This window comes from Desmodus rotundus, chromosome 5 (assembly GCF_022682495.2).
Source record: "Desmodus rotundus isolate HL8 chromosome 5, HLdesRot8A.1, whole genome shotgun sequence".
Classification (NCBI taxonomy): Eukaryota; Metazoa; Chordata; class Mammalia; order Chiroptera; family Phyllostomidae; genus Desmodus; species Desmodus rotundus.
The window spans coordinates 47,077,255-47,294,309 of NC_071391.1; the positions used below are offsets into that span (position 1 = coordinate 47,077,255).

Consider the following 217,055-nt stretch of genomic DNA (forward strand, 5'->3'; position numbering starts at 1 on the left):
CTCTCCCCTCCAGGGCTCCGAATGGCTCAGGGCCGGGCCCGGTTCTCTGCCTCCCTGCCTGCTCCTGGCCCTCAGCCCTGCCACTGTGGCCTGGAGCCGAGTTCCTGGTAAAAATCCCCTTCCTGCCCTGGAGAACAGCTGTGACCCAGGCTGGCACCGCCTGTGGGCAGAACTACCCTCCCTCCCATACCTAACTGAGCTTTCGGCCCAAGGAGGGAGAAGGAGCTTCACGGCAGGTGAGCACAGGAGGGAGCCTGGGAGGGAGCTATGCAAGCACAGAGGGTGGTTCGGGGAGAGGGCTGGGGAGTCAGGAGCCCGAGTTCTAATCGCAGCTCGAGTGTGCGCCGTACCACTTAGCCTCTTCAGGCCTGTTTTCTCTCCATGTGAGAGACTGAGTTCTTAGAGGCAGGGTGAGCACAGACTGGAGGGGCCAGGCCCTGGAAGGAAACGGTGGCCACGATGACCAGGGAGAGCAGCCCCGACCTGGACTAGGGCAGTGGCTTTGTGTAGAGGGGAGCCACGAGCGAGATGCTGAGGATGTGAATACCTGGTGAACGTTTGGATGGAGGCCGCCTGACTTCCCTTGTGGCCCGCCTGACAAATTCACCCTCTGCAAGCGCAGGCACCACCTCCTCTGGGGTGGGCAGAATATGCAGCTTGGTGCCTGGGCTTCGGGGCCAGACCAGGTGTGAGTTCCAGCTCTTCCCCTCACCAGCTCTGTAACCTTGGTCAAGGCACCTACCTTCCTCAGCTGTCCCTGTTGAGGACAGGCCTGACAGCAGGGCTCGCTCCCTTGTGCTGTGAGGACTGAGAAGCAGCAGGCGTGCAGGGCCGCATCAGCCACGGACTGTGGGCATTCGGTAGACGCCGGCGCTCATCGTGCACGGCTCCCTGTGCTCCTGTATCAGACACCTTAGTCCAGGTGCTGACAGCCACCTCCCAGGCCCCTCACCTGAGAGGCCCAGGGCAGCCCACTCTGCCTGCAGGGAGGCGCAGCTCAGGGGTCGCCTGACCGGTGAAAATAAGTTTAGAGCCAACCTGGGGGGAGGCCCAGAGGCCTCGCCGCCCAGGAGGTGGTCTGTGTCCCCTGCCCCCAGAACCACCAGTCTGGCCACCCAGACTTTTTTTGGAAACTTTTTTTAATAGTTATTGAATGTTCTACAGCTTACAGTAAATATCATAGTTACAAATTCTTGGCTTCAATCTTTCAGAGTGATCACTATCTGATCTTCAAAACAAAACAAAACCCAAAAGAATCCGAAACAACAAAACAAAACCAAATTTACACTTCATATACACAAGCGAGGCCATGGGACTTTCCAATCTGCGCAGTCCAGGCTGTGTTTTGAAAACACCTATAAGTTCTCTGATCAAACTACTTGGAAGACACTGGTCAAAGGTTTATTATTATTTTAAATGTTTTTGCTTTTAAAATGCAAATTCCAATAAAGTTTAAAAATTAGATTCCAACCTGTAGATTAAAATGAATTAAAAAATACAAACTCATATACAACACTCTCACAGGGATGTTACATGCCATGAGAACAGGTTTCCGTCATGTGCTATGAAACGGGGGTGCAGATGCCTTTTAGTCAGGAGATGGGGACAGGCCTATGGGCCTTTAAAGGTCGTTACAGACAACTCCAAGTTGCTAGAGGCCTGGTCTTACCTCCCCTTGGTGAGGAGAAGCCCGAGCGCATCACAGAGCCAGGGGACTGGCTGCCCCAGGCGGGCAGGCTGGGCAGGCCCACTCTGCCAGTGCACGGGCGGGAGGACGGCTGGAGCCTGGAGATGCTGGTCTTGCTGGGGTCAGGCTCAAAGGTGGTTTCACCCAGTTCACTCCCATGGGCTGGTATTGTACTCATCTGCAACGCTGTTCTATCTGTTCTCTTCTGAAAGGAAAATAGCCCTCCACCAGGAGCTGGAATGGGGACAGGGTCTCCCTGCCACAGCAAGAAGCCTGGGGACTAGGGAATCAGCCACAAGTGGAAGCTCTAGCTTCCTGTCAGGCTTTGTGACAACCAGTCCTAATTCCTGTGCTTCTTACCTGGCCACTGGGCGGAACTCAACAGCATGTAAGATACAGAGTAGCCACTGAAACTGAGTGAGTGGGAGCAAGTCCGGCTCAGGCAAGGTTGGCAATGGAATGTCAAAGCTGGCCTGGCAGGAACTTTAAAAGCTGGGTCCTGGAACCACGTAACACCTGATTTCAGATACGCGTTTTCTAGGAGAGGGGTCAGAGACAGGTAAAGGACAAATCCTGCAGCCAGCCTGACACGCCCCATAGGAGCCTGAGCTCTCAGAGGCCTGGGTGTGGATTCTGATGTTAGCCTGGCTGGGGGTCCTCTACTGTGACCCTGCTTTCAGAGGTGGGTCGGGCCTAAATTCCCTGGGGTTACGCAGCAGCCTGGAGCCTGCTTCCTGCCTGCCCACTCCACTGCCTGACCTAACCCTCTCTGGGTTTCCAAGCTTGGCAAGCAGCTGAGCACCACACACTGTACAGTGACGTGGGAGAGTGCAGAATGGAAAAGCAGAGCTTGCATGTACTTTCAACTGCAACTGAGGAACGATGCCATGGTGACCTCCAAATGATCATTCTATTCAGAGTGCTGGGACCAAGACCACACCGAGACCAAGATGCACGGCTCCCAGGCCCTCCCTCTCTGGCCATGGAGCAGAGCCAAGGAGTCTGATACGCAGGGCTCCTGGCCTGGCTAAGCCAGTGCCTCGCTGAGACTGGCCAAGTCCGCCTGCACCATAACACACACTCTGGTGACCAAGAGGCCTGCCCTGCTTTATACCCCACAATCCATTTCTCAAGGCCACTCAGAACAAAGCAAGCCCCTCCGAAGAAGCACCCCCAGATGCCTGGGAGATCTCAAACTTAGAACAGTTTGGGTGGCCAGAGGTAAGAGATGGGTAAGGTGTAGGGACTGGGCACTGTGCCTAGGGCCTGGCCCTCACCCACAGGGTAGAGGCAGCCCACCCCTTCACGCCTGCCCCCCCCAGACCCAGCAGGTGCCAGTAGAAGGCCAAGGATCTGAAGAGTTTGAACACAGGCTCCTTGTCTTACGAACTCTATGACCTTTGGCAAGTCTCTTAAGCCTCTGAGACTTAGTTTTTTCCATATATAAAATGGGTATTTTGGCAATCAATGTCAAAGTACTTTGTACATGAAGAACCACTCGGGATAGGTATATGTCCTGTTCAATTCAATATTTAGGGATGAGAATAGAATTTCACTTTCAGGTCATTGCTAGAACAGAGAGAGAGAGAGAGAGAGAGAGAGAGAGAGAGAGAGAGAGAGAGAGAGAGAGAGAGAAGCAGCAACTGCCCTGTCTCATGGGGAAGAAATTTTAAACATTTTTTTCCAAAATGTGGCAGATTGTTTCAGGCTCTCACCATTTGGGGGCACCACAGCTTTCTAGGCCCCAGACTGAGAGGGAGTCAAATAGAAGTGGGGGGAAGTGAAGAGGGTTGGTTGTGGAACCACCTCCATACCCCTAACACTGGCCGCCAAGCTGCGGTGCTGGGGAGAGGCGGGGTGCTGGGACAGGGCAGGGTCACAAGCGAGACCAGCATTGCAGCTTGCTGTCAGGTTGGCACTCCCCATCCTCCTGCTTGCTGCCCTTCCCACAATGACAGGGCCCTTCCAGCTCTGACCTCTGTCCAGCCTGACGAGTGGGTCGCCCAGTATCTTTGGATGACGCCCACGGTGCCTCCTGACAGACACCTGTGAGACTACCAGGTGTGCTCATCCTAGCAAAAGCACAGCATTGCCCCGGCTCCCCGGCTCGGCCCCTTTGCAATGACTCCCCAAGCCTGGCCAGGCTTGTGGCTCTCCATCAAAGCAAGAGGGTGAGGCCAGCTGAGTTGGGGCTCCAACACTCACACTGAGAAAGGGGTGCTGGGCTTGGGCTCTTCCAGACCACAGCCTTGTTCGTGCCCTGGGGCCTGTCTTTGATTTTGAATTACAGACTAGGACTAAGAGAGGGTGCAGGTCGTAGATGTTTCTGCCTGCAAGGCTGTGTGTGGAGTCAGACTGGGGGATAAAGAGCAGACAGACTAGATTCAAGTGGCTCTGCCACTTCGGAGCAAGTCACTCTGAGTTTCCTCATGAACCCAAGGGGAGGAATACTCTAATTCACAGGGTTATAGCAGAGGGTGGATGTGAAGTTGCTTTGTGAGTTGCAAGGTACTAGACATTAGTTTTTACTTACTGGTGTGGACAGAACAAAAATAACATGGCCACTCTTAAGTCTCCTCTCTCTCCCTCCCTCTCTGTGGCCCTACTCCCGCCCACCGGAGGCGGCAGGGATCGCGGGAGGCTGTCGGGACACCAGCAGCTGCTCGCTTGGGGCAGTTCCCTTTCCTTCCAGACCCAGTTTCCTTGTTTGACCCTGTCTCTCTGTCTCAGGGCCAGTAAATTAAAGGCTGTGAAGTGCTCTGAAATCTGTGAAGCACCTGACAAATGCAGAAGTTTCCTCTTATTATCATCATTATTTTGGCATTTTCCAAACATGACATAATCTAAACCACCCTTCATCCACCCTTACAAAACCAGAGAGTAGGAGGAGGTATTTGCAAAAAATGGATTAACACTGGAAAACTTAGTTTTAAAATAAAACTTCAACAGACCATTTAGAATAGCTGGGTTTCTCCTTTCTGGTCCTACAGGTCCCTGGAAGGCCAAGAAGGTGGGCCCCCAACTCCTGGCTCTGGGCTGAGGATGCTGATGGGCTTTGCCCACCTAGGGATGGCCAGACAACCTCTGAGGTCCTTCTGGCTCAAGGGTTCCTGAATTTTTCCTCCTTTAGGGAGTAAAGGAGGTAGGGGTAGGGAGATGTCCAAGTTTGCATGAATTTAAATGGAAAAAGTTATTTAAAAGTCCCAAATATTATCAATGATCACACTTTGTACAGTAAAATGTCCCCAGCCCCACTAAGGGGCTGCTGGCCCAGCCAAGTGCTGGGTACAGGGGGCAGTGCTGGATGGAACCAGGCTCCTGCTGAGTTTAGTGGGGCCTCCTGTCCGAGGAACCCCTCTTCTCCCGGGAGGTCCCGTGTCTCCTAGGCCTCATCCTCATCCTCTTCCCCCTGAGGACGAGGAGCTACTGTCCTCAAACACACTCTCCTTTTCAGTCAGCCCACCTGCTCATTCTCCTAGGGCTGGAGTCAGGTATAGGACGCAAGTTCCAAATGTCTTCACAGAATTTCCAAATGCTATTTCTTCTTTTGCAATTTCTGTTCCTGCCATCTGCCCCCATGTAACCTCTGCCCAGTTTTCAACCCCTGCCTTTGAAGTCCATGGAGGAAAAGAACAAAAACCCAGACAGATGCTGTTTCGGAGCTCACCAGATGTGGGCCCTGCTGACTTAATTTTTACAAAACCAAGCCAATCCATCCCTAGGTAAATTTTTGTGGGCAACATGCCCCTAGGTAGGAAGGCTGCATTTAATGCTAATTTACTACAAGCTCTAGGGAAGTCCTTCCCTCTTCTCGCGGCCTCAGCTTCCTCATCTGTCAAATAGGGGAATGGATAAAATGATTGCTAAGGTCCCTTCTGTTCCATGAGTCTATGAAGTATTTATTGCTATTGCTTTCCTTCACTATTCTGACCTTCAAAGCCACCAGCACCCATCCAGAATGTGGTTCCTTCACTTTGGCCATGAGTGGCAAAGGTAACCAAGAGCCTGGCCTGCCTGCCGGCCCCACAGACAGATGGGCGAGTCCCAGCGCTGGGAAGGCGAAAGGGAAGGGAGAGAAACACCTCAGGCTCCCACTCTAATCAGGAGGTGGATCCTCATCAGAGTGGGTCCATGAGGGCTCAGAGGCCAAGGTCTGGATTACAGAGGATACCTGGCCTTCCAAGGCTCTGGGAGGCTGGGATCCCCTCACCCTGCAGCTGCTTGGCAGGTCTGAGGTCCAAACCACCTTGAGGAAGTGCCAGGTTAGTTCGCATTGCTGTGCAAACGAGAGGGTTGAGGAGGCCGGGCAATCTGTCCAGAGACCTCACAAACCAAAGCCGTAGGTTAGCGCCTCTCTCCCCTCTTCCCTCCCATATTGCCCCACCCCTACCCCCCACCCCTGCCCCAAGTTCTCCCAAAGAAAGAATCTTGTTTTCCCAGGGTCTCCCCTGGGATATTAAGCTGCTATAAACACTCCTAATTAATCAGGTGGTTTTGTTCTTGGTCTGTTCCAATGGTTCTCAGAAGACATTTCATTTGAGTCAGGACATGGTAATGTCCTAGACTAATGTTGCTTGAGAAAAATAAAAAAGGAAACAATCCCCCAAAGATGTAGCCTGCTTAACAGCTCTGAGTGCCCACCCTGGACTGGGGGGCTACATCTGTCACACTCTCCGAAGGAAACAGCGCCTTCCCCTGAACCACTGCAAGAAATCCCCCTCTATTTGCCACTAGACTGGGATCCCTGGGGAATGGGTGCTGGGGGAAGGGAAGAAGAACAAAGAGGAAGTGCCCGGTCAGGTAGGAAGAGGGAAAGAGCTGGAAGGGCAGCGGCTAAGAGGAGGAAAGTAGGGAGAGGCGGGAGATTTAAAAAAGCAGCTTTTACAAAAACCAAAAATAAAAATCAAAACCGTTAAAGATGCATAAAGTGACCCTTGCACTTCCGTTGTCTCTTCTTGCAAATAGAGGTGCGGCTGCTAGGGAACTGCTCCAGCACCTGTGTAAGACTTGAGTAGTTGCATACAATGTGTGACTCCAGATCTGGAGGAGGAAGGAGAAAGCCATTAGTGACAGTGACATTCCCAAGGCCACTTCAGGAAGCCACTGGCTGCCCTCTCCTCACCAAGGGAGCCCTCTGTGCCTTCCCAGTGGAGCTGCCTGCTGTGCAGGATGTGGAGGGCAGGGGATTTCAAAGCAACAACACCCTGGCACCCTGTGGTTCACTGGCCCTGACTGAGGAGCTACCTAGGGCAGAGAGGGAGTGGTTAGTGGGGGCTGGCCTGAAGTCTCCACGTGGCCCCAGTCACAGGCAACATTTGGCCGAGGTAAGATTTCGGATGAAAAGTGGTAACCACAGTTAAAACAAGTGTGAAGACCATACAGTAAAAAGTACAGAATTTAATACTAGGACCTGTCCAGTATTAAATACTAGAGGACTGGAGTTCAAGTCCCAGCCTCATTTCTACTGGTTAAGTGATGCTGAACTATGTATTTGTCTGTACAACAGAGCCAATGATCCTTATTTCACAGAGCTACTGTAAGAATTATGAGATACCAGGTAAAGTACCTAGAATATATGCAAAGTCACAGCTATCAAGAGTAGTATTACTGAACTTAAGCATGAAAGCAGTTGGTAACTGTCCCCTGCCCTGCTGACACTTGTGCTTCAGATTAAGCCAGGGACAGTGAAGCAGGTTCAGTGTTTGGTCACCCTCCTACCCCTCCCACCCCAGGCCCCACTCACTTGGATGGGCTGCAGGCTTTACCAGTGTGGCGGCACATAGCTGTACGCCGGGGTCCCCTGGGCCCTGTATGTTGGCATGGAGACAGGGTGTGCCCCAATCGCGGTGTGCTGGGGGGCAGTCAGCAAGGTCCCTGAGCATCCAGAGAGAAAAGAGCAAGCTGAAGAGGCTATCCCAGGGCACTGGGACAAAGAGGATGAAGCCAGTCTTTCCCACAGCTGCTCCCTCTGGGCCCCCACCGCCCAGCCAGCTTCTGAACTGCCACCGGCTCTTCCCTACCTTGCCAGGGTTTGTCTCCTTAGAGAAAGCTTTTCTGATGCTCCAGGACAGAGCCAACCACTCTTCTCCAGTGGCCTCCCGTCACTCCCTTTTGCACACTCCTCTCAGGGCAGAAACATCATACTGAGGGGTATTAGTTGGTATACATGGTTGTGTTTCCCACTAACCTTGCTGTTCCTAAGGGCGGGGCTCTGGTCTGATCTATTGGCAACTGGTCCCCAGGACCTGAACAAAAGGCTGGTACCAACCAGATATTCAATAGCTCCCTGGCCTGATCTGAGAAATGAGAGGCCCCAACAACCCCTTACATTAGGGTCATGATAAAATCCCCAACGCCTACCTCCTTCCCACTCAACCCCTCAGAAGGTGACCCAGCTAATTCTTTAGAAGTTGGGGCTCTTAAAAATCATCATTGCCCCCTTGTCTTCTCATGCTCTTTGGAACATGAACCCATCCGGACTTCCCTAAACCTGCTCTTCCTCTGGCAACTCTCCCACCCCAACCCTCAAGGCTCCTGAGGGGCAGGGCTCTGGTCTAATTTCTGGAATAAGTCAGAAATGGAGAAGGGTCCTTCTGGACTCCTGCTTCTCCCACTCCCTACAACTAATTACTGGACAGGCCCTTAAGGTCCTGCCTGCTAGCTAAGTAACGCTGCCCATGCCCCCCTTCCTAGAACCCCTGCTGCCATCAGAGTCCTGGCGTCATCGTCTCTTCTCTAACCACAGCCCCCAGACCTATACCCACCCAGCCTCTCCACGTCTCCTTCTGCCTCCATCTTGCAGCCAGAGAGAGTATTTCAAGCAAGCCCCATTTCTCCTCTGCCTAAATCCCTCTGCTAGCTCCCATTAACTAAAGGCATTCTCTTCCCTGTTTTATCTTTGCCGACTGCTCCAGCCACCCTTCTAACTCCACACTCCTTTCTACATGCCTTGGACCATTTCCATCCTGTGAACACGCCATACTCATGTTCTTTTGCCTGGACGGCCCTTCCCTCTTTCATTTCTTGGGTTAGCCTCTGTTCACCCTTCAAGTCATCTAGCTCGATATGCTTCCTTGTGAAATCTTCCTCATCCCTGCGGACATATTTAAAGGATCTTTCCTCTGGGTTCCCAGAGCCCCCAGTACAGGATTTCCCCTACTATGCTACAGTCCATTCTGTGACTGTTTTCCGCTATGTCATGAGTGCTTGGAAGGGGGGGATGGATGGACACTGACACAGAGGTGACCCCCACCTGCTGACATCGCCATGGTGGTGCCGGCCACCATGCCCATGGCCACGCCGTTGGTCCTGGGGGCAGCTACAGGTGCCGGGTAGATGGCAGAGGGAATGCTGTTGGGCTGGACGACCGTGGTGTGGTGGATGACGTGGGGCTGGGCAGCGTACACTGGCTGCGTGTAGTAGGCTCCCTGGAGGGAAAGAGGCTGCAGTCACATAGGCTTTTAAAGACATGGGTGGGATGTGGGGAGGAGGAGAGGGATGGAGAGCCTATTCTTCCCAGACCCTAAGAGATGGGATCAGAGAAACAATGTCCGGGGACACAGGGTACAGGCCCTAGTTGGGGCTCTGCTTCTGACTTTCTGTGAAAATGTGGACGATTCAGTGCTGGGCTCAGCTTCTGATCCAAAAGTAAGGCTCACCCCTGTCCCACCTTGTTCCTAGGGCTGCTAGGATCATCTAGTGGGATAATAGCTCTACTCCCTTACACTGATTTCAGCGCTTTAAAAATGTTTGCACTTTATTGCATTGTGCTCTATGTAAAGGCAGAGACCACCGTGAGTGAAGAGGATGGGGTCATGGCCAACGGGCACACATGAGAGGCCACTAGTAGGTGTGTCACACTGTGCAAATGCTGCTGTTGGGCGTGTTGGAAAGATGTCCTAAATGCAGAGCATTTCCCTAGATGTCTCTCACCTATTTCCCTTTAGAAGAAAAAAAAGTGGAGGACAGAAACAACGGTCTGAGGCGACTTCCCACTGCCTGCGTCATGTGGCTACTTCATGACGGCAGCAGGCCTGCTAGCCCTCGCAGGGAATAGACAGGAGTCCCTGGATCATCTTAACGCAGGGCTTCTCAAATATTTCTATTAAATAATGACAACAGCTTCAGGATGGGGTTTGTAACCCGAGATCTGAGAGCACAGTGCAAAGCAGCCTACCACAAACAAGAAAAATTTATCTCAAGCCTATTTTCCTTTGGAAGTGTTTCATTCTACTCTACAATATGGCTGCTTTTTAAAATTTTTAAAAAGATTTTATTTATTTTTAGAGAGAGGGGAAGGGAGGGAGAAACAGAGGGAGAGAAATATCAATGTGTGGTTGCCTCTCACGCACGTCCCCTACTGGGGACCTGGCCCACAACCCAGGCATGTGCCCTGACTGGGAATCAAACTGGAGACCCTTTGGTTCGCAGCCCGCGCTCAATCCACTGAGCTACACCAGCCAGGGCATATTTTTTTAATTTAAAAAGTGTTCTCCTTACTACTTAAACCTCACATAGAATTGTCCCTCCAGAAACGTGTGCCATGAACACGTTAAAGCCTCATACAGTCACTGTGGCATAGCCGTCCCCCAGAGTGCACATGTTCTCTAGCTGAAGGAGCCCAGAAGGGGACACTAAGGCACAGAGGCAGACTGGCCCAAGGTCATACGGGAACTGGTGGCAGAGCCCAGGCCCTTATCTCCTCCCCACTCAAGCTCACAGATTTCATCAAGGAAGGGTAGATTTGGGGAGTACAGAGAGATGCCCAAGACATAGGGGTCTCACCAGGACTCAACCAATAGCTCCCTGTGCAACCTCGGACAAGTCACTCCCCTCTCTGGGTGTCAGGCTCCCCAGCTGAGCTAGGTGATCCCAAGGGCATTTTAGGCTCCACTGATCTCAGTGACTTCGTGTGTCACCCCCTCCCGCCACTGTGCTCCCAGGGCTGAGGTGGAGGGCAGGTGTATGGACTGCAGGGACATTGTTTCAGTGTCACACTCTCCTTCCTTTTCCTTCTTACCCACACCCACCCGCCTAGGCTGGTGGCTCCTTTACCTGCAGGAGAGGCGGGCCCAGGCTTCCACAGGCACCTACCTGGGCATACAGATTCTGCTGGGGGTAGGCACTTCTGATTGGATACATGGCCGTCTGATAGGGGTTGGGTGATGGGGAGTAGGGGGGCGGAGCAGTATTACTCTGGGTCGGTGGGACCTTGTATGGTGTTCCCGCAGTATATCCTGTACCAAGGCAATAAGAGAGACTTCCAATTAGTTGGCAAAACAGCATCACTGGAAGGTAGCAGGTCCCAGTCACAACTCCCCAGACAAGAATGGGCTGAATCCAGGCTGGAAACACAGATGAGAACAGAGAACAGGGCTCTACCCCGAGAGCCCTGGCCACAGAGGTAGCTCCCTCAGTCCTGGTATACAGGGCTGCATGTGTGATTCTGGCATCTTTTATTTCTCTGGGTCTCAGGGCTCTCATCTGTAAAATAACGGATGGAACCAGATGACCTCTTAAGGGACCCTTGCAGCTCAGACAGTCTGGGCTTCTGAGCTACAGAGGGGAGAACCTCAACCTACTCGCTCTTTATTGCACTTCCTGCTTTTTCTCCTTATAAGGACCCAGGACAACTTCTGTTGCTGTTTCTTTCTGTCTTGCTCTTTCCCTTACTCTATTTTTTCCCCCTCGTGTCTCTCTCCCTCCACCATATCCCTCTTCCTCCCTGCCAGTTTTAAGGTGAAAACTCCGTATAAAACACCATTCAGAGATCCTCGACTTCAGAGACTAAAAAACTTGCTCTACAGAGCTGACTTTTCCTTTCCTCCTGGGGCTTGGAGGCCACCTCCGCCTGAGGGCCTGCAGTCAGGGATCACAAAGGTTCACACCAATTTGGGGTCCAGGCCACATGGGTAGCTCAGCAGGGTAGACAAAAGCTGGGGGTGAGGCTGAGAAGTCAGGTCCCAAGAAACTCACAATTGGCCATTCAAACAAACTGTGCTGCCTTCGAATCTTCTGGAAAAGAGAATCCAATTCTACATTCACAGGAAAAACATGACACATGCCATCACACAGGTCCAAGAATCACAAAATGAACGACTGTACAGAACTCAAGGGTCTACACGAGGGGACCTGGGGCTCAGCAAAGGTAAGTCTTTATAGGAAACTTCTCCTTTCTGAGTTGAAGGGACAGTGCCATACTGTCACAAATCTCTCCTAGTCAACATCACAGCTCTGCCTTGGGGCCCCCATGTCCCCTGTGAGTTGGTAGGATATGGGAGTCACCACAAAGGCACCCTAAAATGTGTCCTTTATTCTCTCCGGAATTATCTTCCACCTGGTTCCATGAGAAACCCATTTTGTGGTCAAATTCACTTGGGAAATAAGTAGCAATGAAGATGGAATGGGAAGTACACATCAGAGAGAAGGGAGCACTGATAAGAACCAGAAACTAGCTGGCAGGGGGACGCAAGTCAGCTGGAGGAGCAGCCTGCAGCAGGCTCCTCCCACTTTCTAGCCTATGGAGCTAATCACAAGAAGTGGCCATAAGACGAGAAGCAGAAACTGTAGGGGTCGCAGGGAATCTAGGGTTGCAGACATCTAGAAGGAGCCATCTGAAGGTTATGTCACCTTAGAGATGCAGTTTTCTTATCTGTAAAACAAAGGGGGTTGGGCATGTCCCAAGAGTATACAAGGGACACCAAGGGATCTTAATCATTGTTTTGCAAAGAAAAGAAAAAAAAAAAGAAAGTAGCAGCAATGTAAAACAGAGACAAACAGGTTAGTTTGTTTTTGTCTGTTTTTAATTTTATTTAGTTTGAGAGAGAAGGGAAAGGAGGGAGAATGAGAGGGAGAGAAACATCAATGTGTAGTTGCCTCTTGTGCGCCCCCTACTGGGGACATGGCCTGCAACCCAGTCATGTGCCCTTGACTGGGAATCGAACCAGCAGCCTTTCAGTTCACAGGCCAGTGCTCAGTCCACTGAGCCACACCAGCCAGAGCAGTTGGTTTGTTTTTTATTCCATGACCCTGAAAAGTTTTTAAATGACAGGATGAACTATCTCTAAGATAGGGACATGGCAGGAGACTATTCTCAATTTATTTTTACCACAGAATCTTTTATTCATACCATTTGTGTTTAAACCAGGCAAACTGCAGTTTTTGGTAATTGCAGCCTGTTTTGGTAAATAAAGTTTTAGGTAACACATCCATGCCTGTTCACTTACACATTGACTACGGCTGCTTTCCTGCTACAATGGTAGTTATAACAGAGACCGTATGGCCTGAAAAGCCTAAAATATTTATGATCTTGCCGACTCATGATTTGAAAGGATATAACAAGGTATGAGGAGGCCTGCCAGAGCGCATAGCATCTCTCCTCTGCAAGAGGAGATGCCTGCCTCTGAAAGCGATCCAGCACTGCATATGGTTACGGCCTGAAGCCAGACTGACTGCCTGGGCATGAACCCCAGCCCTGCTACTTAACAGCTGTAGAGTATATCAGTCTCCTCACCAGGAAAATGGGAGAAGGGTGTAAAAACAATACCTACTTCATAGAGTTACTGCGATAAATACACGAGTCAGTGCAAAGCCTTTAGAATAGTGCCTAATACATTAAAAGCACTACATAAAGGCTTGCTTTCATTCTTTTTAAGTGACTATATATAGAAATAGTGAGCTTCTTGTCCTGGGGGTGTCCAAGCAGAGACTGGTCTGAAGGACTCCAGTAGATAGGAGGTTAAACTATGACTTCCATGGCGTGATCCAACTTGAAACACAGAGTCTAAGATCCTAAGATTCTAAAATTTTATTGTCTAAAATGCCATTGTTTTATGATTCTTTAAAGTTAAGAAGCCAGCAATGCTGGTGACTCTCCTTTATGCTCCCCAAGAACATGCTCTGGAGTTTCGATCCCCAGGGGAAGCCTGCACGTCTCCCTCCACACCACAAGGACAACTGTCCTACATAGTTTCGAGATCATCCCTCTGACAAAAATCAAAAGGCTCCAAGAGACTGCAGTAGAATTCGGTTTCCACATCTAAGAATAACCTTGTCTGAGACTGTTTCCCTTTTTTCATGTTATGAAATGAAGACACACACATACTCAGAATACAAATCAGTAGCCAAAACATCCCTGGCAGCCAAACTGATGATGCTGCAGAAGGCCTGGCCTGCTTGTCCAGACAGTCGGAGAAGGGAGAAGCAGACGTGCAGAGCCAGAACAGATCTCAGAGATCGTTAGGACCAACACCCGTCTCACCAATGAGATGTGATCAGATGCTGAGCAAGCGAGCGACTGCCCGAAAGGACTCAGGACTCAGTGCTCCTTCCTCTGTCTACAGTGGTTCTCAAGGTTACCACCTGTGTCAGACGGCTGCAGAAGCTGCCCGGGGCCCCGTCCTGGGCCCTGTCGCCATGAATCAGGTCAATTATTATCTCAAGAAATGCCCTTATTTGGACTAGATGATATCAGAGGGACCTTTCTAATGCTGACATTCTGAGTATTTCATTTAAATTTTTATGAGGAAATCATTGCAGAGGACCTTCCACAACTGACTGGTGGTCCTGTTCATACCCTTGAGGATCACTGGAAAATCCCCTGGGCTGTGGCCTGGGCTACCTTCAAGGTCATTACTTTGTGTATCTAAGTAAAAGAAGCTATTGGGTTTGATGCAAAAAATCTCACACATTTTGCTCAAATGTACAGGCTCAACTCACTAATGGGAGGCCTGACTCTCTTTAAAGGAGTTGTAGCTAAGTCTGAAGGTCACAGAGTTAGGTCTTTGGAATACTATGCCTTAAGGACATTATAGACTTGAATTCAATGCTCTCTGCTTCAGATGAAGAACCTGGAGCCCAGAGGGACAGAGACTTCCCCCAAGTCGCACAGCAGATCAGTGCAGAGCTAGGCCTGGAGTTCAGGGCTTACCGTGCTCTGGGCAGAGCTGCTTTCTGAGCTACAGGACTCTGTCGTCCAATCTTGGGCATTTGGTGTATCAGCCTTTGTGTCATTTCAATAAAGGCAGTATCGTGAGGGAGAAAGGAATTTGATCACCAGAAGTCCCAGCTTTGCCTTAAAAGAGGATTTATTTATGACACCCTTTTCTTTCTCTCAGGTTCCTAACCATAACTTTAGGCTCCATCACACAGGATGAGAAAAAGAGCATGTACATGAGGAAGGTAAACCCTTTCAGCCCTCTCACGGCCCGTCTGCACTGTCATAAATCCCTTTGGGTTGTAGAGCCCTCACGCCCCCAAAGGCATTGATCCTTACATCAAGGATGCCTTCTGGACTAATTGGTTTATTGACCATTAGATTTATATGTCTGGACAAAGCCCTATGTCTGATTCTTGCCTTGACCCTCAAGTCTCCTTGCTGGCAGCTGAACAAGAGAGTGCTGAATAAGTAGGAGGGAGACCTAATTACAAACAGGCTTAGCAAGTGTTGGTGAAATTGAGTTGAATTCGTCCAAATGCCCTGAATTTTCTGAGGCATTGTAAGTCACAAAATCTGTGTGCTGGGAGGAACCCTGATGGCTATGGGAGGGTCAGTCAATCCCATCTCTATTTAAAAATTGTGCTGGCTGACATATTACTTGCTTAAAAGAGAGGGGACTGTAATAACCTGCAAGAGGGCAGCAGGATATAGCTACTGGACATTTCAATGGGAAGGCAGGAAGATTTCAACACAGAAGGCAAGGCCTTCTGAAAATACCCAAGAGTTTCTCACTTTGGAAAGGGTTGCCTCTGGAGGGAATGAGTACCCCACACCTGGAGATATGTGAGCTAGGCTAGTGGGCCAGATACTGGTCAGGGCTGCTCGGGAGAAGGACCCTGCTAGAATGGAGGGTCCTGAGTACCCAGCACCAATGTGACAGAATCAGGAGTCTACTAACTGGACAGAACCTTAAATGACCTTACTTTACAGTTGGAAAAACCAAGGTCCAAAGCATGGAAATGAATTACACACAACCAAATCTAGAATCCAACGCTTTTGGTCTTCTACTCCAGGCCTCTTTGTGCTGCGCTACAGCAGATGTGCCCACAAGCTGTAGATATATGTATATGCCCATTTACATATATAACGCCATAGGTATCTGGAAACACTTCCTACTACTACCATCCCTCCTTTAAAGAATACAATTAGTCTCATGAAGAAAGACAGTGATGGCAACTTAACCTGTGTGATGCCTTTTTCTAGTTGCACTGCTTACTAGTTGGATGGCAACAGGGGTATACTACCTTTCTGGGCCTCAGCTTTCAAAATAAAATAAAAATCCATCCAAGTAATAGGACTACAGTGTAGATTAAAGGAGAGGGTGATTATGAAAGCATGTTCTCCAAAAGGGGAGAGGTACGTTATATATAAATACAAGGTGATGCTGACATCTAGGAGCAGAGATAACTAAGAAGAAAATAACAGTGGGTATTTTAAAGAAAAAAAAAACATACCATGTGTTCTTCTGATCTGCTTACTTAATGGATTAATAATCCACTGAATCACACAATATGGAGCCTAGTCTGCAACATCTCCCCCAGTTCCTGTCCACCCGCTGCGGGCACAACCTGAGAGACAGGCACTCATCACATCCAAAGCCAGCCACTCCGCTTTTGGTCTGCTCCAACAGGGCACAGAGTGTGGTCAAAATGCTGCTCAGCAATTTCTAAACTTTGGTCCTCATTTTACCAGTGGAGGCATTTTGTGCTAAAAATCAGTTGTGAGGGTAAAACCATCAGTCACCTCCCCGAGCCTCAAGATGAGTGTGATCAACATGACTGGCCAGATGGTTTCAGTCCTCCCTGGAGACTCCAGGTACCTGCTTTACTCCCACAGCGTAACTTCTACAAGGATGGTATTTCTCACGCAGGGGGCAATCCGGCCTCCCAGAGGGTATTTAGCAATGTTCAGAGACATTTTTGATTGCCATAATGAGGTTTGCTACTGGTAACCAGTGAGTAGAGGACAGGGATGCTGCTAGGCATCTTACAATGCACAGGAGAGCTCCTCACAACAAAGCATTGTCTGTCCAGACGTCCGCAGCACCAGGGCCGAGAAGCCCTGTGCTAGCTGCAGGAGCCCTCTCTGTCTAAAGGTGGACGGGCAGGTGTTCAATGTTCCCTCTGTCCTTTCCCTTGAAATGCAGTGACAGTCCTTTCCTCATCAAACTTGGTGGCTGGGTGAGCACTTCCTTCTCCCTCTCTCTCTGCTTTGTGTCTCCCCAAAGCCACTGCATGATCAAAGAGGATGACCTTTCCTGTATGGGGAGGACCAATTTTGGGGTAGGTGAGAGAACCTCTTAAACTAGTGTCTTATAAATGTCACTTTTAAAATTCCCTTTCCTTTCTTCCTAAGAGACACATCAATTCCAACCAAAGGGAACAAGGAAGGGAGGAGACAGGCTGTATTTACTGAAAGCCGCAGAGGATGCTTGGTAAGTTCGGTTCTCGGTCCCGGTGTCCACTGGGAGGTGGAAGGTGCCTTCAGTGCCACAGGAAGACGAGTTCTGTGGCCAGGCCTGTTTCATCAGCAGAGTTGCTTAAGGGAAGACACAAGAATGGCATTAGGCAGAAATAAGAAGTGGGCACCACAATCACAGACACAAAGCAAGGGTCTTGGGCTGGATGGAAACACACAACGCGAGGGGCCTGTTCGGACACACAGGACGGCTCAGCCTTTCCAGGGTGGGCGAGCGGATGAGAGGAGTGCTGAAGTGAGCTTCCGAATGGTTTGAAACCTAGGAAATCAGAGCTCACGCTAAATTAGGAGAGCCAGAATTTTCTGCCCACCACAAACCCCACGAAGATGCCTATGAATACTGCCTCCTACCGTGTGACATTCTGGCCTAAGGCTCCGGAGTCTTCCTTAGCCACTTTTTCATGAATGTGTAGCGACTTGGAGCCTTTGACTGTATATTGGGCCAGATCAACTGAGTACTCTTTTTTTTATGCCTGAAATCTCATCTGGAGGTGTGGTTACCTTAATAAGTTGCTTTCAAAGACAGACCCCAAAATAATTACCACATGACGTGGACCTTCCTGGACTGCAATCTGTTCTAAAGGGACTGGGCTTTGGCAGCTCAGAAGGCCCGTGTAGGCCGACGGGGCACTCCCTGCTCGTTCCTTCTGTATACCCAGCTGGGGCAGACAGACAAACCTCTTGCATACCCTCTACAGCTTCTGCTGAGGTGCTACTGGAGCCTCCCTCACTTGAAGATATCTCCTCATGAATTAGAGATGATCTTTTGGGCCATTAAGAAAGTAAATGTCAAACTCGAGGTAGTTGTGAAACAGAGATGAGGCCCAGTTTGAAAGAAATCTACAGAGAATCCCCAGGTGGACTCAAAGCTCAGCTTGAAAAATTTGAAGGATGACGCTTCATATGTTCTAGAAGTGGGGAAGAACTCAAAGAAACTTACCTTCATGGTATCCTGTGGGGAAGGAGAGAGGAAATAGGGTTTCAAAGGGGGGAAATGCCTAACATTTTAGATATTTCCCTTGATATACTTTCAAACACTACAGAAGAAACATTTTTGACCCAAATTGCTACACAGGGAAAGAAAAAGATTTTGACAGTGTCTTTTCCATTCAGATAAGGTCGTGGGAGTCATGGACATGGGGTATTTTAAAGTATATTAGAAGGAGGTGGGGCTGCATTGGCAACAGTTATATATGCTTGAAACATTTTAACAAGGGGCTCCGGTAAGCCAGGGTGTTACGTAAAGAGAGTGTGCCTGTATACCCTAATTCCATCAGGATAAGGGCAGTCCACCTCCAGAGAGGTCCGTAACCCCCTGCCCCAGTAGCAAGTGATGCCTCTGGTTCCTTCAATCATGAAGGCACTGTGCCCAGAGAAGAAAGTCAAGGACTGCTGTTTTTATTGATCCAATGCTAGAAATGTAGCTGTTGTGGGCTGACTCCATGCTAGCATTAATGGCCCGCAATATATACAGCAGATGCTGAGAAATGAGAAGAAAATCATGGGCAGGGAAGTGACACTAAAAGGAGAATTCTGGCAGAAGAAATGGAGACCCCGCAGAATTCCCTGCAGAGTCCACGGCCTTGGCTGGACATCAAGACATGGCTGTGCAGACAATGGAGGACGAGGGCAGTCAGTTTTAAACAATTATCTTGGGTTTCTTTTTCTGGGATTGGTGTGTGCACGGGTGAGTAGGGGTTGGGGATTAATAAAGCATCCAATTAGTGTTGAAACATCTTATCAAGATGACTCCAAATTTAGAACCTGCCCCTCCATGTGGCTGGATAGCCCTGCCCACCCAAAGCAACTCCCTCAAAAGTGAAACATGTAGCTCTGGTAAGTCAGACAGAGCTAATCCATGCCCTCCAAACCCCACAGGGACTCGCAGGAGGCCTAAATTTGGCTGCAGACCATTTGGAGAATTTGGAGGTCCAGTTCCAGTCCAGCTGTTTCCCCAACTTGTGCATACTTTACCATAATTTTCATCATAAGCCAAAAGTCTGGCATTGGCCTGAAGGACTGTGCAACAAAATAATTAAATCAAAATTAACCAAAGCGTGACTGAGGCCTACTGCACTCAGCACTGAGGGGAGCGCCACGGTGGACAGGAACACAGTGGGTCATGGTCACCGCACACAAGGTACTTATGGTCTAGCTGGGGATGCAACACAGCCATGCGCCAGCCAGAGAGTGAACAAGACAGCAACACGCACAGTGAAATAACGTTCCAGATTAGCCAGGAGAGAAGCAAGTGCGACTGTGCCTTTGATTATGTCTTTCCCAAGTAACAAGTGAGCTAAACTACACATGCTCCTGAAGAAGTTATCTTCTTCGGGTTTCATTATAAAGAAACAAATATTAGTATTTTCTGTTTCTTTATGTATTTGAATACTTAACAATTTAAATAACAGGATAAATAGGAAGACTAAAAACAAAAAAAATTATCAGCTGTCAACTTGACTCCCTCATTAGTTGTACCATATGATCTTCCTCCTCCATGTGCAATTCTAAAGTAACCCATTCTGCTGGGGCAGTGATTCAGAGCTCAGCTGTGGCATGACGGTAACCCAACTGAACCTTCAGAGGCATGGTAACAGAGGAAGCTGCTCTGACTGCATGTTTGCTCCGGGGTGCCACGAAAGGTACCAACTCCTAGAAATGTTTCTACATTTTGAACTGGATGATAGTTAAATACAAGTGTCTACATACGTCGAATATTACTGAGCTGTACATTTGAGACTAGTGCACTGTGTGTACTATAGTGTATGTGCTATTCCTCAATTTAAAAGAAGAGAGAGGATGAGCCCTTGGAAGTGAAGGGCCACGCCCAGTCACAGCATGCTGCCCACATCCAGGTGCTGGGTTGTTCACGTCTCTGGACACGGCGCCCTCACGCCCTCTGACACTGGAACAGTTCGTTAAGCACACTTACAAGGAGAAGAGGCAGCAAGGGACCATCACCCTGAACAATGCAGTAAGTCAGGAGATCTGACAGCGAGCCTGGGTGGTGCCACTTATTAACTGCGAGAGCTTGGGCAAGTCACAACCCTTCTAAACTTCAGTTTGTTGTCTCACAAAATGGCAATAATTATGACTCCCTGTTCACTTCATAGTATTAATGTGAGGACCAAAAATAAAGTGTCATCCAGTCTTAGTTTCTAATCCTGGTCTCTGTCTACTCTTCCATTCACGTAGCCGTGGACAGCTCTAATGTAAGCTCTCATCTCTCACCTGAACCATTGCAACTGCTTCCTCACTGCTCTCTGTGTTGTTAAACCTGCTGTAATCTCGAAGCTGTACTCAGAGTGATATTTCTAAGACCTAAACCTAATCTCAAAACCTTTCTTGAAAATATTCAATCGTTGTCCACTGCCTACAGCCCAAAGGCTGAACTCCTTGTGTGGCATTCAAAGCCCCCCATGATCTAGTCCTATGATCTCCTCTCTAGACTCTCCCCTTGTTCTCACTCTTCAACCCTGTACTACTGCCACACAAACTGTTTATCATTCCCAGAAGATGCCCAAGGAATGTCACATGTCTGTATTTTTGCTCACAATGCTCACTCCTCCTGGCCTAGTCTTTCCCCAAATGCTACCTGGTAAACATTTATTAATTCATCAATCAGCATGAGCTGAAGACTCATCTATCTATATTATGAAGGTTTTTCTTTTCTCTACCCCTTGACCACAAAGCCTCCTCATAGATCCCATATGGTTCACTATCCCTGTCCCTATAATTCTTAGAGGCTGGCTTCTTTGCCTTTCTGACTAAACTATGAGCTCCTTGAAAATAGGGACCCTGTCTTACAAGTCTTGGGTATTCAAAAGGGCCAGCTTAGGGCCTGGCACAGGGCTGTGGATGCTCTAACCAGAGGGGAAAGAAGTATGAAAGCTTCTCCCACTTTTTAGAGTCTTCTGTCCAACTTCATACAGCCTGAGGCAAACAAAAAAATGACTCACCATAAAGCATAGGAGGAACAAGTCTGTAAACAGCAAAATTGAAATAATAAAAGTACCCCTGGCCGGTGTGGCTCCGTTGGTTAGAGTGTCACCCATAGACCAAAAGGTTGTGGGTTCAATTCCCAGTCAGGGCACATGCCCAGGTTGCAGGTTTGATCCCCAGTTGGGGTGTGTATGAGAAGGCAACCAATTGATGTTTCTCACATCAATGTCGATCTCTCTCTCTCTCTCTCTCTCAATCTATCTCTCTCAGCAATGGAAAAATGTCCTCAGGTGAGGAAAAAAAATATTATAAGAGAACAGGTTGGTCGCATTTAAAGGGACCTCAGAAATCATCTGAATAAAACACATTATCTACGGCCTGCAAACATTAGCAAATTGCCCAAGATCACGCAGTCCACAGCAGTGAGTGGCAAAGAGAAATTTTCACAGTTCACCTCCTGAAAGATGCACCAAACACAAATTCAATATTCATCATTCAAATAATTTAAAGTCAAAAGTTGAGAAGGTATGCAGAGATTTTTCAAAAACACTGTCCTGAGCAGCCCAGGTGAGGGTGGTGAAAGTGACAAGTCCCTCCCATGGTCCCTTCCTGTCTACGACAAAGAGGACCTAATCAAGTTACACTGCTGGGACCCTCACAGGTGCCCAGAAGTTCCTGTGGTGCCTTGGGCCTGGAGTCCACACTGCCCAGAGAACCCTCTCCTGGTCCCTCACTCATTTTAGCACACTTGACCCTCACCTCTTTCCATCCAGGAAATGGCCTGAAAAAGATCCAGAGCTCCAGGACTGGGCTAAGGAAACAGACTGTATCTCTAGTCAACCAGGTCTTCAAATATCTCAGACTGCCAATGGAGGCATAACCCAGGTACTCCTCCAAGGAGCTGCCACAAAGACAGCAGGGGAGCCATACTGGCTCAGGAATTTTTGTTCACTGGTTTGAATTCAGCAGCCAGGTCAGGGTGAAGTTTCTGACCCAGGTCAGATCAGAACCCCGGAGGTGAGGAAGGGGAGACGCCTTTTAGTACCATGATCCTTCCCTGCTGCCCTAGGGGACGGTTCGTGTGTGTCTCCAACCCATGATTTTGCACCATCAGACATGTTCCTGCATGCTTTAGGAACTGCTGCTGAGCCACCTGGGGGAGCCCAAGCCTAGGGGATGGGATTTGGGGAGGAAAGGGGTAGGGATCTACCATTGTTACAAGATAACACATTCATAGGCCATAATACATATGAGGAAAAATAGCTCTCCTACCATAAGCTGAATGCAGGAACTGAAACTCTGTTGGATAGAAATGTTAGTTGAAATTACCACTAAGAATTTGTGCAAAGTAGAACACAATGCAGTTACAAAACAGACTTTGTCTCAAGTTAGCAGTTTACCCCAAGCCACACAAGAAACAGAATGCAGAGGGAGTGAAGTGCCTCTAGCCTGGAGGGGAGTGACAGACTTGCCATCCAGAAAAGCCCATTCACTGAGCAGGGGCACCTTGTAGACAGCTGACCCAGAAGCTGCCTGTACAAGAACAATCCCAAGCTCCTGCTCTTTGCTTGTCCATGCTAAGAGTAAATTTCAATTCTCCCAAGTACTACAGAGAGACTTCACACAGACAAAGATTTTATGTGCTAGAGGACATGAAGATTCAGGGACAAAATCATCATTTTGGCCTCTGAAGAGTTCTCTATAAGGCCCCAGAGAGCTAGGACCAATGCAAAGGCACTTCATTCCCTGAGGCCTCAGGGAAAATGTGTTGCAGGAGGAGGAGCACAGGCGATGGGGTGGGGTCCAACGGGATGGGTTTGAATCCCAGTTCCACTGCTTTTTAGCTGAGCGATTTTGGACAAATTATTTAACCTCGTTGAGCAAAATCGGAGGCAAGAAGCTCTAACCTATAAGACAAGGTAAAAATTAACGTGTGTGACGGGCTTGCACAGTGACTGAAGATGGCAGGTGTGCAGGGAACAGAAATCCTTTCCTTTGCCTCTCCCCAGGACTGTTATATGTCAAACGGGAATAGAGTATTTGTACTTTACAAGGCTGCTATGAAATCAAGTGAGACAACAGATAAAAACGATTTATATACAGATTTCTTGTGAGACAGTATTCCATTCTTATCTATATTAGTTATCCTACTTCCCCTCTCCTTTCATTTCCAAGTCAGTTACCATTAATCTGACACATCCTTTGGTCTCCAGATTCTGAAAACAAATCCCAGTTGGCTCCTGCCTCTTGGGGGGCCAAATATTTTTTAAATAAGGTCCCTGAAGTCATTAAGAGCTTAGGGAAAACCTCCAAGTACCTACATTGCCTTCAGAACCAATGAAATGTTTCCCTGCACCCAGGACAGATGACATATCAGGGTACTCAGAGCTGCCAAAAATAACTCTCTGAAGCAACTTCTTAGTCTCCTTGAAGAAGCTGAGAGAAATTTAAACCTGAGGGCCTAGGTCCTTTGCAGGTTCCTACCCCCGCAGGCAACTCTGGGCATCACAAATGGCAGGCTCTGGCAGGAAGCTGAAAGTAACCAATAGTGTCCCCTCTGTCCTCAGGCGGAGTTCCTCTCCAGCAGGAGCTCCCCCACTGCAGTCAGGAGGCCCGGTGATTACAGAGGCCAGCGTCCCAATATATTAAACAGACCAGGTGTGTGTGCATGCTATAACCTTGATCTTCCAATTCCCAGTTTGGGGCTTTCTGACACAATGAGCTAGTACCACCCTCTCTAATGGATTTTGTGAGTTTCTGAGAAAATGGTCTGGGTTGGTTTAGTCATAGCTTAGAATTATGTTGACTTTTCAAAATATAAAACTGAAGAAAATTTGATGAGGGCTGATATTAAGTTTGTTTTAAAATGAAAGCTTGATCAGTACTTTATATATGCCAGGAGCTTTCCAATCTCTATTCCTCGCCCCCACTCCACAGTCTCAGCCTCCTCCAGTCTGCTCTCCCTTCCCTTTCTAGTCTGGTTGCTCTAGTCTAACCCTCAGTTTCTCTCTGGCCAAATCCAAGTGCAATGCAATGGTTAAGAGCACGTCCAAGGTGGTGGCAGGATGCCTGGGCTTGGATCTTGTGCTGGTTCCCTAACTTCTAAAGTTTTAGTTTTCCCAGTTGGAAAATGGAATAACAACAGTACTAACCTCAAAGATTTGTTGAGATATAAAACAAGTTAATATCCATAAAGAGCTTAAAATATTTGCTGGCACATAGGGACCATTCAACAAATATTAGCTACTTATTCCCCATCCTCTACTTTCTTGCCATACTAATCTAAAAAGATTCTCTCACCACACTCTCTGGACATCACGAGAAAGCACCCCAGGGTGGGGGAACAGAGTCTCGACAAACTCTCGGCCTCCACTCTCAGCTGGGCCCCCAATGTTATACGCCTCCTACCTTCTCCCTCAAGTCTCTATTGCTAGTCCCTCTGTGAAGCCTCCCCTACACTTATGATCTCAGGCAGACTGCTGTTCCCTCTTCTGCTTCCTCTCCTCTTATATGTATACCTTCTGCAGTACCACAATACTGCACAGCCATGGATTTGTTTATATGCTAGCTCCCAAATGGACCATAAGCCACCGAGGCAAAGGCGGAATCCTTTCTTTTTTCCTTTTCCAGTGTGGGAGACATTCAACAAATAAATCCTTGCTGCGTAAATGAAGAAGAACTTGCATAAAACCATCTACAACCCGGATTTGCCACACAAGAGGTAACTTGTCCAAGGCCTCACAACTAGTGAGTTGAGTAATCAGGATTTGAACCCAAGACTCACCACAGAGTCCATACTCTTTCTCCTGCCCCTTGAGTGTTAAAGCACCGGCTGAGTGTGAGAGTGAAGATCTGTGAGAAGACCTCTGTACTGCTCCTAGCCCAAACTAGAACAAACTTTTTCAATATTTCCAAACCTATTTCAACATCCAAGGAGTGCTGGGTCTTTATTATTTTTGAAAAACAAGTTTCTTGCTTCAGCTTGAAAACCAGCTCTTTATCCACTGGTGGCAAGTCTCTCACTTCCAAATTCACACCCACAAAGTCGGCTGTGTGTGTGTGTGTGTGTGTGTGTGTGTGTATGAGAGAGAGAGAGAGAGAGAGGGAGAGAGCGAGAGAGAGAGGGAGGGAGGGAGGGAGGGAGGGAGAGGGAGAGAGAGAGAGAGAGAGAGAGAGAGAGAGAGAGAGAGAGAGAGACTGATTGATTCTCAATGACACCCTCAGGGGCAACTGAGCAAAGAATGGATTTGGACATTGCTAGGGAAAGCAGAAAAGGTTCTGTGAGGAGGATGCATGTCTCAGACATTCCAGCAAAGGAGAGATGGGTCAACCTTAAGTCCCAAGTGGAATGGAGGAGATGCTACTCCTGCTCCCACCCTAAGGCTGAACTGCCCCAGTTCCCAGAGGGAACTCTGAGGAGAATCATACTTGGACAAGCTGAGCCCAGAGCAATTAAGGACAGAGAAAGGACAGCCCGTGGGTTTGCTTTTCCAAATATAACAAATCCCACCTCCCACCCCACTCACCACTATTACTTACACTTTCTCCTTACCTGGAGCGTAACTGGGGCTATTAGTGGGGTACAGGCTGGGATTGTAGGCGGGGGCTGCTGCTGGGTAGGCTGTGGGGTAACCTACAAAGAGACAAGAAAAACTCCATTCAGTGGGCAAAAAGAAAAGCAAATTTCTGAGCAAACAAAACCAGGTCCCAGGCTTGGTCTTCATCCTCTTCATGGGCCGTTTCAGACAGTATAATGTGACTAGCTTTTACCATCTCAAGAAAAAAGACACCAATCTCACAACTCCAATATATGCAGATCCCCTGTCCATTAAAAAAAACTAGAAATATGTTTATATGTTTATGTGCTCACTGTAAAAATGCTGAAACAATATAGACATGTGTATGATAAAAAGTGTGAGTTTACTTCTACATTCCTGTCACACATTCTCCTCCCTGGCGGTAGTAATAGTGTGGCATCTACCCTTCCAGACAGTTTCTATGTAACTTTATAAACATATATTCAGTGGTGTGCTGGTACTTAACAACTGCCTTGAGGGGACTGAGGTGGAGCTCTGTTTTGTAGAATTTGCTGAGGTTCATAGTATAAAAACTCCCACCGTGGCCAATTTCAAGCTGCCAATATCACTGAATGAGCAGCTGGGAAAAGATTCTCACAATCTCACACCAGATCTGCCCCACAATGCATATTTCATATGGTGTTCTGTAAGTTTTTTTGAAAACTTTTATTGTGGCAAAGTATATGTCACAAAATTTGTGATTTTAACCATTGTTAAGTGTACCATTCAGTGGTATTAATTAGATTCACCATGTGGTACAACCATCCCCACTATGTGTTTCTAAAACTTTTTTTAAAAAGATTTTATTTATTTATTTTTAGAGAGGGGAGGAAGGGAGGGAAAAAGAGGGAGAGAAACTTCAATGTGTGGTTGCCTCTCACACGCCCTCTAGTGGGAACCTGGCCTGCAACCCAGGCATGTGCCCTTACTGGGAATCAACCCAGAGACCCTTTGGTTTGCAGGCCAGTGCTCAATCCACTGAAACACACCAGCCGGGGTGTGTTTTAAAACTTTTTAAGCAACCCCAAACAAAAACTTGTACCCTTTAAGCAATAACTTCCCATTCTCTCTCCCTATAGCCCCTTGTTAACCTCTAATCTACCTTGTCTCTATTAATTTGCCTATTGTAGATATTTTATATAAGCAAAATAAAATACAATTTGTCCTTTTGTGTCTGGCTTCTTTGACTTAGCATACTGTTTTCAAGTTTTATCAATGTTGTAGCAGGTATCAGAACACCATTCCTTTTCACAGCTGAATAATATTCCATTCTATGTTTAGGTCACATTTTGTTTACCCATCCATCTCTTGATGGGCACATGGGTTTTTTCTGCCTTTTGACTACTGTGGACAATGGTCCTATGAACACTGGGATACAAATCCTTGTTTGAGTCCTGACTGCAGTCATTTGGGTACATACCAAGGAGCAAAGTTGCTGTCATTTGACAATTATATGTGTAGCTTTTCTGAGGAATCATCACAGTGGCTGCACAATTTTGTATTCCCACAAGCACTACATGAGGTTTCCAATTTCTCCACATCCTCATCAGCATCTGTTATTTTGATTACACACATCCTAGTAGGTGTAAAGTGGTATTTCATTGTGGTTTTTTAAAAAATTATATTTTATTGATTATGCTATTATAGTTGTCCTAATTTTTCCCCCTTTGCCCCTCTCCACCAAGCACCCCCCACTCCCTTGGGCAATCCCTGCATCACTGTTCATGTCCATGGGTCATGCATATAAGCTCTTTGGCTACTCCATTTCCTATGCTGTACTTTACATCCCCATGGCTATTCTGTAACTACCTATTTGTAGTTCTTAATTCCCTCACCTCTTCACCCATTCCCACACACCTCCCTTCCCATCTGGCAACCACCAAACGCTCTCTGTATCTATGATTCTGTCTCTGTTCTTGTTTGCTTAGTTTGTTTTTTAGATTCAATTGTTCATAGATATGTATTTTTGCCATTTTATTGTTCATAGTTTTGATCTTCTTTTTCTTAAGTCCCTTTAACATTTTACATAATAATGGTTTGGTGATGATGAACTCCTTTAGTTTTTTCTGGTCTGGGAGGCTCTTAATCTACCTCTCAATTCTAAATGACAGCTTCGCTGGGTAGCGCAATCTTGGCTGTAGGTCTCTGCTTTTCATGACTTGGAATATTTCTTGCCAGTCCCTTGTAGCCTGCAGTTTCTTTTGAGAAATCAACTGACAGTCTTACAGGAACTCCCCTGTAGGTAACTAACTGCTCTTCTCTTGCTGCTTTAAGATTCTCTCTTTATCTTTAATCTTTGGCATTTTATTTATGATGTGTCTTAGAGTGAGCCTGTTTGCATCCATCTCGTGTGGGACTCTCTGTACTTCCTGGACTGGCATGTCTATTTCATTTACCAAATTAGGAAAGTATTTTTTAATTATTTTTTCCCAATAGATTTCCAATTTCTTGTTCTTTCTCTTCTCATTCTGGCACCCATATGATAAGAAAGTTGGAACGCTTGAAGTTGTCCTGGAGGCTGCTTAACTATCCTCATTTTTGGGGCTTCTTTTTTCTTCTTCTTGTTCTGATTGGTTGTTTTTTTTGCTTCCTTATGTTCTATATCATTGATTTGATTCTCAGTTTCATCCACTCTACTGTTGTTTCCCTGTAAATTATTCTATGTCAAAAGACAGTGCTATTTTTAAATTTCATCCATTCAACTAATATCTGAGTGTGCACTCTGTGCCAGACACTATGATCCCTGCCCTTGTGGAGCTTAGATTCTAAGAGGTTGTGAAAGGAGTGAGTAAATAGCAAATATAAACAAACACAGACTTACGTGTTAGGGGAAAGAGAAAAAGGGCAGGGTAAAAGACATCAGAAGTGCCACAGTGCTGTGGGGGGCAGGCATTGCAATATTAAATTGGGTAACCAGCATAAGACACAATGAGAAGGTAAGATTTTCACAAAGACTTGAAGGGAATAGAGTTAACCAAGCAGATGGCTGAAAAGAGAGCAATACAAAGGGAACAGTCAGTGCAACGGCCCTAAGTTCTGAGCATATAGGACAAGTCTGAGGACCAGCAAGGAGGCCAGTGTGGCTGAAGTGGACTAAGTGAGGGGAAAAGTAGTAGAAGTCAGAGAGATAAAGGGCTGGTCAGTTCACGAAGAGCCTTATAGGTTACTGTAACTTTGATTTTCTCATGGGCTTATGAGCAGAACAACATGCTCTGACTTATGTTTGAAAAGGGTCCTTCTGATTGCTGCGTTGAAAACAGACTGAAAAAGGGGAAGGGTCGAGATGCATATAGGCTATTGTAAACCTCTGTCAATAGATGATGGGGCTCGGACTAGGGCTATAGCAGCAAAGATGACAAGAAGTGACAAGCTTAAGAGTCTTCACTTACTTTGCCACACTACTTTCTAGAAAGACTATCGATTTGTACTTACACTAGCAATGTGTAAGTGCCTGTCTCACTGCTCCCTGTAGTTTTTTAATGCTCACTGGTATTTTGACTGACAATGAAAAGCAGATTTTAAAAGTCAAAGAGTAAATCCCTAAATCCCTAAAAGCTTCTTTGGGATTTGTAAATACTGAGCTTGAATAATGTATCTTTGTTAATATGCCTTTCTCGAAATCCTTTCCAGTTCCAAAGAAAATCAATCTCTCTTCCCTAGACCCCATTTATTTTCTGATTTCAGAACTGAGGTAGCCAACTTGTTGTCACTTAATTAGCAATCTGGAGGTCTGCCACTTCGCAAGAGGAAAGTCACGGATTTAATCTGGGAAGCAAAGTGATCCAGATTCAGCTCCATAAGAGATTGTACAGCCAAGGGTAATCACACCCATCATGTCACTGCAGCCGCCTTCCACTTTAGGAGCAATTACAGGATCTTCCTTCAATCTGGCAGACATCATAGAACGGCAACATGAGAAGGAGCTTTATTTGGCCCAACCCTCTTCATTGTATAGATGACATCCTCAGGCCAAGGTAAAGACTGCTGAGGTTAGAAGCACCTTAAAGGCCATTTGGTCCACCCTCACATATGGGCTAGAGCCTCCTCTACATTACATGCTCATGTGATCATTCCAGCCTTTACGTCTGTACTGAGAGTGAACACCCTCCTTTCCTGAGACCCCCTCCCCCACTCCATGAGACTGAGATGATTGAAAGTGACTCCTCATACTGCACCCAACTCTGGCTACCTGTAGCTTCTACTCTTTATAACGGAACAAATTTGAAGACACCTGCACCCCCAATTATAGAACTTATTACACTGTACTTCACTTGTTTATTTATATTTCCTGTCTTGCCTCTCTCTCCTTAAACTGTAAATTCCTTAAAGGCACCGGTAAATCTCATTTGCCTGTATACAACAGCTCTTGGTCAGTTCCTCCTTCCCACTCTCTGCCCTGGGCAATAGTCTTGTGTGGCCAGTAGAGAATATCCCTTCCCCACCAAAGTCTTTGTCCAGCAAGGCATCACAGATGAGCTGGGCTTCCTCCCTGCAACTTCCTTGTCTTCAACTGATATTATTCATGTTGCTGCTTCTGTTGATGATGATGTTGGCATCTCTAGTGCCTAGCACAGATAAGGTAGAGAACAGGTACTCAATAAAGAGACTGCCAGGTAGGTTGTATTCTGAAGCTATGAGAGGTTTAGAACAAAAGAAAGAAATCAAACAGGGCCCCTGGCCTTGAGAGGGTCACTAGCTAATGAGGGAGAAAGACAGGTAAGTGGACAGTTAGAATGCAGCCTGACAACTACCATGACAACAGCAAAGCAGGCAGAGAAGGAGCTCTCACCAACCAACATTTATTTAGTGCTTATTGTCTGCCAGGATTACACTGCACACTAGGTGTTCCTGGATGTAGACAAAAACGGGGAGGAAGGACATTCCAGGCAGAAGCATAGAAGGTAGAATTTTGGGGGCATTCACAGTGGCTTGGCTTGCACCCTCCTTGGCTCTAAAGAGCATGACTAAAGGGTTAATCACATCTGAGAGGGCAGGTTGTCTTTCAGGGATTTAAGTTCATTTCATCTCCGTGAGACCATGTCTCCCTTTATGTGGTTGACCCTAACTTATCTTTCTTTTTAGCATCATCTGTCTACTAACAACTATGTCTGAGTTACATACTGCTAGACCAGACTTCCCTCCTGAACTCCTGACTCATACAGCATCTGACTGCCCACTCAACATCTTCACTTACATGTTTCCTATACTCCAAGGCAATACGGTAGAGTGGTTAAGAGTGTGGTCTCTGGAGCTAGACCCAGGCTTAGGTTTGAATCTCAGTAATGCCACTAATTATGTATGATCTTGGGTGGCTTACTTAACTTCTCTGTGCCTTAATTTTCCCATCTGTAAAACAGGACTAGTAATATTACTTACCTAATAGGTTGCTAGAAGTATGAAACTGGTTAAGATTTTTTAAAAAGAGATTTTACTTATTTATTTCTAGAGAGAGGGGAAGGGAGGGAGAAAGAGAGGGAGAGAAACATCAGTGTGCAGTTACCTCTCAATTCGCCCCCAACTGGGGACCTGGCTCGCAACCTAGGCATTTGCCCTGACTAGGAATCAAACTGGTGACCCTTTGGCTTATAGGCCGTCACTAAATCCACTGAGCCACACCAGCCAGGGCAAAATTGGTTAAAATTTTAAAGCACTAAGAGTCAGGCACATAATTAAGGCTCAAAGAATTAGCTGTTATTTCAAATCTAAAAGATTAAAAAAAAAAATAAGGCCTGGCCGGCATAGCTAAGTTAGTTGGAGCATTGTCTCATAAACCAAAAGGCTGTGGGTTCAATTCCTAGTCAGAGAACATGCCTGGGCGGCAGGGTCAATCCCATCAGGGCACATGTGAGGCAACTGGTTGATATTTCTCTCTCTCTCTCTCTCTCTCTCTCTTCCTCCCCCCCGCCCCCTTCCCCTCCCTCTCTGAAGTAAATAAGCATGTCCCTCAGGTGAGGATAAAAAAATAAAATAACAATAAAAAAATTAAAAAGTAAGATTTTACTTCCTATCCTCCCACTCCCTTCCAAACCTGTTCCTCCACAGATTTCTCCTCCCCAGTAAATGACAACTCATTATTCTAGTTCCTCAGGCCAAAAAACTTAAGAATCATCCTTGACTGTATGCTTTCTCTCCTATCTACATCCAACCCATCAGCAAATCCTTTCAGTTTCATCTTCAGAATATATTCAAAATCTGGCCATATTTCACTGCCTACACACTTTCTATCCTACTCCAAGTCATCATTATTTCCTACCTACATTGTTGCAATAGCTGCATAACTGGTCTCCCTCCTTCTAGCTTTGATTCCATTCAGTCCAGTTCCCACAGCAGCCAAGAGCAATCCAGCTAAAACGGTTCAATCCCAGCATGACACCCCTCTCTTTAAGCCATGACAATCACAGTGAAATCCTTTTAATGACTCATCTGGGCCTCCCCTATTTCTCTAACCTCCTCTCCTACTATTTGCCCCCATGGCTAATCTACTCCAGCCACAATGGTTTCCTTGCTGCTCTTCCAATGTTTTAAGCACTTGCCTACCTCAGACCCTTTCTGTCCCCTTTTCCTGGAACTCTGTTCAAGGGTCACCTTACATTCTCTCTAAAATAGTAATCTTAACTTTCATTACTCTCTCTACTCTTTTCCTCTTTTTCTTCATGTGCTTCCTTGTTAATGAAAGACAATCTCCCACCACTAAAATGTAAGCTTCAGGTCACAGAAGCGCTTCTAGTGCGTGGCTGTTCCCTACTGGAGGTCTCCCCCTGGCACAGTACAAAGGCTCTGACCCACCCAAGGAGCAGAGCGCATTCCAGTCCTGCTCCCCCAAGGCTGCCAGGGTCTGTTGAAGCTCACTGGGGGTAAAGATACTGAGTTCGAATATACACCAGGTGTATGTCACCCACTGCTCATACAAAAGATATTTTCACACCTGCTATTTCGTTTGAGCCTCAAAACAACACTAATCTTATTCACCCACTTTGTAGGTAAGAAAACGGAGGCTCAGGGAGGTGAAATGACTTTTTGGCTAGGATTTTTCAATAAGTCAGTGGGAAGCAAATCCTGAAAGGAAGGCATTTCTCAAACCTACCAAATAGCTATGACTTGGTTCTTGGAAGTCTGTCCCTTCTGTATTTATATTCTTTGAAGGTCAAGAGCGAAGAGAATAAATGGACACAAGTGAGCTTTTCTCTTTTGTATCCCAAAGGCTATAGTAGTGATCAGGTTTCCTGGGATTCTGATGTATACATTTTAATTGCTTTACAGATATCAATAAATACAACCCAATCCCTTTTTCTTGTCACTAGGATTAGGACTGAAGAAATGCAAAGCTATTTTTTTTATTATTATGAAAATTAGAAATTACAGAGAAATCAGGACTTTTCAGTAACTACCTTAACCTTATCTTTAGGAAGTAAAATTAGCAGAGTATAGAAAGGCTAGTGGAAGACTAACTCCATGGCTCAGGAAGACAAGGCGAATTACTCCTTTGTGAGCCAGGGACACATGCAGTGGAGGTATTTTAGTTCTGAAGGGCAGGATTAAAAAGAAGAAAACTCTATTTCTCACCCAGATTATTGCAATAGCCTCATAACTGGTATCCCTTCTTCCACCTCTCCCCGACCACCCCCCAAGGCCAGGGCAACCAAAAACAAAAGAGCAAAAGAGAAAGGAAATAATTTTGAATCTGTAGTATGCTCTGAGCACTGTGAGAGGTACTTTTTGTCTAATTTAATCTTCACCCTGACTCAATGAAATACACATTCATTAGTCCCATTTTAGAGATGAGGATATTGAAGCAGACTTATCTTCCACAAACCAGGGAGTGGAGATAGGGCCCAGGCCTGATGAGTGAGCAACAAAGTCTACTCCTATCAGACTTCCTACCCCTCCTCGAAACACGAGTCTACTCAGCGTAAACCTGAGTTGGATGCTGTTTTCTTTGCCCGGATTCTTTTATTTCAGTTTCAAAACATGGGAAAACAGGAAGTTACTCTAGAGAATTAATTTGATCAAAGACGGTTCATTTTTTTTTTTAAAAAGCGATTTTGTTCCTATTCAGTGTCCTGATATGGGTTATGCTTGTGTTATTGAAAGGCATCACACAGGCACTGAATTACAGAGTTAGAAGAGGTATATAGAGGTAATTGAGTCCAATTTGCTACTCAGCACAGAAATACTCTTTATAATGGCTCACATGGCTTCCCACATAGCCTCTGCCAGCACACCCTTCTAATGATGGGGTGCTCAGCACCTCTTCAGCCAGTCTAGCAGTGCTTGCTGGAGAGCTCTGGAGTTTAAGAAATCCTTCAGTCTGAACTTAAAAAAAATATCTATAAAGAATCTAACCCTGAACAGCTTTCCAATCACTGGCCCTAGGTCTATCCTCAGAACACGTCTGTTCCCGCTGCCCCAGGACAACCCTCCAGAGATGTGAAGACATCAGTTATTCTTCCTGAATTTTCTGCTGTCCAAATTTAACAGACCCAGTTCCTTCAGCCCACCCCCATTCTGATTGCCCACCTTTGGCCAGACTTCAATTTACAAATCCCATTTTCTTAAAACAATACCATTTTTTTCCTGCCTTATTCACGTTTCTGATGGTTTCTTCCCCCTGACTTTTTAAAAATTGAATCAATGTTAAGACTCTGGTGATAGGTGATCAGTGAAGACCTAAAGTGACTTAATCCAGATTTCTTCATCATTATCCACCAGAGGAGCCCGTATCTAGCAAATGCTTACTCTGTGCCAAGCTTGGTTCTGGGTTCTTTACATAGGAGCTTACAGTCTAATGGGGGAAATAATGTTATTTATATTAATCTATAAGCAACATATATAATATATAATCAAATAATGTTGGGGTGTAAGTAGAAAGCTGAGGAGGGAGAGAAGAACAGGTCTGGGAGAGTTGCAAATGGTTTCTCGGAAAAAGAAATAGAGTTGGCCTTGAACAGTGAGTAGCAGGAGTTTGCCAGAGGTTTGTGGGGATGAGGACAAAGAAATACATACTTGTTTCATGCATGAAGGCATGAAAATTTATGGCATGTTAGGGAAATGGCAAATAGGTCAATATGTTGAAGTTTATAGTGTGGGGGAAATGGTAGGAAAGGAAGGTAAATAGATACACTGGGGATACATTGTGAAGAGATCTGAATTCCAGGCCAAAAGATGGGAATCATCAACAAATAGCAGAAGTCCACTGGAGGATTTTAAACTGGGGAGTTACAGGTTTTATAAACACTACTCCAGCAGCAATATGGAAAGGGGTTCAGAGTGGGTGAGAACAGAGAAGGAGGGACCAGACAGGAAGATAGTGAAGTAGCCCAAAGACAAAGCTAAAACAGTAACAATGGAATAGAGAGGGAACTACAAAGATGTTTAGGAGATGGAGCCTATAAAACTTCACCCTCACAGCAAAATCTCTCTCTCTCTTTTTTTTTTTTTGCTGTGAACTGAAAATCTACAAAGATGTAAATGTTCTAACCGCAGGGTTTGTAGGCTTTCTTTCTTCTTTTCTTTACTAGACAAAAGGAAAGAAAATAAATTAAATGGAGTCTTGAATCTGTTAGTTTCAGAAAAAAAGCCTGAATCGGAATTCCTCCTACTAGCTGTGAGGGCTGGCTGCTGAGCACTCCACTGGTGAGAATACAGGTCAGGCCAGACAAGCAGTGGTTCTGTGGTGCTGGCTCTGACCAGCCCACCGGACTGGAACCTGAGGCAGCCTGTATACTGGATTCAAGGCCCAGCCACCCAGCCTCCCACTAGTGAGTCCCAGGGAATTGTAAGGGTTAAGCTAGGCACTATTCTTCCCAGGGCAAGGCAACTCTCCCTGAAGTAATAAGAAAGAGGGGAACATCCAGGATTCAATTATGCTCCAGGTTGTATTGTACCTTCAGGGAGAATTTACCTGTTCAGATAAAAGGCCAGCAATCTGTGGGTCATTCACCCTGGCTGAGCCCTGGAAGAGGAAGGCTGCTAATCCCAGAGCAGGCTTGACTTGATATGTCTTCAGTATAAAAACAATATCAACAACAACAACAAAAGATAAGAAAATAGGCAATGTAAAAGCTAATAATAAAACTTCTCCTAGGTAAGCACATAAGGCCAAGTGTGTGCTATTCCGCAGGGGAAAACAATTCTTTTATAAATCTAAAAATATCCCTAAAGTTCCCTATCTGCCGGTATGGGAGCAATTTTAATGGAAAGCAGATGGCCAATTCTGTCTCAATTGCCACTCCAGGAGTATGCTGCTGCTGCTGCTGCTGCTTTTTTGTTTCCCTGCCAGATGGGGAGAAACTCAGCACTTTACAGATCGTTTGGTCAATGATTCCTGCCCTCCCTGCATTTATCTTCTAAAAAAAGGATAAAAGAGTAAGATGAAATTGTACAAACTGATGATTTGGTCTGTGAAGCCCTTTCCCTACCAGGTCAATTCACTCTTTTACTGTTTAAAGAGATCTGGTAAAGGGAGGACTCTCGCTCAGATTCAATGAAACATACTGGGATACTTGGTTTTCTGTGTGAAGAAAATAAACTAGAACCTCACCTCACACTTCTCCAATTATAGAAAGACCAAAGACCTAAATATTTTTAAGTACACGAAACTTTAAAACTATTAGGAAAATAAATAGAAGAATATCAGTTTGATCTTGGGATTAGAAAGTATTTCTTGCCCTGGCTGGGTAGCTCAGTTGGTTGGAGCATCATCCCGATGTGCCAGGTTGCAGGCAGTTCAATCCCCAGTCAGAGCACCAACGGGAATCAGCTGATAAATGCTGGGTGGGTGGAACAAATCAGCATTTTCTCTTTCCCTCCCTTTCTCCTTTTTTCTCTCTCTCCAAAATCAATAAATTAAAAAAGATTTTAAAGTATTAGATAAGATCAAAAAGAAAAACTGTAGGTTAATTCATTCAATACATCAAAGTTTTAATCTGTATGACAGTGTGCTATAAAGTTTTTTTAAAAGCACAGGGTAAGAAAAGAAACTGTAACACATTTTACAAAGGACTAATATCCAGAATACAGCACTCATATTAATAATAAGAAAATGAAAATAGGCCAAAAGCAACTAATCACGCAATTCACCAAAGAATTCACTAAATGGCTAGGGAGAAGGAGGAGAAAAGGAAATGATGTTCAATCACATTAGTAATCAGCAAAATGCAAGTAAAAGGAATAAAGTATCATTTCAGATCAGACTGACAATTTTATTTTTTTAAGATTTTATTTATTTATTTTTACAGAGAGGAAAAGAGAGGGAGAAAGAAAAAGAGAGAAACATGATGTGAAAGAGAAACATCAATCCGTTGCCCCTCATAAACACCCTGACTGGGGACTGAACCCACAACCCAGGCATGTGCCCTGACCAGGAATTGAAATGGCAACCTTTTGCTCTGCAAGACAATGCCCAACCAACTGAGCCACACGAGTCAGGGCAGACTGACAACAATTTTAAAGTCTGACAATGTCAAGTGTTGAGAAGGATCGGAAACAAAGGGAATTAGTTAAAGCATTTTGAAGGGCAATTTTGCAATAACAGCTAAAGGTACACAACCTTGCAATTCAGTTTCTAGGTATACAAGCATATATGCTTGGTTAATTGGAGTTTGAGTTGGGCTTTGTGGGGTGGGTGGGATTCTATCCAGCAAAGATAAAAGGACTGTCATTCCCAAATAAAAAGAGCATAAATAAGTCAGACATAAAAGCCATTTGAGGAACTACCAGGCTGCTTTCCAAAGGGGCTACAGCAGTAGTATGTGAGAGTTTCGATTTTTCCATATCCTTGCCAATACTTGTTATAGTCTGGCTTTTTAAAAAAAGATTTTATTTATTTATTTATTTTTAGAGAGAGGGGAAGGAAGAGAAAGAGGGAGAGAAACATCAATGTGTGGTAGACTCTCATGTGCCCCCTATTGGGGACCTGGCCCACAACCCAGGCATGTGCCCTGACTGGGAATTGAACCGGCAACCCTTCGGTTCACAGGCTGGCACTCAATCCACTGAGCTACACCAGCCAGGGCTGTTATCTGGCTTTTTGACAACAGCTACCCTAGGAGTGTAAAGTGGTATCTCATTGTTGTTTTGATCTGAATTTCCTTGATGACTATGACTAATTATGTTGAACATCTTTTCATGTGTTTATTAGCCTTTTATATATCTTTTTTGGAAAGCTGTCTATTCAGTTTCCTTGCATATTTCTTAGCTGGGTTATTTTTTTTATTATTGGGTTGTGAAAGTTTTTGACATGTTCTAGATACAAGTTCTTTAATCAGATGATGTACAAATATTTTATCCCATTCTGTGGGTTGTCTTTTTGCTTTCTTGATGGTGTCCTTTGAAACAGAAAAGTTTAAAATTTTGATGAAGTCCAGTTTATTTATTGTTTTCTTTGGTTGCTTGTACTATTGATGACATGGCTTTGCCAAACCTAAGGTCACAAAAGATTTACCTCCACATTGTAAGAGTCATTATAGTTTTAACTTTTACATGTAGGCCTCTGATACATTTTGAATTAAATTTTGCATATGATGTGAAGTACGGGCCCTATTTCATTCTTTTATTTGTGGATATCCACTTGCCCCAGCACCATTTGCAGAAAAGACTATTCTTTCCTCATTGAATTGTTTTCGGTACTCCTGTTGAAAATTGCTGACTGTAAATGTGAGAGTTTATTTCTGAATACTCAATTCTATTCCATTAACCCGTATGTCTATTCTTATGCCAGAACCACACTATCTTGATTACTGTAGCCTTCCAATAAACTTTGAATTTGGTTAAGTTCTCTAAGTTAGCTCTTTATCAAGATTGTTTTGGCTAATACGGGTCCTTTGAATTTCCATGTGAATTTTAGGAACAGCTTGTCAAAATTTGCAAACAAGTCTGTTGGAATATTGATAGGGATTGTTAAATCTGTAGATCAATTTGGGAAGTATTACTGCATTAAAGATACCAAGTCTTTAAATCCATGAACATGAGATGGTTTTCCATATACTTAGATCTTTAATTTCTTTCAACAATGTTTTATAATTTTCAGAGCATATGTTTTACACTCCTTTTGTTAACTTTATTCCTAAGTATTTTATTGATTTTGGTGATACTGTAAATGAAATTGTTTTCTTAATTTCATTTTTAATTACTACAACCGCATAGAAATACAATTGATTTTTGTTTTGTATACTGATCTTGTACCCTGCAATCTTGCCAAACTCATTTATTAGTTCTAACAGTTTTTGTGTATGGATTCCTCAGAATTTTTAAAAAGATTTTATTTATTTATTTTTAGGGAGAGGGGAAGGGAAGGAGAAAGAGAGGGAGAGAAACATTAATGAGCAAGAGACACATCCATCAGTTGCTTCTTATGCACCCCCAACCAGGGACCTGGCCTGCAACCCAGGCATGTGCCCCGACCAGGTATCAAACCGGAGACCTTTCATTCACAGGTCGGTGTTCAATCCACTGAGTCACACCAACCAGGGCCTCAGAATTTTCTACATGCAAGATCATGTCATCTGCAAATACAGATAGTCCTACTTCTTCTTTTCCAATATGGACAACTTTTTATTTCATTTTCTTGCCCAAATGCCCTGGTTAGAATCTCCTGCCCAGTGTTCAATAGAAATGAGGGACTGGACAGCCTTGCCTTGTTCCCAATGTTGGGGGAAAAGCATTCACACCTTTTCTATTATTAATGATAGCTACGGGTTTCTCATAAATGCCCTTTCCACACTGAGGAAATTCCTTCTATTCCTAGTTTGTTGGTTTTTTGTTAGTTTCTCTGGTTAAATCATGAAGGGGTACTGGGTTTGTCAAATGGTTTTCCTGTGTCTATTGAAATGGTTATGGAGGTTTTCTCCTTTAATCTTTTAATATGGTGTATTGCACAGACTGAATGTATCTTGCACCCCTGGGATAAATCCCACTTCATCAAAGTGTATAATGAGGTCTGTCCAGAAAGTATCCAGCCAAGTAACATGAAAAATAGAGAAATTTACTGAAGATGCAAGAAACATTGTACACAGGACAATGACACCTCAGTCCCCTTCAAAGTAGACACCTTGGGACCTTACACAGTTCTCCCAATTGCCATCAGCTCCCCATCTTGTATTTTCCTGAATCTCATCAATGGTCTAAAATCTCTTCCCTTTCAAAGGTGATCTTAGTTTTGGGACAAGCTAGAAGTTGCAAGGCACCAAATCAGCGCTGTAGGAGGGCTGAGTCACCTGGGTGATTTTGACGTTTCACCAAAAAACTCTGCACAAGTTTTTTGATGCATGAGTGGGTGCATTGTTGTGATGATGGTGGGTGATGCTGCCAATCATCAGTTACCCATAGCTGCAGCCTTCTGAATCACCTGACTAGTTTCCGCAGAGGAAATGTTCAAGCTTAATGCAAAATCTAATGCAGATTCACTGCTCTACTCGATCAGTCATTTTTAATGTGATGGCCACACAGTACATATGCTCACTCAACAGCATCTACTACCCCCACTATCCCCATCAATGACTACTACAGGGAAGTCATCATTGTTCACGCATGTGCATTCTAGTCCACTCTCCTTGGATGCCGGGTTACATAGATGTCACGCAAACTGTGATTATTATATTAATAATGGCTGGACTTTTTCTGGACAGACCTCATATAACCCTTTCTATAAAGTTATTTGTTCATTCTGCTAGTCTTTTGTTGAGGACTTTTGCATTTAAAATTCAAAATGGCACAGTGGCTTATAGTTTTCTTTTCTCATGATGTTTTTGTCTGGTTTTGATATCAGGGCAATACTAGCCTTACAGAATGAGAAATTGCCTTGTATTTTTTGGAGGAGTTTATAACACACTAGTATTAATTTTTATTAAAATGTTTCTTAGAACTTACCAATAAAGCTGTTTAGTCCTGGGCTTTTCTTTGTGGAAAGCTTTTGTTTTTCCTTAACTAATTCTATTTGTTATAGGTCTGTCTATTTAGACTTGTTTCTTCGAAAATCAGTGTTGGTAGTTTGTGTCTTTCTAGTAATTTGACTTTCAATCTAATTTGTTGTCATATGATTTTTAATAGTATTCCCTTATAATCATTTTTATTTCTGTAAAGTCTGTAATAACATCTCCTGTATCATTCTTGAGTTTAGTCATTGGAGTCTTCTCTCTTCTGTTCTTGATCAATCTAAATAAAAGTTTGTCAATTTTGTTGATTTTTTTCAAATAACCAACTTTTGCCCTGGCTGGTGTGGCTCAGTGGATTGAGCGCCAGCAGCAGACCAAAAGGTTGCCAGTTTGATTCCCCGCTAGGGCATATGCCTGAGTTGTGGGCCAAGTCAGGTTCCCAGTTGGCGGTATGTGAGAGGCAACCAACTGAGATTTCTCTCCCTCTCTTTCCCCCTCCATTCCCCTCTCTCTAAAAATAAATGAAATAAAATCTTCAAATAACTGACTTTTGATTTATTGATTTTTCTCTGTTGTTTTTCTATTTTTAAATGTCATTGATTTATGCTTTAATCTTTATTTCCTTCCATTTACTTGTTTTAGGTTTTGCTTACTCTGTTTTTCCCAGTGTGTTATGGGAAAGGTTAGGTTGTTGAGTTAAAATCATTCATTTTTTTTTATTTTTTTCTTTTATAATTTTTTTATTTTATTGTTGTTCCGAGTACAGTTGTCTGCATTTCCCCCCAACTCCACTCCCCTCCCCAGCCATCCCCACCTCCCTCCCCTGATTCCACACCCCCCGCCATGGTTTTGTCCATGTGTCCTTTATAGTTGTTCCTGAAAACCCTCTCCCCTTCCCCCATTATCCATAACACTGCTGTGGACATTGGGAGCAGGTGTCAAACTGAGGCAAACTGTGACACCAAGAGCTCCATTTATAGGCAAACCTAGATTCAAATCTGAGCTCTTTCACTTTTCAGTTCCGTAACTTTGGGCAAATCGCTTCAACTCTGAATCTCAGTTTTGAGATTTTTTTAAAAGATACAATCATTAGTTTACTTGCTTGGTAAACATTTTTTTGAGTACCTACTCTATGTTAGGAACAGTGCCTCTTTTTACTTCTTATCTGTATGTGGGCTGGCTGGGAGGGTAAGGGGGGCATTCTGAACTTGCTTTGTGGATACCCATCTAAGCATTCCTCATGAGGAGGTCCCTGGTCTGGCCCTCATGGAGGAGCCATCACAGTCTAGAGGAAGAACAGGGGCTCCAAAGGCAGGCAAATATGGATTAGGAAGTCAGCTGTATCACTTACCAGACATGAAATCTCAGGCAAGTCTCTTTACCTGAACCTCAAGAACACAGGGATATCCTACATGTAGGCTAAAAAATTTAAGAAAATAGCGCACAAAATACATAGCATAAGTATTTGGCACAGAGTGATAACTACTTCAATAAATGGTAGTTTCCCACCCTTACCCTTTTCATTAAAAGTTCCATTTGGACCATATGATTTCACCCTTAACTGGAACATAATCAATAGAAGAAAAAAGCAAACAAAATACAATCAGAGACATTGAGGTTGGGAACAGTCTAGTAGTGGCCAGGGGGGAGTGGGGTGGGGACAGTGGGAAGAGGGGATTGCAGGAACTATTATAAAGGACACAAGGACAAAATCGGGGGGGGGGGGGGATGGTGGGGGAGGGAGGTGGGTTCAGCTGGGGTGGGGGGGAGGGAAGGGGAGAAAAGGCATACAACTGTAATTGAATAACAATAAAAATTTAAAAAAAAAGAACATTCTTAGATATTCTTCTGTGGGCTCATGTGCATGTGCAAATTTTTCTAAGGCTCATTCCTAAAGACTGGAATTTCTAAGATATAAGACACGTTCACATTCAACCTTAAAGAGAATGTCAAATTGTTTTCCAAGATTGTTGTATCAGTTTGCATTCTTGTCAGCAGTTACAAATGCAGCATTATTTACAATAAACTCATTCCAAAATTTTCTACATTAAAAAAAAAAAAAAAAGTTCCATTTGGAAATGGCTGTATGCCCATGGATTTTAAGGCATTTAATGAAAAGCTTCTAGATCCTCAATCATGTCCCTTCCCTCCTTCCTCTTCCTCTCCCTTACATGGCAGGGCTCCAGGTGATTAGGCCTATTGCCATGTGGCCAAGCACAAGCTGGACAAGAGCAAGCTCCTAGTGAGCATGGCTTTTTATGGAAACACTGACTCAGTCACTATGTTTTGAATACTGGTAATTTGTGTTCTGTTGTGTGTATATGTGTATTTACAATCTTTTCTGCATTTTAAAACATTCTTGTCCCTTTAAAAAAATTTGTACATAAAAGTGTCCCCACATTTTTGCATTTTTATTTCTTACTTGTTTTCAGTATACTATTTTTGCTTTGTGCTACTGGTCAACAGTGAAAGTCAAAGCAAGCTAAAAGGGCATTATCTGAAACAAATCTAAAACACCCAACAAAACTCGTAACTCCTTAAATAAATTAAGATGTCACAGCATAGTACATAGTATATAATTTCATTTTTGTTGAAAAATAATGTGTATATATGTTCATTTAAAGAGAACTAGAAAAAAGAGATGCACCAAAATGTTAACAGTGACTACCTCTGGTTCAGGGGAACTATGGATGTTTTCTTATATTCAGCCTTTTCTGTCTTTTCTAAAATGAACACACTGTTTTGGAAATGAGGAAAAATAATAAACTATAAAATGATATTGCTGACACTTAGGTAAACTCAATTACTCTCCTATTATTAGACATTTCATCTGTTCCAAATAACTGCTGCTCATCCTTCAGGCAGAACCAGGACTAGAATCCTGCCTGGTACCCAGATTTTCTAGTTATGTGTAAGAATGTCCTAAAAACTCTTTCTGGGCTCCATAAATTTAAAGGGATGATGTTATGAGAGACCTGTTGGCCCACTGGTGAGGTCCTAAAAGAAGTATGAGGGAAATAGGTACGGCACGCACACCAGGAGCGGGTTTTCAAATAAACTGAAATAGCAAACATGTCTTTGGTCAGGTTTCTAGAAAATACTTCCATTTCAACACAGTTTTTGTTTAGAGATGACACTAGGATACTATGTGATCTGGGCAAGGCCTTTATAATCCTTACCAGATTCTGAGTCTGTTTCTGTGTCTGCAAAATAATACCAATACCACTAATTGAACATCTCCCATATTTTTACAGGTGAGAAAACTGAGGCCCTGAGAGGTTAAGTAACTTGCTCACATTTATGTAAGTGACAGTTAAGACCGAAATTAAAGAAAAGGCATACAACTGTAATTGAATAACAATAAAAAATTTTTTTAAAAAGACTGAAATTAAGATCTAGCTAATAAAGAAGAATAAGGGTAAAGCAGTGGTGGTAGACTATTTCTATAGGTTATTTTATTTTTTCCTCTTAACATTATGAAGGCATGAGTTGATCTTACTTTGTACAGTGCGAATTAATACTGTATACTCTGCTGGACTGAATTAGAAGGCGCGCTGAATTACAAGGAACTCATTGCCTCATCTTAATGGCTGAGTAATTAGATCAATCTAATCTTCTGAATTTCATTGCTTGTTTTATTATGGCCTACAACCAGTGGAAATTACAATAGGAAGTTCAAGCGTCTTACACAGAGGCAACATGCTGAAGAGGAAAGACTACCTCCTAACTCTGAGTAGCTGGATGATCCCAGGCAAGTTACTTAACTCTGCACCTCAGTTTCCAAATCTGTAAAATGGGAAGAGCATTATTTTGCCTTGTAGTCACCAAGGTGCATGTATTAAGTTAAGAAATCCCAGTATCAGGAAAAACAGGGACTCCACCAAGGTTATGAGAAAATTACCTGAAAGACACATGCTGGCTTCAGTGCTCCCGAGAACTCAGTGAAAGGCATGGTCATGCAACCTGTCACTTAAAGCCAGAGGAAGCCTGGGATAAGTCCAGATTCTTCCTTCTCTCTCACTCCCCAAATCCAATGTGAAGTTCTAACTTAATCACTCATATTTCACAAGCATTTGATGTCTACTGTATGCCAGACACTTCTAAAACTGTCTCAGACATGTCCTCTCCATCCCAAGTACCACCCCTAGTACAGTTCTCCTAAGAGCCTCCTAACTTACCCTCTAACCTCCAATTTCTCTCTCTCTAGTACATCCTCCTCACATATCCAGAGAGATCTTTCAAAAATGGCAATCTATCCATCATGCCTAAAATTCTCTGGTGGTCAAAGACAAAGTTCCAAACAAGGATAGCAGTTATTGCCAAGTATAAAGTTCCAAATTTCTTAGCATGGCATACGACCCTGCAAGTCTGGCTCCTATCCGTCTACAAGCCCTATTTCAGTCCTGGCCTGGCATTTTTCACTCCAGCAACACCAAACACACAGCTGTTCTAGCACATCCCACTGCACTGTTCTGTTTCCATGTCGCTGTTCAGACTGTCCTCAATCCCTGCACTGTCTTCTCCTTGCCTTTCCCTTCATCTCCTTATCCCACAAGTCTTGCCCTTCCACTCTCCAGGCCAGATTAGGAGTCCCTTCTGGCTATTCTCATACCTGGCTTTTCTTATAGCTGTTATCACATTATATTTCCATTTTCTTTAAATATTTATGCCCTAATTTGGAGGATATAGTGTCAGTCCAGTGATGGCCCTCTAGTTGTAGTATTCTTTGTCCTTATATGCCCCAGGCAGGGGCTTCTCCCTGTCTAAACCTATTCCTTTCAGTTTCCTTCCATCCCCAATCACCAAGCCTATGGCTGATGCCATGAGTCTGGCCAACACAGACTCACCAGCTACTCACCACTTCTCTGCCGACTGAACTCCCAGTGCAGAAAAAGGAGCACGGGCTTTAGATTCAGATATAGGTTTAATCCCATTTTGCCATTTCAAAATCTGTGAATTCAGGCAAGTTATTCCATTCACTAAACTTCAGCTTCCTCTTCTATGTAAGATGAGATACCAGTTATTAATACTTTGCAGAGTTGAGATAATAATGCCAGTAATAAAAACAATAATGTTATGCATTATGTATTAAGTATTGTGCTGAGCACTTTACATGAATCTCTTTGAATCCTCACAACTCCTTCATGAGGTAGATTCTACTACTTATTTTGTAGAGGAGGAAGCCAACTAGAGAAGCTAATTAACTTGCCCAAGCCACTGTGAAAGACCACGGGCTAGATAACCCCATCCTCATTCCCACCACACTCTGTCCTTTGGCTATTGAGGCTGAAAAGGCTACATACTCACCCTCTCAGCCTTCCTAGCACTTAGGAGTGGCCAGGTGACCCAGTTCTGACCAATGGCATAGGAAGCCTCCTGAGGGAATTTTGGGAAAGCCTTACTTTCCTAGTAAAAAGATGAACATTACTATGTGCCCCTACACCCAGTTTTTCTACCTTGATCATAGACATGATGCCTATAGCTACAGCAGTCATCTTAGATCACGAGAGAAAAGTCAAGAGTCAGGTGACACTAGTCTTGAAATCACTGACCAATAAATCAATGCCACCTGCCACTGACCTCCAGACTTCTCTTTATATGAGAAAAACATCCCCATATTTGTTTTTCATAAATTATATTTTATTGATTATGCTATTACAGTTGTCCTGATTTTTCCCCCTTTGCCCCCCTTCACCAGCACTTCCCACTCCCTCAGGCAATGCCCACACCACTGTTCACATCCATGGGCCATGCATGTAAGTTCTTTGGCTGTTCCATTTCCTATGCTGTACTAGGAGGCTTAGAATCTTTGTGGAACCATGAGATAGGTAGGGGCGAAGAGCGAAGGCCTTTCTTCCCTTTTCCCTCCTTAGGGTAGGTCCTGAGCTGGGAGAACTGATGTCAGAAATGCAGACAAAAGGGCTGGGTACAGTATTTAAAAGGGGTGGTCTATTCCCAAGCAGCTATGTTGTGATTTAGGATACCCACAGTCCTGAATTTCCAGAGGAGCTTACATCCCCATGGCTATTCTGTAACTCCCTATTTGTAGTTCTTACTCCCCTCACCTCTTCACCCATTCCCCCACACCACCCTCTCATCTGGCAATCATCAAAACATTCTCCATATCCATGATTCTGTCTCTGTTCTTGTTTGCTTAGTTTTTTAGATTCAGTTGTTGATAGATATGTATTTTTGCCATTTTATTGTTCATAGGTTTGATCTTTTTCTTAAATAGGCCCCTTCAATGTTTCTCACATAATAATAGTTTGGTGATGATGAAGTCCTTTAGTTTTTTCTTGTCTGGGAAGCTCTTTATGTGCCTTTTATTTCTGAATAATAGCTTTGCTGGGTAGAGCAATTTTGGCTGTAGGTCTCTGCTTTTTGTGACTTGGAATATTTCTTGCCAATCCCTTCTAGCCTGCAAAGTTTCTTTTAAGAAATCACTCTTATGCGAACTCCCCCGTATGTAACTAACTGCTTCTCTCTGGCTGTTTTTAAGATTCTCCCTTTATCTTAAACCTCTGACATTTTAATTATGATGTGTCTTACTACCGGCCTCTTTAAATCCACCTTGTTTGGAACTCTCTGTGCTTCCTGGACTTGCATTTCTATTTCCTTCACCAAATTAGAGAACTTTTCTTTCATTATTTTTTCCAATAGATTTCCAATTTCTTGCCTTTTCTCTTCTCCTTCTGACACCCTTATGATGTGAATGTTGGAACACTTGAATTTGTCCCAGAGGTTGCTAACACTATCCTCATTTTTTTGAAATTTTTTTTCTTCTTGTTATGATTGGTTGTTTTTTGCTTCCTTATGTTCCATATCATTGATTTGATTCTCAGCTTCATCCACTCTGCTGTTATTTCCCTGTAAATTGTTCTTTATTTCAATTAGTGTATCTTTCATTTCTGACTGGATCTTTTTCATGCTGCTGAGGTCCTCACTAAGTTTCTTGAGCATCCTTATAACCAGTGTTTTGAATCTTGTGTCTGATAGATTGTTTATCTCCATTTCATTTAGCTCTTTTTCTGGAGTTTTGATCTGTTCTTTCATTTGGGCCATGTTTCTTTGCCTCCTCATTTTGGCAGCCACCCTATGTTTGTTTTTTTGTACCAAGTGAGGCTGCTTTGATTCTGTGCCTTGGTAGGGAGGCCGAATGTAGTAGTTGTCCTGTAGGGTCCAGTGCACAGCCTCCCCTGTCACCTAAGCTGGGTACTCGAGGTGTGCCCTTTGTGTGGCTGAGTACATCCTCCTCTTCTAGTGAGTCTTGATTGCTGTTGGTGTATCAATGGGAGGGATTTACCCAGGCCAGTGAGCTATGACCACTTATCACCAACCTCTGCCCTCTGTGAAGGATCAGGTGTGCAGGGGCAGGGTGGTGATGCTCTGACGTGGTCTGTAGCTGTTCACTGGGTATGCATTCCCTGGGATTTCCTGGGTGGTGCAGGTCCTGGGCTGCCCCCACCTGTGTTTTGCCCTGGGCCACCCTGCTTGAGCTATAACACAATCTGAGATGGCTGCTACTTGTGCTAGGCTTAGATTCCCAGGTGAAGCCAAGCTGTGAACCTATGCTGGGTGCTGCTAGTACATAGCTGGTAGTACAACACTGAGGCCAGCTGTTGGTCTTTCTGAGAGGATTTAGTCACTTGTACAGTATGAGACAAGACCAGCCATTCATATGGAAAAGCAGTTTGGGTGGGCCTGTAAGTTGGTTGGGTCAGAGTCTCTAGGGATCTCCAAGGCCAGTCAAACAGTGTTAGTGAGGTTGATGGAGTCTCATAAATGGCACCAGCCTACTGGCTCCATGGCTCTGCAGGGGGAGTACTCAGAAAAGAGACAATGGCCTCTGCTCACCTGGATGCCAGATAATTCAGTTCCTCCCTTTATGCCACTGGTGCCCTGCAAGCTGCAACCCCGGTGCTGGAGCTCAGAGCGAGTGAGGCCGAGTGAGGCTGAGTAGGTGAGTCTGTTTGTGGGTTCTTTAAGAAGAACTGCTTGGGGCTCCAGAAGTTTTTTCCACTGACTCAACTCCCACTGGTTTTTGCAGTCAGTACTTGTGGGGACATATCTTCCTGGCACTGGAACCCTGGGCTGGGAAGCCTGGTGTGGGGCTGGGACTCCTCACTCCCAAGATATCCCTCCTGAATTTTTATCCACCACATGTTCCAGCATGCGCCCCTCTACCAGTCTGAATGGGCATGGTTTCTTGAATTCCGTAGCTGTCAGACTTCCATTCAAATCGATTTCTGACTGTTCAGAGTGATAGTTGTTCTATATTTTAGTTGTAATTTGATGTGGTTGTGCGAAGAGGCAAGTCAAGTCTGCCTACGCTGCCTTCTTGACCAGGAATCTTACCCCGTATTTGTTTAAATTACCAGTAGTCAAATATTCAAGTAGCATCTTCAGGTATTTTATAAGTGATATAGAGTATTCAAGTGATGGAGCTAAGATTCAAACTAGGCAATCCTAAATATTAAGCCATATGAAAAACACTCAGCACTAGATTTGGTAGGGAATGGGTACCTGAATGATAAAAATGATTATAATAATATATATTACTTAACATTCCTCCTCGAGATTCCAAGCTCCTCTGGAAATTCAGGACTGTGGGTATCCTAAATCACAACATAGCTGCTTGGGAATAGACCACCCCTTTTAAATACTGTACCCAGCCCTTTTGTCTGCATTTCTGACATCAGTTCTCCCAGCTCAGGACCTACCCTAAGGAGGGAAAAGGGAAGAAAGGCCTTCGCTCTTCGCCCCTACCTATCTCATGGTTCCACAAAGATTCTAAGCCTCCTAGCACAGAGACATAAGATGACAGAGTTCAAGGGACTCAGCATAAACTTACAATCGTGACAGCACTTGTGGTGACAGTGCAGGCCCAAGTTTCTCTGTGGCAGCTAGAGACCTTTGGAGGTAACAAGCAGTGTGGTTTTGTTTAACAAAACCAAGCTTAAACAAGACCAAGAACTATTGATTTTTCTGCCTCTTTTCCTGCTGAGATCAGTAATAGCAAAAATCTGATTTAGACACTTAAAGTCAAGTACCTCCCCTACCAGCTGAGCAATTTTCAAGTAATCACACTTTTGGGGGCCAATTATTTACTTTTCCCAAGATGTGTGAGGAAAAAGATAGCATCGTTGGCTACCTTCTTGAAAACTATAGCTTCTATTCCTAAGTTCAGGGTTTAGAGCTGCCTGCTCACAGACCTCTGAATCTGTCTGAGAAGGGGCCATCCACTCCTGCCATACCTGGCACATGTGTCCTACTGGACATATGACCTCTGTTTCTAAAGCTGTTTGGAACTCAGAGGGTACTTCCCACAGGAATCATGACATTCATGAAAGTAAGAATCCTAGACAAACTCACAGAATTGGTAGAGGAGAGAAAGACTGTTTATTGAACGCTTACTTACTAAGTGGTAGGTATGATCATCAGAACCATCTAGGGAGCTTGTGAAAACAAAGATTGCTGAGAACCACCTCCAGAGTTTCTGATTCAGTGCGTCTGGGGTAGCACCCAAGAATCTGCATTTCTAACAAATTCCTAGGCCCAGGGACTACACTTAGAAGCCACTGCTATATGGTATAAATCAGTTACTGAGACTTTGGAACCCCACAACTGGCCACCTTCAGATGTTGGAAAAGTTTCTCCAACTCTAAGAAGAGATTCACAATACCATGATATCCATCTTGTTTACAGCCTTTTAAAAACAAACAGCCCTGGCTGACATGATTCAATGGGTTGAGTGCCAGCCTACAAATCCAAAGGTCGCTGGTTCCATTCCCAGTCAAGGCACATGCCTGGGTTGTGGGCCAGGTCCCCAACTGGGGGAGTGCTAGAGGCTACTGATCATTGTATCTCTTGCACATCTATGTTTCTGTCCCTCTCTTTCTCCCTCCCTCCCCTTCTCTCTAAAAATAAATAAATAAAGTGTTTTTAAAAATAAAAAGAACGAACAACCAACCCTCTCCAACACCCCCTGCTCCCCACACCCAAACGCAGTAGTGCCAGGTTTCTACAGGTTTCTCTTTAAGGACCAGATTCCAAATGCTTCAGGACACTGGGCAATGCCTGTGGCTTTTCAGAAGAGAAATTCTCCTAGAAGCTCCAGGTGGTATGTTTTGGAAGAAAGGACAAGCCACCAGTGAGGTTCACCAATCTCCCTCAGTGTGCACAGGCTGCTTGCCAGTTTAGCAGCTACTAACGGGGAAAAAACCGTAAAAGAAAAATCCTCAGGTTTTGTCCACAATACAACTGTGCTCATGGCAGTAATGATCAGGGGTGGGTGGGTACAAGGGTGGAGAAGAGAGCTGTGTGAGTGTGTGCTGGGGAGTGTGCACTGGGTGTGAGGGGGTGGGGAGACAAACAAAAGCCAGATGATTCTGAGATACCCTTCATGGCAGCTTAGGGGCTGTCTGTGGGTTACAGTGAATTGAGACACTGATTCCTGACGCTCCTAGGATGTCTGGGAAGGAAGGGGAGGATGAGAGCTCCTGGGCAGCCTTGTCTGTTTAATCTGAGTTCTCTACATATATCATTATTTTCTGTGTGGAAGCACTGGCTTAAAGCTAACTGTGAAAGCTAACTAGAGAACAAAAACATTTATTCCAAACTCTGTGGTCAATATGCCAGTTTACGGGCCTCTAAAAAGGCTTCAGTATTAGGGGCCTAATCATTTAGTCATTTATTCTTTCACCAATCAATATTTGCTGAGGGTTTACTTTGTGTCAGACACTTGTTAAGCACTGAGGACATAGTGAGTGACTTCAAGAGCAACGAGTGTTACAGAAATACAAACAATTATAAGGCAGCAAATATAGACTACATGAAGCTCAGTGGTAAGAACATGGAACATCCAAATGTAGGCTTCATTCTGGCCCCACCACTTTCTGGCTCTGTGCCAGGGACAAGTCTTTCCATTTTCCTTGATTTGTGTCTATGTATATTAACACTTAAATAATAAGGGTTAAATAAAATAATGATGATATAGTTCTCAAACTGGGAACAGGAACCCCTAAGAATACTAAACAATACAGGTATATGAAAACACTGAACTAAATATGGTGCACTTTCTTGGGATGTTATTAATAAAATTTTGAAGATAAGACACAAATTTCAATTAAATTTTAACCCTGGAGTACCTGCTCTGGGCTATTCCCCCATCAATCCAGGAATGAATTCATTCTCCTCTGATGTCAGATATACCTGAGTACGAAAGTTTCCAAAACACTGTGCACGGCTGACAACGCATGCTCAACCAATAGCAACCATAATCGTTAATCATAGATAGCTATTATTAATAACCCATCCACAGGATAAACAAATTTACTCTGTATTGTATGGGATATAAGACAGTATCCTCTTTACCCAGGCATCGTTTTTTCCCAAGCTCTGGACTTCAATTCCTGACCCCATATCCTATGATTACTTGGGAAGTGGAACTCCAGGAAGCAAATGCCAGGGAGTTGTCTTCAAACACACAGAAAAGAAGTTTCGTCACTAGCAAAGTTGCTAATCTCATCAACCCCCTGGCTTCCACTGGGCCTTGGCCTGACCAAGCAGTTAACCTTCAAGATAGGAATAGTTCAATCACAGACCCAGCTCCATCCTGATTAGCTCTGTCTCATTTTAAAAGTTCTTAGAGATCAACTACCTCCTTAAAGTCTCATAAGCAAGTGATACATAGCAGTAGGTATTATTTTTCCTACTTTACAGAGGGGAAAAGTGAGGCCTTTCGAAGTGACTTGTTCAAGTTTTCAATTAGAGGCATATAGTCAGGACTCAAACTCAAGTCTTCTGATGTCAAGGCAGGGAGGGGCTTCTGCCCAGCACATTTAGCAACAGAAATAATTCCAGTGAGGATCCATGCAGCATAGCCAAAAGGTCTTCTAGTTCTTTATCAAGAAACCGCCAGTTTTCAGGACCACTGAATTATATCTCCATTGACTAAGACTCATAAGTAAGTAATAGAAAACTAAATTAAACTGCATGAGCATATTTAGCAAGAAAAGGGAACTCACTCACTGGTGATGGCTATGGCTACACTGGCCTTTTCTTAGGACACTCGTGGAAAGGCATTCATGTTTCCTACTGGTCTTGCTCAAGAAGGTCAGGAGCTCTGGGGCAAGAAGCCTAGGACTGACAGAAGGTACCACCACAGCAGGAGAGGGTCCTGAGCTTACCTCACTTCCCTATTTCTGAACCCTTCATTAATATCAGCGATTCCAGGAAGGTGGATGGAAAATTGTTTTCAAGAAGACGCAAAAGAAACAGATTAAGGGAATGAGGTATCCAGTTGTTTTATAACAAAAGAGATCTAACAAACACTTACAGTTTAAGGTCCAGAATGTTAAGGGCTGGAAGGGAAACTGTTAAACAACTCATAGCCTGAATGGGAAAGTGAAGGCAAGAGAGACGGGCAGGATTTGTCCAGTATCTTGCAATTATTAGTAGCAGAACTAGACCTGGAACCAAGACTTCCACCTCATGTTTGAAGACCTAGTTCCATGCCTGACTTATCAGAAGCCATTCCTGACACCAATCTCTGACAAAGTTGTGGCTTCTTCCCTATACTCACCATGTTTTCACAGCAATTGGTACATCTACTTATTATGTTAGGTTCTTGAAATATAGTGGCACATCCCTCTGAGACAGCTCTTATCTCAGTGTACTATAATTGTCTCCACACCTGTGGAGTCCATAGAGGGGCTGCTGGCCAGGAGTATACTTCTAGGTCCTCAAAGGTGAGGCTCCCTAATCCTAGAAATGGCAAATATAACCCTCTTCCCCAGCTTATCACTGGGAGCAGTGAAAGGAGCACATATTTTAAGACAGATCAACTTGTTATAATACAAAGTACATATACTTTGAAATCATAAAGACCCAAGTTCAAATCTTTCCTAATCCTTTAAAAGCTATACTAGAGTCTGGCCCAGATGGAGGTGTAGGTAGACATGCTTTGCCTCCTTACACAACCATAAGAAGGATCACAACTAACTTCAAAACTAAAAACAACCACAACTGCCAGAAAATCCAACTATATGGAAGTCCAACAACCAAGGATTTTCAGAAGAAATATTCATCCACAGGGGTAGGAGAGGCAAAGCTGGGGAGCTGGGGCAGAGGCAAGGTGGTGGTGGCGGGCAGAACAGGTGGTCCCACATTCCTGAGTGGCAGATAAAAACTGAAAATGACACCTGGTGAGTGAGCCATCCAAGCCTCAGGCTAGACCCTGCAGCCCAGGGTTCCAGGGCCAGGAAATAAAGCCTCATAACTTCTGGCTATAAAAATCAGCGGGGGTTGGGGCGGCAGAAGAAACTGCTGGTCTCTCAGGAGAGTCCATTTAAAGGAATCACACGGACCTAGAACACTAGAACATACAGAAACCTACCCATGCTGGGATTCAGCACCAGCATAGCAGCTGGAAGGGTGCCAGTGGCATATAGGAAGTGGGAGAAGGACTGGAAATGGAGTGAGAGCTGAGCAAGTGGTAATGTTCCCTCTCTGACCCCTCCCTCACATACAGCGCCACAAAGCAGTGAGGTGGGTTGCCCCACCCACCCTGTCGAATACCCAAGGCTCCACCCCTTACCATGTAACAGGTGCGCCAAAACAGGTCCCCAGTTGGGGGTGAGCAAGAGGCAACCAATTGATGTATCTCTCACACATTGATGTTTCTCTTCCTCTCTTTCTCCCTTCCCCTCTCTCTCAAAACAAATAAATAAAATCTTAAAAAAAAAAAATGAGGAGACAATAAGAAGACTCTGGGACATGTCCAAAAGTGCCAACATCTGAATTATAGGGATAACAAAAGGAGAAGATGGAGTAGCAAGAAATTGAAATTATTTGAAAAAATAATGAAAGAAAACTTTCCTAATTTGAGAAAGGAAAGACATACAAGTAAATCCAGGAAGCACAGGAAATCCCAAAGAGGTTGGACCCAAAGAGGGTCCAAGACACCAAGACACATCATAATTAAAACGCAAAAGGTTAAAGATAAAGACCAATGTTAAAAGCAGCAAGTGAAAAGAAGAGAGTTACCTACAAAGGAGTTCCCTAAGACTATTAGCTGATCTCTCAAAAGAAACTTTGCAGGCAAGAAGGGACTAGCAAGAAGTATTACAAGTGATAAAAACCAAGAACCTACAACCTAGATTACTCTATTCAGAAAGCTATCATTTAGAATTGAAGGACAGATAAAGTGCTTCCCAGACAAGGTAAACCTAAAGGATTTCATCATCACCAAGCCCTTATTATACGAAATGTTAAAGGGACTTATTTAAGATAAAGATGATCAAAACTATGAACACTGAAATGGCAACAAACTCACAACTATCAACAACCGAATCTAAAAAAAAACAAAAACAAACTAAGCAAACAGCTAGAACAGGAACAGAATCAAAGAAATGGAGAGTTATCAGGTGGTGGGGGGAGGGGGAGAATGGAGGAAAAGGTACAGGGATTAAGAAGCAAAATTGGTAGGTACAAAATCAACAAGGGGATGTTAAGAGTAGTAAAAGAAATGGAGAAGCCAAAGAACTTTTATGCGTGACCCATGGACATGAACTAAGGCAGGGGAATGCTGGAGGAAACGGGGGTACCAAGTAGAGGGGGCAAAGGGGAAAAAAATTGGGAAAACTGTAATAGCATAATCAATAAAATATACTTAAAAAAAAAAAAGCTCAGAGAACCAAGATGGCGGCATAGGTAGACACACTGCACCTCCTCGCACAACCAGAACTGATAGAAAATCTAACGGCAAGGAAGTCTGACACCAAGGAAATAAAAAATAAACATTCATCCAGACCTGTAGGAGGGGCGGAGACTGGCAGCCCGGGTGGAGAGGACTGGCGTTGCAGTGGCGGGACCGAGACTGGCGGAGTGTGGGACGAACGGGGCAGGCAGTCTGACCACTAGCAGACCCTGCAGCCCCACATTCGCACAGATAAACCGAGAGGGCCGGACTCAGAGTGGTGGAGAGCGGGGCAGGCAGAGTGGCAGGTAGCACCCCGCTGCCCCACATTCGCGAACAGATAAACTGGACAAACGGCGGAGAGCGAAGCAGACCGCATAACCCAGGGATCCAGCACGGGGAAATAAAGCCTCAAACCTCTGATTGAAAACACCCGTGGGGGTTGGGGCGGCAGCAGGAGAGACTCCCAGCCTCACAGGAGAGGTCGTTGGAGAGACCCACAGGGGCCTAGGGCGTGCACAAGCCCACCCACTCGGGAACCAGCACCAGAGGGGCCCAATTTGATTGTGGGTAGTGAGGGAGTGACTGAAATCTGGTGGAGAGTGGAGCGGGCGCCATTGCTCCCTCTCGGCCCCTCCCCCACATACAGCCTCACAGCGCAGTGACCAGCATTACCCCGCCCTGGTGAACACCTAAGGCTCCGCCCCTTTAAGTAACAGACGCGCCAACACCAAAAAAAAAAAAAAAAAAGGCCCAAATGACAGAACACTTCAAAGCTCCAGAAAAAATACAACTAAGCGAGAAAGAGATAGACAACCTATCAGATGCAGAGTTCAAAACACTGGTTATCAAGATGCTCACAGAATTGGTTGAATCTGTTCGAAAAGTAGATGAAAAAATGAAGCCTATGCTAAGAGAAACAAAGGAAAATGTACAGGGAACCAATAGTGATGCGAAGGAAACTGGGACTCAAATCAAGGGTGTGGACTGGGAGGAAGAATGAAACATCCAACCAGAAAAGAATGAAGAAACAAGAATTCGGAAAAATGAGGAGAGGCTTAGGAACCTCCAGGACATCTTGAAACGTTCCAACATCCGAATTATAGGGGTGACAGAAAGAGAAGAGGAAGAACAAAAAATTGAAAACTTATTTGAACAAATAATGAAGGAGAACTTCCCCAGTCTGGCAAAGGAAAGAGACTTCCAGGAAGTCCAGGAAGCTCAGAGAGTCCCAAAGAAGCTGGACCCAAGGAGGAACACACCAAGGCACATCATAATTCCATTAGCCAAGATTACACAGAAGGAGAGAATCTTAGAAGCAGCAAGAGAAAAGGACACAGTTACCTACAAAGGGGTTCCCATAAGACTGTCAGCTGATTTCTCCAAAGAGACCTTACAGGCAAGAAGGGGCTGGCAAGAAGTATTCCAAGTCATGAAAGGCAAGGACCTACATCCAAGATTACTGTATCCAGCAAAGCTATCATTTAGAATGGAAGGGCAGATAAAGTGCTTCTCAGATAAGGTCAAGTTAAAGAAGTTCATCATCGCCAAGCCCTTATTATATGAAATGTTAAAGGGATTTATCTAAGAAAAAGAAGATCAAAAATAGGAACAGTAAAAATGACAGCAAACTCACAGTTATTAATGACCACACCTAAAACAAAAACAAGAGAAAACTAGGCAAACAACTAGAACAGGAACAGAACCATAGAGATGGAGATCACATGGAGGGTTGTCAATAGGGGAGTGGGAGGGGGAGAGGTGGGGAAAGGTACAGAGAATAAGTAGCATAGATGATAGGTGGAAAATAGACAGGGGGAGGGTAAGAATAGTGGAGGAAATGTAGAAGCCAAAGAACTTATTAAGTATGACCCATGGACATGAACTACAGGGGGGGAATGTGGGAGGGAGGGGGTGGGCAGGATCGAGTAGAGTGGGGGGGGAAATGGGACAACTGTAATAGCATAATCAATAAATATATTTTTTTAAAAAAAGCTATACTACATACTGTCCAAGTCATATGACCTGAATTAAACTGCCAGTTTTTTTTAAAGATTTTATTTATTTATTTTTAGACAGAAGGGTAGAGAAAGAGAAAGGGAGAGAAACATCACTGTGTGGTTGCTCCTCACGTGCCCTCTACTGGGGACCTGGCCCGCAACCCAGGCATGTGCCCTTACTGGGAATCAAACTGGCGACCCTTTGGTTTGCAGGCCAGCACTCAATCCACTGAGCCACACCAGCCAGGGCAAAATATCAGTTTTTTTTTTAACTGTAAAGGACATGTACTATGGGGTTTATGATTAATAAGATTATAATTAGTATATATGTGTATACATGTGCGTATATATATTTGAAGGACATAGCATGTGCTTGTCAAATGGTAATTAATACTTTTTAATATAATCATTACTGTTACCAACCATTTAATGTATCTGGCATTTGTTTACAAATTATCCCACTTGGATCTTCTACATCCAGCAATGTGAAGGAAAAGATAACCTGAAAATCTGCCTCCTACATAACACCTAGTAAAACTTGATGAAGTTTAACAAATACTTTATGTTATATAACAAAACACAGACAGAGTTGAGATTTTAAGAAAGACAAAGAAATCTCCAGGGGTCAAAAATTTAGAGGAAACTGAAACTCAGGAACTCTCATTGCGAGCTGATGGCAGGCTGCTCTGAGAAGGTCTTTTGGCCTGGGCAATCAAAGGGCTTGCTTTTTAAGTCCCAGAGCTGGGAGATGAGGCTTTGGGACTTGGAGAAGCTGTGGGCTAGAGCTCAAATTCCCCTGTATAAAGCTGGGACCTTAGAGGAAATCATATTGTTAAAAAAAAAAAAAATTAACTGACTCAAAAGTACAGAGAGGCAACAAGAAATTTAGATTAAAAAAGACAGTTTCTCTAAGAATTTGAATCTTGGCCTGTGTGAAGACTGAATTTATTCCAGTTGTATGGAGTTTATATTACCTGTGTGGTCCTAGAATCTCCAGCAGAGAAATTAACTTAAAACATAGTTCCAGGATGATAATATTTCTTGGTGATTAGTAGAAACAAAGGCATTCCTTCTCCCTCCCTCCGGAGAAGTACTAATTATTTCATTTAATCCTCACCACTATTCTATGAGATAGATAATAAACTTAGGGAGGTTTAGCAACTTGTCCAAAGTCACTTAACTATTATCTGACAGATCTGGGATTTGAACCTGGTTGTTGTTCATTCAATTGAAACCATTTACCAAATTATACTATGTGCCATGCAGAGACAAGGCCTGTTTCCTTTCAAGTATACCACACAGCCTAATCTTCTTTGTGCAAATTAATAGATAAATATAACTATTTTCTTCTGAAGTTTAGCAATTCAGTAAGAATGAAGGCAGTCAGGATCAGAGGAAACCCACAGGATTACCCTGTGCTCTGTCTGCCAAAGCACCTCAGTCCTCTCTGGCAAAGGAACTTAGGTTGCTGGAACACTCTGAACTGGGAAGGAAAGCGGCAACAGGCTCTCTCTGAGCTGGGAAGGCATAGGGTTCTGCCCAATGGGTCCTGGTTGCCGGAATTGATTTTATTAGAATACATATACAGAAGTTCAAAGAAAAAATATTTACCATTAAGGCAAAATTGTGATAATAAAGCTGTTGTAATAAACACAAATATATGGACAGCAGATGACAGCTTAGGAGGAGGTTAGGGAGTGGAGGGATTGAGCGAAAAGGAAAAGGACTCATGGACATGGACAACAGTGTGGTGATTGTGGGGGGTGGAGTGTATAAGCGGACTAAATGATAATGGAAAAAATACAATAAAGATGAAATTAAAAAGAAAGAAATTGAAAGTTAGTGATGACAGCTATAGTCATATCAGGCTCAACCTCCAATATATTTCCAAATGTTATTTAGGAGCATTGAGAAAATCCTCATTTATAAATAAGTAGCTGCAAATGTTAGCAGTTTTTTAAAGATTATTATGTATTTATACAAGCTTAAGTTAGCACAGTGATCATATTATGTATAGGTGTGCTTTATAACAATAGTTCTAAATGTTTTCTTAATCAAATAACATATCCAAGGAATTCCTGAAGCACCCTCCGGTGCTCCTATAGAACAAAGTCGGGAACAACCCAGGGGTTCCCTGAGATCTCTGCCACCAAGACCGTGATTAACCTACTCTTTGAGCTTCATTTCCCACTTCTCCCCTCTTCTAATCTTTACTCCAGCTGATCTCAAGTACTGACTGTACCCTGACCATACCTCCTCACCTCTACGTGTTTGTTCAGAGTTATCTTTACCTTTAAATTCATTGTATTTTTGAAGGCTCGTGTTATGATGAGCACCAAGCTAGCAACTTACATCCATTTTCTCATTCACTTCCACTACCACACATCCTACACAGTTTATTTATTTGTAAATAATAACAACCATTATTAAGCATTCACTTTATACCAGATATTATATGCTGAGTGTCTTCCACTAGTTCATTTAATCCATATAGCGGCCCTATGAAATCGAGCGATAGTACTGCTCTTATTTTACAGTGAGAATGCTGAGAAAGTTAAATAAACTTGCCTAAGGACAAATAAGGGAGAGACCGCTTCCTGGAAAAGTGCTGTCTGAGCTCCAAGCTGAATTCTTAAAGAATAAGGTGAAGCTCTCAGGGGACAATGGCATTCCAGACAGAGGGACAACATGTACTACGGCAGAGAAGTAGGAAACAGTTCGGTATGCAGTTCGGGGGTGGGGATCAGCCTTAACAATCAGCAGACCAGGGTTCGAATACCTATTTTTGTTTGTACTGTGGACTCTTACTGTGACTACGATTTTCTCATCTGTGACATGGTAATGCTAAGTGGTACCTTGTAGAACTGCTTTAAGATTCACGTACCCAGCACAGGGCCAGGCCCATGGCAGGTACTCAATAAACAAAGGTCACCTCCCTTCCTTTCCCCTAGCTGACTAATCCTTGGAGAAGATAATCCTTACCCTAAGTAAATGTCAGTTCCATCTCCACTGGATCCCAGACATGTCTCCCTTCTACAAGTCTGTGAACTTTACCAAAGCTTTTAGAGGCATAGTTTATCAAAAGTCATCCAGCAACTTATTTGGTAACGACCTCAACCACCCTTTCTCAAAATTAGTCATTCTCAGACAACTCACCTGTGTAAGCCATGTTTTTAGGGTTGCCATAAGGAGCCCCAGGCTGCATGGGGCTATAAACAGGGTTCATTGTGGAAGACCGAGGATCCTACAGAGAAACAGAGAAAACAGTACTGATTATTAATTGCTCGTTCTCCCTAACATCAGCTTCCTCCCTCTAATCTTCAGCTTACACTCACAGAGAAACAAATGGTATAGTTAGAGGACTAAACAAAAAGCCATTTGTTTGTAGTTGTCCCTATGCTAATACTTTTCCTATTATACAGATGAAGATGCTGGAAAGAAGAGAGGTGATAAAACTTGCCTAACATCAATCCGGGCCTTTGGCTGGCTCTGAGTTCAGTACTCATCCCACTATCCCAGATGACTCTGTCACTAGCATACTGTGTGACAGGGCCAAGTCACTTCCCCTCTATGGCCTTCAATGTCCTGATGTAAAATAAATTAGTTTAGGCTCTCCCAGGTCCTTTCTAATTCTAAGGATGCTAGCCCAGGAGCTGGGAAAGGGTACACTTCTGTCCACCAGGGGAGCCAGAGTGCCTCATGATGAGCACACAGACTTCCAGAAGGAAGAGAAGCAAGTGTCTCACCCACCCTTTGAGCCTGCAGAGGACAAGACACCAGTTACTAACAGTTCTGAAAAAAAAAGGGGGGGGGGCTTATTGCCACCGATCATTTTTTAAAAGATTTTATTTATTTTTAGAGCGAGGGGAAGGGAGGGAGAAAGAGAGAGGGAGAAACATTAATGTGTGGTTGCCTCTTGCACACTCCCAACTGTGGACCCAGCCCACAACCCAGCCAGGTTCCCTGACTGGGAATCAAACTGGCAACTCTTAGGTTCGAAGGCCGGCACTCAGTCCACTAAGCCACACCAGCCAGGGTTACCACTGATCATTTTAATAGAAACAAGGGAACATAGCCAAGGCCTCTCACAAAATTTGGAAATTTGTGTGCAGTAAGTATCATCTGCAGGAGGAGAAGATGGCGGCCAAGCAGGTGGAAGCTGAGTCCACTTGCTCTTGCCCCACAACTCAGATACTTGGCTGATCTTCCGAAAAATAAACTGAACATTCAACAGAATCTCAGCTGATATGAAGTTTGGAAGCCAAGGAGTACAGAAGATGCTTCACAACAGGTGGTAAGGAGATTTTATAGGTTGAAGGGGAAATACCCTGTGCGTGGCACCTGCAGCCACAGACAGACAGCCTGGTCAAAGACTGCAGCTTCGCAGTTCCCTCCCCTCCCAGGTCAGAGAACCCCCAGACCCGGGCCAGCAGTGACTTTACACAAAGTCAAGGAGGTCCAGGTTAACCTCCCCCCACCTCCACCCCTCACACGGCACACCCACAGGTGCAGTGGCAAATGACAACCAGGAGAGTGCCAGGGGCAGAGAGAGGGATTCTACCTGTACCCAGGGCAGGTAGAGGAGGCAGGCCGCAGCCAGCCATGACTGTGTGAGACTCTTGGCTTTTTGGAGAGGTGGTGTGGTGTACAGAAAGCCGGACAGTGACTCAGTGCTGCAGTGGGAGTGTCCGCAGAGAATTTTTAAAAGGGGAGAGGCAGGGACCCCAAGCACAGCTGCCCTGACAGCAAGGGGAGAGGATTAAGGGCATGGTTTGTTCCCACGGAGTGCAGCTGGACAGAGAGATCAGAAAGGTGCGTAGCGAGGGGATTTCTCGGGCGTAGCCTGGCACAGTTGGCAGGGTTCAGGACTGTCCGCTGCAAGGCCAGTGGGCTGGGAACTGGATGGGAGGGAGTTAAGCACCTTAGATTATCTAGAGCCACACAGAGCTCACTTCCCCAGCTGAGACTGAATCTCCTGGAAGGGAAGGAAGCACTCAGCCCCCACCTCCTGCAGGATGGAAAGTACCACCAACAGGGAAGATCTGCAAAACAGGCCGGACAGGCTCAACAACCCTCTTCAGGGTGCATATCCGCAAAAGACAGACAGAAAGAGAAATGTGTAAGGGGACCATTTTGAACTTCTGTAAGGGAGACAAAATACGCTGGTTCCCAGGGCCCTATTCCACTGAGACCACCAAAGCATGGAGATCAGAAATCAGTGCAGCAAGGAGGAATCAGGGCCTTGCCCAGTCTCAGCTTGCACAGAGAGTTGTCATCAGCACCAAGCAGGAAAGAGCTGACCCCCTTACACAGACTGGCCCCTCCCTTGAAACAGACAGCTAATTCATCAGAAACTATACATTATTGGAAATAAGCTTGGAGAGACCAAGATGGGGAGTGCAGGGGGCAAGGGGAATACACCCACAATTTTCCCAGAGGACTGAACAGTGCTTCCCAGGGAGACCTAGAGGTCCCACCCTCCCAATCTCCATAGAAACCCCCTCTAGAGGCAGATGAAGGTGATTCAGGCGGTGCTGCCAGAAGTTGGATGACCCATCCTGGGAACTTGAGCTGATAAAAAAAGCCAGAGGTGGATCCAGAAAGAGGGCAGAAGGCAAACACCAAACTGCTGAGACAAATTCCACCTCGTTTTACTTCAGAATTTGTGTTCTTTTTGTTCCTTTTACATAGGTTTTTAATATTTCTCTTTTGCTTCAATTGTATTACAACTAAGTCACTATTCTTTGTCTTTTAGTTTTTATTTAGATTTATATTATTTTTTATTTTATTGTTGTTTCAAATCTCACATGACACCCTTATTCCATTTTGCCTTCTTTCTGCCCTTTCTTATTTTTGTTGTAAATTTTCATTTCTCCTCCACTACACCTGGTTCCTGTTCCTTACTCTTACTATTCCTCCTTCCCGTCCTCTCGAAAGCACCCTTCCTTCCTTTAATCAGCTCACACTCTTTTTCTCCTTCTTATAATATTCTTGTTTTCTTTCCACCTTTATAAATTGTGACTTATTTGGCATGGATATTGTGGTTATTGCTCTTCTTCAACTGTATTCCTATTTGCTCACCTTTTTAAAAAAAAATTCAAATCTCAGAGGCTACTCTCCCCCTGTCTTACTCCATTTTGCCTTCTTCCTGATATTGCTTATTTGAATTTGGAATTTTTTTTTCCCCTTTCTTAGCCTGGATTCTATTCCTTACTCTTATTATTTCACCAACTCCTATCCTCTCAAAATCATTTTTCTTTACTGTAGACATCTCATATTCTCTTTCCTATAATATTCTTATTCTCTTTCCACCTTTATCAATCTTTGCTCAGCTGTTGTTGTTATTGACCTTGCTGTGGTCTTTCTGCAGTTTTGTTCCCTTTGGTTCACGACCTTTTTGATTTATTTCAAACCTCGTATTATACTATTCCCTTTTCTTACTCCATTTTGCCATTGCCCTTCCCTGTTTTACTTACATTTAAAATTTTATTTTCTCCCTTTCTTCACCTTTTTATTTCCTACTTTTATTAATTCTCCCTCTTCCCTCTCACAATCATTTTTCTCTCCTTTAGTCACCTCATATTTTTTTTTCCTATCTTGTAATATTGTTAATCTCTCTCCATCTTTATTAATCTTTGCTCAGTTGCTGATGATATTGCTGATGTGGTAGGGGGGTAGTTTTGCTGGTGTGGGTTTGGTTTTCTGCATAGCATTGCTTTTTCACTAGCACCTGTACAACAGCACACAAGACGTGGCGGGGGTTGAGACTCCCAGCAAGCCAGCTGCAGGGGAGACCCCACCAACGAATGAGCCACCAATAATCAAAGCCCAAGTACAACATAAGAGAGCCCACATAAACTGAGTAAAGGGCAAACCTAGAATATCCAGATCAGGAGATCAAAGAGACTGCACCACTGAGCCCCACAGGAGTCCAGCCCACAAACACAGGCAGGGAAAGCAGAGCAATGTGAGATCCAGAAACAAACAAAAAGTGTCACCTAAAATGTAGAGAAGTCAGCATTTAATGTGTGCATGTTTATTAAAAAGTAAATTTCTTCAAGAAAAAAAAATGTAGAGAAAAAGAAATAACCCCATATTGAAAAAAAAGGAGGAATCCCCAGAAAAAGAGCTAAATGAAATTGAGACAAGCAATCTATCAGATATAGAATTAAAAATAATGGTTATAAGGATGCTCAAGGAATTCAGTGAGAACTACATGGAACTTTATGGGAGCTACAAGGAACTGGTGGGAACCACAGCAGCATGCAAAAGGACATACAAAGTATCAATAAGAACCAGGAAGAAATGAAGAATACAATATCTGAAATGAAAAATACACTAGAAGGACTTAGAAGCAGACTAGATGGAGCATAGGACCAAATCAGCAAGCTGGAAGACAAGATAGAAAGAAATACCCAGTCAGAGCAACAAACCTAAAAAAGACTAAAAAAAAACAAGGATAGTTTCAGGGAGCTTCAGGACAATATGAAATGTAACAACATTTGTGTCATAGGAATATCAGAAGGATAAGAAAAGGAGCAAGGGATAGAAAACCTGTTAGAAAAAATAATCACAGAAAAATTCCCTAACTTGGCTAGGGAAAAAGCCACCAAAGTTCAGGAAGCACAGATGAACCCAAAGAGACCTACTCCAAGACACATCATAATTAAAATGGCAACTTTTAAAGACAAAGAGAAAATCTTAAAGGCAGTATGGGAGAAGCAGCTAGTAACATACAAGGTAGCTCCAATAAGGCTATCAGCTAATTTTTCAACAGAAGCACTATAAGCCAGAAGAGACTGGCATGAAATATTCTAAGTAATGAAAAGCAAGGACCTAAAACCAAAATTACTCTATCTAGCAAGGCTCTCAATTAAAATAGAAGGTGAAATAAAGAGCTTCCCAGACAAAAGAAGACTAAAAAAGTACATCTCCACTAAGCCAGCACTGCAATAGATGCTAATGGGACTGCTATAAAAAGGAGAAGAAAGGGGGGTGGGGAGAGACAGAGAAAGAGAAACACAGGTACAGAAGAAATAGTAATGCATAAGTACCTATCAATAACAACCCTAAATGTAAATGGATTAAATGCTCCAATCAAAAGTCATGGGGCAGTTAAGTGGATAAGAAAACATGACCCACATATATGCTACCTACAAGGGACCCACCTCGGAACAAAAGACCTACACAGGTTGAAAGTGAAGAGATGGAAAAAATATCCCAAGCAAACGGACATGAAAAGAAAACTGTGGTAGCAATACTTACATCAGACAAAACAGACTTCAAAACAAAAGCCATAAAAAGGGACAACCAAGGTCACTACAGAATACTTAAGGGAGCAGTTCAACAGGAGGATATAACTCTTATAAACATATACACACCCAACACAGGAGCACCTAAATATATGAAGAAAATCTTGGAAGACTTCAATAAAGATAGTGACAACAACACAGTCATCCTAGGGGATTTTAACACCTCACTGTCAACAATGGATAGAACTTCCAAACAAAGAATCAACAAGGATATTGCTGAATGACACTCTAGATCAAAATTACTTAATTGATATATACAGAAACTTTCACCCCAAAGAAGCAAAATACACATTCTTTTCAAATGCACATGGTGTATTTTTCAAAGGCAGACCACATGGTAGGACACAAACAAGCCTAAAAAAATTCAAGAAAATTAAAAATCATATCAAGTATGTGCTCTGATCACAATGGCCTAAAATCAGAAAACAACCTCAAGGAATAAACTCAAAAACATTCAAATACACAGAGACTGAATAACATGTTATTAAATAATGAATGGGTTAATGATGAGATCAAAGAAGAAATCAAAACGTTTCTGGAAACAAATGAAAATGAACACACAACAGCCCAAAACCTATGGGACACAGCAAAGGTAGTCCTGAGAGGGAAGTTAATGGCAATAGAGGCCTATCTAAAGAAGAGCAAAAAATCTCAAATAAACAACCTAAGAACTAGAACAAGAGCTAGAGGAACAACAAACAAGGCCCATAGAGAGTAGAACAAAGAAAATAATCAAGATCAGGGCAGAATTAAATGACACAGAGACTAAATTCAAAGGATCAATAAATACAGGAGCTGGTTCTTTGAAAACATAAAATTAACAAACAGTTAACCAGACTCATCAAGAAAGACAGAGGATCCAAACAAATAAAATCAGAAATGAAAGAGAAGTAATAACTGATACCACAGAAATACAAAGGATTTTAAGAAATTACTATGAACAACTATATGACAAGAAACTGGACAAAGTGAACTTCCAGCCAAGATGGAGGTATAGGTAGATACACTTTGCTTCCTCGCACAACCAAAAGAAGGACAACAAATTTAAAAACAAAAAAAACACACTGACAGAAAATCAAACTGTATGGAAGTCCAACAACCAAGGAGTTAAAGAAGAAACATTCATCCAGACTGGTAGGAGGGGCAGAGACAGGCGGCTGGGGAAGACAGGACACCCAGTAAAGCGATAGACAAGGCTGTGCAAGGCAGCAGCTGGTGGACCAGGTGGTCCCACATTTGCATGCGGATAAGCTGGGAGGAACAATTGGGGAGTGAGACAGACAACACAACCCAGGGTTCCAGCCTAGGAAACTAAAGCCTCAAAACTTCTGGCTGTAAAAATCTGTAGGGGTTGTGGCAGTGAAAGAAACTCCTAGTCTCACAGGAGAGTTCATTGGAAGAGACCCACAGGGTCCTAGAATGTACACAAGCCCACACGCCGGGGAATCAGCACCAGAAGGGCCCAATTTGCTTGTGGGTAGTGGGGAAAATGACTGAAAGCCGGCCAAGAGCCAAGCAAGGGGCTCTGTTCCCTCTCTGACCCCTCCGCCATACAGCATCACAATGTAGCAAAGTGGGTTGTCCCACCCTGGTGAATACTTAAGGCTCCGACCCTTAAACATAACAGATGCAGGGAGACAAAGAAATATGGCCCAAATGAAAGAACAGATCAAAACTCCAGAAAAAGAACTGAGCGACGAGGAGATAGCCAACCTATCAGATGCAGAGTTCAAAACACTGGTAATCAGGATGCTCACAGAAATGACTGAGCATGGCCACAAAATAAAGGAAAAAGTGAAGGCTATACAAAGTGAAATAAAGAAAAATATACAGGGAACCAACAGTGAAGGGAAGGAAACTGGAACTCAAATCAATGATTTGGAACAGAAGGAAGAAATAAGCATTCAACCAGAAAAGAATGAAGAAACAAGAATTCAAAAAAATGAGGAGAGGCTTAGGAACCTCCAGGACAACTTTAAATGTTCCAACATCCAAATCATAGGGGTGCCAAAGGAGAAGAGAAAGAGCAAGAAATTGAAAACTTACTTGAAAAAAATAATGAAGGAGAACTTCCCCAATCTGGCAAAGGAAATAAGACTTCCAGGAAGTTCAGGAAGCTCAGAGAGCCCCAAAGAAGTTGGACCCAAGGAGGAACACATCAAGGCACATCATAATTAAATTACCCAAGACTAAAGAGAAGGATAGAGTCTTAAAAGCAGCAAGAGAAAAGGAGAGACAGTTACTTACAAAAGAGTTCCCATAAGACTATTAGCTGATTTCTCAAAAAAGACCTTACAGGCAAGAAGGGACTGGAAAGAAGTATTCAAAGTCATTAAAGAAAAGGACCTACATCCAAGATAACTCTATCCAGAAAGCTATTGTTTAGAATGGAAGGGCAGATAAAGTGCTTCCCAAATAAGGTCAAGTTAAAAGAGTTCATCATCACCAAGTCCTTATTATATGAAATGTTAAAGGGACTTATCTAAGAAAAAGAAGATCAAAACTACGAACAGTAAAATGACAACAAACTCACAACTATCAGCAACTGAACCTAAAAAACAAAAGCAAAAAAACAAACTAAGCAAACAACTAGAACAGGAACAGAATCACAGAAATGGAGATCAAGTGGAGGGTTATCAGCAGGGAGGGGAAGAAGAGAGAATGGGGGAAAAGGGACAGGGAATAAGAAGCATAATTGGTAAGTACAAAATACATGGGGGGGTAGGGATTAAGAATAGTATAGGAAATGTAGAAGCTAAAGAACTTATATGTATGGCCCATGGACATTAACTAAGGGGAGGATGCTGATGGGAAGGGGGGATACAGGGTGGAGGAGGATAAAGGGGAGAGAAAGATGGAACAACTGTAACAGCATAATCAATAAAATATACTTAAAAAAAAGAAATTGGACAACAGCAAGAAATGAACAAATACTGAGAAACATTCAATCTTCCACAACTGAATCAAGAAGAAGCAGAAAGCATGAATAGACCAATAACAGCTAGTGAAATTGAAGCAGTGATCAAAAAACTCCCAGCACACAAAAGCTCTGGACCACATGGCTTCACAGGTGAATTTTACCAAACATTTAAGGAAGAATTAACTCCTATCCTTCTCAAACTATTCCAAAAAATTCAAGAAGGGAGACTCCCGAACTCTTTATGAGGCCATCCCAAACCCTCTTTATGAGGCCAGCATGATCCTAATTTCAAAACCAGGTAAAGACACAACGAAGTAAAAAAACTACAGGCCAGTATCTCTGATGAACATAAATACTAAAATCCTCAAAAAAATACTGGCAATCTGGATTCAGAAATACATTAAAAAGATCATACACCATGATCCAGTGGGATTCATCCAGGGATGCAAGGATGGTACAATATTTGCAAATCAATAAACATAATACATCACATAAACAAAACGAAAGACAAAAATCACATGATCATATTAATAGATGCTGAAAAAGCATTTGATAAAATCCAGCATCCATTTATGCTAAAAACACTCAGCAAAGTGGGATACAAGGAACATATCTCAACATAATAAAAAGCCATGTACGAGAGACCTACAGCCAACATTATACTCAACGGACAAAAACTAAAAACTTTTCCCTTAAGGTCAGGAACAAGATAAGAGTGTCTGCTTTCACCATTCTTATTCAACAGAGTACTGCAAGTTCTAGCCACAGAGATCAGACCAAAAAAATAAAGAAAGAAATAAAGGGCATACAAATTGGAAAGGAGGAAGTAAAACTATCATTATTCACAGATGACATGATAGTGTACATAGAAAACCTTATAGTCTCCACCAAAAAATTACCAGACCTAATGGGTGAATTCGGCAAAAGAGCTGGATACAAAGTCAATATTCAGAAATTGATGGCATTTCTATATACCAATAATGAACTATCAGAAAGAGAAACTAGGATAAAAAGTCCCATTTACTATAGCAACAAGAAAAATAAAGTACCTAGGAATAAATTTAACCAAGGAGGTAAAAGACCTGTACTCGGGAAACTATAGAACACTGAGGGAAGAAATTAAGGAAGATACAAATAAATGGAAGCATATACCGTGTTCATGGATGAGAAGAATCAACATCATTAAGATGTCCATATTACCCAAAGCAATCTATAGATTCAATGCAATTCCTACTAAAATACCAATAGCATATTTCACAGATCTAGGACAAATATTTCAAAAATTTGTATGGAACCAGAGTGACCTTGAATAGCCTCAGCAATCTTGAGAAAGAAGAACTAAGTAGGAGGGATTACAATACCCAATATCAAACTATCCTACAAGACCACTGTAATCAAAACAGTCTGGTACTAGCATTAAGAACACACACATAGATCATTGGAACATAATAGAGAGCCCAGAAATAAACCCAAGTCTCTATGGTCAATTTATACTTGACAACAGGAGCATGAGCATACAATGGAGTAAAGATAGCCTCTTCCATAAATGATGTTGGGAGAATTGGACTGGTACATGTAAAAAAATGAAACTAGACCACCAACTTACACCATACACAAGAATAAACTCAAAATGGATAATAGACTTAAATGTAAGTTGTGACACCATAAAAGTCCTAGAGGGAAGTATAAGCAGGAAAACTTCAGATATCCCACATAGCAATATTTTTGTCGATATATCTCCTAGGGCAAGGGAAATAAAGGAAAAAATAAACAAATGGTATTCCAACAAACTAGAAAGCTTTTGTACGGCTAAAGAAAACATCACCAAATAGAAAAGGGAACCTACCTGTTCTACCATATGGGAGAATATATTTGTCAATGATACATCAGACAGGAGTTTGATCTCCAAAATATATAAAGAACTCATATGACTCAACACCAGGAAGCCAAACAATCCAATTAAAAAATGGGCAAAGGATCTGAATAGACACTTCTCCAAGCAGGACATACAGATGGCCCAGAGACATATGAAAAGATGCTCACCATCAGTACCCATCAGAGATGCAAATTAAAACCACAATGAGATATCATCTGACACCTGTCAGAAAGGCCATGATTAATAAATCAACAAACAACAAGTGCTGGCGAGGATGCAGAGAAGGGGTTACCCTAGTGCACTGTTGGTGGGAATGCAGACTGATACAGTCACTGTGGAAAACAGAACGGAATTTCCTTAAAAAGCTAAAAATGGAACTGCCTGTTGACCCAGCAATTCCACTGCTGGGAATGTACCCTAAGAATTCCAAATTACCAATTCAAAAGAACTTATGCACCTCCAAGTTCATAGCAGCGCTATTTGCAATAACCAAGTGCTGGAAACAGCCAAAGTGCCCATCAGTAAATGAGTGAAACAAAAAATGTGGTACATTTATATAATAGAATACTACACAGTCAAAAGAAAGAACTATTTTTTTGCAACAGCATGGATGGAACTGGAGAATATTATGCTAATTGAAATAAGCCAATCGGTGAAAGGCAAATACCATATGATCTCACCTACAAGAGGAATCTAATGAACAAAATAGATCCACAGACATGGAAACATAGAAGACTGAATTTGACCAGAGGGAAAGGGGAGAGGGATAATGGTGGAAAGAAGGGGAAGGGACCAGAAAAAGAACATATATGAATGATCCACGGACATGGACTACAGTGTGGGAATTAACTCTGGGAGTCAGGGGTGGGATAGGTGGAGGAGGACAAAAGGGGAAATATTGGGACAACTGTAATAGAATAACGATAAAAAATGATTTAAAAAAATAAGTATCACCTACACAAGTGCTCTGTTAATTATCTTAATGGAGCACATTCTCCATTCTGATTAACAGAAAATCTGTCATTAAGCTCTATTAGCCAGCCAATTTGTCTCACCTTATTTAGGGAAACATCTTTGACACAAAGGCCAACACATGTTTGAAAACATGTCTCTAAAAGTACGCATATTATTTACACTTCATAAAAATCAAACAATTCCCTCCTAACTAGGCTCACATGATAGATGGGCAATTTTTTAGGTCATTAACTTCTCCTGGAGCACCTCAAAACAGGAAACAGTCAAACGCTGAAGACAAGCAATCAACAGTTGGCTTGATGACAATAGCTCTGCGACTAATTAGTCTGCCCAGGGTTGGTAATGAGAGGTGGAGAAAAGATGGGTTCCCAAGGAGAGGAAGCCAAGGGGGTTAAACAGGCAAAACGGGAAATGTCACTGGCCAATTTCAGAAGATAGAACATCCTGAAATGTCCCAATGTGCAGCCCTGGCAAACCACCCCAGGGCAACAGGCTACATTAAACTACAAGGTGATAAACTGAAGCTAGAGCAATTTGAGGATGAAAGTGGCAGGAGATTATATTTCAGCACAATTTAAGGAAATAATATTCTAACAGCCAGAGTTATCCAAGAATACAGCCGAGTAACACACTCTCTAAATATAAGCAGTCTCTTGACAGGGTACTGAGAGAATTAAGAGATCACAGATGTTAAAATACATTGCAATTATAAAGTGACACGCAGATGTAACTGATGGTGGCAATGATGTGACAACACAGAAGACTTTCTGTACACTTTCCCGGCCTTGGATCTCTTGTCTGTCCAACCACTTCTCTGCTAACTAAGCCAAGATAAGGAAGACTGAAAATGCTAAGCAGCATAACTGGCCCCGTAAACGTCTGGGCACTCTCCTACTGAGAAGGTATTCTATTTTGTTGATTGGACAAAGTATGAAATTGCTTTTCATAACCAAAAAAACTCATCAGCTTTGAAACTGGTCTCCTGCTGCTCCAAAATGAGTGCTACAGTCTCAGAAGGAGATCATGCCTGGGCAGCATTCCACAACAGCATCCTTTCCAATCCCAGCTAATAACCAACAGAAATGAGGTCTCCCAGGGGCTCAAATTTTGGAATAAAAATATGCCAGCCACTTTTGAGGAGCTGCTCCAAGGTAAACAATGTTCCTGGATTCAAGGGAAGGCCAGTCTTTTAAAACTGAATCCACACACTGTTAACAGTTTCTGGGGCCAACTAAAAATGAGTAGGAAGATAACAAGCTCTATGATCAGGCAGATTTAGGTTCAAATCCTGGAACTGCCACATACCAAATGTGGAGCCACATGCAAGTCCACTAACCTTTCTAAGCCTTGGTTTCCTCTAGCCTCAAAATAGAAAAGGATAACACATACTTTGTAGAGTTGTTGTAAGGTATGTTTTTAAAGACAGGTTTATTTCCTTTGCATACAGTAAAACCTCATTTTGGTATACAGTTCTTCTATAAGCCTTGAAAATGTATACAGTTGTAAAAATGCCACCAAAATTAAGATACGAAGTATTTTCATTGCCCCCAAGAGTTGTCTAATCTGTGTAGTCAATGCTCTCCCTCCCCAGACTCCCAGCCCCTGGAAACAATTGAGTGAAGTGGAGAAAAGGCAAGAGTACAGTACAAGGTCACAAAGCAACTAAGGGACAGGTCCGAGACTAGCACCCCAAATGAATCAAAGACCTAAATGAGAGAGTTAAAAAGATAAACACTCCTAGAGGAGAGAAGAAAATGTAGGCATAAACCTTCATGACCTTGGACTTGTAAATGGTTTCTTAGATACTAGATATGATAGCAATAGCACAAATAGCCAAAAGGGGGTCGGGGGAAGGTAAACTGGATTCATCAAAACTAAAAGCTTTTGTGCTTTAAAGAATACCATCAAGAAAGTCAAAAGAGAATCCACAGAATGAGAGAAAATTTTTGCAGATCATATATACATACAGGCCTGGCATAAATCATTCCCTTTTTATTATAAAATCTTTTATTATGAAATCATAAGCATGTAATTCTGTAGCATAACGGTATCACACTCAAGTATACCATATGACATTTTAGGTGAAATGTTCAAATTAAAACTAGAAATTATTACACCCATATTATTACCCTACCAACTATACTCAAGCAGGCATTACTTCTGCCGGACCCTGTATATTAAGAGATTTGTATTTAAAATACATAAAAAGACTTCCAGTCAAGATGGAAGCATAGATAAACATGCCTTGCCTCCTCATACAACCACTGCAAAAATTACAACTAAACTACAAACAACTATCACCCAGTCAGAAAATCTGAACAGTCAGAAAATCAAGCTGTATGGAAGTTCAACAAACAAGGAATTAAAGAAGTCACATTCATTCAGATGGGTAGGAGGGGCAAAGATGGGGAGAGGCGGAAAGGGCCAGTCCCACACCCACATGTGGTAGATATAACCTGGGAGGAATATCTTGGGAACAAGGTATCCCAGCACTGTATCAGACCACCCACCCCAGGGTTCCAGTGCCAGGAAGATAAGTCCCCATAACTTCTGGCTGTAAAAACCTGTTCAGTTGGAGTAGCAGAAGAAACCCCATGATTCTCAGGCATCTCCTCTTAAAGGGCTCATGGAAACTTAAGACTTACTGAGACTCATTCCCTCTGGGCTCCAGCACCTGCACAGCAGCTTGAAGGACACCAATGGCACATGGTGAGAAATTGAAGTGCCTGGCATCAAGGTGAGAGCTGGGGGACAGCTTTCTCCCAGATAGAAAGGTGAGCAGAGGCCACTGTCATTTTTCTGAGCCCTTCCCTTACAGCGCCACAGAGCCAGCAGGCAGACGTCATATCTGAGATTCCATCAACCTAGTTAACACTGTTTTCCCCACAAGAGAGATCCCAAGACTCCATCCCACCAAACTTGCAGGTCCATCCAAACTGTTAACCGTCAATTTTCCATATGAACGGCTGGTTTTGGCTCATCCTTCAAATTTCCTAAATCCTCTCTAAGAAGCAACAGCTAAGTGGCCCCTGGTCCGACACTAGCAGCAGCCAGCCTAGAATCACAGCTTGGCTTCCCCTGGGAATCTCCAGACCCAGAACAATAACAGCCATCTCAGATTGTTTTATAGCTCATGCAGTGTGGCCCTGGGCAGAATACAGAGGGTGGGGGCTGACCTTGCATATACCACCTGGGAAACCCCAGAGCCAGTGCACCCAGTGGACAGCTACAGACCATGTCAGAGCGCCACCATCCTGCCCCTGCACAGCTGACCCTCCATGGAGGGCAAAGGTTTGGGGTCAGTGGTCACAGCCAGTCCTTGCAGCTGACAGGCCTGGGTAAATCCTTCTTACTGATGTGCCAACAGCAATCAAGATTCAACTACAAGAGGAGGGTGTACTCTGCCCACACAAAGGGCGCACCTCGAGTACCCAGCTTGGGTGATAGGGGAGGCTGTGCCACTGGACCCTACAGGACACCTACTACATTAGGCCACACTACCAAGACAGGGAGTCATAGCAGCTCTACCTAATATATAGAAACAAACACAGAGAGGCTGCCTAAATGATGAGACAAAGAAAAATGGCCCAAATGAAAGAACAGATCAAAACTCCAGAAAAAGAATTGAACAAAATGGAGATAAGCAATCTATCACATGCAGAGTTGAAAATACTGGTTATAAAGAAGCTCAAGGAACTTAGTGAGAACTTCAACAGCATAAAAAAGATCCAGTCAGAAACAAAGGATACACTAATTGAAATATAGAAAAATTTACATGGAAACAACAGTAGAGTGAATGAAGCCGAGAATCAAATCAATGATATGGAACATAAGGAAGCAAAAAACAACCAATCAGAACAAGAAGAAAAAAGAATCCGAAAAAATGAGGACAGTGTAAGCAGCCTCTGGGACAACTTCAAGAGGTCCAACATTCTTATCATAGGGGCACTAAAAGGAGAAGAGAAAGAGCAAGAAACTGGAAATCTATTTGAAAAAATAATGTAAGAAAACTTCCCTAATTTGATGAAGAAAATAAACATGCAAGTCCAGGAAGCTCAGAGAGTCCCACACAAGATGGATGCAAAGAGGTTCACTCCAAGACACATCATAATCAAAATGACAAAAGTTAAAGATAAACAGAGAATCTTAAAAGCAGAAAGAGAAAAGCAGTTAGTTACCTACAGGGGAGTTCCCATAACACTGTCAGTTGATTTCTCAAAAGAAACTTTGCAGGCTAGAAGAGACTGGCAAGAATTAATCAAAGTCATGAAAAGCAGGGACCTACAGCTAAGACTACTCTACCCAGCAAAGCTGTCATTTAGAATCAAAGGGCAGATAAAGTACTTCCCAGACAAGAAAAAACTGGAGTTCATCATTACCAAACCATTATTATATGAAATGTTAAAGGGATTTAGGAAAAAGAAGATCAAAACTATGAAAAATAAAATGGCAAAAATACATACCTATCAACAACTGAATATAAGAAACAAAGTAAGCAAACAAGAACAGAGACAAAATCACAGATATGGAGAGTATTTTTGATGGTTGCCAGACGGGAGGGCATGTGGGAGAGGGGGTAAAGAGTGAGGGCATTACGAAACACAAATAGGACTCTTTTGAGTAAAGAGCACTTCCAGAATCTCCGGGCTACTTTACATGGCCTCTGTGCTGAAGCCTGCTCGTTGATTTGCATGGTCTGCCTGATTCATTCACAGCCCCGCAAACTTGTTTCCTGGCTACATGGCGGGGCTGACCCTGCTTGTAGGCCACCTCCTTCCTTCAGCCTGAAGTGAGCAGCCCACAGTGAGCAGCTGGAAGAGCTGTTCCGTCAGGTGGGGCCGGAGAAGCAGTGCTCCATGGTGACTGAGAAAGGGAGTAAGGCATGTCAAGGCTCTGGTTATGTCACTTTTTCTATGCTGCAAGACGTAGCCCTCAAAGAGGGCCCTCAAAGAGATTGCCACCTTTGAGGGCAGCAAGATCAACCTGATTGTTGCCAAGAAAAAACTGAGGAACAAGCCCAAGGACAAGGGAGAAAAGGAAAATTCAGAGTCCTCAAAGAAGGAGCAGAAGCCTTTAAAAGCCAAAGTAGCAGATAAGAAAGCCAGATTAATTATTTGGAATAATAATTAATCTGGAATTATTTGGATTAATTATTTAAGGTTCAGAAGATGACTTAAAGGCAATATTTGCTCAATATGAGCGGTCCTGGAAGTTAACATCCTTAGGAAGCCAGATGGAAAGATGCGTGGTTTTGCTTTTGTCCAATTCAAAAATCTCCTAGAAGCAGGAAAGGCTCTCAAAAGTATGAACGTGAAAGAGATAAAGGGGCTGAGGGTAGCAGTAGATTGGGTCGTGGCAAAGGATAAGTATAAAAATACACAGTCTGCCTCTGCCCCAGGTAAGGAAAAGAGACATGAGCCTAAACATCAGAAATTAAGTAAAGAGAATGACAGGAAAGAGGGAAGGGGAGAGGAAGAGGAGGAGGAGGAGGAGGATGATGATGATGATGGTCTTATGGAAGAAGAGGAGGATGATGGTGATGATGAAGAGGAGAAGAATAAAGAATCAAAGGTGACCAAGCCTGTGCAAATTCACAAGAGAGCCTCCAAGAGAGCAGCGCCCAGAGAAACCACTGGAGAAGACCAGTCCAATGAGGACAGCGGCCTGGAGGACCGATAGAGCTGACAGTGGAGAGGAACTGGCTCAGAGAGATACTGACGCTGAAGGACAGGAGGATGATGGTGTACAAGTCTCAAAGAAAAAGAAGAGGAAATGACCCTCTGATGTGAATGAAGAGAAACTGTTTTTATAAGAAACCTTTCCTTTGATTCAGAGGAAGAAGAATTTGGCGAGCTTCTTCAGCAATTCAGAGATCTTAAATGTGTCCATGTTGTCTTGCATCCAGACACAGAGCATTCTACAGATTGTGCATTTGCTCAGTTCGTGACTCAAGAAGCGGCTCAGAAATGCCTTGCAGCTGCTTCTCCAGAGACCAAGGGTGGTGGGCTGAAACCAGATGGCAGGCAGGTCAAGGCTGACTTGGCAGTGACCCACGATGGGACTGCAAAGCTCCAGACAAAGGTAAAGAAGCCAACCAGAACTTGGAACCTCTACCTGGCCCGTGAAGGCTTGATTCGTGCTGGGATGAAGGCTGCAAAGGTTGTGAGTGGTGCTGATATGGCCAAAAAAGAATGGTCTGAGCTACTGAAGCATCAGAAACTGAATGACCAGAATATCTTCATCTCCTGCACAAGGGTCTGCCTGCGCCATTTCCCCAAGGCCAAGGATGACAAACAGCTCAGAAGGCTGCTGCTGAATGGCACTAGAGGGGAGAAGGGGGTGCGCATCAAGGTATGTAAGGTGATGCGAGACCTCAAAGGAGTTCATGGGAAAATGAAGGGTCAGTCCCTGGGTTATGCCTTTGCAAAGTTCCAGGAGCACAAGCATGCCATCACAGCATCACAGCCCTACTCCACATCAACCACAACCCAGCAATCTTTGGGCCTCAGAAGAGACCAATTGTGGAGTTCTCTTTGGAAGATGAAAGGAAGCTTTAAATAAAGGAACTGAGGATCCAGCACAGTCAGCAAAAAATGAAATCCAAGCCCACAAATGGTGAACCCCAGCAGGAGCAATGGGAGTTTGGAAAAGACCAGCAACAGAAAGCAACTCAAAACCACAGAGAGGAGCAAAGCTATGCCTCCCCAGAGTAGAAGGGGAGGGTGGGCTCTACGTCATGGACAGGATTCCAGACCAAGGCCACATGCAGAGTTGCCTGATGGAATGAAGAGAAGAAAGGTCCTGGCACTACCTTCACACTGAGGCCAAAAATTAGGTTGCAGGACAACGACAAAGTCTCTCCCTCCCAAAACGTCAAAGCCCCAGATAAACCAGTGGAAGCAAGAGAAGAAGAAATTATCTTCCAAGCAGGTACCTAAGAAAAAAGCTAAGGGAAAGAAGACAGAAATTCGCTTCAACCAGTTGGTCAAACAGTATAAGCAGAAATTATTGGGACCTTCTAAAGGAGCACCTCTTGCAAAGAGGAGCAAATGGTTTCACAGCTGATTATGCCAGCAGACTGAATAAGAAGCTGGATTGTGTGCTTCATGGTAAAACTCCCTGGCTCCTTCACACCCCCATCCCCCCCCCACAGTGTCTGTACTGAGGGGAAAAAAAAAACCTTGAGTGCACAAATTTTAAAAATAAGTACAAATAGGTAGTTACAGAATAGCCATGGGGATATCAAGTACAGTAAAGGAAATGGAGCAGCCAAAGAACCTATACACATGACCCATGGACATGTGTAACAACATAACCAATAAAATATACTTAAAAAAGAAATAATGGAGGCAGAGGCAGTGGAACGATATATAAAACATGCTGAAAGAAAAGAATCTGTCCGTGAATTTATCTGAAGAAACACAAAACACTAATTCGAAAGAATATATGCACCCCCAACTTCATTGCAGCGTGTTTTATAATAGCCAAGATTTGGAAACAGCCACAGTGTCCAACCAAAGATGAGCAGATAAAACTGCTATGGTAACCCTAACTGGCTCTCAGTCTGTTGGACGTTGTCCTGCAAACCAAAAGGTCACTGGTTAGATTCCCCGTCAAGGTATATGCCTGAGTTTCGAGCCAAGTCACCTACTGGGAGCATTGAAGAGGCAATCAATTGATATTTCTCTCTAACATTGATGTTTCTCTCCTTCTCTTTCTCCCTCCCTTCCCCTATCTCTAAAAAGAAATAAAATCTTTTAAAAAACAGCTATGGTACATTTATACAATGGGATACTACTTGGCATAAAAAAGACAAATGTTTTACCCATTCCAACAGCATGGATGGATGTGGAGAACATTATGCTAAGTGAAATAAGTTAGACAGAGAGAGAAAAATACCATATGATTTCACTCATATGTGGAATCTAATGAACAAACTGAACTAATGAGCAAAATAGAGACAGATTCATAGAGAGCAGGCTGACGGCTCTAGGGGCTTCAGGGGGTAGAGGGATCAAGCAAAAAGAGAAAGCACTCACAGACATGGACAACAGTGTGGTAAATACAGGGGGGTAGAGGGTGGGTGGAGATGGAAGAGGGTATAAGGGGTGGGTAAATGGTAATGGAAAAAATACAATAAAAAATAAACTGTTAAAAAATAAAAGCTAAAAAAATAGAAAAAAACTTGTCAACCAAAATTTCCCAGCGAAAGTATCATTTAAAATTAAAGGTGAAAAATAAAGATAATTTTTATATAAATAATAACTGAGATGATTCATTGCTAGCAGCCTGCCTTTCAAAAAACACGAAAGCCACGACCGAAACAAAATGGTCCTGGAGAGTAATTCAAATGAACCTGAGGACAAACTATAGAGCCTCAGTGAAGGTGATTATGGAGATAAATATAAAAGACAGTGTAAATATTTTTCTATTCTCTTAATAGACTTAAAAGACAGCTATAAATCAAAACCTTAAAACTGTATGGTTGGGCATATAAAGGATAAAAATTTAATTTATATAAAGATGAGCTCAAAGTCAAGAAGGAGAATGAAGTTACATTGGAACAAAGTATCTACAGCTTACTGAAAGTAAACTAGTTTGTATCTAAAGTAGATTGTATGTGAAGTTGATTGTAATACATAATATGTAATAAATCAAGACACATTTAATCCTCAAAACAACCACTAAGAAAACAACCTTTAAGACTTTATAAAAACATCAACTGTATCAACAAAAAAGGAACAAACCACTGATACATGTTACAACATGGACTAAGCCTGAAAAAACAGGGTCCAGCATAAATAACGCTCCTTTTTATTACAAAATATTTTATTACAAAATCATAAGCATGTAATTCTGTAACATAACAATATCAAACTCAAGCACACCATATGACATCTTAGGTGATATGTTCAAATTGCTGTCCATCTCATGCAAAACATTCATGTATCCTACCAACCACACTCAAGCAGGCCTTACTTCTGCTGGACCCTGTATTATGCTAAATGAAAGAAGCCAAAGCAAAGGATCCCATATTGTATGATTCCATTTATGTGAAATGTTCAGCAAAGGCAAATCTACAGAGGCAGACAATAGATATTTGGTCATCTAGGACTTGAAGTAGGAATGGGGACTGACAGCAGTCGGGAGCAAAAGATCTCTTTAGGATAATAAAAATGGCTTACAACTGGATTTTGGTGACAGTTGCACAACTCTAAATTTAATAATAATCATTCAATTGTATACTTAAAATGAGTGAATTTTATCATGTAAGTCAAAAAAGCTGTTAAATACAAATTTGTGGTTCAATAAATAGTTACACATTTTTTATAAGCTAAAAGGGATTAAGTCATGTAGTTTGACACCCTCATTGAATATACATAAACTGATACCTCCTGTGCTAAACTCTCTGTAAAGCATTACAGATTCAGAGATAATAGGACACAATTTCTGTCCCTGGGGTGTTTACATGAGGGAGACAGACATGGAAACTGACAATTGGAAGCAATACAATACTGTTATTACACTGACTGCTAGAATTTAAAGAAAGACAACTAACTAAAGGGCAGGTGGGGGGAAATGTTATGATTCCATTAGGTGGCAATACATTCAGTTAAAGGACTCCATTTCTCAATCTCTTCTGCAGTTAGGTGTGGCTATGTGATTATTTCTGTTCAATGAGATTTAATTGAAATATGGTGCAGGACTTATGCTCAAATGCTGCTTAAAGAGAACAGTGTTAGCTAGGGGTGGTGCCCTTCCTTCTCCTCTTACTCTTTCCTGCTATTTAGAACCAGAATATAATGACTGGAGCTTATCAGCCTTCTTTTCCATGAACTGACCTTGAGAATGGAAGTCTCAAACTGAGGAGAGCAGAAGGTGCCTTGATTTCATGCAGCGATCGCTTCAACTCTGGCTTACCTACTTCTGTATTTTTAAACCACTGTTATATTAGATTCCTGTTATATGTACCTGAAACTAATCATTTAATTGGGAGGGGGAAAGGTATAGAAGATTTCAAGAGACTGTGTCATTTGATCTATGTTTTGAAGGATGACAGGAATTCTACAGAGAGAGAAGGGGAAGAAAAGGCCATCCATCCGTGACACTGTACCATGAGAAAGCAAGGCACATTGAGAGAATATCAAGTAGTTCTGAAAGGCTAGAGCATAGGATCAGAGGGAAACACATGGCAGGGATATTACCATCCTGTCCCCACTTCTGAATTGTGTCCACTCAGCTCTTACGAAGGATCTCGGAGGCTAGATTGGGCATTATAGGACATTTTATGACCCAAGAGCTCTCTGAACTTCTCTGTTATAAATACTCATTGCAGCTATAATTTGCTTGCTCGATTTTGCCTGAAACATTTTAAGCACCAGGAGGTGAAGGGACTGTATCTTTTATTCATCACTGTATTTCTAGAAAAGGACATGATTAAAGCACGGTGCTCAGTAAACATTTGTTGACTAGTTGAATTAATTAATGGGTAAATAAGGGAATATTTTGTTGAAATTCAACAGCTGAGTATCTTCTTACCAAGCAAATTAAAGAAAACTCCATTTCAGAGGGTTTTTTCCCTTAATTCTCTCAGTATGCTATGCAAGGAAACCCAGCTTTTTATCGTTGAGATCTGTTTCTTTATACTGTCTGCCAAATGTATCAGACTATACATTGGATTTCTGCATTTTACAGTTCTGTATATCATTTCATCTCAGAAAGTGTTTCAATTTAAAGATGAAATGGACGAGAACTCTAATTTCTAGGAACCTGCCAAGAGGATCTCATAATCAAAAAGGCTTCCACAGTTAACAGAAAGAGCTTTTCATGCCAAAGCTCAACAACCATCTCTTGTGCCTGCCTGTAAATGAGATGCTCATCAGCAAAATGTCACATTCCAACCACTAGAGCATTCAGCCCATTGAAACAGCTTTAGTAAAATGGCTTTCTGTAGATCAAAATCACAACAAAATTGTCTCTCAAGCCAAATGCTTGCAAATAATATAAAATTTCTTCTCAAGGATTTTCCCCCTTAAGGGCAAACAAATTTCAGAAGGAATCTCCCTTAACATAGAATTTAATTATAGACAGTTCCCCACGTACGATGGTTTGACTTAATTTCTCAACTTTAGGATGGTGTGAAAGCGATACACATGCAGTAGAAACCAGGCAGGCTAAGCTCTGATGCAACCCCATCGAAGTCGAGGAGCATCTGTATTCATTAAACCTTGCAAGTACTCGGGACTTACCGTGTGTCATTTCTCTGCCCTTAAAGAACTCATCTTTTAGTGGGGAAACAGCTGTGTGTAAGTATGACTATAATGAAAGTGCTATATTAAAGTGCTTGAAACAAAGACAGGATGTCATTTTGCTTGGCAGAAGGGTCAAGAAAGCTCTCACAATGTAGCACTTTTATAGTTTGTAAGGATGGTGCAAGAGATAACTATCATTGTATTGCAGATAGAGAAACATAATCAGAGAAGTTAAATCAATTGTTAGTGGAAAGCCAGGGACTAAAATCTAGGACTTCAGATCTGAAGTCCAGTGTCCTTTCCAGGACATCATGCTTTCCATGACGTACAGATGTGACACCTGAAATGGCTGAAATTTCAAAAGAGCGCTTTCCTGCTTTCACACTTTACAATCCAGTGATTGATCATCTTTGAATTCCACTAAGCATGCCATAGTCTCCTTCCTCTGAGTCTTTACACATCCTGTTCTCTTTGCCTGAAATACCACCTTCCTTCATCATTCAGGGGTTCTCAACTTCCCTATGTCTTAGTTTGGATAATTTTTACTCATCTTTTAGGGGTTCAGTTAAATGGTGCCTGTGCCACACTATAATATAATTGTATCACACTCCCAACTGTAAAGCCCATGAGAGCAGAGATTTGTCTTTTGTTTCGTCATTTATTTTTCAATTACAGTTGACATATAATATTACATTAGTTTCAGGTGTGCGGTCCTGTGATTAGACATTATATAACTCCATTATATCACTCCTTTATTGGAGTAATTAAGTGATCACTCCAATAAATCTACTACTCATCTGATACCATACATAAAATATTATTGACCATATTCTCCATGCTGTACTTTATATCCCCATGACTACTGTTTAACAACCAATTTGTACTTCTTAGTATCTTCACCTTTTTCACCCATCCCTCCCAACCCCCGTTCCATCTGGCAACTGCAGCTATGAGTCTGTTTCTGTTCTGCTTCTTTGTCTAATTTGGTGGTTTTTTAGATGCATTTGTTGATAGATATGTATTTATTGGCATTTTATTGTTCATATTTTTGATCATCTTCTTAAAGAAGACACTTGAACATTTCATATAATACTGGTTTGGTGGTGGTGAATTCCTGTAGCTTTTTCTTGTCTGAGAAGCTCTTTATCTATCTGATAGCTTTGCTGGGTAGAGTAATCTTGGCTGTAGATCCTTGCTTTTTATCACTTTGAATATTTTGTGCCAATCCCTCCTGGCCTGCAAAGTTTCTTTTGAGAAATCAGCGGACAGTCTTATGGGAGGTCCCTTGTAGATAATTAACTGCTTTTCTCTTGATGCTTTTAAAAAGATTCTCTCTTTGCCCTGGCTGGGTGGCTCAGTTGGTTGGAGCATCATCCCATACACCAGAAGGTGGTTGGTTCAATTCCCAGTCAGGTACATATCTATGTTGCAGGTTCAATTCCCAGTCAGGATGTGTATGGGAGGCAACCAATCAATGTTTCTCTTTCCTCTTTTTCTTACTCTCTTCCTTCTTCTTTCTCTAAAATCAATACACATTTCCCTCAGGTGAGGGAAAAAGTTTTTTTCTTTGTCTTTAACCTTCTGTATTTTAATTATGATATATCTTGGTGTGAGCCTCTTTGGGTTCATCTGTTTGAGATTCTCTGTGCTTCCTGAAGTTGTATGTCTATTTCCTTCACCAGGCTAGGGAAGTTTTCTGTCATATTTTTTCAAACAGGTTTTCCAATTTTTTGCCCTCCCACTTCTTCCAGCATCCCAATAATGTGAATGTGGTATGCCTGAAGTTGTCCCGGAGGCTCCTCACACTACCTTCAATTTTTTTTTAATTCTTTGTTCTTTTTGCTGTTCTGATTGGCTGGTTTTTTGCTTCCTTATGTTCCAAATTGCTGATTTGATTCTCAGCTTCATCTACTCTATTGTTGATTCCCTGCAAATTATTCTTCATTTTAGTAAGTGTACCCTTCATTTCTGACTGGTTCTTTTTTATGGTTTCCATGTCCTTTTTTTATAGTTTCTATGTCTTTATTTATGCTGTTGAAGTTCTCTTAAGTTCATCTGCCCTTCTCCTTATAACCAGTGATTTGAACTCTCCATCTAGTAAATTGCTTGTCTCCATTTTATTTAGTTTTTTTTTTATTTTTTGAACTTTTGTTCTGTTCTTTCATTAAGGACGCACTTCCTTGTCTCCTCATTTTGGCTGCCTCCCTGTGTTTGTTTCTGTGTATTAGGTAGAGAGCTACTACGTCTAGGGTTCTAAAGCATAGTTAGAGCCTCAAAAGAGTGACAGCAGTAGCAATCGCTCTGAGGCTACCTGCTATAGGAAAGTAATTATCTCCTCATCCATAAAATGGAAATACTTCCATTTAATCTAAAGCATTGCTATGAAGATCCATAGAAAGCCATGAAGGACTGAAGCACAAAGTCACAATCATAACTGAGTTTTATTGAATAGAATATTTCATGGGAAGATGTAAACTGGACTGTGGAAGAGAAACAGAAGACCTCAAACAGAAAGGAAGAGCTGAAATAGAAAATGGAAGAATATAGGAAATATTTTAGAGTCAGAACTGACAGGATTAGAAATTATGCAGGGCATAAGGAAGAAAAAATTGTTTTAAAGTAAAGGGTTTCAAGGGTAAGTAATAAAAATGGCATTCATATTTCGAAAGCAGAGGCAGAGATGCTCGATGAACATCAGGAAATAATCTGAGAGATGACGACTGCTGTGAACTAACTACCCACCAACCAGTATGTTTGTTTGTTTGGAGGTTAGCAGAAGTGGCCCAGAAAGGGTATAAAGCAGTAAAGAATGATGAAACATGGAGGAAGAATAACAGCGTAATAGAATACACTGTCATGTATAATTCAGAGCCAAATAGGGCTCCCCAAAAACATGTCTTTAGAACCTTCTCAGTCTTTAAAGAAGCAAGCCTGCTTGGCTCCCAAGATGCTTGCTTGCTAGTTTTCTTCCTTCAGTCAAAAAACCTTCACTGAATTTTATTTTATACCAGGCCCAGTGCTAGCATTACAGATATAGAGATAAAGAACATGCCCTTAAGGACCTTGGAGTTAGCAGAGAAAGGAAACCTGTACAGTCAAACAAAGACACCCACGTGTTACAGTAGACACAAATGAGCCCAGGGTCTAGCGAACCTGCACTCCATGCACTCCTCCTCCAGGATGTCTTCCCTGAGTATTTCTGTTACCTAACATTTATGGAATGCTTACTATAAGCCAGGTATTTTTCTTAGAGGTTTACATACATTATTTCCTTTATTTTTCACAATGACCTTATGAAGTAGGTACTAATTATTACTCTCACTTTGCCAATGGGGGAACTGAACAACAGTCTGGCGTATGATGAACTCTTTCCTCTGAGCTCTCATAATCTTCATAAAATGTTTTGTATCATTACACAGTACTTTGTAGCATTGGTTTTAAAAAATATCCCTTGAGGAGTAACTGTATCTTCAACCTCTTCTATTAATTCCCTTCTACCCCACTGCCTTCTTGCTCTAAGTGAAATGTTTCCTCTGCAGCCTTCTCAAATGGGGGCTGGTTTTCACTCATTCCCCAGCTACTATTACTCTAGCTCCATTGTTGCTTCCAGACCCTCCTGCGTACAAACATCCAGCTTAGAATCTAACATCATCAGATTCAAGATCACTCCATCTTGTAGCCATTTACTTGCCCAAATCACTCCCTATTACGCTTTAAAGATTGTGGCTGCTAGAAAACTGTTATTCTCTCCAACACCATTCTTGCCATAATTCTTGGTAATTTCAATAACTATATAAATAATGGTTACAACATATTGCCCTAATAGTTACCTGGCCTCCTACCCTCTGTTGATCCTGATTTCTAGCCCACCTCAGCCTCTCATTCCCATGGTTATACTTGACCTTCTCATTACCAATAACTGCCAGTCTTCTATAACCTCAATTCCAAATATTTCATTTGCCAACCACGCTCTCTTATCTTTTCAATACAGAGCACTGTAGTACCCCAGCCCTAACAATCCTTCAGCCTATTAGGACATTTAATCTACTGATCCTACCTATGTTTCATTTCCACCGCCTTCGTCATTTCCTCACTTCCTTCCTAATCCTGGTTAGTTTAAATTTGCTGGTCAATTTTTGTAATCACTCCCTAGGCCCTCTATACTTGTATTAATATAGATTGATTAAATCACAGCTCTGGTGAAATACAATTCACCATCTAATCTCTGCCTACAGTGGCACAGGTCCTGGGAGGAGGAAAACATGAACAAAATGCTTACTGAAGTTAAACTTTAAACTCATGACCACTATTTCCAAGTGGGCTCTAACAACCTGACAATCTTTCTGTATTTGCTAAGACCATTTACTTTCCTAAACAGTATACTTTCTCTTCTCCTAATCTCACTCTTACCTTGTGATTCTGCTTATTTGTCTGAGTAAAATCAATCACCCAGAAGAGAATTTCCACAAGATCCCACCATATTTACCTACCAAACTGCGCCCGTGCACACATTCTCTAACTTCTGTCCTAGTGCAATGGACAAGAGTCCACATCCAACCCTCCGCTGACACACCGGACTCCAGCTCTCCACTAAACGAAGGACATTACTCTGGTCATTTCCCCTCTTTCCCACATTATCAGAATCTTCCTTTTCTGCAAGTATTCTTATTAACATACTGTTACTTGTCTAATCAAATAAATAAGCAAGCAAAATCTCTTTCTTTATTCTATTTAATACACCAGGTAGCAATCCATTTCTTTCCTTCCCTTCACAACAAAGCTTATAGAAAGAGCTTTTTACATGCTTTCTCTCATCTTTCCTCCCATTCTATTGAAACATCTTCAGTTAGATTTTCATTCCCACCATGCCACCACAGCTGTTCTTATCAAGGTCACCATAACCTCTACTATGTTAAAACCAGTGATCAATTTTTCAGGTCTCATTTTCCTTGACATACCAGCAACATGTGACCCAGCTGATCACCCTCTCTCCTCTTTTAAAGACTTTCCAGACACTATACTCACTCAGTTTGGGTGGGTTTTTGTTCTGTTTTGTTTTTCCTTCATTCTAACAGCTCATTCTCAATTTCTGAACTTTGTGGTGACCTAGGTGCCTTGGGCCTCTTCTCTTTTCCATGCACTTCCAAGGTCACTTCATCTAATCTCATGATTCTAAGTACCATCTATATTTTTATATTTACTCATCCCCTGAAATCTGTTTCACCTGAAGTCTTTCTCAGTTCAGTTAAAGGCAACTCCATCCTTTCAACTTCACTGGTCAAAATTTTGGTGTCCTGTAAAAATTTTGGACGCCAAAATTTTCCCTTTTTTCTTACACCTCACAACCAAAAGTTTAACCGCAAATCTTTTGGTTTTCTACCTCTAAAATCAATTCTCACCACCCCCATTTCCACCACCTTAATCCAAGCCACCATCATCTCTCATCAAGATCAATGCACCATAAACTGACAAGTCCCACATTCAAGCATTTCCCCCAATTCTTTCCCCTAACTGCCTCCTTTGTTCATTCCCTAGATTCCTTTGTGTCCACACCTGTCTGCCCTACACAATTAGCAAGTTAAGTTCTTGGAGTGCAAAGGCCATATCTGATTCTTCCATCTTGTCCTCTAGCACAGGACTTAGCAGGTACTTTGGGAATATCTGTTAAAGTCAAAAAAAGAAAAAGATCAATTTTTTTTACTTTCCAAAGCATTTCTGTAGGCATCTAACAACTCAATGGGGAATCAGGGTTGGGATTAGCCTCTGCTTTACAAATGAGAAAAGTCTCAAAGAGGAGAAGCAACTTTGCCCAGACTTTACCCTGATACCTCACACTCCCAGCCCCGTGTTTTTTTCATCTAGTCATAGTGTTCACTGTATTTCCTTAGAGCCGAGAAGATGGTTAAGGCAGAAAGAAGGATCAAGACTGACAAAAATACTTATACATTATTAATTAATTACACAACATAAATGGCACATCCTGAATAAATAAGCAAATATGACATCTATATCAGAGCCAAGAGACTTGGTTTCAAATAAACAAACCCATACTTAATGACCCTCTATGCTGGGGTATTTGTTTTGTAAATCATTTGAAAGAGGCATTGATGAGGAGAGAGTAAGATATACTGTGTGGCCCTGGCTGGTGTGGCTCAGTGGATGGAGTACTGGCCTGCAAACCAAAGGTTGCCAGTTCGATTCCCAGTCAGGGCACATGCCTGGGTTGTGGGCCAGGTCCCCAGCTAGGGGCACGTGAGAGGCAACCACACACTGATGTTTCTCTCCCTCTCTTTCTCCCTCCCTTCCCGGCTAAAAATAAATAAATGAAATCTTTAAAAAAATAGAAATACTGTTTGCCCTTATGGGAGCTCACAGTACAGTAGCAAAAATGAAACCCAAACACTCAGTATTTAAAATCCTGGTGGCAGACAAAATAAGAAAAAAAAAAGCATCTTGTACTCATAGTTAGCAAATAATTTTTTAAAAGACAAGACAATAATAAATAACAGCTAAAGGAATTTTAGAGGTAACCTATACAATTATTGCAGAAGTTTGGATAAAGGAGGAAAGGATTTCTGTGACTGTGTGTTTTTAGGGTTTTTGTTTCGTTGTTTTGTTTTAAGGAAGAATATGATTTAATATGAAAACCGTGGCAGAATTTAAGAAGCAAATGAGCTTGGGGACTCATATGGGGAGGAGGAGAAGGAAAAACAACAGAACAGTGGTGAAGACAGACAAAGGCTCGCTCACTCACTCCTACGTGAAGCTTTGCACACACTTCCAGTAGAACTCATCATTGTCCTCTGCTGCCAGCACACTTGGTGTTAGCCCCATTCTTCACCTGTTCCCAGTTAGGTCCTCCTGAGCTAGGTATGAGCTCTGTGAAAGCAGGGGCTATCTTGTTAACCTATGGAGTTCCTCACTGGATAATACAGAGCCAAACACACAAGTACATAGTTTGCTTAACTGAAATGAACCAAAGAACGTTAGAGCTTAGTAGGAACTCAAAAATCATTTAACTCAAGCTCCTAATTTTGCAATAGAGAAAATGGAGACCAAATGACTTGATCCAAGTCACAAACAAGTCAGTAGCAGACCCTGGACCGAACCTCTGGCCTCCAGACTCCCAGCCACAAGAGTGGCAGCAAGACTGCTTTTTTACCCAAAGCACAAGAGATCTTCCCTTACTGGTAAGAATCCTGGGCTCTTGCAAAGGGGAGGTCTAAGACTGAATCAGGAACTGATTGAAACCACTGAGACTCTGAGTATCAGAGTCCTTTGCTTCAGTACAAAAGGGCTCAGAAAAACCTGGTAGAACCACCTTTATTTGAGGCAAAGGCCTCAGAAAGCTCTGGGCTACAGAATCAGGAAGTGTGATTGTGATTAAGCTGAAGAAACACTGAAAAATATGGAGGACAGGAGCAATGGAGAGTTAGACTCCTGCCCAGCAGCACCAAGACTAAGCGAACACTCTTGATTAAAAGGAAAGAAACTGTATTAGAAGAAGCTAAGGCTCAAGAAATGGAAGACAGAGTAGTTTTAGGATACCCTGAAGATTCCCCAGGGAAGTCTGATTTGAGGCTTTATGACATAGATATTACAAAAAAAATCAAACTAGAGACTGTGTGATGTCAAGAACAACCTAATCAAGAACAATGCAGTTTGAGTGATCCAAGCCTCCGTACTCTCCATCACAACTGCTGGCCCACCCAGCCCCATCCTCCATCAGAATCACCAGAGTACTTATTTAAAACATAGTCTTACAAAGAATTCAATTGAAAAATGGGCAAAATACTTAAGGTGCTCAATATCACTAATCAGCAAGGAAATGCAAATTAAAACCACAATGAGACACCACCTCACATCTGTCAGGATGGCCACTATTCCCCCTCCCCCAAAACACCTCCCCAAAATAAAAACAAAAACAAAACCCCAAAATAACAATTATTGGTAAGAATATGGTGCAGAAGCTATGGAAAACTGTAAGTACAGAGGTTCGTCAAAAAATTAAAAACTGAATTACTACATAATCCAGCGATCCCACTCCGGGGTCTAGATCGAAAAGAACTGAAAACAGGAACTCAACGAGATGTCTGTACACCTGTGTTCACTGCACCATTACTCACAACGGCCAACAGGTGTAAGCAACCTACATGTCCGTCAATGAAGAACGGATAAAGAAATCCTGGTGCATATAAACAACATAACATCATGAAGCCTTCAGAAGAAAATCCTGTCATATGGTAGAACACGGATAAACCTTGAGGACATTATGCTAAGACCATGAGATTTCACTTATATGTGGAATCTAAACAACAAAATAAACCAACAAACAAAACAGAAACAAACTCATAGATACAGAGAAGAAATTGATGGCTACCACATGGGGTTGGGTAGGTGGCTGAAAAAGGTGAAGGAATTAAGAAGTACCAATTGGCAGTTATAAAAATAGTCACAGGGATGTAAAGTACAGCACAAAGAATATAGTCAATAATATTGTAATAACCATGTATGGTGTCAGGTGGGTGCTAGACTTATCTGGGTGATCACTTTGTTATACAAATGTCTAATCACTGTTGTACACCTGAAACTAATACAATAATGTATGTCAACTGTAATGGAAAAATTAAAAAACTGCAGTGGTTCCTCAGTACTCATTGTTAATTTGTTCTGGAACTCATGACAAGTGCCGAAACCGCAGAGTACCAAATGATGAAGCGTTTTTCTCTCCCAAAGCAGCATCCTGACTCATACAAGTTCTATCAAGTGCAATGAGTCCCGAGCAAGCGCAGAGTGCTACAACATTTTTTTCTCGTCAAAATGTGACAAGTTCTGAAGCCAGTGAGTACTGAGGTGTGATTGTATATACATAAGAAATGTTCTATATCTGCTGTCTAATATAGTAGCTATTAGCCACATGTGGCTACTGAGTATACTGAGCATATAGTGGCTATCAGCACCCTAAGTGTGGCTACTGGCTACTGTATTGAATAGCACAGAATCCTAGATAATAAAAAGGGGTCAAGGTAAAAACTCAAAACAACTCCATTTAACTTTTTTTCCCTCACATTTTTTCTTTTTAATCCTCACCAGAGGACATTTTTTTACTGCTTTTAGAGAGAGGGAGGCGGAGAGTGGGGCAGGGGTGGGGGAGAATGAGACAGAGAAAGAAACATCAATGTGAGAAACAGGGATTGGCTCCCTATGTTCCAACCAACTGAGCCACACCGGCCAGGGGTCACATGTTTTCAATGTGCATTCATTCAACAAATATTTATTGTTTACTATGTGACAGGTACTATTCTTGGTATGGTGAAACAGCAGTGAAAAACAACAAAAAAAGACAAACATCTCTTTCCTCAAAAAATTTATGTTCTAAGAGAGGATAGTGATTACAAGCAGGACTTGGAACCAGAGAGCTTAAGTTCAGATTCTGGCTCCACTGCTAACTACCCACATGTTCTTTGAAAATCTCTTAAATTCTCTATGCCTCAGTCTTTTAATCTATAAAATGGGAATGATAATAATAGTACCACCTAATAGGGTTTCCATGAGGATTAAATTATTTAGCATATGCAAAATGCTTAGAACAGTACCCAACATGTGCCCAACATAAAAGATCTAGTTGTTTCTATTACTGCTATATTTTGCTGTTATTATGAGTGGGAGCAAAACAATTAACAAACAGCAAAAATGGCCAATTAGTGGAATGGCAGAAAAATAAAGCAGGGTGAGGGAACACAGAGTGCCAGACAGGAATTACAGTTTTAAGAAGATAGTCAGGGAAAGCCTCTCTAAGAAGGTGAAACCTGAAAAAAGACCCAAAAGAGGAGGAAAAGGAAAAAGTCATGCATATATCTGGGGAAAAATTTAATCCCATGTGAGGCACTTGGTATTATTAACACCATTTTATAGATGGGGGAACTGACATTCAGACTACAAAACCTGTCCAAGGTCACACGGCTTAAAATGACTGAGCTTTAGTAAAGTCAAGTCCAGGACTACTGACTCCAATTCCTTGTCCACTACTGGACCTTCTTTGACCTCCATTCCCTTCTGTTGTTAAACAAGGCCAATGGATTCTTTTCACATCAGTTTCCTCTTCTGGCACTGAGATTTATATATTCATTATGACTAGACAAGATCTCGGGGTTAATGGGTTAACCAAAGGAGTTAAAGGCACTGGCAATAACCCACCCTGCGCACTCTCACCCCCTGCCTCCTAAGCAGCTGCACACCAGGACCCCCATGTTAACTGCTGGCTGTGCACAGAAAACACGCATTTATCAAGACCAACAAGTCTCAAACACCAGAAGGAGAGGTAAATTATACATCAGAAATAAAGGCCACTGTTTCCAACCAGGCCTTTGAGGGAAAAGCTCTGCTAGATGTGCACTGTGGGAAAACTATGATCAAAAGTTAGGTTCAGTCCTGACATGTTGCTCAGTTGGTTGGGTGTCATCCCGAAAAGGGAAAGGTCGCCAGTTCAATTCCTGGTCAGGGCACATGCCTGGGTTACAGGTTCAGTACCCAGTCGGGCGTGTACAAGAGGCAACAGATCAATGCTTCTCTCTCACACTGAAGTTTCTCTCTCTCCCTTTCTCCTTCCCACTCTCTCTAAAAATAAATAATATAAATTCTTAAAAAAAAAAAGTTAGGGTCAACCTACTGAATCTTTCTAATGTAAACCTGGTATATAGAACTACAGAAATATGGAGGAAAAAAAATATCCACATGCTTACTTTATAAAAAAAGTGATTCAAAATACTTTCAACAATGTTTGTATGTTTTACGTGTGCTCATGAAATCTCTGTGAAAACACTGGCAATTTATTCCAGAAAAATAGTTAGTGCTGCCAGGAGCAGTAGTCCTCCCTACGATTTACTAGAAAAGTCACTTCCACTCTCTGGGCCCCACTTCGCTCATCAAATAGAAGTAGAGGCTAGACATTAGACTAGACATTATTTAAAGGTTCCTCCATCTTTAGCCCTTTATAGCATATAAATAATAATGACACAGTACCCCTGAAACTTGGGGCTCGGACCAAAAAATTCACCCATTCAGTAAACATTTATATCAGCTAGGTATTGAAAACAGAAAGATAATAAATGAAAAATTCATGAAAGGGTCACATATATTGCTTTTCCTATTCACATATGTAAACATTTCTGAGTTTTGTTTCTACTAAAAAACAAAATGTCTCCAAAATTCTGTCATTTTACTTTTTTCTAATGACATTTAAGAGGGTTGCAGATCTTTTAGTATATACTATACTTAACAACCCCCACAAAAACTCTCTTCCTATTAAATCATAGCTCATATTTATTCTCCCTTCTTTCAACCACTCATAGCCTGAACTAGTCATTTAGGATTTCCCCCCAAGGTGCTATATGATGGGACCACCTCTAATTCCATACATGTCTTTTTGTTACACACAACCAACCATTAGTTCCTTGAGAATAGACCCAAAATTTTATTTTTCTTTGCATCTCCAGTAAGACCTTTTATAATTTATTTATAATCCATACCAAGACTAATCCAAAAGAATGTGAAGTGAGTCACCTTATTAAGATATAAAAATAAGACAGTTAAAATAAAAATGAATAAAAACCAGCTGGGGCATAGATTCTAAATGAAATAATCATATTTTATTTCCTATATCTGCCCTTTATGTGCCATGAGGATTATTGCCAAGTTAAGACCTTTCTTATCGGCTTGCTCACCTGTAAGTAAGCACACAATGCCACATCTCACAGAGAGCCAGTGACAGAGAGACATTAACAGAAGCAGCTGTGGAGCCAGGCACTGTGGGTTGCATTCAAATCATAGATCCATCACATATTAACTGGGTGATCTTGGGCACCTTACTTAATTTCTTCAGGTTTTAATGTCTTCATTTGTTCCAAATGGTGATAATACAATTTTTACAGCTGAGATAAAAGTTAAGTGAAACAATATATGTAAAATAGCACAGTGCTGGACACACAGTAAGTCCTCAATAAAAAATGACTATTTGCAGTAAGCATCATCTCCAGGCTGTCTATGAAGATGTGTTATTTAAGGGGGGAAAAAAGGCTCTGAAGTTAAAAGTGCTATGAAATGTTTGGAATGCTTATTACTATTACTCATATCCAAAACTATGAAGCAAATTAATAAAAATGAGGGAAAAACATATCCAAAGACTGTTGTCTTAAACAATATTTTTCTAAATATAGGTCCTTATAGCTCTCTCTTTTGCATTTCTGGCTCCTTCCAAATATCTTTAATACAGCAGGAAAGCAGGGGTGAAAATGCAGTCTATGACTTACAATGGACAGGAAAGGTGAGACTTCGGGTTTTTCCACCAAGGTGGGATCAAACTGCCATGTCTCCTCCTTTAAGTCCTACAGAATGCCTTTGCAGGAATTAATAATGTACAGTGGGCAGGAAGGCCAGTTTAAATAAAAGCAGCTGGTTGGGTTTGGGGGCTTATTTTTTTCTGATACTACTGGAACACAGCAGTGTCTCTGGGTCTATGGCTTGCTGTGCAGGATGACAGAAGGTACAGCCAGAACATAAAGGCAGCAGAGGACATAAAAAGGATAGAACACAAGGAAAATACTCAAAAAGCCAGCGTAGCTTGATCACCAGTAAGAACTGTTTCATGCACACGCTATGAAGAAGCCAGTATGCGTGCAGTCACTGTGATATAATTACGCTTTAATGCATTTTGATCTGTGCACATGCAGAATGCCAAAGAAAAGGCTGATCTGTGTCCCATGCACAGAGTCCTAAAACATCAGAACCAGAAGAGCCTGCAGAGGTTAGCCAGCAGAGCACGACTGTTATTGTGGATGCAGGAACGAAGGGAGAGAGGCTTACCCATGGTCATACAGACAAGCCAGGGACCAGAACTGAGGTCACCCAGGTCTACGCTGATTGTGGACTTTAGTACAAAGAACACAGGGAGAGAACATATCAAAAATCTTATCATTTGTGAACAAATCTTCAGAGATGGCTTAAGAACCCCCAAATTTGCAAGTGTCACAAACCATAAGTGGGAGACATTCCTTAGCTAAGTAAAGCTCTCCCATCCACCACTGACTGCCTCATCAACTCCTCACCTCAGGAAAGCAAGAAACTAGAAAATACAGACTTTTGAGGCTGCTGAAGAATAGCCAGAGCTGCCTATGGTAAGTTGATCCAAGTGAAATGTCTGAAACAAAGTCCCAGTTTGTAAAGAGTTAAAAAGCTGTTGTCCATTCCCACAACCCATCTTTGAAAACGGTGCCTGTCTTCAGTGATATTAATGGAAATAAAAATTAAATCTACAAATCTAGAATTCTAGGCTTTTTAAAACCTACCCCCTGCTACTCTCCAGCACGCCCCTCCTCCTCAACAATGCTCTAGACAAATTAAACAGGTGCTTGGCTTTGTCACTTTGTTTGAAGAAGAAAAGTGTGTGCTCACTTTTCCCCACAAACCTTGTGTCATGCCTGTGAATTTAAATCCTCACAATCCTTCAGGCCCAGCTCAAGGCTCCAACTCCGGGAAGCTTTCTTTAAAAAACCCACATTAAAGTGACCTGTCCTCTTTGGTTCCTCACATTCATCACCTCCCCTCCACCCTGTGTTTCTCCCTGCCTTCCCCCCATTTCCCTTCATTTAATTCAACCTGTGCTCTGGCTAGCTGCTTCTCTCCGAGTGCAGATAATACCTATCCACGGCCTCTGGAGCGTGGCTCTGTCCGAACTGTTTTTCCCCTGTCAAAATCATACCAATCCAGATATAGTTTACTGGAAAGAAGACTGGACAACTTGACTCAGAATATCTGAGTTGAATCCCCAGTGTCATCACTTCCTAGCCAACATCCTCATCCAGGGCTACCTAGCTCTTTCAACAAGGCAACACACCCGTCATATGTAAAACCAGATAACAAATCTGAGAGGTTATTAGCCATACCTTAAAAACTTGGGCTCTCTAAGGGATATAAAGTGTATAAGGCATGACCTCTGCTCTCTGGAAGCTTATGATGTTATGTGAGTGGGAAAATAAGAGGTAGAACCTGGCAGAGGAGAAACTGGCCTACAGTCAAGACATCAGGGTTCTGGCCTCACCTCTGCCACAGAATCTGTGGGATCCAAGTGAGTCTCAGCTTTCTTCTTCTGCAAAGTGAGCAGGGGTTAGTCAGGGATGTTTAAGGACTCTCCCTGCTTTGACATTCTGTGGAAAATAACCACAATACTAACCCATTCAGTAGGTGAGCCGAAAGAGTGGCACAGATAAAGCCTAATGTAACCAGAAACAACCTGCTGGATTCAATGGAAGCTGTTCTGTGACTGGCAGATCCAAAGGAGCCTGAAGGGGCAGATGTGAAAGTTGAAGCCAAATGACGAATGCTTCTGCTGCTAGGAGGTCATGGCTAACTACAGGAATACTTCTCATTCACCGGAAGCTCTGCACAAACGCTCTATTCACATCCCAAGGTCCCTGCCCATACAAAGGAGCCTCACTGCCCAGAGAAGGACAGGTACCAGTCAGGAGCCTGGCAAGAGAGATAATGGACAAAGCCAAATGGGGCACAGCCCATCCTGCAGAGCTGAGGACATATCTTGGGCTTTCTCTGTCCTCGTGTTTTTTTCTCGCCAGAGTAGGTAAAGAGAGAGCAATAGAGCAGCAGACTCTGGTAGTCGAATTTTTCAAACTACATACTGAATCTCAAGCTCTTTTGGCCAAAAACATAGTTTCTGCTTTGTAGGACTTACAAACTTCAGAGAACTAGTAGCACATTCTTTTTGTAAGCATTAGAAATAGTAAAAATAGGTTTTGCAATCAATCAGATTCAGGTTCAAATCCCAGCTCCACTCCTTATTACCTACTGGATCCTGGGTAAGTTACTTAACATCGCTGAGCCCAAGACTCCCCACCTCACAGGGCTGGCCTGTGTTAGAGTGTATGTATACACTCTTTATACACCTGCCTCTGCCGTGAGACTGTGAGCCGCTTGAGAACAGCAACAGTATCTTAAAACATATTCCAGATCCCCTAACACTACCTGGCACATAATAGGGGCTTTAGGAAATTGGACAAATGTGCCTACCATGTGTCCAGTCCTATTCTAGGTGCTATAAAGGGAACAAAATAGTGATCACAAGAATGATGAACATAATAATAAAACCAAACAACAAACATATAGTATTTACTATACATCAGACACAATTCTAAGTCATTTAAATATTTTCCTGCTCCCATATAACACTTATAACAAACTGAGGAGGTAGCTATCATTGTCCCCAGAAAGGTTAAATAATTTGCCCAAATCCAGAACAGGCAAATCCATAAAGAAAGAAAGTAGTTTAGTGTTTACCAGCAGCTGAGGGGAGGGGAGAATAAGTGGCTGCTAAGAGGTACAAGATTTCTCTTAGGATAAGAAAATGTTCTAAAATTAGAGAGAGGTTGTGGCTGCAGTCTGTGGATATATGACAAACTACAAACTGTATACTTTAAAAAGGTAGATTTTATAGTATATGAATTACATTTTAATAAAGCTGTTTTAAAAAAAGAGTTGCAGGCCAGAGAGTTAGGAAGGGGCAGACCCAGAATTTTAACCCTTAAAATCAGTGCTTTTAACCATTATTCTCTACTGCCCTCTAGGAACTTAAAATCTAGTATTATCTAGTTTTATTACTTACTTATAATACAGGCAGACAGATAAAGCTATAGATATTGGAAAGAAAACAAGGCCTGAAACAGCAAGTGTTTAATAATGTTTAACTGCAAGCTCGTTTATTAATTTAATTCCTGACCATAAGGCACTCACAGTATGAAGCGTGGGCCAGATATGCTAAACCTCCTTGATGTAAGCTGAAAGGAAACACATACTATGTAAAAGCAATTTCCCTCGGGAAGCATCTATTGTGAAGCGGTCTGGCAGAGATATTCACTAAATACCGAGTTCCCCCCAAAGTCCCCCGACTTCTTGAAGTTAGGCAGTGCTAATGATCTGTGAACAGAAGTGACATGTCTCACTTTCAGGCAGAAATATTCAAGAGTCCCTGTTATGACCCTCTAGAGTGCTCAGCTCCCTCCTTCTCTCTCTCCCTCAGCCACTCCCTCTCTATCTTTCTGGCAAAGGCACCCTGGAAGTCTCTTATGTCGGGATGGCGGCATCGTAAGACTGAAGCAGCATACATACCCTAGTTATCATTTCCTGGAGGACAACTGCCCTCTAGAGTCGCCTGGCCCACGGTGAAATTCACATGGGCAAGAATTCAACAGATCTTTGTTATATTAGTCACTGAAATCTTGTGGGCAACTACCACAGCACAGTACTGCCTGTCCTGACTAATATAAATATAACAAGAAATAAACCCAGGATATGTGAATTCAGATCTATACTCTGCCACTTCCTATTGTGGCTAAGTTATTTTGAACTCACTGGCCCCTGATTTATTCATCTTTAAAATGAAAGTAGTAACAATGTCTCCTCAAGAGATGATTTGATAATTAAATGAAGTATGTGAAATCACCCAGCACAATGCAACTGCCTCTGGGGGGAAACTGTGAGTCTGAACCTGATGGTTGGCTGAGACACTCTAATAGGAGTCTATGTGGTCAAAACCAAAAAAAGCCGCAGTGTTCGGGGCACCATGAAAGTTGGCATTTTGGCTGAGTTCTAAAAATTAGAATCCTCTTAAATCTTCCTCAAAAGTATGAGGAATTCTGGCCCTTTGGGGAGACATCACAGAGCTTTATAAAATCAACCCACAACATAACATACAAGAGCTCTGAATTTGTAGCCAAAAGACCTAAATGTGCTCTGGCTCTGTCCTTTACCAGTTGTGTTACCTAAAGAAAGTTGTTTAACCGCTCTGATCTCAATTTCCTCATCTATAAAATGGGGCACTAGTACCGCTTACCTTACTGGATTGTTGGAAAGAATTAAACAACGGCTAACTGGCTGGATAAATGGCTAAATGGTTGAGAAAGTGCCTGATAAACTAAGACTGTCATTAACACTTATCTCAAAATGAATATCCTTGAGATCAACACCTCTCCATCCTTATACCATGACAGAATAAACTTAAGTAATTTTTAATTTTTAAATTACCACTGGAATTAAATACTGTTAAAATGTGTATTATAATTTTTTCTCCATGCCCTGCTCCTCTAAAAGATTTTGAGGGCCTCCAGGTGAAAGATCATGTGCCTCAGCAATAAATGTCTTTGAGTCTATAAGTGAATCAACGGGCCTCTAGTACTTTAAAGAAAGTCTGCATGGTAGGAAATGGGTCATCCATCCAAAAGCATTAAGGGCTTTCCATGTGCCTGGCAATGAGAGACTGACATGACCCTTGCCCTCATGGAGTATACCATCTAGCAGAGAAGACAAACATGGAACAAATGATTACAAGCATAATGATAAATTATTTCTAAAAAATACAGATCTCTGGATGCTTAGACAAGGCAAGAGCATGCGGTCACAGAAAATTTAGAGTGTAAGGTACCTTCAAGGTTAGCCAGTGAGTCAACATACTTTCTTTTCTTTCTTTCTTTCTTTCTTTTTTTTTTTAAAGCAACCCAGTAGTGTCCTAGCCAGGTAGCTCAGTTGGTTAGAGTGTCGTCCTGACACACCAAGGTTGTGGGTTCAATCCCCGGTCAGGGCACATACAAGAAGCAACCAATGAATGCATAAATAAGTGGAACAACAAATCGATGTTTCTCTCTCTCTCTCCTTTCCTCTCTCACTCTAAAAATCAATAAATAAAAAAATCAAAAACAAATAAATAAAGCAACTGAGTAGTAAACAATCTCTCCCCATCCCAATCACTGCACCCTCACCCTTCATGCAGCTAGTCTAGAATCTAGGTCACCTGATTGCTAGAGGCTACTGTTCTTTTCACCATTCCAATTCACAGATTTCTAAACCAAACAGAAATAGATGCTATATATAAAGTTAGAGGACAGTGTTTATTTGTGGTGGGGAGAGCCTTAAAAATGTCACGATGGATTATGCTTGCCCATTAGTTCTCTGAAGAAGGTACACTCCAAAATGCAGAAATAAATATTTCTGTCTCTTGAAGAGATCAGGGGAAAACAACAACTCAAAAGTGTCTCTTACATATGCTGCAAAACCTTGGTCTTGGCTCAGGCATACCAATTACTTTTTGAAATATCTGATATTACCTTGAGTATTTTTTAATATAAAGCTGTACTTTCTCAACATAAGATTGGAAGCACAAGCTATTCATGTTGGGGTCCATTACAGAAATAGAAGATTTGGAACAATTTTTTTTGTAGTATGGGTTTCAATTTAACAATACATGCCTTTAAAAAGGGCACGAGGCCTTAGGAAACTAGGAGGAAAAGAGTAAATTAAATCCAAAGTAAGCAGAAAAAGAGAAATAAGAATTAGAGTAAAAATCATTGAAAACTGAAAACGGAAAATCAATAGAGAAAAATCAACAAAATCATAAGTTTGTTCTTTGAAAAGACCAATAAAAGCAATAAGCCTCTACCCAGAATAAGAAAAAAAGAGAGAAGACACAACTTACTAATATTAGACACGAAAGAGAGGCAATCACTACAGATCCCGTGGAAATTAAAAGGACAATGAAGGAATATTATAAACAACTCTAGATGAAATAGAGTCCTTGAGAGACATCATGTGCCAAAACTCACACAAGAAAAAATAGATGATCTGAATACTTTTATATCTATTAAAGAAATTAAATCAATAATTAAATATATTCTTTTTTCATGTTTTTTAAAGATTTTATTTATTTATTTTTAGAGAGAGGGGAAGGGAGGGAGAAAGAGAGGGAGAGAAACATCAATGTGTGGTTGCCTCTCAAGTGCCCCTTAGTAGAGACCTGGCCCACAACCCAGGCATATGCCCTAGACTGGGAGTCAAACTGATGACCCTTCTGTTTGCAGGCTAGCACTCAATCCACTGAGCCACACCCGCCAGGGCATTAATTATATTCTAAAACAGTAAGTACCAGGTCCAAGTGGGTTTACTGGTGAATTCTACCAAACATTTAAGAAAGAAGTTATACCAATTCTCTACAATCTCTTTCAGAGAATAAAAATATAAAGAATAGCTCCTAACTTATCCCATGGGTCCAGCATTACCCTAATATCAAAACCAGACAGAGACATTACAAGAAAAGAAAACTACAGGTCACTATCACTCATGAGCATAGATGCAAAAATCTTCAACAAAATATTAGCCAATCAAATTTTTTTAAGTATTAAAAAAATTATACACATGACCAACTGGGATTCATCCCAGGTACATAAGGCTGATTCAACATTCAAAAATCAATTAATATAGTCCATCCCATCAACAGACTAAAAAAAAGAAAAATCACCTGATAGTATCAATAGATGCAGAATAAACATTTGACAAAATCTAATAGCCTCGTGACAAAAATTCTCAGTAAACTAGAAAGAGAGGAACTTTCTCAACCTGATAAAGACTATAAAAACCTATAGCTAACATCATACTTAATGGTGAGAAACTTAAACTTTTCCCAATAAGATCAGGTACAAGGCAAAGCGTCCCCTCTCACCACTCCTTTTAAGTCCTTGCTAGTGCAAGAAAGCAAGACAAGGGAAACATGTTCCCAGGTGAAGTGATCATCTATGTAGAAAATTCGAAAGAACTGACAAAAAAAATGTCCTGACACTAGTAAGCAATTAGAGCAAGATTGCAGGATACCAGGTTAATTACAGAAGTCAATCACTCTTCTACACATATATACTAACTATAAACAAGTGGAATTTGAAATTTAAAACAGAATATGATTTACATTAGCACACCTCAAAATGAAATACCTAAGGTACAGATCTAACAAAATATGTACAAGATCTTTATAAGAAAAACTACAAAACTCTGATGAATGAAACGAAAGAAAGAAATAAGCATATATTCCATGTTCAGGAATAGAAAGACCTAATAATGTCAAGATATCAGTTGCTCCCAACTTGATCTATAGATTCAATACAATCCTAATAAAAATTGCAGCAAGTTATTTTATGGATATTGACAAGCTTATTTTAAAGTTTAGTTGGAGAGGCACAAGACCCAAAATGGTCGACACAATTTGAAAGAACAAAGCTGAAGGACCAATGCTACTCAACTTCTAGACTTACTGTAAAACTACAGTAATCAGAACAGTATGGCATGAAAGAAGAGACAACTAGATCAATGGAATGGAGCAGAGTGCCCAGAAATAGATCCACATAAGTACAGATGCAGGAGCAAAAGTAATACAATGGAGCAAGGACAGTCTCTTCAACAAATGGTGCTGGAACAACTGGACATCTGCATGCAAAAAACCCAACAAATCTAGACAAAGACCATACACCTTTCACAAAAAAATAACTCAAATGGATCACAGACTTTCATGTAAAACACAAAACTATAAAACTCCTGGAAGACAACATAGGAGAAAACCAAGATGACCTTGGGTGGTGATGCCTTTTTACATAGCACCAAAGACATTACCCATGAAAGAAATAATTGAGAAGCTGGACTTCATTTAAATTAAAAACTTCTGCTTTGCAAAAGACACTATCAAAAGAATTAGAAAATATGCCAAAGATTGGGAGAGCATAGTTGTAAAAGACATGTTTAATAAAGGACAATTATCCCAAATACAGACAGAACTTTTAAAACTCAACAACAACAAAACAAACAGCCTGATTAAAAAATGGACCAAAGACCTTAACAGGCACTTGACCAAAGAAGATATACAGACGAAAAATAAGCAAATGAAAAGATGTTCCATATCACATGTCATCAGAGAAACGCAAGTTAAAACAATTAGATACCACCACCCACCTTACCACCGCCAAAATATAGAACACTGATAACACCAAATGATGATGAGGATGTGGAGCAACAGGAACTCACACTTTGCTGGTGGGAATGCAAAATTGTGCAGCCACTTTGGAAGATAGTTTGGCAGTTTTGTATTAAAACTAAACATAGTGTTACCATGTGATCCAGCAATCATACTCAAAGGAGCCGAGAACTATCTAAGCCCAAAACTGTACAAGGGTGTTTAGAGCAGTTTTATTCATAATTGCTAAAACTTCAAAGCAACCAAGATGCCCTTCAGTAGGTAAATGGATAAATAAACTGTAGTACATCCAGTGCTAAAAAGAAATGAGCCATGAAGGCATGAAAATACATGGAGGAAACTTAAATGCATGTTACTAAGTGAAAGCCAATCTTAAAAGGCTAGATAATGTATGACTCCAACTATATGACATTTTGGGAAAAAGCAATAGGATAAAAGACAATAAAAAGATAAGTGGTTGTGGGAAAGAGGGAGTGCAGGAAGAATAGAGAATTTTTAGGGCAAAGAAATACTCTGTATGATATTATAATGACTTACATACATCATTATGTATTTATCCAAACTCACTGAATGTACAATACCAAGAGTGAACCCTAATGGAAACTATGGACTTTGGTTGATTATAATGTGCTAATGTAAGTACATCCATGGTAAAAAATGTATCATTCTGGTAAGTGATATCAATAATGAGGGAGAGACTATTCGTGTGGAGGGGCAAGGGTATATGGGAAATCTCTGTACTTCTCTCTCAATTTTGTTATAAACCTAAAACTGCTCAAAGAAAATAAAGTCTCTATTTTTAAGGCAACAGTTTAGGTGAAAGAGTGGGGAGTTCAAGTGATTCCATTTATTGACTGTGTGTTTTGGGGGCAGGAGCAGAGGCTGTATGGTTCACTACTGCATTCTCAGTGTCTAATGCAACGGCCAAATCAAAGTACAGACATATCTGGGAGATTGTGGGTTCAGTTCCAGACCACCGTTAAATAAAGTGAGTATATCATATTAAAGTGAGTTGTAATCTTCTTGCAGCGGAGAGTGAAAACCACAATATCTGTGAAGCACAATAAAAGAAGGTATGCCTGTACATTTGTTGAAAGCCTGAATAAATGAAGGAACCGCTTAAATTTTTTAATAGAAGCAGGATCTGAACCTCTGACTCTCTATACTCCAGGGATGTCTATCCAGGGATGTTAGAGAGTAGAACACAAGAGCTGCATCCATTTATCAGGGAAGATATCCAGTACCCAGCCAGGAACCATCTCTCGTAACACTGTATTTTCCAAAGATTGTTACAAGCCCAACAGGACGTACAGTCTAATTTTCCTCCCCATGTATCTGAGCTGGACTAGCCCAACCAATAGGATGCAGTGGGAGTAATGCTGTGTGACTGCCAAAGCTAAGCCAAAAATGGCCATTCATCTTTTGCCTGGTTCTCCTGGATGCTCCCTAAAAAGAGGAGGCTCCTTCATTCACAAATATTTGTTAGGAATTCCTACTATGAGTCAGTTTTTAGACATTTTGTTAGGCACTGAGAATACCATAATGAACCACTCAGCCACTGCCCCTGTCCTCAGAGTTTATGCTCTAGAGGAGGAAAGAGATAAAGGGCAGTTGAGACAGACTAATACATCCTATAATTACAGTGTGTAAGAGATGCTCATAAAGAAGCAAACATAGAGATTTGCTCAAGAATGGCAAGACAAGAAAGAACACTCCAAAATGGTGACATTTAAACAATCACAACAGAGGAGTAGTTAGCCATGTTGGAGGGAGGAGCGGGGAAACATGTTAGGGAAAGGAACAGCATGGGCAAAGGCACTGAAGCAGGAAAGAACTTGATAAGCTCCCAGAGGAACTGAGAGCCAATGAATGTGGCTGGAACACGGTGGAGAGCAGCAGGAAAACTAGAGCACAGATTTTTGAAGCAAGAGTATTGGTTTAATCATAGCTCTGTGATCACAGCACATCAGGGGAGTCACCTCTTAAAATTATAATTTAAATATTATTTAAAAACCAGATTTATATAAGTTTAATATAGAACAAAAGAACTCAAGTAATGAGTACTGATATTGAATACTATATGACTAAACGTAGTCACATAACAAGCACATTATTCAAAAATGGGAATATTTCCAAGACAAAGGAACATATGATTTGAAGGCCTTCCTGTAATTAACCTCTTTAAAATTTCAGGACACAGAAAGACAGAATTGACTCTCTCATTGCCTCATTAATGGTGCCTTTCATAAATCATGCCTGATATGACCTAATTTTTTTAGCAGTCATCTCAAAATGTTTCACGGAAACCACAGTCCTTAAAGAGGGAGAATGATCAAGGCTGTCACCACAGGGCACCCCGTCCCCTTTACAGAATCCAGAACACCTAGGGGGCTCCTTACACACCCTGCCCAAAGAATCTGTCCTCTTATCAGATGTCAAGCTCCTGATAAAGAAGAAATGAAGTTTACAGATTATTTCACACTACTGTCAAACATCTGTCCCTGCACCCAAAGACAACTGAAGTAATCAGCTGAAGAAAACTACTGGGGTAATGGTTTCCAGAAAACCACCGCACAGGCCTGGGACCTACCAGCAAATTTTAACAAGGTTCTTTGGTCTAGCAGTGTCTCTTACACTGGCTGAAACTAGTAAGTTCCAACTCTAAGTGAGCTGGTAAAATTTTTTATGGTACAGAAGTTTCAAGAAATATATGTGCTATTATTTTCATAATAAGATTGATTTTAGTCTTACAATTCAAAAGGATTGGTGGCTTTTTCTGCCTGTGCAATCTAGCCTGTGAATGTTGATTGCACTCTCGGTGAGAATTGTAGAAGAAGGAGCCCTTTGGCCCCTTCTCCAGAACAGTGTGAATGACAGATACCCCTATATTCGTGTCTGTACTATTGTTGCAATACCTGTGGAACCCTCTAAAGGGACTGCTCCTCAGGAACAAGACAGCTGAGACACACCCATTCCCACCCACCTTCTGGTCGTGAGCACTTCACCAGGCTAAGGGCCCTCCCCCCTTTTCCTTCCAACTGAGTCCAGGGGTGGCAGGAGACAGAAATAAAGCTCTGTTCTTGTTTTCACTCATATTTAGTCATGACATTTTCTCTAGTGAATAACTGAGCTCTTGTTTTCATCATCAGAACTAGGAAATTAGTCTCTAACTGGCTAAAACAACCACATAGCAACCTCACCAGTAAGCAAAGAAAACCAAGGGAGCCTGCGACTAATGCCTGCAGACAAGAATGCTTCAGTGGTAGTAACAGTAGGGAAGGGGTAACCCAGTATTTGATGTACACCACTAGACCACTGGCACATCCTGAGGCCTTTATTCTGGGTTTGAATCTTGTAGTTGGTACATTAGGGCAAAGAATAATTCTCCAGCACTGGACAATAGCATTCCTCACTGAAAATTCTCATGCTTGATGGATGAGGGATAAATCATTTGCAGATTTTATCTGTGGCACAGGAAATCTGGGATCACTAGATGTCAAAGAGGGAAATCTCAAGGAAGCTGAAATTGCAGTTGAGAAAGGAAGGAATCCTACTGTACTTTGGTAGAAGAGAGAAAAAATAAAAATAAAAAAGAAAGTAATGAAGCAATAGCTTGGGTTCAAGTTATTTGACTCCCATACCTAGGTCATGATTTCCCTCTCTTATGACCAGGGATATTTTGTCAGGGTCCAACATTCAATTTTTTAACTGACAAAAAAAATGTGTGTGTGTGCGTGTGTGTGTGTATATATATGGTTCTGTGCAATTCCTAAAAAAGATCTATCCTTAGTCCATCAAAAGGAAAGAAAAGGTACATGGCTGTCGAGCTGGCATTTCAAAAAACAGTTTTATGGTTATTTATTACCCCAGCATGAACCTGGGTCATTAGGACTCTTGTTTGCTATGCCAGGCACTTTGCAGCATCCTAGATGCAGAGGCTATGACAACCAATGTAAAAAATATTGAGAGGGCTCTGTTGGGAGCATTTGTATGAACATAACCAGCAAACCCTCCAAGGCAGAGTGGGGCAGAAAGGGCACTGGTGAGAGTCAGAGAGTCAGAGAGCCAGAGCTGAAGTCTTGGCTTCTCTAGTTACTCATGCTAAAACTTTAGGTCCATATTTCTCTTGGCCTTATTTCCATGTATGGTAATTACCCTTTACTTCATACGTATATCGTAAGTACTGTAAGGCTTTTAACAAAAAAGCAGCAGTTCCCTACCTCACTCCTGATTTCTGTTTCCCAAAGGCAATCATTTTCAACTTTTAGCTCTTTCTCTTAGTATTTATCTCTTTATTTCAAAATAAAAAAGGCTTATACTGGCTTTTTGTCAACTTTAGTCACTATCATCTTTCTGTTATGAGGATTTGTTCTTTTATAACACGATCATCACCTCTACAGCCACCCATACACATGTGCACATACTTCCACTAACATAGTTGCATCACAATTTTTAGTTAAATTAATATTTAGGACATACCAAGTCCATGGAACATTACTCAGCAATCCAAAGGAATGAACTATTAAAGCACACAACCATCTGGGTAGATCGCAAGGGCATTATGCTGAATGAAAAAAAAAAAGGTCACACATAACCCTGTATGATTCCACTTATATACTTATCTTGAAATGACAAAATTATACAAATGGAAAACAAATTAGTAGTTGTCAGGAGTTAGAGACTAGGGGGCAGGAGGGTGTGCTCTGACCACAAAGGAACAGCATGAGGGAAACCAAATATTCCTGATTACTATGGTGGTTACACACACCTATGCATGTGGTAAAATAACATGCTGCACCAATGTCACCTTCCTGGTTTTGGTACTGTGCTATAGTTTTAAGATCTAACCACTGGAGAAAACTGGATAAAGGGTATATAGGACCTCCCTGTACTATCTTTGCAACATCCTAAAACTCTAGAATTATTCCAAAATAAAATGTTTTGAAAAATACTCACAGTTTACATTATTTTATGATTTTCACAGCTAAGATACATAGTGCACTATGACTACACTGCCTTTCCTGGACAACTAGAATTCTAGTTTTTCCTAGAATTAAGAGTTGCCTTATTTTTAATTTGCCTGGTTTTAATATCCTTTTACCCAATTCATCTCCAAATTCTCCAAAATAGAGTTAAGGGTCCCCTTAATGTGGTCATATATGTCAGATAATTTGTTGATTTCATTTTATCTTTTCTTTAAAATATCTCTCTTGGAGAACTCCAACCTCTGTTCTAAAATGGTCACTCTCTCTAGTCTCTAGGCCTCCTGCACAGCCGTGGTCCTGCAATGCACCTCAACCATCATTCTAGGATTTCTGCTCACTGTTCTATATTGGATACCCTGTTTCCTGGACCCAGGCCTTCCTCTTTCTTTTCTATCCATTATGGTTCATCAAACTACCAAGTTTCCTAAAATAGCATACATAAGGAAATCTTTTGAAAGACCTGAAAATGTCTTATTCCCTCCTACATTCATATTCGATTGTTAGTTTGGATGGGGTATAGAATCCTAGGCTGGAAATAATTTCTTCCCAGAATATAAGGCAATTCTTCTTTCTTCTAGCTTCCAATATTGCTTTTGAGAAGTCCAATGCCTTTGTTACCCATTAATTTAATATCATAAGCTTTTATGATATTCTCATTCTACCCAGTGTTCTGAAATTTCATGATGATATGTTTCTTTTTTTATTCCTTGTACTAAGCACTCGATGGGGTTTTCAACCTAAACACATGTGTACTTAAATTCTAGGAAATTACATTATTTCTCTGATGATGTCCTTCACTATGTGATCCAACATCTAACTATTAGGAGACCCAGAAACTTAAAGGGAAAAAACTAGAGGAATTGAAGGAAAATTGTCAAAAATAATTAGATCAATTTTCTTAAATTTAAATAAACCTGAAACTGATCCTCTAATTTGTTTCTTTCTTCTGTTTTCTACTTGTTTTTATCCTTTATTTCTGATATATTTTAAGGGTCCACAAGTTCTTGTTCTCTGATCATTCCCCTTTTTATAGGGCCCTATTATTGTTCCACTTAGGCAAGACTTCTCTGAGTTTTTTTCCCTATTTTCTTTGCCTTTCTGTGTTGTCTCTCTTGTCCTCTCCCTTCCCCCTGCTCTCTTTTGGGGATAGAGTTCATTTTATCTGTTTGTTTTGATTTGTTACTCATATTAGAGGTTTTTCTAGAACATTGGGTGATCTTTGTCTAGTCTTTGATATTTAAGAGGAAGGTACCCACAGATAGACTGTATAGGCAGCAGCGCATGTTAACGACTTCTAGGCTTTGCTGTTTCGGAAGAAAATGCCAACCCAGTTTTTTACTGAGGAGGCCCTCAAATGTCCGTGAGTCAGTTTCTCAGAGAGGAATCCTCCAATCTCCCACCTGAGGAGGATAAGCCTGACTACCTATATCTAGAAGCTAAGAACTGGATGGAGACCTTCACTTAATCTGTTTTTACAATGTCACCTCTCTTCCACTCGCAGCTAAAGTTGGTATTTCCAAATCTAGGGCCTCTCTGATATTATTTCTTTAGAGAATAAGACTCCAAAGTTATGCTGAAATAAAGAAAGGATCTTTATTATAAAAGATTTTTCCTTACATAACCTCTGAACTCCTATTTTCGGCTCCCCTTTCATCCTAACATTCAAGATGCCAAGACCCTCCAACATGTAGGGATTTCCAGGGTGCTGCACCACAAAATGGCTTTGTTCCTGGTCGCACTCCCTCAGCAGCTGTGGTTTTCTGCTTTCCCTAATCCACCAAGTCATTCATCACCTGTCCCTCTTTTCCCTCTGTCGTCTACTCTCTTAGCCTTTGTGAGCTAATACTAGTTTTATTCCATTTCAATGGAGTTTTTAAAAGAAGGTTAAGATGTATATTTTATAACCATTTTATTTTTAAATCACAAGCTCCCTCATGAGGCTCTTGAAAGGACAAAAGATAGAAAAAATATGAAAGTTCTTGGAAAACTCATAAAGTAAATGTTCAATAGTAGTAATAGTATGCTATTTTTAAAATGGTTACCCTAACATAAAGAAATTTTCTCTTTGTTGCTCAAGTTTTGCTAAAGCACCAAGTTTTATAAATAAAACATCAAAAAATATTTGCAGCATATATATCAAAAGATGAGTAACCCTAATATGCTTAATAAGAGCACCACCCGCCTCCCCCCCGCAAAAATGATGAGACAACCTAGCAGAAAATGTGTGATAAATGATGCAAAATTCACAGAATTACAAATGACCAATAAACATTAAAAAATATTTAACTTCACTAGTAATTAGGGAAATGAAAATTAAGACAATGAAGTATTTGTCTCTCATTGGATTGGCAAAAATTGTAAAGAATAATATCCAGTGTTAGCAAGGTGTGACAATGTTCCCAGTAATCAGCAAACACCTAAAAAAAAAAGGGGGGGGGCCTTCTTGCTCTTCAGTTCTAATTCTAAGCTTACCCCTGGCTCACTATATGACTCTGAACAAGTCACCTCCCCTCTCTGGACCTCAATTTCCTCATCAGTTTATTAAAAAAACAAGAACTAAACCAAAAATAATTTAAGAGTATTTAACTTGCTTATCTCACAAAAGTGTTGTGAGGAAAACAGCGGCACTGGCCATGAAGGAACTTTGTAAACTTTACAGCTCACTACAATCTTGCAGTATGTATGAGAAGGAATACAAGAGTATTCTCAAAAATTAGCTGCTTATTGTTGGCTAAACATCCTATGAAGGAAACAGCTACTTGTCCAAAAGAACTTCAGGAAGAGAATTAACAGGAAGAAATCTAGGTCTGGTTTTACAATATAACTTTAAACAAGTCTACTCATCTCTGTGTTTCAGCTTTTGAAGATCTCAAAGGATTCTATAACTGTGTGATGAAAAGAGAAATGAAATGCTTGAACTAGAACTGTTGTAATTCAAACTTGCTCCAGTCTCTTGCCTGAAGAGGCTAAGTAGAGATCACAAGTCAGCTTTGCAGGAACATCTAGTTTACTGGTCCATAAAACATTTTTTTACTGGCCAACCCTTTTTGGCTTAAAGTAAAGAAATAGCAAAAGAGATTTTTACTTGCTTTTAATGAGGTTGTTTTAGAGTCCTTTGTGTATTTTGAGCAGAAATCTTCTATCAGATATGTGTTTTGGAAAGATTTCCTCCCAGTTTGTGGCATGTTTTTTTAAGTCTCTGAACACATTCTTTTACAGAGTAGTTTTTATGTTTATAAAGTCTAATTATTAATTTATTTCTTCATTAAACTCCATGTCCACAACTTAAAAAAAAAAGGAAAGAAAAAGAAATAGCAAAACACAGCTCAATCACACCTCCTTAAAGGCCTTTGACAATCCCTCCTCAGTCTTGTATACAAAACAATGGACCCAGAAATACAAGCTACTGGAAGTTTTGTACCACAATTCGGCCTTTGTACTCTGCTTTCTCTACAGAGAGCAACTGGGAAGAACACAGTCAGGACTGCAGCTTGGGAAGGAAACGCTCAGGGGAAACGTCGACATGACTGGTAGCAGAAAGAACACCAGCAGACCAAATAAAACTGCCCATAAAGGAAATGACAAGAGCCCCCCACTGAACAAATTAATCAATGAGTATTTATTAATAAGCCCTGACCCATTCCCCAGGAACTATCCTGCCCTCAGGAGCCTTTCCCTTCAGATCTCCTAAGAACAGTCACAGGAACTTAATTAACACTCCACATACACAAATACTATGCGCCAGGCAGCCCAACAGACACTTCTATTTACATTAGCCAGTTTCTTTACAAACCAAAACCTATTACTGAGGAATTATTGCCTCCATTTTACAGATCAATAAAGTGAGGTTCAGAGAAATTCACAAACTTACCCTAAATCATGGATCGCGATTATTGTCAATCTTATTTATCATTATTGTCATTTTAATGTGAGGAAACTAAGGCTCAAACAGGATGATAACTATTTAGTCATAAAGTAGCACAATGGGGCTTTGCCCAGGTGGTTTTGCTCTTAAAACCCACGCTAGTTCCACTACATTACCTTTCCTGTTCACAAACTGAAAGAGCTCAACTCTACTGAGTATGTAGTTAAAAATAAATGACATGTTCAGACTTCTTCATCAGTTCCTTCCAAAGAATAAACGTCATCATTTCTCAAAAGCAGCACAGCAGCAGCGTTTACTGCCAGGAAAATCACGGGAGAAGGTAGTAACTCTCCTAAGCGTCAATGATAGCACCAAAAGAAACTAAGGACAGGTGCCACCAATCCCAGGGCTTCTCACTTCCTGACGAAATCACATGCCCATGTCAGACAATCCCAGTGGCCACCCCAGAAGATCACAAAATAACCAGCTGAATAATTTGATTAGCGAATTCTGATTTACTGGCCTCTTCCAATGCTTTTAATGCAAAGCTTTTCTCTTAACAGTATCTCTTCTGGGCCATATGCAAAACCCTGACCCTTCAAGCAATGAGACAAACATCAGCGTCCCCAGCTCTGCCTGGCTGATGACCTGAGAAAGTAATAACTGACTCTCAAGCCTAAATAATTTATTTAAAAGCTTTGTGTGTGTTGGCCTAGAAGCAACAAATACACCAGCCTCATAAATTTGCTTCCTGATAATAATTAAGTGGTCTATCTAGTTTCAGACCCTAGAAAGTGGGACAGGCCTCTTGTAAGCCGCTAGTGCCAGATTATAAATAAATAAATAAATAGATAGATAGATAGATAGATAGATAGATAGATAGATAGTAATACCCTGCAGTCAGATAGCAACTTCTTCCCAAATAGGGTTTCTGAAACTCAGGCTCAAACTGGCTTATTTTAAGTGGCAATTATAAGCAAACAGTATCATTGCAAATGCTGCTATTTTGCTCTGTTGTTACTTGCCCAGGCCCAAGTAGCCAGAAACACAAATCAATTCTAGATTTCTACTTCCATCAGCTAACACAAACTCTGTGCTTACCCTCATAAGTTGGGAGAAAGGAAGAGGATGTTGCCCTGTTCAAATTTTAGAACAGCCAAACCTAGGCTAGCTTTGGCACTTACTAGTTATATAACTTTGGTCAAGTCCCTCAACCTTTCTGGGCCTCAGTTTCTCCATCTATAAAATGGGGATAATACAATGGTCTTTAGTGAGAAAATGAACTAAATTGCACAGAAGATACTATTACAAGAAAATGAACTAAATTTCTGAGGAATATACTTACAAAATGTACCTACCCTAGAATTCATATTTTCATACTTTAGGGAAGGGGATGTAATTAATATCACATGAGTATACTTTTTGGTCCTCACTCGAGGATATACTTTTTTTTAAGGGAGAGAGAGAGGAAGGGAGAAGGAGGAAGGAAAGGGAGATGGGAGAGAGAGAGGAAGGGAGAAGGAGGAAGGAAAGGGAGAAGGGAGAGAGAGAGGAAGGGAGAAGGAGGAAGGAAAGGGAGAAGGGAGAGAGAGAGAGAGAGAGAGAAACATTGATGTGAGAGAAAAACATAGATCAACTGCCTCCTGTACGCATCCAGACTTAGGTACCATATTTTGCTCTATAGAAAGCACTCCCATGTATAATGCACGCCCATGTTTTTAGCCCAAACTTTCAGGAAAAAAATCTTTCATTTTAATTTTTTAGTTCAATTTTTTATTTACTTATATTTAGAAACAAAATCAATTATTGTGTTCCAGGGTACTTATTTTGCATACAGATATCATTATTGCTTTCTAGAGTTACACTTTTAATGCATAAGCATCAATAAAAGTATTAAAAACATTCATATAGATACAGAATTAGTACTACCCATGTATGATGCGCACCCTTATTTTTCCCCTCAAAGATTTGGGCAAAAAAGTGCACATTATACAAGACAAAATACGGTATATGCCCTGACTTGGGATCGAACCTGCAACCTTTTGGTGTATGGGATGACGCTCCAACCAAGTTAGCCACCTGGCCAGGGCTATTTCACTGTCTTCACTCCAGCACCTAATGCAAGTTATGTACAAGATGGGCACAAGACAAATGGCATTCAATAAGGTTTCAACTGCTACAGAGAATGCCTGACTGCAATCCCTTCTAAGATAGTCAGACTTAAGCCAACCTAGAGAAACACTTACATTTCTCAATTGTAGAGACTTTTCTTCATTCGAACTGTATTTTGCCGAGCAACTCTTGTAGTGCCAGGCCTCTCTGGGGATAATACAGATACAGAAACAAATATGACACTACATCAGCCACTACTGAGCTCACGGTGCAATGAGGAAGACAAATAGCAAAACATATCATTGTAATACACAAATTACAAATTTTTGCCTTAAAGCTCCAAACCAATTTTTCATTGCCCTGCTCTGTGATACTTACTGGACTGGACTCTGCAGACTACATTTCTCCTTTCCTAGCTGGTTCAGATAGGTTCTGCTGGAAGGAGACTACAAGGCTAAGTGAGAAAGAAGAGACTTTTTCCAGGGTTTGGTTTTTCTAAGAGGCAGCAAGAAGATGTGGTAGATTTCAGCACAGTGGCTCTCCCAATTCTAAGGTGACTGCCTTCCAGCCAGTTTCTTCTTCATCACAGCATCAAGCAGCACATTCTTGGGACAGCCATCCACTCTCCTCAGAGGTCTGAATCTCAGTCCCTTGTGGAGCTCTCTTTTCTTAAGCTTCTAAATTCTTCCTTTGTTCACTTTCCCCTCAGCCCTAGAGATTGATGGTAGTCGTTTTCTGAAGTTACCACCCTATTATACCTTAGAGTTCTCTTTTTTACCTCTTTTAGAAGTTAACTACTTTTTACCTAGTTAACTCTTTTTTTAATGTTTCACATTTTTTTCCTTTTTATGTAATTTATTAGGATGACACTGGTTAACAAAATCATACTTTGCCCTGGCTGGTGTGGCTCAGTGGACTCAGTGCAGGCCTGTGAACCAAAGGGTCGTCGGTTCGATTCCCAGTCTAGGGCACATGCCTGGGTTTCGGGCCAGGTCCCCAGTAGAGGCCGCATGAGAGGCAACCACACACTGATGTTTCTCTCCTTTTCTTTCTCCTTCCCTTCCCCTCTCTCTAAAAGTAAATAAATAAAAATCTTTTTAAAAATTATACCTGTTTCAGGTACATAATTCTACAACACATCATCTGTACACGGTATTGTGTGTTCACCACCCCAAGGAAAGTCTCCGCCCTTCACCATTTATCTCCCCATTAGCCTCCCCCACTGCAGCCCCTCAACCCAGTAATCACTACATTGTTGTCCCATGTCCATGACTTGCTTTCCTTTTTTTTGGTCTTTTTTTGCTGTATCCCTCCACTCCCCCACCCAGACCCACCCAGACCCCAATAGCTGTTAGCCTGCTCTCTATCTATTTTGTTGTTGTTAGTTTATTTTGTTCATTAGATCCCACATGAGTGAAATCATATGATACTTATTTATTCTGACTGGCTTATTTCACTTAGCATAATGGTCTCCGGGTCTACCCATGCTGTCGCAAAGGGTAAGATTTCCTCCTCTTTTTTTTAACAGTCGAGTAGTATTCCACTATGTAAATGTATCATCACTTTTTTTATCCATTCACCTACCAGTGGATACTTAGGATGCTTCCAAATCTTGACTATTGTAAATAACACGGCAATGAACACAAGGGTGCATATAGTCTTTCAAATCAGTGTTTTGGGTTTCTTTGGATATATTCCCAGAAGTGGACTTTCAGAGTCATAAGACAGTTCCATTTTTAATTTTTTGAGGACTTCCCATACTGTTTTCCACAGTGGCTGTACCAGTCTGCATTCCCACCAACAGTGTACTAGGGTTCCCTTTTTCTCCACATCCTCACCAACACTTGTTGTCTGTTCATTTATTGATGAGAGCTGTTCTGACAGGTGTGAGGCAATATCTCATTGTGGTTTTAATTTGCATTTCTCTAATGATCAGTGATATTAAACAATTCTTTGTATTAAATCTTACCCGTTCAAATTATTAGTGCAGCTTCTACTGCTTCAGCTGCACCCTGACTGCTCTAACTAAGCAGGGTAAGTGCTGAGATACCTGTCTTCGAGTCCAGACTCCGTATTTTACAGATAAGAAGACAGGAGTTTCAAAGATTGGAAGTGATCTACTGACGGTCACAGAGTGGTAGAACGGACACTGGAACTCCCGGGTCCTGACTCTCGGTAAACAATACGCATGCACCAAACCCTTCTGTGTCCAGACTCTATGCTGGCAGTTGAAAAACACAAGAGACAAACTACCAAATCCCGGCCTTCGAGGGGGCCAATATCCAGTAGGGGATACAGACACTGGTTGGGGGGGGCAGGGAGAGAGAGAGTTCTAGGGCAGGGTGACCAGCACTAAGACAAAAAAGGAATTACTAGCTCTGGGAGGGTGAGAAAAGGCTTCCTAGAGGGCTTCATTTCCCCACACTTTATTCCCTAAACTGAAGGATTCCGGAGCTGAATAGGTTAAAAAACTTCAAAATAAACCTATAACCTAGGCTTAAGAAACAGAAGTAATCAAACGATAAACTTCCACCCTGGGCATAATCAAAAATACCATGACTGGTGAAACCTTCCAGAATAGGAAGCAATACAGAAACAAATTACAGATGAACACTTGCTAGTACTTTAACTCAGGAGAGAACGGCACTGGCTTACAAAGGGCAACGGGAGTTTGAAGAAGAGAGGTATCAGGAATCAGCCTGGAAAGCTTTTTAGAGGAAAGTATAATTATCCTAACTAAGCTCTGAAGAAAGGCTTGCAAGACTGGAGAGGAGATGCAGCCTGTTTCAGAGAACACTTGCATATAAGTAAGAATACTCCCACGGTGCGCAGATGCTGGCACAGCATAACTGGAAGAGGCCTGAAGAGCCATGGCCGAGAGAGAGGAGGCCTAGTTTACCTGACTCTCTGGTTCTAGCTGAATCAAGCTTCCCACTGATTTCCTCACACAGCAGGTTCTTTCATATTTCTGAAATTTTGCACATACTGTTTCCTATGCCTACAGTGCCCCTCATTCCCTGTCTAAAGCTGACCTATCCTGCAAACACAAATCAATCATCACCTTCACTGTAAAGTTTTCTCCAATCACCCCCCTCCCTTGATCTGGGAACAATTAATTATTCCCTGTTCAGTGCTCTTTGAGTATCTCTCGATTATAGTACTTTCTTACACTACAATGTAATTATTTTTATGTTCCTTCCCAACTAGACCATGAGATTCCTAAGCAGAATATTCCCCAGTGTCCATTATTGTTCACAGTAGACAGCAGGAGCTCAATAAATGTATACAGAATTATTTTACTCAACTGTCTAGGCAAACTCAGCCTTTAAGCTTAAGAATGAATGGATCTGAAAGCCCTAAAATTCCCTGATTCATGGTGAATCTCTCCTGGGGTCCAGAATATTAGGCTAGAAACTAAGTATTTTTGTTTGAGAGCTTTAAGTATTTTCCTTGTGCCAAACTGGCAATGCAACTGTGTGACTTAAGCGCTTCCACTAAAGGAATTAAAATTTGTTGCAAGTCCAAACACAACAGTTCTTTATCTTCCTCCTTTATGTAAAATGGAAAAAGAGCCTGAGAATTCCAATCAGCTGAAATCGTCCTAGGGAAGAGGATTTAGCTGTTTACTAACAGTTCAAACTATTGCTGTCTTAATATCCATGTGGCTGGTATATCTTCTCTTTAGGCAGCTCAAATCAAATTTAAAGAGGAAGAATCATGTACTGCAATCAGAGAGCAGGATTTGGAGTCAAAGGAAGCAAATGAGTTCCAATTCTGCCACCTTTATTTTACCAGATGACCTTGAACAAGTCACTTAATCTCTCTGAGCTTCAATTTCCTGAGGTGGGAAATAGGAAAAATATAACCATCCCACTGTTGGTTGTAAGGATCAAATTGTAAGGATCAAATGAGGACTACTCCTTACTGCACTGAACTCTAATCTTAGGACACATACAAAGGGACAGAACAGAGAAGGGACAGAGCACTAAGATTTGAGTCAGATAACCTGACATTAGGCCGAGCTCTACCACTCAATTACGTGATGGGAAAAAGTCATTTAATCATTCTGAACCTCAAATTGCCCTACCTATGGAGCAGGAATAATCTTACCTGCCTACTACATTGTAGAATTACTGTGAAGCTTAAAATAAAAAAGGAGACGATTCCGGTGAAAGCAATTTACTTGACAAGCCATGAAGTTTTATTATAATGCCTCAGTTCTACAGAATTCAGCAATCCAATAACCTTGTCATTCTGGAACAGAGAACTAGGGTTACATCTTCAAAGCCAAAATAACTGTCTTCAATTCTTCACACTTCGCTACTAGTAGAGTCCCCAGGGCCTCATGCTTCCCTAAAAAACAGATCTAATAAACTCAGTAATTTGGGAGCACCCATATATGCTTAGGTGGGAAGTGACAAAGTAAGAAAGGAGAACAATATTGTTTGTTGTATTTCACAAACAGCAAGAAAAAAAATGTGAAACAGTAATTCCAAAACATCCGCACAAATGTAAAAAACATAGCGCTCATCAAAAAGGTGGCCTTAGCTTTTGTTTTCGTTCTAAAGTACAGTGTATCAAAGTTCTTAGTGTAGAACCAACAGCTCCATGGGCATCAGTGCAACACAGAGGCAGAACAACCGATGTTCAAAATAATGAACTTGAATCCCAAAAAAGATTAAATAATATTTTGTCTACTCTGAAAAGGGGGATATATAATGTATTTCAGACCTTACTTTTGATTTTTTTATAAGGCATAAAACCATAAAAACAAAGAGAAATGGAGAAGACCAATAGCCACAAAATACTGAAAGCCAGAAAGCAAATGAACAGTAACTGACTTATCAGATCCAAGAAAGATAACTACTAAGCCAGCAGTGAAAAAAATTAAAAAATAACAATTTAACCTGTAACCTCCCCTCCCCCCAACAAAGTTCAGAAACTGGTAGCTCTACGTTTGGGTTTTCTTTTCCTCTGGAAAGGGTAAAATAGAGGATCTCTAGAAAAAGTGAATAGCAGGCACAGTTGAAGGCAGGGGTACTGTACTGAAAATAAAGAGTCTAAGTGAGTGAATACTGAGGGCCTCCTGGCAGTCTTCTTCCCCCATTCAGCTCCTAGACCAGTGGCAGCCAGTCCTATGACCTCTAGGAAGGTGACCAGAGGATCCTTTCAGAGAACCCGACCCACTCTTGTGGAAAGATAAAAAATAATGACATTGTTGTTGTCCCACAAATAGCCCAGGCAGACCATACAGTGAGCTCAACAATCAGTATTTAAAATTTCCAATCAGCTTTTTAGTATCCCATTTAAAAGTAAGGGCACCAAAGATCCCCAGACATTTAGGGAATGCTCCAAAACGAAAAACACAATTCAGGCCTATTTATATCAGAAGAAAAACGAAAAACACAATTCAGGCCTATTTATATCAGAAGAAACTTGAGGATCCAAATGAAAAGTTATTTGAATGAAAGCATAACAAAAGGAGAGAGAGAAAGAAAGCATAAGTTATGCTTTTCTTGACCAAAGTTTGCCAATGATTTAAAAATCAGACCAGCTGGACCTATGCCATCAACCTGATAACCAGCTCTAATAATTCATTTTATTGATGGGGTATTCACTTAATCATGGATAAGAGGTATAATAAAATATAATTCGCTAAGTCTGGCAAGGTACTGCATTATTTCTGCATTTATTTTTCTAATTTTAAAGATATCTGTTGTGGGGTGCAGTCCAAGCCCCGCCAACAACAAAAACTGTACGGGAGCTGGGCGGTGCGTAGACTGGTGCATCAACACCCACAGGCCCCATGCACCCCACCACTTTTGGGGGATGTTTTACAAACCAAACTTGACCATGCACATGCCCACCTGACCTCCACCTACGGCAATGTCCTCACAGTACCACCAGCTGCTGAGTGACTAAGAGGCAGCATCTCTAGGCTACACCAAGCGAACTGGGAACAGCCAGGTGACCCAAAGCAAATACACAGAACTCCTGGACAACATTGAAGAACTGGGGAAAGAGATCAGAGCCACCGAGGTGGGAAGCAAGAGTGGGATGAAAAGACTAACGCTAGAGGACTGGTTTGAAAGTGCTTGGCTTAAATGGAACAGAATGCCAGATCCTAGTTGCCTCATTAGCATGGAAGGTTTTCCATCTTCCAAGAAGTTACAGTTCATCTGAAATTTGTTTCAAAATGGTAACAGTTTAGTTTCTATTCCTTGTGCCCCTCCCATGGTTCATTAGGTTCTGAACCTATGTCTCTAAGATGGATAAGAGATTTTGCAGTTGATTAGGATTTGTATTTTAAATAGTTAGGACTACACAGGGTTTTTTTTGTTGGTGTTTTTTGTTTGTTTCTTTGTTTTAGCATTGATTCAAAAGATACACATATAAGCTACCTATCTCACATCCAATAGCAATTTGTTTCAAAGATATCATTGTTTCTCTTTTGAATATATTTATATTACTCAAACTGTCCTTTGTTTCTCTTCTTAAACTAATATAGCTCTTAAGGTTACATTTTTAGTACATACTGACAGCACACTTTGTTTAGTTGGTCCCTGGTTCTCCATGGCCATACAGTACAGATTCTGCTTAATGTAACTTCATTTTTATTTATTTATTTATTTTTTTGCTTAAGCATTTGCATGACTTAGTGCTTAGTGCTTCCCTTAGTGCTCCTAAGGGAAGGGAGCAAGAGAGAAAGCTAGAGAAACATCAATGGGTTGTCTATCAGTATGCATCCTGAGAGTTCTGACCCAGGAAGAAAACCGCAACCCAGACATGTGCCCTGACAGGGAAATCGAACTGGTGGCCTTTTGCTTTGCAGGACAACGCCCAAAGAACTGAGCCACACTGGTCAGAGCTGAAGTCAATTTTTAAAATGCACAAGTTATAAACAGAAAAGAAAATGCAACTGACCAAACCTCACTTAATGAGGACCCCTCAAATTTTTCCTTAGGCTGTGTGTAGACTTCAGTGCTGCCTTTCTTGTAATTTGATCTGGAAGAAAATGACTAACACTGTTTGCATTTTTGTATGTATTTATTACTTGATGTAATGAAACTTATTTATTTTCATTAGCAAAAATAAAGGTATCTGTTGTGAATACATATAGATAAACTAAGTATCTAAAGAAGGCACTAAAATAAAATAGCCAATGTATCATAAACAAAAGCATTAAGAGACATCATTCTGTCTACTAATCACGAAGGCTACAGCATATAGTTAAAGAGTTTTGTATGTACAAAATTCTAGGTGAACCCTAGAATGGGAAGCCTCTCATCCTATGGCACCCCACCTGTAGAAGCCAGGGAGAACTTCACAGAAAACATGGTACTTAAAGAGTTTTTTAAAAAATTATTTATGTATATTTAGAGAGAGAGGAAAGGAGGGGGGAAAGGAGTGAGAGAAATGCAATGCAAGAGAGAGATTTGCTGCTGCCTCTTGCACGTGCCCTGGCCAGGGACTGAACCTGCAACCCAGGCACGCGCCCACCAGGAATCAAACCCCCATCCTTTCAGTTTTCAGGACAATGCTCCAACCACCTGAGCCACACCAACCAGGAACAATGAAGAGTTTTAACAGCAAAGATGATCAGATTTGAATCTTGGAAAAGACCATTTGGTGATGACATAACAAATTGGGGCTGGGGGGCTACTGACTATAACCTTCCAAGCTATGTACTTACTGTTCCTAAAAGGCAGTTCTCATGCTTGTAAACTCCAGGTCCTGCTTCAGTTAACTGGGAAGCAGGTCATTCTGTCTCTAAGATACCATTAGCTACCAGAGACACTAATGGTCCCCCTGAGTAAACCAGTATCACAAGGCCTCCACCACCAGGTTCTTTTTTCTTTTCCCTCCTAAGGTCTTCTTTAAAAGAACAAAGACTGTGTTATGTTACCTTGTAAGAGTATATCTCTCAGCCTGGTTTCAAGGAAGATAAGCATCCACACCAAGCCCTCACCCTCCCAATTCCCAATGACCATGGCAAATTCCAGCCACTTTTCAGAGTTACTTTAAATTAATACACATACACACACACACACAATCACTTGTATACATATCTGAGTTCCCCACGTACACTCCTTAAGGAGATGGGAAGAAAGATAGAAAGGAATTATTTAATGAGCACCATTAATGTTTGATTCTTTCCCATACAGTTTCTCACTTAATCCTCACCACAACCTTGAACAAAGCAGATATTTATATACCCATTTTCAGAGATAAAAACTATGGCTCAAAGAGATTACATGATTTACCCAAGATCATAAAGCAAGTATAAGGCAAAGCTGAGATTTCAGCTTTGATGTCTATGGGTTTACCAAGGCTTTTCCACTACCTCACACTAGGTTTCCCTTATGTTATTCATTACTGAATCTTCACTGAAATCATTCTGCTGAACTGCATTACATGAAGCCACTCACTGAGTAGAACAACTGCCTGGGAAAACAAAGCGCCGATGGAAAACTTGGACAATAGATGCAGGTACCAAAAAAAAAAAAAAAGGAAAGAGAAGAAAGAAAAGAAAGGGAAGAGAGGGAGGGAAGAGAGGGAAGAGAGAAAGAGAAAGAAAGAAAGAGAAAGAAAGAAGCAACAGCAGCAATCCCAACAAGCTCTTTGAAGACCTAGCTGATATTGGCAAGGATAGAAATAGCCAAACCCATGCTGACAGAACTCAATTCCAAAATTTTATCTCCTCCTCAGCCAGGCCCAGCAGAGTCCCTGGTAAAAATACTACCTAGCCAGGTACATATCACAAATGAATTCCAATAAGCAGATGCAATCTCCCTCCCTGAGGCCTTCCCACTCTTACAAAATGACCATTAATTTAAGAAAGCTTTTATTCTCCATTTGACCAACTGCCTGCAAGTCCTTGGTGGTAAAGGAAAATTGAGTTTGGGAAGCAGATGGCTTATCCAAGAGCCAAAACCTGAGGTGAAAAGGAAGCAATTTACTAAAACCAAACATTCGAGAGGAGAAACTGCACTTCTCTGAGGTGATGAAGAGTGCTGTCATGGTCACAATTTGTCCACCAAACTGAGGGTCCTGAAATCACCTTGCAGGAGGGGCAGAAGCCAAGAGTCACAGACTAGCCCTAGCTGCACTGGCTCATAGATTCATACTAGATATCACCACAGGTTCATACTAGACTCTAACACCAGATTTTTCTAAAAGCAAGCATCGCTTGTTTGCAACAACTGTGTTTGGTTATGAAGATTTGACTATGGAAGGATTTTGTCATGTAAGAAAAGTGCTATTGTACCAATTAGACCCTCAATATAATAATGGGAGAGAGAAAGAAACTTAAAAGGCTAAGATAATTTAGCCCTGGCTGGTGTGGCTCAGTGGATTGAGCACGGGACTGCGAACCAAAGGGTCACGGGTTCAATTCCCATTCAGGGCACATCCTGGGTTGTAGGCCAGGTTCTCTAGTAGGAGGCACTGAAGAGGCAACCACACATTGATGTTTCTCTACCTCTTTTTCCCTCACTTCCCCTCTCTAAAAATAAATAAATTATTTTTTAAAAGATAATTTAAATAAAGAATCTAGAAATTGAGGTGGCACAAGTAGATGTTTAACTATTGTTGGCTTAATTGAACTGAGGAAAAGGTTAGCACTTGTTTAGTTCTTTCTGATCATCAAAAATGACCTAAACTGCTTTCACATAATCTATGTCATTTAATCCTCAAAGCAATTCAGAACAAGTGTTAATTATCCTCATTTTATATATAGGAAGAGAGGTTCACTGCAGAACAAAATATGTGACAGTAAGCACCGGGCCAGGAATTGGAATACCCAAGTTCTACCCTTAGCTGTGCCAAACCACTGTGTAGCTTAAACTATATCCCTTCCCTTCTCTGGATTTTAATTTTCTCACCCAACTTAAGAGTAGTACAACATTTATATCTCAAAACTCCAGAAGTAAAGGATACGCAATCAAGACTCTAGTGGACAAGAAATTCTCCCTTACTGCCCAGTGTTCACTCTGCTCTTCCTCTGGCTATACTCTTAGGACTAACAGCTTACCTCCAACTGTCTATAAGCCATTTCTGAAGCCAGAAGCATCCTTTCCGGTAGAGCTCAGCTCACCACCTGTGCTGGATGCTTCATTAAGTGTAATGCTGATACTGTACTTAGCTGGAAGGCTGGTGCACAAATGTTACCTGGAGATGAATAAATCATTCCAGTTGTGTTGGGTTGCAATTGTAAGGGCAGCAGCTGTGGGTCTGAAAACAGATGGTCGTATAAGGATGGAGGATTTGGCTCCCATCTGATTTTCCAAAGGCAAGCAGGTTTCGGTCAGGAGGAAGCCTGGAAGTAAGTGCCTGAGTATAGCTAGTACCCAGTGATGAGGAAAGATGACAGAAATGCACATGCAGTTTCTTTCCATAATAATGAATATACTGTAGGCTACAATTACCAGAATCTCAGGCCCTTACTTTTATACCTACTCATCAATTTCTAAATCATTTTCTTTTCAGTCCAACATTTCCTTCCTTGATTTCAATACAAAAGTGAGCTCAGGGAGAGTACTTAGCACAGCCTTGGCACAAAAACAGAACTTTAATATGTGCTAACTAAAGCTAATTGACAAAGCAGAGAAAAACAGATTTGGCTGGATCACAGTGAGGTACGTACCTAGGACCCAGTCAGTAATAGTCAAATGTGCAGGGAACATATGTTTAACATAGCACTATGTCAGGCAACAGTCTAAGTGTTTTAGATACATTCTCATTTAATTCTCAAGACAGACTTTATTTTATTATCTCCATCTCACAGATAAGGTTAGGAAAACTCAGAAAAGCCAGGTACTCTGCCCAGAGTCCGGCAGCAAATTCAGTGAAGGCAGTCAGAACTGACTCCCCTGGGCTAAATGACTCCAAACCTCTATACATTTTGTTTGTTCACCTCCTATCCTTCCCGCTGTTCCTCAAACACATCTAGCTCCTTCCTACCTCTGAACCTTTCTTCTGGTTTCCTCTATCACATTTCACATGCCTTTCTATTTTAGATCATTCAGGTCTCTGCTCAGATGCCATCTCTTCAGAGAGGCTTTTCTTGATCAGACCCCAACATATTCTATTCCTTTACCTTGCTTTATTTTTTATTATGACATCAACATTATATTACTCATTAGTTAAGTTTTTGTTTATTGTCAGTCTCCCCCACTAGAATGAAAGATCTCAGAGGACGAGGACTTTGTCTTGGTCACAGTTGTATCCCCAGGACTTAGAACAGTGAATAGTACACTGCAGGTACTCAACATCACAGAGTTCTAGAACATTAATATAGCTTGTAACTGTTACATAGTATAAACAGCACCGGCTTTGAGGTGAGGCAGGTCTAGGTTCAAGTCTCTGACTATGACTGTGTGGCTTTGGCCACGTCTCTTTAAACGTCCATCTGTTAAATGGATGTAAAAACATAAGTTACATAGATTTGTGATGATCAACTTTGATAAACATATGGAAGTGCTTTGTGAAAACTATTAAGTGTTACATAAATGTTTATGATGATGGTGGGAAAAGGTTTACAAAAAAATCTTACGCTTTATAGATCACGTTAAGATCCAAAAATGTAAAGTGAGCTGTCCAATGTCACAGTTATTTAGAACCAAACCAAGATTAGACAATAGGACTCTCAGCAACCAAGCTGGGACACTTGCTTTACCCCCACAAACTACTTGGCCTCTGGTACTTTTCTTCTTCTACCTCTCTAACTACCTCTGAACTTCTCAATTTCCCAGTGTCAGAGTGTCCAGGGCTCCACTGTTAGATCTCTTTGCTCTGGCTACACACATTTCTTCGGCGACCACGTCTACTCCATGGCTTTACATATCCTAATGATTCCCAGACTTATATCTCCAACCTGGACTTCTCTGAATTCCAGACTTGTATACCCACCTGCCTACCTGACATTTCCTTAAATATAGTATGTCTAAAACTAAATACCTGACCCCATCCTACAAACTTGCTCCTCCCAATCTTTCCCTTCTCCATATATGACAATCCCCATCTTTCAGCTGCTCAAGGCAAAAACCTTCCATTGATTACTTTCTTACTCTCACAATCCTCATCAAATTATCAGCTGATTCTGTCAGCTCTGCTTTCAAAACATATCCTGATTCCAACAATTTATTACCAATTCTACTGCTATCACACTGGCTCAAGTTTTCTTTCTTATTCCCTCTTTTACAACTTCCTAAATTCAATTCAGATCACTCCACTCTGTTCAAAACCCTGCAATAGCTTCTCATCTCACTCAAAATAAAAATACAAGATCATTACCATGGCCTACAGGATACCATGTAACCTGGCTTCCTTCTACCTATCTGATTTTACCACCTACCATTGTTCTCTTTGCTCATTACACTTCAGCTACACCGCAATAAATTAAATTTTAACACCAACACTCATGTTGTTTGGAAACACTCTGAGGTGGTCAAAAGCAAAGACTAAGAAGAACATGCCAGCCTCGGATTCCTTAATACGAACAGCAGAAACATTCTTTTCCTTATTGTTTGTTGTTCACTGGTAAGCTGAGCACAGCCCCACCTCCGGGATTTAGAGCACTTAAGAGTTTCTTGCTGACTAAAGCGTTCTTCCCTCAAATTATCAATATAACATGTTCTTTTATTTCACTAAGACCTGTACCCAAATTCCATCTCACCAGAGAGGCACAGATTAACTGATCATATCTAAAAAAGACCCTCCCTTTCAATAACTCCCTTTCCCCATACATTGCCTCGTTTTTCGTGTCTCTGCCTAGTAGAGTGCAACTCAAAGCTGGGGCTTTAATTTCTTCACTGATGTATCCCCAGGGCCAAAACCAAATTGTAAGTGCTCTATCATCAATACCAGTAATCAATTCAGCCATTAATTACTCTTTAATTAATATCTTATGTCCTCAATCTGGTCTTCCCTTAAACAGACTGAGTATTACTTGAAAATCTCTTCTGGGTATCTTCTCTGAGGACTTTCAATTCAACCAGTGATAGAAGTAACTCAAAAAGGAGAGAATGATAAGTGAAGCGGTATTTTTCTTCTTCTGGGATCCTCTTATAATCAACTAACAAATCAGTAAGTATTAATAAGTATCTATGGTTATAGAGCACCATCTTATTAAAGAAGGATATTACATAGCTCAGTAAGTAAAACAAAGAGATACTTAAATAACAAGATGGGCCATAAGTACATTAAAAGATGCTCCATATCATTAGCCATTGGGGAAATGCAAATCAAATCTCAATGAGATACCACTCCACATTCACTAAAATCAAAAAGACAAGTCATAGAGAAGATGTGGAAAAACTGGAACCTTCATATTTGCTCATGGGAATGTTAAATGGTACAGTCATTTTGGAAAACAGTCTGAGTTCCTCAAAAGGTTAAACATAAAAAGTTACCAATTATTCAGTATTTCCACTCCTTAAACTCATTTCCTCTACCCAAGAAAGATGAAAACATATATCCACACAAAAACTTATATAAGAATGTTTGTGACAACATAACTCCTAAGAACCAAAGAAGTAGAAACCACCCAAATGTCTATTAACCAATGAACAGGTAAACATGGTCTACTCACACAGTGGAATATTCAGCAATAAAATGAATGAAGTATTGATACATGTTACAATGTTAATGAACCTTGAAAACATTGTGCTAAGTGAAAGAAGCCCAGTTACAAAAGGCTACATATTATATAACATCAATATGAAATATTCAGAATAGGCAAAATCTGTAGAAAATGGATTGGAAGGGTTGGCAAAGATAGGTAAAGTATGGTGTGACTACTAAAGTACTGGTTTGTCTTTGGGATAATAAAAATGTTCACAATTCTATAAATATTTTAAAAAGCCATTGACTTTTACACTTTAAATGGGTGAATTGTATGGTATATAGACTGTGGCTCAATATGGCTGTTATTTTTAAAAACTTAAAAATATATAATCTGGGGTTTATTCAGGTTCCATTTATGAACATTCTTACCATTCACATTCAATTTAACATTCACTGAACGCTAGATAATGCTCACCTTTATTTTACTTAATATTCACAAATAGCCTATTGCAGGTAAGAAACACATAGCTCATGATTTAAGACTCATAGTAAATCACCAGAGCCAGAAGCTGGTCCATTCACTCTCCAAATCTAGGGGCTCTTTCTCACCTCTCTTTCCCAATTTCTTACTAGCAAGCATAATTAAGACCTAACTGTAACACTTATAAGAACTATGAATTAATAAACCAAGGACTAAGTGACCATAAAGACATAGATTTATAACCTCAGATTAAGAGAATAATTACCAAAACTGTGTATCATAAAATCCAATATCCCTGCATTTATTACTTGTCCACACTGCTCTACTACATGAAAGAGGGACATACACCCTGGATGGTTGGCTCAGTTCGGTGGTGTGTCATCCCATGCACCAAAAAGTTGCAGGTTTGATTCCCAGTCAAAGCACATACCTAGGTTGTGGGTTCAATCCCCAGTCAGGGTGCAAACAGGAGTCAACTGATCCATGTTTCTCTCTCACACTGATGTCTCTCCACCCCCTTCCTCTCTCTCTAAAATCAATAAACGTATCCTCAGATGAAGGTTAAAAAAAACAGGGACATGGAACTAACTTTCTCATCATCAGTGCCTCCTGTTCAAGGAAGGTCACTGAATGTTTCTCAGTAAATGCATTCCTTTCTCTCCTATAGTTTCTATCAAATAAATATAATACACTATATAACAAATATATTTATTGTTAACTATATTAAACCCTTGGCCACATTTCTTAATTCTCCGTATTTCTTTGTAAAAATTTCTTAGTCTTTCCAGGAATTTTAATTTTTTCCTTAACAGAAATCCCTGATTAAACAAAAGAGGCTCACTTTAAACCAAATTTAACTAAGCATCTACTATATTTCTAAATGGATTTCTTCATAGGAGGTTTTTCATTTAATCCTCAAAAAAATCCTTAGTATTCCAAAAGTATTATTGGCTGCCCCACTTCATTTTCTTTAACCACCAAGTGAGAATCATAGTTAAAATAACTTGCAAAGACTTCACAACTAAAAAGGAGGAAAAAAGAGGAGCCAGAATTCAAACTCAGACCCTCTGTCTCATCTTTCTGAACTTCAATTTCCAAATGCAAAATGTAAGTACTATTATCCACCTTCAAGGGTCAATGTAGGAAGTACTACCTGCAAAACAGTCAAATCAGTGGCTGCTCCTCAATAAACATTAGTTCTTTTCCTTCCTTCCTTCATACTTGAATTGCCTTGTTTGTTGGCTTATTCCAAACAAATAGCAATTTTTAAAGTTTAACATTTCATTTTTCTCTTAGCTATCTTATAACTATTACTTAACATAACATGTGGTGACCCAGGAGCACTTCTGGCTCACCTAGCAGTTGGGATGTGTGCAGCAGAGCTCTTCTTGCTCAGAGTCTTGCATAAGACTACTTCCTCTCCTCTATTCTCCCTTAGACAAATACACATAGGCAGGTGGAAATTTTTTAAAAGCCATAATTAACCTAATTAACATAGGGTGATAGAAATAGAAAAACAAAGGCCACATTGTTCTAGCCAGGTTGCAGGGCGAACAAGAATTCTCTGGCTGGGAAAGTGAGGGGAGAAAATAGCATCTACTGGGGAGACGAAGGAGTCATGGCTGCATGGCAGGAACTGAGGAATGTCTAAACTGGATAGTCAGCACCACCCACCAGGGCCCTCACCCCCATTCCCCAGGATGGAGTGGGGTGCCCCTGATTTATCAAACAAGAACTCACATTAGGCAAAAGTCAAATTATGAGTTTTTGGAGCCTGAAACTATAACTTACATTTAGATTCCCAGAGCACAGAACCTGGCACAGACAGGCACTCATATCTGTTGAATATATAAATAATGGGTAAATGAATAAAGTCAGACTAAAAGGGTTTCTCTATCCTTTCCACAGTGTACTCTTACTATACAAGGGGCTTCCCACCACCACCCACCACACAATCCGTAACTCTTCATAAATACCCACACACAAGGCACAGTGCGTCTGCAGGCCATCTCCGCAAGAGTTCTAGATAACCCACACTTGTGAGAAAAGTGACAGCAAATCCCAAATAAAACTTTCAAACAGCTCCCTGCTACCTTCAGAATAAAGTCTACACATTTCATTCATAAATAAGGTTCCCGTGCAAACTGGCTCTTGCCTTTCTTTCCAAATACATCTTTTCAAGAACTCTAAATAACTGCCAAACATGAACCCGCTGCCCCTTAAATAAGCCCTGCTCCTGCTTCAGCACCTTTAGATGCCACATTTCCCACGAGATTTATCACCTCAAAAATTTGGTTTACCTACATTCTACCCACCTTTCATGGAACAAATCAGGTCCCATTCATTTTACAAACTCTATTATAACTCCCAAAACAGTGTTCACTCCCTTTCCTGTCTTAAGGAAGTCATGTCCACAGCACTCACCCTGAATTCAATGACAGCATGTTGTTGTTTTTATACAGACATACCTGCACATACTGATTATTAACACAGGATACGGCACGCTCCTCCAACCAGTAAATCTCCTACAGCCACAACACACTTATGTTACTCTACTGCCTGTAGCCAGAAAATTAGCCTGTATCTTGTAAGTGCTACTTGGTTATGCATAAACTGAACATTTTTCCTTTTTAAAATGCAAGTGTCAACTAATATCTTTCAATATATTTTAAAAAGGGATTTTCAACTTACCAGCTTTCTCATCAATTTTATATAGTAATGTTGGCAGCGAAAACAGAACCAGATGTTAGACTAGCGGAGTTAGACCGGCCCTAGGTCAGCAACCTCAGTACTTGAATTCTGGCTCAGAAAGAATTCAGAGCCAAGAGAAAGTTTATTTAGCAAGTCACAGAGGCAGAAATGAGCCATGGAAGAAATGGGCCCAGGGAACAAGTTACAGAGGCAAAAGAAGGGCCCTTGGAGCTTAGGAGAGAGAGGAAAGGAAAATGTGGGATAGGCTCAGGCTTGCTCAAGAAAGAACCACACTGGGTCCTCCACCTTGAGGGTTATTTATCTGGAGGGCTCAGAAGAGGATCCCAATGCATATTCATCAGCTTTCCAGATGTGTCCTTTTGGGGTCATGGTCTCTAATGATTGGTCAGCGCCAGTGCAAGGGGTCATTAGTCAGGGCAGCTAGTCCTGATGCCAGCCATGGCATTGCTTGTCTGGTTTTGCTGCTTTTCTGGGCCTGGAGCTGAAAAACAACTGAGGCCTACATGTATTTTGATGGGGGTCAGAACCTCATCCTCCTGGGGGCTTAATGCTTAAGGGGCTTTTCTCCGGCCCCCTTGTTCATTCTTCCTCTAAGGGGGTCTAATCCACATGACTAGCAACATGCCAGGGGAGGGTCCAAACTGCATGACCAGTGATATGAAAGGTCAGGGGGTCTAAACTGTGTGACCAGCAATATGCTGGGGGAGAAAAGGTCACCCTGGGGGCAACGTCCTTATTTTCTCGATTTTGCCTGTTGCTAGGCACCCCAGGCTTTCTGCCCTGGTGACCTTCTGTACCTGGCCCGTCCTCCTTGCTCTGCTCAAGTCTGTCTAAATGCCTACCACAGCAAGTGCTCTAAATAACCAGAAACATTAATTCCTACATTCCTTTCTGAATCAAAGATACAACTATATCATGTACAGTGAGGTTTTAGGAGTAACTATGTTTTATCATATCTTGATTCTTGAAAAACTGGTAACCTATGAACACTCTGACAGCGGTAACTCCTTAAGCTAACATGCGACAATCAGGTATACCCGCTCATCTGTTAAGACGCATAAAGCTGTGACACTTTCTTGACTCCCTCTCCCACTTCCACTTCTTTTGGGTTCCACTTTCCCCTAGATATATCTGACCCAATCCTAGGCAGAACCCTAGATATATTTCTATCATAGCACCTGTCACACTTAATCATACTTCCTTATTTACAGGTCTGTCTCCCTACTGGTATGGCCCTCCAGATCTGTGCATTCCGGTACAGTAGCCCCTAGACACATGTAACTACTTAAATTCAGATTTATGTTAAAACTAAATAGAATTTAAAATTCAGTTCCTCGGTCTCACTAGCCACATTTCAAGCACTCAAGAGCCACATGTGGCAGGTAACTGCCATACTGCACAGCACAGATACAGAACATTTCTATCACTGCTGTGTCTACATTGTACATGTTCCCTGAGGCACACACAGTCTGGCAGGCGGTCTGGCAGGAGCTCTGACTAATTTATTTCTTTAGCCCTTAGTAACTGTCCCTTAGGAATACACTGGGTAACGGAGAGCTTGTTCTGCCCTTCTTATTATCATATACCACCAGGGCCTCTGTTCCATGTATCCAATGTCCCTTACAAACTAGAATCAGCGTATTAATCCACTACCATCCCAACTTGCAGAAAGAGGTGGGAACCACAACAGTTAGAAGATAATCAGAAAGCCTTTGCTTGGTCCCTCTCCCCAAAACGAAACTCCAATATTTAGGAGAGACAATGAAGACAAGGTCTTTCTTCTTTTTTTCAAATTTAGCATGTAACTAAACTACAGGTGATTCCAAAAGGAATTTTTTTTCAAATACTGGAGCAAACACAACTCGGCAAAAATAAAAACAGGAACACACTGTTAGAAATTTATCGCACTTTTTGGGACTCTTGTGACTTGATATATCCTCAGTGTGCTCTTTACACAAAAACCAAAATAGTTTCTGAGGACCTACTAAGGGCTCAGAGCTAAAGAGAAATAAATAAATTCTAGTGGCAGACAGAAAGGTATGCTGACATAATACGAAGTGGTAAGTGTTCTATGACAGTGGGAATATGAGGAGCACAAAAGAGAGGCTCAGAACCCAGTGGTAAACTGCAGTAGGGGCAGCAGTGGGGGGAACCACAGGAAAGCTGATCAGAAATGAGCCCAAGCTGTGTCTTAAAGGGTAATTAAGAGGTTGGGAGATGACAAAAGGGTGGGAAGGTGTCACAAATAGAGACAATGGCACAGATGAAGGTACAGGAATGCCACCTGGATAATAAATGCCAAGTGGTTCAGTTTGACTAGAACATGAAAAAGAAGTAAGATTTGAGACTAATGAGGCAGGCAGAGACCAAATCATTAAAAAAAAAAATCTTTGTACGCTAAACTAGGGGGTTTGAATTTCATCCTCAAAGCTACAGGAAACCTCTAAAGGTTTTAAAGCAGAAAAAAGGAGTACAATATGTATTTAACCAAGCTCACAGAGAAGCAGCATGAAGGATGATCTGGGGGAGGTGAGACAGGAACACAGGGAGATCAGTAGGAAGTTGCTACACAAAGTAAAGAGACGGTACATTTTCCCACAATAAACAAGTGGTAAGACAGCGCTTATCTGACTCAAATAGTTTTAAACACAATCTATTTTTAATTGGGTCTCTCTCCATTAGTCTATGCTTCTCAAAGCTATAACACCATGATTTAATTACATAGCACAACTACAAAAGCAACTATTAAAGTCAATTACATAAGCACTAAAAAATTATACTGCACTTTCATTCAATAGCCATTCTGGACTTCAAACTAAAACTACACATTTTTCTCTTTTCCACTGCACACAATTTTGGAAAAACATTTCAGCCAGCTGAGCACATCTGTGCAGTGCGCAACAAGTATAAACAATTCAACAGGAGTTTAATGAAACAGTTCCTATTCTTTACTGGGGAGGGAGGAAATCAGAAAATTCTAACATGGCGATATCAGGTTGCAAATTGACATTTTTAAATTGTTTGTTGTTTTGTTTTGTTTTAATATGAACATGCCGGTTTTAAAGCCCATCTGGTTGCACGGCGCAGCTGTCCTGAATGAATACAGCATTTTCAGTTATCGGGTACTTGGCTAAAGCATTCCGAACTGCCATGTGCCATCAATAGCAAAAGTCATGAGTACAGTACTTAGGAAGTACCTACACACTCAAGCTGGTAAGAGAGGATTTCTTAGTCTGTCCTAGGGAGGAGGGGACACTGGGGACACATTGCTTAACCTTCCTGAGACTATTTCTTCAGATGTAAAATAATACCTAACCTTGTAGAGTCGAGGTGAGGATGAAAGCAAATATACATAAAATGTATATAGAACATCTGGCTCACGTGGGCATTCAATAAATGGTAAATATTTTTACACTCTCTTTGTACCTCACTATAACTTGTATAACAGTAATTATGCACCTACCTTAAAAGTTTATTGTGAGGATTAAGTGAATCAATACAGGTAAAGTGTTTAGGACAGTGCCTGGCACAGCAAGCAATCATTACACGTTAGCTGCTGTTATGTGACTATTTTATACCAGTGTCATAGCATGTTTCACAGTGAACGACAATTTATTTGCCGTCTTCCCCCTTCTAGTACTTACCATAAAATCTCAGTAAATACCTATTGACCAGTGGAAGAAATAATGGATGAATGGTTGAATGAAGATATCACAGTTCTGTGACAAGAGGAATACCTCTCTGAATTTATCATACAGTCTTCCCACAGCACCCATTCAATAAGAATGTATTGTTTTGTGAATTGAGGTATTCTATTAAGCCTGTGTGGTAAGTAGGAAAAGCATCCTTATAGGCCTGTTTTATGGATGAGAAGCAGAGTCCCAGACAGATTAAAGATTAAGATCACACAGCTAGGACAGGAACTAGAATCCCCTTTGGTCTCTCAGAAACTAGTTCTAGATATTTTTCTACTACGGCTTGCTCTCTCTCCATATTCTAAACATTCACTATGGGATTGGTCAAGTTTTTCCAAATCTGTGGCTGCAAGTCTCAGGAGATATTACCAATGAATGACGTAAAGGTGAAAAAGTAAAGTGACCATATAGGGAAAAAGTCCATGTTTCTTTGGGAGAAGATGCAAATCCCTGCTTTTATTTAGCCTGAGCATACAGAAAGCAATTGAATCTGAAGCTAACAAGAGGATAAAGCCCTAACTATGAACAAATGAGGTCAGAGGAGATCGAAAGGGTCAAGTATGAAGCGGGGTATGGAGGTCACAGGCCCTCATCCTCTCCTATAGAAAGCATGCCGAGTCTTTCTGGGGAGTATTTATTCCTTCATTTTATAAATACTTAATATTATGTCCTGCAATGAACTAGGAGAACTCAACAGTATGCAGCAAGAGCCTTAAAAAATTTACAATTTTACTCTAATTGAAGCAGGGTGCAGCCAAGAGGAGGGCCCCAAGAAGGGATTTGTAATGGGGTCCAGGACTCGGGGTGTCCAGGAAATATTAGAAAAATGTATATAGGATGTCCTCACCCCTACAGGCCTGAGCCAGGGGGGATGGGACACATGGAACAGGGCTATTCAGAGCTGTTTTGGGTAGCAAGAGCTTTGCAGCTAACCCCTGTCATGGTCATTTAACATATCTATAACCTTTAACTGGTTTCATAGATATGTTAAATAGCTGTGGCCCTGCTTTGAGCCAGGGAGATGGGAGTGACTTCCATCCAAGATGGGACTGGGAAGTAACTCCCCCAGGTTACAGGGCCTGCGTGAGAGCTTGGAGATGATTGGCTCCACGCCATGGGGCCACACCTGCCCAGACTTACTATGGCAGCCCAGTAAAGCTGGAAGAATACAGGGATGCTGGCAGGTGTAGCTGACTGTAGGAGGAGTCAGAAATGGGGCTGCAAAGGAAGATGCGAACTGGGATTTAAACCTAGGCCCGGCAGCCATAGGAGAAGAGACCATGCGGCTCTGAAGTAAAGGAGAGACCATGCGGCTCTGAAGTAAAAGAGAGACCATGCGGCTCTGAAGTAAAGAAGAGACCACACGGCTCCATAGTAGTAGAGGAGGGCCACAAGGTTTTGGGGGAGAAGGAGGAGACCACGCGGCTCCAAAGTAAATGGGGAAAAGGACCACGCGGTTCTGAAGGAGAGTAAAGAGGACCACGAGGTTTTGGAGTGCTTCTTCTTGCCACGCGGCTTAGGCAGCAGGAGAGACTTTGCAGCCATAGAGAAAGGGGAGAGAGGACTCTTGCTGGTGGGCCATGAGAAGGTGCCACACGGCTTTGGATTAACTGGAGGTTGCAGCAGCCACACAGCTGATGGTGCCGGGAGCCTGAATCACGGACTTCTACTTCTTTTCCTGAGACATGGTACCCCGGACTGGGCACGGGGAGAGGGAAGGACTGTGCATCTGTGCGTATTCTAGAGGACTTTAGTATCTTATTGAAGACATTAGGTCATTATTCTAAGTTTGTGTAACTTTTAAATAAACAATTCCTTTCCTTTTCACCAGTCTCTGGCATTGAGAGACGTCTTTCCTCTGGCGGCGGGCATTGCGAACCTAGCAGGTGGGCGTGGGGGAAGGAACGTCCAGAGACAGAAAGGGGGAATCCTTTCTGTAATAATTTATCGTGAAGGAACCACCCCCCCCTCTTGCTCTGTAACATAATTACAGTACACCTAAATTTCATTGAAAGAAAGCTATCAAAAAATACAGACCAAAATTTACAACTAACGATGCTCATCACAGTGTTATTTATAATATCCAAAAAGAGGGGAAGTAACCTAAATGTTATGATTAAATAAATCGTATCATGCAATGCAACAGCATAGTCATTAAAACTGACGCTTAATAAAAAGTTTCAATGACACTGTAAAATGCTTATGATCCAATGTTAAATTAAAAAGCACTCCACAAAACTGTCTACAGTATGATGTTTATATAAAATAAATTTTAAAACTTTAAAAAAAATACTAGAAGTTTTACAAGTTAATCTCTCATGGGAGGAAACGGGGAGGATACAGCGAGGCTATGCTATTGGAACACATTGGCAAAGTTTTCTAACTTTCTGTAAAAGGCATTTTTAAAAGCCACAAGGTGAAGGAGACTTACAGAAGAAAAACAAAGACACTGAATACCATCGGGACTGATCAAGATGTTTGGAATCTGCTAGATGAGAAGGATATAAAAGGCGTGCTACCTTTGTGCAAAAGGATTATGTTAATCCTAGGGAGAGCCACACAACTACAAGGGTGAAGTACAAAGGGAGAACAGTAAAGAGGAAGTCCAATCGGATTCCCAGGTCACTTTCATTCCAGAAAGTCTGTCAACAGCAAAACCAAGTTCAATGAGTAAAGAAGGTGGCAGAAACCTAGTGCTAACATCTGTGTGAGTTCCTTAAGAGTATGGAACCTGTCAATCACCACAGAGTGTGATAAAGACCATAAGGAAGGCAGCAGCAAGAATGTGGCAAAACAGTCTAGAGACGGTTCAGGACGGCTTGGTGGAAGATGACCTTCCAAGGAGAAAGGCGTGAACCTGGAGAAAGGGGAGTAGGGCATTCTAAGAAAAAGGGACAGCCCAGAGAATAGAAACAATTTAGCATGTCTGGAGAAATGACATTCATTTCAGTGTTGCTAAAATTCAAGGTGCAAGCAGGCAAGCAGTGGTTGCAGAAGTCAGTCATCAGGGGCCAGTCCCAGAGGACCTGAATGCCTCCTGTACTGTTGGTCAAGCAGCTGCGCGTGAGTCAATCAGAAAGGGCACCAGCCCAGGAGTGCTCTCCAGCAGAAGAGACAGTTAGGCAGCACTAAGGAAAAGAGAAGTGAAGGTGGCTAGCACAGAGAAAGAGCAACCAATCCAGCTTGGGGGCTCACAAAAGACCTCTGAGAGAAGGTGTCAAAGTTGAGACACAAAGGAAAGTTGAGGTAAGTTCAGTGACATCCAAATGGCAGCACACTACTGCTACCTGGCCTGACACAAACTCTGCAAATCAGGGAACCCGGACCCTGGCAAGGCTTCCAAAGAGGACACCATTCTTATCACCAGAATGTGAGCTCCAAAAATCTCATCTGCTGTGGTCACTGCCATAGATATTTATGAAGAAGGACAAGAAAAAGAAAAAGAAAAAGAGAGGGGGGCTTGCTGTCATATTAAAAAGCAATGGGGAATTCAAAATTGCCAAAATAGAAGCAATCCATGCATTCAAGAGATGAATGAATTTTTTTAAATGTTGTATGTCTACATACAATGGAATACTATTATTCAGCCTTAAAAAGGAAGGAAATTCTGACACATAATGAAGACATTATGCTAAGTAAAATAAGTCAGTCATAAAAAAACAAATACTGCATGATTCCACTCATATGAGGTATTTAGAGTAGTCAAATTCATAGTAGCAGAAAGTGAAATAGTGGTTGCTGGGGGCGAGAAGGAAAAGGAAATGGGCAGTTACTATTTAATGAATACATAGTTTCATTTGTGCAACATGAAAAAAGTTCTGGAGATGGAAAGTGGGATGGTTGCATAACAATGTGAGTGTATTTAATGTCACTGAACTGCACACTTTAAAACAGCTAAAATTTTAAATTTTATACTTATGCATATTTACCACTATTTTTAAAAAATTATAAAACACACCAAAAAAAGTTATTTAAAAGAAAGCAATGGGCCCTGGCTGGTGTAGCTCAGTGGCTTGAGTGCCAGCCTGCAAACCAAAGAGCTGCCGGTTCAACTCCCAGTCAGGGCGCATGTCTGGGTTGCAGACCAGGTGCCCAGTCGGGGGCGTGTGAGAGGCAACCACACATTGATGTTTCTCTCCCTCTCTCTCTCCCTCCCTTCCCCTCTCTCTAAAAATAAATAAAATCCTTTTTTTTTTTTTTTAAGAAAGCAATGGGTATACAAAAAGAAATGGAAAAAGGACAAAAAAATAACAGTATCACTCTGTTAAGGCCAATCCTTAAGAGCTTAGAGCCAAAGGCAAAGAGCAATGTCTCCTCTATCTCTCCCTTCAACTGCCATTTCCAGCCACATTCAATTTAGTAATTTTACATGTAGTTGAGTACCAATTAAAACAAATACTAAGTGCAGGACCTCCAAGGGGTGACAAACAAGCAAATCCAAGTAACAGTGAAACAATTATCGTTTACCTGAACACCTAATATGCGTGGAGCACTACAGTTGGAGGTTTATAAATGTTATCTCTAATCATAACAGTAACATTGAAAGGCAATTCTATATTTTCATACTAACTCATCTAGGCTGATACAGATACAAATGCTAAAGCTGAAATCTGAATCTAGGTCTATCCAATTCCAAAAACTTGATGGAGTGATCGGTTGTTGCCTCAAAAGAAGTGGCTTCCTTCCTCCCCAACCAGGTACTTCTGTGCTCCTACTCCGCCCTTGGCCCTGATTTGTCCTCCCTTCCAGCTCTGCTAGAAGTTATCAGATGGGAGTACCTAGATTGACTCATTAACAAATACCTTTCTAGGCAATACCCAATGGCCAGAGATGGAGATGCCCTGGGCATTGAGCCACTGGACAAAGAAAGAGGTGTGGCTCACCAAGGATCTTTCAGACTCCAAATTCACCAAGCAGGACATAAACAGACACTTAAAAAAATATTTGTAACAATGCTTCCCCCAGAGGGCACTCCACAGGCACTGCTTCTGCTTAACTATGCTCCAACCATTAATAGCCTTCACTCCCTTTCCTCCCAGAGACAAGACCTGGAAATCATTACCTTCTACCCCATTTTCCCTCAGCCTCTCCCACTCACACCTGTACCGCTCCCAGCTCTGGCAAATCCACTGCTCCTTTAAGCTCTGCTGAGTGACATCTACTACCCAATGAACTAATAACATCTGTACAGCTCTCAGGCACTTCGAAACATTAAATCATACATTCCTTACAACATAGGTATTAATATCTTTAGTTGACCAAACTGGCTCAGTTTAGTCTAAGTAAATAAATACGCAGCGGAAAATAGCCATCAGAAAAAGAGGCCACTTTTCTTGTTTTTTTTATTTGTTTGTTTTGGTTTTTTGAGCCAAGAACCTTTCTCAAAAGCCTCCAGTAGTATTCCTGTCATGTCTCACTGGCTAGACTTTGGGCACATACCCATCCCTAAATCATTCACTGGCATGAGGCATGGAATTACTAATCGACTTAAACTAATTACTTAGGGCAGAATGGAAGTTGGCAAAACCACAACCTCCACAGTGCTCATCACCTCTAGGATACTGACACAAAACAATGAAGTTAACAGAAAGTACATTTCTTTCATGTCATAGGGACCTGGAAGATACAAAGGGTCAGAACGGCTGGCCCTGGGGAAAGAGAACAAACATTCCATAGAGTTGAGTCTATGGAGAGCGCTCAGGAAGATGATCTAGAGGACTCAGTGCTAATAGTACTACACTAACACTGCTGGGTTGGCCCAAAAGTTCATTAAGTTTTTTCCATAAAATAAAAGACACGTTTTTCATTTTCACCAACAACTTTTTGATTTGGATATTTTGAGTATATCAACTATCTCCTGCTATTTGCTTCCAATAGGTAGAGGCCACGGGTGCTGCTAAACGTCTTCCAATACATGAGACATAACAAAGAATTACTTGGCCAAAATGTCAATAGCACCAAGAAACTTCGTAAACCACTTTTGACATGTCTGACCAATCACAACACTTTCTCCATATACTGCACAAATCTTTTTTTGCATTTCAGTTGCATTTTTACCTTTCTTGAAATAATAAAGCATAATATGCCAAGTGTTGTTTATTTTCTTCCACCTTCAATATTAAAATGGCTGTACAAAAATTCACCAGTTTTGATAAGATTTGTTTTAATGCACATTAGTATGACAGCTGTCACCATACAATCTAACAAAATTGTTTCAAATGAAGTTAAAGACAACTAAGCACTACTAGAGCCATCTGATGGAAAAAACTAAACAAAATTTTTGGCCAACACAATAGTTCTAAACTTAAAGCTCTATTAGAGACTGCCTTTCCTCAACTCCTCAGATTCCCCTTCAGTAATAAGAGACCACCGAAATCCGTGTTTCCAAAACAGTCTCCAGAGAACTGAGGGTTTGATAACAGGACCAGAAGTAAACAGAAGGTGGACACAAAGGAGTAGTGTTATAGGCGCCACTTCAACCAGAGCAGCTCCCATTTGATCTCTTTGTACAAAACCTCATGTAACATTTGGTAGGGAAAAGTTCTAGTGCTTTAAAAAATTTTTTCAATCCACTAAAACAGATGATATTATCCCTTCCAGATTAACGTTCTATTTTTCAAAGAAACCGACATCAACTAACATTCTATTTTTCAAAGAAACCAACATCAACTAAACAATGCCCCATTAATCACTGCACCGTATTTCCTAAGGTTATGAAGGTCCTTCATGTTGATAAGTCCAATGAGCATTGCCTTTATTCTTATCTGATCTCAGATATAAATGTAGCTTTAATCAGAGAAAACCTGAAAGAAGTACTACATATCTATTAAAATAGCCCAAATTAAAACAGTGATAATACTAAATGCTGGCAGGGATGTAGAGAAACTGGATTTCTCATACATTGCTAGTGAGAATATGAAAGTTACAGGAACATGGAAAAATGTTCCACAGGTTCTTGTAAAACTAAACATACACTTACTACACAACCCAGCAACCGCATTCTTGGGTATTTATCCCAGGGAAATAAAAACATACAAACCTGTATAGAAATGCTCATAACAGCTTATTTGTAACAGCAAAAACCTGAAAACAACCCAAATGTCCTTCAACAGGTAAATGGTTACATAAACACTGATACAGCCTTACAACGGAATTATACTCAATAAAAACAAAATATTGATACTCCAACAATCTGGATGAATCTCAAGGGAATTATGCTTATGAGGTCAATCCCAAAAGATTATATACTATATGATTCCATTTATGTATCATTCTAAAATGACAAAACATACAGATGAAGAACGGATTCGTGGTTGCCCGGGGACAGTGACAGGAACAGGCTGGCAGAGACAGAGGTGTGTGTATAGACATGAAGGGAAGTGGGTAGTACAAGGGAACCCTTTGTGGTGATGAAATAGCTTTGCATCTTGATTGGGGGGCTAATATCACACAAATCTATATACAGGATAAAATCGCATACAACTACACACACACAAAGGAATGCGTAGATATAAAAAAATAGTGAAAATGAATGACTAAAGTCTACAGCTAGTTAATATATGGTACCAATATCAATTACCTGGTCTTGCTGTTGTTCTACATTACATAAGATGTCATCACTGGGCCACGTTGGAAGAAGAATACACAGGACTCAGTTTATTTTTTTCAATTTCCTGTGATGCTATAATTATTTCAAAACAAAAAGGGTTTTCAAGCAGTACAATTCAAAAAATGCTTACTAAGTATCTAAAATATGTTGGGTACTATGTAAGGTATTTCATAATGGAATGATTTTCATCAAAAAAAATTATACAATACAATGTTGGATAAAACTAATTTTTTCCCCAATGTTGATATCCCTTTTAAAATTTAAGATACTTTCTGCTAAGACTATTCTATTAACTATTTTCTCTAATATGGCAACTATCATAACCTGAATTTATTATTAACATACTTATAAAGTGCATCATTGCTTCTACATGCCAGAAAGCACATTTTTTACACAATTAAACATAGCAAGAGCTTAGAAATGTATCACCAGCTCTCCTTTTACAGCATAAAAGCAGCCCTAAATGTGCAAAAATGTGTGAGTTGGGAGGGGGGAAAAGTCATTTAGGAAAAGAACTGAAAGAAGAGCAAACACGTTCGAACATATACCGAGATAGGAAGAAAAGTATTGAGTTGGGCAAAAAGTCCATTTAGTTTTTTTCTGTAAAATAAAAGACACATTTTTCATTTTCACCAATAACTTTATTGATTTGGATATTTTGAGTATGTCTGCTATCTCCTGCTATTGGCTTCTAGTGGAGAGAGGCCAGGGGTGCTGCTAAACGTCTTCCAATATATAAGATGACCCCACAGCAAAGAATTATTTGGCCAAAATGTCAATAGCACCAAGAAACCTAGCAAGCCACTTTTGACACATTTGATCAGTCACAGCACCTTCTCCATACACTGCACAAATCTCTTTTTGTATTTCAGTTGTGTTTTTACCTTCCTTGAAATAATAAAGCATAATACACCAAAAATGTTGCATATTTCCTTCCATCTTCAATATTAAAATGGCTACACAAAAATTCACCAATTTTGATAAAATTGTTTTTAATGCATGATGATATGACAGCTGTCACCATACAATCTAACAAACTTGTTTCAAATGAAGTTAAAGACAACTAAGCACTACTAGAGCCATTGTACCGAAAAACTAAACAAACTTTTTGGCTAAGCCAACCTGAGAAATGGAATTAAACCAGACTCCAAAAGAGGGCCCTGGCAGAAGGTATAACTGGTATAGAGAAATGAGGAGCCCCTGAGTCCCCAGGAAGGGGCAGGAGGTTGACATCGACTCCACAACAAGAGTCTCTGGATGCTTATAATGTGTGTGGATGGTCTGGGCTCCTTCACAAAGTCCTGATTCCAGCCAAATGAGCCTACAGGTTTCCCCCCATACCCGAAAGTAGAGCATTCCTATGAAATCTTTCATAAGCCAAAATGCCATAAGTGAAGAAGCAATTACCATTAATTTACATGAAAAAATTTTTGAGTATTCCCAGACCCAAAATTCAATGCACACACAATGTCTTAATTTTGCTCACCACTTCAAAACATTTCATTATGTCCAGTTTTATGTTAAGTATAACAACACCCTTATAAGCTCTCTCAGGCTTTTCTGATACCTTAGCACATTGCTAACGGATACACAAAATATTATAAATCAAGATGAAGAACAGATGCTCACACACAGTTCAAAGCTATGGCATCTTGATACTGGGATACTGAGTTGTGGTTGCCAGGAAAGGAGCTTGGCAGTGCCACTCCTGATGCTCAGCTACGAGCTGCCTCTGTAACAGCTTGCTGCAAAATAAACACTGAATGCTTTTCATCTTTTTTCATAAAACTGAAAATCCAAAAGATATTCAAATTTATTTTGGTTAGCAAAACAATACTAATATAGGTCCTTTGTAAAAGTGAAATGGACCCTGGCTTGTGTGGCTCAGTGGATTGAGCGCTGGCCTTCAAAGGGTCACTGGTTCGATTCCCAGTCAGGGCATATGCCTGAGTTGTGAACCAGGTCCCCAGTTGGGGGCACACAAGAGGCAAACACACATTGATGTTTCTCTCCCTCTCCTCCCTCCCTTCCCTTCTCTCTAAAAATAAATTTAAAAAATATTTTTAAAAAATAAAAGTGAAGTGGAATAAAGCAAACTTCTGAAAAGTGGGGATACCTATACATGCACCTATTCCTCTAGTGGGAAGTCTCTCCTAGTGACCCAGGCCAAAAATGGTCACCCCGTCTTCTGAGCTCCTACAACCTCAGCAGTGCAGATTAAGTCCCACCTCTGGGAACTTACCCTATTACTACTTTAAACTGTAGCTTGTACATTTTAATCCATTTCCCCTGTGAGTAGGACCTTACAAAAAGGCACAATTTAAAAACAGTATAAAACATGTAAACAAAGAGCATTTTGTTTAGGTTTTATGCCAATATAGCTATGCCCATGCTGTTCCCTATGAATGAATGAAAAAACTCAGTTAAATGTTAAATAGCTTTCCCAGAGGAACTGTCTTGTTTTCTCCATTTAAAAGTCATCCTTCTCTCCTAGGTCTCTAAGAAATTTAGAGGTCATTGTGTACTGTATTTTTCGGACTATAAGACAGTGCACTCCCCCTCAAATTTGGGAGGAAAATGGGGGTGCATCTCATAGTCAGAATGTAGCTTACCTGGCTCAAGGGGAGGGATGGGGGCAGGGGTGGGGTAGTGGTGGAGCGGGGTTTTTTTTTTTCCTATTTTCCTCTAAAACCTAGGTGCACCTTTGGCCCCAAAAATACAGTAATTAGCCTAAAGCAAGTGGAGAGACATTATTCTATGTTCATTAGTACAGAAAAGAAATTTTTTATATTATTTTATTGTTACTGTTGTAAGCTACCCTAAATCCTTTGTGGAAATACACCAAAGTCACACAAATTTGGTATACCTTACTATATCCCTAATAAGTATATTAAAGTTAAGATATATAAGACTGAAGATAGTATAGCTATTCACTGTTTTAAAAAATCCATAAACTACCCTGGCCAGTGTGGCTCACTTGGTTGGAGCATCATCCCATAAACCAAGGATGTCAAACTCATTTTCACTGGGGGCACATCAGCCTCACGGTTGCCTTCAAAGGGCCGAATGTAATTTTAGAACTGTATAAATGTAACCACTTCTTAACCAGGGGCAAGGAGCTCTACTTTCAGCCCTTTGAAGGCAACCATGAGGCTGATGTGGCCCCCAGTGAAAATGAGTTTGACACCCCTGCCATAAACCAAAAGATCACAGGGTCGATTCCATATCAGGGCACAGGCCTGGATCGCAGATTTGTCCCTGGTCAGGGCACATACTAGAGGTTCCTGGTTAGGACCTATATGAGAGGCCGTAGATCAATGATTCTCTCTCACATCTCTGTTTCTTCTCTCCCGCTCTCTCTTCCTCCTTTCCCCTCTCTCTACAACCAATGAGCATGTCCTCAGGAGGATTAAAAAAAAACCCATAAACCAATGTCTTTATCAGGACTCCTTCTGTTGTTCAAACTATTTTATTTTTATATCTGTATCATTTAACTAAGAGGTAAAAAGTGACACTTCATTCACTTTGGACAGTAATAAATTTTTGGATAATTTAGGTATCCTCTTCTCCTGATTCCTGATCTTGAGGTTCAATGCTGCAATCTTAGGAAGGATTATGATTTAAAACATTACAGGGGAATATTTACAGCTATATGACCTCTCTTTATCTCTCTGACCCTCATTATAACTGGGGAGAGTAATTCATACCCTGAAGGGCTCTTTTGGAGATTATGTAAAACAATATTACGTAAATCATGTTGCAGGTCCTCAGTATCATCTAATTCAGATCTTGGTCTACAATCCAGATATCTTGCCTCAAGGTGAAAGTGTTTTCCATCACAGAATGAAGTCTATAATGCTAGTTATACTTTTTCCATTTGATTTCTTGCTTAATCTGATTTCTGACTTTAAAGCCAAGTAAAGAGCTAAAGGTTTCCTACTAAGAGGGTGGTTCTGCCAAAACCTGCTCAAAACATTCCTTTGGCACCAGTCAAGCGTTAATATATGTTAATGTTTAATTAAGTAAGGTATTAATTCAGAAGGGATCCAGAGAGGGGACATTTACTGAGCTATTCAATGGGGCATCACCATAATTCACACTACCCTTGTGACCAGCATTTCTAATGCCACTACTCTCTATACCTTTTATCATTTAACACCAATGCAAGGGATTGGTGAAATCAATGAAACTGTGGCAAGAAAGGATTCACAGGTGGCTTTTCAAGCAATTCCAGACCAAGATTTCATCCCTATCAGGTATTTTCTTTAATGCTCATCTCTACCATTCACCTAAGCCAGATCCCTCAAACATTCCTAGTAGATCCTTGAATAATTTCATCGAAGTTGTTTTATTGCAGTACTGATGAGATGCTGTGTGAATTTCATTTTGTTTATGTCCATTAGCCTACAGTAAATTGGTTTTGTTATACATCATCTCACTTAAAGTTGCAGAACCTATCAACGTTGAGAACTGTGTGCTCTAGAAGGCTCAGTTACATTATTTTCTCTCATAACTCAACCAATAATGCCAGCTCTTTTGCTTAACTGTATAGCCTAAACTCTGAAGACAACACTATACTTATCTAATAGCTACCTAACAGGTATTAGTTAAGTAGGTTTGGAGATAATTTATGTAGATTGCCTATACAATGTCTGGCCTGAGCAGCTACAATTTATTTGTTGCTACTATTGTCATCATTAACAAGTATTCATGAATGGCCACTATTCTCCCAGCATTATACTGAGTACTTGGAGGAAACATTAGGTATACATATGGTCCCATTATTAGGAGGTATACAGTCTAGTTGAGAGAAAACAAGATAACCACTACACACAATTACACAGTTAAATGGTGAACTGTTTGGCATAGATCAAGTGCAGAAGACCAGAAAACTTTTCCTTCCATTAATTCACAAAAACTCTTGAGTCAGGCAGGGCAGGAATAATTATTCTCATTATACAGAAAAAGAAACTAAGAAAAAAAACATGTTCATAGAAGTCATTTATGCACTTAACAAATTCTAGGTCATACACTATGATAGGTACAGAAGAGGAATAGATCAGGTACAACTCTTTCCATTGTATATGACAGAAAACTTAATCCAAACTAGTTTAAGCAGAAAGTCTAATTACTGGCTTAATTACCTGAAGCCCAGGATAAGGGAAGACTAGGGAGGAGCCTCAATTATAAGCTGAAAGTTACCAACTCCATCTCTTTATCCTTACTTCCTCCATGTTGGTTTCCTCATGAGCCAGACTCTGCTCCAATGGTGGCAAAACACTTTCGCAGCTTCTAGTCCTCCTAGAAGCCTACACCCTTCTAGTGCAGCAGGACTAGGAGAGGGTCTTTTGCAGTGGCACCCACGAAAGTCCTTAACATCCAGTGCATACCAGCTTAGAACATATATTTACCCCTGGTTCAGGTACACCAGAGCTAAGAAGTTCCTACTCAAGTCACAAGGGACAAAGAGGGAGGAGGTGTGGTTCCCAAAACCAACATCCTCAGCATCGCTGAGATAAGAGAGAAACTAAGGAAGCAAATCACCAGTGTCTACCACAGGAACTCTATGGCTGTGCTCTCATGGAATATAGAGTTTAGAGCAATGATTGTTCACAAGTCCAGATGTCTGGTAGAAAAGGGGGTTAGAGGTACAGTTCTAAAGAGAAAAAAACATAACTGCAGTAAACAGTAATAAGTGCAACTACAGTGGATATGTTAAAGTGTCACAAATAAAAAGGTACTAAGTCTACCCAGAGAACTCAGGGAAGTCTTCATAGAGGTGGTACTGAACAAACTCAGTCCCGAAGAGAACAGGTCAAGCAGAAAATCCCCCATCTACACCAGTAAAACCAAGGTTTCCAGATTCCTGTCAAGAGCTTTTTCCAATACTAAGTCCTAAGGAGAGGAAAATGAGCACTGGGACATTGAGGTGACTGCTCCAGAAGCTCATTTTAGACCAGCTGTCAAAACCGATCAGCACATAAAAGGGCTTGTCCACACAAGCAGCAGAACCGCAAATACCCTGCCAACCCTACGGAACAAGGTTTCAGCTAGATACAGTCATGATCCAAACACGAAACTGGGCAATCCATCATTCCCCGGCACTTTAGTTTCTTTAGCTACTACCACATTGCCTCTTTCCACGATACGTGAGGGTTGAAAGCTCAAAGAGAAAAGTACCAAGCACATTAAGTCGAAACCACATATCACATAATAAAATAAGTAAAAAAAAAAAAAACCCTCAAAAAAACTGACATTTCTACACATGCAGTGTATGCTCATTGAAAATAGCATGATGTACCACAAGGGAGGGAAGGTTTGGGGTCTACAGAGTCTCCACCAACTTACTAATTGTGGAACCTTGGGCAAGTCACTCTTCTGACCCTCCTTTCTCACCAGTAAAATGGAAAATATGTGTAACACCTTTCTTCATTAAGTTATAGAAAAAACAATATAAAGGGAAAGCACTTGATCAAATTATAAAGCATCATGTAAATATTAGGTATTATGTTCTTTAATTCTTGCTGAAAGATGCTTCAAAGTAAATTATATGACTTCTACTTTTATGAAGAGCAAAATCCTCAATGATCCAAAACATACAGACATTTCCTTTTGGATTTGAAGAAGACCAAAACTGTTTCCAGGGGAGGTTTACAAAAACAATACCACATTAAACATCGGTGATTTGTTCTAAGAGCTGGTACACAATTAAGATTCCACTGTTTCACCAGGCTCTTATGGCGTCCAATTAAGTAATAATGTGAGAAAGGAGCTCTTAATTATGGAGGAAAACGTCCACAAGCCAGTGACAGGTGTGCAGGGCTCAAGCTGAGATCAAAATAGTTGACTACAGCATTAACCCCCCTTTCCTTTTTCCCAAAGACACTTAAGTGAAAAGTAAAGCAGACCAATGACTGCCATATGTCAAGCTTTATTGCCTTTACCACGTTAACATCCACCAATTGAGTTTTAAAGAATTAATACCAAAACAGATGGTTTAAACCCACAATAAGCAAGCTTCAGTGATCAGAAATGATAATGACCAAGTTGAATTTACACTCATCACTAAGAGGTTACCGTATCTCCCTAAATTATGCATATTGTTTTTTCATTTTCATATACCTTACAAAGTAACCTTAATGAACCATCTTTAGGTGGATGCATTTTTTTTAATATGCTTACCTTTCCTCCAAAATGTAGAGCAAAGCTTTGTCCCTTGATTTAATCAATAAAATTAAAATCAGCCATCTAACATTTATTTTGCAGGTTACAGACAACTGTTTTAGCATCATCTGCATAAAAGCACATCCCCAAAATCCAAATGGAAAAATAATTTTCCCACCAGTTTGATTATTCCCAGGCAAAAGTGTGACCTTTCAAAGAGATAGAATCTTACAAACCAGAGTTTATGTGAACTCTGAACACGTGACAGGGCACCGATGATGCCACAGAAGTACCTGTTTGTTGAAATAGTCCCTTTTTAAGCAGGGTTACTCCTGAAGGCCAAATAAAAGAGTTCCAGGAAGATCAGATCACCAAATGGGGTGCTGGGAAGCAATTTCCAAGAAAAATGTACACACTCACATAGGATGAGTCGTTATGATAAGAAAAGCACAGGATTTGGATTCAAGCAACAAGTCAGTTACAGGAGACCGTTCTGCATGGCGTGGGCCCACTCCCACTCAGAAAGGCCAGTGGAAAGTGAGGTCCGGCACACAGGACCCATGCCCATGGGGATAGGTTCTCCTGTGGGGAATCAGGTCTGCATTGTACCTAGGCTGCTTTGAGACTTGCTTTTTGCTAAAACTCCCTCACCCTGAATTGAGGCAGCAAACCTTTACTGCATATTTTAAAGTAACTTCCTAAAATCTATGCTAAACCTGTTCAACCACTTTTCCCTTTACGTTTGCAAACATCCTTCCTTTTTGATGTAATTAGCAACATCCTCTCCTTTGTTTTCTGTAAAAGGTGCATAGTAAATGAGGACCATCCTCAATGTAATGTCCCCAGAAAAGCAATAAAAGCCTGTCAAGACAAGGGTCGAGGTCCTCTCTCTCACTTAGAGAGTGGCCATGCTGTCCCTTTTCTCCACAGGATTTCTGTAGTCCATGTGAATTTGTCCACTGCTGCCATAACACACGGATCCCGCGGGCCGGGGTCCGCATCAGTCCATCACATACTCCAGTTATTCCATCAATTATTGAGTAGCTGCTCTCTACCAGGCACAGTATTGAATGCTGACGATATAAGGAAGAGATGTATCAAATTAGTACAGTAAAGTGACAGCCATCAACAAGAGAGAAGCATGAAGAGAAAACAGTCAATTCTACCTAGAAAAAAGAGCAACAGCTTTATAGAGGGAGTGATGTTGGTGCTAATTTTTTTTAAAAAGCTGGTTTGCCAAGTTGAGGAGAAAGAAAGGACTGTTTAAATAGAAGAAACATGAGTGAAGTCTGAGCCATATAAAAGCATATGGTAAATCCCAGAGAGTGCAAGGCGTTTGGCAGGGTCGGGCTGAGAAGAGGAGGTCATGAGGTGACCCTGGCAGCACAGGAAAGCATGGAGACTACTGCCGGGCAAGAGACGCTGAGAGTCTGAGCTGAGGCAACAGCTGTGGTGATGGAGAGAAAGGCATAGATTCGAGAAATGTTAAGGTGATACTATCTACACAGCTTAGTGACTGCAGAAGGATGGGAAGATAAGAAAATCCCCAATTTCTAGCTTATGTGACTGAGAGAATGGTGGTGTCACTCACTGAGATAAGAAACACCAGAGAAGGTTTGAGAAAGAAGATAACTAGATCAGTTGTGAGTCAAACATGTGACTTTAAACCAATCCCTTAACACCTCAAAAATCAAAATGGCTATAATACCACCTACTTTAAAGACCATGATGAGTATTAAATATTATAGAATAATGGATGGGGGAAGGCTATGTTATTTTCCCCTACCTATGACTCTGTGAAGGGACTAATAGTATTCATTTTCCCTTTCTTTTAGTACAGATATTCCCCACTCTTGGGTTCTGACAAGATTTAACTGAGGTACGTACAACCCAGCTGGAATCTTCATTTCTCAGTGCTAGTTACATGTTTCTGATTACATATAATGAATGACATGCCAGGAAAAGTGATGTAAGCAACTTCCAGCTCTTTTTTTTTTTAAGATTTGATTTATATATTTTTAGAGAGAGGGGAAGAGAGGGAGAGAAACACTGATGTGAGAGAGAAACAGCAATCAGCTGCTTCTCTCACATGCCCCAACCAGGGACCAAACCTGCAACCCAGGCACGTACCCTGATTGGGAATCAGGACCATGACCTTTCACTTTGAGGGATGACGTCCAACCAACTGAGCCACATAGGTCAGGGCTCCAAATCTTTTTTTTTTTTTTAAGGCAACTATGTGTCCTCTATATTCTCTCTTCTTCCTTCTCATGAACTAGAAGGTGGATGTGTTAACAAGCTGTCTTTGAGCACATGGTCGAGGATACCATCTGGGAGAGCAACAGAATAAAAGGTATCTGGATCCCTGGTTGATTTCATGGAGAATCTCTGTCCTACCTGGTTATAACTGACCTACCTCTAAACTTACGTAAGAGATAAACATCTGTATTATTTAAGCCAAAGAAGTTTTGAGTCTCTCTGCTTCAGCAACTACACTATACACTTTTACCCTCCAAGCTTGTAAAAACCTCCAAGGAAACTGTGCAAGATAAATTTCAAGGCCCTAAAAATTTACTAGATATTGGTAGTACCTTCAGGATCAGAGAGGGGAACACTTGTGTGAATACATGCACATGCGCATCCATAGACATAAAGTGAGAAAAGAGCCAGACTGAGTGTGCCAAGTGACACAGAAGGACTGGGTCTGTAGCCAACTAAGCAATACTAAAAATTCTAATTTTTCATCTCATATAATTTCCACATTGAAACAACTCTTAGTCCTGGCTGGTGTGGCTCAGTGGATTGAGCGCCAGCCTGCAAACCAAAGGGTCACTGGTTTGATTCCCAGTCAGAACACATGCCTGGGTTGCAGGCCAAGTCCCCAGTGGGGGCATGCAAGAGGGAACCACACACTGATGTTTCTGTCCCCCTCTTTTTCCCTCCCTCTCTCTGTCTAAAAATAAATAAGTAAGCTACATTTTTTTTCTTTTCTCTCCCTCCCTTTTTCCTTTCATCTTTTTTTTTTCTTTCATCTACCTAATTTATTTACTTGCATGATAAAATGAGCCAAAACACTTCAGCTTGTGGCTTTGGCCACGTGACACCCCTTTAGATCAATATCTGGCTTCAAAATTGCCAAAGTAAGAAAACAGTTTGCAAAAGAAAGAGTGCTGTGGCAAAAACAGAGAAACCTAGCTTCCAGTCCCAAATTTTCCCATTTTCAAACTGTATGACCTTGAACAAATCAATTGATTTCCCTGGGTCTCCAGTTCCTTATCTGTAACATAGGTGAGGGTGAGAGTAAAACATATAATGATCTCTTCCAGATTCGATAAGTTCCAAAGTTTGTAAATCTTCTAATGATATATTGGGTTGGCCAAAAAGTTCATTTGGTTTTTTCCATAGGATGGCTCTAGTAATGCTTACTTATCTCCATCTTCACTCGAAACAATTTCCTGAGATTGTATTGTGACAGCTGTCATATCAGAGTGCGTTTAAAAAAAAACAAAAATGGGTGCATTTTTGTATAGTCATTTAACATTGAAGATGAATGATAATATGTAACATTGTTGGCATACTATGCTTTATTATTTCAAGAAAAGTAAAAATGCAACTGAAACACAAAAAAAGATTTTTTTAAAAAATATATTTACTGATTATGCTATACAGTTGTCCCATTTCCTGCCCCCCTCACTCCACTCGATCCAGCCCACCCCCTCCCTCCCACATTCCCCCCCTATAGTTCATGTCCATGGGTCATACTTATAGGTTCTTTGGCTTCTACATTTCCTCCACTATTCTTACCCTCCCCCTGTCTATTTTCCACCTATCATCTATGCTACTTATTCTCTGTACCTTTCCCCACCTCTCCCCCTCCCACTCTCCTATTGACAACCCTCCATGTGATCTCCATCTCTATGGTTCTGTTCCTGTTCTAGTTGTTTGCCTAGTTTGCTCTTGTTTTTGTTTTAGGTGTGGTCGTTAATAACTGTGAGTTTGCTGTCATTTTTACTGTTCCTATTTTTGATCTTCTTTTTCTTAGATAAATCCCTTTAACATTTCATATAATAAGGGCTTGGCGATGATGAACTTCTTTAACTTGACCTTATCTGAGAAGCACTTTATCTGCCCTTCCATTCTAAATGATAGCTTTGCTGGATACAGTAATCTTGGATGTAGGTCCTTGCCTTTCATGACTTGGAATACTTCTTGCCAGCCCCTTCTTGCCTGTAAGGTCTCTTTGGAGAAATCAGCTGACAGTCTTATGGGAACTCCTTTGTAGGTAACTGTGTCCTTTTCTCTTGCTGCTTCTAAGATTCTCTCCTTCTGTGTAATCTTGGCTAATGGAATTATGATGTGCCTTGGTGTGTTCCTCCTTGGGTCCAGCTTCTTTGGGACTCTGAGCTTCCTGGACTTCCTGGAAGTCTCTTTCCTTTGCCAGACTGGGGAAGTTCTCCTTCATTATTTGTTCAAATAAGTTTTCAATTTTTTGTTCTTCCTCTTCTCTTTCTGGCACCCCTATAATTCGGATGTTGGAACGTTTCAAGATGTCCTGGAGGTTCCTAAGCCTCTCCTCATTTTTCCGAATTCTTGTTTCTTCATTCTTTTCTGGTTGGATGTTTCATTCTTCCTCCCAGTCCACACCCTTGATTTGAGTCCCAGTTTCCTTCGCATCACTATTGGTTCCCTGTACATTTTCCTTTGTTTCTCTTAGCATAGGCTTCATTTTTTCATCTACTTTTCGAACAGATTCAACCAATTCTGTGAGCATCTTGATAACCAGTGTTTTGAACTCTGCATCTGATAGGTTGTCTATCTCTTCCTCGCTTAGTTGTATTTTTTCTGGAGCTTTGAAGTGTTCTGTCATTTGGGCCTTTGGGCCTTTTTTTTTTTTTTTTTTTGGTGTTGGCGCGTCTGTTACTTAAAGGGGCGGAGCCTTAGGTGTTCCCCGGGGCGGGGTAACGCTGGTCACTGCGCTGTGAGGCTGTATGTGGGGGAGGGGCCGAGAGGGAGCAATGGCGCCCGCTCCACTCTCCACCAGATTTCAGTCACTCCCTCACTACCCACAATCAAACTGGGCCCCTCTGGTGCTGATTCCCGAGCGGGTGGGCTTGTGCACGCCCTAGGCCCCTGTGGGTCTCTCCAACGACCTCTCCTGTGAGGCTAGGAGTCTCTCCTGCTGCCCCCCCAACCCCCATGGGCATTTTCAATCAGAGGTCTGAGACTTTATTTCCCCCGCGCTGGAGCCCTAGGTTGCGTGGTCTGCTTCGCTCCCTGCCATTTGTCCGGTTTATCTGTGCGTGAATGTGGGGCCTCAGGGTGCTACCTGCCACTCTGCCTGCCCCGCTCTCCGCCACTCTGAGTCCGGCCCTCTCGGTTTATCTGTGCAAATGTGGGGCTGCAGGGTCTGCTAGTGGTCAGACTGCCTGCCCCGTTTGTCCCACACTCCGCCAGTCTCGGTCCCGCCACCGCAACGCGAGTCATCTCCACCCCGGCTGCCTATCTCTGCCCCTCCTACCGGTCTGGATAAATGTTTATTTTTTATTTCCTTGGTGTCGGACTTCCTTGCTGTTTGATCTTCTGTCAGTTCTGGTTGTGCAAGGAGGCGCAGTGTGTCTACCTACGCCGCCATCTTGGGCCTCCACAAAAAAAGATTTGTGCAGTGTATGGAGGAGGTGCTGTGACTGATTGAACATGTCAAAAGTGGTTTATGAAGTTTCGTGCTGGAAAGTTCTCGCACTGGACAATGCTCCACAGTTAGGTAGACCCATGTAGTTGACAGCAATCAAACTGAAACATTAATTGAGAACAGGCAATGTTCTACCACACGGGAGATAGCCAACATACTCAAAATATCCAAATCAATAAAGTTATTAGTGAAAATGAAAAATGTGTCTTTTATTTTAGAGAAAAAACGTAACAGACTTTTTGGCCTATCCAATACTATTGAGTTAGCCTCCTATTACTTTAATGTCTTTCAAAGTAAAGTATTTCAATGTAAAAAAAGATAAGTCATAATATAGCATCACTGCAATTATTTAAAATACATACTTTAAGCAAAAAAAAAAAAAATCCTAGAAAACTAATTTGCTACTGTCATATCTTCTTCACAGAGATACAAAAAATATCTGACAAGGTAATCAAAGAGTCCAATACAATTAAGTTTACCCAGACATCCAAAAAATTGCTTCTTCAAGTATTACAAATGCATAGCTGCAATCCCTCCCTCAAATGAAGGCAGTTACCATTTACTGGCTCGACTATATTAAATGCCACTATAGTGTTACTGTAATTGTCAAACATAATCCAACAGTGACCAAGTATGAAGCAATCAGGAGAAAGTATAGGATATAAAACTAGTATCACTCTTTAATAACACTAGACTGAGCAGGAGAGACAGTGACAGCGAGTCAGTTACCCAATCTACTCAACGAGTTTTCACAGTCTATCTACCAGGGAATTTTGCTCCTGGTATTTGAAAACAAAAAAAAAAGCACACAGATTTTTTTTAAGGTTGCCTCTTATCTTCAGTTAGTCTACAAAAAGGAATCTATTTTCCACATCTAGAGAGATTATTGTGTATCCCTAAGAAAATAGACACGTAGCTCTACCAACAGCTATAGCATGACAGAGGGGAAAATATGGGAGTTGGAGTCAAGGGACCTGGGACTGGGAGTCCAGAGTCTGCCATCCAACAAATGTACGACCCTGTATAATCAGTTCCCTTCACTTTCTCTCACCAGTAAAATGGACACAGCATAATATCTGCTCCACAGAGTTTTAAGATTCACATAAGATAGATAATATACTCATGTTTTATATAAACCTATGTATTCTTACAAATGGTTTCTGAGAAAATGTAGTGTGGAGGTTAAGTAGGTAGGCTCTGAAGTCAGGCTGCTTGGGTACCAATCACAGAGACATCCCTTCAGTAGTTGTGAGACTGAGCAAGGGACTTCCTTTTGCTGAGTCTTAGTTTTCTCTTCTATAAAGTGGGGATAATGTGAAGTAAAACAAATACTGCACTTGGCACAATCCCTGACACAGCGTTTGCGAGCAGCACCATCATTCTTAGCTCAGTGCTGAATACAGTGAACACAAAGATGAAAAAATATATGGTCCTGTCCAAAAGACCTAACAGTTTAATGCAAAATAATAGATTGGTAAAAAGAAAATTTTTAAATAATATAAATTACTTTACAAAGAAAGAATTATGCAGCTATCAGCTGACATTATTATATATGAAGTTGATATGATGAAGTAACTCGGACTGATTCTGAATGGGGCCTATGGAAATCCAACTGCTACCTAATTACTGCAACATCTTCGTACTAGAAGACAAAAGAAAAAACGTAAGAGAATTCTTATAATCGAATAAAATGGAGACTCTGAAAATGTCCTGTACAACTATTCTACCTCAATACTCAATAGAGAAGGCAATAATCCAGAGTACATAATGTAATCACTTATAGTAAAGAAAAACCAACATCACCCTGAAAGAAAAAATAAATAAGATTAGTGTAGTACCAAAGTTCAGAGCCAGAAGACTTTCTTCACAGGAAAAAATCTAACCGATACACTGCAGCATTTAGATACATCAATAATTAAACACATTAAAAATTATGGTTGATGTTTCACTTAGGAAAAATACCATCTGCATTATTGAAACACTGTAAACAGAACAAACTCAGACCCCTGCTTGCCACCCATCTGCACCTCTTTAATTGCAAATATGCCTAGCATTTTTCAATTTACTTTTTTTTTTAGCATTTTTCAATTTAAAAAACATTTTCACATCCGTTATCTCATTGATCCTCATGACAAACAAGAAGATCAGTTCTTATTATTCCAATTCCACATCTCACCCAGAGAAAGTCAGTTGTCCCAAGAAACTCAGTTACTAAGGAGGAAAGCTAGAACTTTGACCAAGTTTGTATGGTCAAAAATCCAATGCCCTTTACACAGAAACACCTTTTTGACCATGAGAGTGTGAACAATGAACAATCTGACTAAATATCCCTTAAACAAAGTACCCAGTGGGGTCAGTAAGTTCCTAAAGAAAAAAGAACTCAGTCAATTTAACAGCATCAACACGAAATGCAACATGGTGGCGCTGGAAGCTGGCCATCTTTTAAGCCTGTGGCCACTGATGAAAGAAGGGTCACACTATCTGAACAGCTCACTAATAGCAGAGTTAGAGGAAAGAAATCAACACATACTGATTCCCATACATGCAGCACGGCATAGACAAGGCACAATCAATCCTAACATCCCTGTAAAATGGGCATCATATTCCTATGTTGCAGATGAGCAAAATAAAATTTATCCAAGGGCGAAGGGTTATCCAATGAAAATTAAGAGTTTCATCCAAGATCACCCAATAAGTGGCAGTGTCAAGATTTTAAAACCCAGTCCCCACTCCAAATCTAAGTTATTTCTGTGACTATATCATGTTTTGGTTCCTTTAAAAAAATTCTTAAACCATGAATGTCTGGAATGCCTTTAACTTTGGTAAGATACTCAAAATATTCCATGTACCTACTGCTGTAAGACTAGATGACATAAATAATAATCAGATATATGAAATCTGTCCAAGAAAAAGTCCAGCCATTGTTAACAAGAATCGTTTGCATGACATTAATGTCACCTGGTGCCAAGGAGAGTGGACTGGAATGTGCATGCGTGAACAATGACCACCTCACTGTACTAGTCAGTTGGGGTGGTAGACACCATTGAGTGAGCATGTGAGTACTGTGCGAGCAGAGCAACCGATCTGCATCAAATTTTGCATTAAGCTTAAACATTCCTCCGTGGAAACTGTTCAGATGATTCAGAAGGCCACAGCAATAGGCAACTGGTGATTGGCAGCTTGATCACAATACCACACCCGCTCATCCATCAAAAAACTCATGCAGAGTTTTTTGGTGAAACATCAAATCACCCAGGTGACTCAGCTCCGCTACAGCCCAGATTTGGTTCCCTGCACTTCTGGCTTTTCCCAAAACTGAAATCACCTTTGAAAGGGAAAAGTTTTCAGACAGTCAGTGAGATTCAGGAAACACGATGGGGCAGCTGATGGCAACTAGGAGAACTGTATGAGGTCCCAAGGTATCTACTTTGAAGGGGACTGAGGCGTCATTGTCCTGTGTACCATGTTTCTTGTATCTTCTTCAATAAATGTCTCTATTTTTTAATTATATTTTATTGATTATGCTACTACAGTTGTCCTGATTTTTCCCCTTTTGTCCCCCTCCACTGCGTAACCCTACTCACTCAAGCAATCCTCCTACCATTATTCCCGTCCATGGGTCATGCATTCAAGTTCTTTAGCTACTTTGTTTCCTATACTACAAAATTTAAGCTTAACGCAAAATTTGATGCAGATCGGTTGCTCTGCTCGCACAGTACTCACGTGCTCACTCAATGGTGTCTACCACCCCAACTGACTAGTACAGTGAGGTGGTAGTGCGCTCTACATCCTCATGGCTATTTTGTAACTACCTATTTGTACTTCTGAATCCCCTCATCTCTTCACCTATTCCCCCATATCTCCCGCCCATATGGCAATCATCAAAATGCTCTCTGGCCCTTGCTGGTGTGGCTCACTGGATTGAGTGCAGACCTTCGAATCAAAAGGTTGATGGTTCGATTCCCAGTCACGGCACCTGCCTGGGTTGCAGGCCTGGTCCCCAGTTGGGGCATGTGAGAGGCAACTGCTGTATCTCTCACACACTGACACTTCTCTCCATCTCCCTCCCTTCTTGTCTCTCTAAAAAACAAATAAAATTTAAAAATAATACAATTGGGTTGTCTTTAAAAAAAAAGAAAGGGAAAAAAGCTCTCTGTATCCATGATTCTATCTCTGTTCTTCTTGTTTAGTTTGTTTAGATTCAATGGTTGACATTTTTATATTTTTGCCATTTTATTGTTATAGTTTTGATTTTCTTTTTCTTAACTAAGTTCCTTTAGCATTTCATATAAAGTTTGGTGATGATGAACTCCTTTAGTTTCTTCTCGTCTGGGAAGTTATTTATGTGTCCTTCAATTCTAAATGATATCATTGCAGGGCAGAGAAATCTTGGCTGTAGGTCCCTGCTTTTCATGACTTTGAATGTTTCTTGTCAATCCTTTCTACAAGAAGTGGCTAACACTTCTTTTCTCCTGCTGCTTTTATCTTTATCTCTTTATCTTTAACCTTTGGCATTTTTTTTTTAATTTTATTTACTTTTAGAGAGAGGGGGAGGGAGGGAGAAAGCGAGGAAGAGAAATATCGATGTGTGAAATATGTAGATAGGGTGCCTCTTCTACACCCCTAACTGGGGGTCTGGCCCACAACCCAGGCATGTGCCCCAACTGGGACTTGAACCAGTGACCTATCAGTTCACAGACCGGCATTCAATCCACTGAGACACACCAGCCAGGGCTGGCATTTTAACTATGATGTGTCTCAGAGTGGGCCTCTTTGCATCCATCTCGTTCAGGACTCTCCACGCTTCCTTTAAATGCATGTCTATTTCCTTCACCAAATTAGGGAAGTTTTCTTTCATTATTTTTTCAAATAAATTTCCTTTTTTTTTTTTTTTTTTTTTTTTTTGCTGAACAAAATAATTAAGCAAGCCCTGGCTGGTTAAATTAAAATTTTTAAATTAAAATTTTTTAAGTACATTTTATTGATTATGCTATTACAGTTGTCCCATTTTTCATCTCCCCTTTATTCCCCTCTGCTCTGCACTCCCCCTCCCTCCAGCATTCCCCCCTTTAGTTCATGTCCATAGGTTGTACACACAAGTTCTTTGGCTTCTCCATTTCCTATACTACTCTAAACCTTCCCCTATTTTGTACCTACCAATTATGTTTCTTATTCCCTGTCCCATTTCCCCCATTTTACTCTCTTCCTCTCCCCACTGATATCCCTCTGTATGATCCCCATTTCTGTGATTCTGTTCTAGTTGTTTGCTTAGCTCATTTTCGTTTTTAGGTTTAGCTGTTGATACTTGTGAGTGTGTTGTCATTTTACTGTTCATAGTTTTGATCATCTTCTTTTTCTTAGATAAGTCCCTTTAAAATTTCATATAATAAGGGTTTGGTGATGATGAACTCCTTTAACTTCATCTTATCTGGGAAGCACTTGATCTCCCCTTCCATTCTAAATGAAAGCTTTGCTGAATAGAGCAATCTAGGATGTAGATCCTTGTGTTTCATGACTTTGAATCCTTCTTTCCAGCCCCTTCTTGCCTGCAAGGTTTCTTTTGAGAAATCAGCTGACAGTCTTATGGGAACTCCCTTGTAGGTAACTGTCTCCTTTTCTCTTGCTGCTTTTAAGATTCTCTCCTTATCTTTAATCTTGGGTAATGTAATTATGATGTGCCCTGGCATGTGCTTCCTTGGGTCCAGCTTCTTTGGGACTCTCTGAGCTTCCTGGACTTCCTAGAAGTCTATTTCCTTTGCCAGATTGGGGAAGTTCTCCTTCATTATTTTTTCAAATAAGTTTTCAATTTCTTGCTCTTTCTCTTCTCCTCTGGCACCCCTATGACTCGGATGTTGGAACATTTAAAGTTGTCCTGGAGGTTCCTAAGCCTCTCCTCATTTTTTTGAATTCTTGTTTCTTAATTCTTTTCTGGCTGAATGTTTATTTCTTCCTTCTGGTCCAAATTGTTGATTTGAGTCCCAGTTTCCTTCCCTTCACTGTTGGTTCCCTATATATTTTTATTTCACTTTTCATAGCCTTCACTTCATTTTGTGGCCATGCTCAGTCATTTCTGTGAGCTTCCTGATTACCAGTGTTTTGAACTCTGCATCTGATAGGTTGGCTATCTCGTCACTTAGTTCTTTTTCTAGAGTTTTGATCGGTTCTTTCATTTGGGCCATGTTTCTTTGTCTCAGTGCACCTGTTACATTGTAAGGAGTGGAGCCTTAGGTGCTCACAGGACGAGGCAACACACATCACTACATTGTGGCACTATATGTGGCAGAGGGGTCAGACAGGGAACAATTCCACCTGCTCAGCTCTCGGCCAGCTTTCAGTCACTTCCCCTACTACCCACAAGCAAATCAGGCCCTTCTTGTGCTGATTCCTTGGTGGGTGGGTTTGTGTACGTTCTAGGACCCTGTGGGTTTCTCCAAAGAACTCTCTTGTGAGACTGGAAGTTTCTCCTGCCGCCACAACCCCCACTGGTTTTTACAGCCAGAGATTTTGAGGCTTTCTTTTCCCGCAATGGAATCCTGGGTTTTAGAGTCTGTCTCACACCCCAGTTGTTCCTCCTGGTTTATCCACATGCAATTGTTGGACCACCAGCCACCACCTTGCCCGCCAGGTTCTCCAGCTACCAGCTTGCCGTGCATCCTCTCCACCCCAGCTGCCTATCTCCATCCCTTCCACCAGTCTGGATGAATGTTTCTTCTTTAACTCCTTGGTTGTCAGACTTCCATACAGTTCAATTTTGTGGCAGTTCTGGGGGGGGTTTGTTTTTAAATTTGCTGTTGCCCTACTTTTGGTTGTGCAAGGAGGCAAAGTGTATCTACTTGTGGCTCCATCCTGGCCAGAAGTTCTTTTCAAATAGATTTCCAATGTCTTGCTCTTTCTCTTCTCCTTCTGGCACCCCTATGATGTGAATGTTCAACCTCTTGAAGTTGTCTCAGAGGCTGCTTACACAATCTAATTTTGGGGATTCTTTTTTCTTCTTCTTGTTCTGATTGGTTCTTTTTTTGCTTCCTTATGTTCCATTATCATTAATTTGAATCCTGGCTTCATTCACTACTGTTGTTTCCCTGTAAACTGTTCTTTATTTCAATTAGTGTTTCCTTCATTTCTGACTGGATCTTTTTTATGTTACTGAGGTCCTAAGTTCCTTGAGTCTCCTTATAACCAGTGTTTTGAATGTGCATCTGATAAATTGCTTATCTCCATTTCATTTTGCTCTTTTTCTGGAGTTTTGATCTGTTCTTTCATTTGGGCCATGTTTCACTGTCTCCTCATTTTGGCAGCCTCCCTGTGTTTGTTTCTATGTATTAGATAGAGATGCTAAGACTCCCTGTCTTGGTAGTGTGGCCTAACGTAGTAAATGTCCTGCAGGGTCCAGTGGCACAGCCTCCCGTATCACACAAGCTGGGTACTTGAGGTACACCCTCCTCTTGTTGTTGAGCCTTGGGTTTTGTTGGCAGATCAATGGGAGGGATTTACCCAGGCCAATCAGCCACAAGGATTGACTGTGACCCCTTCCACCAACCTCCACACTCCGTGAAAGATCAGCTGTGCAGGGGCAGGGTGGTGGTGCTCCAACATGGTCTATAGCTGTCCACTGAGTGTGCTGGCACTCAGGTTTCCTGGGTAAATGTCTTTATTTTTCATATTATGTGGCTGGATACCTTCTGGACAGACTTCATGTATATTCAGTAACTACAAAGTCATGTATAACTTATTACAGAGCCAATCACTGTAATATCTAAGACCATAATAGAAACTTTAATATATCTTCAGAATGTCTTAAACTATTAACTGAAAATCTAGTATGAGCCTTTAATCTGGTAAACTACCTATCACTTACTAGCTGAGATACCTTAATATGGTTACCTAATTTCTCTGAATTTAAGTTTCTGCACATGAAAAGTGGAAACAATATCTACCTCTCACTGTTCCAATTAAGATTTAGAGATCATGTATGTAAAACACCTAGGGCAATGTCTAGTATGAGGTAGCTGTTATCATCCTTTGACCTCTGTGGATATTCCCAACAAAACCATGTAGATGAAAATTAAAAGCTTAATCAAATGATATTTCAAATGTAATGGAATGTTTGGTGCTATGGAAAATAAATATTCAGATGACTTCAATCTTTTATTTTCATCCAGATATTTTGACATTGGGCAGACAAAACTTTTTTTAAAATCTCAGGTGACAATCTAAACCAAATCAGGTATTTTGCCATGAATCCCTAAGCAGAATTTCTTCCCGGTTCAGAAGATCCTCTAGTTACCTAGTAACCACCTGCCAGCCCCAAACTAAAGAAAATTGGCTCTGCACTGGGCTAATTACCCAACCAGCCTGAACAATCTAAAATGAAGCCTAGAATAAAGGGAATTGTCAGCCAGAATGTTAGTGAAATTATCCACAACAGGAGACCTGAGAATCCAAATACCACTGGGCAGTTATTTCCATGAGAATAAAATCACAATTTATGAGCCCTGCAAATTATACCATTATTAAAACAAACATCCCATTGAGGCTACAGCTATCAGATAAATGGCTTTATTGTTCCCATTGTTTCATCCACTGCAGCAAAGAGGTACAAACTGAATGAGCAGTTACCAAAAGCAGCAATTTCTAGGAAATTACAATGTAGACCTCCATCTTAAGGCTCCCTTCGTGTTGGGCTGTAAATCCTTGGAGAGAGAGGGGGAAACAGAGAACCAACTCTTCTCCACCGTCCCAAAACTCACAGACCCTGACAATTTCTCAGGCAGAACTCACCCATTATCCCCACATTTTCCTATTTATTTTCCCCCCAAGTAGGTTGTTCCTGGGCTCACCCAGGAGGAATAATCTGAACTCGGCAAATTCACTTCTTTTTCACTAAGAAATTACACAATTTTCCAACCCAAATAAAAACAAACAAAAGAGACAAAAAAATGTCCCCCGGTCTCCCTGGCTCCCATAGTACAAAGTACCTCCAGCTACAGCAATGAGAACTAATGAGAAAGTACAAAACCATAGTATTAGCTCTTCCAATTAAGAAAAAAATCCCTTTACAATAACTGTTAGCATCATAAACCTCTGCATTTTCAGACTAAATGGGAAATCTGAGACACTACCTAATAGCATCCCGGGCCAAACTTCATCATGGAATGGGGAAGGCAAGAGTAATCCCTTCAGTGATGGCTCACTGAACTCCCCAAATCTGCCAGTTTGGGAAATGGACAGAAGGAAACTAGCATCACTGGGTATCTGTGATATAACAAGTACTGTACACACATTATTTCTAATTCTCACACCAACCCTCTGAGGCAGACTAGATATCCCTTATAGACAGGTGAGAATTTAAGGCTCAGAGAAGTTAATTTGCCCAAGGTCACAGAACTACTAAATTAAGATTTGAATTAAAGTTTCTGCCCTGGTTGGTGTGGCTCAGTGGATTGAGTGCCAGCCTGCAAAGCAAGGGGTTGCTGGTTTGATTCCCAGTCAGGACAGGTCTAGGTTTCGGGCCAGGTCCCCAGGGGAGGACGCGCGAGAGGCAACCACACATCGCTGTTTCCCTCCCTCTCTTTCTCCCTCCCTTCCCCTCTAAAAAATAATAAATAAAAATAAAGTTTCTCTGACTTTAAATTCTAAGCACTTTAAACCTTTGGTTTTTGCTTTTTTGTGCTACCTGTTAGTAAGACCTAATAAAATGGACTTTAAAAAAATCTAAGATATCAAATTTAAATGCTACCTGAACCTTTTGCAAAGTTCTAATAGTACAAGGCAGTCATAGGATGATGCAAATGAACTATGACTTCATCACATAATTCATCTTTAAAATTCTCCTTTAATCCTTTCAACAAATTATGTGGTATGAGCTCCCTGACTTTGTATGTGAGAAAATTGAGGCTCAGATTTTATGATTTGCCCAAAGCAGCATGGAAACTAAACCCAGAAAGTTGACTACAAGCTCTGCTCATGCAGCTTCATCACAATGCCAGACTTAAACATAGGCATAAAAAAATTTTAAATCTGCTACGTCATTCTTTGCTTATTTATGAAGAAACATCTGTTCATAATTAATAGCATATGGAACATTGGGCATGCAGAAGGAAATGAAGGAATACCAGAAAGCCTTTTAGAGCCTCAAGTTGCCTAAACCTAAATTTTTCTGTTTCAAGAACACTAATAGCTCATTCACTGGGAGGGGACATGAGATCTAGGTGATAAAAGCCTTTTGGAGCTGTGAACTGTGGAGCACCAACGTAATGTGGACTGGTAATATTGACTTCCAGGGACTGAAGGGCTGTTTTGTGTCAGGCAACCTGCTAGGCTCTTTCTATATACATTGTTCCTATCTTCCTCATGGTCCTTTGGAAAGGTGACAGAACTCCTGATAGAATTCCTACTGTACAGATTGGCCAAGACTTGAAATGATGATTTCTCCAAAGTTGATGAACTTTGGAGAAATACAGTGACAGACTAGAGATCTGAATTCTGACTGGTCTGACTTCAAGATCATTGTTTAAACTATAGTAATAGAAAGCAAATCAATGGTTGTTTGCACAGGGAATCACCGAGAGCAGTAAGATATTACAGAGGGATACCAGGAAACTCATGGGAGCTGATATATAACATATATTTACTATATGAATTCTGGTGATTTCACAGGTGTATGTATACACATCAAAACTTAGCAAACTGCCTTAAATTTGAGTCATTTATTGTTTTAGGAAGGCAAAAAAACCACATTGTTCTTTTTACAAACCACTAACCAGGACCCCAAAATATCTGCCCTTCAATTGTGTCTGATCACAGGGGGCCAGGCCAAAGAGCTCCTCCCCAAACCAATTTAGTTCTAAGTTTATGTAAATTATTAGTAAACACCACTGAAAAGTTTTAAGTACCTAAGAGTAGCAAATTATTTTCAAACACTCTACAGCACTTCAGAATACATTTACATACAAATGAAATGCTAATTAGAAAAATGTAGGCTGGTAAAAAGATAGAGCAGCCATTTTCAACCTGTGTGCTGCAGGAATCTTTAAAACACATAATACCTGACTATTTTAGTCAGGGGCACTGACCTCTTTCCCCTAAGACTGCCAAATAAAAAAATGACAGCAGCCAACATGACAACAGTGGTGAATGAACCAAAAATTATACCTTTTTTGTGTCAGATCAGCAAAAAATACGTTTTTTGGTGTGCTGCAGAATTTTATTAATTACTTCATGTGCACCATGAGATGAAGAAGGTTGAAAATCACTGGGATAGAGTGAAGGCTTTAGTATCACACAAACCTGGACTGAATCCTATCCTTAGTTCTTTAAAATGAATCCAGTCAGGATGCTAAATTTGTTACCTATTTCCTCATTTATAAAACAAAGTTAGTAATAACAATGCTACCATTTACTGAAATTGTTACAGGGCAGATCTGGTGAGATTGCTGGGGAGCAGGAAGGGACCCCAAAGCCAGGCAAGGGCCTGCACTTTCCAGAGAAGGGAGAGGTCAGGAAAATGAAGGAGGTGGCAGAGTTGAAGCACAGGGCTGAAAAGGTTGCAGTACCATGGAGATTAATAGGGCCACAAGAGGAGGGGCAGACCGGCCAGTCTAGGACGGCATTAGCTGGCAAGCTGGACATTTCCACAGCATGCAGGATTTGGGGGCGGAAGATTTAAACGGAGGGCAGGCAGAATCTCTGGGCCTTTTTCCCTTTCTGCTGCCCCTTGCTAGACCAGTTGGGAGCTGGCTGGGGCTGGGCCACACCTTGCTGGCGGCAGCCTGCACAACACTGCCACTCTACACCACAAAGGTCTGGGACTGCGTCCCTTCTCTCACTCTGAGATCAGTGCACAGATGCCTGGCCAGAGTGCTCACTAGCCCCAGGGGCACAAGCAGTCTCAGGCACCGGGGTACCCCACACACAGAGCTCTCCTGCACCACCAGCTGCAGTGGTCTGGCAGTGGGTCCGGCACTGGGAGAGAGAAGAAGCTGCAGTGGGGCAATGGCAGCACTGGTACCACAGGTACGCAGTCCAGGAAGAGAGCCTGAAGCCAGAGAGGTTCACATAACAGCCTTGGGCCACAGGAGGGCATATTAAGATGGAGCAGGGTTTCTGGACACTGACTCTGGTCCTGGGGGTGGCTGGAATCCTTCTGTGTTTTGCAGAAAAGACTGGCCTGGAGCTGGGGAGTCCCCAGCTTTTCCAAATTGGGCAAACTTTTAATAAAGACCTTTTTCCTTCTCCATCAATCTTTTGTGTTATTCCTGTATCCAGCAGCAGGCACCGAATCCCGCTTTGTTCAGTAACAAAATCATACTACGTGCCAAACTATCCTCCCAACAACTATATACTGTGAACACCACTACATTCCCATGTCATAGATGAAAACAAGTTATGAAAGAATAAAATAACTTTGAAGCTCACACAGCCAATAAATGCAACAGCTGAGATTTACACTCACCTTACAAACTTATTTGAAGAAATAAACTTGAAAAAGGAAGTAAAATACTACCAGTGTCAATAGAGTAAAAGTGATAGAATGTGCCCTGGCTGGTGTGGCTCAGTGGATTGAGTGCCAGCCTGCAAACCAAAGTGTTGCCAGTTCCATCTGCAGTCAGGGCACAGGCCTGGGTTGCAGGCCAGGTCCCCAGTAGAGGGTGCAAGAAGCAACCACACATTGATGTTTCTCTCCCTCCCTTCCCCTCTTGCTAAAAACAAATAAATAAAATCTTAAAAAAAAAAAATGATAGAATACCCCCTCTATTCTTTAAAGCAAGGCTCTCTGAAGAAGTCTATGGTATTGCAAGGAAAAAAGGATTTTCAAATATTCTAAAAATTAAACTTTTAACTGATTAAGGCTAGTAGTGTGCACTTCACCCAATTTATCCCTAGTTCTCAATCTGCAAGTAGCTATTATTTTTTCTGTTTCACTGATTGGGAAAACGTGATTCAGAAATGTTACATAAACTTCAATGGTGGCACAGCCGTAAGTCCTCTGACAAGAAATGGAGCTCCTCCTAGTTTGGGTGTTGCCGTCCAAGCCACTCGGAACCACATTCATATTTTTTCAGAGACCACTCCTTAAGCATCTTAAGCAGTATCTTCCATTATAGCTTAGGACTAAGGTACGGTGGATTCTGAACTTATTAAAACTCTTCACCCTAATTCATGAAGTTAGCATATCATAAATGACATCTATGCCCTAACACACCCAATCTGTTTCTCTTATTTCTAGTCTGTGTAAGAAAACTGATGCTCCAATCTGTCAAAGTACTGACATTAATGAATACATAAAAACAAAAAACAGAATATAAAACTTATATAGCACATTTATGAAGTTCTTTGCCATGTATAAAATCCTTGCGACTTTCAAAGGTAGATATAAACATGATTACCCTCACCTGACAGGGAAAATGGGGGTCAGAGTACTTAAACGACTTGTCCCAAGCCACAAAGCTAGTATGTGGCTAAGCTGAGGTTCAAATCCAGGTCTTCTGGCTCTGCATCCAGAATCTTCCACACACAAGACCTTGGTCTTCTTTCAGAAAAATGTTCAGGTGTCTACTCCTCCAAGAACATATTTTCAGGTGTTTACTCCTAAAAAAAACATGTTAACACCTCCCTCTCCACTACTTATTTTACAACATCTACAACACACTGAACTGTAAAATATTTGTTTATACCTTCTCCCTTACACCTGGGAGTGCCTGAGAAAAAGACATCTTATTCTTCTCTGTGTATCATCAGAACCTATCTAGCACAGAGTCTGATACTCATGTTAACTAAATAAATGCATGCAAAATGATTATTTTGCCTGGTACTAAGACTCCAGCAAAATATTTTTTGGAAGCCATAATTTAAATCACCTGTCAGAACTACTAAGGGCTTAAGAGGACAGTCATAAATACCCCACTTTTTTTTTAAACTTGTAGTTGACATACACACCCCACATTTCTTAAAAGTGCATCATCCCACTACCATAACACATAAAAGTCAAATCCTCTATGTAGGTTCAAAAAATCAAATGCACAAGTAGAGTACTAATAAAATGGTTTTGTAGCATTCATTTTATGTTTTCTAAAAGTTAAAACTGACCAAAAGATTAATAAAGAAAAAAATGAAAGCAAAGAACCAAGAGTTAGAAAAGCAATCATAAGATCCCAACTTCTCCATTTACCAACGTGACCTTCATCCATTCCAAATATCTACGAGTATCTACTGCATACACAGCTCCACTGACCCAGGTATGGGCAAAGAATAGAGCAAAGCTTCATGAGAGTGGACTGAAGTGTAGTGGAGACAACACAAGGGGGGATGGAGGGAGGGGCAATGGCCGTGTCAGAAAAGCCATTCTACTAAAACTCAGCCTAGAACAACATAAGGAACTGCAATGTGGTAGCAGACCAGTCTGAAACTATAAATTAGCTCAACAAGATGCCTATTCTTACTGATGCCTATTCTGTACAAGGTCCAAAAATGGGCTCTTGAGAATAAAAGAATGATCTGATGCAATTCCTACCCTCTGCAAGTGGAGAAGACCAATAAATAATAAATAGACAATTACAATCAGGGGACCCCAGAGATGGGACACACAATCCCGACCTCGGAAAGTCAAGGAAAGCTTTCTGGAAAACGTTAATAATTCCTAGGCTGAGTCTTAAAAGCTGAGTAAGAGTTAGACCAATTAATAGTTACAAAGAGATGCTCAGGCCCAGAGAGGAGCATGTACAAAGACACTGAAACAAGAGGTGTGGCACAGCTGGAGAAATGCTAATACGGTAAATGCATGTACACTTCGTTAGTACTAAAAGCAAAATGTGAAAGCTGAGAGGTTAGACAAACAATGAATGAATGACACTGGAGAGGGAGTTGGGAGAGGATATACTGAACTGCCTAACATACCATACTAGGGAACCTAGACCTCATCTCAAAGATTTTAAGTATTCAAGAGTTTCACACTAACTTCCATCTAGGAGACAGTATACCTACAAGGACATTTGGATGAAAGGTAGGCAGGCTTTCGGATGTGATCATTTAGAATGGATAGGTGGCTTTCCCCTCCGTAACTCCACAGCTTGATCAAAATGTACTATCAAAGCCATAAACCTCAAAAATACACATATTACCACCAACATAAATAAATGTAGAAAATTTAAAAACACACTCCTCTTTTCGTTCTGGGGCAGAGTACTATGGAGAAATATTGGATCCTCTCAGTGATGACTAGTATAGTTAGAAAAAATTTACAAAGAGGTGTTTCTCACATTCTCTGACATTGTTAATTTAGAAAGAATTATCACCCTCCATGAACTTGTCCAGAGCAATCCAACCTGTTTTATCTAGACAACAAAGTTCAAAAAGTTGGAGAGAGCCTTTGGGCTATACCATACCTGCATTGGTTCACCAAGAAATCTGAACAAACAGCAAAATTAGAGCTTCACTGCCATGAAGACCAAGTAAACTACAATAAGAAAACAAACTCCAAAATACACAAGCCAAAAAATTCGGTGCTTTATTTCTCTAATAAAAATGCTTTAAAAGCCAAAACATTGTTTCTTCTTCACATTCTCAAAATCATATTAAATCCCACACTTCATTCAAGAAGGATAATGTGGCCCTGGCTGGTGTGTCTCAGTGGATTGAGCATTGACTGCAAAACAAAAAGTTGCTGGTTCGATTCCCAGTCAGGGTGCATGCCTAGACTGCAGGCCAGGTCCCCAGTCCAGGGCATTTGGGAGGCAAATGATGAATGTTTCACTCCCTCTCTTTCTCCCTTCCTTCCTCTCTCTCTAAAAAATAAATAAAATCTTTTTTAAAATGTAACCAAAAAAGGATCATATGAATAACATCTACCATTTACAATGGAATGTCAGTCCTTGAACTTAATTCATTCCAAAAAACTGTTTGAGAAGCGATTTGATAACAGAATCTCCTTTGTCACCTGAGAGGTGCATGACTGATCATACAGGTATCAGCATGAAAGGGTTGTTGGGTAGAAAATCAAGACCCAAAGTTTTGCTAGACAACAGAGACATTTTTTTCCCTGAACAACTTAGTTGAGACCTGAACTGTACAAGAACCAAGACATCTGAGAACCAAGGTTTGACTGTATTAATTACATATGCCAAACACTATGGTAAATTCTTTATATGAATTATCTCATTCAATCCTCACAACAACCTAGGAATTATGTACTATTATTATTGCCCTTCCCTTTTTAAAGATTAAAAAAAAAAAAGACAGAAAAAGTGAAGTAACTTGTCCACGATCTCATAGCTAGTGAAGGGGAAAACAGATATATCACCTATTTCTGAAGAGATCATTATTTCTGAAGAAATCATTAACAATCTAAAGACAATGTATCCCATTAGATCTTTTCAATTCCTAAAAATCCAAATTACTTTCAACAGTTTCATAGAGTTTATCATTAAGAAGATTGGTCCTTTCCCACAGCAACAAATGGTGAGCTGACCCCAGTATGCACTTTGTAGCACCCATCTACATAGTAGCCCTGAGGAGTTAGGTTATATCCTGCTCTGTAAAAACTGGTTTATTCATTTAGCACAGACTTAATTATTCAACAAAAATGTACTAAGTCCTACTAGATTCAGGTACCAAGGATACACGAATAATCAGTGAAAGTATCATTGTAAGACAGCACAACACGTAGGAAAACACATTCAGAGGCTCTGGAGGAAGAAAAGTAAGGGGATAAATCTGAGCAGGTTCCAGATCTCTGAGCCTCAATTCTCTCACAAATAAATTTAAATAGTTATGACCACCTTACAGCATAATTGTGAGTTTAAATAAGACAACACACATAATGGGCCTAGCACAATGTAGGCACACAAAAATGTTAATTCTCCTCCCTCCAGAACTAAGGTTTCAGGCTGTATAAGGGTGCTGGCTAAGAGGTGAAATAATGCTCAGTACTGGCTTGTCTAGCCTACCTCCTCCATTCTCCATTACCCAATCCTTAGGAAAAACCAAAGTCATTACACAAGATTACTTGGCTGTGGCTTCATCTGAATTTTTTTTCCTACGTCAAATACTCCAGGTTAAGGGTAGGAAGACCCAGTACACCTAGGGAACCACTTTTATGCACAGCTACATACAGTTCCCTAGAGGCCACTTCATACCTTTCCTTCACCTCAAGGTAGTGAAGAATAAACACCAAACCCAGTGATCGTCTAAGATCATGACCAAGTACTAAACCTGCTAACTCTAAAGTGTTTTGGTTCTATTGAATTGGCCAAAAAGTCTGTTTAGTTTTTCCTGTAAAATAAAAGACGTATTTTTCATTTTCACCAATAACTTTATTGATTTGGATATTCTGAGTATGTTGGCTATCTCCTGCATGGTACAACAGTGACTATTCTCCATTAATGTCTCAATTTGATAGCTATCAACTTCAACTGGTCTACCTGACGAAGGTCAGGGAGAAATTGCCCACACGAAACTCCACAAACCACTTTTGACACATTCAGTCAGTCACAGCACCTTCTCCATATACTGCACAACCTTTTTTTGCATTTGAGTTGCATTTTTACCTTTCTTGAAATAACAAAGCATAATATGCCAAAAATATCACTTATTTTCTTCCATCTTCAATATTAAAATGGCTACAAAAAAATTCACCAATTTTGGTAAGTTTTTTTTATATGTTATTTATTTGTTTTTAGAGAGGGGAAAAGGAGAGGGGGGGGAACATTGATATGTGGTTGTCTCTCGCACACCCCCTACTGGGGACCTGGCCCACAACCCAGGCATGTGCCCTGGCTAGGAATGGAACCGGCGACCCTTTGGTTCTCAGGCCTGCACTCGGTCCACTGAGCCACACCAGCTGGGGCTTGATAGGTTTTTTTTAATGTACATTGATATGACAGCTATCACAATACAATCTAATAAAACTGTTTCGAATGAAGTGAAAGACAACTAAGAACTACTAGAGCCATCTTATGGAAAAAAATCAAACAAACTTTTTGGCCAACCCAATACTAAGCCAAGGAAAAATCAACAGCACTCATACTGACTCTCAAAACATTGTAACAAAACCACCTTTTTCCCCAATAAGAAATAAGTGAAGACTGGGAACATAATCATACTAATGAATAAAAATATACCATCTTGTAGTGAATCAAGGCAATGACACCAAACTGCATTCTTCACAGACACACACACACACACACGAAAGAAGAAAGCTAGTTTCAGTTTCACTAAAGAATGTTCTTCACTGAGACAAAAAAAATAAAACCGCTAAAGAAGTTCATCACCACCAAACCAGTGTCACAAGAAATGTAAGAAAGACTTCTTTAAGAAGAAAATAAAGATCAAAAATATTAATAATAAAATGGCAGTAACTACATGTCTATCAATAATCACTGTAAATGTACATGGATTAAATGCTGCATTCAAAACGTGGATGACTGAAAGGATAAGAAAACAAGACCCACCTTAGATCAAGAAACACAAAGACTGAAAGGGATGGAAAAAGGTATTTCATGAAAATGAAATAAAAAGGTGGGGTAGTAATACTTATATCAGACAAAACAGACTTTAAAATAGAGGTTGTAACAGCCCTGGCTGATGTGGCTCAATTGGCTGGACCATAGTCTGTGAACTGCAAGGTTGGTTTGATTCCTAGTCAGGGCACATGCCTGGGTTACGGGTTTGGTTCCCTATCAGGGCACAGTTTGGAGGCAAACAATTGATGTTTCTCTCTATCTCTATCTCCCTTCCTCTCTCTCTAGTCTATATCCTCAGATGAGGATTTAAAAAAAAAAAAAAAAGCAAAAAAAAACCCCCATACACACAAAGGCTGCAACAAGAGATAAAGAAGGATCCAGCAATTCCACTTCTCGGTATTTATCCAAAGAAACCCAACGCACTGATTCAAAAAGACATCTTCATCCTTGTGTTTCCTGAGGTACTATTTACAATAGCCAAGCATGGAAACAACATAAGTGTCCATCCATAGAAAAATGTAGGACTTCCGCCAGCACAGATAAACATGCTCACCTCCTCGCACAACCACATCAAAATTACAACTAAATTATATAACAACCATCACTCAGAACCATCAGAAATCAACTTGAATGGAAGTGTGACAACTGAAGAATAAAAGAAACCACATCGACAGAGACTGGAAGGAGGGGTGGAAACACAGAACCAGCTGGTCCCACATCCAAGTGAGTGGATAAAAACTCAATAGGGATATCTCGGGAGGGAGTGAGGAGTCCCAACCCCACACCAGGCCCTCCAGCCCAGGGTTCCAGTGCCCAGAAGATAAATTCCCATAACTTCTGGCTGCAAAAACCAGCAGGGATTGAGCTGGTGGGAGAAACTTATGGAGTCCCAAGCAGTTTCCCTTAAAGACCCACACATAGACTTACTCAGACTCGCTCCCTCTGAGCTCTAGCACTGGGGTAGCAATTTGAAAGGCACCAGTGGCATACAGGGAGGAACTGAAGTGTCTGGGATCAAGGCAGAAGCTAGGGGACAGCTTTCTCCCAGACAGAAAGGTGGGTAGAGGCTGTTGTCCCTTTTCTAAGCCCTCCCCACCACTGAGCAACAGAGCCAGCAGGCAGTGCCATATCTGAGTCTCCATCACCCTGGCTATCACTGTTTACCCTGCCCTGGAGATTCCCCTGAGGCTCCGTCCCACCCAACTTAGAGCTGTTAACTGTGGCTTTTCCACATGAATGGCCAGTCTTGGCTCACACTTCACAACTTCCTAAATCCTTTTGAACAAGCTACAGCTAGCATCAGTGAGCCCCCAACCCCTTTACCTCTTGCTAAGCGGCCCCTGGCACAGTACTAGCAGCAGCCAGCCTAGGTTCACAGCTTGGTTTCACCTAGGAAACTCTACGTCCAGTACAAGTAGCAGCCATCTCAGATTGCTTTATAGCTCAGACAGTGTGGCCCCAGGCAAAACACAGATGGGGGCTGATCTTGGCCTGAACCACCCGGAAAACCCCAGGGAATGTGCACCCAGTGGACAGCTACAGACCACATCTGAGCATCATTACCCTGCCCCTGCACAGCTGATCCTCCAGAGGATGGAAGTTAGTAGTAGTGATCACAGCCAGTCCTTGCAGCTGCCTACCTGGGTAAATCCCTTCTACTGATCTGCCAACAGCAACCAAGGCTTAACTTCAAGAGAAAAGTATACTCAGTCCACATGAAAGGCACACCTCAAGTACCCAGCCTAGGTGATAGGGAAGCTGTGCCAATGGACCCTAAGGGACATCTACTATATTAGGCCACACTACCAAGACACGGAGTCAAAGCAGCTCTACCTGATACATAGAAACAAACACAGGGAGGCTGCCAAAATGAGACAATGAAACATGGCCCAAATGAAAGAACAGATCAAAACTCCAGAAAAAGAGCATCTCCAAAGGAAATGGAGATAAGCAATCTATCAGATGCAGAGTTCAAAACACTGGTTATTATGATGCCCAAGGAACTCTTTAACGACCTCAGCAGCATAAAAAAGATCCAGTCAGAAACAAAGGATACACTAATTGAAATAAAAAACAATCTACAGGGAAACAACAATAGTGTGGCTGAAGCCAAGAATCAAATCAATGAACTGGAACATAAGGAAGAAAAAAAAAACCAATCAGAACAAGAAGTAGAAAAAAGAATCCAAAAAAATGAGAACAGTGTAAGCAGCCTCAGGGACAATATCAGCATTCCAAAGTTTGTCTCATAGGGGTGCCAAAGGAAGAGAAAGAGCAAGAAATTGGAAATCTTTTGAAAAAAAATAATGAAAGAAAAGTTCCCTAATTTGGTGAAAGAAACAGACATGCAAATACAGGAAGCACAGAAAGTCCCAAACAAGATGGATGCAAAGAGGCCCACTCCAAGACACATCATAATTAAAATGCCAAAGGTTAAAGATAAAGAGAGAATCTTAAAGCAGCAAGAGAAAAGCAGTCAGTTACCTACAGGGGAGTTCCCATATGACTGTGAGTTGATTTCTCAAAAGAATCTCTGTGGGCTACAAGAGATTGGCAAGAAACATTCAAAGTCATGAAAATCAGCGACCTACAGCCAAGACTGCTTTACCCAGCAAAGCTGTCATTCAGAATCAAAACGCAGAGAAAGTGCTTCCCAGACAAGAAAAAAACTACAGACGTTCATCATCACCAAACCATTATTATATGAGATGTTAAAGGGACTTATTTAAGAAAAAGATGATCAAAACTATGAACAATAACATGGCAATAAATACATATCTATCAACAATTGAAACTAAAAAACAAACTAAATATAATAATAATAATATAAAATACACAACAAACTAAGCTAACAAGAACAACAGAGACAGACTCATGGATATGGAGAGTGTTTTGATGGTTGCCAGATGGGAGGGGGTGCAGGGAAATGGGTGAAGAGGTGAGGAGATTAAGAAGTACAAAAAGCCCTGGCTGGTGCGGCTCATTGGATTGAGTGCTGGTTTGAGAACCAGGGGGCCGTGGGTTCCAAGCACAAGCATATGCCTGGGTTACGGGCCAGGTCCCCTGTGGGAGCTGTGCAAGAAGCAACTGCACCTGATGTTTCCCTCCCTCTCTTTCCCCCTCCTTTCCCCTTTCTCTGAAAATAAATAAATAAAATCTTTTAAAAAAGAAAAAGAAGTACACATAGGTAGTTATAGAATAGCCATGGGGATGTAAAGTACACTACAGGAAATTGAGTAGCCAGAGAACTTATACATATGACCCATGGATATGAACACAGTATGGGAATTGCCTAAGAGATGGAGGTTGTTGGGTGGGGGGCGGCAAAGGCAGAAAAATTGGGACAACTACAATAGCATAATCAATAAAATATAATTTTTAAAAATGTATAAAGAAGATGTGGTACCTATATACAATGGAATATTACTCAGCCATAAAGTGAAATTTTTACCATCTGCAATAACATGGATGGACCTAGAAGGTATTATGCCAAGTGAAATAAGCCAGAGAGAGAAAGATAAATATGATATGATTTCACTTATGTATGGAATCTAAAAGAACAAAATAAATGAACAAACAAAGGAGCAACAAACTCACACATACAGAGAATAAACTGATGGTTGCCAGGTGGGAGGAGTTTGGAAGACTGGATGAAAAAGGTGAAGGAATTGAGAGGTATGAAATGGCAGTTACGAAAGAGTCATAGGTATGTAAAGTACAGCCCAGGGAACAGAGTCAATAATAGTGTAATAACTGTGTATGGTGCTGGGGAACGCTAGACTTACCATGGGGATCACTCTGATGTCATATAAATGTCTAACTACTAAGCTGTATACCTGAAACAAATGTAATACTGGATGTCAACTGTAATTGAAAACTTTTTTTAAAAGTTTTTAAAATGTTCTTCATTAAGCTACATAAATGATTAATTTTATTAAATCTCAACTACACATCATTTGAATATTCTGTGATATAGGAAGTACACATAAAGCATATCTGCATACCAAACTACAAGAGTTACCTCAAGGAAAAGCACTAAAAGCACCTGTGCAATATAGTTGCAAGCTAAGCTAACTGCTCTTTTCATAAAACACTATTTTTACTTGAAAGAATGACTGGCAGACAAACTATGATTATTCAGACTTACATGTTTGGCAGACATTTTTTCAAAAATGAACAATGTGAGATTGTCACTTCAAGGAAAACAACTGTCAGTATTTGTTCCAGTGATAAAATTTGAGCTTTCAAGCAAAAATTAGAAAAGATTTATCTGATGAGATTGGTGGTGATAGTAACAAATGTGATTTTTTTGACATTGTATAATGGAATATGTCAACATACAGTAGATCTGCAAAATTTAGCAAACCAATATTTTCCAAATGACCAATGCATGATGTTACAGTATTATGCATGGGCAGAAGACCCATTCAGAGTGAAAAACACACTAATGGATTTAACGTAACAGAACACAAAACACTCATTGATGTGGTTCCAGACTCCACAAGGCAATGGGCCTCTAAGAAACCAACAGTTGTCAAGTTTTGATATAATATCTAAAAAAAAACCCCACAATTATTTTAAAAAGCAATTAAAACATTCCTCCCTTTTCTGGCTACATACATATATGAGACTGCATTTTTCTTTATATACTACTAGCAAAAGAATCAACTGCAGCATATTGAATGTAAAAGCAGATATGTATCCAGTCAGACAGTAAAGAGATTTGAAAAAATGTAAAATATTATTCTTCTAATTTGTCTGGCCTAGGTAATACAATTACTTTCATAAAAACTATGCTAAAATTTAAGAGGGTTATTTTAAATAAGTATTTTACATTTTTCAGTTTTAATTTTTAATGCAGTAAATATTGATAGATACAACCCACAAACAGCTCTTTGGGCTCTTTAATAATTATAAGAGTGAAGACACCAAAATATTTGAGAACTATTGTTACAAAGCAATAAGTAAGAACAAACTACTGCTACACACAAAAACATAAATGAATCTCACAAATAAAGTTGAGTGCAAAAATTCTTTCGTAGCTTACACAAGTTCACAAACAGGTGAAAGTAACCTATGGTGGTGGAAATCAGAATACTGGCTACCTTGCAGGGAGGAATAATGTTTCCTTTATTGATTTGAGTGTGGATACACCTTTTGTGTACTTTTTTCTACACATTATATATCCCTCAATACAATTCCTTTTTATTTTATATTTCTATATAAACATAAACCCATACACACAACTAACTGCCTGAGGCTCACCCACAGAAGTTCTGTTAACACAGTGCTGTCAGAACTAGAATATATCCTTTTTCTTCAAACAGATCTGCAGGTGAAGCTAATGGCTAATCAAGATACTACTCCCAGACAAGAGCTTCATAAAACCAGGGAGCTTTATATAGAGCATGGTAAAAAGAACAAGGGCTTTGAAGCAAGGCAGATCAGGGTTTTAATGCAAGCTTCTCTTCTCTTACTACTGTGTAGCCAAATGCAAATTACTTAATCCCTACAAGATTTATTTGCTTCAGTTCGCTCTTCTGTAAAATGGGCACAATACCCTATACAGTGCAAAAGAAAGAATCAAATTATATAAGCAGAGAAAGCATCCAGCACGTTGCCTATCACTTAAATATTACGTCCCTTTTGTCTTTCCGGCCTCATCCTCTACTAATCCTAAGGCATGAGACAAATAACCCTCGAGTCTTGATTACTACTTCATCATTAAAATGAAAATCATGACCAACTTCACACTGTAGATGGAACAAAGTAGTATATTTTTATTTGCAGAAGTATAAATAGTGTAACTATATACACAGATAGGGATTTTTGCTATAAACTCAAAATAAAAGAGGAAGAGGACACACTAGAAAACTAGGTTATGCAGAAAAATTATAAAACAGGAGCTAGAAAATATGAGTATAAGCAGAAACTATCAAGATTGAAAGACACGATCAGAAGGCAAATCGGGATAATAATGTCGATTCCGCCAGGGACTGACATTTACTGTGAAAAACATCAGCCCAACATTCCTTCTCAGTGTCTGTATTTAGAAAAAAGCACAGTCTGTATCATCAGAAAAACAGGCATATTCTGTAAGGGTCCAGACACCTGCCTGACTGTGGGCAAGGAGAGTTATGTTGGAGCTTTATAAACCAGGGTGCTCTTACAGCACCTTCATACAGAGACCAATGGTCCTTTTAATAGAATGTTATAAGCTTTTACATAAATGGTGCAGCTTGACAAAAAATATCTATGCAATTGTTTTTAATAATAAACATATGCCTAACTGTCCAAGGAACTAAACTTTATAATAAAACAAAAAATACAAACTTTCTTCAGTTTCTTTGCTTTTCAATATTCTACAACTTCAAGTTTGATTTCTGATAACATACCAGAGATTGTCAAGCTATGGCATACCCATGGCCTGTTTTTATATGGCCTGTGAGCTAAAAATGAAACTTAAAGAGGAGGGAAGGAGGGAAAGATAAGGAGGGGGAAAATGTGAAGGAGAAAAAGAAAACACAACAGAGACCGCATGTGGCCCACAAAGCCTAAAATATTTTTCACAGAAAGCGTATGCCAAAACCTGAGCACACATCTTCTGTCTTCTACTTTTCAACCTTTTGCTACACAACATCATCAAAGCCTTTATCAATCCAATTAAATTCCAACTTCTACTCTAAATAAATAAAAACTACATCTAAAAAAACATGTATCACCTTTACTCTTCATTAGAATATCACACTACTGCCCTGGCTGGTGTGGCTCAGTGGATTGAGCACCAGCCTGCAAACCAAAGGTTCAATTCCCAGTCAGGGCACATGCCTGGGTTGCAGAACAGGTCCCCAGTATGGGAAGTGGGAGAGGCATCCCCACATTGATGTTTCTCTCCCTCTCTTTCTCCCTCCCTTCCCCTCTCTCTAAAAGTAAATAAATAAATTCTTTAAAAAAAATATATCATAGTACTGATTGGTCATCTATCCTTACTAAGTTCAGTTCAAAAACTAATCATTCACAAGGCACCCTCCAGGAAGAGGTAGGACCATAACAAAGACACAGTACCTGCCCCCAAGAAAGTGAAGGAGCAAACAGTTCATTTCCTAAAACAGGACAAGTACTATAACAGAGATCCCTGTAAACAAAATGGGTATACTTAAGATAACCTTGAGAGTTCTGAAAGGTTCAGGAGACGCATTCAACCCAGAAGGATGAATAAAAGGAGAAACAGTATGAGCAAAGGTGTTTAACTGCAAGGTATCTGTAGAAACTACCTGCTGCTCAGTATTATTGGTAATGGATCGGTAATGGCAGATCAGGCAAGAGGAATAAATAAAAGGGACAGGTCACAGAAGGCCTAATATGTCATGACAAGGAGCTTAGACTTTAGAGCCAATGGAGGGGTTTAAGGAAGGGAGGGACATAAACATTTATACCTACTGGGCAGATGCTCTGGCTGCTGTGTAGAAGACAGGCTTACTGTATGAGTGATCCAGAAACCAGTAAGGAGCTAGTGCACTTGTCCAGGGGAGGTGAGAGTCTGAACTAAGCTGGTAACAGTAGGAGAGGGGAGAGAATTACAGAAACATTTAGGAAGATTTCTTTTCAACAGAGAGAGAAGGGAGAAGAAAAGACTAATGGCACAGACTCACATCTTGAATGACTGGATGGATAGTAGTACCTTTAAGTTAGGACAAAACTACAGAAAGAGATGATTTTAACTTTTTGTGTGGGAGGGGGTACTAAGTGGGGGAGGTTAAAAGAAGCAGATGGGGAAAATGAGTTCTATTTTGCACCTACTGAATTTGCGAATCACCAAAATGGATGCATATGGGTGACCAGTAGCCAGTGAGATATACAAGTCTGGAGCTCAGGACAAAGCTCTGAGCTGGATACAGAAATTTTCAAAAGCCAACAGAGTGGGCAAGACCACTGAAGGAAAGAATCTTAAAAAGCCCAGTGAGCTAAGGAGCCAACCCTCAGGAATATCAACATTCACTGAGAAATCAGAATCAATAAGGATCTCTTCTTAAATTTCTGCTAGTTTTAACAGCTTCAAAAATCTTTTCCTGCTAAACAACAAACTGAAAAGAATAAAAACAGTGAAATATGTTCATTAGAACACTTCATCTAATGGATAAAGTAAAGATTAAGAAATTCAGTAGGGAGAGGGCTTTCCAGGTATAAGGCACAGCATATGGAAAGAATAGGAGCATGACAATACAGCATTATTTAGGTATTTGCTTATTTGGTTTTTAGAGTAGGTATGGATGTTAGAAGGGCCTTAAAAGGAGGTACAGACCAAGGCCTACAAGAATACAGGGAGGGAACAATCAAGGAAGACTGTGCTGTTGACATCATGAACCATGTTTAACTTCTCCTTACCCAGCACATCCACACACTCTTAGGTCTCAGCGCAAGAATGAACTCCGTCAAGCATCTCTCTTTGCTGCCCCCCCCAGGCAGATCAGGCCATGCCAACCTCCGCCCTGCCGGCGCCACATGTCCGGGACCCCACGGCAGCATTTCTCACCATGCTACAATCACCTGTGACATGTGCCTCCTCACTAGATTGACTGTAAGCTCCTGAACAGCAGGGACTTTTAATTTTTGTATCCCATACTCCCCGCACTGCCTTACCATGAATCTAATAATCACTCGATAGATGGCTGTTGAATAGATGTCTTAAACATATCTGTGACACCTAAGACTACAAGCTCCTTAGCCTTAGACTGCACTGCACTTGTAGCTTTATGTTCTTTGTTTTACTTTACTTATGATATTAAAACAAGTCTATAAACAAATATAAAATGAGAGAAAGGAGATGTAGCCCAGGGAAATAATAAGTAACAAAAGAACATCCCAGAGGAAAAACTAGTTCTAAAAATTCCTAAGCAAAATAAAAATAATAATTGTAGCTACCATGTTAAGCAAAAACTATTTCTGTGCCAGTCGATGTTCCAGGTTCTTTGTCCTTATGTCTTTAATCCATAGAACCCAACAACAGAGTATTATCTCCCTTCTACATAGGCACAAATAATCCATCTCACCTTACTCTATACAGGTAGAAAACTAACAAGGAATTGACTACATATGTTTGTATACTGAATCCTCTGCTTCAATAGCTGTATTTTCAGCTAATCAATACAATTAATATGGAACTAGGTCCCAAAAATTCACTAGGACAAAGTCCTTTAGCACCCTCTCCATCCCACTATATCCAACATCTTCAAGTTCAAGGGAGAAACCTTGAACTGACCGTGTACTCATGCCTCCACTGGCAAAACCCTTCAGAAAGACTTTTCACCTCTGCGTGGGGTGTACTTCCTGATGTGTTTAATTTAATTTAATTTATTTTAAGAGGGGGAAAGTGGGGAAGAAGGGAGAGAAACATCAGTGTGAGAGAAAAGCATTAATCAGTGGCCTCTGGCACATGCCCTGACCTGGGACTGAACCCACAACCTAGGCTGGTGCCCTAACTGGGAACTGAACCCATGACCTTTTGCTCTGTGGGACAATGCCCAACCAACTGAGCCTTACCAGTCAGGACCTCCCTGATTTGCTTTACAAACTAGGAGGGGAAAAAAAAATCCACTAACATTTATATAGTACGTCACAGTTTATAGTACTTTACAGATGACATTTATGTCATCTGAGCCTGATTTTACAGGTAAATAAACTGAAGCTCCAACAGATAATGAATTTGGATTTCAAATCTCAGACAAAAAATTCTTGGAGTTTAGGTCTCTAAGCTTACATCAGATAGCAGATCCTCCTGCACAACCAGGTATGATTCTATGTACCAGACTATTTTTCTGCAAAAAGAAAGATAAACAAAAATTTTGACCAAAATACTTATTGAAACATGATATGAAGCTCTAAGCGAGTATAACAAAGAATTAGTCTCTCGTAAATAAGGAACTCCTGCCAGTGAGAAAAAAGCTCTGAGAGAGGGCTCTTCCACAGCTCACAAAGGCTGCTTGCTGCGTGCGCCCTCTGACTCCTATTTCCAAGTATGATCGATCCACCTCTGGATAATCTGATCGTCCATAAATGCAAACTGGCTTCCTCTTGCTATCTACATTAAGAAGTGTTGCTGGGTAATTGGGCTACGGACAGTAAGTTTGCTCCCTTTTACTTTTTTATAATCTCCAATTTCTACCATGAGCATGTTATTTTAACAGTGGAAAAAATAAAGTTCTTTTAAAGTTAAAAAAATAAGAAGGAAAAAGCAAGTTACATAAGAATACTTACACTATAATTCTACTTATGTTAAAGTCACAAAGGTAAATATTGGCTAGAGTATGTACTTGTTTGGTAAAACTATAAAGAAAAGCAAGGGGATGGTTCACACAACATTCAGGAAACTGGTTACTTCTCAGGGAGCGAGGAGGAGGAGGGGGATTCAATCAGGCAGGGAATGGCAAGAGGCTTCGAAGGTACTAGAAATCTCCCTTTTGTTAAGCTGGTAGTAAAAACAGACCTTCTATTTATTATTCTTTAAGTTGAAGATGTATGTCATATGGACTTTTATACACATGGCTTGTTTCACAATTTAAAAAGAAAGGATGTAAAGAGAGGTGAGGAATCAGAATTTGGGGACTGTAACCCAGACTCTTCCACTTACTGACTACAACAAGCAAGTCTCTTAGACAGGTCATTTAACCTCTCAGAGGAGTTTTTTTCTTCTTATTTTATAGGTGAGGAAGCTAACAAGTAACATAAGTCTAGCACTTTTCTGTTTAAAGTCCTTAGACTACAGTAAGACATGCAAATAAAGCCCTGGCTGGTGTGGCCCAGTGGATTGGGTGCCAGCTTGCGTACCAAAGGGTTAACTCCTGGTCAGGGCACAGGCCTGGGTTGCAGGCCAGATCCCCAGTTAGGGGTGTGTGGGAGGCAACTGATCAATGTTTCTCTCCCTCTCTTTCTCCCTTCTCTCTCCTCTCTCTAAAAATAAGTAAATAAAATCTTTTTTTTTAAAGACATGCAAATAAAATGATGATATAAAGTAATACCTCCTTAATACATAGTAGAACATTATAATACTGTACTAAGAACTCAATGATAAGACAAGCAAGCCTATTCATATTCTAGTCTCCTCCTATCTAATAATGGCAACAATTATTATTTTTTAACAGGTACTATGTAACACACTGTGTTAAGTGCTTTCCATAGATTATTCTTTTAATACTCAAAGCAACTCTATGAGATTAGGTCTCTTATGCCCACTTCACAGATAAGACCATTGTGCCCAAGATCACACAACTAGTAGTAAACGGCAGACAGACCTCAGAACCCACACTCCTCGTGTTAGTTCTGCCTCACTTCGCTCACTCTATTTAAATCGTCTGTCTCTCCTACGACATGAAAGCTGTTCATTTTCATTTCCCCTGGCACTTAGCAGGCAATAAGTAAATAAATAAATATTGAGCAAACATTCCATACACACACAGTGTTTTCAGGACAGTTATTTCAGGACATAAACTGATTTGTTCCCCTTGACAGCTTTGTGAAGTATGAAAGTGCTTTTTTAAACCATTGTAACCATATTTAAGTGTACAATTCAGTATATTCACAATGTTATATAATCATTACCACTTAGTTATCAAAGGTTTATAATGCCTCTACTAATATCACTCAGCTATCAAACTCTAGAATGGGGATTTGAACCTAGGACTCTCAACCCCTAAATTCACAGGCTATTCATTCTACCAAGGTGCCTATCTACTAATACCTGCATCTGCTCTCCCTCTCACCAGGATATTGGGAGAATCAAATGAGATAAAGACATCGCAATGTATGTAAAGCACTTTACATACATTCCTGCAACACAGATGACCACAGTTGTGAGGGGGGTAAAACCATCCACCAAGATATTTCTCCCAGGCTATTACTTTTCATTTTGAGTTTTCAAAAGCTAGAAAAATATAAATATCCCACCTGTAGATCAAGCCTGCAGATCCACAAAAGCAATGTCAGGACCCCAAAGTAAAGCTATAAGGAGAAATGCTTGCATTAAGCAGATCACACTCTCATGGAATGACAGGTAACTTATTCAAACCTGATTTTATTATAATAAAGCTTCCTCATTATTTTTTTCAAAAAAGCACTTTCATTCTAAGAACAAGTCTAATCGTCCATCATTCTGCCCATTTCAGAACTACCAAAAAAAAAAAGCTTTCTAAATACTGGGTACTTTTACGTGCTCACTTGTGAAAACCAAGGAAAATGATTTGTTTGCAAGCTGAATGCTGAAGCTTAAACAAAACAAAAAAAGATTTTGATCCCATTGGTACCAAGTTTATGCTCTTTACATCCCTCCCCATTTTCTTTACAGTTTGAACTCTAAAATCAACAGCCACTTTTTAAATATATCATAGTTAATGCAATTCAGTCCAGAAAACTGCTTCCCAAAGATGTTTCTTCCATGCACGCCCCTCTCTACCCGCTAGCATCGCCATTCTACCATGAGAATAAGCATATTATTAAGCTTTAAATAAAACTGGAGATATTGTTTCTGTAGTTCATGTAATGCGTGTATATCAATGCCCTCCCCTAAAAAATAAAATAAAATGATCCTGTGCGCTTTATTTATCCACATCTGAAGGAATTCTGGTGGAATTCTTTCTATTAGAAGAAAATTCAATCTATAGAAATAGAGCCCAATTATTATAAATCTTATCAAGTAATGTCAGAAGAGAATCAAATGAAAAACTCCATCAATACCAAACTATCTCACCAATGAATATTTATGACATTTCCATATTTCCTGTCCTGTTTACATAAAGCAGTGGTGCCAAGATTCACCTCAGGATTATTAGCCTGCAATACAATGATGGGCCTAATTGCCTTGCAAACCAGGACACCAATAAATGGAGTCTTCAAGCTATCAATTTTAAGGCAAAAAAAAAAAGCCTAAGCTCTTTCTGCATGCATGCATGTTCCCTGAATAGGAAATAAATGCAGCCTCATATTTTTCAGTTTCATTCATCAGTTCTCAAGCAAGGAATGCTAACTCAAGCCCATCAAATCTATTTAATTCAAATTCCAGGACGAATTTTTAAATGCACCAGGGGCAGGGCAGAAAGAAGGCGGCAGAGACATCATATAGAAAGATATCTGTCATATTCCAGTTTTATCTTCTTCACCTTCAGTTTGGGACTGGGTTTTATTCTCCCGACTTTCTTGTTATATGAACACAGACATATCTCATTTTATTGCACTTTGCTTAATTATGCTTCACTGATGTTGCAGTTTTTACAAATTTAAGGCAAAACCTTCCAGCAGCAATAACTCAATTCTAATACTCGCTTTATCACAGTGGTCTAGACCCAAACCCTCGCTATCTGCAAGGTGTGCCTGTGATAGAAGACATTCTCCCCTCCTTAATTCTATACCTCTCAACTTTACCCTTTGGATTGATTTACTTCTATATATGATACTAACATAAATGGAAGGGAAAAAAGGATTAAACTAATAGCTTAAGAGTCCTCTAGGAAAGAGAATCTTTAATTCTCTCTCCCCTACAAAGTCCCTCTGATTATTGTCTCTCCCCAAACCACAGCCTCCTAAGCTGTCCATTTAAGTCCAACCCTTTACCCACTTCTGTCTCTTGGAGGCCATCAGAATCCTTCCTTTTCATCCAATCCAGCTCCTCCCAGCACTGCTCATCCTCTCCTCCATCCTCTGCCTCATCCACACCAACTCCATGTCTCCCCCACCTTTAATAAACCCTCTATCACCTCACCATCAGCAATCACCTCCCGTGTCCTACCAGTTCATCTGAGCCATTCTTTCTCCAAAACTCCCTCTGCCACCTTGACCAAGGGACATTTTCTTCAAGACACCATCCCCCAACCTTGCTGACCACCTGCCACTATTCTTTCAGAGAGAGTCCAGCTCAGCAGCGTCTTCTGTGCCCTCTGCCTTGACCCTGCACCCAGGGAGCCACCAATGCCCCTTCCAACAGTCCTAAAATCGCCCTAAATACTACCCCACTGTGCCCTCCCCATTTCAATACCTGTCTGCCCATTTGGGGCCTAATGTCTAATTTAACCCATCCCGCCAGCTCACCATCACACTCCCCTCACTGAAAGTCCCATCCCCACCAGCTCCTATTCCAACCTCCATCAACACTCCCCAAGAAAACCCTAAATTCTACCCCCTCTGCTCTCCTAACCCACGCTATTCCATAAGTCTCACAAATGCCACCACCCCTAGATGACAAACGCCCACTTCAAGCTCAGGTCTCAACCCGTGCCAAGCCCCTCACCCGCAGCTCCTACCACCTCTACGAGCCTGTCCTAGGTCCACGCCAAATTCCACGCTCCTGAATTAACACCCCCCAAGGATCCCATGCAACCGTGCAACCCCACTCTCCATTGAAATTACCCCCCACCCCGCACCCCAGCTCGGATCCCAAAGTGTCAACTGGTCCAAGCCAACCCCAAATCCACCACCCTCATTCAGTCCCCTCCCCCATTAAAAGCCATCCCACTCCAGTCTGATCATCCGGCTCGCCCCCAAACCATCCCAAATTCCACCCCAACCCCCCAACCCAACGCTCCGGTCCCGGGTCCGGTTATTCCCGGACCAAAAGTCCCCTTCCCCTGTCGCCCCCCTACCCCCAACCTGCCTGGGTCCCACCCTCACCCCACCCCCAGCCCGCGCCTGGACAAGTCTCCCCTGCCAGCCCGCCGTTCCATCGCGACCTCACCCCCCTTCCCCCAACCCGCGCTCCGCAGTCTCCACTCTCATTCTCCCCAGTACCACCGGCCCAGGCTCCGGACAAACGGACCGGGGGGTGGGGGCTCTCCTCACCGGCGAGCCGCTGCAGGAGAAAACGGCGGCGGCGGCGGAGACGGTGATGCCCTTGTCTCCTCCGGAGGCTACAGAGGCGACGCTCTCGCTCCCTTGCCCGTGTCCAGTGAGGTGGCGGATGGCGCGCAGGGACCGGGAGCCTCCTCCTCCTCAGCGACTCCGCTCTGAATCCTCTGCAGTAGCTGCCGAGAAGCCCCACGGGTGGGGGAGGGGACGCTCCGCTGCGGGCTAGGAAGGAGGAGGCGAAGGGAGGGAGCGGGGACCTCTAAGCAGGGCGGGGAAGGAGGAGCCGGCGCGTCGCCGCGACACGTCCCGCAGCCTCAGCGTGCCCGGACCACAACTCCCGGCATGCCATGCTGCGGCCCGCGCGCCGCCCGCGCCGCCGCCGCGCGCCCAATGCGGAGGGGCCGCGCCCTCCACGGTCGCGGACAATGGAATGAAGCCAGCCGTCCGCGGCGGCTGTTGTAGACTCAGAGCCCACATGTGAGAGTAGTTAGGTCGCCCCACACACCGTCCCCAGATAGCGATGTTCTCGGGATCTTCAACCTGTTCAGGCGCGCGGGCGCGCGCGCGGATACACAGGCCGCCGCCACCACACATGACGCGCGCGCACACACACCCCGCCGCCGCCGCCGCCGCCGCCGCCGCCGCCCACCCACACCGCCTCCTGGCTCGCGGACTACATTTTCCAGCATGCGCCGGTCTCCCGCCTTCCTTCCGGTCCCTGCGAAACGCTGGCAGGCTCAGTTCGCCGTCCGCCTCCATGTTAAGAAAAAGAAGGGAAGGAGAGGAACAGGGAAAGGAGTGTGCTGACCCACTGAGGGCAAGCCCGAGTGGATTAGCTCGCCTGGGAGTCCGCGCTCTCTTCGCCCTCCCCGATGCCACTATCTCACAAAACTAAGGCAGCCGCTTCCTCCTGGTCTCCCTGAAAATCCGAGGACAAGTTGACAAGTTGAATTCAAATGTAAAAAAGGGCATAATTCTTGACCTGGCTCCTTTACTTTTTAAAATTCACCTGAAAAAGATAATAGGAAACTTTAGAAAAGATGAATGTACAAGGTTGTTATATGAGGTTGTGGATACTGGGGGGAAAAACGGAAACGTCCACCAACAGGAGATGACTGATTTATATATCCAAACAATGCAGTGTTAAGCAGCCATTTAAAATAATGATACAAATCTATTTATTGACGTGAAAAGCTATTCACATTTATTCTTGAGGGGAAAAAATTTAATTACACAACAGCATGTTTAGAATGGTCCGACTTACGGGAAATTAGAGATAGTATTGTATAATCATAGATTTCTGGAAAGAGGCGCCTCAAAATATTATCAGTGATTATCTTGGAGGAAGGAGTATCCGATTTCAAGTAATTTTAATCTTCATATTGCCTAAATTGTTTAAAAGGAGCACATAATTTCTTAAGCTATAACATTACTTTCAAAAGTACAATTTCTATACCCAACAACCGTATCTTTGATGCCGAAAAGCTTTCCATGGCTTCCTGTTGCCCTCAGCGGTGCTCCAGGACTAGGCCTGTCTTGTTTTTCTGGGAGCTCCACTTAAAACAGTGGGCCCTACCTAGCCTGGTGGCTCAGTTAGTTGGAGCGTTGTCTCCAGCTTGCAGGTTAGATCTCCTGTCAACCAATCCGTATTTCTTTCTTCCCTTCCTCTCTCCATAAAATCAATAACATATCCTCGGAAGAGGATTAAAAATAATAATGGCATTTGCTTAAAATTCCTGTAAGAACATTAAATTAGTAGGAGAATTTTCTTATTTTTTTAATAGGTGATTTTTTAAAAAGATTTTATTTATTTTTAGAAAGAGGGAAACGAGGGGGAAAGAGAGGGAGAGAAACATCTCACGCTCCCCCAACCAGTTGCTTCACCCATGTCCCCAACCAGGGACCTGGCCAGCAACACAGGCATGTGCCCTGACTGGGAATCAAACCTACGAACTTTCACTTTGCAGGACGATGCCCAGCCCACTGAACCACACCAATCAGGGCAGAATTTGCTCAAGTTTTATTGTCTCTTCTCAAATTTTTCCTTCTGGTCTTTCCACACCCATTGCTCCTGATGTCCTACTTAATTTTGAAGCTCAAGACAAAGCCCTGCCTTCTGTAGAACGCATTTTAGGCAGATTTTCCCTATATCTGAATTCTTATAGCAGTGGTTTCTAATCTGTGGGCCAGAGGCCACGGTGGGAAAGGGGGAGTGAGGCAGGAGGAATGGTTGCGGGTCCACAAAGCTGTGTTTAAACAAAGCATTGTCTATGGACAATAAATGTCGTACTCTTAGAAATCGTTTTCCTTCTGTGTGCCGTTCTCCTAGAATATGTAATATGGTATCAGATCATCTCTAATTTAGCATACATCTTGTATTCGATTACAGTATTTTAGACTTCGTGTGTCATTGTTCATGTGTCGTGCAAGGAACACCAGAATGTGTGAGCTCTACTGGGCAGCCCACAGGAGAACTGCAGGCCTGCCGGAGAAAACCCAAGTTGCCTAGGTCAGAGCGTCGCAGTCCTGCTCCAGCCAACCCGTCAGCTTCACCCCACCTACATGCAGTTACACTCCTATCCCTTAGGAATCACTTGCTCAAAATACATCAGGCACTGTCTTTTTCAAACTGCGTATCTCATTTCCATCCTGTTCTCCCAGCTTTAAAATCCCACTCCCGCCCCCCAAAATCATCTGATTCCTCTGTTCTCTTTTCTTAGAATAGTGAGACAGGTACCTAGGACACGTTAGCCATGTCCCTTTCCCTCTCTGAGTTGCACTGGCCATCCCCTCCCCTAAACCCTTTTCCCTACTTCCCCTAATGGCAGGAAGTGGGGGCTGGGTAATCAAAATTAAAAGGGGCCTGGTCTGTCCTGTGAGTAGAGGATTGTCTGAATTAGGGGAATCCCTGTGAGGAAGCTTACCGGCCTAGGAATCTAGCAATCAGATCCTAAATTAGACCTTGCCAGGAACGTGCTGGGTGACCTTCGGCAAATCCTTTTCTGAAGCTCAGTGTTTACATCTGTAAATGGAAGGAATGATTCCTGTTCTCTCACCTCATGAGGTCATTAGGAGAATCCAATAAAACAGTATGTATGGAAGTGTTTTGAATATTGTAAAGTGCCATTTATAGTCCAAACCCTTTCATCTAATTAGGGAATTATCTCTCCAAATCCCTGCCAAGTCTTGGCCTGTATACTCTTTACTCAGAATTAAATCACTGTTAATGAATTTATTAAAGTATTTAAGGAATTAACTCCATTAAGCCAATTTAATTCCTTGATAAATTTTCTACATAGCACAGTTAAACAATTTCTAACTTTTTTAGATTTTCTATACTGAATTTTCATCAAGGTATATGCTTTTCTCTCTCAACTTTACAAGAAAGATTGGATTCATCAGTTACCTTTACCACTCTTACCGAGTATCGCTTCAGCCTTTACGAAATTTCTAGTCCTGATTCCACCAACTCCACCTTCTCCTGGGGGCGATTTGAGCCATTGTCAGTTTTACTCTGTGTAGATTACTTCTACCAAATGGAATTTTCCCAGAAGTCAACTTTGCAATGTCCAATGCCCTCAACAAAGATGGGATCATTCAGTTTGCTTTTCCATCCATAATAAATTTTTACCATGTGTAGTTTTAGCCATTGTCAGTTTTATTTTGTGTTGATTATTTCAACCACATCCCATTTTTTTCTGCAACCCAACTAAAACAAACTCGGGCAAAATGACAGCGTCAAACACTCTCCTTTGCCTGTAACTATCTGATTAATGAGAACTGAGATGGTTTTGTCCCAGCTATGGTAATGAACTGGCATTGAACTCTGTCTCTCAAAGCATCTCTTTAGGAGTCTTGGCACAAGTGTGAGCTGGTATAGTACCACAGGAGAATGAACATGAGAGACCATGTTGGGAGAACTGATTTTTTTTTTAAGATTTTATTTATTTATTTTTGAAGAGAGGGGAAAGGAGGGGGAAAGGGAGAGAAACCATGTGTGAGAGAAGCAGCAACTGGTTGCCTTTCTCACGCCCCCGACTGGAGACCTGGCCTGTGAACCAGGCATGTGCCCCGACTGGGAATCAAACCAGTGACCTCTCGGTCCACAGGCCGGTGCTCAAGCACACACCCACAGCGAGAATTGATCTCTAATGAGCCCGGGGCTGTGCTGGTATCTAAGATCCATTATCTTATTTAATTCTTCAGCCTAAATGTCCTTCACATGACTGTTTTATAGTAGAAGAAATTGAGACCCAGAGAGAGGAAGGGGTTGGCCAAATTAGGATCAGAAACCAGACCCCGGTTTAATTCGCGGTTTGTGCAATTTGAATATTTCTAAGTTCCAAAGTTATCTAATTTAATTTTTAAACTTTTGATATAATCTTGCCGGAAAATTAAATTACAATTTTTGAGGTTAGCTTAGATAGGAAATCAGAAAAATATATGCATATAAACAAAGCATTCTCAAAGAGCTTTTTGTAACAGCAAATGATACGAGGAGTGTAAAATGTTTTGTAAATGACCCAACATGGGGCAAATGAACGTTTCTGCCACTTGTGATAAAGGCTGTTAAATAAACCTGCTATGCCAGCTTGACAGAGTGCCAGAAAACTAATAACACACAACTAACATTGGATAGATGGACAGCAAATGCCCAGCCTGATATTTAATTCTGATAGCCAATATTGAAGGGATGTGATTGCATCCTGCCTATCCTTTAAGACCTAAGTCAGTCTGCAGGAAGCCTCTCCGACCCCTGCTTAGGTTAGGAGCCCACTCAGTTCCCACAGCCAGCTCACTATCATGTTCGTTGTCTATTTACTGCCCTCGAGGACAAGGACCAAGATGATTTGGTTCACCTCTGTGGCCAGAGCTCTTTTCAGCCCAGAGATTCTCACAGGGTAAAGCTTCAGTAAAGGGAGGTTGAATTAATGAATCAATCAATTAACATAAGTATATAGACTATATATACTTGTCAATTAAAATGACAGGGAAAATACCTTAATAGAGCTGAAAAAATTAACCACAAGGGAAAAGTTCACATTAAATAAAGAGCAAAAGTAAATCACAAACCATGGGCATGAAATGATTCCAGCTACCTAAGCTCCCAAGCAGCAGCTGGAAAGAGCGTTGCCATCCTAGGTTCAAATCCTGCCTCAGTCAGGATTGGGTGTCCTTTGTCAAGTCATTTCTTCTCCTGTACCTGTTTCTTTTCTTCTTTTAAACTTACTGAGTTTTTTTAGAAAGAGAGAGGAAGGGAGAACAAGAGAGAGAAACATTGATTTGTTGTTCTACTTATTTATCCATACATTGGCTGATGCCTGCTTGCGCCCTGACTGGGGACCAAGCCCACAACCTTGGCGTATCAGGATGATGCTCCAGCCAACTGAGCTACCCAGCCAGGGCCTGTACCTGTTTCCTTATCCCTAAAATGGCTGACGGTGCAGAACTCCCAGAGAAGATAAAAGGGTTAATTAAGGTGTCAGATGTTTTTCATGCTCTAAGAGCGGACAGAAGTGAAGGCTGCTACTAACAAATGTCAGAAGAGAATTGAGAGGGAAGTTTATAGTCAGGAGGATCCTTTACGTAAATTATGCTGCTCGAGTTCAGAAACTTAAAAAAGAAGCACACCAAATATTGTGGGTTGAATTGTGTCTCCCACAAAGATACCAGCATACCTCACTTTATTGCACTTCGCTTGGCTCCGTTTCACAGATGCCACAATTTTACAAATTGAAGGCAAGACCCTCCACCAGCAAAAATATTAAAAGTCACTTTATTGTGGCGGTCTGGACCCAAGCCCTCAATGTATCTGGGGTGTACCTGCATGTCCAAGTCCTAACGCCTATACCTGTGAATGTGACCTTAGTTGAAAGTAAGGTCTTGGCAGTTAAGAAAATATCAGGGCGACATCAATTTTGGATTCAGGCGGACTCTACATCCCACGAATGTGTTTTTATAAGAGAAGAAGAGGATTTGAGACACAGACACCAAGAGGAAGGCCATGCGGAGATAGAGGCGGAGATTAGTCGTGTACCCCAAGCCGAGGAACATCAAAGATTGCCCGGAGCCTCCAGGACCTAGGATGGAGGTATGGAGGGATTCTCCCTAGAACCTCCAGGAGGAACCAACCCTGCCAACACCGTCGTTTCAGATTTCTGGCCCCCACAACTGGGAGAGCACAAGTTTCTACTGTTGAAGCCACCCCATTTGTAGCGATTTGTTAAGACAGCCCTAGAAAACTAATACAGCAATTAAGCTGGAAACCCAAGTAATCAAGTCATTAGCAAATACTTTGTCCCCCAAACCAATTCAAAGGAGCCTATTTTGGGAAATGCTTATCAGTTCATTTAATTTGTCATCTCTAACAACAGCTCTAGAAAACTGGTGTTAACACCCATTGCCTTTAAATCTGTGCCTTTTCTCTTTTTAACACTTAATTGCACTCTTCGTTCTTGCCCTGTCTCCTGGGATGGCTCATTCTTCAAATTAGTGTGAAGAACTCTGGTGTCACACAAAGTGCACAGATATGAAGAAGCCAGATCTAGGTTCGTATCCCAGCTCAGTCACTTCGAGGCTGCGACATTGGGAAAATCACTGGACTTTCTGGACTGCCATGTCCTCACTTGGGTACTTACTCATTATAGGGCATGGGGTTTGAACACATGTGTGTGGCTTGCTCTCTCAAGATGAGGTAGGAATAGCATGTGGTAGAGAGAAATACATTGGTGTCCACTAAGCATGAAAGGGGCCTCCCCGAATATTTTCTTCTACATAAGATCCCAGATCCTTCGCAAGGGACGGACCAAATAAAGACCAGGACATATGTTGGACTTAATTTGATTTCAATTCAATAAGGTAGCACGTTATTTCTTACACCCCTAAGTTTGTGGAGTAAGATTCATACCCACTACACAATCAACAGAAAAAAGTGAAACTGACAGCCGCTAAATTGCACACAATAAGATTACTTATTGACTACAAATTGATGGAAAAATGAAATAAATCTTCCAGACAAAATGGAGATCTGTGAGCTTGTCCCGGGAAAAGTGGACTTGCTAGAACATAGAAATGATGACCATAAACATAACTTACAATGACAGAAGCTTTAATCGCTAAGCTGCGGTATGGATTTTTTTAATTAACTGGGAACCCAAATCATCATAATAAAATGTATACAGAAAATTATTTTTCACATGAAAATAATTATAGTTCAATTTAAGTGAAAGTGGTAAATTGGAAATAGATTTAATAGGCTATGTAGACAATAGTGTCAACAGTAAAAATAAAGGAAAAAAATAGGTTATGTAGAAAAATCAAAGGTATTGAACTGACCCAATGGCATTTCTTCTGGGAAATATTTTCTCAGTGAAAAATAATCAATGTGATATAATTCCATCTAAGACTCTGTATTCATAAACACAAGACAAAAACATCATTAGGGTCAAAGCAGGAGAACAACCCCGGCTGATGCTGCTCAGCGGGTTGAGTGCCAGCCTGCAAACCAAAAGGTTGCTGGATCGATTCTGGGTCTGGGCACGTGCCCAGCTTAGGGGCCAGGTCCCCAGTCGGGGCGAGCAAGAGGCAGCCAATCCTGTTTCTCTCTTGCATTGATGTTTCTCTCCTCTCTCCCTCCCTTCCCCTCTCTCTCTAAAAACAAACAAACAAAAACAAAAAAACTTTCAAACAAACAAACAAAAAAACACAGGAAAATTAATATCCTGACCCCTCTGCTAAAGCTCCTGGAGAGAAAATAGAAATGGAAACCAAGGTCAAGTCTTTGCTGACCTACATTTTACTAAGAACACTTCTCTGATTTTTCCATCAATTGGTCATCAATAAAAACTTCACTGTGTGCAATTTCACTGCCCTAAGTTTTATTTTATTTTTTCCTGTTAACCATGTAACGATCAGTGCCCATGTAGAGAAGGTCGTGGGGCCTCACTGCTTAACATTCGCTTTGTCCATCCCTTGCTCCATCTGCCCACTCAGCAGTTACCCAGCCCTGACAGAGGAATCAGGCCAAGGCCCTGACCTCAAATATTGACAGTTCTACTTCTTTTTTCTAATCGTACACTTTTCTTGTTAATTCGTTGGGGAGGACCTCCAGTACGATCTTAACAGAAGTAGTGATAAGGGGCACCCTATTTTTATACTTCTCTGGTAAATACGACGTTTCACGTAGGTTTATTTTTGTGTATGCTCTTTTTCAGATAAAGAAAGTTCCCTTTTATTCTTAGTGTGAAAAGAATTTTATCCGCCCTGGCCAGGTAGGTCAGTTGGTTAGAGCACCATCCTGATAGGCCAAGGTTGTGGGTTCGATCCCTGGTCAGGGCTCATACAAGAATCAACCAATAAATATGTAAATAAGTGGAACAACAAATAGCTGTCTCTCTCTCTAATCAATACATTGAATTTTTTTAATTTGAAAAGGATCTTATCATAAATGGGTGGTCACTTTTATCAAATTATTTTTCTACATCGTGAGATGATGCTATGATTTTTTAACTTTATTCTACTATGTGGTGAATTATATTGATTAAAATTCTAATGTCAAATCAGCCTGGTATTTCTGGAATAAAGACAACTTAGTTGTATAGTATTGTCCTATTTTTAGATCTTTGGATTTGGCTTGCTGATTTTTTATTTTTTTGGACTTTTTGCATCTTTGTTTGGCCTGTAACTAACCTTCCTTTTAATGTCCCCATTAGGTTTGTGTATCTGGGTATGGCTGGTCACATCAGTTGAGAAGTACTTCCACTTTTCTGTTCTCTGGAAACATCTGAGCCTGGAGTTTTCTTTGTGGGAAATTTTGTTTTTAAATAAGAAATTCAATTTCTGTAATAGAAGCAGGACCGCTCAGTTTTCCTGTTTCTTCTTGTGCAACGTTAGTAAGCTGTGTGTTTATAAGAATTGGTCCATTTCATCTGAATTTTCAGGCTGGTTGGGATAAAATTACTCATAATATCCTTTCATTATCTTTTTGATGAATACAGGAGCTGTAGCGGCGGCACTGTCTATTTCTAAATTGATACCGTCTCCTCTTTTACCTTGGTCATACTGGTTAGAAGTTTATCAGTTTTAGTAGTCTTAATTGTTATTTCGATCCCCTCTTTCATATCTTTGTTTTCTATTTTATTAACTTAGAACTAATTTTTTCTTCCTTCTACTTTATTTGGATTTAATTTCTGGATGTTTTTCTTAACTCCTTACAGTAGATATGTAGATAATTGATTTTCAGCCACTTTCCCTTTGCAATATAGGCATTTAAAGCCATAAAGTTTCACTGTAAGCATGGCTTTAGCTGCACTCCACAATTTTTTTTAAAAAGTTTTTATTTATAGATTTTAGACAGATAAAGAGAAAGAGGGAGAGAGAGAAACATGGATTTGTTGTTTCCCTTATTTATGCATTCCCTTGTTGATTCTTGTATGTGCCCTGACTGGGGACCGAACCTGCAACCTTGACATATCAGGACAATGTTCTAACCAACTGAGCTACCCAGAGAGGGCTCCATGAGTTTTGACATATTGTATTTTCATTATCATTTGATTCAAATATTTTTCAATTTCTATCGTGGGCGCTTTTTTTTAATCCTCACTAGAGGACATTTTGTCATTATTTTTAGACAGAGGAAGGGAGGGGGCAGAGAGAGAAAGAGAGAAATATTGATGCGAGAGAGAAACACTGATTGGCTGCCTTCTCATATGCCCCTCAACCAGGGATCAAACGTGCAACCTGGGTATGTGCCTGACCCATCATCCTGTGGACCAAAAAGTCACGAGCCCATGACTTTTTGGTCTACAGGATGATGCTCCAACCAACTGAGCTACACCAGCTGGGGAAGTGGTTGGTTTTGTTTTGTTTTTTAATCCACAGATTATTTAGTAGTATATTGTTCAATTTCCAAAAAATGTTGGGATTTTCTAGTTTTCTTTTCATTTTTTATTACTAGCATAATCCAACTGTGGTTATCGAGATACCCTATATGATTTCAGTTCTTTAAAATTTGGTTAGGCTTACATTATATTTCAGAATATCAATAAATAAATATTCCATTTGCACGGTCATTTGAACTCCTGGAAGTTCCCGGATTTTGTTTTCCCTGCATGACCTTTTGGTCTAAACCCTGTGCCACAAACCAAAATGCCTACATTTGAAAGGGGCAGAGACAATATAAAATGAAAAGAAGCTTTAGACTCCTAAACTGGTACAAACAGAAAATAGACTGAAAAGCCTCCTCAGCTGCACACACTGGCTACCAAAAGGAAAGGGGACTCAGAGTGCAGAACCGAGGCCCACAGAGGAGTGTTCCCAAGTCGGGCCGAGTCCCGGAACTGCTCAATTTCAGAGTCAGCGTGTGCCCTGTTTGATTTCCGAGTTGTTATGAACCAGCAACTGCTGTGTGCCTCCTCTTTCCTCCCTTTTTGAGTAGGAGGGTGTGTAGTAGTTCATCTAGGCCCGCGCCACGGTGGTCCGTTGGGTGGGTAGAGAGCAGATAACTCATCTCTTTGGCAGATGTTCAGCTATACTTGATGAGGTTACTTAAGGAACTACACCCGAGGATCCGCATTTGCATCTGAACTGGATTAAAGTAATGAAATTCTGGGTCTCAAGTTGGAGCTGTAATGAGACGAGACTTTTAAGGGGAATTGAGAGAGAATAAGGGTATTTTGCCTTGGGGTCAAGAGGCAGGTTATGTTAGCCAGCCTCCAGAGTGGTCCCCAATCATTTTTACCTCCTGATATTCACACCCCTGACAGAGTGTGACTTCTGCAATTAGGTAATAAAAAGCTTTGTGGCTTTCGCCTCCGTCTTTCTTGGATCACTTGCTCTGGCAGACGCAGCTGCCACATCCCGAGAACAGATTCACATTATGAGGAACTGAGACCTCCTGCCAACGACCGAGCTTCCTGTCAGAGTCCTTCGGGTGGCTGCAGCCCTGGCTGGTGTGTTAGCTGCAACCTCAGGAGAACCATGCACCGGAATTCTTAGTTAAGCCACTTCCAAATTCTCAACCACAAAAAAATAGGTGAGGGAATAAATGTCCATTGTTTTAAGCCACTGAATTTTGGGGTAAGTTTTTATGCAGAAATAGATAATTTATACTCTCACTTGGGCTGCTTATATTTGAACTATTAAAGATCTATTTAGGTCAGGCAAGGTCATTGTTATAGCAAGCTGAACTTAGCACGAGTACGAAGCTGTTCCTCTGACGGAGACACTTCTTGAGCACCACCACACACCCCGCCCCTTCACCTGGCTCTCTCCCGCTCATCCTCAGCTCGCTCCACCTCTGGGAAGCCTCCCGTTCCTAGGGCTAGAGAGCCCTTCCCTTTCCTTCAGCAGTGGTGCTGATCACTCTGAGCAATAACCGACTATGACCATGTCTGCCTATGCAGCAGGCGATGAACTTCAGGCCAGGGCCCCAGGCACAGAGCCAGGCATGGAATGGGTACGGGCGGGAGTCGGTGAGTGTTTATGGGATGACTGAATGAGTTAGGAAACAGCTTCACACCCCTGCGGGCCTTAGCGACTTTGGAGGGCCTCTGTGAGATGGAACTCCTGTACCCGCGAAGTCTTCAGGGACCTTGGAGGAGGACCCAAAGCACCCTTAGAGAACTCCTTTGTTAGGCCCACAGTGCATTTAGAAGACAGACGACTCTCAAGGAGACTTTCAAGAAATTTTCAGAGATTCATAGTTGTAAGCAAAAAAAACAAACAAACAAACAATAAAAACATAACAGAAAATTCTCACTGATTTAAGAGAAGGAATTTATTAAAAGAATATGGGAATAGGCACATGAAAAGGTGCCCAATGTCATTAGCAATGAAAGAAACACAAGTCAACACCACAATGAGATACCACCTCAAACTCACTAGAATGGCTAAAATTAAAAAGACAGACAATAACAAGCGTTTGCAAGGATGTGGAGAAGCTGGAAACCCCGCACCCTGTGGGTAGAAATATAAAGCGGTGCAGCTGCTCTGGAAAATAGTCTGGCAGTTTCTGATAAAGCTAAACAGACAGTTACCATATAACCCAACCATTCCACTCCTAGGAGTATACCCAAGAGAAATAAAAACACACGCACACACAAAAATGTGTACATGAATGCTCACAATAGCCAGAGTGGAAACAACCCAAATGTCCATCAACTAATGAATGAATAAACAAAATGTGGAATGTCCATACCACAGAACGTTATTTGGAACAGAAGGTAATGAAGTAACCCCGGCTGGGTGTCTCGGTTGGTTGGAGCATTGTCCTGTGCACCAAAAAGCTGCAGGTTCGATCCTTGGTCAGGGCACATACCTACTCAGGTGTGGGTTCCATCCCTGGTCTGGGCACATACAGGAGGTAACCAATCAATGTTTCTCGCTCACATCAATGTTTCTTCCTCTCTCTCTAACATCAATAATAGTCCTGGCTGGTGCGGCTCAATGGGTTGAGATTCAGCCTGTGAACCAAAAGGTTGCTGGGGCACATGCCTGGGTTGCAGGTCAGGTCCCCAGTTGGGGGTGTGCGAGGGTTGCCTCGCAACCTGTTGATGTTTCTCTCACTCATCAGTGTTTCTCTCCTCTTTCTCCCTCCCTTCCCCTTTCTCTAAAAAGTAAATAAAATATTAAAAAAATGAAGTCAATAAACATATCCTTTGGTGAGGATTAAAAGATAAAGTAATGCAGTACTGATAAGACATGCTACAAAGCAGATGAACCTTGAAAACATTATGCACGGGAGAGAAACGAGCCAGAAAGACTACATGCTGCACAATCGCGCTTACGTGACACACCCAGAGTGGGCAGATGCACGGCGGACAGTGGATTAGTGACGGCCCAGGGATGAGAGAATGCTGTGGGTTGAATTGTGTTCCCCCAAAAGACATGTTAGATTCCTCACCTCTGGTACCTGTGGATGTGACCTTATTTGGAAAAAGGGTTCTTGCAGATGTAATTAAACTATAAATAAGATGAGGTCATACTAGAGAAGGGTGGATTCCTAGTTTAATAAGACTGAGGTTATAAGGAAAGAAGAGACATGCAAAGGGAAGAAAGCCACGTGAAAATACGAGACACAGGAGAGAGCATGGGGCGAAGAAGCCAGCAGCTGGGAGTGGTGCGCCTGCAAGCCGAGGAATGCGGAGAATCACCAGCGACTTGACCAGCTCAGAGAAAGGCACGGAGCAGACTCTCTTGAGGAGCCTCCTGAGAGAGCGCGGTCCTGCCAGCACCTTGACTTTGGACGACTCCGAACCTCCACAACTGTGAGGGAATAAATTCCCATTGCTTGAAGCCCCCAAGTGTGTGGCACTTCATTATGGCGGCCCAGCAAACCCCTCTGGGGGGCCGGGGAAAAGGGGGTGACTGCTAAGGGGTGTGGGCCTCCCTCCCGGGTTGATGAAAATGTTTACCATTGATTGTGATGATGGTCGCGCGCCCCTGGGAACAAGCTCAAAAGTACCGCGTCTCAATAAACCTGTTACGTGAAAAACACAAACAGTTCTGTTGGAGAGTTCATAAAATCAACAAGAGCCCTAGAGAACCAGGTGTGGAGCCAGGGATCCCACCCCAAACAGTACAGAACTGGGCTAGGAGAACCCACAGCTGCTGCGTTATCAAGCGCTGGCCACTGCAGGCCTGAAAAAAGTAGTGTGGAAAAAGCAGGCCCTCTTAAACTTGATATGTAATTTACATTCAATAAACTGCACCCATTTAAAGTGCACAGTTTGGTGAGTTTTGAAAAATGTATACATCCCTGTAACTGCCATCATAATCAAGGCAAAATATTTGCACCGCCTACTAAAGTTTCCTTGGGTCCCTTCACCGGGAACCGCCCCTCCGTCTCCAGCCCAGGCGAGTACCGACCTGCGCGCTGCCCACTTCCTGAGCCCGGGGTTCTCCAGCCTTCACACCAGTTCCAGGAGCCATCCAACACCCCTCCAATAAACCCTTTTACGTGGGCCAGGTTTGGAGTCTGTTCACAAACAAGCATCGCGACTGACAAAACAGGGAGCGAGTGAGTAAGGAGGAGGCAGCAGGAAAGTAACTCAAGGGAAACATGTTTACTCTGAATCTGTTTATATAAAGTTCAAAAACAGAAGAAAATAACTGATATATTATTTTGGAGTGCATTGCTCTTTGGTGAAATCATGAAGAAATCCAGGCATGCCTGTGATGGTTTAGCAAATATTCACCGTGCGCGCCTCCGCTGGGAAGGGACTGCACTTCCTGCCCCACGGAGGCTGGGCTTGGCCCGTGGGATGTTAGTAGACATGACCTGAGCGGTGCCTTAAATGTGTGAGTGCTGTTTGACGTCGCTCTCACACTTCCGTGAGCTTCTGGAAGAAGACCACGTGCCAGGCAGACTCTGGTGCAAGTAGGATGAGAGACAGGCAGCAGACCTGGATCCAGTCAACCCCCCCACCCAAAGCCCAGTCCAGTTTAGCGCAAAGCAGTTCACCTGCGGACCATGAGCGTGAGATGGATTTTCTCCGGGAGCCGAGGCAACACGTGGCAGTTTTAATGCAGTAAGCAACAGCAAATCCGGACCGAGAAAGGAGGGGATGTGATGAGGGCCTCCAAGTATTAGCAATGCTTTATTTTTCAGGCTGAAAGCTGCGTTCACAAGTGTCCCTTTTATCATTATCCTTTAAACTATGCACATCCATTACACACACTCTGACATTTCTGATTTTCTGACTTTTTTTCAAAGTTAAAAAAGTGAGGAGGAGCCTGGGGCCGTGGCCTCCAACAGACTGGCGGGCAGCTTTGAGGAGCTGGGGCGAGTGAGCGCGGAGGGGCCGGGAGGGCTGAAGTGCAGAGACGGATCAAACGAGGGCAACAGGGTGAGATGGCGCTCACTTCGGCAGCGCGTATACTAAAACGGGGTAAGGCAGCAGTTGCACCTGGGTGGTAGAATATTAGTTTTATTTTCGTCTTTATCCTCCTCTGGATTTCCCTAATTTCCTGCAATGCACACAGATGGCTTTTGTAATCAAAGACAAGAACAAAAAAAGTTAGTGGCAGATACGACTAGTGACCTCCCAACAGGCCTCTCTCCTTCTCCCCTGTTGACAGAACGAAGCACGACTTTCCTGAGCACCCCCTGGGGACCGTCCTCACCCCGGCAGCTGGTGTAGTGTGGCCTGTGCGCCCCAGTTCGACAAGTAGGATGAAAGGGGAAGTCTCCTGCTGAAGAGTGGGAGCAGAATTTTAAGAAGTCCTCTCCCAGGTAGAAAAGAAAAAAGACAAGGGGGAAGATTTTGTGCGTTGTCCTGGAATGCCTGCCGTGACATTTGGATCTGCAGCAGCCACCTTGCAACCTTGAGGGAAGATGTTGCCCAGGAGAGCGGCTGAGGGGAGAGACGGCAAGGTCCTGGGTGACAGGTTGAGCCATTGAGTCAGTCTAGGGGCTGTTCTGCTGACTTCCTGTTGAGAGATTATAAAACTTCTGTGGCTCAAGTCACTTTCAGTTAAGAAGACTCAGTTACAGCCAAAACATCCTAATAGTCACAGAATATTTTTTTAAGTGTGAGAAGAGACATATCTGAATAGCCTTAGAGAATCATTTCCTCTCCCGAGACAGCCAGCTCAGCATATCTGAATTAGCCCAATGGTATAGGCCCCTGAGTTCCAAGGGCTCCCCCTTGCTCCCTAGACCACTTCCTCGACAGGGGCATTTCCATGTGACATTTCCATGAGCTATTCCCTCCTCATATGCACTCAATTTAAAAGTTCCTTTGCAAGTTATATAAATATCTAATCACTACATTATATATAATATATAATCACCTAAATAAATATATAATCACCTGAAACAAAGATCATATTGTATGCTATCAGTAATTAAAAATTTGTTAAAGAGAAAAATTTCCTTCTTTTTAATCGTTCATGTCAGCAAAGCACTGTCTCCATTTCAGCGTGACTGGGACAGGGCCTGTTCCACTGGGACTCTGGCCGAGGTGCAGGGGGGTAATGAGAGTTCCAGGCTCTGCTTGTGCCCTACTCCCCTGCTTGTATGTCTCCTCCTATTGTACCCTACTTTATATTTGCACTGCTGAGTGGGCTAGTTGTGTGTGTCCCATCACCACTTAGCATGACAAAGATAGTGACAGTAGGGTGGATATAAACTAGAACTGACCAATGTCAGTATTTAGTGATTGCACCTGGCTCTGCCCTCTCAACCAGACTTGCTCCTCAAGTTGCATGCAGGGTAAGGCCCGTCCTCTGCCAGGGCTCATCTCAAGAAATCACCAGTGCCTCTCACCTCCCCAGAGAGTGAGCTTTTAAAAACATAAATCAGCCCTGGCTGGTGTGGCTCAGTGGATGGAGTGCCAACCTGTGAACCAAAGGGTCATGGGTTGATTCCCAGTCAGGGCACATGCCTGGGTTGCAGGCCAGGTCCCCAGTAGGGGGCGTGTGAGAGGCAACCACGCATTGATGTTTCTCTCCCTCTCTTTCTCCCTCCCTTCTCTTCTCTCTAAAAAATAAATAAAATCTTTTATTTACCAAAAAAAAAAAAATCACATTACACTATTTCTTTGTTGAAAGCCCGGTACTGCTTTCCATCACACTCGGTATGCGTTTGCTCCTGTCTTCCTCTCTGTGCCTGTCACATGTGTGGAAGGGAGACGCTCCAGAGAGGCAGGGCTCCAGGATTTCTGATATATAGGCACTCCAAGGTCCTCCCGAATACGGTGTTCTGAGAATGCCAAGGCCGGAATCTCTACCAACTGGTTGTTCAGGAAGAAACTTCAGCTGCCCCTCCCGACTCCCCATTCGAACCCATCTGTGCTCTGTGAAGACAGGCTGCTGGCGGAAGTCATCAGGATTAGGGGTAACTTTATAGCTGCTACCCAAGCCGGGGACTTTCAGGTCACCTCAGCTAGAGGAGTTGCTCTAAAATGCCAGCTCACAACGGTATCCAATTTATCTAGTTCTTCACCTTGGCTAAAGCCTTGGAAAGTCCTGTACTGACCTGGGCTCCCAGCTTGGCTGCAGTAACAAAATATGGCCACAAGAGGGCAGTCATGCACTTTGTCAACTGTAGGGATCTGGCTTCAACCAGAAACAACTTCAGATGTTTTTAGCCTGATCACAAGCAGATGGGCCAGATGGAGATCTGCGGGTGCTCTGCTGAAGGCAAACAACTCGAGGTGTTTTTAAAATGACATTCTTTAAATACAGGGTCCAGCAGAAGTAAGGCCTGCTTGAGTGTGAGTGGTAGGGTAATAATATGGGTATAATAATCTATAGTTTTAATTTGAACATTTCACCTAAAATACCATATGGTGTGCTGGAGGTGTGATACTGTAATGGTACAAAATCGCAGGCTAATATTTTGTAATAAAAGATTTTGTAATAAAAAGGGGTGTTATTTGTGTCAAACCCTGTACTTATTCAACTATAACAGCCCAGGAGACTAGGGTCACTTTCTGTTCACCCAAGGACAATTTTTTTTTTTTTTTTGCTTTTAGAGAGAGAAGGGAGAGAGAGGAACATCCATATGAGAGAGAAACATCAATTGGTTGCCTTCCATACAGGCCCAGAGCAGGGATTGTATGGGCTTGGACCGGGACAAGAACCTCCAACCCAGGTTATGTGCCCTGACAGTAATTGTAAGCCACAAACTGAGCCACACCGGCCAGGGCTAGGGTCACTTTAACAACTGGGAGCAAATGCCATAGTACTTATGAACACCCCTTCTAGGAAAGTGTATTTTAATCTGGGATGTGCAGACCATATTAATTCATAAGGTTTGTAGACTTTGAATGGGAAAAAAACTACGTCTTTATGTTCAGTAACCCGTAATGGAATTTAGTATTTCCTTCATCTATGAGTGCAGGTAACCAAAGTGCAGTAGCAGTGACAGTGACCTTGTCACTAACAGGAATCAAATATCTTCATACCACATTATAAGTTGTTCTAGATATCTTTGTCACCCTCATCACTCACTCACAATTAAGAGCTATTAAACTTGCTTCTTTTTTAAAAAAGATTTTGTTTATTTATTTATTTATTTTTAAAGAGAGGGGAAGGGAGGGAGAAAGGGGGGGAGTGAAACATCAATGTGTGGTTGCCTCTAGTGCACCCCCCACTGGGGACATGGCCTGCAACCCAGGCATGTGCCCTGACTGGGATTTGAACCGGCCATGCTTCGGTCTGCAAGCCCGCACCCAATCCACTGAGCTACACCAGCCAGGGCTAAACTTGCTTCTTGATTATGTCATTGAATGTGTTAATAAAGAAGCACATACTTTACTGTATTGCAAGTGGGTTTTTTTTTTAATATCTTGATAATTAAATTTCAATACTAGTGGTTTCCTTTTTAATCCTGTGTCGCTAAAATGCATGCTGTCTCAGGGCTGCCCCATCAGCCCTGGCGATGGTGGTGGGGTGCCCTGCTCTGCAGCGCCCCGACCCTCCAGGGGTGGTCTCAGCCCACCAAGGGCCCTCGTGGTCTCCTGAGCACCAGCCAGCACACAGGTATCTTTCCATTTCATAGACTCACTTCCACATATAGCCACTGGGTGACTGTTGGTCACCTATGAAATACATTATCTCTCTAAAAGTAATGTTATTTATTTTTTAATTTTATTTTTATTGATGAGAGAGAGAGAAAGAGAGAAACGTTGATCTGTCGTTTCACTTAATTATACATTCATTGGTTGATTCTTGTATGTGCCCTGACCGGGGAGTAAATACATTATTAACTTAACAACAATTGAACATTCACCAACAGAAGTTATACCTTATTAGGCAATATTGATTACTCACAAGCAGAACTTCTCTCAGGAGTCCTGCCACCACACAGAAGTAGCTTAATCCAGCTGGGGCACAAACAGGGTGCTATCTCGTTCTTTCTTAAAAGGGTTTTCGGCATACCCCTCTTGGTCCCCAAGCCCATAACAGTCCAGGAACTCTGGAGGCTTGCTCAAAGAGGACGGTCCTATTTCCAGATTCCACTAAGTCCAAGCACCCTTGATCACTGCTGGGATGTGATCACTGCCAGGATGTGATCACTGCCGGGATGATCTCATGTGATCCAGACCCATACTCTGGCCACAGGGACCTTCAGGAGGAAGTCATCCAAGGCCACTTCCTTCTGGTTCAGGTTCGAGGTCCCAGGGAGTGCTTTGAGGGCTGAACAATGACAGATCTTTACAGATAGGGTTTGGGGTTACACTGATAATACAGTTCCTTCACAAATTTAGAAGGCCTTTGATGTATTCGGTTCTGGTCAGTTGCAGTGTGATGGACCACATCCCACGATCTTATCTAGACTGGTCCTCAAGCCTAAAGATGGGTCTCCTTGTAGGTTGTTCCCCATCTGGACGGGGGCTCCCCCAGGGCCATCGGAAACACGGGTTTGGGTGGGCACGCACCATCCTTCTTTGCCAACAGGCTCGTGGCTTTTCTAAGGACGGCACTAGTCCTAACTCCTCTCACAGCCACCACTTCGCAGTTACCACTCAGAAGTGCGCCAGTGTGGGAGCAACTGGCTTCTTAAACCCTGCAAAACTCAAAATCATAGGGTGCTCAGTCAACCCAAATTCCAGGTTATAGCAAAGAGGCCCTCCCTTAGCGAAGGCGTGCAGAGCAGCTAGCTCTAGTTTGAGTCTCTCTTGTTCTCCAGTCGGACTTGGCTAAAAGTAGCAAGAAGGAACCAGAAACCATTCGAGATTTCCCTACCTCTCTACGTTGACACGCTGCCTTGCTACAACCTCGGTCAGCCCCTGCTAAGCCCCCCAGGGTGAGGCAGCTCCTGCCAGCAGACCGCCTGCAGGGAAGTATCTCCCCGTGCTCACAGCCCTGTGCAGAGCCGTCTGGGCGGGTCCTGTGACTCACTTTAAAGCCTTAAGGAGCTCTGGAAACTTTTTTTCATTTTTGTATCCTTGGGACCCAGCTAGCATGTAAAAAAGCCCACACCAGGCCCCACAGACAGAAAGGTCACAGCCCTTCCAGCCATCCCACCAAGCGGTCACACACACGCGTGAAGTCATCTTGGAGAGTCCATCTCCAGCCACCATCAGACTGAAACCTCATCAAAGACCCTGTGAGACCGGCAGAAAACCACCCAGCCGACCAGGGTCAACCAAAAGAATTGGGAGAGGCAATAAATGCCTGCGGTTCTAACCCACAAAGGCTGGGGTCGTCTGCCACAGAGTCACAGGGAACCAACACATGCAGGAGGGCTTCTTTTTTCCAACGCACACATCTCTTTGTTCTTTCACCCTCACCCGAGGATGTGTCCATTGATTTTACCTATTATTATCATTAATTTATAGAGAGAGGGGAAGAAAGGGAGAGAGAGAGAAACATCAATGTGAGAGAGAAACAGATCAGGTGACTCTTATACACCCCCCACTGGGTACCGAACCTGCAACCTAGGCATGTGCCCTGGCTGGGAACCGAACCGGCAACCTTTCGCTTTGCAGGGTGATGCCCAACTAACTGAGCCACACCAGTCAGGGCTGTCTGTTGATTTTAGAGGGAGAGGGAGAGGGAGGGAGGGAGAGACTGAGAAAGAGAAACAGAAAGAAAGGGGGGGGGGAACAACAAAAAAAATTGACGGCAGCCTCCTGTACATGCCCCAGCTGGGGATCAAACCCACAGCCTGAGTATGTGCCCTGACCAAGAATCGAACCCGAAACCTTTTGGTGCATGGGATGACACTCCAACCAACACACGAGGTTTTGATGAAATGTTTTAGTTCTGTATAAGAAGAGCCACAGTTTCCCACCGTGTAGGGCCTGAGTCCTTCCCGCATGCAACTCAAATGTACTCGCTCACTAAGCATGTAGGTTCTGTCACAGGCAGTGCCGTTTCCAGGAACCAAAGTCAACATCAGAGTTAGGTCTACTTGTGAGTAACAGAAAAATTAAAGTAATAGTGGCTTAAACTAAACAAAAGATTGTTTCTCTTTCACCTAAATGAAGTCCAGAGCTAAGTAATGAGTTCAGAGATAAGTAACTTTCGGGGGCCCAGGCTCCCCCGCTCTGGTTCCACCATCCTCAACGCACGACTTTTCTCTCATGGTACAAGGTAGCTGCTCAAGCTCCAGCCGTGATGACTGCCTTTCCACCAACAGAACGTGAAAGGAACAAAAAGATATGTTCGCCTCCCTCTAAGGACACCCCCTAAAGGTGCACAGGATACTTCTGCCTATGTCTCATTTGCTAGAATGTACTCACCCGACCGCACTAGGCTGGAAGATAGGCTGGGAGATGTGGTCTTTGTTCCAAGCGCCTATGTGCCCAGCCGGGAGTCCGGGGTTCACTAAGGATGAGGAGGAGAAAGAGATGGGACCCAACCAGCAGTGTCTGCCACAGGTCGCTCTGACGGTGGCGGATTTCTAGTCTGCTCTGATTTCTGGAGAGCAAATCTCCCTGTCCTTATTTTTCATACTTTCTCTGTCAGTTCCTAAAAAAGAAAAGGAAAGAGGAAATTTGTTACATTCTAGCTGGAATTAAAGTAAACTTATACAGTAATTGGAGAATTGATACTTGTATGAATTTGTATCTTTCTATCCAAGAACATGCCATGTCTTTTCGTTCATACAAATCTTGTTTTATATCTTTTAATAAGATGTTGTGGTTTTTCTCTTTATAGGCTTTATACCTTTCTCGTTAAGTGCATTCTGAAGTATTTCACACTTTTGGCTGCTACAGTGTGATTGGACCCCCGATTTTGTTTGCAGGTATTCGTTCTGAGAGTAGAAAAGCAGACTGACACTTGGCTCAACCTTTTGGGCAGCGAGCGCTCCTGCTGAGAAGAGGCGGGGCACCGGCCAGGCCCCCAACGGCCAGCATGCCGGAAAGGGGCGCTGGCAGTCTGCAGCTGCTTTTTGTATCTTAATCTAAAGTTTTCTTTTAAAAAAGTCTTGCTTTTTATGTTTATCTTATATGCAGTCACGTTGCTCAATTCTCTTATTAATTCTAGTAGTTTTTATTAGCCTGTTCCGTTTACTGAGCATACAGTCTTAACAGTAAAAGTGTTTTATCTCCTTTTCTTGAATTTAGAGCTGGTATTTTATCTTCTTATCTTAATGCTCTTGCTAAACCTGGGCAGAATGCTCAGTTCATGGAAGGACTCGGACTCGCTAATGCCTTGGGCGATGGAATAAAAAGGTGCACTTACCTGCGGAGCTATACCTCCACCCTTGCGCTACCCGTCACCAAGCTCACGTGAGGGATGAGGAAGGACTCTCAGAAGGGTTAGGTAACTTGTTCACGTCTCCAGTGGGGTGGTAGGGTGGGGGCGGCAGGGGGAATGAGGAGCCCCGGGCAAGGCTGCCACCGCCCCGCCTTCTCTCCACCATCCTGCACTGGGTTCTGAAAGGAGTTTTCAGCTCGCCTAAGGGACCCAGCTGCTGAGGCAACAGAGACAGCGTTAAGTGTTAATCTGTAGGCTTCGACCCTCATTCGTCTGCTCACTCATTCATTCATTACCTCCAGGAACATCCTTGGAGCGCTGAGGACCTGGTCTGTGCCAGGCCCTGCTCCGGCACTGGGCACACAGGGAGGGTGAGGTCCAGTGGCTACAGAATTCGCGTTGGCTCTGGGAGAACAGCAAGAGGAAGCGCTTCCCAGGCAGAGGGCAGGGCACGCACGGAGGCCTCCAGGGCCACAAAAGAGAGGTTTGAGTACAGAAAAGACGGAGCCTTGGACAAGAGGGAGGGTCTCCGGGCATCTGCTACGGGGCTGCCGTGTCAGGCCCGTTCCCTCTCGACCCTCTTACTCATGGTCTGCCTAGCTGCCAGATGCATGCTTGGTTCTGGGAAGAAACTTGCTCAGTGTCCTCTCCTCGACGTATTGAGCCCAGCAGGACTTGGTGACAACACAGGGGGCTCTGTGCAGACTGGGCACCATGGAGGGGCTTCCGCGGCTGCGGATCCGCACTGTTGGCGAACCTGGGAGACGCTGCAGAATTCTATGCAGAGTGTCTGACAATGGAGACCAGGCATCGGTGGGAAATGGTCACATTTGCAGAGACAGGATGTGTGTTAACAGTTCTCTTGGTTTTAGGCAGGATTTTTTAGTGAATGAAAGAAAAAAAATATTTTCTGTATTAAACGTCAAAGAACAGGCCCTCAGCAACACAGCACTCATTCTAATACAATTAAAGCTCTTGTCAGTTTCACCCTGAAATTAAAGAAGTGCCAGAAGTGCCTGATGCCCTCCACACACCTAACCCCACGATTGGCACATCTTATGCTTAATAGCAAACCAGCTAGGAAAAGAAAAACCTCAAAATTCGGGTCAAGATAAGCCAATCTCTTATAATGTGGGAAAGAACCTGTCTGTTGAAGCAGGAACCAAAACCAGAAAAATGCAAGTAGAAAAAGCAAATGCAGCGCAGCCCTGGCTGATGTGGCTCAGTGGATTGGGTACCAGCCTGCGAACCACAGGGTCGCCAGTTCGATTCCCAATCAGGGCACATGGCTGGCTGGGTTGTGGGCCAGGTCCCTGGTTGAGGGTATGGGAGAGGCAACCACACATTGATGTTTCTCTCCCTCTCTTTCTCCCTCCTTTCCCCCTCCCTAAAAATAAATAAACAAAATCTCTTTAAAAAAAAAGAAGAAAGAAAAAGCAAATACTAATTTAAAACTCTATGGGCAACGAAAGCCTCATACAGCTCTCCAGGGCATGTGTGAAGAGTCTAGACCTGGCGTCTGGAGAAATGTTTGCTAAAGGTGAAAGCTCCCCATGGAGAAGAAACATGGGTAGAACTTGGAATCAACAGGTGGAGACAGTATTTATAACCAAACAAGAGGAGCCAGGAGGGAACTAACTGATATTGAAAAGTTCAGTGTGCAATTAAAACATCCAGGATGGAGAGAAAAATCAATACTACAACCACATTGCTAAAAAAGAAAACAGAAGCCCTGGCTGGTGTGGCTCAGAGGATTGAGTGCCAGCCTGTGAACTGAAAAGTCACCGGTTCGGTTCCCAGTCAGGGCACACACCTGGGTTGCAGGCTGGGTCCCTGACTGGGGACGGATGCATCTCTCACACATTGCTGTTTTCTCTCCCTCTCTTTCTCCCTCCCTTCCCTAAAAGTAAATAAATAAAATCTTTAAAACATAAAAAAAATTATATAAACACTTTTTTAAAAAGAAAGAAGACAGAAAAGCCCACATGACAGATCATAGTAAGTCTTCAGGCTGGACAACGCTTGACTGCAAAAGCACAGATCAAACGCTTCAGGGGAGAGGAAACGAAGTGACTAAACTTTGTCAAGAGGAGGAAATGGAGTCTCTTAGGAAACTCTCTGTCCATTAATCCCTGGAGTAGGAGGAGGGAAGTTCAGAAGCAGAAGACGAGCACACGAATGAAGAGCTGAAGACCTTCAGGCAGCAAGTGAAAGACCTTGAAGGAAAGCTAAAAAGCACAGTTACAAGCAGAGCTAAAAAGCATCTTCTCAAAACCAAATTATTTCTCTCGAATTAAAAGTTCATGGTCATTGAACAAGAGCACAGGAGGCTGAAAGGCACCTCCTCATCTCAAGAGAGGAGATGGCAGACATAAAGAACAATGGAAAGTGATTAAACTTGACCTTCTAGAAATGGATCCTTACGCATCTGATGATCCAGTTGGAGGATTTTTTCAGGGACTAGTTGAATCCCCCACCCCCACCCCCTGTCCCCAATCTCTGAGCACAGGGTGCTGTTTCTTCTTCTGTCTCAGTGCCCCTCACCTCAGACCCTCTCCTTGGCTGCCAGGTTCTCCTCCATTTCCAGATCTGGTGCTTCCGACAGATTCAAATGGGAGATGCATGGCAGGGAGATGTCCTTGTGTTAGTCAGTGCTCTCCAGGGAGGCAGAACAAATGTATGAATGGGGAGATTTATCTACAGAATTGGCTTATACAATTGCAGGGGCCGGCTAGTCTGAAATCCGTACAGCAGGCCAGCAGGCTAAAAGTTCTCAGGCAGGGACTGAGACCCCAGTCCCCACACCATAGAGCAGGGGTGTCAAACTCATTTTCACTGGGGGCCACATCAGCCTCACAGTTGTCTTCAAAGGGCCAAAATAATTTTAGGACTGTATAAATGTAACTACTCCTTCACTGTTAAGGAGTTGGAATTACATTCGGCCCTTTGAAGGCAACCGCCGAGGCTGATGTGGCCCCAGGTGAAAATGAGTTTGACACCCCTGCTCTAGAGTCTTCTTCAGGGAAATCTGTTTTGCTCTTAAGGCCCTTCAACAAATAAAATGATTATCAAGGATAATCTCCTTCACTTAAAGTCAACTGACTGTAGAGGTTAACCACAGCTACAAAATGCCTCCACAGCAACACTTAGATTAGCATTTGATTAAATAACTAGGTACCGTAGCCCAGGCAGGGTGGCACATAAAACTGACTTCTGATCCAGGAAGCCTGGATACGCCCCTCGGAGATGGCTTTCCACCAAGAGACTGCTGTCCCCCTCCCCCCCTCATGGGCGGGGCTTTTCTGGACACTCCCATCCAGGAAACGTGGATGTTGCCTCCTGGGCTCCTGCTGAGCCTCCACTCGCCCTTCTGCTCACACTGCTGAACAATGCAAGGACCTCACAGCATTTCATTTATTTTCTTCTTCAAAATTATTTTTGAATTATCTACAATTTTAGTTTAAAACCCTTTTTGCAGCTCAACATTAAACAATAATCTAACTAAAAAATAGACAAAAGATTAGAATAGACATTTCTCCAAAGAGGGTATACCAATGGCTAACAAGCACATGAGAAGATGCTCAACACCATTGGTCATTAGGGAACTTACAATTCAAAACCACAGCGAGACAACTTTCACCTAGTAGGAGGGCCATACCCAAACAGACAGATGACTATGAGGATTGTGGGAAAATTGGAATGCTCAGAGTTTGCTAGTGGGAATGTAAAATGACACAGCCTCTTTGGAAAATAGTCTGATGGTCCCTCAGAATGTTAAACATACAGTTACCAGATGGCCCAGAAATATCACAACCAAGGGAAATGACAACACATGTCCACCCAAAACAGTCTCTTCAATGAGTGGTGGTGGGAAAACTGGACTAGTGCCTGCAAAAAAGAAAGAAAGAAAATAGACCACCAACTTACACCATACACAAGAATAAACTCAAACTGGATAAAAGACTTAAATGTAAGTCCCCCAAACCATAAAAATCCTAGACAAAAGCATAGGCAATAAAATCCTGGACATTGCTCATAGCGATATTTTTTTTTCTGATGTGTCTCCTAGGGCAAGGAAATAGGAAAAAAAATAACAAATGTGACTACCTCAAACTAAAAACTTCTGCACAGCAAGAGAAACCATCAACAAAATGAAAAGGGAACCCACCATATGGGAGAACATATTTGCCAATGAGACATCTGATAAGGGGTTAATTTCCAAAATATAGAAAGAACTGATACAGCTGAATACCAGGAAGACAGACAACACGATTAAAAAATGGGCAAAGGACCTGAATAGACACTTCTCCAAAAAGGACATACAGATGGCCAATAGACATATGAAAGAACATTCAATGTCACTATCATCAGAGAGATGCAAATTAAAACCACAACGAGTTATCACCTCACACCTGTCAGAATGACTACCATCAATAAAGCAACAGACAGCAAGTGCTGGCGAGGCTGTGGAGAAAAGGGACCCCTAGTGTACCTCTGGTGGGAATGCGGACTGGTGCGGCCACTGTGGAAAACTGTGTGTAGTTTCCGCAAAAAATTGATCATAGAGCCCCAGCTGGTGTGGTTTGTTTGGGTGTTGTCCTGCAAACGGAATGGTAGCTGGTTTGATTCCTGGTTAGGGCACATGCCTGGGTAGCAGGCTCTGTCCCCAGTTGCTGCATGTACGATGTTTCTCTCCCTTTCTTTCTCCCTCCCTTCCCTTCTCTGTCTAAAAAACAAAACCAAATCCTGAAAATAGAGCAGCCATTTGACCCAGCAATCCCACTTCCAGCAATATATCCTAAGAATCCTGAAATGCCAATCAGAAAGAATACATGCACCCCTATGTTCATAGCAGCATCATTTACAGTAGCTAAGATCTGGAAACAGCCCAAGTGCCCACCAGTAGGTGAGTGGATAAAAAAGCTGTGGTACATTTATACAACGGAATACTATGCAGCTGTAAAAAAGAAGGAACTCTTACCCTTTATGACAGCATCAATGGACCCAGAGATTATTAGGCTAAATGAAATAAGCCAGTCAGAGAAAGACAAATACCGTATGATCTCACCCACATGTGGAATCTAATGAACAAAATAAACTGACAAAAACAATAAAAACGGAGGCACGGATACATGGAACAGACTGACAGATGTCAGAGGGGACGTGGTCGGGGGGACTGGGAGAGACCAGCCAAAGGACATATACTGCATGTATGCATAGCCCAGGGACACAGACAGCAATGTGGTGAAGTGGGGGGACGGAGGCTAGGTGGGAGAGGGCAAAGTGGGGGGATGGAGGACATCTGTCATAGTGTCAACAATTTTTGCAAAGTTCTGTGTACCACAGTTACAAGAGAAACATGAACGTTACTGTTGGCTTGTTGGTCCCAGTAAATTTTAGTTGACTTAAACAGATGTCTCTCAAAGGCAGGACTGTGGGAGCCGGGATTCCTGCTATCCCCTCAGCGTCCCCCACTTGTCAATCACACTCCTTCCACCAGGCTACACAGCTTTGGAAATTAAAAACAATTTCAACAGTAATCATCAGGTTTCGGGAGTCTATGAACTCCCAGAAGTTATATGCAAAATGTGACGTGTGTGTGCATGTTTTCCCGGGCAGAGTCGACACCCTTTATTAGCAGCTCAAAGAGGGTCACTGACCAACATTTTAGAGCCACATGCCACGTCGGCCTGAATTCCGATTCTGCTTCTGTAGTGTTAGTATGCAAAGCGTCCTTTTGCCCCTTGTTCTTGTCCTAGCGCCCCCTCTCTGGGAGAAGGATGGGGGCCTCTTCCCCTTGAATCCCACACTGCTGTTGGAGAATCTTCCCTTTTCATCGGGTTGCTAAATCCAGAAAATGTAAACTAGAGCTGTGTGCGCGGTTCCCCACCTCACCCCTCTATGAAGAAGCCAAACAGCCCTCCTTGGAGGGGAGGAGGGAGAGCTGGGGTTGGGGTCTGCACCCAGATTCGCCTTTTCCACGTTTCTCTTCCTCCAGTTCCACCTTTCTCTTCCTCCCGTTCTCCGTTCCTTTCTCCCGTCCTTCTGTCCTTCTGCGGTAGGGGCGGTACTTTTAGCTTGGAGAAGGTCAGACGGTCCAGGGACAGAAAGGCACAAGGGTGGAGAACAGCGTGGTTGGGGAGAGCTGGTACCTGGGGCTGCACGGAGGGGGCGAACTCGGTGGCTAATAGGATCAGCCAAGGCGAATCCTCCAGCATGGCACGCACTGCACGAAGGGCCGAAGCGCCGGGGTGGCTCGAGGTCAGGATTACAGACGCCCAGGCGCGAGAGGGAAGCTTAAAGGGCCAG

At 41.9% G+C, this 217,055-nt stretch overlaps 1 protein-coding gene and 2 pseudogenes across 3 annotated transcripts; 2 read left to right on the plus strand and 1 right to left on the minus strand.

The window, feature by feature from the left end:
* Positions 1–1,388: 1,388 nt before the first annotated feature.
* Positions 1,389–189,095, minus strand: FAM168A (family with sequence similarity 168 member A). Of its 3 annotated transcripts, none has more exons than XM_045181881.3 (9): positions 188,563–189,095; positions 60,406–60,493; positions 25,657–25,737; positions 22,377–22,403; positions 17,097–17,222; positions 10,781–10,923; positions 8,940–9,114; positions 7,431–7,561; positions 1,389–6,727 (listed from the first exon to the last, which is right to left on the minus strand). In XM_045181881.3, exons 2-8 carry the CDS (start codon positions 60,473–60,475, stop codon positions 7,449–7,451), a joined length of 735 nt encoding a protein of 244 aa, XP_045037816.2. In that variant the 5' UTR covers positions 60,476–60,493; positions 188,563–189,095; the 3' UTR covers positions 1,389–6,727; positions 7,431–7,448. The 3 variants fall into 3 exon arrangements, with proteins under 3 accessions (XP_045037816.2, XP_053781565.1, XP_053781566.1); XM_053925590.2 differs by having other exon boundaries at positions 188,586–189,092; XM_053925591.2 differs by lacking the exon at positions 22,377–22,403 and having other exon boundaries at positions 188,586–189,088.
* On the plus strand, positions 76,073–78,397 carry LOC112316050 (RNA-binding protein 28-like; annotated as a pseudogene).
* LOC112315914 (cyclin-dependent kinase 2-associated protein 1 pseudogene) lies at positions 120,281–120,605 on the plus strand (annotated as a pseudogene).
* Positions 189,096–217,055: the final 27,960 nt, after the last annotated feature.

Bases quoted from the DNA above. Each gene is read 5' to 3' on its own strand.
- FAM168A (XM_045181881.3), bottom strand. From the start codon at position 60,475: ATGAACCCTGTTTATAGCCCCATGCAGCCTGGGGCTCCTTATGGCAAC. The intron at 22,404-25,656 runs GTAAGGAGAAAG...TCTATCCAACAG, and splicing joins TAGCCCCAGTTACGCTCCAG to AGTTTCAGTTCCTGCATTCA. The intron at 10,924-17,096 runs GTAAATACAGCC...GCCTTGGTACAG, and splicing joins AGCATCCTCTGCGGCTTTCA to GATATACTGCGGGAACACCA.